This window comes from Rhynchophorus ferrugineus, unplaced genomic scaffold, assembly GCF_030347505.1.
Source record: "Rhynchophorus ferrugineus isolate W39M unplaced genomic scaffold, kcgeb_rfMv2 rfM1, whole genome shotgun sequence".
NCBI lineage: Eukaryota > Metazoa > Arthropoda > Insecta > Coleoptera > Curculionidae > Rhynchophorus > Rhynchophorus ferrugineus.
In genome coordinates, this window is record NW_027472580.1 from 30,573,972 (window position 1) to 30,801,425 (window position 227,454).

A 227,454-nucleotide genomic window follows, 5' to 3' on the forward strand; every position below is an offset into this window, starting at 1 on the left:
TAATATTACTTGAAACGAATTAAATTATAGTAACATAAAGAACTATATCATTCAATGAAACACAATAAAGAGATAACTGATAATCCATTCAGTAAACTTGAATTTCACACAAATCAATTAAAAAGTAATAAGCGGTACAGAGTTGTTATTAGAGGATTACCGTCAACAAGTTAGGACGATATTAAAAGCGAAGTAGAGACTCACAGATATGAAATCGCGACCGTTGCGCCCATAGTGAAAAAGGCGATAAATTTACTCGAACTAGTTGTGACGTAAAATATCTACTAGGCTAAAATAAAAATAGAAACACCGAAGAAAAATAATAGTATTTTTCTATGTACAAACTGTCAACAGTTTAGGCATACTAAAAACATAAACATAAAAAAACCTAGATCTGTGAAGTATTTTCGTAAACATTTCACAACTCAATACAGAAAGCAACGGAATATTGCAGCAACATATCCATTATGCAAGGAGGGTGTATCGTATACCTAAATAAAATCAAAGAATTTTAGCCAAACAGAATTACAAGACAATTGTCGATATGATAAAATTGCTTAGAATGCGACACAATTTCAGTTAGATAACAGGGTAATTGAAAAGGCCCCGGCCTGACACATAGATGGCGCTACTAGAATTGAATCCATATGTTTTTAGCCCTAAACTTCAAAAGATGCGTGTATAAAATTGACAGCCGTCGGATTATTAGTTTGTGAATTATAGCATTTTGAGTGAAGCAACTTTTGTTCTTGTGAAAAAAATGGATAAAGAAGAATTTCGCGTGTTGATAAAATATTGCTTTTTGAAGGGAAAAATTCGGTTAAAGTAAAAACTTGGCTTGACGCCGAGTTTTCGGACACTTCCCCAGGAAAATGAACCATCAAGGATTGGTATTCGGAACAGTGTTTGAAGATGATCAAGCATAATAAACCCGAGTTTTTACATCGATAGGTGACAATGGATAAAACATGGCTCCATCATTCCACTCCGAAATCCAATCGCCAATCCAAGTGACCTGCACAGGATGAACCCGCTCCAAAGCGTGGGGAAACGCAACAGTCGGCTGGCATGTTTATGGCCTCTGTATTTTGGGATGCGCATGGAATAATTTTCATTGACTACCTTGAAAAAGGAAGGACCATCAACAGCGACAATTACATAGCGTTATTGGACCGTTTGAAGGACGAAATCGCCGAAAATCGGCCACATTTGGAGAAAAAGAAAGTGCTGCTTGACCAAGACAATATACCGGGTTAAAAGTCAGTTAAAACGATTTAAAAATTCCATGAATTGGGCTTCGAATTGCTTCCTCATCCACCGCACTCCCCAGATCTAGCCCCCAGCGACTATTTCCTGTTCTCAGAACTCAAAACAATGCTCGCTGGGAAGAGATTTTCGTTGTATGAAGTGGTAATCACCGAAACTTAGGCCTATTTTGAAACAAAACAAATCGTACTATAAAAACGGTATCGAAAATGATCGCTATAATCAGTGTATCACCCTTGAACGGAATTATCTTGTACAAAAAAAAAATTGCCAAAAAAATGTGTTTTAATATGGTAGGCCAGGAACTTTTCAATTGACCTGTTAGATAAGAGGGTAGAAAAATCAGAAAACCCCCAAAACAAGATAAAGAAAAACAAAAATGGATAATTCGTTTTTAATAATTTTAACGTGGAACTCAAACTTTTTCTATCTTTCATATAAAATAACCATTTTTCCAAAAGCGGTTCTGAGGTAGCTATTATATGTTAATATTTTTTACTTTATAAATTTAGACAGGTCGATTTGGATTTTTTGGCATCTTAGCGTGGGCGACCATTTTCCTCCCGTTTAATAGCCTATCAAGAATATATAGGAGAAAAATATTAAATCGTATACAAATATTGTATATGGTACCAAATGATGCTTATAATTCGACTAATATACCGCCACAAAAACATTTAATTAAAAACTTGTTTTCTGAGAAAATGAGCCTTATTTACCAAAACTCGAAATATAAATAAGCAGTAATCAAGACGGCTTGGCAAAGAGTCGATAACTAAAATTAGTTTTCAGTCCTTATTCATAAATCGTAAGGATAATTTTGTTAAACCATTCCTTATTTGATCATTGTTTCTCATTGACACACACACACACACAGACACACAAAATATATATATATATATATATATATATATATATATATATATATATATATATATATGTATGAATATGATAAGAAAATTTAGTAAACAAATAGGGCGCAAAAACAAGATGACTATAAATGGAAACGCGATCCAAACTAAAGTCCAAATTGTCGATTTATCTCAGTTTGCTACGTAAAGGTTTCCTCCTGAAGCAATTCTAGATAATCTAGATTTATTTAACAGAAAAAAAGGAACTATATATCTAGAGGGAAATCTATATTTAACCCATTCTGTGTTCTAACAGTTTCGCTCGAGATATCAAGCATCATTATTTTTAAACAAACAATGGTTTTATTTTACTAAATGTCTTAAAGGCAATGTACATATTGTAGGACCTGATTTCACACATAAAGCGTTTTATCTGTTATTAATTAGTACAAGTTAATTTTACAATACACAAAAGTTATTTAAAATATCAAGTAAAGATTGGATAGAAGTTTCTACCATAATGCATTCTTTCTTTTCTAATTATAATTTTACATATATGCATAATTTAGATTTTATTTTTTTACTTTGTTTTGTATATTATTCAGTCAAAATAAGATCAACTAAGTGAAGTTGCTGTAAATTAGAATATTAGAATTATTTTATATCGTTTGAAATGCAATTTATTCTTAATGTGCAATTAGTGTTATTTACAAATTTTATACGCCTAAGTTTGACATACATTGGAAGAGTTTCATATAGAAATTGTATTGTTGTAAAGGAGGATTATATTAAATATGCATGTTACTTAATTTTAAAATATATATAACAGCCCTTATGAGGAAAAATAAGAATAGAGAAGGTGATTTAACAAATGCTCTAACCAAACCAGAACAACAACATTAAAGTCGTTCCCTCCACCTGGAACCGAACCCACCACCTCCCTAGCCGAGCGCTCTAATCCCTACACCATAGAAGCAGCTGTCTGCAATATTTCTGTGGCTTTTCATAAGATATGGTTAGTGCTTAAAAAGATCGGCTTTTAAACTGAAAGACTTCCGGTCTTCCGTCACATTAGTTCTTCAATAATATTATACACAAATATTTGATTATAATAGATAAAAAAATATGTAAGAACTTTGTAGGTGTCTTTGAAATTTGAAGTTTTCCCTCCATTTCCCCGGATTTCGCCATCAGGCCTTCACTTGGTTCCAATGGGACCACTCGAAAGAGCACTCTTTCGAATAAAAAACTAATTTTGAAAATCAGTCCAATAATCCGGAAACGGAGATATCGGTGAACATATATTAAAAAATATATACAGTCGAACATAATCCTTTTTTGAAGTCGGTTAGAAAGATGTTAGATCATATGGTATTTTGTCCATATCTAATGTTAAATTCAGCTCATTTTTCTACACAGTGGTAAGATGTAAAAATAATTCACTCATACAACTATTTCTCATTCAAACTGGTGGTATTTCGAAACTAAATATTCTAAGCTATAAAAACGTCGTCTTTCGGTAAGTCAGGGATGTTTTTTTTTAAATAAAGCATAGCAAGTAACACTTTCTACTGCAGTTGCTTTATTGCTATATGCTTAGTTGCTATATCATTAAAATATTACAAATAAGTAGTAGCATTTTCGTAACCACCAAAGCAAAAGGGATCCGAGAAAGCAACAGATGTTTTTCTCAGGGTGCTTAAAATGTACATATTGTCAATTCAAAAGAGCAGTGACACGGGAAACGTCGCAATGTTGCCGCAGCTATTCTTAGTTTTAGTACTTTTGAGCTCTGATATATAACAAAATTTTAATATAAATAAAATAATTGAACAAAAATTTTATTAAATATAATTTATATTTACATTATAGTACATCAAATAGATTAATAATCAAAGAACTTAAAACTACAATTAATTTTACAGCCAAAATAACTTATAGGCTAGAGTTGTTTTATTATATATACATTAAGCTTTTTTCCATACTAGTATAGATAGGGTTCTAGACGCGTTTTTGTATGTAATGGAATCCCCCGAAGGCCTTCTGCACTTAATTGACAATTGTATATCTGAGTAATGTACTTTACTTTCATTACAGAGCATATTTATGATTTACCCTTGGTTCTTGTTTCTTTCGATGCAATGTATCCTTGTAAAGTCACTATGGTATTACTATATTTCTTTTTAGTTTGTCCTGTTGCTATCCGTATACATCTTTCTTGATAAAACTACATTTAGTCACTGCATTCCCCTTAATGTATTTGCCATATATACAAAACAGTTAGTGTTATTTCTCTGCTTCTACATATTAACCAAACGTTCATGTATATTCTGAAGAATAACACACACGCTCATAAAGCTTTCACACTATAATACAATCCTATACAATTAAAGTATATTAATTGTAGACTGACCTTCAGTGGTTTCCTCTTTCATCACCGTATCTTGGTAATCGTCAGCATTGAATCAAAAACCAACATTCGTAAAGTTTTATTCAATTACAGTCACTTTCAGAAATACTAGTCAAGTTAATAATCAAGCTGTTTATTTCCAATCTATTAAAAACTTGCTCAAAATTCTATCATTTGTCAGGTCTTCAATGTACATGATCGAGCTCATACATGAAGGTGTTATTTTCGACAATGCCTCTTTCCATAAATCCAGACTTTGCATAATGCATTGATGCATTATGTTATGACTAACAAAACCTAATCGATAGTTATTCCAACGTTTACCTTTTTCCACGAACCTTTGTTGTCTTTACATTATATTTATTATCATCTTGCCATGAGCAACCCAATGTAGCATTCTGAAATATTCATCTCTCTTTTAAATATATAAATTGATATAATTCTTCCTTGATTTTGTTATGTTTCTAAAAATGGTATTCTTTTAAAAGCAATCTCTGGAAGTTCCATTAAACCCCTTCGTGGGTTATCTTTACACCATCTGAATCCTAAATCCTATATTATCCACCAAGTTATGGATGGATGGTCTACTTCTCTCAAATAGCTGTATATCTGTTGGATCTTTGTGGATACTAGCCAGACTAACAATTTTCTCTGAAATAATTGTATTAAATTATGTTTCGATTGAAAAAACTACTTTCTGTTTTATACATTTCGTATATTTGATCTCTGAAACACCAAGAATGAGCTTGATTCGTCACCTGTTTAGCATAAACACGGTTTCTCTTTGGCGAATTTAAGGTTATATTGTTTTTTATTTTTTGAGATATTTTAGTGACCGTGTTCGTACTAACATACAGTGCAACTGCAAGGCGCAAAAAAATATTTTCAATAAAAACCAGGACGATTTCAAATTTATTAAACATTAAAACATTAAGAAAACGTTTTTCGGTTTATAACCCGTAATTATAATATTTTCAACAATTTTCAGACCTTTGGCAAACGGACAACTTTTGTAGGCTTATTCCGTTACATGTTCGAACTTCCCTAATAGCATTCTATCTCGTTTTAACTAGAATAAAATAACAAGGATAGTATTGTCTGACTGTAAAACGAATTTACAATTTTAGACAGACATATATTGACTCTTGTCACTGCTATTTTGAATTTACTATAGTAGAAGCTACGAGAATGATAAGTACATGGATAGAAAAGCATCAATTATCAATTATATTATTTGGCTAAATAATGTATTGATTATCTGCTAGGCAACAACCCCTCTGGAAAGCATTATATATAGGAATTTTGGGACAGAACTGCGTCTTAAAAGATTCGCTGGAAAACACGAAGTCATGTTGCCTGAAAACCTCCATGAAAACCCCGAGGCGTTTCAGCTACGGCATGGACAACACTATGGTTGCAAAGTGAAGAGGGCTAAATCCTGGAAAATTGGTGATAGTGCGTGAGTGAAGGGCTATAAGGTGTGAGAACCGAACTATAGAATGTCGCTGGATAGTCTATATCTGTTATCTAGTATAATTGTTAGCAATAAACTAATGGTTGGTCTAGGAAAACAGTTTTAATAATATATAGATTAAAAAAATGTCCTATTATTCTTTATCGCATTGTTATAAAAGCAATACACAAAAATAAAATTAAAAAATATATATTTAGCTAGTATTAAGTTATTTTCTTATGGGGTTTTAAAAGTAAATATAATGGACCATTCATATTGTTAAATTGCAGCGGCATTGTAGCGTTTCAATTTAAAAATCGTCACAACCGAAAAGAGACAAAATCCCATTCCGCCTGTGTATCAAGAGAACGATACGAAATAAATCGAGATGATCCGGGTCCGGACCGAATTGTCCGAAGGAAACCGTCTGGAAAGCGAACTGGCAAAAGTCGACGATCCACGCTATTATGTTGAAACAATTTTCCGTTTATAATAAGACGTCCGGCGGCTTGCGCGTGCTTAAATTGCCCGTCGTTCCGCGATGGGATGACGCTCTGGATGCTGCAGTTGCCGCGAGGCCGCGTACGAACGCGCTTCATCCTCGATCCCGTATCGAAGTCCCGTCCGTCTAGACAAACGGTTGGGAATCGAAAGCGGGCGCGTCGCGTCTTCCCGAAACTTTTACGAACTCGGATAGTGCTCGATGTTACCTTAACGGTTTTCTCTAGCACTCCCTCCGTAAGTTTACTTCTTTATCTGTTCGTAGTAGAAACAAAGGCGATTTTTAAGTCTTAATATTTTCACAAAATAATCAATTATTTTACTGATAATTATAATTATCAATAAATTATAGAATATTTATCAATATTATGCTCCTGATGATTTTTCCTATTATGTTGTAAAAATGATTAATTTAGCAAGTTATATAACTTTGGTCTGTAATTTTTTATAATTATTATTCTCTTAGCATTCCATAATCTGCCCAATGGGCAATATGAATTTGATGGGATTTATGTTATAAATTGACTCGTGATGATTCCATAGGTGATTTCCTATGTAAACTAATAAACTTAAAAGCCTTATCTGTTGGAAGTAGAAACTAAGACGATTTTTACGTCTTAATATTTTCACAACATCATAAATTATTTTATTGATAATCATAATTATCAATCGATTTTAAAATATTTATAAATATTATGTTCCTGATGATTTTCCCTATTATGTTATAAAAACGCTTACTATTGGAGAATATTACCATTTAACAAGTTGTATGTCTTTGGTCTGGAATTTTTTATATTATTATTCTCTTAACACTCCACAATCTGCCCAAGGTGTAATAAGGATTTGACAGGGTTTATATTATCAAATAACATGTGGACAGTCGTTTCAATAAGTGACCTCCTATATAAACTAATACACTCTATCTTAAAAGCTTTATCTGTTCGAAGTAGAAATTAAGATAATATTCAAGTCTAGAAAACTTAATATTTTTATAAAATTAATATATAACTTTGCTAATAATTCTAATTATGAATAAATAATAAAATATTTGTAGATATTATTTTCCTGAATATGAGCCCTGTTATGTTTTAACAATGATCACCATTGAAGAATATTACCATTTAACAAGTGGTTTATCTTTGGTCTGGAATTTTGTATATTATTATTCTCTTAACATTCCACAATCGGCCCAATGTGTAATAAGGATTTGACGGGATTTATATTATCAAATAATATGTGGACGGTCGTTTCAATAAGTGACCTCCTATATAAACTAATACACTCTATCTTAAAAGCTTTATCTGTTCGAAGTAGAAATTAAGAAAATATTCAAGTCTAGGAAACCTAATATTTTTATAGAATTAATATATAACTTTACTAATAATTCTAAGTATGAATAAATAATAAAATATTTGTAGATATTATTTTCCTGAATATGAGCCCTGTTTGTTTTAAAAATGATCACCATTAAAGAATATTACCATTTAACAAGTTGTATATCTTTGATCTGGAATTTTGTATATTATTATTCTCTTGACATTTCACAATCAGCCCAATAGGTAATAAGATTTGACGGGATTTATATTATCAAATAACATGTGGACGATGGCTTCAATAAGTGATCCCCTGTACCATATAAACGTATAAAATATATCTTAAAAACTTTATCTATTTGTACTACAAACTAAGACGTTTTTTATGTCTAGGAAACTTTATATTTCTATAAAATAATACACAATTTTATTGACTATTATAATTATAAATAATAATATAGTTATAAATATATTTTTACTGGTTATCTTCGTTACTCATTGAAGAATATTATCATTTAACAAGTTATATACGTCTAAGTTTCACCTAATTAAAAAAAATTCTCTTAGAATTGTATTATAAAATTACTTATAGACGATCTTCTTAAGTCTTCTTAAGATCTTCATATGTTATTCTAAAAACTGTTCTATGTGTCTATTGATCAGGTCGTATGGTTGTAAACGTTTTTAGGTTGATGCATTTCACTGATATTGCACAGATTTAATTGTTGGCAAGTATATTCCCATGTACTGGAACTCTTTCAGAGTATTTTACACTGGCTCTTTGGATCAGACTTCTTATGATTTCCAGGGGGATATTGCGCTGAAATAGTTTATTAGTGGTGCAATGGATGGTATGTAGCACTTTATTTTAGATGGTCTGAACAAGAATAACAATGTTTTTAAAACCGCAAATTTATATATTTGATGTTAACCGGCCTACCAAGTATACTAATTGTGATGGTTTATTATGATAATTTGATACAAGATAACTTGAAATAGGTGTCGTACGAAAAACCACAAAAATGATGTTTAGCAAGAACAATTTGTATTTAAATGCTTTAGTCAGCGTTGGGATCTGTTGTTACTAATAAAATACTGAACTAACTTAAAACTTACTTCAATAAAATTAGTAAGAATTTTATAAATTATATCACTATAATTCAATAAAGAGGCTGTAATTAAAAAAAAAAATTTTACACAAATATCTGCTTCCCCTTCGTATATAATGATAACGGACAAATAATGATTACCTTTCGAGAATATTACGGTTTAAGAAGTTGTTTAACTCTGGTCTAAAATTAAAAAAAAAATCTTTTAAAAACTGCGAAATGATATTGTAATGTTATGTAGCCCATATTCTAAATATATTAAATAATTGAGTAGGTTCATTATGGATACTACGTGCAAAATAACTTCAAATAGGCGCCTTATCACAGGAGTGATGTTTAGCAAGAAAAGTTTGTAATTTAGTATAATATATCGAATACGGATCTATTATTACAGAGCAAATTTAAATGTCTTAACAGAATGTCTATAATACTCTATGACTACATTTTGCAAAACAAGCCGATAGCAAAGATATTTAAAGGTAATTTTGATAATTGTATTGATATCTACTAATGTTATTTTCCAGATTATAGAGGTTTATGATAACAAAGACCTGTTATTCTATAAAAGGGTTTATAGATTATTCTATTAAAACGCTTAGAGCAAATTGATATTGTTGATATTAATAATTATTATATATATTAAAGAAATATATTCTCTACATATATTGGAAGAAACCTTCAAATGAGTGTCTCCGTCTCTTGCAATAATTATAAATAAATAATTTTTAGAAAAACGCAATATAATGAAAATTATATTTATTCCTCAGTTTTTTCTGTTACTATATTACGTGTTACTGATTATTACGTGAAAATAGCTAGTTAATTAAAAAGCATGTTATTTTTTCAAGCAAATAATATTTACAAATAATATGAATGATATAAATGTAAATATTGATCTACTTGTAAAAGGCATTTCGATGTTGTTATTAAATGGTTTGTAAATAAAATAAGACTCTTAAGGCTTTTGACTAAGGCTTCTGACTTTAAGGCTCTAAGACTCTATTGGCTTTTTGTATTTTGTTTGCTTTTTGGGGAAGAACAAAGGCACGAATTATAAAGGATAGCTGGTTAATAATAATATATATTTGCAAATCCAGTGTTAAATATAACACTTTTAAATTTATCGATATTTATTAATTAAAGGATACTTATATTTACGAATGTACAATGTCTTTGTAATGCATGCATTACAAATTGCAACACATTACAAATGTATTAACACTCCCAAAAAACACAGTCCTGGACGGTTTATTACTCAACCATGACAGATAATCGCTTAAGTAAGATAATCTGATTGAATAGTCTCACTGTTAAAGCTCTCGCCCTGAAGATGGAATCTGTAATGAATGTGAAACTAGCTGACGCCTTTGTCAATATATGCGGCTTCATTTCATAAGTCAATAGTTCAAATTAGTACTTAGACTAATATACATTATATTATTTTTTATTATTATATTAGTCTCTTAATTATAAAAAGAAAACGTTTCCTATTCGTCAGATTATATTTTCATTTAAAACATTAGCTTTTACAAAATTCTATATTCAGCCCATATTCCAGATATATTAAATAATTGTGTTGGTTCATTATGGAAACTTGGTGCAAGATAACTTCAAATAGGTGCCTTATCACAGGAGTGATGTTTAGCAAGAAAACTTTGTAATGGGTATAATATATCGGATACGGATTTATTATTACGCAGAAAATTTAAATGTCTTAATAATTATAATTATTGGAAAATCAACAATCAAAAGAACATCATCAATATGATATATTTCTCTATAACACTCTCTTTTACGACTGCATTTTGAAAAACAAGCCGATAGCCATCATATTTATATGTAATTTTGATAATTGTATTGATATCTACTAATGCTATGTTCCAGATCACACTGGTTTATGATAACAAAAACCTATTATTCTATAAAAAGGTTTATAGATTATTCTATTAAAAACAAATCGATATTGTTGATGTTAGCCGTTAGCCGTTAGCCGGATGTTAATTAAAGAATTGAGCTGGTTGATTATGAAAATTTAGTGTAAGTGAAATTGAAATGTGTATCTTTTTCGCTATAGGATATATAAGTTATTGAAAAGCGGTTTGTATATCCGTATAATATATGGAATACCGAGTCATTATAACATATTAAACAAATGCCAAAAGGCAGTTAAATAGCTGACTGTATCCTTTATATTTTGTAATATTCGTGTATTTTTCGAATTATTTAAATAGAAATATATTACCTAGATCGGTCAAACTTTGAAATAAATAAGACATGGAATACTTAATGATAATTTTTTACTTATATAACCTTTACCTACATATATTGGAAGAAACCTTCAAATGAGTGCCTCAGACTCTTGCATTAATTATAAATAATTAATTTTTAGAAAAACGCAATATAATGAAAATTATATTTATTCCTCAGTTTTTTCTATTACTATCGTGTTACTGATTATTACTTGAAAATAGCTAGTTAATTAAAAAACATGTTATTTTTTAAAGCAAATAACATGAATGATGTAAATGTAAATATTTATCTACTTTGAAAAAAACATTTCGAATGTTGTTATTAAATGGTTTGTAAATAAAATAAGACTCTTATTTGCTTTTTGTATTTTGTTCGTTTTTTGGGGAAGAACAAAAGTAGGCATTATGAGGGATAGCTTAATAATAATATATATTTGCAAATCCAGTGTTAAATATAACACTTTTAAATTTATGATAATGATACTTATATTTACGAATGTACAATGTCTTTTTAATGCATGGGCTTATTAAAGCAAGTATACATAAGAGAAACTGAGAGGTTGATAAAGAACACATCACAAATGTATTAACACACCCTAAAAACACAGTCCTGAACGGTTTATTACTCAACCATGACAGATAATCGCTTAAATAAGATAACCTGATTGGGTAGTCTCACTGTTAAAGCTCTCGGCCTGAAGATGGAATCTATATTGTATTTTCGTTTGAAACATTAGATTTTACAAAACTCTATATCCAGCGATATCTTCTATTGAATTAAAGTTTTCGGGTCTTTTCGGGACAACTCTACTTTGCGTTTGACATCTTTTCTTGGGTAAGATTCAAAACTATATATATAGAAAATACCCGTTTCATCACAAAACATTTTACATTTTACATTTTCTAACCTTTATGGCGACACGACTATACCGTGTGGAAAACGATGTTGATTTGATAGCGATCCAATCATAGACGAGGGATGACAATATGTCGTTCAGTTTTTTCAATTGACATCTGTGTACATTAATAAGTTCGTAGCAGTTTTTGATCTATGAAACCTTGCTGATCCCAATATATACCCAGAAATACTTTATGGCTATGAATATTCTGCTTCAATATCAATGTCGTTATTCTCCTGAACTAATTTGTGATTTTTGGGGCTTGGGTTTACCGTATTACTTACTATATCCCACAGAAAACCCTTCTTTTTTGATTGGCATGCAATCGTCAGGTTGAATCTCGTATTGGACCTTTCCATCCAATAGCACGTAAACGTACGGACAGTTGATTATTTAACTAATATGAGGTCTGAAAGCTTATTGAGAGCTTGGGCTGAGTTTTCGTTAAATGGGTCTTGCAATTCATGAGTTTCGAACATGTTTTTATTTCCGGTCCTTTACTTCGTCATTGGTAGCAACATCACCACTTTTAAATTGTTGAAACCAAAACCGATAATTTTCATATCACGAAGCCATAGGTTTCTAAAAGTGCTTGATGAGTTTCGATAGCAGATTTATTCAAATAAAAAAAAGTAATTAATAACGAAAATGTCATTTTGAGAATTCCTTTATCAGCGATTATATAATTTGAATAAGTCAATAACACTAAATACAAACTGTTATCTTATGCAAATAATATTAAAACCATCGAATTTAATAGTTAAGTTAGGTTGTTAACAGTTGTTCTGACTTGATTGGCATTTTTATCGATATCGAGATATCGTTGAGCAAAATAAATGCCCCTGATATAAAATGTGTGTCTTTTTCTTTATTTTTCTGATAACTTTCGTCATCTGAAAAAAAAATTCTTCTCTTCTTCTTTCGTAGTGTTTGGGTAGTTTTTGATTGAGTTTTGTTTAGATACAATGTTTATTATCATTTATACACTTGATTGGCTGACGCTACTGAATTACTTAAAATATAAAATAGTGACAGAATAAATCGAATAGTTGAAGTTTTGTAAATATAATCACATTAAAATCATTTGCTATTATAATATTATTATGTACTATACACTTTCTTATATACTTATACTCATTATATTTTTGTAAATAAAAAGTATTTCTTTATCTTAGAAGTTTTAAATTATAGTGAGTAATGAACGCAAATAATCGTTTATTATTAGTTATAGTCACTGGAATAATCGGAATTGCTCATTCCCATTCCATCGTAGACATTTCTCATTCCGTTTTCCAATAAAAGACAATGCAATTGCATTTATACTACAGGCATTAGTTTTATAATTCTACATAAATAAGATTGTTCTCCATTTTCTTTTAATTAAACAAATATTTGTTTTTGATGTTATGTATTACAGCTTATTGCTAATTTCATTTTCATTAGTTTGAAATGTAGAAATTCCTTTATTTCTTTTTAAGAAATGTGTTATAACAAACAGACGTTCATTTTAGAAACCAATTTTGTATAAGTATCTGTTGATTTTTAGAAATTATTTTAAGCTAATTTATTAAACTCTTTATTATTTGTCGATTTACTAATATCGTAATTTTCCCAATACTTTTTCTTCCTTTGTTATATTTGAAAATCCTCTTCCGGTTAATCGCGGTTTATGCGAATTAAATACTGAAAAACGTTATTCTAGAATAAGCATTCAGTCTTACCCAGTCTGATTAGTATAATTGTTCTTTGCCAGATCTCTCAGAATAATTATATTTAAAAATAATCCAAAGAATATCCACAAGTTAACTTCCATGATTGTGATTCGAACTGGAATTAATCACAATAGTTTTGGTATTGTTACTTGATCTGCAACAGTGTTGTTGTTCAAACCTGAACAGCATTTTGATATATTGTTAACATTACTGATATCGTCATCACTATCTCAATTACTTTTAGTTAATATGTCAATTTTATTAATTTTAACTTTATAAATAATATAACAATATTATTCTTTAGCTTTAAATAAAGTTAGGATACTTGTCTTAGGTTTTCTCTAAAGTTAGAGTGATGGCCTATAATTAAATTTATTAATTTCAAGTAGCTGCAAAAAAATTATTACACTAAAATATCTATTATCACATCAACGAAGCAACAGTTATGTTGTACATTTACAGTTTATTTAAAAGAAATTAATGATTCTTGCTATGCTTATACGGCTTTATCGAATGATAAATTATAAGAACTATTAGTAAGAAATATTGATAAAATTTAAAAAGAAAAAGTATGATTAACAAATATAATTAAAAATATCTTCTAAGTACAAAAATATATCATTTGTCTTCTAAGATGAGTTGCTTTTGCAAATTATAAACATTAGAAGTTTGTATTATTTACGTTACGTTTGCGTTATTTACTCATGAAAATTATTAGTATTAATGTAAACATCTGTCCAATTTGATGGCTGTGATACATGTCTACATAAAATAACATTTTTTTATTTAATACATTGTAGTATACGAACATAGTATAAGTGAGTTATTCGGTATTCTTTATTGTTATTTGCTTTTCGATTTGAAGGTTATGGAGATGCTGCTCTATCATATCTCAATTATCGATTTTGATTTAAACCACTTAAAAGTAGTGATGTTGTTGATAATGACAAATAGCGGATTGGAGTATCAATAAAGATTGCAGATAATAATAATGGCTTTACTTATTGGACGAAAATCCAGCTCAAGATTTTAAAAAACTGCAGAAAGCTTAGTAGTCGATTAATCAATACAATCAGTCAACAGTTCAAAAATAAAGAAAAATGGCTACCATATGGGTTGAATAAAAATTCAATTTTAAATCGTTTCAACTTTTCATTGTAGGTAAAAAAGAAGAGTTTTCTGGGGCATCTTGCGTATGGGTATGAAAAGTAGATCTACCATGACAGTAGTAAGCTAAAAAATGTTGATGATAATTTGGAGAGATTGGTTTGAAAATACATCGTCATATTGTTTTACAAACAGTTAAAACCGAATTAAACTATTACTGAAGATGTCTTTCGGTAGTAATTGAAGAAACTGAACGATATATTATTGCAAGGGAATAGCACAGTTTCGAAAATCCGAAGAAGTACGAAAACAGATTGGTGGTTGGATCGCTACCTATCCAACATCGTCTTTTCTATATAAAATGGCTATGTTGCCGAAAAATGCTTATAATTAAAAAAAGTTATAGAGAATAATTGAAAATATTATGATTTTACTCACGAATGATTACGAATATTAGAGGACAGTTTAGAGACGTAAATGTCTCTTTGTTGTTTTGATTAACTTAGCATATTTCTTCTCTATATGAAATTGTTTACATATACACATCTTTATAGCACTATCTATACCCAAAAAAATTAATGTCCATAATTCTATATTATGTGGACAATTAAATATACTTATAATAGATACATTATATCGCAAGAATCACTGTTCAAAAAACTAGATGTTGTGTATATCTTACCTTTAAATGTGTGTGAGATGTTGAAACCTCTCGACAACGTCTGTCGACTCTCGACTCAACAAGTTACCTATCTCCAAAAGATAAAATAATTTTAGCCGGCTTGTTTCACACAGTAGTAAAGGCGACAGTCCTCCTACAGTTGCGATAGTCGCGGGTTCGAATCCAGCTGTAGCCTGGTCGTAAATTTATGTTTGTGACTGTTTAATATTTATGATTTTTCTTAGGGAAGAGTGCAAAATCCATCAAGGAAAATTATCCCAATCACGCCAGTAACCAGGCTGGGTAAGACCCAATATCTTCTGGGATGATTTCTGAGTTTGTCACTCACCAGTCGGTAGGGTTAATGCCGAAAATCATGGTTCGCAGCCCACGTTAAACTGTAGGTCCAGTCCAGATAAACCCTCGTTGGTAAAAAGAGATTTTCAAATATATATAAAAATAGTTTTATATATATTTTTATATAGTTATAAGTTAAATTAAACCTTCTTATTTTGAAACAAAACTTCACATTTCATAACTTATATACTTCTATTTTAATGCCTGTAGCATTTTATAAATAATAGTTTTCCCTTATTTCCAGAATCCTTCGCTTGGTTCTAAGATTTCCTCTATCTTAAAATTGGATTATATGGGTTCTATTTGTAAATTAGATGAAGATACTCTCAAATATTTATGTTATTTGTACATATCATTGTAAGTTGAATAGTCTTAACTCAGTTGCTACATGGCAACAACATTTTTGATATATACTAAAACGAATAAGTTACATATCTAATTATGTACATTTAAATGAAAATATCCAATTCATTTTATGAAATTGCTGTGAACATTTCTTGTAAATTAATGCTATATGTTGGATTTCCTCCCTTGGCAGCATTTGTTTCTGGCGACTCTCCAATCAGCCTTTCTTGAAATATCTTTCGATCTGTATTAAAATATTAAAATCCTATTTCTCGGTTATTTGCTAAGGCATTAATTTTAATGTTATTCTTTTAATTTATTTACTCGAGATTATTCCAAACTTAGCTGGTAGAACAGTTTGGCGAGTTGCCAGCGTTGTGTTGCTTAAGGAAATTTTCTTAATTTCCTCGAGAATGAAAATCCTTGGGCTATATTTGGTTTTGGTTTCGGTTATACTCATTAAAATTTTATTGGTTATTAAAAGTTGTATGCCGAATTGTCTAATCGCTAGAGGGGGATCATATCAAGGAATGTTGTAATATATATTTTTCGATTTTTGGTACTTTTAAATTTAAAAGTAAGTCCATTATTTTAATCTTTGAAAATATCAAATTAATATTACTTTTCAAATAATATTCTTTTGAGTATTATGATACAAAATGCTGTGATGATATTTAATCTTCGAAAATATAATGAATTGTGTATAAAACCAGTAAGAAATGAGTAAAGCATGAGATATAACACCATTGTTCCGAATCCTTCAACTAGTAGTTCGTTTCCATGTGGAATTTAACATCTCCGAAAAAATGTTTTATTGATATATCCATTAATTTATGAAGTCTCATATCTGAATATTACCTCCGAATGGGTCTTTTCCGACTACTCCAGAGTACAGTTAATGAATACTTGATGTTGATTATGATCGTTTACCTTCAACACACAGACAAATTAAATAATAATATAAACTAGGCCCAAATCTCTTTACAAAATTAATCAAATTGAGGTTTTAAAACTGTAATGTTTCTGGTCATTTTATTTGGTTAAAGCTATATTTTAATAAATTGATTCATAATTATTAAAATATATGAATTGTTGATAAAATCTTATCTAATTAAATTTCTAGTTACTTAACAATACACACTTCTTACACTATTAAGTCAATAAATAAAGTTCTTTTTTGAGTGTTTAGACAGTTTAAGAGTTCACACAGTTAGGTTTGGTGTGATAAACATTAAAATGAACTTGAAGTATTTCATTGATCTTCTAATTCGCTGACTCTTTTTCTTATGTAATGTTGTGAAACACACTTCCATATCATTTCGTTATTTTTTTGCATTCAAGAATAAACTGAAGTTTAGAGGGAGTTATACCTGAAATATGATACCTGGGGGTTAGCAACGTGTATTTTCATTTAATAATTGTCACCTTTGACTGTGTGAAAATGATACATGTTTCTTGTAAGTAAGATCCTTTGTGTTCCGCTTGTGTTAAATATGTTTAATGCCAAGCTCACCCGATAAGAAATGAACAGTATTACTCTTGAATAAAGTTTGCAAATACTTTCCTACAGTAAAAGTCTCATATTTCAGTATCATATCAACATAAATCTGCCAAATTTAGAAATTGGTAGTTAATTATAAGCAATTTCCTAATTGGTTATTATTTTTGCCAGCTTTAAGATGACGCTCATAAATATTTTTGAAGCAGTGTCCCGCGGATCTATGTATAATAGTAGATAATTCTATCAGCATTACATCCTAAGAGAGAGACTTGTTCTTAATACTGTTACGGATACCCAATATGCTTTATAGATACAACTTTATTGATATTACCAAATAGCCTAATGTATTCGTTGTGAAATAAATTATCTTCTTACCATTCGTTTCGCATGCTATTTAATTAATTTCATAGAGATAACATATTCTCAACGAAATCAATTTAATGTTAATAGAACGTTATTTTAATAATTGATTAAATTATGATTATTTGTTAATTTGTCTGCTTTTTTCATAAAAAATGTTGTAGTCTCTTAATTTTAATATCAATCTTAGTGGTTCAGCAAATATTTCCAGTGGACAATAAATATTTGTTTTGATAATTATTTTACATTTATTTTTATTTATATAATATGTATAATAGATTATTTTAGCAAATGATCGCCTGTGTTAAATATATTATAAGTCTTGCTTTAAACTCTATATTCGTCGATTAGTCATATCGAATATTAGTAAACGGTTTAGTCTGCAAACTTTATTGTTAATTTAATTTAGCTAATGAATAACATTATGGCGATATTTTGGTCACTCCAGCATATTGTTGGTCAGTATTTGATCATGTTTTGTGACCGCTACCTGGCTTCTGGCTTATTTGGGATATGGAAAAACTTTTATAATTGACCATTCGCTAAAAGGAAAGGTGATTGGCAAATGCAGTATACTTTGGAAGATGGCGTGACATACATGCCACCTTAAATAATTCGAATGAAGGTGTTCTAATTATCTTTCAACTAAGTTCGTTAAACTCACAATTCGTATTAATTTATGAGGTCATGGTCGAGAAATCTAAATACAAAGACCCTTATTAAAGAACACCTTGGATCACTTAAGTTGTAATTAGGGCAAATAAATTAAATAGTGTAACGTTGAGTGTTTAATTAATTCTCAAGAAAGTCTAGCTGATGAGTAGTCAGGACGTAGAATGTATTAGCAACAATAAACAAATAATAGGGCTCCAACGGCAGTCAACTAAAGAGCTATCGCCAAGGTGGCTAACTAATTAATTAATTAGTCCCAGCTTTTTCAATAGCACACTTCAACGAAACAATATGTATTGGCTTGTTGGATGCTAATTGAAAGTATACTTAGATAACAAGATATTGCTGTACAGATCAATATTTAGGCCCACTTGATCCTGTGGAATATAACAACGGTGTACATATAATATATCTAGTATACTCATCATTCAACGGTTCCAAGATAGAATTTTGCGCTCTATACTGGATTCTTCGTACAGAGTCTCTGACTAAGTCATACATTTTGATATCACTCTAGAACTTATAACAAGTATAATTTAAAGGGTTGGTGTTAGGGACGAAATAGTGTCAGTGCGTTCAAATGTACTTACTAACTAAATGAAAATTATAACTATAAAGTGTATCAACATCATTCAAAAAACAATGTATACCTAGTCTTTGTTCTGGATTATTATGTTTGTTGTATCGTAAGTAAGTATTTCCCTATTTAACTAACTATTTATACTTATACTTAATATGTATTAGATATTTTACGGAAATGTTATATTTGGTATAGTACTAAATTGCAAAAATTACAATTTTATATTTCAGTTTATTATTATGGACACAATTAAAATTAGATTAACATTAAACGTGGAGAACCTTAAAACTTACGTTTAGCTTAATATAAATTCAAAATTAGACCTACCTAATTAGAACAAACATTAAAACACATGCGCCCCACAACTTCAGTTATCATATTAAAGAAGTATTTTATAGTTTAAGTTACCTAGATTTAATTAAAACGCCTTTTAATTAAGTCATCAAAAACTTTAGGCATTATTATTCCTAAAAAATTGTAAAGAATAATTTAGAAATTAGAGTAAAAACTCCTTAAAGCTTCAGATTTTCTGTTTCTCTCAATTAAATTTTTGTTCCTTAATGAAATCATTTGAAGGTACTATAAGATTAAATTATTTACATTTTTATTACATTATTTTCTTCTTCCAGATAATTACAGATCTAGTGAAAACCTGAAATCAAACGAGAAAAAAATATAGTAGTTAGTAAAAGAGTAGAAAAGAATAAAGATAATTTTGCAATCATTCTTCACTGTTTTCTTGAAAAAGTTTACGTTTAATTTGTATATTTGATTGATAGACGTTCTCGTTATAAATCTTTTCTACAAAAATATTTCGGAAAAGTAGAGAATAACTGCAAGTTCAGGCAGATATGCATGGTTATGTTTCGGAATCTTTAACACCTTTATGTTTATTTATTGTAAGTCTGATGAACCACATCTAATCGGTTTTTTAATTTAACGCTAATTTAAATCTAAAGCAACTTCTTCTGGTTTATAAGTGTGTATTTAATATTTGAAAATCTATAGGTAATAGATGTTTTCTAAAACTACAATTGCGCGTGTTGCGAAATTATTGGAATGTTACATTTTGTACTACTTTGCTGTCGACTAATAATACGCCTTGTAATGATGTTGGTAAAATACCACTCAGATTGAAAATGATGATGAACCAAAATATATTCAAATGATGAAATTATTATAAGGGGAAATATTATAAGTTTGATCTATGTGAGACCAGATCCAGCATTTGAAGCGCTCGAATATGTGATTGACACAAAACTATTCGTTATAGAAACAGAAATACCCTCAGTCAGTTTCTCTGTGAATTTGACAGCTGACAAACCACAACGCGTACAGTAAAAAGTGCAAGCACAAAGTGCCGGAGTAACTTGTTTTGCATTACCTGGAGCTTTGAGAACAGTGTTTAATTCTCTTGTAGAGCATAATTTTGATAGTTGGTGGTAATTTACACCTGCGACATAGTAGCGGGTACAACATGGGGGAGATTCCGTAGCCTTTTGAAATGACCTTTCTTATCTTATGGCACTAGGTGAATCGTTTACCGAGAATCAAACCAAGATATGTAGCCTATGTGATTGCAGAATTATCTACTTGGAACTTGTATATTCTTAGGTTTCTTTTGCGATGGAATGCTATGGCTTGAGTTTTCTTGGGGTTAATTTCTAATCTTTAAAAATCATTAAAAAGGGCGGGGGCAAGGCGGTAGCAGTGCGCGATTCCGGAGTTGATTGATTTTGTTGATGAAAGCGATTTTACCACTCTAACTTGGAAGGATCTTTCCGACAAGACTTACCTCCGATGAATTACCAGGTCTATAGGTAAACCCGCTTTTACGGCTTTATAAATTAAACCTTCGTGCCAAACTTTGTCAATGCCTTTGTGATTTTAAGAAATACTACACAAAGGGTTTGTTTTTTCCTCAGTGCCTTTTTGATGTGTACGGCCAAACGAGTGGTCTGACGCGCGCACGAGTGTTTGGCTCTGAATCCATGTTGAGTATCTGGAATGAAGTGGTGTTGCTCAGTAAATCGGTTAAGGGCGAATAGGATCGCTCTTTCCAATCTTGGAGATTTAACTAAGCAGGCTTATTGGCCTGTAGTTTGAAGGCGAATTGTTTGCTCCTTTTTTCGGAATACTTTCCTTGGGTAGTTTTTTGTAATCTGGGACTCACTCTAAGTAAGAATGCAGTGCTCAGCGATTGACAACACTTTATGTCATTAAAGTAGAATTCTTTTAATTTCTTGAATAAAAACCATGAAAACAAAGCGTTTTTCTTTTATAAAAAGATTAAAGAAAAAGAGTATCTTAAATATATTAAAGTTTAAGTCAACTATGATCACTATTTGTTAGTCAGATATCTACAACGGCTCTCCTTTACCCATGACTTTTACAGCTTTAGATTGTCTTACTTTTAGTTTTACTATTGTTTTAACTTTTCATCGCTTGTAGTATACTTTTCTATCAGCAAACAATGAATAGTCAGTATTTAAACAGTTCAAATCATCCATTTTCAGTCGTTCGTATAGATAATTCGTAAGATAGGTTAGGTTGATTAATAGTTCTTTATATTGACACTTCGGATTTTCACTAATAAATATTGCAGATCAAAATACACGCTAGCACCTAATTCGTTCAACATTCCATATCCTGTTTCTACTATAAATAAATGTTTATATTTTTCACGAAACAAAAAATAATTAATTTTAATGGTGATTGTATTGAAAATTCAATTATTATTTTGATTTGGTATACCGATTTCATTATAAATATATATTTCTCAGTTCAAACCCCGTAGATCCAATTAAAATAATCCTTATAATAAAGGCATGAAAACCTCCAGCACCATTTAAAAATGTATAAAGGGCAATTTCTTGCATAGAACTAAGACCGTTAAGACCACCAAAGATCTCTTTCTCTCAATTAAATTTTTGTTCCTAAATGAAAGCGTTTAAGACGCCAGAAGCTTATTCAAAATTGTTTTTGATCCAAAAAAAAAAAATTTGTCTTGTACTTCCAAACACTTGACCTACTTAATTCATTAAAAGAGAGAAGAGCGAAGGAAGCGAAAAAGAAACTGAGTTTCGCGGGAAAACAATAAAAAAAGGATAAAGACAATTTCGCACAATTTCGAAAGCCATAACATTCATAAAGAGAGACCAGGGTAAAATATTTTTCCACTGTTTCCTTGAAAAAGTGTCGTAATGGTTTATATTTCTCGCTGAATTTATATAGCCGATTGACCGGGATGTCCCACTAGTAGATAAAACTTTTCGGAGAGAAAGTTTCGGAACAAAGGGGCGATTTGCCATTTTTTCTCTTTGTCTTTTTTTCTGTCGATGTCGACTTTATAATTTCGTTGAATACATGAATTTTAATCAAGAAGTTTGCCACTTCATTATATGGTATATAATTGCGAAAGTTTTCACAAACAATTAAATGAAAGATAAATGGGCGAATATAAAACGATCTATTTTTTATATTAAAGATAATGTTAATAAACGTATTTCTTTTTAAATGTTTTTTTTTGTTTACAGCCCATTTTTTTCTTTCTTGATTATTTGCAGGCATAGGACAATTCTGTTAATGTTTTGTCATATATGATAGGGATTATTCATTTGTTTAACAAAGTTTTTGTAGCACAGCTAAAATTGTATGAAATGTCTAAGATTATTTCCCTTTGTTCTGAATTAAAAAATATATATTATAGAGAAAAAGGCTTTCGGTTATTTCCTTTCGGGAATGTGCATGTGAAAATCTTCAGATATTCTAATCGTGAAGCCTAACTATACACATATCTTATTATTTATAAGGTGTTGGAGCTTAAATTGTTAGCGTAATATTTTCGTAGAGTGTCTGAATAGTTTCCAATAGATTATACAAAAACATTCGCAAATTTCCTTGTTAGAGATGAAAATCTACTACTCTCTAAATCTATTATTCTCTGATCTAAAACTTCCCATAATGGTTTAATTATGATGGGATCTGCCGATTCTGATGCTCCTCATCTTAAACTGTGGCAGTGTTAGCAGCAAAATGGTAATAATAATAAAACTTCATCATTGAGAATGTCGAGATATTAATTCGCAGTAATCAGGCCAGTGATGTGAATGAGAAGACCAGCTCAAATCATAACGGAACCTTCCCCATGTTGCACTGTAGGTAGGCAGTCTAGATTATAGGGTTTTTTTGGCGTTCTCCAAGCACAAAACTGTTTGTTTGCAAGAAAGCATATAATCGGCGAATCATCGGACCATGCCATATTCTTCTAATCATCAAGTGTCTAGGTTTTATTATCTTTGGACCTTTCCTTTTGCTCGTTTATCGATGGTTTCCATTATAAAAGGTTTCACAACCGCAGTCCTTCCGTAAAAGCTATATTTGTGGCTTCCACCATACTTTTTTTTATAAAATCAGTATTAATTGAGTGTTGAATTCTGCTGTCACTTTTGCCGCGTTAGTTTTATGTTGTATGGTCAATGCTGGCATCACCGTGGATATTCTACCTGGTGAAGCGTTAAACAATTCAGCTCTTTTCGTCAAAGACGCCTCCGACAACCGAGCACCAACGGTTTGTCCTCTTTTGAAGCCTGGGAGATCACTCAGTGATATGTGTGATCACCCAGGCTTTAATCGTTTATCTTTTTCGTCGCAGAACAAAGTGTATAATACACTAGAAAATATATCCTACGAGATTTGACATGAAAACTGAACAATATGTACATATCACATTATTTCACATTTTTATGAAATATAACAATATGTAGTATATTGCATGGTATTGCAAATCCCCTGTTTATTTTATTTCCTATATATTAGATTCATATAGAACCCATCATACATGCGGTAATTCTTTAAGTTACTTTTCATGGTATTCTCTGTTAATTTTTAATCCAATAAAATTATTCCGAGTTTAACCAATTTTGGCTGTTTTTAGGTTGACTTGAACTTGGAGAATATTCATTTGTATTATTTCTCTAGTAGCTAGTTAATTATTTCGCCACTCAAGGACGGAGGAAATTATTTATGTTAAGACTGAATGGTGTTATGAGTTATAGGTCTAGACAAAACGATTTGGTTTATATTATAATAGATTTAAACTCTGAATATGATTTTGTTTGAGCTTTCACATTTCATAACGAACACAGTCGGTAAAATTTTAGGGAGGTCATAAAGCGATCTCTTTTTAATTCATTCAGTTAACACGAGTTCAATTACTTATTAAGAAGAGAAGACAGGTTGACGTTGTATCGGTAATCACTCCGCAGCTACTAGAAGGATTCCTTGGTGTAGTTAAGCGGAAATATTGCAGCTGAAGCTGTAATATGGACCCCGATCACAAGGTGTGATCCTACCAAGGTGCACTGAAGTTGCTGTAAACGAGAATACTATACTAAGATTTCTACAGAAGTTTGCAGTTTAGAGTACACAAAAGATGAATTGCGCAGCTCAGTTTCTTAACTATTCTATACAGGGAATACCATGGAAATTTGGATAAAAAGAATGTTATTCGGAACATATTGCACGCACGTAAAATAAGTTCCTTTGATCGTTTGTTTAGGATGATGAAGGAGGTTTTACTGCATGACTGATACGGCCCTGGTTATTCAAGCGAACGTAACGGTGTGTTTGTGTTAGAACTAAATATTCTCAGTATGGCATTGTATTGCCGTTCAGCAAGTCGCTACATTTTTCAGTAAAACAAAATAATTTTTTATTGTAAAATATAAGTTTTTAACATCTATACTTCCGTTGTCTTATGGACTCTACTAATTATCCTTGTAATTATCTACGAATTACCTTTAACACCGATAACTGAAAATGATAATTAAATATAGAAGCAAAAGTGAAGAATATTAAACATAGAACCAATTAATATAACAGGTCAATTGAAAAGTCCCCGGCCTGACACTTAGATGGCCCTAATAGAATTAAATCCATGTATTTTTTAGTTAGCCCTAACCCTCAAAAGATGCATATTTAAATTTGACACCTGTCGAATCGTCAGTTTGTGAATTATAGCATTTTGAGTGAAGCAACTTTTGTTATTGTGAAAAAAAATGGATAAAAAAGCATTTCGCGTGTTGATAAAGTATGTCTTTTTGAAGGGGAAAAATACAGTTGAAGCAAAAACTTGGCTTGATGTCGAGTAAAATGATTTTGAATGACCGTAAATTGAAATTAAATGAAATTGCAGACACACTGAAATATCAACTGAACGTGTACATCATACATTCACGAATATTTGGGTATGAGAAAGCTCTGTGCAAACTGGCTACCGCGCGAGCTCATTTTTGACCAAAAACAACGACGAGTTGATGTTTCGGAGCAGTGTTTGAAGATGATCAAGCCTAATAAACCCGATTTTTTATGTCAATATGTGATAATGGATGAAACATGGCTCCATCATTTCATCCCGAAGTCCAATCTAAGTGTTTTAGGATGCCCATGGAATAATTTTTACTGACTACCTTGAAAAAGGAGGAACCATCAACAGCGACTGTTACATAGCGTTGTTGGGCCGTTTGAAGGACGAAATCGCCGCATTTGAAGAAAAAGAAAGTGCTACTTCACCAAGACAATGCACCGTATAACAAGTCAGTGAAAACGATGGCAAAAATCCATAAATTGGGCTTCGAATTGCTTCCTCGTCCACCGTATTCTCCAAATCTGCCTCCCAGCGACTATTTCCTGTTCTCAGATCTCAAAAGAATGGTCGCCGGAAAGAAATTTTCGTCGGATGAAGAGGTGATCGCGGAAACTGAGGCCTATTTTGAAGCAAAGGACAAATCGTACTACAAAAATGGCATCGAAAAGTTGGATGGTCGTTATAAGCAGTGTATGACCCTTTAAGGAAATTATGTTGAATAAAAGAAATTATTTTGCCAAAAAATGTGTTTTACTATGGTAGGTCGGGGGCTTTTCAATTGACCTGTTATTATAGCATTTATCGCTTTTATTATGTAGGTTCTATTTTACATAAAGTTATAACGTATTGAGAGTATTTCAACTGGACATTTAACTGGTCTGAGAAGATGTATAATATGTCCGCTATTCTCATTCCTATGCATAGAATAATTTCGGACTACCAGTTTGGATTCTGACAAAAACCCTCAATAATCGAGCAGGTCCCTAAAATAAGAGATATCAATGATGTGTTCTTTGGAAGGGAAACCAATATGCTCCGAAATTTTTCCTAGACGTATCACAAGCTTTCTATAGAGTTTGGCACCAGGGCTTGATGTATAAATTGAACAAAATGCTGTCAAAGCAATATGTACAGGTGGGCAAAAACCAAGAAGCGTCCATAAAGAAACTACAGGCAGCTGGCGTTAAAATAATAGACTGAACAAACATTGGATAATAAAATTACATGATCTAAAGTTTGTTCGTATTTATTTTACCAACAAGAGACTAAACAACCAACCAGTCTTGAAATTGAATGGTGCTATAATATCATATGTAAATAGTCTTAAATATATAGTTGAATATTATCCGAAGTCAAATTAAAATATAAGCAGCTGTTATTCGACAGCTGGACATTTCTAGGGCCAAGGAAGAAATAAATAAGTTTGCCGGGACACACGATGCCAAGCTGAACTTCCATAAAAACCCAGAGGCGCTTCAGCTACTACATGGACGACACTCTGTTCTCAGACTGAAGAGGACTAAACTCTAGGAAGTTGTGTGACGGGATTATGTGACTGCGTGAGAGAAGGGGTGTAAGGTGTGAGAAAGGAACTATAGATTGTCGCTAGATACACTAGAGTGTGTGGATTATAATGGTAATTCCTTGCAGTAAATCAAAGTTGGACCTGCAGATCAGTTTCAAAAATAAATAATAATTAAAAAAATTATTTGTAGAATCTAAGATTTATAAACTAAGCAGCAATCTTTGGAGAAAAGCACTTCCTTTATTCAAATGTTATATAGGATATTAAATTATCAGATAAATCATGAATAGCATTGTTTTAATTAGGGTTTAGGGTTAATTGGACCGATTGTCATAAGTGTATTGCTTGCTATTAAATGGCTTTTGTCTTAAACTTTTGTTCGTTTATAGAACTAATTTCATAATATAACAAACTGTAATAGTTAAGATAACATGGTATTAATGTGAAGGAGGCTAACACTAGCATAAACTTCGTAATAAATAATACCTTAAATTACGATTTAGTTTAACAAATTGCTAAACAATATAATATGTTTTACCGAATTCGGCGAACAACCGAAAGTTGTTAATACCATTTAATTCCATCTAGTGGAAAGTGTAATTTTCACAGTTAATAGTTCGCACTACTCTATGGAAAGCTGTTGTATATATTTGTTGGTGTTTCCTGTTAAACTCAATTATTCTAATTTTGTTAGCATGATAACAGAATAATTGCAACTGCGATAATTAGCAACAAATATACTTCATGAATCAACATATGACGAAATTTGCACTATATTCTATCCAGCACTTACTTAACTATATTCACGTCTATATTATGTCTCTCTCTGCAGAAATACAGCTGCTAAAATCCATCGAGTTCTGTTGGAAAATAACAATGAAAAAACTCTAACGATAAAATTTGTGACTATTGGTATTGGCGTTTTTTTTTTAAATATATTTTAAAGTCTCATTTTACCAACTATGGGTTTATCTGGACTAGGCCTAAAGTTTAACGTGGGCTCCGAACCACGATCCGCAGCATTAAAGCCTACCGACTGGCGAGTGACCATCTTTAGAAATCATCCCAGAAGACATCCGGTCTTACCCAGACTGGTTACTGGCGTGACTGGGATCATTTTCCTTGTCGGATTTAACACTCTTGCCTAGAACATTCACAAATTTTAAACAATCACAAACATAAATTTACGACCATGCCCCAGCAGGATTCGAACCCGCGGCTGTCGCAACAGTAGGAGGACTGTCCCGTCGCCTTTACCACTACGCCACCAAACCGGCGGTATTGACGTTTTAGTAGCGGTGTTTGGATAAAATTGACAACAACATATTATTAGGTGTTTGAATATGTTTCAATACTTTCAACAAGTGTTAAGCAACCTAACTTAAATAAATTGACTTAAATTAAATTCTGTTGATAAAATAACAATTTTTCATTTAGTATTATTAAGTTATTCCAGGTATATAAGTGCAACATTCAAAATTATATTTTCAACATTCATCACTTTTGTTTGAATTTTGAGTTTCGAGGAAATTTTATAAATATATTGTGAAGCTGTCCCATCATATTTCAATTCTCGGTTTTAGAAAGAAAGGCCTGGATGACCAAGCAAGTTCGAAAACCATGAATTTGAATATTTATTGGACGAAATTTTCTCTCATTTTATTTTAGCTCCAGTTAGGCCTTTATTAAATAAGCCTATACGTTTATATTGTTTAGAAAAAATATAAATTAATTTAAAAAATTGATCTTATTTCATTAAAAGTTTAAATTATTTTAAAGACTATTTTATTCAAATAGATGAAAAGCTCTTGCTAATTTATAGACTTTTATCAAGCTCTAAATGGCAGTGAAATATTTCATAATCAATATATTTTCCTCCTACACTTGTCGCATATATACATCTTCACGGTGTAGATATGGTGTAATAACATTTATGTTCTTGATGTTAATTGGAATAAAGACAAATCTAATTTATTGTCCTTTTTAAAATAATTATCCCTTAAATATTTTTTCGAAATATCTTTTATTATTATATTATGTTATTATTATCTTAGTTCTGAATCACAATAAATACAAAATTTTGAGTACGTATATTTTATGGTTTTTAGTAATTATATTCCTAGCATATAAAGGAAAATTTTGCTTTGTTGTCAGTGTTCTGTTCATAATAGTATTATAAAATACATTGACTATTTAATATTTGAGGCATGACAATATATCTAGCGGAGACTATCTGTACACAAAGTAAGGTCTTAACAGCATTTGAATCCATTTAGTTGAAAGTGTAATTTCTATAGTTAAAAGCTAATATATCCACATCGCAAATTGCTCTATATACAACTTCAAGCAGGGTTACGTCAGATAAATTACATTATCCTAATTAAATTGTCCAATTTGTAGATAATAGCTTCGGTTTTGTTAATATAGTCTTGATACTATATTGTTCACATTAATTTAATTTTTTTAAAGACAATATTTTGTTTGTATTTTTTCTTATTTATTTATTTTTCTCTATTTCCAAGTTGACCAGCAAGTTGTCCACCTGGCAATCGAAGTGATTGACTATTTTTTGTATCCTGCAATAATTTTAGTAAGTAAGGTCTTTATCCTAAATATCGTATTACTGAATTAAAGAAACAAGTATTGCCTAAATTTGTTAAACCCCTTGCTCTTGGAGGTCCACTCCCCAATTGGTGTCGGAACTTTTGACACAGTGCCTGTAGTAGGAGAAATAATGGGCAGTGTTGGAGCAAAATCAATAACCTAAAAAGTTTTGTTTTTAAACAACATACTTCAGTACAAGAAGATATACATTCAAGAAGTAATACATTAATTATATACCTTAGCAATTATCGATGCTTCTTGGTTTACTTTTCTTTTTCTATGTTTCTTTAAATAATCAACATCTACAAGTTTTTTCTTAGCAGTGGCATTCACTTCATCATCACAATCATAGCACCATATGCTCCAATATGTTGTGTTTATACATAAGGAATGGGAATCTGAATGGAGTGTGCTATAGTGTTTTAAAGTATGTCTATTTTTCATTCTACCACAAGCTTGGTTGTCACATTTTAAAGACATGCACAAAGACAAATCCTGCTCAAAATCGGCCAGATCTTTATCAATAGGCGAATTTTGACACTCTTTACAACCAGAAAAAAAGCTTTTGTCAAATACTTCCTTATTTTATTGAAGTCCAATGATTATTAATATGGCTACTTTCTGCATAGTTTTGATTCTCGTCTCTTGATTCAGACGTTTTGTCTTCGTTATTTGGATCTCTGTGGTGCTTTTTCTTACCCATCTTCAGCAACAAAATTAATTAATTGACTCTGTAAGCTACACGTTTTAGGTAACCTCAATACTAACAAATTAACTGCTTTAGATGAATAATTAATTAAACTACTTACCGTTCGCACAACCATTATAAGGATCTGAACTATATTCAATTAAAGATTATCTTATGTTCGATATACTACGGACTAAGAAAACCCCATATTCATTAAATTTTCTGTAATTACTCGACAATGTCAAATTTATGAGAGATGTCAATTGTAAACGAATTGTATAAATTCTTTATAGTCAGAGCAATTGTCTATACAAATAAATAAACATTTGACAAATAGACATTTTTTGAAATGTTAAACTTTGGTTTTTCTTGTCGGGTTTTACACTCGCGGAAAATCATAAATTGTTTTTTTTTTACATAGAATATATATTTTTATCTTTTACACTCTCAAAATACAGAGAATCGAATAGTTTTCTGTTTTTGTTTTTACCACCAAATGATAGTTTCCGACAGCCATCGAAACTTTAAATTAAAAAAAAAAACACGTTTAAGAAAGTGCTGTGTTAAGGAATTCGATTTATTAAGAAACTTCTCTTCAATGAATAAACTTTTTAACCATTTTCGAGATGACCAATCAACAAGCCACAAGAGGACATTTCTCATGAATATGAAACCAAAGCATAGCCAAGATGCTTCAGAACTGATTATGTATTTTTTTCTTATTCCAAGATGACCAGCTAGAACCACAGTGTAATATACTTTATGGTTAGAACCAAATGGTCTTTTGGGGATGTCGCTTCAGGTTCTGGATAAAGTGTTTTGCGGGCGACAGAGACCCTGGATTACGACTGGGATTGTCGTAGTTTGTTTACTACCGAGGTTTGTGAATGGGTAGGGATTTAATCAAGGTGTTATCGTGTTCTAAGGTGCCTATGGAGAACCTTACACTGAGCATATTTATGAAATTCTTCAAAAACGGGATGTCTGATTCGGGGTGTGTATTGACGTTCCTCATAAACCATGGCGGACTTCTTTGATTGGAACACTTGCAGTAGTTTAAGTTGTCTCTCAGAGACATACCTGTAGCACACCTATGCTCCGTTGAGGCAAACTGGACTGACTAGTTTTTCTGCAGAGGAGTGGAAATAGTAGGCTGTACACACCATTTGTTTTGCAAATGACGTAGTGTATTTGGACTCACCATTGACATCTGCGATCGAACTGGAGACCGAGATATTAAACTTTCTGGAGCCAGGGGTTAGGGACTTTATCAATTTGGAGGCGATAGGCGCGGAACTCCTTCTTGCGGTGGAACAAAATAGCCTGAGTTTTGTTCGGTTTATCTGTAGGCGCCAGAATTTGTACCACGCAATCGTCTGGTTTAGCTGGTCTTGAAGTCTATCGCGAATAGCGTCGGGACTATAACTGCTTGTGAAAAAAGCGGTATCATCTGCATAAAATGCTGTATGGGAAACTTTGTAGGGCTTTTTTTATTTTATACTAAGTCTCTTTCAATATTAGGTAATAACACAATTAAGCTGCCAAGAGACAGTCTCTGTCTTAATTAACTTAGGGGTACAAAGGGCATTGTTCTTATACCAATTGGTCAAATATGCATTTGGTCACTTAACTTCATATATTTAACGGTATCTATATTACAACTCTAACCTATACATTATTGGGGCTGTATAATTCGTTGTAGTTTTAAGTTCTTATATAATAATAGATAATAATATAATATATACATTAAATGTACTATAATGTTAAAAAATAAATTATAATACATAATATTTTTGTTTCATTATTTTACTTAGATTAGAATTTTGTAGCAACATAGCGACGTTTTGACAGGTTACGTGTTTCAAATAAATTTATTAAATTTGAGTCTTTATTGTGAAAAATCGGTACAACATATTTTATTGAAAATCGATAGCCGTTACATTTTCCTATATTTCAAGCAACTTAGGAATTCCATTTCGAAAGAACGGTGTTATCCTTTGAGGTTATCCACGAATCTACTCTTTTATGTTATCTTCATAGGAACTGAAGCTGAAAGTTTCAAAGCATGTTTTCACCGTTTGCAACATATAGTCAAGCGTTGTCATGCTGAATAATAATATTATTATGTCCTTGATCCTATTCCGGCCCTTTTTCATGCTAGTGCTCGGTTTAAATGCATCGATTGTATTTGACTAGACGGATGTTCGGTTTTTTCGTTAATGTTAAAGCAGAATTTCATACATGATCCAAACCCTTTCAATAGCTTTCTTGGCTTTTGGATCACTCGCATATACTTCAAGAAATTGGAAAGTCTTCATATTTTTTGCCTGGCCAGACCGCTCTTTGCTTATTGCCATAAGCTTCACACAACTTTCAATCATACAACCCTCAGAGATTTACAATGCATTGAAAATCTTTTTGTTCATATTTCGACGAGATGGCGTATACTGTAAGGGACCTGTTAGTCAGTGCGAGTTACAAGAAGTTGATTACTATTGTAATTTAATATACAGTAACACCATCTTTTGAAAATAGCTTAATATTAATTTATAGGCCTATATGCAATCCATAAATTTCAATCATAGTCTTGATGTATCCATCTTGGGACGAATAAAAGTAACGTCGGAACTATCGACCGAAAACAGTCGAAACAGTTGATAGTCGCAAAACGGTCGAAACAGTCGATAGTCAAAAAAATAGCGACTGAAAATCGTAATTACTATTTTCAGTCAAATGCACGATTCGACTGTTTTTTTCCATTCTTGATGTCAGACGAAGATATACGAATTCTTGTCTGTATAAAATGTGAGATAGGAAAGGACGGAGATACATGCTTGGAGGAGTTCATTTTAAATGTCTTTATATTTCCAAGGGTAGTATAAGCGAGACAGAGATGCATATATATTCATTTACGTGATAACTTAAAAAAAAGAAAAAAAAACTAATTTCTATTATCACGTATTAAATAATATAATTTTAAAGGAAGTATGATTACTTTTATACTGAATGTTCTGTGGATGTGTAAAAAGGAATGGAATAATAACACCACATATGTTTTATCGTCTTTTAATCTATTAATTGCTAGTTTTAATAACATAACATAATAAATATAAATAGTAAAATATAACTTAAATAAAACCTAAGAACTAATGATTTTCAATAACCATAACTACTAAATAAAATGTAAACGTATACCTAATCCTTGAAAAATCTAATCCATGATGAACCTGAAAATGATCGTACAATAACTACCAAACCCTTTTTAAATACTTTCATTTATTTTTGAACAGAAATATTTTTAAAGTGCTGTGAATATTATCATGATCAACTTTTCTCCCGTGAGGAGGTTTCCTCGATCGTTAATTATTTGCCCAGGTTTTGAGATAACTCGTTCCAAGAGGACAGATGTTGCGGATATAGAGGAATATTTTACTTGTAACTGATATAATTCAGATAGTTTCATTTTATGACTTCGCTAAAAATCCAATGGGTTTTCTAAACGCCCAATAAATGGAATTTCCAAATACTGCTAAATCTGTAAAGTTGCTGCAATATTTGGAGTAATTACTTCTTTCATTCTAGCCATTTTTTACCATGTCAGATACCTATTTTGTCGTAACTTTTTGTATCGCCTCAGCATTATTTGCAATACCAAATCCTGCTTTTTTAAATCTGGGATCTAAAAATGTGGATTTCCCGTATATCGTATTCATTTCTAGAATTGCCAGTCTTTTATTGATAACATGACATCTAATAGACAAGTTTGTCATTTTTTTCCCCATTCACTTGTTAAAATCCTGGGTTTGATGGAATGTTGCAGTCCGCTTATTAACCATATAATTAAAGACATCGTTGGGATATCTCTCACCAGATAACTCGGTGGTCATTATTTCAATAGGTTTTTAAAAGTTGAACACATTCTGCTAAGATACTCCATTCGTTAACAAATAAAAACTGTGGTGTTCTTCTTAATGGCCAACAAAATATGAAAGTACAGTTTTCCTATCAGAAAATGTATTTATTACAAATATTTAATATACTTTATTCACCTCTTTATCGTTACTATTTTTAAAAGAAATTTAACAACTGCTACTGTAAAAAACTCTTCAATTATTTTGTATCTATGCAATTTCTGAAACCCTTGGAACCTAATTTTAGTTTTCGAGATTTTAGGAAAAAAGTTTCGACAAACAAGAGGCTTGGACAAAAATCGTGAAAGTTTATCAAAAAAGTATTAACTATTATACCAGTCTAAAGTATTACCTATTATGCCAGTCAAAAGTATGTTACTATTTATCATTTACAATTTAATTTTTTTGCCGTCGAAAACTAGCGTTCAAAAATGCTGCTATATTAATTTACAATATATAGTTATTCACAAGCAAACTACAAAAAAAAAATAAAACCACATATATTATATATAAATCTATATAAGCATAAATTCGGCGCATTACTTTCAAGGTCGCGGCTAGGACGGAAGATCAGAACGTTAAAAATCAGTCGAATGAATCAGTAGAACCGAAAATAGTAACTATAAGTAAATGACTGAAGTCAACAGTAAAAAGTAATAAAAGCAGTAGGACCGAAAATAGCGACTGAAAACAGTCGACTGAAAACAGTTACTAGTAAAAACAGTCGAACCAAAAATAGCGACTGAAATAGTCGATAGTAAAAAGTAGTCAATTACTGAACAGTCGATAGTCGATTTCACTCGATTGTTCCAAACACTAAATAAAAGCATGATTATAATTGTCACAATCTCAAGTGTGTTCCGTAGTTAGTATTGCCTCAGAAGGAAACCTTTATACTTTTATACTATTAAGTTTGAAAAACTTAGAAGCGGGATATTGTCATACTGGCAGCATTATTATCTATAAGCGTATTTGAATATAATTGATTATAATTATTATGAATGGTAATAACTTCAATTATGTTTAACCAACACTGGAACATATGATGATTTGTTAAACGATTGTATAAAAATAAACCATTACTGGATACATGTCAGAGAAAAAAATAGTTATTAATATATTAATGACATTATAACTATTTATGCTGTTTTATGATTTGCCAAATCTTCTTGAAAGATTGGAAAAATTTGCAGTAAATAAAATACTATTAATTATATAATTAAACCTAACAGGTCAATTGAAAAGTCCCCGGCCTGACATGTAGATGGCGCTACTAGAATTAAATCCATATGTTTTTTAATTATCCCTCACATAGTTATATTAACACTCAAAAGATGCGTTTATAAATTTGACAGCTATCGCATTATTAGTTTGTGAATTACAGCATTTTGAGTGAAGTGAACTTTTGTTATTGTGAAAAAAAAAATGGATAAAAGAGAGAAAGGAATTATCGCGTGTTGATAAGTATTGCTTTTTGAAGGGAAAAAATACAGTTGAAGCAAAAACTTGGCTTGATACTGAGATTCTGAATACTGCCTCAGGGAAATCAACCATCAAGGATTGGTATTCTAACTTTAGACGTGGTGAAATAAGCACCGAAAATGGTGAAGGCAGTGGACGCCCAAAAGGGATTGTTACCGACGAAGACATTAAAACAATCCACAAAATGATTTTGATTCACCGTAAATTGAAACTGAATGAAATAGCAGACACTCTAAAGATATCAACTGAACGTGTACGTCATATCATTCAAGAGGATTTGGGTATGAGAAAGCCTTGTGCAAAGAGGGTGCCGCGTGAGCTCATTTTTGCCCAAAAACAACGACGAGTTGATGATTCGGAGCAATATTTGAAGATGATCAAGCGTTATAAACCCGAGTATATGCGTCGATTTGTGACAATGGATGAATCAGTGCTCCATCATTTCACTACGAAGTTCAATCGATAGTCATGCGAGTGAACTGCACACGATGACCCCGCTCCAAAGCGTGGGAAGACGCAACAGTCGGCTGGCAAGGTTATGACGTCTGTATTTTGGGGTGAGCATGGAATAATTTTCATTGGCTACTTTGAAAAAGGAAGGACCATCAACGGTGACTATTACATAGCGTTATTGTATCGTTTAAAGGACAAAATCGGCGAAAACGGCCGCATTTAAAGAAAAAAAATTGCTGCTTGACCAAGACAATGCACCGTGTCGAAAATTCATAAACAGGGTTTCGAACTGCTTTCTCGTCCACCGCATTCTCCAGATCTCACCCCCAGTGACAGATATTTTTGTCGAATGAAAAGGTTTTTTTTATTATTTAAAGGCCTTATTTTCTTAGGCCTTGGACAAGGTGTGGAACACTGGACTGCATGTCAATTTTTTTAAAATTATTTAATTAATATATTGTTACTAGTCGTTTCCGTCTAACCTACAATTTGTCTTTATACTAACTTAAATCTAGGTATATAACTAGGAGGACCCATCGACCCTAACTCAGTCTCTGGTGAAATAATCTTTATACATGTCACTGCTGAATTTTTTAATATATGCACCTCACCTCACAACACTACACAAGATCAGATGGTTTGATTCTTTTCAGTCAAAAGTCAGTCAGTCCTGTTCTGGTGTTATCCAAAAGTTGCAATATTTCAATATTAGTATGAGAATGGAGTCTTTCCTCATGCCCCTTGCAATTCTCTTGATTCCTTGACTGACTGTAGGTATCTGAAGGTCTCGATGTAGGTAATCAGTCCTATAGTATTTCGGTGCACCCACAATGCCTCTCAGTACTTTGTTCTGAAAAATTTGTATTTTATTAATTTAATTCTTTGCAGAACATCCCCATAATTGAACTACGTATGTCCATATCGGTTTCAATATTTGCTTATATAATAGCAATTTATTATGTACTGATAATTGCGATTTTCTTCCAATTAGCCAGTACATTTTGCTATATTTCAATTCCAGTTCTTTTCTTTTCTTGTATATATGTTTCTTCCAGCGAAGTTTTGCATCGAGATTCATTCCGAGATATTTAGCGTTGTTGGTATATGGAATGATAGTGTTATTTAATGTTATTGGTGCTTGTACGGTCTGTTTATAGGTGAACTGCACATGTATAGATTTACTTTCATTAATTCTTATTTTCCAAGTTTGTGTCCAATTATTTATATTGTCACTTGCCTGTTGTAATTTTCGTGAGGCTTCTTCGGTATTGTGATATTTTCCATTTGTGGTACATCACAAGTGTAAAGTAGATAAAGCATTAGTCCCAGTACACTTCCTTGTGGTACACCTACTTTAGCTTCTTTTATTGTAGAGTAAGCTTCTTCTTGCTTGACTCTAAATATTCTGATTGTAATGTATGATTTTAACAGATCGATGTGTTGTTTTGGTAACATTTTCTGTAGTTTATGAACAAGGCCTTCATGCCAAACCTTATTGAAGGCTTGTGCTAGATCTAACAAAATAGCTGAGCGTACTTTTTGACTTTCGTAGGCTTTTTCAATAACATCTGTTATTCTGTGGACTTGGTCTATTGTTGAGTGTTTGTTAATAAACTCAAACTGGTGTGTTGGTATTAGGTTTTTTCTCTCTATTATCGGTTTTATTCTTTTCAACAGGAGTTTTTCAAAAACCTTAGATATTACTAGCAGCAGTGATATAGGTCTATAGGATTTTATTTCGTTTGGTGACTTCCCATGTTTTGGGATCATTATAATTTCCGCCATCTTCCAAATATCTGAGACATCTTTTAATCTAAATGCTGTATTGATCAAGTTGGTGAGTTTTATAATTCCCTTTCTTGGTAGTATTTGCATTAATTCTCCTGTTATTAAGCCTGGTGATTTCCTAGGGTTAATGTCAGTTTTAATAACTCTGGTTAACTCTTTCGGCGTGACTAATTCAATCATCGAATTTTTAGCTTCTATGTACGGTAAATTATGTTCAATGTTAGCTTCGTTTGGTTTGAAAGTTTTTTCTAGATATTCAGCAAATGCTTCTACTTTTTAGCGATTGTCACCTGTCCAATTCCTACATAGGTCTTTTATAGGTCGACTGTGTAGACATGAGCGCTTTAGATATTTTGTGGCTTTCCAGAGTGAGTTATCAGTTTCTTTATCATCTGTTAAATTTCTGAGATAGTCATTTATGGTTTTGTTTTTTATTTCCAGTATTTCTCGTTTCAGTCTTTGGGTTATATTGTTTAAACTATTTTTATTTTCAGGTGTTCTGTTTTGTTGCCATTTTTTCATAATTTACGTTTTTCAGCTACCATTTCCTTCACTTGTTTTGGGTAATTAATTCCTTAGTTGTACTCTTAATTTCTGGAGTATTATTCCAAGCAGCCTGTTGAATATCTACTACGAATTTCTCTGCTTCAAGATTTAATTGTTCAATTGTCCCTCAATACATTTAGTTGAATTCTTTTGTTCAATCGTTTAGCAAATCCTTCCCAGTCTGTTCTCTTGTTTGTTAACGTAAGGTTTCTTTCTTTTCTTATTATATTTTCGCTCAACGTCAGTATTACTGGCGTAGGTTCTGAAGTTAGCTCAAAATTTTCTTCGACTTTTATATAGTTGGATGTTATGTTTCTTACTATGAAGAAATCTGACAGGTCTGGGGTTTTCTCTTGATCAGTCGGCCAATAAGTTCGTTTTCCTGTTGACATCTTACATATTAGTTCAGTAGCTGCTTTATGCAGTTCATTGACTTTAGTTGTTGTCATTCTGGATACCCATCTTTTATTTTTTGCATTAAAATCACCTCCAATTATAAATTTTTCTCCCAAGTTGCTTAGGACATTCAAATAATTTTCTTTTTTTTGATTGTATCTTGGAGGACAATAAATTGCGGCTATTGTCACCTTGTATCTGCTTGATTCAATGCTGTTACCTGATTGTCTGCTGTACTGAGCCCGGGTTCTTGATGGTGGAAAATGTTTTTTATTATTATTGCACTTCCTCCTCTTGCGATGTTAGCTGGATGTATGGTATGGTAAAATGTATATCCTCCAAATTTTATAAAGGATCCTTTTGTTAAATGGGTTTCGGATATTAGGCAAATATCTATTTTTTACGTATCTAGGAATACTTGTAGGGTAGCGGTAGAGGTGAATGGCAAAATTTAGGCCTATTTTGAAGCAAAGGACCAATCGTATTACGAAATTATGTTGAACAAAAAAAAACTAATTTTGCAAAAAAAAATGATTTATTATGGTAGGCCGGAGACTTTTCAATTCACTTTTTATATATGTGGAAATTGTGTATAGCCTCCTATAACAGCAGTTTTGAATATCCTTCTAACTTAATTGATTAATTTTTATATTTTTTAACTAAAGATCTTTTACTAATAAAATAATGCGAGCAAATTCAATTATGGTCTATTTACTGCCGAGTTTTCAGAGGTAATTTCTGGAAACTATTAATTGGACGTTCTTGAGAGCACGAATTCTCTGTGTAAAAGTCAGTATAGAATTTATTAAACTCGAGATTCGAGACTTTAGATTAAATGACTATTTTTTATCACTCTTATTAAAGAGTTTTCCTGCGAACGCTAATGTTCGTATTAATTTATGTCTACAGAAGGTAATTTATTCTCAACCTTTGCTATTTGTTCTGTAAAAGTACTGAATATCGTATATTTAATTTACGTTCTACTGCTTTTACCAGTATTTATTTTATTAATACTTAACTCTGTTTGAAGACGAGTAATTGTAAATTTAATCAAGTGATTTAAAAAAATCTATAATACTTTTCATTTCAGTATTAATATTACCTTAAAATCAATATTTCATATATATTAATCTTAGGCAGGAAATTATTAATAATTTTGAATGTGTTATTTAATAATTGTACTTGAATATATAATGAATTAGCACCCGGCAAACCGAGCTTTGCTTTTATCATTTAAATATTTGAAAATTGTGACCAATTGTTTTAAATTTAAAAACTCTACTCTTTCTTTATTTACGTGTATGAGATAAGGTCCAAGATCTATTTCCAGATCATGTCCCGACCGTAACGGGAATTTGTAGTTGTAAGAGTACCTTAAATAATATTATAATACACCCAGATTCCCAATTTGAATATTTAAGTGATACCAGGCTATACAAACCCTCAAAACTCTGCACTCAATATGTTGCCATGCTTTTTTAAACTATTTTATTTATTTTATGGAGAGAAGCGGCGAGTACCATAACAGGTCAATTGAAAAGTCCCCGACCTATCATTACAAATCACATTCAATTACATATCAAAAGACATTTTCTTGGAAAAATTGTTTTTTTTTTATTCAACATAATTCCCTTTAAGGATGGTACAATGATTATAGCATATATATGCTTCAAAATAGGCTTCATTAGACGAAAATTTCTTCCCAGCGAGCATTTTTTTGAGATCTGAAAACAGGAAATAGTCGCTGGGGGCCAGATCTGGAGAATACAGTGAATAGGACAGCAATTTGTAGCTCAAGTCGACCAATTTGATACGATATGTGACACGGTGCATTATCTTGGTGAAGCAGCACTTTTTCTTCAAATGCGGTCGTTTTTCGGTGATTTCGTACTTCAATCGGTTCAATAACGTTATGTAATAGTCGCTGTTGATGGTCTTTTCTTTTTCAAGGTAGTCAGTGAAAATTATTCTATGCGCATCCCAAAATACAGACTCCATAACCTTGCCAGCCGACTGTTGCGCTTTCCCACGCATTGGAACGGGTTCGTCGTATGCAATCCACTCGGATGACGGAGTGAAATGCTGAAGCCATGTTTGATCCATTGTTACATATCGACGCAAAAACTGGGGCCTATTACGCTTGATCATCTTCAAACGCTGTTCCGAATCATCAACACGTCGTATATTAGGTCAAAAGTAAGTTCGCGCGACACCCACTTTGCACAGAGCTTTCTCATACCCAAATATTCGTGAATGATTTTTATTTAAAAACCATTTTGTGGATTTTTTTAATGTTTTCGTCGGTAACAACCTCTTTTCGGCGTCTACTGCGTTCACCGTCTTCGGTGCTCATTTCATCACGTCTACACTGTGTCCAGAAATTTGGCATCAAGCCAAGTATTTGCTTCAATCGTATTTTTTCCTTTCAAAATGCAATATTTTATCACACGAAATTCTTTTTTATCCATTTTTTTTAACAATAACAAAAGTTGCTTGACTCCAAATGACACTAATGATCCGATAGCTGTCAAATTTATACACGCATCTTTTGAGCATTAGGGCTAACTAAAAACATATGGATTTAATTCTAGTAGCGCTATCTATGTGTCAGTCCTGGGACATTTCAATTGACATGTTGTTACTGCCGGCCAAAGTCTATTCTAACCAGTCAGTATTCGTAACCAGGACTGTGCGATATAACACATATACTTAGAATATCGGTTTAGGTTGTCTTAAAAATAATTTCTTCGCTGTAGTTTGGACATTATAAAGATTTATGACGCAATTTGGTTTACAACGGTTGTTGGTTTGTAACCTATAATTATTATCAGTATGACAGAATTTTGTAGACATTTGACATCAGTGTCGACCAGTACCCACACAGATTGAATTTTACAGACTTATTACATGTTACATGTGTCGACGCAACAAATATCATTCTCTCTCATTTTAACTAGAGAAAGAAATGAGAGGGAAATATCCGGACTGATTATAAAATTAATATTACATTTTTACAAATCCGATTCGTCAGAACTGTAGCTATAATTATTAGTTTTGAGTTTGGTTTCTAATTACAAAAATAAAGTGAAATTTCCCCCAGTTCATGGGTGAATTAACAATGTGACAGTGAAAAGTAATATTAATTTAAATTTAGGCAATACAGAACAGACGAAAGTTTTCCATATTAAGGAAAATGTCATATATTAATTAGATATTATTATTTTATTAATGGAATTTGTTTACATTATAAATTGGTGAAAGAACAGCTGTTATTTTGTTGGATCTACGAATAATAACTTGATGATATCGAATGAGACTATTGAACCCCAATTTGCTGCTTTCAAGCATTGATTATATTTTTCCTTATAATTGCTGTCATGGAAATTGAAATTGACGAAGTGCTTTTCTCAAGAGCCAGATCTGGATAGTGCAGTTGATGTGATCAAACTTTTGATCCAAGTGACTTTCATAATACTTATACAGGTTTTGCTGTATGAGATGAAGCATTGTCATGCTGCAAAATCGCCTTATCATGCCTTTGAGCGTGATCTGGAGGACGTTTTTCTATTAATGCTTAGTTCATTTTAATTATTTGTTGTCGCTAGCGGTCAGTATTAACTGTTTTACATGTTTTAACAAATTACAGTATTCGACACTAACTTGATCGACCCAGACACATATCATATTTTTGCGAACAAAACGATTTGGCATTGCAATCGATGGACCGGCTTTGCCAGGTGATGATTTTTTTCACTTATTTATATCTATTATAAATATAATATATACATCTATAAATCTATAAATCTATTTTTTATCACCCGTTGCTATTCGATACAGAATTGACTTACTTTAGTAGCACTTCATTGACGATTTTTCGATTTTCTAGGTATCTCTCATTCAATTCATATGGCAGCCATCCTTCCTTTGGATCCCTCTCATTGATTGTTGTTCATCGTTCATCGGTTTTGAGCGTTGGCAAAATCACGATATTCAACTTTTTTGTCAGTTGTTTTTAAGTTTGTGTTGAGTCTTCATCCAATAACTCTTTCCCCCAATTCTTTGTTTTGATTGTTGAAACCAGTACATTTGAATTATCGAAATCTCACTTCATATGTTCTTTTGGTTGGAGCATGCCCACGTAATGAAAATGACTTTCAGCGCCTTTTTTCTTTTCATGAAATAAGGAGAGTATTAATGCGTGCCGTAAATGCACATTTTCAGATATAAAACCCGAAATTTTCAAAAAATATTATTATTAAATATTAAAACGTATGTTATTATGTGCATTGATTGACGAAACGTAACTTGTGTCGTTTTAAGATTAATGGCAGTAGACTAAGCCCACATATGCAGAATATTGAATACTTACGTCAAACATGTTACATGTTCATTACGTTCATGGTATAAAAGCAGTTAAATCATACCAAAATAATACTAGTAGGCTCGTAGGTTTTCATAAGAGGTGTCATAATAAAATGCTCTACTGTAAATAAAATATAATGTCACCCCGAATAGAACGCATTTTTATAATTCTGCGATATATTGATGTAACAAATTTTATTATTTGAAACACTCACTCACATGTCCTTAAAACCAGACCCAATCTATAGTTTTTTATAGTTTAGCATATGAAAATATTCGAGAATATTTTGAGTCAGAATTATTTCATAATATTTCACAAACAATTTTAGAAAATAAAAATTTAAAAATTGAGCCTTGCTTCATATTTAACTGACCGTAACGTGACTTTCATTTGGCTGTAAGGAAATGTTCAAACTTACGAGCATAGCAGTACTGAAAAATATATGTTCGAGTCAGGAAAGTTATAAAGTTGAATGTGATTCCTTTGTTATCAATATATTTAGCTTATTAGTGATGGTCTGTGATCGAAAGTATACCATAATTTATTAAGTTTATCACCTTATAGTAACAGTATAAATGGAATAATTTAAGCTGTGTTACTAAAATTTGTTTCAACAATATTTTTAATATAAAATCAAGTATATTACTAATAAATATTAAAAGATATTAAAATAACTATCTCAATCGTACACACTTATTAACCTTTTTTAAATTATATTTAATTAAATCTAATTTTCATCAAGTTTCAATTATCAACAAAATATTGATAAGTTTAATTTACTACACCATTGAATATTATAACAAAGTCTCATAAGTAATATTAATTTTGGAACTGCAAATACCTCTGAGTATTAAATATAAATATAAATGATCTTTACATGAATGTAATAAACAAAAATGCGAAATAATAAATGAAGCAATACATGTTTGTAAATTAGAACAGAGAATATATGACTAAATCAATCAATTTTTAAATTGATATTTAACGTCAAAATAATTACGAACACAATTAGGTAAATTACTTATTACAGCTTAGAAATGTATATTAAAGAGATATATTTACAATCATTAAATTAAATGTTGATTATGCAAAACCTATGTCACAGTCACATACTTTATTACATTAATCGAGAGACACCTTAACATTTATCAATACTTTAGAATATTTCAATTTATTATTACGTTTACTGTTAATAAATCATAATTTTAACCCAAAATATTCTTTCTTAAATTGAATATTGTTTGAAAATTAGAGAAAGCTGTTTCAGTCGCTATTTTTGGTTCGACCGATTTTACTACTTTTTACTGGTGACTGTTTCAGTCGACTGTTTTCAGTCGCTATTTTCGGTCCGACTGATTGTGTTACTATTTACTATCGACTGTTTCAGTCCTGTACTATTAGTTACTATTAGACTTATTTTTACCATTTTGGTTCCGTCCTCCTAGCCACGGCCTTAACAAAAATATACCCAATTTATGCTTACATAAATGTATATGTAATTTCTCTGGTTTTATGATTTTTTTGGTAGTTTGATTGTAAATAACAATATATTGTATATTAATATAGCAGCATTTTGGAAGTATATTTTTCAACATTGTTAATGTAATAGGGTAAAAAAGAAAAAATTCTGAATGAAAAATAGTAAAATATTTTTGACTCTTTTTGTGGCAATAGTAAGTAAAATTTCCATTACGCTCTCGATTTTTGTTAAAAAATATTTCTGTTCATTAATAAATAAAGCATTTACTTTATTTAAAAAAACTCTAATAGTTATTGTGCGATTATTTTTAATTATGTTATGAATTTTTTTTCTATGATTAGGTATAGGTTTACTTTTTATTTAGTATTTATGGTTATTGTACATCTTTACTTTTTACAGATCCACAAAACATTCAAATGTAAAAATAATTCTACTTTGTTTAAAATGAAATTATTAATTGAATGTTAATAGTATTCAGTAATAATTTTTTTCCTTTCCTTTGTTAAAGTTAGTACGTGAAGGAATATGTACATCTCCGTCTCGCTTGTTCTACCATTGGAAAAAATAAGCACATAAAAAATTACTTATATATAACTCTAGATAACTCCAAAAAGTCTACTCTATACGTGTAACTATAGATATCTCCGTCCTTTCTTCTCCCACAATTTATACAAGAACGGGTTCGTACATCTTCTTCTGACATCACGAATTTAACAAAACAGTCGAACCGTGCATTTATCTGAAAATAGTAATTACTATTCAGTGGATAGTTCCCAACGCTACTGTAACTCTTTTAAAGACTAGAGAAGAATTTGGCACAAATGTATATTATTTAAGAGTGATCACTTTGACAGGGGTGAAATAAGTTTAAAGAAGAAAATACCCTGTTTATGATGTCACTGTAGCTCCTACCAATTTGATCATAATATTACATAACTTCGAAATTTTACGAACTACAGTTTATAGCACCTTAAGTACCATCTAATGCATTAACGTCACCCTAAAAAATGTTTATTTCTCCATTATCCTGAAAAGGGCCAAAGTTACGAGTCGTTGCAGTCGCCGCCGACGAAGCAATTAAGACTCCAACCCTCGACGCGAAACAAACCCGAAAACTATGTGGAAGCGCATTGGTGCAATTTGCCGCCCGAATTTTGTGCTTCTTAAATCGACCGCCTTAATCGGAACTTTCCTTACTAAAAGATCCTTCGGTCAAATTTATCACTTAAAAGTCAAGACTTTTAGATTAATCGGTTGTTTTTAGCGTTTTTAGTGTTGGCCACGACGGTTAACTAACCGATTTACTTTCAAGAAACGACTTTTATTAATGGGCAATTTATTTTTTAAATTGTGAAATGATGATTAAAGTAAACCCAGCAAATATCTTCGGATTTGGTGTATGCGCTTGTTGGGCTCCATTTATTTTTGAAACAAAATAATTAAAATAATAAGTTTTTTGTACAAAGTTAAAGCTATAAATGTGATAATTGATCTAATGTTGAAACTATATATATAAGGAGGGAAATAAACATCGTAATGTTTTTGAAGTAAACCATTTAGTTAAAAAAATTATTGAATAAAATGGAATAATAAAAATAATTTCTATATGATTTTATATTTTTATAAAAACACCGTATATAAATTAATTTACATATTTGAGCAAATAACATGAGCTCCAAGAATCATATAAATAAACATTACCATAAAATAGACACTATAGAAACCTAGCCAATATAGTTAAAAACAAGCGAAAAAGCGATAACCTCCATCCACTCTCCAAATATGATTAACTATGATCGCTATTGCAATTTTTTCTACCATTCTTGATACACAAACCGCATTAATAAATTGAGTAACTCGAGCTTTCGATTAACATATTGTATATTTACTAACCTAAAAGGAATGGATGATCCTACTTTTAAGCTGAAATAAATCTCAGTCAATACATCATTTATTTTGCAACTACTGCAAAAACTACTGGTCTACTTTTGTTTTAAATTTAAGCAAATTTAATCATTTCATAGTATCACTGTATACAGTTCTTATATCTTAACGAAATGCCTTCTAATTTCTTCTTCTCTGATTCTCCGATTTTCACATCTTCGACTTTACTCTAAAGAAATTCTAGCTCCTTCTTACCTATAAAATAAAATTTAAATCATTAGTAAAATATATTATAATTAAATAAATGTCTAATTGTTACCAGTTACTACAATTTTTGCTACTATTCTTGATGGACAAACCTCATTAATGACTTGTTATCATTAAATTTTGGCATATGTTGATATCTATTCGATATCGTTGAAAATGATGTGTGTGAGCAATGTATCCTCACATCAGATACACTAGAAAAACAGCTCAGGTAATCAAAAACGTTAAAAGCACTTAAATATTTAAAAGTTATTTAAATCTTATACTAAACCGGCTTGGTCGGCGCAGTGGTCAGGCGGCAAGAGGGTTCTCCCATCGTTGCGATAGTCGCGAGTTCGAATCCTGCTGGGCCATGATCGTAAATGTATGTTTGTGATTGTTTTAAACAGTGATTTTGCAAGAGGATAAGAGTGCAAAATCTGACAAGGGAAATTATATTCTGAGATTATTTTTAAATTGATCACTCTCTAGTCGGTAAGCCTAATGAATAGAATTTATACCAACGTTAAACCAGGTCCAGTACAGATAAACCCCTAGTTGGTAAAAATTAAATATTAGAAAAATTAAAACATGTTAAATTAAAAGGTCATGTTTATATAAACTAGTGGTAGCCGCGCATAACAAATGAAAAATTAGGCTATGGTAGACATGCCGATGTCAGTTTTTTTGTACCAATATTAAGATAAATATGGTTATGTGTCTTTGAAACTAGGCGTAAATTTCTTAAAATGCAAAATTAATTCTGTTATTTGTTTGTGAATTAACTCTTCAACAAAAACAAACGAATTAAAATTGATATTATTGCAACATTTTGGACCACTTGGAATCAGTAAATCATTAAAGAAGACCCGGTCTTAAAAAACACATTTTCATCAGTATACAGTTTATCAGTAACATTGCTCAAAAAACTGCTCCTTTCTTTCTTATCAAAAAAAAAATAGTTTCGGAATATGAATTTTATCAAGCAAAGATGTAAACACCATCATAGTATACGTATATTCAAATATTGTTGGAATAAGTGTAACAATGTTCAGCTATTGTACGTTTTCATTCCCTAAACTATGAATGGGCTCTTAAATCCAAATGAATGTCACCAATAGTGAGGTCCACCAGCCTACATTGACTTTTGTTATGTACCTTCTCATTATCATTTTAACATGGGACATATTTAGATCGATTTTAATCTCCATCAACATTATTAGTGTACCTTTAATTGTTATAGATTTATTTCTTATTACAACTTATATTCCATAAAAGCCATTATTTTACTGCCAAAAATTATTATTATAATTTACAAACAATAGTCTCGACGATCTGTAGCGTGTATATATATATCCAGGGATAATCTATAGTTCCTTTCTCACAGCTTACACACCTTCACTCACGCATTATCACACAAATTTCTAGGCTGTAGCTCTCTTTAGTCTACAAGGAATGTCGTCCATGCAGTAGCTGAAGAGCCCCTGGGTTTTCCTTGACGTGTAGCCTAGCTTCGTATTCCCGGCGAAACATTTAATTTTTTTCCGTGACTGCAGGAATTTCTAGGGAACATTGTGGTTATCACATTAGAATTCATTGTGTAATGTAATTCAGATGCAATAGTTTGTGCTGAAATATACCTTTAAAGTGAAATAGCGCCGGCTTGGTTAGCGCAGTGGTAAAGATCACAGGACGGTTCAGTTACTGTTGAAATAGTCGCGGGTTCGAATTCTGCGAGGCATGTTTGTGGTTGTTTAATATTTCTAATTGTGCTAGGCAAGAGTGTAAAATCCGACAAGGAAAATGATACCAGTCACGCCAGTACCCAGGCTGGGTAAGACCGGATATCTTCAGGGATGATTTCTAGGCTGGTCATTCGCCAGAGGGTAAGCTTAATGCCTAGGATTGTGGTTCGGAGCAGATAAACCATCGTTGGTATAAAGGAGATTTATAAATATAAAAAAATCTGTGGAGTAAACTTTTAAATTAAGTACCAATTTTATTATTATTATATAGAATTTAAGTATTATATATAAAAATATATTAATTTTATAAATTAAAATATTGTATCGGTATTTTCTTGGCATCTCTACTTTGGTGTTTGGTGATTAAATTTATTTTAAAAACAATATCTTCGAAAACGTTTTACTGTCACGGTTGTATAATATAGATTAAACAAGAAAGTTCTATCAAAGAAAGTTGTAATTACAGCAATCGATTTAAAAGCTCTGATTTTCGGTAAATTGCCGCTATTCCATCGGTACAGTTTTTGGGTTTGTTTCACGTTCTAGTTCCAGAAAACTTAATTGCATTTAGTGAAGTGACTGTGAGTCATTACTTTGGGCTTTTAACGATAATGAAGAAACAAAGCTTGACGTTAAGTGCATTAGTTGAAGTTTTAGATCTAGCGCCTTTTAGTGCGACCGCAGTTAAAATTTAAGCGAATGCAGTTGATTTGTTCACTTTTTTCTCCGAATTTATTACAATCTAAAATGTATTTTATCCTTCACTATATATATTAGGTTTCCATTTATGAATTGTGCCTTGTTTCTGAAGTGACTGTACAGAAGAGTATCAAATTATTCCTCGACGGCTGCTGTTACCTTTAGGATTGAGAAATGTCGTCCTCCTCGTTTGATCTTTTGGAGTATAAGGAATAAGTCACAAGAAGTTTAATTTTGCAAATATGGTGGATGTTATAATAATTTCTGTTCTAATTTACTGACTTTTTTTAAATTGCATTTAATTACATCTAGTATCAATTAACTTTCGATAATTAACAAAGTATTAATAATTAGTAACTACATCACTGAATATTGCAACAAAATATCATAAGTTAGATTATTTTAATTACTTCAGAGCATCATGTATAAGTACATATAACCTTTCTTTACTTTTGTGTTATAAACATAATAAATAATTTATAATAATAATTTATTTTTTTACAATCTGGGAATGTATATGAACAGCTTTAAAATACTTAACTATCGATTTTCCAAAACTTAGGTCTGTAAAGTAAATAATCAAAATAATTCATACAAGGTTGAAAGAAAAAAATGCATATAGTCGCATATCTAATTACATCATTATCATTATCATTAAACGATCTATTTCTAATCTATTTTTCTATTTGTCCTATGTATTCCATCTATGAAAATTATGTCGTTTGTTTCATTTTAAGTCCTGCATATTTTCATTATTTCATTTAGATATTCATATAGTCCTTGTTTTTGATCCATCTTTATGCATTTACTAATTCTATTTCTTCATCAGACATCAAATTAAAAGCTGATATCGAAAATCTAAATATCTTGTAAACAAAGAAAACTGACGGTTCTTGTTACTCTCGAATTTTGTCTAACCTCAACAATCTGCCCGTGGGCCATATGTATTAGTATATGATTTCAGTTATAACTATAAATATAACCATCCTGACATGTAGAAGATCACTTCAGTAAGTGATCTACCGTACAACTTATAATTTAAATATTCTAGATATTATTCTAACTTCTTTTAAAGTCTAGCCTGACTTATTCTAAAAACTATTCTAGCTTTTTCTAGATATTATTAAATCTCACTCTATGTGTCTATTAATCAGTTAGTATGGTAGTTTGCGTTTGAGTCTACTCACTTCACTGTCATCGCGCACATTTAACTGTTTGGCGAGTGCATTAGGATACACTAATAGACCTTCAGAGTACTTCCCACTAACACTCATCACACTCGTTATGGGTTCTAAGGTGATATCGCGCTGAATCAGTTTGTTGGACACGTAATATGGGGCATCGGCGATGACTCGCAATATTTTATTCTGGTTCAATACCATAGGTCCAAATGGGCCTAAGTACTGACTTATACAGTAAAACCTTATTATCTAATGATAATTTAAATTTACGCCCTATCAGCCATTTTACATTTGGCTTAGTTTAACCCCAAGCTATTTGCGTTTTGTCACTATATGTTTTGTCCATGTCAAACGTCGATGGAAATGCATTCCCAGATTAACCTTGACCGCTTGCGGAAGTTCATGATTTTTTAATTGTACTGAGGGACATATTCTTCTACAAAGGTGAATGTCACATGGGTAGATATTGTCTCATTTGCTTTGATACACCACGTTTTCAACCACAATTTGACTTTATTAAGATGAAGTTGGAGGTTTCCTCGTACGTTGGTAAAACCGCTGTATCGTCAGCATATTCAACATAATATAATATGTAGTCTCTGTATGTAGATTTTTAGTTTTGAAGCGAGTTTGCTATTAAAAATTGATCAAAAACATTTTAGCATTTGTTTCTTGGGATGCAGAAGAAATTTTGTTTCTGAATTACCTCCAACTGCTAAAACAATAAAATATTTCCTGAACTTTTTTTTTCAACAATACAAAAATATATTTTCTCAATCAAAAAATTCAATTAAAAATTGGACAATTAATTAATTCAGAAAATTGATCTCAGAATAGTTTTACCATCGAAGCGATTTTACTCAACTTTTCAAATTCAATCGCAAATCTTCCTTTTTGGGCCAAATATTAAATTTTTTGGTTTAATTTTTAACAGATGGTCGGTATAGTTTAGTATTCAAATGCATTCATTTTACTTAGTAAATAAATATTTTAGATTGTGTTGAATATTTTAAACTATTTTTAGAGCTAATAATATTTTAGGATAAACAAACATAAGTACATTGTAAAAATTTAAATAGATTTACTATAGAAACATTTATATTATTGACTAACATTTCGAGGGTAATTCTAGTCTACACTCCGTATATACATTAATAAATCAAATAACAGAACATTTTATAGCAAATTAAGCGATTAATTGAGCAATTGTCCCAACCATTTTACAATTGCGTCCATATCGCGCTAATATTTTATTATATCAATGAAATACATTATATTTGAATAACAAAATTGCTCCATCTATGATTTAAAATTGGTTCGAATATGTCGGGATTTGATTGCCGAACAGTAATGTACACGTACCGTAGACATAACAAAATATTATAAAAGACCATTAAAATAATTAATGGAATACTATTAAACGTAATTATGTTAGAGGATTACTAAAATGAATATGCGATTTTATTAAATATAATGATTATGTTTGAAAATTAATAATATATTATTGTATTTGAAACTTATTTTAAATAAAAAAAAATATTTATTTCTAGTGATTTATCCTATAGTATAATGGAAAACTAGCTTTAGATTATTGGATTCGTAAGACTTCGCAAATTTATTTATATTCTATTCGTTTTTTTTTTGTTATTCGTACTTCAGTGAAAAATCTGGTGAAACACCAACTAGAATAGTCCTCTCAGTTTTATCAGTAACTGTAAATTATAAATAGCCGCCTGCGGTTATCTCTATTTTATACATTTGTCACTGAGTAAACTCTATGAATTGTCAAATACTGACCTGGCGTCTAAAGCTGAAACAGAGAAGGAGCCTTGAATAACCTACAATATGATAAAGCGACAAAAATAATTGAGAGAGTGTGATATATAATTGGAATTATAACTAATATCGTCATTATCATTATTATAAATTGACAACCTCAGTGTGTGTACATAAATATAATGGGTATTGGGGGAAGGGGATAATTAAGGAAAAAACTCAAATTTCAAAGGCACGTATAATGTTTTCACATATTCTTTTATCTAAAATAATCGGATATTGGTGTATAATGTTATTGCTGAACTGATATGACGAAAAATCAGAAGTAGTTTAACCTAAAATTCAATCAGTTTGCTTTTTAAGTAAACATATAATATGAGACGTCGTAGAAAGTTTGTAAGCAACTATTTATATGGTGTAATGGTTAGAACGTTAAGCTTACACGCGGAGGTCGTGGGTTCTAACAGGGTAGTAACTTTTTTGTTCTATTTTGATTGGAACATTTGTTGTCAAATCAACTAGGCTAGGTAGCCGACCCCAGGGCCTTGCCCATTCCTTATTTTCAATCATTGTTTCTTTATGTTATTTTCATCATATAAGCTGTACTTTTACTTGGGCTATCTATTGTAGTACTTAATAAAATAATTACTAATTTACTGAGGAACTAAAAAGAGAAAAATGAAATATTTTTAACAAAAAAATCGAACCGACTTCAAAAACTAAATAATAAACTCAACTAAAATAAAATATAGTCAATCAATGGGCGTTTTCAGATGGATCTCTTTCACATTCGCCGATATGTCGGTATCGTGTCGTTGCGGGCACCGACATGTCGGCGACGATTTTTATTGTGTAAAGATATATTTTTAAGGTTAAAAAAGGAAAATGTCTAGCTTTAAATGTGATGTTATAATACTAGTTGAATTAGTAGAATCAAAGTCTTCTATATGGGACAATACTAATAATAATGACAAAAACAAAATACGGTGCCGTGTCGGTGTCTTGTCGTGTCGGTGTCGTGCCGGCAGATGTGAAAACGCCCACTTACTTCAAAGCTGACCACTTGGTAGTAGTTAAGCCAATATTGTAAATAGATAAATATATTTATGTAGATAGTAAGCTAAATGGTGCGTATATAGTAGAATATAAAATACGTATAATAAATAGGTTAAATATTTTTTTTTTGCTTTTGAAGTCGTTTTTCTTTTAAATGTTATAAATGACATGATGATGAAACATATTTGACGGCTCACTCGTCAGTTTTGGGTAATAAGTTTGAAATTAAACTTTCCTTGATTTTCACATAGTAACCATTTTTATACAATTTTGTATTTTCCATATATACTGCTTTAAGTAGCTCTGCAATATAATAATCATAGGAGTAAAAGTTAATACATTATTAAAATACATGTTTTGAATTTCATTATTAATTTGTATTCCAGTGCAGTTGTACAACCATGGGAACAATTAATTTGAATCAGATAAAATAATAGTCAAATAATTTTAGAAACAGCAGTTAGCAGTACACTTCATTTATGTTTTTGTTCGACTTTTGTAGTTCAATTTGAACTAAATTAAAATACTTAATTTGACACTGGTAATGTTAGGTTTATTCAGTTAGATAAATGCATCGTAGAGCACGTCAATCAGCAAAATAACTCTCTCGATTTGTCTACGTGCCTCAGTCATATGGAAGTCATTCATCAATCAATCTCCGTGATTGAATTATTTAACAAAGACACTTCTAGAGATTCCTCCAACTTTTATCACTAAAATTTGTTCGTGCAAAAGCATTCCGCAAAAGCTATCAAAAATATACCAAAACCCGTATAAAATGTAATAAAACTATAAAAGTAAAGCATGATATACGCCCCCAAAATAATTATAATTAAAGATTTTAAAGCACAGCAGACTCACATACACCCATTAACCCACTTATTGCATACATAATGGTCTAAATCTCTGAAAATTAACTAGAACTATTTAGTTTTCACATATTTTTTTATCTAAAATAATCAGATATTGGTGTATAATGTTATTGGTGAACTGATATGACGAAAAATCAGAAGTAGTTCAACCTAAAAGTCAATCAGTTTGCTTTTTAATTAAACGTATAATATGAGACGTCGTAGAAAGTTTGTAGGCAACTATTTATATGGTGTAATGGTTAGAACGTTAAGCTTACACGCGGAGGTCGTGGATTCTAACAGGGTAGTAACTTTTTGTTCTATTTTAATTGGAACATTTGTTGTCAAATCAACTAGGCTAGGTAGCCGACCCCAGGGCCTGACCCATTCCTTATTTTCAATCATTGTTTCTGTATGTTATTTTCGTCATACGAGCTGTACTTTTACTTGGGGTATCGATTGCGGTACTTAATAAAATAATTACTAATTTACTGAGAACCTAAAAAGAGAAAAATGAAATATTTTTAACAAAAAAATCGAACCGACTTCAAAAACTAAATAATAAACTCAACTAAAGTAAAATATAGTCAATCAATGGGCGTTTTCAGATGGATCCCTTTCACATTCGCCGATATGTCGGTATCGTGTCGTTGCCGGCACCGACATGTCGGCGACGATTTTTATTGTGTAAAGATATATTTTTAAGGTTAAAAAAGGAAAATGTCTAGCTTTAAAAGTGATGTTATAACACTAATTGAATTAGTAGAATCAAAGTCTTCTATATGGGACAATACTAATAATAATGACAAAAACAAAATACGGTGCCGTGTGTCTTGTCGTGTCGGTGTCGTGTCGGCAAATGTGAAAACGCCCACTTACTTCAAAGCTGACCACTTGGTAGTAGTTAAGCCAATATTGTAAATAGATAAATATATTTGTGTAGATAGTAAGCTAAGTGGTGCGTATATAGTAGAATTTAAAATACGTATAATAAATAGGTTAAATAAGTTTTTTTGTTTTTGAAGTCGTTTTTTTTAATGTTATAAATGACGTGATGATGAAACATATTTGACGGCTCACTCGTCAGTTTTGGGTAATAAGTTTGAAATTAAACTTTCCTTGATTTTCACATAGTAACCATTTTTATACAATTTTGTATTTTCCATATATACTGCTTTAAGTAGCTCTGCAATATAATAATCATAGGAGTAAAAGTTAATACATTATTAAAATACATGTCTTGAATTTCATTATTTATTTGTATTCCAGTGCAGTTATACAACCATGGGAACAATTAATTTAAATAAGATAAAATAACAGTCAAATAATTTTAGAAACAGCAGTTGGCAGTACAGTTCATTTATAGTTTTGTTCGATTTTTGTAGTTCATTTTGAACTAAATTAAAATAATTAATTTGACACTGATAATGTTAGGTTTATTCAATTAGATAAATACATCGTAAAGCACGTCAATCAGCAAGAAATCTCTCTCGATTTGTCTACGTGTCTAGTCATATGGAAGTCATTCATCAGTCAATCTCCGTGATTGAATTATTTAACAAAGGCACATCTAGAGATTCCTCCAACTTTTATCTCTAAAATTTGTATCGTGCAAAAACTTTGCCGCAAAAGCTATAAGCAAAAACCATCCAAAATATACCAAAACCCGTATAAAATGTAATAAAACTATAAAAATAAAGCATGATATACGCCTGCAAAATAATTATAATTAAAGATATTAAAGCATAGCAAACTCACATACACCCATTAACCCACTTATTGCATACATAATGATCTAAATCTCTGAAAATTAACTAGAAATATTTAGTTTTACAAAGTGCGCGAACGAGGAGGTGATAAAGTTAAAATAAGCCATTCATGTACGAGCGTGCAACACCAGCAGGAGAATTAACTAAAATAATTAACAAGATAATAGCGAGGGTCGTATAGCACGAGCAGCAACTTGCATTAAAATTTTATAAACATCCAATAATAGTCCTAATGTAAAACCAATTAAACTGCAATGAACGTAGGTAGATGCGCTTGTTATTATTTTGATTATAAAGGTCTGCGTGATGAATAGCCACGTATTTTCCGAATATCTGAGAATGAAAATTAACCAAGCTCTTTCTACAACAAGGTATTTTCTACCACATATTTTTTTTTCGTTTTAGTTGCAATCTAGCTTATAGATAATCTAAAATTAAATTTGGAAGATATTTTAATTGAATTGGTTGTAGCGTTAATCCAAGCAATACTTTTTAACGTTTATATAATTTGAAATATATAAAAATAGATAAATAAAATCGGTTTCATGTTAAACTGGATATTATCACTAATAGAGAATAATATCAAATTAGTGAGTTATATGCGTATTACTAATTACATGTTTGTTAAGACAATATACGACAATATAATAGTAAGTAATTAGTAAAGTACTAATTGTCAATCATTTAATCAAAACATCCTATATTCGAACTCAAATTATTTTCTTTTCCTTTTGCTTCTTTAGAGAATGATAGTGTATGACATAATTACTCGTATAAGTGGATATGTACAGATTCACTTTAGTTTATTTTTATTTTTCAGGTTCATATGGTCACCTGTTCTAATTTCGTATTCATTCATTTCTCCGACAGCAAAAATCGCAGTATAATCAGCAAGTGTTATTACTGTAGCTATTGTGATATTTTCCATTTGTGGTATATCGCATGTGTAGAGTAGATAAAGAATTGACCACAATTCATTTTCTTGGGGTACAAATACTTTAGAAGTAATTTTTAGTGTATAAATAAATAATAAAATATAACGATTTAATAATAGTTGATCTCTGGTGTACGGACTGGTTTCTATAGCGTTTGACATAGGTGCTGCTTGAATTAAGTCATATAGTAATAGAAATGCAACTCAATAAGGGACTCTGGCGCAAAGTTTTGCTTTGCCCAACATCCAGAGGGATTTGATTGGTCCGTTTAAATCTCCATTATAGGCACATGTAAGATAAATATTTTACTGTGAAAACATTTAAGTGAAAACATTAGTAATATTTGGCATGTGACAGCCTTGACGTCATTTTTAAACAAACATTTTTTTTCTGAAATAAATTAATTAAATTAAATTCAATTAAATATACATATATATATATATATATATATATATATATATATATATAATATTTAAAAATAAATAAATATAAATATAATCTATAACAAGAAATATAAATTTAAAATGTAAATTTATATACAAAATATAAATATAATATAAAAATAAATATATCTATATAAAAAATATAAATATTATATACATATTTATAAAACCATAAGCAAAAAACTTTGGTGTATTACAAATCAAAATTACCTCTTCCATTTCTCCGTTAGTACTTTTAATATTTCATCCGAAAGATCATTATGGAATATACAATCGGAGGGTTTTAAATTTACTTTTTTTAAACATTTAACAAAAATGTTGTTATATTATCGACGTGGCAAAATCGCTGAATAAAATAAGATATAGCTCAAAGACCAACTGACAGTATATTAAAAGAATTTTGTTAGAGTCTGGGGCATGAGATATTATCTTGCCTCTATAAAATCAGTCTCAATTTCCGGGTCTACTGATTTATTCATAATTGTATGTAAACAAAAATCACACTTAATTTCAAATAACTTGAGATGTACAGTACGGAACAACGTAAAACTTTGTTTGCTCTTATAGGAACATCTGGACTGAAGTTATAGAGTCAAGTAATTAATAGTAAGTATGAGCAGAAAGGGGGATACTGGTTGAATGAATACAAACTTTAAAATTACCTTCTGGAGCTTGTTCAAATATTGATGTTACTTGCTTCGCACACCCTGGTTGTGAGCCCGGAACGATGGAAATAGGCACTACAAATATAGTAAGACAGTTTAGAAATTCATGGTAACAATTATGAACAGAAATGTGACTGGCTCCTCCAATTTACCTTCTATATAATTTTGATTTTGATCCACTTCCATTTGTACATATTCTGGGCTCGTGGTATTATTTTCACCATCACTAAATTGTTTATAAATATTATAAAGATGTCTACATGGTAACGATCATAAATCTGTTTCATGTTTAACCCAACCAGCTTAGGATTTTTAATGTTTTCTACTCATTTCTTAAAAATCGCTTTTTTAACGGAAAACGATGATGCATTTCCTGACTATCTGTGCATCCGGACACACAACACTTCCTAGAACGGGAATACATTTCAACTACCGACTTGTATATAGTAATAAAATAAAATAATAATTTAATGTATAAACGTTATAAAAAGCTAACAACACTGTTCTCAATATAGGGCATATTGAAAATGGCGTGCAAAATAAATAAACCATAAAACGAAATAAACCAATCAGATTCCGTCGCGGCTCTTAGCATAGCGAATAAAACAAGTAATATGTTAAACGTAGCGACATCTACATATTGGACGTCACGAAACATTTAGCCAAAATTTCTTATGAAGTTAAATCTCTATTTCTCTATGAAGTATGTTATGTTGTTGTATTACGTGATAAAATACTTCTGCAGACATCCTACACTCCATCCTAACTTTGTTAAATTCTTTAACTGAATTATAGGCACTATAAACAGTTTCATAATTATAGTAAAACTGTGAGCAACAAAGAAATTAGAATATAATTTGATGACATGTTTTAAACATTAAAAATATAGCTCCATTTCAACAATGAGAATTATCGTGCCTTACTAAAATATCGCCAGGTTAAGGGATTTTAACTTTCCTTTTTAACATAAAAGACTTTTAAATTCATTTAAAATTAAACCTCTCTGTCAACACAACTTTTTGGCCTCTTCCAAATGAAGATTGACACTTTGGCATTTTCGATAGAAAAACTTTGGCGTACACATCATTCCTCGATCCTAAAAGAAACTTATTTTAATTCAATTTCAAACTTTTCCATTGACTTTATCTTGCCGACTTGTTCGTCAGGGTCGTTTGCCTTTTAAGCTGCCGATGAATTTATACGTCTTGGCCCGTGGTTTATTGGACCTATCTTGACACGATCTCTAGACGGGGTGAGTTTTTGTTGTGTGTGTGTAATGAACCGTTAAAATCACCATCAGCAGATAATCGATAAAGTTTTTTTTCTTGTGAGGTTTTCTGTTTCTCCTCGGTTGACTGGCAAGGATATATGTTTCACATTCGTTCTAAAATAAAATGAAATATCGGTTCTATGTGGACAAGTTTTCTAGCTTTTTCATCTACCCATCTTGCAGAATATCTAAGCAAAAATGTTTTTTTTTTAATTTAGTTTTGGTTTAACTTGTTCTATAAATGTATTTGGTTATAGTAGCGTTTTCTTTCATTTTTCGCAATTAGTCAGTGAGGTGATTTCGATGTTACCGGTTATTACAATTAACTCTAAGCATTCTAACTCTGTAGTTTCGTTATTACTATTCCTAATGCAGTTGATCCTTCTTTGCATTATACTTTTCATACATATTGTATCAGTTTATAATTACAAGTTTATTATTATATTTGAAAAGCTAGATGTTGAGTTCATTTTTAGGTCCATTTTGTGCTGTTTTGGAATAGCTAATATACTACGTTTCTGGAGTCACTCATGACCTTTGTAGTTCTGAGCAATATTTTGGGTTCTATGAAAGTTTGTTGGAAATGTGATATTATAAATTGTGCTCAATTAATAATATTGTGTAATAATACAATAATCAATTATTAATTATTGTGTACTGTGTGTATTGTGTGCGAGTGACTTCTTTTAAGTTAATTGAAATTGGATCTTCCATTTTTGCGTTAAACAAAGACTTTATTTAGATATATTTAATTAATTTATACATAAATATATATATATATATATATATATATATATATATATATATAGATTTATACAAATAATACATAACTGTGTTTTCAACTTCTTGTAAGCAATTTGAAATTGATTCTTCCATTTTTGCTTTAAACAACGACCTTATTTAGATATATTTAATTAATTATTGTGTTATAAATAAAATGTGTCCTATAATGCGCAATATTTAAAGTGGCCCTGAAAAATTGTATAATAAAGGTGATACTGGGTGATTGAATTTAATACTAATCAATAAGATCAATTGGATTGCCAATAATTATTGGATCGCATTCAATACAGCGGTTGTTGACATAAGACGCTATGGTGCATCGCAATATTATTTTATTACAGCAGTGATACTGAGTGAACTCCTTTTCAGAACAGTCTATTTAATTTTGATTTTCTGTTATCGGGATTAGTAACTTTTACTTAGAAATAGTTGCGTTGTGTTAGATATTGCCAAAATATATATGGATAAGTGGAACTTAACACCCCTTTATATTTGACGATTGTCAAATTATTTTTTAATCGCTTCTGTTTTAATAGTGAAGAATATGTACTGATTGACATTTACATAGATTCTTTGGCAACAGTCGTATGCAGAACAATCCGTTAAAGTTGTGTTAGTGAACTTGTATTACCTACGTACAGAACTGAGCATTCAGTGCGAATTTACATGGAAACCTGAAAATACGCATGAGCAGCACTGAATTCGTCGAACTTTAGAGCCGAACAGGTTTCGAATTTGGTTTAAAGTTTTATTGCGCATGTAATTTTCTTAGTTCCAATGTTTGCTGCATGACTTTCAGCGCTTGATGACGAACGGATTCATCTTCCAGGAATCGCGAATCGGGCAAACACGTTTAATCGAAAGTGACATATGTTCATAGAGTCTTTTCCCTTGTTGCTGAATATATCTTCTGGCGATTTTGAATCGTAGATGCGTGAAATCTTTTCATAAATCTATAAATACTAAAGTTGTATAAACATTAATTTTAATAAACAGGAATTTTATGATATATTCTTACCATAAACTTCAAATTAGGTGAATATAAATCCTATTTGTACTCTCTTCCTTATCATGATTTTGTTTAATAAGTTACTGGCCATAATTATTAATAATAACTCTATATTCTTTAGAAAACATGCTTCAGAAAATTGCTTTTCAAGAAAAGCACGCGGTACGCGTACCTTCGAGAAGTGATTCACAATACATTATATTTTGTTCAGTTCAATGACCTAAAACCTAATCCAAAATAACTATTAAATTTGACTAGAGATTTGATATGAGATTCTTCTTCATAAAATAACTCTTTTTAATTTAGTTATAGAGTTATTCATTATATACAGACGTTAATCATGGATCGATCCAACTGGAATTTTCGATATGTAGTAATTTATTTACTGAGTGCTGTTTGGTTCATCATTTGTTCTTAATAAATATCTTAAAATAAAGTGAAAAAAATAAGAATGCAATGCTGTCTCATAATTCAGGATATATTGTAAAAAAAATTCATTATCAGATTGAAAAAACTTATTAGACATTTTTGTTAGCGCTGTATAAGGTAATAGTATTTACAATACGGAATGTGAATAATAATTACTGCGTATATTCAGTAATTCCATTTATTCACAATATTATTTTATACAATACTGTATTGTAATAATATTATTGTTTAATTATATAGACCAATATAACTAATCAGTGTTTGGTTAATTAGTAATCTTAGTCTTTTATATATTGAAATTGCCTATTTATATATATATATATATATATATATATATATATATATATATATATATATATATAAACTTTCCTGCTAACCTATGTATTGGATTAACAAGGTTACACGGGATTACGGCTTATCACATCTTCGGCTTTTGTATACGTTTTCCTTTTTATAGCATTTTTTTTGGAGGGATATTTTTTGAAGTCTTATTTGTCTTGGACGCTGTTTCTTCGTTGGTTTTTTCGGTCGAATCATTTTTCTCCGGACTCCCGGACGAATTTATACGCTTTACGCGATGTTTTATTGGAGGTCCTTATCAGGAAGGTCTCGATACGGAATGAGTTTTTGTCGTGCGTGTAATGAACCGTTAAAATCCCGATCAGCAGATAATCGATAAAGTTTTCGGTGGTTTTTCTTCCTCTGTCTTTCTCTTTTTTTCATGTCGCCAGTCTACTCGATAGGATCTCATTTACGATATGAAATATGATCCTGTTGACCAAGGAGTTCTCCCTCTAGTATTAACAAAGTAAATCAGTTAATATTATTTTCATGACATGTTTACATATATATATATATATATATATATATATATATATATATATATATATATATATATACATATATATATATATATATATATATATATATATATATATATATATATATATATATATATATATATATATAAGGGGTGGACGAAATAGTTTAGACACAACAAGACAGAATAGTTTCTACTGGAATTATGTTTCATTCTTCTATCAACGTATCCGCTAATTGCTTCAATGAGGTTTGAGATAGAAATATCTGCCCTAAAACTCCTATTATTGGAAGTTCACTGTTGAGGCCTGGCGATTGTGCTATAACGGAATATGTTTGATGATATTGTGATTCTCTCCAAACCAAGACCGAACCTTTTTAGCTATGTATTTGGCTGCATTATAATCTTGAAATAAGGCAGTGTTTGGCAGCAGTATGCTAGTCATGGTAAGAACTTGTTTATAGAAAACAATGTAAACAATATTCACACGAGCATAACACATTCATCCAATCATCAAATCTCCAGGTTTTATGATCGCTACATTGACTTTTTCCGTAGCTTAGCTTCAACTATAAATGGTTTTGCAATCGCAGCCCCTCTATGTTTGTTTTGAGGAGCTTCGGGCGTACTATTTTTATCTAAACAGCATTAGCCAAATAAGTGTTGAGTTCTCCTGTTGCATTTGCGCCGATATTTTTAGGTTGCCTGGTCACAATCTTTTTTAAGATCTTTTTTGGCTTTTGATTATATATGTAGGATACACGTACATTGATTGACTATAATAATATTTGTAATTGTAAATTATAAATTTAACAAAATTGGATTCTCACGCCCTTGAAGGGAGTTCTCATTGACTTATCCCAGATATAACAAATATGCAAAGAATCAAGTTCTGATAGGCTTTTGATTCCGAAGGCGATGAGAATTTTCGGATCATTTCAGATATCAATAATATAGTTTTTTAAAATAGTTCATTGTTTTGTACAGATTTTCACCAGAAAATATTTCTGAAAATAATTCTTCATTTATATGTAGTGGGGATAATTCTTAGAGGTTCCAATTGTGTTTCTGGCAGATGCTCTATTTTACTAATTTAAGTTCTCTGACTACTACTCTCTTACAGTTCTCTTACTATTTTAAATTCTGCACTATTTTACTCTTGGTATATGAGTTTGTTATGCATATTACCAGTATCCCACTGGATAACCGGTTAGGTTCTGGTATGAAGTCATTCCTAAGAATTGTGCTCTATTTGAAAGCTACTCGTTTCTGTAATATATAAATCAGGTTACGTTGTGACAGAACTTGGTATGTAGTTTTTATCTATAACCAAATAATTCTACTCCAAAATTCGGAATTTTGTAATAAGTACCCGTTATTCTTTTATTGAAAAACATTAATCACTTCATGCGCTGTCTTACTGTTACCCAGATTCCTGCACAGAATTATCAGTAGATGGGACCCTTGAACTTGTCTGAACCTTAGTGTGACTATAGCTGACAGTTGCTGTCAAGTTTTAAGTTGGTTCCATACCTGACCTAGCTATACCCAGACAGTAATTTTTTTCTAGGTCTAATAGCTTCTCCATTATCATGCGATTTTATATTTTATATGGCTTTTAATAATAGAGAATACAGTAAAAAATGGAGGACAGATGAGAGGTGGCATAGGAGACAGTACTAACTACGCATTACTGTAGTAGTGATAAAGTCACTGGCTAGATTTATTATTATTACACATTTCCATTGCTAAATTAATCATTAGTATTGACATCTTATAATTTATAACCGATCATATATTATGTGGTTTCCGACAGTTGATCTAAATCGCAGTCATTACATTATTTCATACATAATTTCAATCCTCATCTCCCATTAATAGAACCTCATCACTATTCTATGTGATGGCTTCACTGTGCCGAAAGAGCAAGTTTCATTGATATACAGAAATAACACTCGATTGCAGAATATTGTTCAGCGTAACTCTGTAACTGCAATTAGCCATACTTTTTCTAGCTTACTCTCTCTCAATTTTGAGGTATATTAAATTATCTGGAGGTGTTATCAAATCTATTAATTTTTAGATTTTATGAAAAATATTTGGCAGCTATAATTGCCAATCTGCAATGGAAGCAACCAGAATTATTTTTAAGGCTTATTTTTTATAATATATGCATATATATTACTCATATTTACTATACAGTTCGTATTTGAATATCCTTTACGACAGACCTGTATATATTGACTAAGAGCTATAGCCTTATAAAAATGTATAGAAAGTATTTATTTAGTTTAATTTAAAATAAAGCATCCATTTTTATAACCGAAGCAACAAAACATTGTTTAGGATCGCATATCAAGTGTGGAATTATCTATATATTATATAGTGACATAATATAGCGAGCAAGCACGAAACATATATGTAATAACAAAGTTATATGTAATAATAATTTGAAGAACGACACTTTATTAGAGGTTAAACTTCCAAATGAATTTGCGAAGTTCCTAATTATACAAACTTACATTATATTAGGGCACTCAGAAAGTTTCAAAGTACGCAATTGGAAGCGGCATCTCACGTGACAATTTTCATTATCGTTATTACTCAGTCATTAAGCACATCTATTATATGTATTAGATGCATTCCTTAATTTTACAGACTTTTCATCAAATATTTAAAAAATTAAAAGGAATGAACAAAATCGTGAAAATGATGAATAGAGTTTTCTGTTATCCTTCATCATTTGAATGTTTTTGCGAAAGAAACTTACAGACATAACCATAATTTCAATGACATAAGTACGTACTTGTCATACCAGTCTCAAGAGGATCCTCTTATTTCGAAGAGCAATTCAAAATTAGCTTTTGTCATGTATTGGTACGATTGACCTGCTTCCTCCTTGTCAAATTGATGGCATTTTGATGGATTTTATATTAGGTAACAACGATCAGGTAATTTTATCTCGTAATACCAATACATTTAGTAGCAGAACCTTGGTACGAATATTATTCAAGTTAAACCTATTAAAATTGACATAATAAATTATATAGATATAATGATGTTTTATTCTATCAACATTTTGTTAGGTATTATCTTAGATATTTAATTCATAAATATAATAGTTATAAGCTTTATGTAATATAATAATTATATATTTATAAATTTCACAATTTTCAATTGAATTTTGAATTTATTGATATTTTTATGATAATAGAGATTCGATGTTTACCTTCAACACTCAACTCAGCTGGGCAAAACACGTTCGTTGCTTTTATTAAAATATACACTGTTAAAAAAATATTTAAAAAACTAAGGTTAGGTTATGTAAATAGAATAGAACTAATCCAACCAAGCTTATCAGTAAAAGTTAATTAATCATTAACGTATCAACTGTCTTTCATATTCGCTTGATTTTTAAATGCACAAACACCTTCAGCAGCAGTAGGTAATCAGCAAACAGGGGAATGGTAAGCACAAGCGGGTGTTATGTCGAACGGACACGTTTTTTTATATTCCGGTAGCGTTCAAGGATAGTAAGCCTTTTGCTTTTACCGTTTAGTTAGGTGACCAACTCTAACTCTCTTTTTTGATGTATGTGTTTTATCACTGCCTCTGTTCGCAAAAAAATAAATCATCCTCTTTACTAGTAGAGCCAGATGTTCGTGGGCATTATTTCGAGTTTTTTTGTAAATTCATGCATTGCAATATTTTGTATTCTTTGCCTTTCTTTTGTTCTCTCGTAATGTATTTTGGAAATAGGGTGGTAGACACCAATAGGGCTCTATTTATTTCACGGTGATAAGTTAAAAAAACTTGATAAAGATTTGATATCTTCTTTCTAAGCTATTTTTTAGAAGTGGTGTAATAAGAGAAAATGCTTCAAGTTTTAATCATACAGCTTAAAATAAGCTGAACTTATTAATCCATAGTAACAATTGAAGCCCTTGAATGAATTCAAAGTATTTTAGTCTTATTCAACTTATCCAATAACTTACGAAATGCTTACTAGCTATCTAGGGTTACTTTATGACGAGCGCATCCATTAATAGGTATGCTAAATGGATTTATTAATTGTTAACTACAAACTTATATACCCAAGCTGTAGGTATTTGAAATGCCAATAACAAATTATATTTTTAAGAAGTAACAAAATTGCAAATACCAAATATGTTATTTGTATTTTAATTACGTACTTTAATTGCAAGTAGTCATTTTTTTTTCGTATTTAGAAAAATGAAAAAAATTGCAAAAATTACATTTAGAATAAGCCTTATTTATAGAATTATTATTCGTCGATATATTAGAGAACTTTCTATATATGCAAAAATAAAAAATTCATTGTTTACGTTAATTTGATTGTGCTAAGTGTATATATGCTTCCAGCTAACGCAAATGAAAGGATTTTTAAAAAACTGATTGATTATTACAACAATTTTCTTTAATTTCAATTTAACTCAAAATTTCGCTCGAATTTCGACCACCAGACAATGACTAGTGTTTTAGTAATGTAAAAATGTTTCGATGATATCAATATTTATTTTAGGAAGATAATGAATGAAGTGAAGAGTTAAACTGTAAATTACTGTTACAGGTAGCTTAACAATGACTGCTTTAACAGGGTCGCTTTATCTAAAGTTAAATTGTGCGTATCCTGCTTTAACCTAGGCGTCAATAATCACTTGAAGTGGTGAAACTGTGCCATTAGTTAAATAAGCTGAGTCGATAATTGATAAACGTCACTGGTAAATCAACCGTCTAAGCTAGTCAATATTGATTTTAATTTGGATTACATACAGTGACAGAGGTTGTGTTAGAACTATATGCTTTACTACGCACATAGAGTGGACAAAACAGAACAAATATTTCGCCTTGTTAAATAAAATTAGAGAAGCACATATACAATATACATAATTGAATTTGTATATTGATTAACTTGATTTAATTTCATTTATCTGTGATATTCTATACAGCAAATGCTTAATCCCAAAAATCAATGGTATAAATATCCTCAGGTTTATCATAAACGTTGAAATAAATCTCATTTTAAGATTATTTAGTTGCAAATTAATTCATAATTAAATTATAACGTTAATAATTAACGGTAATATTTAACGTTAATAATTTTATTATAAATAGTGAACTAAATTAAATGAACTGGGGACGGGTTGTTTCTTTCGTTGGTGTGTCAAGTCATCTTGATATCACTGTATTTTTTATTTATTCTAACCTAATGCTCATGTTTAATTCTGAACAGTTACAATCATATCTCTGCATACAAATCTTTCACACCCTACAATACCATTTTCTACAGTTATATTCTATTAATTATATGCATACCTTTAGTTGTTTCCACTCTCATCACTCTGTCTCAGAAATTTTAGTCACTGTCACTTTCCGATTGACTGTCCAAGTCAATTACTAAACTGATAATTTTCAATCTATCTAAAACATGTTCACGATTCGACTATTTAGTTCATATCACATATCCAAACAGTTCTTGATAGAATATCCTTCTCGATCAGCATGTTTGTTACAATAATTCTGTGCTATCCCCAATTCCAATTGGATTGAATGTATAGTGATAGAGAGGAAATCGTAATATTTATGGACCATTTTGTTCAGCCAACTGATCTACTTTATATCTTTTTTCGGGCTTATTTCTAAAAAAAGTAAATTGTAAAAAAACGCAATGAAACATTTCATTTTTATTTACCGAGTAGCAATTTGTAATACTTCATTCTTTAACATGGTTCCTTCATAATTTACTTTAGGTATTTTAAGCCATTCCTTAATTGCAGCCTTTATTGATGCACTTGTTGGGATCTTCCCTACCAGTATACTATAATATGACGAATTGTCCATAACACTGTTTTTATACATTTCGTATATTTGATCTCTTGTATAGCTAACATCAAGCTGATCTTGATGATTCCCGTTGATTCCCATCCCGCTGGTGATGATTCGTCACCTGTTTCAGTTTCTGTTTGGTGAATTTAAAGTTATACTGTTTTGTATTTTTCGAGATATTTTAATTACCCTGCCCGTACTAATATGCAGTGCAGCCGCAACTAAACAATAAAGCGTTAAAAGAAGGTTTGCCGGTTTATAACCCGTAATTATATTTCAAATAATTTTGCGTACGTTTGGCAACCGGACGAATTTGTTGATGTATGTACAAAAAAACTTTGAACAGAATATATATAAATCAATAAGAAATAATGAAGCAAGAAGTCTTTTGAAGATATTTTTTATTAGCCTTGACTATATATATTTAACGAGAAATAGTCACACCGAGAGAATTTTAAGAATATATGCACCATCCATGTTTTTAAGGCTTCATTACACGCTCCGCAAAAACTTTTCGCCAATTGAAATGTCTGCACTACTGAATCCGTTTTCGTATAAGAAACGGTAATAAAATTTCGCCGGAGATATATAAGATATTCATAGACTCAGAACGACTTTTGGGATGGGAATTGAATGAAACAAATCAAAAACGTTGGAGATCGAACGTTATATTCGAAATAAACAGGAAATAATAATCGTAACGGATAAAATCCATTATTTATGGATGTCGGATTATGTAGGCAAAATAAGAAAACTTTCCGAATTTCCAGTCGCTTGTTCTTAGGCTGGTATATCTCTAGATTTTGGCTTAACTTTTCCAAAATCGCGAAAATCGTAAATCACAGATTAGGGATGACGCTGCGGCTGAATTAGTCGATATCTCGTGAAAATCGTTGAATTATTCCAAATTTAGCAATAACTAAAGATCGGGAAAATAAAACGACAAAAGTTCCCAATTCGTTGAAGAACTGTCTATGGTTGCTGATTAATACTTTGATGATTTATCTTTCAACATATCTAAGTACCAATTATTACATGAAATGAATTACATGAATTATAAATCTGCTTTAATTTTTTTTATATATGGCTTTATACCTTACTTTTTTCAGGATTTTTTAAATCTGAAGTTATATTGTTATATTTTGTGAACATTTTCCCATATTCCAGGCAAATTAGAGATTCAATTTCTAAAATACTATAGTATATTCAAAGTTATTTTGTACATACGTCATCTAAATTTATGACGTTAAAATGTCGCAATGTTGCCATATCAATTTCGAGTTTTAGTTCAGTTTGGCTTTGACATACTACAAAATTCTAATCTAAATCTAAGGTTCTAGGCGCGTTTGTAGTTGTATCCCCTGGACGCCTAAGCCATCTAATTAACAATTTTATAACCATGTAACATATTTCATTAGAGAGCATATTGACCCTTTGCCCTTAGTTTCTTTCGGTGAATCCGAGATTGTATTTTTCATTTTTATATATATGGGAGTGACCGCGTCCATGCTGATAATAAGTGCAGCTGCAACACCCTAAAATATTTTTAATAAAAATCGCAACAAATTAAAATTCAACAGTAAAAATGCTTACCTTTCTAATGAATTTTACTGGCAAGAGGGGGCCTCTATTATCTCGTTCCTGTTAAAATAACTGATTGCAGACGCAATTTGTTCTGTCTGGCTTAGGAATTTTCAATTAATGTAAAAATAAGCAGCGATTTGAAATTTATCAAAACAAGCAAAGCATCTTTTTCATATATTTTAAAGCCCCTTTTACCAACTATGGGTTTATCTGGACTGGGCCTAAAGTTTAACGTGGACTCCGAACCACGGTCGTCAGGATTAAGCCTACCGACTGGCGAGTGACCAACTTTAGAAATCATCCCATTTTCCTTGTCGGATTTTATACTCTTGCCTAGAACATTCACAAATTTTGAACAATCACAAACATAAATTTACGACCATGGCCCAGCAGGATTCGAACTCGTAGCTATCGCAACAGTAAGAGGACCAAGCAAAGCCTTGAAATAACGAAATAACCTGATATTATTGTTACTTTGAAGAATTTTGCTTACGTTTGACAACCGGATGAGATTGACAGGCTACACGTTCGAACTTATCAGACCACATTGTGTCTTATTTATAATATGAGAAGGAAAATATTGTCTGATTTTAAAACGAATATACTAATTGCGACAGGCAATACATTAAACATCTTGATGACGTATGTACAAAAAAACTTCGAACAGACTATATGTATCTTTTGAGGTTAATCACCAATAGACCCATTTTTAGATATTTTCCTAAGAAATGAAGCGTTTCATCTAAGACAGGTAACGAATTATATGTCTGGGAAATAGGGCGGATGGTGTAGCACTCCTCATTTTAATGTATACAAGTATGTTTTTTCCGGTTTTGCATCATGCGGTAGATAGTTGTGATGTTGCAGAAAAACATTGTTGTGTCTTTGCTCGAATTGCGTCCGTCCTTCGCACAGTGATCGGCTGAGTACCATCAATTGTATTCTCGATTTGGATTATCGTAATGGATCCATTTTATATCACCAGTAACAATACGATGCAAATAAACTTTGCGATTTTTGCCGTTAAAGCAACAATGTCTCTTGGCTTCAAATCATTCAGCCGAAAATATCCAAGCTTTTGGATCATTCTGACGTTCTTCAAGCTACTGAAAATTGTTTCTTGTATTACTCCCAGCAATTCTGCATATTTTTCTTGTATTTTACAGGAATCATCATCGAGTAATTTGTTTATCCAGAACGCTCTTTCTCTTCGGTGCCAAGAATCACCACATTTAAAACGTCGAAACCATTATTCGTACGTTGAAATCGATGGAGCATGGTTGGCATAAGTTTCACACAGCATTTAATGACCTTCGGCCGCCTTTTTCTTTATATTGAAATAAAAAGTAAAACTGCCGGCAAATGCGATTTACTCGGTTAAAATTTAAATCTTTTCAACGCATTGAAAACTTATTTTGTTCACACATCGCCGAATTGATACATATTGAAAAGTGAAGTCTGTCAGTGGGGCTTAAACATCAAATCGGTTACGAACGGACCCGATCCGATTAAATACACAAAAACACTATCGGTTACTTAATAGGCTTATATATTATTACATATTTACTTTTAATGTCGTTCATTTTCAGTTCAGCAATAATTTTGTTATATGCATGCAGCTTAATTCTAATGACCAACAATGAAAAGAGCCTCTTTCTATGTATTATCATCGCATGAACTGAAACTATCAAAAATATCGATCAGTTCTATATTTAGAGGTACAAGCGACTTTTTATATTGTCCATTCTACATGTTACCATTTATTTGGCTCAGCTAACCCATACAGAAATAGTTCTATTTCAGTAATAGTGATTCTTATTATATTTTTTGTTGTTATTAATGCACAGTATCTTTATTTTAAGTGATCAACATTACATATATGTCGAAAATGTCACGGAAATGTGCAAATTCAATTAAAAATCTTTGTTATGTTGGTAGTAAAATAGCGTGTTTTGTTATATTAAGTCATAACGACGAAGAGTTATAAATAACTTATTTTTTATATTTTGTATTGGTTTATGTTTTAATATGCTTATAAAAGCGGCATAGTCCATAAATAAGGAATGGTAACGTACTCGAATCTTCCATCTGTTATTCAATGTACTTCTACGGTTCTAAAATCAAACAAAAGTAATTAAGTGCCTAGATTGAGCTAATCTGAGGAGTGTCGGTTGCCAAGTAAAATATCGATATTTCGATCTATTTTGCAGATAAAAAACTTTTTGTTTGAAATTTGTTGAAAAAAATATCAATATACTGATTTTTTTCGGCATCCTTAATCTGAGCAACCTGATTGATTTATTACATAAGAAGGCCATCACAAAAAATACCAGTGTATCCTACAGGAGAAAAACCAAGACAGTGATCTAGAGAGTCGACAATTATTTGTTATACAATATTTATATATACAAAATACCTGGAAATGTGTTTACAATAATTAAGTATATAGGTCATAAAGATAAGTAAGAAGTAATAATATTCTTTACCATTTTCATTTTTCTTATTCTAAAAATATCAAAAATGTCTCACGAACTGAACTACACTTTTTCTTGCCCAATGTTATAATATTTACGAAGATATTCTTATGGAGGTAGTATAACCAAAGTATTTGAGTATCAGGTCATTACCCTTAAGCTATTAGGTCTTAATTGACCATAGATATAGAATATTCAAAATTTAGCACAAGTATGCTAAAAAGTTATACACATATTGTAAATGCAAACTAAATGATATTCAAAAATTCTTGAGATGGTTTGTAAATCTAATGTGCCTTTCTCTCCTAACTTATATGGAATTTTCGTATTTACGTATATGGAATGGTAACATTACTCTCAATATATTTTTAAAAGTATTATATTGTACTTTTTACCCTCTAGGGTTTATAACTGGACCTATTGCTTAATATAAGTTCCAACAATAAGCCTATGGACTAATAGCAACTTCGAGAGCGTGCCAGAAAATATCCGGCCTTACCCAGCCTGGTTAATGGCCTAACTGGGATGATCACCCCTTATCGAATTTTACACTGTTGCTTAAAGGTATTAAAGTACTTTCGTGATCTGCGCAACTCGAACTTGCGACACTCGCAGTAGTAGAGAGACCGTCCTCTATCCCTAATCACTAGGGCTTCCCAGCCGTCCTTTCTAAAAATTTGCTGTACATCGATTTCGTGGTTCCAAGTTAGAATCTATAGGGGAATCAACAACAAACCGCGTCTATTTCAATACTGGAAACCTCAAGACTAACTATTAACACTCGTAAGATTAGGTAATCATGATTACTTTAAAACCTAAGTACTGTATATTAATGTATTTAATGTATTTTTTTTTGTTCTCTAAGATTGCACGAACTTTTCAGCTTACCTCATTGTTTAACGGTTTATATATTAATATTTCATTTAACTCTTGTAATTTATATTTTTTATATATTTATATTTGTTTTCCATTAATTTTTTAATTTTCATTAATTTATACACCATCCATTAATTTTAAATATTTTGTTGTAAGGGGTTAAAATAAAAAGAAACAAAACGTTAGTATTTTCACTAAAACCGAACGTTCAGATGATTATATCTCTAGACTTCGGCCGTAACTCCCGATAGTTTCCGAAATCCCGAAAATCGTAAATCATTGATTAGAAATAACGTGGTGGCTGTTTTACTCAATAGGTCTTGTAAATTGTGTTATCATTGAAAGTTTAACTAAAGATACCTAAAATTATGTTTCTTGTTAGGTGGAGAACCATATTTAATTCAAGTTGAATAGTTGTTAGAGACCAATGATATCTCTATTTTAAGAATATCCATACCAAATAGGCAGTATTTTAGTATGATTTACCACTACTGAGTAATTCGTTTGTATATTGTAGGACTACTCTATTTCTACGATATTTACGATCAAAATGATAATTGTTTAGAAGGCTTAGCAATTAATTTACAGTGTCTATTAAATTGAAAACATTAGAAATGAACATATTTAATTAATTATTAAAGGCAACAACATATAAACCAAAAAATAAATCAACAAACTATATTTATAATCAAACTATTTGACAATAACTAAAAATCAAACAAATATATGGCAAATATCTTGTTAAGTGGAAAGTATATATTTACAGTTTTGACAATTGTGGTTATAAAAATCTATCTAAAACACAAGTGCTACGAAATTTGGCTCCAACCACTGGAAAAGTGTAGTGATATTCACGGAGAATATTTTGGAACTTTGAGACATTATATTTAAAATAATAATATTTTTAAAATCATACAATAAAATTAATGAAGATTTAATATTTGAAATTATCTATCTAAAGGAGATATAGGTATATCAAAATGGAACGTTAGGCTACTCATAGCAAGACGCTAATAAAAACTACAAAAGTTAATGGAGAAAGGAAAATGTTAGAATAATATAGGTTTCGTTACATACAGTTTTTTTAAAAATAATTCACTGTAGATTTATTATTGTTAAGAGAGATACTATATAAAGAAATAATATCTACTTGTTAGATTAGAAATTAACAATTTAGGCACAGTAATAGTGTGATAGTGAAATAGACCGGAGGAAAAAATGTTGTGGGTTTATGGTCGAATGCTGTTAATTACCAACATACTGTCATAAGAGTACAAACAACTAAAGATGAGTATATTATTAATATAGAATAATTGTATAACATCATATTGTGTGAAATATGTATGTGCATGGATAGTATATTGTTTAAAATATACATGAGAATTAGGTTAGAAATTGTGAGGAGAAAATTAATGCTAACTCTTTCGTAAATATATCAAATTTATTAGTAATTAAATCAAATATTATAAAGGAAAATGTACACAGGTAGTTACAGAAGAAGCTCGGAAGAAATTCGGAGATATTAAAATGATTTAATAAGGAAGCACAAGAACGAAGAGAAAAAAAACTAACTGTAGAAATGTAAATATGCTCTCTAATGGAAGTAAAATACATGATTTGGATATAAACTTCTTAATTAGGTAGATTAGGTCTTCAGGATATACCACTACATAAGGAAACGTGCCTAATACTCTACCTCATAGGTATTGTGGAAAAGAGTTCAATGTAAATATAATAAAACAACTCTAACTTACTGTAGCGACCTTAAGGCATGTCGAATTTTACATCATGGAATAACGGTCTACAAAATACCCAGAAATATAATCCCAGATGTTGAACACGGGCGGGGTGCCAGCAGCGCCAACTGGAACCCGATAACGAATAACTGGCAACCCCGAGACGTTTATCTGGGATGTTATTGAAGGGTATTTCCATTCATTCAGTGCTCAACCATCGATTGGTTTAGACGTTCCACCATCGACTGTCCAAGCCTCGTCTTCAGGTAACACCGCTGCCATCCGTTTTATTTAATTGTATTTTTCACATTTTTTTATATAGCCAACGGTTATATTATAACGGTCACAAAATGTAAACACCACTGTTTCATTTCGTTTTACCTCCATTCACCGAGCCATATAAAATTTTAGCCTAAAATGGTGACCCCGGCGTGATCTCTCGCTAAATTGGGTTTGGACTCGTGAATGGAGGGTACGTGCAACATGGTGTATTTTACGTGGCCGTTATATTTTTTATTTAAATTTTTTTAATATTTTCAATTCAATGTTCTTGTTCAATATTTTTAATTCGATTCATTTTCGATTTTATATTTTTCAATATTCCTTTTCATTTTATTCCTATTCCTTTTCAAATTCCTTCTATATTACATTCATTCTAACATTTGTTCCTCATTAAATTTTATTTTAGTGCTGGAACAATGAAGTTTAAATTTCATTTCATTATTTCCAATTCATTTTTTTAAATTTTTTGTCAAAATTTTCTTTGACAATCTTTTGAACTCATAGATAGTTTTACATCACTGCTTAATCATCAGCGTCTCGGCTAAACATTTCTTTCGGCGCTATGTTTAAATCATAATGTCTTCCTTCGCTCGCCTTCTCCGTCATAATAGCAGCATTTTGATTTGAAAGGCTTTGGGCAGCTTCGATCGGATACCGTCGTTATTTCTTTTTTCGGAATTACCGTGACGTATGTGACTACGGATTAGTCACAGAGCAGCTCCAGAAGCTAGGTACCGATTGCAGTCACCGTAGACTCGTCATGTCTTCGCCGAGGTACCAAAATTGCTAACGACTCGTCGTCGAAGAAAATAAGCTACCACGTCGTCGAACAATCGATCCTCCCACAGCGTATATTACGGGAGCCCTGTCCGAAAAATAGCTTATTCTCAAAGTCGTCGATGGACCACATTCAAGTGCCAAAGCAACGATATCTGTAGGGCCGGAAGATCAGCCGTACCAGATCGCAACCATACCAATCACAACCGTTTCGATTTATCATATTTTTCAAAGCCCTTTTCATGCAGCACATTTTGTTTGGTATATCATTTTTTTTGCATTTGATTTTTTTTTTCATACATTTTTGTATTTTTGTTGCTTAAAATAATTGTATGTAAAATTCTGGCAGGGGAGTATTGTAGCGATATTGAGGCATCATGGAATAACGGTCTACAAAATACCCAGAAATATAATCCCAGATGTTGAACACGGGCCGGGTGCCAGCAGCGCCAACTAGAACCCGATAACGAATAACTGGCAACCCCGAGACGTTTATCTGGGATGTTATTGAAGGGTATTTCCATTCATTCAGTGCTCAACCATCGATTGGTTTAAACGTGCCACCATCGACTGCCCAAGCCTCGTCTCCAGGTTACACGGCTGCCATCCGTTTTATCTAATTGTATTTTTCCCTTTTTTTTATTTAGCCAATAAATACCACTGTTTCATTTCGTTTTACCTCCATTCACCGAGCCACATCATTTACCCTAAACTACAAAATAAGTTGGCTGTTTTATTAACTGTAGTTTAAGCCCTAATTTGTGCATTAGATATACTAGAATGGTAAATAAATTATATTTTATAACGTTATTTTTGTTTCGTTATTTTATTAAAATTAATATTTTTGCATTATAATTTTGTCGTGCATTAACTATTTTTTAGAAATACTATACTTAAGAAGCTTTGTTAATTAAATAATGTATAACAAAATGTTGTCCTAGATTCAATAATTTGATGAAAGCTGTTATATAAAAATCCATACCCGTACTTTAACAACTCATAAATTATTCTTACGGTGTAAAACTAATTTTATAAAGTCAGAACGAAACAGGAAACGACTGTGCAATATTTATGGGAAAGGTCGAATCGGGATAAGATTCCTATTAAAATTCTTACTTCGAAGGTTCAGCGGATCGAATAGGGCAATTTCAAAAGTATTAAAGCCTGACAGAAACCACCTGTATGGTTCATGAAACGAATTATGCCGTTGGGAAATCATTTAACAATTATTTCCTTTGCTGGAGGTTTGTGATATTTGAAAATCTCTATCTAAATCCCTCTGTATTTACTTACCGTAAATGAACTATTGTTTATTTGAAAAGTAATTTCATATTAATAGTGGGAAATTACATAACTGATATTATACAATATTAACCATTAGAATTAGATAAATATCTGTAATTTATATATTGAGTTTTTGGTTTATCACGACAAATTGAGACATCGTTAATGCATAAATTATAAACAAGAAACTTCAAATCCAGTTTAGAACCTTTTCAAGTTGTATCTTTAGTATCTTTAGTATCTTTGAAGATTGATCAGGTTTTTCAAAAAGTGTACGGAAACGAAATGAAAATGAAAAATAATTTTATGGTTATAAAAATAAAATAATTTTTACTTGTTGGAAAAACCTTACATATTATGGGTTCCCTGTATTAATCTTCCCAAATTTGTAAAGTATCCCTTATAGCAACCATTTCCGCCTGGCTTCGTGAACATTTTTTCTTAGAGAAATATTTTGCGATGTTAGAGCAGACCGGAGCCTCATTCTCGATACGTTACATCCTGATAATATTTTCTTGCTGACGCATTATTAGGACAAAAGTATTATCAGGTACATAAGAAATGCGGATATCCATCAAGTAAAATCAGGAAACAATCAGAAATTTGTAACCACAGATCAAGAAAAGGCTGAACTATAAGTATATTATATAGTATGACTAAATATGTCGATAAAAATTCCGATAATAGCGTGAACCAAGATGTCACCAACGCGATAATCAATCTAAGTACAATTTTACTATTCAAATTTCTGTGAAGGCTTTACTACTCAAAAAATTATCGTCATTTGAAACTCCAATATCGCAGACTGCAAACCCGAACAAGAGAACTCACAAAAAGTGAGGGGGAGATAAATCTGACGAATAAGCTAGATATTGAAACCATACGTATTTAAATTAACTGATAGCGATAGCCCTTTTTTTAAGGTATGATAATAGGTGAAAGAAAATTTTACAGTAATAAAAATATTATTACTAGTTTAAAGGAAATCTACGAGCGAAAGTCCTTTTGCATCCCAACCAGAACTCTAAGACTTTCTCCCATTTCTGAGCACGACCATTTCTGATATCTAACTTTTATAGTTCCAGTGTTGAGAAATAGATGGTGGAAGCAAATAGCTAAGTTGGTCTGAAATTATAGCGAAGTTGTGGAATGAAATATAAATATATTTTTTCAATATTATTATAGATACATCATTTAATATGTAATATTATTCATCTGCCATTGGTATAGTGATGCACCCTTTCGAATAGTTTTCAACAGAAGATTCACTGATTCTTGTAGAAATATACAATAAAATATACATTACAAATAGTTTTTAGTAAGTTGGAATACTAACTAATGAACATATAAAACTGTAATTTTTAAATTAAAAATTAAATTTAAAATTAAATAGTCAGGGGAGCTAAATCTGACGAATAAGCTAGATGTTGAAACTATACGTATTTAAATCAACTGATAGCGATAGACTTTTTTTTGAGCTATGAGAACAGGTGCGTTATCTTGACAGAAAATGATATGTCTTCATTTACAACAACATTTTACAATAACAACCAAAAAAATTTTACAATAATAAGAATATTATTACTAGTTTAAAGGAAATCTACGAGCGAAATTCCTTTTGCATCCCAACCAGAACTTTAAGACTTTCTCCCATTTCTGATATCTAATTTTTATAGTTCCAGTGTTATATATATTTTTTAAATATTATTATAGAAACATCATTTAATATGTAATATTTTTATTTTATAGCTTAAAATAACCTTAAAGTTGTTATGATATAACACATTTACGTTCTATAGAGATTTTCAGTCTATAGAAATGCAAGGAAATTTATTGAAAGTTAATTGTTGAATTCATCTGGCATTGGTATAGTGATGCTCCCATTCGAATAGATTTCAACAGAAGACTCAATGATGCTTGTAGAAATTTACAACAAAGTGTGCATTACAAATAGCTTTTAGTAAGTTGGAACACTAACTAATGAACATATAAAACTCTTAATTTCTTAATTAAGCTTTTATTCCTTAATGATATAAATGTTGTTACTTTGAGCATTCTTCATGATATAGTTCACATTGAAAAGTCATATTACTGAAAAATAAACGAAAATCTTCATTTTCACTTCGAATTTAAATCTTTGACGATATCTGGTTACACCAAGTGAACGTGTTTCAGTAAACAATTTAGAGTAATTGAAAAGAAAGTGTCATTCATGGTAGAAACAATAAGCTGAATCAGCTAATCTACAGGAGCTTTTGATTCTATAAGATGGCCCCGTACAAATGAGAGAAATTATGTGAATATTTTCTCAAGCATATTCTATGGATTGATAATTTACTTGATTGATAAATTGATAAAATATTAAGTAGTATTAAGACGCTTAGTAATAATTAATTGCTATTGATTTCTATGTTAATATTTTTATTTTAAGAAAATTGTAATTGTAGATCTTAAAAAGTATGGAATTATATTAAATACTATTGTTAAGAGCAAATAACATCATACTACCTACTGTACTATTCTTTATAAAGCATACACACGTAGTAGAATCCTACATTTCCCGAATAATAATACAAAAACCAAAAACAAACAGAAAAGGGATGTACGAAAATAAAAATAAAACGTGCCCTTACACCGCTAAAGGAAAAGGGCATTCGTATCTTCCGCTATCGGACCCTTTTCTATCTATCGTTGACTTATGCTCCGAAATAATACCCTCAAGTTCTGATTACTGTTGCTAAATTCTTTCGAGGGTTTTAGTGTTTGATCACTACTGTTTCGTTCGCAAGAGAATTTAAATCTCTGAAAGCCCATCTAGAAAGATTTACCGTACAGAGATACAAAATATTAATAATTATGTTTTATATCTACTATATACATATAAAAATTAAATGATGTTGGTTACTCTCACTAAAACTAGAGAACTGTTGGATCGATTTGTCTAATTTTTGTCTAATAACAACAAAATTGTCTTCTCATACAAAACGTTCCAGTTTTTCTAAAAAAGGATCCACAGTGTTGTTGGTTATGAAATATTTACCGATGCATTTATTTTGTTACTGAAATATATTGAATTCTCACACTGGTGATTTGAAAACTACCGGTCACTGTATTCTTGGAACTGATCGTTTAATACTTTATCACGATTTATATTTAATATAAATGTAGGTATTTTTTGATAGGTATATCGACTCGATGATGTCAACATCAAGCGAAAGACAATGACATATTCGTCCGATATGATATAACTATGTCCTAATGGATTTTTCGAATCGTTTTCTAATTGCTATCGAGTAAACATTTACCAAGAATAGAGCTGAAATATGTAGTGACTGTTTAAGGTAAAGCATACTTTGTAAATGTTTTCAATATTTGTCGTTATTTAGTCACAAGTTTAGTACGCGAGCCAGCTGCACTGATGACCAGCGATGATATTGGGCAATTCCGCAGACGCAGCGCTCCTGTCATCCAACCATTCAGTTGCAATTGACGAAATAACAATCGTTTGTTAATATTGTAAGACATTAAAAGACAGCGGTTATATTGTGCCGGTGAAAAAATAAAATTGTGACAATTGATCCCACCACCAGATTAATTACTCCCATTAGTTTCTAGGATAGGAAATGATGGCCGGGGTTGTGTTTAATATGCCCTAATATCGCTATCGCTCTACCTACGTGAGTTCAGTGTGAGATATCTATATTAAAATATGTTGTCGTTTCGTCGCTGAGAATTAAGGCTTAACAATATGTAGACATGTTCGTCGGGTCGGTCAGTCGGTCGAAATGTGTGGCTGCCGCTGCGATTATTTGTCAGAATACTCACTACTGTTTTGGGAAGGAATTCCCACGAGAACTGAAAACACTGGCTTAATAATCACTTGTTTATTTCGATATTGAGTGATACATGTGGTCGACGGGAGAATTGGCAGGATATTAGGATAGGTAGAGGAAGTACGGTAGCGCTGTGGAAGTGGTACAATTACAAGGGGACGGAGAAAAGAGAAGAGAGCGAGACGTCGTCGTGATGGTCTTTTATACCCTGGAACTGTATGGTACCAATCCACCTGAGTTGCCAACCTTTGTACTTGTTGATAAATTCGTGGTGGCCTAAAGGGTCGTGGCGATCGCCACAAATATAACAATATATTTTATTTATAGGATAGAAGTTTTATTTTATGTTTTCCAATTGATTAATTGTTTTTAATGTATGACAAGTTGATTTCAATAAATAATTTAGATATGGACTATCGCTATGGTCTTAAATATGAGCTAGTCCGTATACATTTACTAGTACTAAGGTGGCTAGACATCTGTTTGTAGCGCTGGTTTATTTATTTCTTCAGAATCGTACCGGCAAAATCAAAAGAATCAAGGAAAAGTTGGGATGTAGCCATAAAAATGAATAGCGAAAAGAACGACTTTGCAATGATTACGATTGAAAATTGAACTTACTCCAGATTAAGTATCAGTTTAGTATTAAGTACGCAGTTAAAAAATGTTTTAGTGGGATATGTTTTGACGATGGAAAATAAGTTTTATAGATTGGTAAGCGCTGAACTTCGCAGAATATGTTAAGAGCATAACAACTTGCACAATCCATTCAGTAAATCTGGCATAGCGGGTAAATCCTGGTTAAGACTATTTCTGAAACGAGACAAAGATCTGTCACTTAGAAAGCTTACGGAACGTCATTTGCGAGAACACGTGTTTTCCAACTTTTGGACGAGTTTTAACAAAAAAATAAAGATATAGACCAGAAAAAAAGTATAGAAATAAGAAAAAAAACTATTATGAAATGATAGGCAGTGAAGCTGAAGGGAAGTTTGATTCAGGTACAGCGCTAGATGACATAATAGCGAAAGAAGCCCCCTGTAGATGCAAAATGTGTATTCTTCGAGTAACTTAAAAAAAAAACAGAAGTGGAGAACTCTAGATTAAATGCTTAAGGTGTGCGCTTTGGGCATATAATGACTGTGCAAAGCCAGAATATGGCACCTGAATATGTGATTTTTGCAAGTAAAATAATTAATATATTATAATTACCAAATATAATTTCCTTCTTACTAGATAAGCATTATGGGATTGTTATTTTCTTGAGAGATACGTAAGTTCACATTTATATCCCATATTGAGTAACAGTTCCATATTTAGTATCTATTTTTCAATAGTTGAGGAATAAATATAAAATTGTTACTGTGTTACTTTCCTTTAGTATTGCTCTTAAATAATGTAAAATATAAAACTTATAAAAATATAAAACAATCTACACTTTCAGTATTGATTAATGTAGAACGTCAGGAACACCCTGGTTAATTACAAAAGTTCATGAAGGAATTGCAAGCGTTACTCGATCAAGATTGATGTTAAATGCAAAATTAACTTTATGAACTTGTTCTTTATTTGGTAAGTATTATTCTGTGCTGCCAGTTTGATGTCAACTATGCGCTGTTTTATTCGAGTTAAATAATTATTATCGAAAACAATTAATCCTTTTTTATTATACATTATATAAAATAATTTTCATCCCCATATTCATTAGATGCGGTTGATTATTATCGACCAATAGTTATATGATCTCAAGAGGTAATTATTATTGATTGAATTCGTTTAAATAAAGCAAACAGGCTAATAATTGTGGAGAGTTAACTTCAAAACGTTTCTTACTAAGCTAATATTTACAGGACATACGTCCACACAATGGGCCAAGAACACAAGAACACTGCCCTGCGGAGCACCCGAATATATTGAGTGTAGGTCAGTGTATTCGTCACCCTGTTTGACAATAAAATGTCTGTCTGTGAAGTACGATTACAGGAGTTGAAAGTGCATATGGGACAAAAACCTTTTCAATTTGACATGTTTGTTCATAAACTACAGAAAATACTACCAAAACAACATACCGAACTATTAAAATCATACATTACAACCAGAATGTTCAGAGTAAAACAAGAAGAAGCTTATTCTACATTAAAAGAAGCTAAAGCAGGTGTACCACAAGGAAGTGTACTGGGACCAATGCTTTATCTACTCTACACCTGTGATATACCACAAATGGAAAATATTACGATGACTACAATTGGTGATGATACTGCGATTATAGCTGTCGGAGACAATAGTGAAGAAACCTCACGAAAATTACAACAGGCAAGTGACAATATAAATAATTGGACACAAACTTGGAAAATAAGAATTAATGAAAGTAAATCTGTACATGTGCAGTTCACCTATAAACACACCGTACAAGCACCAATAATATTAAATAACACTATCATTCCATATAGCAACAACGCTAAATATCTTGGAATGAATCTCGATGCAAAACTTCGCTGGAAGGAACATATAAAGAAGAAAAGAAAAAAAATGGAATTGAAATACAGGAAAATGTACTGGTTAATTGGAAGAAAATTACAATTAACAGTACATAATAAATTGCTATTATATAAGCAAGTACTAAAACCTATATGGACATACGGAGTTCAATTATGGGGATGTTCTGCAAAGAGTAACATAATCAAATACAAATTTTTCAGAACAAAGCCCTGAGAGGTATTGTGGGTGCACCCAAATACTATAGGACTGATTACCTACATCGAGACCTTCAGATAGCCATAGTCAGTCAAGAAATCAAGAGAATTGCAAGGGGGCATGAGGAAAGACTCCATTCTCATATGAATATTGAAATATTGCAACTATTGGATACCACCACAAGACACAGACTCAAAGACACAAACCATCTGATCTTGTGTAGCGTTGTGTAGTGAGGTGCATATATTAAAAAATTCAGCAGTGACGAGATAGGGCCCATGGGTCCTCCTAGTTATATACCTACATTTAAGTTATTATAAAGACAAATTGTAGGTTCGACGAAAACGACTAATAACAATATATTAATTAAATAATAAAAAAATTGACATGCAGTCCAGTATTCCACACCTTGTCCAAGGCCTGAGAAATATCAAGAAATGCAACAGAGCAATATTTTTTATCGTTTAAGATTTTGTTAATTTAATTTGACTAATCTATGTATCTGTTCTATTATTCCGTGTTTATTACGGAAGCCAAATTGATGGTCTGGAATAATATTTCTCTCCTCTGCGATTAATTTTAATCTCTTAACGTATAGTTTTTCGAAAAGGTTTGATATGTTAGGTAACAGGCTTATAGGACGATAAGAGGAGACGTCTTCTGATTTTGAGTCCCAGGTTTGAGAATTATAATGATTTGAGCAACTTTCCAAGTGCTAGAAAAGTAATTAAGTCTTAGCATGGCATTAAATATGAATGTTATTAATTTGATGCACTTTCCTGACAGCTCCTTTAAGATTCTTACAGTCATTAGATCAAAATCAGGAGCTTTATTAGAATTGTTTTCTTTATGTATTGTTTGTTTTACTTCCTTACCAGTAAATTATCATGTGGCAGATCCATTTGGAACGGAGTGTTAAGAAAGTCAACTATGTTTTTTTTTCTGTTTCGGATGTCTTTAATGTTTAGAGAAAACTTCCGCTTTATCTTTATCATTCCTAGCCCAAATATTGTCAGTTTTATTGGGTGGACTGTTTTGTTGAGGTTTCTTAATTTTTTGTGTTACTTTCCAGAGATAATATTCCGTTGCATCAGTTGGCGTCAAGTTTTCTAAATAGTTTTGAATTGATTGATTTTGTTCCTTATTTATTAGCTCTTTCAGCCCTTTGGTCACCTGGTTGGATTTTCTCTTGTTCTCTTTTTTTCTGATTTGCTACTAGGTTTTTTACGGTTTTCTATTTTCGGCAATTTTTTGTTTAATTAAAGATGAAATATAATTAAACTTTTGATACCATGCGGCCTCTTGTATAGATTTGGTTATATTTTTTGCTGCTATTTCTATGTATCTTTCTGTTTATCTATCTATCTTTTTGTTTCTGTTTCTGAGATAAATTTAGAGATATCGAACTGTCTAAATTCTCTCTAAATAATGGCCAGTTGTTTTTGGTGTTATGCAAAGAAGGTAGTTTTGTTTTGTTGAGAATATTTGAGTTCACTGTTATAATGACTGGTGAGTGATCAGATGATAGATCGAAACATGATACAGCTTTGCAGGTTTTGGTGTTAATATTTTTTGTAACACAGAAGTTTATGGTATCGGGAATTTTATTTCCATCTGACGGCCAATATGTTGGCTCACCAGTAGAGATATGCTGTAAGTTGTGTGCCTTCATTGCTTTGACCAATTCCCTGCCTTTTTCTGTTATTAATCTAGAACCCCACATTAATGTTTTGCATTGTAGTCTCCTCCGGCAATGAATCTATTACCCAGCGCGTTAAAGAAACCGTGGTATTGTTCTGCCTTGTTTTTTTGTTTAAGTGGACAATAGATATCACTCATTGTTAATTGCACGTGCACTTCTTCAATGGTTATACTAGTGGCTTGTAAATATTCCTCGCTGAATTTCTTCCTTTTACAGTGTTTTATATTTTCACGGATAATTACATTGACTATTTTTACAGAAATTAACTTTTGTACGGGTGCAACTGGAAGTGAACTTCTGCTATTGTGAATTTATAATTTTAGATCTCTATTCACTTTTCCTACCGAGTGATTTCTGTTGTCCGTATTTTGACTATTCTAGTATCGGTTTAACCAAATTTCGAATGCAAGAAATGCTCGGCATTTATAGATTTTGCAATAGTTTAGGTGATTTTACAAGCATCTAACTATAGATTTATATATCCATCGCGAAACTCGGATATTCACCCTTCACCCAGTAAGGTAAAAATATATTTAAAATATTCTCTCTTAAAACCTATATCGTAGGCTTGGTGGCGCAGTAATAAAGGTCATGGGACGGTCCCCCTACTATTGCGGTAACCGCGGGTTCGAATCCCGCTGGGGCATGGTCGTAAATTGTTTGTAATTGCTTAAAATGTTTGATTGCCCTAGGCAAGAGTGTAAAATCCAACAGGGAAAATGATCTCAGTCATGCCAGTAACCAGGCTGGGTAAGGCTGGATGACTTCTGGAATGATTTCTAAAGTCGGCCAATCGTCAGTCGGTAGGCTCAATACTGAGGACCGTGGTTCGGTAACCCCTAGTTGATAAAAGGGGACTTTAAAATGTATCAAAAAAAGTTTATTTTAAACAAAGATTTTTTTAAAACCCATATTTTTTCAACAAACCCATATATTTTTAACTGAGGTCCTTTTTTGTTGCCGGATAGTATGCAAGGACTGTTATTTATATTTAGAACGTAATAATAAATTAACATATATTAATTTATTAACCAAAATTGATTTATTTTATTCTTCATGACAGCTTGCATAGTCATGATTAAAAATGATCCTTCATTTCTTTTTTCGTATTTATCGAAGCAGTTCCGATAAACAAATAGTGTATTATTCCGAATTCACCATTTTACCCAGTTATTCCGAAGAAACGGGCGATTATTCCGTCAGAAGCGCTTCGCGCTAAACTGGTTTTTCTTTTAAGAAAAATTGTAAGTTATTTCAATCCTTTTTGTTCGAAAACTCATACAATGGACTGTTGTTTTCTTGAGCTCATATGAATATATTCAAGGTTCGTTACTTGTGTAGATGTTGCAGATTTTAAGATCGCAATTGTATTACTTGACCAGTTATTTGACCAGTCTTATTAATCTCGACCTAAAGATGAAAATGATTCAGTATTTCATTAAATTATATCACTATCATAGAACAGTCTGGCATTACATGGTTACTTGGTTTGCCATTACTTAGTAGTACTGTAACCTTACCTATGTACCATCGTGTGTAAGGATTCCACTGTGATATTTCGGTGATTAAATTAAATAAGATTTTCTTAGTTCAAATCTGAATATATATTTATTTACTGATATTTACTTATTCATCAATAGCTGAAAATTTAATAAAATAGATTTGATGGAAATAAAAAAAGACTGCGGATCACAAAAAGCTTATAACTGTTTGCGGGTGATGCCTTAAGTTAACAAGCCTAATATGCTTTAGGGTATATGATATGACTCAGTGAATGGAGGTAAAACGAAATGAAACAGTGGTGTTTAGATTATGTGACCGTTATTTATTGATGACAACATATTAAGGAAATATAAATAATTGAAAGGCATCGACGCTGGGTTTACCTGTTGACGAGGTTGGGCAGTCGATGGTGACACGTCTAAACCAAACGGTGATCGATTACTCAATGATACCCTTCAATAACATCCCAGATAAACGTCTCGGGGTTGCCAGATAATAGTTATCATTTAATTGTTGGCGCTGCTAGCACCCCGCCCGTGTTCACCATCTGGGATAATATTTCTGGGTATTTTGTCGACAGTTATTCCACGATGTAAAATTCGACATGCCTCAAGGTCGCTACAATGATATAGCATTAAATCCGGAAACTTAGAAGGCGTGCTTGAATTCATTAGAGAAATTCGCCTTAAGAATTATGTTAATTTGCTAATACAACTATATATTTGCGCGTATTTTCTTGTTTTATATTTGTAAAAAGTTATGAAGTTTGATTATATATTACTTTTGATACAGCTCGATTAATTTGTGCAATTTATATTATTTTATTACTTGAACTAATGTTATCCCTGTGTCTTAGGCCTTATAATATATGAGAGTGGAGAACGATGCGAGCCGGTATAGATATAAAAACTAACCAAAATCCGAATCACTGAATTGTAACGAAATAATCGCCATAGAAAGCGAATCTAATTTTCTTATCTAAAAAATTAAAAACAAATTTCCTGCTACGGCAGCAAAAAAAGGGAATATTTAATATAAAATAGAAACGAGAAAAACCTTCAACACAATTTACGACCAAAGGAAAACACTTGTTTTCTTATTTCTCCATCAATCACCGTCGGAATTTTACCCTCAACCCTCTTAAGACCACATTGGAAACCCCACGGCATAAATCTAGATCCGTTAACGCTTTTCACAGAAATTACAAAGTCCAATGGACTAATTATTAAAATTTTTATATTCTAATTTCTAATTTGAATGAAGATCAACGATTTTGTATTCATCCTTTAAATTGTTTTTTCTCGACGATACTTATTCAAATTATGGGGATCCTGAATTAGGGGTATCTTTGTTCTTTTGTCTTGATTGCTGGGATATCGAAGGAGATTTGAATATAATTATGACTATTAAGAATTTGTAGGTTTGCATTTTTATGATTGACTGTCTGCTAAAAGGCAATAAATCTTTTGTTTTAAAACTTTTTTTTTCAATGTTGACAAATGTTTAAAAACTTGCACAAGAGAAAAGCATATAACTATAGACACATAAAAGATAAAGAAGGAGTTAATAATAATAGATGTTGAAAAAATAATAGAGGGCTGGAAGCAATACTCTCAGGAACTGTTTGTAATATAAACATGCCCATAAAGAAGCATCATATGAAAAAATACATCGGTCAACAAGAAAAGAGCACCGGGGAAGAACGAAAAAGTACTGACTCAAGATTAAATTGTACCAGAAATGCTGAAAAAACGGGTCACCACAACATTGCCAAATAGAAATTATTGTCCTGATACATAAACAATACGAAAAGAAGATGACAGAGGCTCTAATAACTATAGAGTAATTATTCTGTTGTCAGCAGTCATGAGGATATACGAAATAATTAGAGAAAACCATCTACAATCAATAGTAGATGGGTAGTTAGCACAATTACTGAGCGGATTCCAAAAAGGAAGAAGTATACAAGGCCCAACATTTAGCTTAAGACAAATAGTCGAAAAATTAATTTAAAAAAACACATAAATTTAGCTTTTGATTGATTGATTGGTTTAGAAAATACATTTGATAGCAATAAGCAATAGTAAAATTTGATATTAAGAAGAATCTTTGCGGCCAGAAAGTACGAACAAAAATAAAAACATCATATCAAAAACCTTCAAAACCCAAGCAGGTCTTAAGATAAATTCGAAATTTACACAGGAAGTTCAACCCTGTGTATACGTTAATGGCCAAAATAATGAGGAAGTGATAAATAGACAAATCATGACTACATTAAGGTTAAATATATAAAAATAGTGATGTCAATAATGAAACGATAATGAATAAAAACAAAAGAAACATTATGATGATGGGAGAACCAGAAGTAATAAATATCTCAATTGAATGTATAAAACCTGAAGAAGTAAATGTATTTAAGTATTTGGGTATAGAAATTGAAAGCAATAGAAGTCAGGAGATACAAACAAATGCAAGAATTAGATATTAATTTGTGCACTAAAACTGAAATTAAATTGGGTGAATAAATAATTTATGTGAAGAATAATATACCAAGGCCAACTGGGACCGTTTCAACGGAAGAATGTCAAGTGCGTGGAACAGTTATTTTCACAGTATTATCCCGCCATTTTAGGTATTTCTAAGTCGATGCTTCACTTGTTTGTGAAGAAGAAAACATATTTCCATTCTAATAAAATACAGTTAGTGCAAGCCAAAAAGAAAAATCATCATGTTTTATGAATAATTTAAGCTGAAACAATATTGTTGGTCGAAATCCATTTTCAATTAGGAGGCTAAGCAGCCAATCAAAATTGTATATTTTAGGCCCCTAAACTAAAATAAGACATATATTAAAGTAACAAAAGAGTACATACCACATAGTCCTTTGAATAAAATCATAGAAAAAATAGAAATTTAACGGTATAGGCGACCTTGGGGAAATGTTTTGTTTAGTTCAATCAACGGTAGCTCTGCGATCGCAAATTGTGATTGGCTATTTTAAATTCTGGTGCCGCCATTAACATGGAACGTGATTGGTCGATCAAATTGTGTGAAGTCAGCCTTTTCTATGGGCGTCCATTTTTAAGTTGGTTGTTTGTAGGTTTTGGTTTTTGTTTAGATCAAGAAATTTTCGCTTTACGTTGGCATATTTTCTGTTTTATATTAATTATTATGGAGTAATAATATAAAAATTGGTAACGATGCGTCAGTGTAGTAAAAGATGTAGTGTACCAGGGTAAAAATCTACTACGGAAATTAGACATAATTTCCCAAAGAATGATCTCGCTCCTTTCCAAAAATGGGTTGATCAAGTAAATAGAAGTAAGTTACCTGGATAAACCACAATGCAAATATGTCAACGTCAGGGTGTCTGTCACGGACATGCATATCCAACATTGTTTTTATCAGGTACATATAAAATTATCTATCTACTACATGTCCCTTTATATATTGTTTGTTTACAGAAAATCAAAACCTACTTATGAAGATGTTAGTAGTAATAAAATTCAATTAATCTACCAAGTTGTTCGTATGCTGTCAGTGTGATGTCTCTACATAAAGAAGTCTTACAAGAAGGTAAAAATTAAGATAACTGGATAATTAGTAGTGATAAATACTACTTTTAATTGTAAAATATCTCTAAAATATTTGTAATACTTTTAACTTTTTAGAACAATCAGTGTTCAATAATTTTATAGTAAAGGTATTGTATATTTAAATTTGATTGCCTTGTTAAGAAAATATTTGTTACGGTGTCATCAATTAAAAATTTAATTGCTACTTTTATGGGATTTATTACCTTAAAGAAATCTATTGTGTCTTAATTTACAAATAACTACATTTGTTTAACAAATCTTAACCAAGATTGCTTAAATAATTTTGTTGGATCTATTAGAGGTAATGGAGGTAGAAACAGCATCCTTCACCTAGTATGTTCGAGAAACCTTTAAAAGGGCACATCATCACTTTAATTTTTTCACATCATTCTCCCGGGGAAAATCGTGAAGAAGATGAACATATTAGATAACTTATATTCTTTTTAAAGGGAGATCTAGTACCAATTGAGGTTGTTAAATCAACATGCAATATTTGTCTACATTCTATATTAAGTAGTTCCACAGATTAAATACTCTAAAATCTAAATATCTTTAAAAAATACGTAAATATTTAGCGTTTCAACTGTCGAATCCATAATGATTTTCAAGACCAAATTTTAAGTTATTATGAGGTGTGATTGTATTTTTAGTTTAATGAAGTTAATGCAATATCAACAGGGAATGATTTAAAGTTTACCTTCAATATATCAAGATAAGTTAGAACTCTAATAAATCCCATAAAATTGATGGCACTAAACAAATATGGGAAGGCGTTATAGAAGAATAATATATATTTTAATTTTGCTTAGAATAGAGTAAATAATTGTATTTTTTTGGCTTTTGTTTATATATATATTTATATTATTTACACTTATGTATATTTTTATAGGATTTTATTTTAATAAATTAATTTTAAAAATAAATTTAATTTTCATTTAAATACTATTAGCCAATGAATATGACCTCACAAAATAATCAGGGGAAATGGCAGACCAATCAAAGCAAAGTATTTTCCTTACAGGTTTCCACATAACTATTTTAAACTAACCAATAAAATTCACGTTGTCAGCGCCGCCAATGATTGAACTAAGCAAAACTTTTCCCCACTACTTACCATTGGAGTTGCAGCGCTGAATAAAATAACCAATACACCTCAGAGATGTCATCGAATTTATTGCCAGATGCAGTTTCTAAGCTCGGAACGGATTTATCTTTTTCCTTTTATTATAATTAAAAAGAGACAGGATGTTGTCCAACTCGTCGACACTGTTGCCAAATTTAAACGTCAACAGTTAACCAAATTCTTTAAAAACTTGATGATAATAATTAGAAGTTATAAACCAGCAAACGTTCCAAGCAACAATTCTAACTTAATTTGGCAACATTGCGACGTGCTGTCTAGATTTTTTATTTTATATTGAATATTCAGTTATTGCAATAGAAAATTTAATTCTATTTAATTATGTCAGCTGAACTATAATAGATCCCAGACATTTCTCTTTATTTTGTACAGAATTTTTTTAATTTAGTTAATAGTTTTTAATTTGAATTAATTTCTTTTAAATCCTGAATTATATAAGTCTGATATAGCCGAATGGTTTGGAAAGAAACAAGTCATATATAACACATGCCCAAAAAAAAAACGATTTATGTGAGTATTCTCCAGCATCTTTGCTGATAGAACATCACTTACGAACACTCTCACTTTATCCGCCGTTGACTTATTTTTTCCATAAATATAAATAACGCGTTTTTGTGGATTGAAGTGTCAAAAAAGCAGGGAGGTATGTAAATGCGGAAGGGTGCTTTTAACTCGGTCGCCTCTCCTTTCAATCGCACATTTGGAGACGTGAAATAATCACGTTCTGTGGATGTGAATGACAGAAGGTTCATAAGATTTTTCTTCAAAATCATTTTTTGTGTCGATTCATTCATATAGGAGTTAGAATATTTTTATTAAATTGTTGCATTGTACATTTCCTTAAAATTTCTCATTTTATTTCCGTTAAAATGCTTACAATTTAATATTTCCAATTTTGACGAAAATAAACTGTTTCAGTGTTAATTTGGATTAAAAAAAATTAATTTATTTCACCATATTTTGTAATATTTCGAATGTAGCAATGAGATAATATAATGAATGTAATTGGATTTTACTGTTTCATTCGAATGTATGCTTAGGAATGTTTTTTGTGTTTTTTTAACTTGACATAAGTAAGGCGGAGAGGTACGTAGTTCTTCTCGTACTGATTTTCAGAGAGAAAAAGTAAAATATAATTGCTTGGTTCTACTGTTTTGAAAAGTACCCTTTTCATTTTGCATTTTAGAGTTACTTTGCACTTGTAAAAATGGAATTGAATATTAACCCAAATATTATCATATTATATTTTAATATTTGAATTTCTATTTTATAATACTATAATAAAATACAGATAAAAAACATAAATGGAGTAAGAGCTGAATTAATAAAAATTACGTCAATTTACGTAATCGCATCACGTTAGACAAAAAGCAAAACACATTAGAACCAAAATAAAACAACTATACTGGTTAGTCGGAAGATACTCTCAACTTGATCTAAAATCAAAAAGGTTGATCTATAATACAATTATAAAGCCAATTTGGACCTATGGGGTGCAAATATGGGGTTGCACTAAATATTCAAATCAGTTAGTCATACAGCGCTGTCAAAACAAGATTCTTCGATTGATTACCAATGCCTATCGCTATGTAACCAATGAAGAACTGCACAATGACCTGTAAATCAAATGGATTTGCGAAGTTGTGCAGGATTTCGCCTTGAAACACGAAAGAAGATTACTAAATCATTCTAACGTGGAAGCAATACAACTGCTGGACAGCGCACAGGATGTCAGGAGACTGAAACGAACAAAACCATACGAACTTGTGTGAACATTTAGTGTGTATTATTAGTGCAAACTATAGCTATAAGTTAATAATTAATAAATAATTATAATCTTATAATTGAGGAATACATACTGATGTATTTTCTCGTACTCGTCTTGCTTGTTAATTAATCCAAGCACATAGGAAAAGTAGTAATAAATTAATTGTAATAATAATAATTAAGATTGTACTAAGCGTATCTAATAAAGATGTTATAAAAAAAATTACGTAATCAACTATTTAACTATCATCCCCCATAAATAATCGTCAATACGGAATATTTTTAATTTACTATTCATTAAAACTTCAACGAGATAATCCATCTCAATGTCTCATAGTCTCTCAAAACTCGTAAAGTTAGCGCAGTGGAAAAGGCGACAGGACGGTTCTCCTACTGTTGCGATAGTCGCGTGTTCGAATCCTACTAGGGCATGGTCATGGATTTATGTTTGTAATTGTTTAACCTTTGTGATTGTCCTTAGACAAGAGTTCAAAATCCGACAAAGAAAATGATCCCAGTCACGCCAGTAACCAGGCTGAGTAAGACAGGATGTCTTCTGGGATGATATCTAAGTTGGTCACTCGCCAATTAATAGGCTTAATGCCGAGGGCCGTGGTTCGGAGCCCATGTTAAACTGTAGGTCCAGTCCAGATAAACCCCTGTTGGTAAAAAGGAGTCTATAATATATAACATAAAAGCAGCCAAAATTATTTTTCTATTTATTATTTAATATTTTATTATTTGTACCCTATTACATTAATAAATAATCATTAAAAGTATAGTTGCTAAATGCTACTATATTAATGTGCATTATTATTTATAATCATAAGACCGAGAAAATATTAAATCATATATTTAAATGCCAAAGCTAGTCAGCCTAAGAGTAGTAACGAATTAAACATTTGAATGAACTAAAACTTTTACTAGAACTAAACCTAGTAACGAATGAAACATCCAGTAATAAAAGTAACTAATTATTAAGTGTTTGATAGTCTATTTCATTCAAAGTTTCGGTAGCTTCTAATAATAATAAGTTGTCCAATAAGTTTAGCGCTCGAGGAGAAGACATAGGGTTCATATGTGGTTCCGTCATAACTTCTTGATTGATTGATTAAAGTCGTAGCTAGAAAGTTTTAACATGAGTATTTTAGGAAACGAAAGACGCACTGCTCATCAATTATGCCCAATTTAGTAAAAAATAAGCTCTAGTCTATCCAAAGTAGCAGTGAATTCACGTCAAGCCAATTGAAGACGTCAAAAAGTCTCAATGCTGCCGTATTTCACTTTGACTTTTTCTTTATTTTAACTTTTATATATTACAACACTCTAATGCAAAGAAAATAATGAAAATAAATATTATAAAATATGATTTAATTTAACATTATAGTTCATAAGTTCAATGACACTTTGGATCGACTGTATGAAAATTATTTTAGCCTATTGAATCTATTGATACATTACACTTTCTGCATCTGCACTTGCTCATGTACGAGGGTAAGCTAAAAAGTTCTCGTCTTGAAAATGGGACTACGATTTTCAGTCAAATATGATTTTATATTTTACTAGCTGACCCGACAGACTTCGTCCTGTCAAAAAGATTTGTAATGTGGCAGTTTTTGTGCCTACGTATTTTAAAAAATTCTCCTGAACAGAACCATCACCCTGGTGATAGGGCGTTGTGAATAAAAAATAATTAAATAAAACATATATAAGGATTGAAAAGTAAGTAATCGCTTTATTGTTAATCATGTGAATCATAATTATTATTACTATTATCATTATATTGCTTTGTGGTATACGATGTTTTTTGTTTGATTACCTGGCGCATAGATAAACAAATCTGATGGTTTTCCAACACGGGAACAGGCAACATACAATTGACCATGTGAGAAACATGGGTTTTCTAGATTAATACCACAAACACTTAATGATTGCCCCTGGGACTTGTTTATAGTCATAGCAAAAGCAAGCCGTCAACATGTCTATAGGAAATTTGCCATTACCAATGTCAATGAGTTGTTTAGAGAATATGTTTCCAGATTGGTCATTTTGCAACTCGACACGCATATTCTTGCTTAAATGAAGTACTTTAACATGTTTCCACAAATTGGAGGACTTTAGACATGCATTGAGTTCATCAGCTGGCGTTGATCGTGGAATCACTGGCAATGTTTGACGAAAATCTCCTGCTAATAAAATCATTGCACCACCAAATCGGTTATTATTGCTACGTAGATCTTTTAAGGTTCTGTCTAAAGCCTCCAAAGATTTTTTATGTGCCATCGTGCATTCATCCCAAACAATCAATTTACATTGCTGCAAAACCTTTGCCATTGCAGAGTTCTTCGAAACGTTGCAGGTTGGAGTTTCATTGCTTTGCATATTTAATGGCAATTTTAGTGCTGAATGGGCTGTTCGACCACCTTCAAGCAAAGTTGCTGCGATTCCCGACGAAGCGAGTGCAAGTGCAATTTTATTTTGTGAGCGAATTGTTGCTAATATTAATGAAATAAAAAAAGTTTTTCCTGTACCACCAGGTGCATCTAAGAAATAAATCCCTCCAGTTTCATCATTTGTTACTTTCATAAGAGTTTCAAATACATACTTCTGTTGTTCATTTAACAGTGGAAGATTTGTTTGAATTTATTCTTTCAAAGCGTTGAGATCATACAGTCTTTCTCGATGCAACTCTTGGTTAAAAGCGTCATGCATTGGACGATTGGGCGCGGTCAGGCCTAATTGAATTAATAGTTTGTTTGACATTATCAAGCACATGTCCTCAATTGAAATCAATGCTTCATTGTAAATTTCTTCACTGATTTGTATATTTGGATTTCCCATTCTATTCCGTATTTGATACAAAATATCATCACACATATAATATTTGTACTTCATCCACAAATCAATTGGGTTTGATGGGAAGCATGTAGATATGATTATAGAAAACAATGTTCGTATTTGATGAGTGTGTGATGATATTACAGCATCATTGAGAGTTTGATCCCAATGAGCGTCATTTTCAAGCAATTGCAAACGTTGACAGGCTTCTCTGTAGGATCCACACAATTCACCATCAACAGTTCGTAACTGTTGGAATGATGTTGGGCCACGTACATTGACTAATAGCAGTCGTAAATAAAAACATTCATCATTGCTTGGATGTACTGAATAAATCCGGCCAATCGCATCGGTGGAATATACATCTGTATATCCTGGAACTGGTTTTCCTTGTTTCCGTCGTATAAATCTCCTTGAGGATTGATTCCAGGTATAATATTTTGGCATTTCAGAATATAGCAATGTTTGTGCGAAATCATCGTTTTGGCATGTCTCAAAAAAACTGGTTAATGTAGTAGATGGTGGCTGAGCAGCTCTTTGTACTGCGTTCTGTGCTGTAAAATACACTCTTTGTCCATTTTCTAAATGCACAGCTAAGTGAACAACAGAAGGGTGTCTCTCATGAATAGGAAAAGAAAATATTCGCCAAACTGCTTCATTACTACTGACATAGCGGCCCATTTGGTATTGGGTAACTTCATCATTAGAATTCTCTGCACCAATTCCAATCACAGCCATATCACTCCCTTTGGTTACATATTTGCAAATGTATTTAATCGATTTCACTGAATGGCAAGATTCAACGTTGATGTGTGCTTTGAATGTCTTTGATAAAATGGGTGAATATGGAACAATCCAACGATTATCTATTTCAATATCTTGTTAATTTAATTTGACAATTGTTGATTTTCCATTGTCTGCTGTCGATCTGCGACGATACAATGGATAACCGTCATTACCAGTAATTGTTTCCGATATTAATGTCCGTGGATATCGTTTTGAACATTTACCATCCATCATACACGGTGAATTTTGATTAAGAGTTCCACAGGGACCATGTATCATGTTTTTGATAACTACCTCATGCAATCCAGGATCTACTTGTACATTAGGGATTTCAGCTGATATCACTGCATCAACTTCATTTGGCCTTATCTTTTCAACCAACCAAACCAAAATGTGTGCATGTGGCAATCCTCGTTTCTGCCACTCCACAGAATACATCCAGCAGCGTGTCTCACCAAACACATTATGTTTTACGATGAAATTCATTAAAGATTTCAACTTTTGTCTAAAGACTCTGGCTGTAATATCATGACGATCAATGGATGATTTCCCAGGTAATAACTCCTGCTTAATTTGTATCCATTGCGGATTGCATGTAAATGTGATGAACAAATCTGCTGTACCATAATGACGAACATACGACATGGCATCTTGAGCATATTCGTGCATATGCCGAGGGCTTCCGATGTATGTTGCTGGAAGAATAGTCATCCGACCGACATTCTGTGCATTTCCATCAGTATTAATCGCATCTCGAAGGTGAATATACTCTTCAGATCGGAGTTTGGTTTGATTCAACCTGATGAATGTTAATCTCTCCGTTTCAATTTTAACATACATGTCATCAACATATTTGTGATATAATCGCCGACATTTCAATATGTGATTATCTGCATTTTCCCGAATCATTAGGCGGTATGAATAATAGTTCATTGAACTGACTTTTTTGTTGGTTTCAGAACCTGTAAACAGATTTTGTTTTAATAACATTCAAATATAAAATTAAAATACATAATATAGTGACTGAGATATTATCGCCATAGCTAAACTAATATTTTAGTTACCTGTAATGGGATTTATCATTTTTATTGATAAATCGTAGCCATCTTCACCTTGCCAAAATATAATGGGATATTGCAGTGCATCATATGAGCGGTGTGTTTCCTTTATAGGTTGTAATTGAAAATTCCGACGATGTAAAAAATATCACGGGATTCCAAGTTTTCTCCAACTACAACGATAGCAACTTCATCAATAGTTGGTGCATTAAAACGTCTTGTATGTTGACCTGCAGGTGTTTTATCAGCTCTGATTACAATTTTGTGATTATCGGATGGCATCAGATCCAGGGCAGTTTTAAACAATATAATCAATTGATTGTGTTGATGAAATAAAGTTTGTAATTGTTCTACAATAGACCTTTTTACTAAATTGTTATGTGCACAACGCAGATCAATTTCTTGTGGTGAATTGCCCATAAAATAAATTTGCAGGAATTTGTTGTCGCTATCTGACACTGGTAACAGTGAACCTGCTCTGTGATATATTTGCCCTTGTATCTGTAAATAAAAAAAATATTATGGTGTGGTATAAATTAATGGATTGTCAATGATCAAACTTAAATAATATTTGATCTTAAAAAGTATATATTTAGTTTTAACTAATATCTATCAAATATAAAATATAATAAAAGTGTCACTGAAACTGAATCACCATATAATATGATGACTAAGTGATATATTTCGTAATGATTAAGAAATTGAAGATTAGTAACACATCTTAACTTTGGTGACAGAAAATTTTGTTCGCTAAAATAATTATGAGTAACTGCTATAATACATACCTTGAAAGTTGGCATAAAATTTTCCCGAACTGCATTTGTTGCCCCAAATGAAGTCATTTGAAAGCAATTGTTATATTGTTGAATATGTGTCAAAAAGTGTATAGAATCTGTTCCTATTCCTGAAACCAATGAGTACAATGGTTCTGGTGGTGGATCCAATTGTATCAATTTCACTTTACCATTTGCGCAACACAATCCATTGGCTTCGTTTTTGTATTTTAATGCCTTACAGTGTGAGCAAACCAAGTTCATAGAACCAATAACAACACATTGGTAGTTACTGTAGTCAATTGACACATCGTAACTGAAAGCAGCTGGATTCAAACTTGCGCGATTATTAGTTGAATGTCGCGATCGCGCTTCACGCGTTTGTGATATCCGAATTCTTTCACGTTCATTTCCGTCGTCACGTTCTTGTGCAGTACGATTAGATCGGTAATTAGCTTGGTTTATAGCATTTCTGGTTCTTCTACCTAAATTGCTTCGTCTTATAGGAGGCATATCAAATATAAATTATTTTTTCACTAATCACGAACTAAACAAACACTAACTAACTAAACACTCTGCACAAAACACGATATACGAATTTGTTTCGTGTATCACTTGACAATTCATCTGTCATCTGTCAAAAGTCATCTGTAACAGACAACTTTTTTTTTAAATTTGATATGACTTGAACTCAAATCCTTTTAAGCCGTACGAATTGTTTTATTTATTTAAAATTTGAATTAAATTTTAAACAAATAAAAAATTTTAAATAAATAAAACAATTCGTACGGATTAAAAGGATTTGAGTTCAAGTCATATCAAATTTAAAAAAAAAAGTTGTCTGTTACAGATGACTTTTGACAGATGACAGATGAATTGTCAACTGATACACGAAACAAATTCAAACAAAAAGGGCTATTTTTAGGGTTTTTCCAGCAATAATTCTAATTTTTCTCGCCGTAAAAACCATCCCTGAACTTCAACGAACATTTTAAAAAAAGATTTGGCCAAATTGGTCCAGGCGTTGTTGAGTTATGCGCTTAGGAACATATTTTGCGATTCATTTTTATATATAAGATACAATCCTTCTTGACTTCAAGATATTGGACTCAGGTTCCCAATTAACAAGGCACCCTTGTCGCCAAGTTGATATCGTGTTTGTAAACAATGTTGGAGTTATTCGCATAATCCATCACATATCTATACAGTAACGTGAGTTTTTCTGTTTCGACTGTCCACTTTGTAACATGGACGTGGATGATATAGAAAGAACAGAGTTCTCATAATCTTTTATGAAATTTAGTTCATCCAACTCAAAGAATTTTATGCCGGCACGATCTCCAAGCTTATAAATTTTATTGAAAAACACACAAGGTGTATATTGCAAAAATTATTATCAACAAGAACAGGTTGAAACTTGATAAGCGAACTAATTGCATGTACACTTGAATGTGACACAGGAAATATGAAAATTCTGTGAGCCCGAGAACATTTCAGCTTAGTCTCGTAGCTCAAACAACTACTAAAAAAGGCATTCCTGATATTCACTAGAATTCATTTTCTCTGACTTCTTTAAAAATTTCTGTGATTTTAAAACCCATGCTTGATAAAATATTTTTAAATGGATAGCCCAATTAAAGGTGCAGTCCTTATGGGGAAAAATAGCAATAAAGAAACCATGATTAAAAATAAAAAACGCCTCGGAACCCAGGGTCTGCTACCTAATCTAGTTGATCTGACAAATATTCCAACCAAACTAGAACAAAAAAAGCTGCTACCCCCGTTGAGAATCGAAGCCGTGACCTCCGCGTGTGAGCATAACGTTCTAATCATTACACCGTACAAACAGTTGCCTTGTTTGTTTCTACGACGTCTCATATCATAAGGTAAGAGCCTAAGAAGCAAACTGAATGGTTTTTAAACTAAATTACTTCCGATTTTTCGTCATATCCGCTCTGCAATAACATTGTATACAAATATCCGATTATTTTAGATAAAATATATGTGAAAACCTTGTGCATGCCTTTGAAATTTGAGCGTTTCCTCGATCTCCCCACCTGCCCCCCAACAGATCCTGATTTGGTTCGAATGGGACCACCTCGAAAGTGCCTTCTTTCAAATAAAAAGAATTTTGACAATCGGTCCATAATTGACGCAGAAATCGGTGAACATACATTAAAAAAAATTTATATATATATATATATATATATATATATATATATATATATATATATATATATATATATATATATATATTTATATATATAGCCGAAAATATAACCTCCTCCTTATTCGATGTCGGTTAACAAAGTATTCTTTAAAGAAGTGACAACAGTGTGCCGTAAATTAGATCATTGAACCAAGTATACTGAAGTTTAAAGAGTTTATAAAATATATTTCAGCATCAAATTTTACGTTTCATTAATAATATATTTCAGACCCTTCGTTCGTCTTTGCTTTTCTATAAAAATGTTTTCAGATTAAACGATTATAAAGAGTTAATATTATTTTTATGCCTTATTAAGAACCGCTTAAAGGTTTTTAATATCATGAATCTTATTTGATTTACAAAATAAGAATTTCCTCCAATAAAGAGAGAAAAAAATCTCGGCGAGTATCGATTTCATAATGCTATTAAATCATTTCCAGAAAGGAGATGCTTCTTTAATTTATATTTAAATTGGTAATTAAAAAAGAAGGAAAAAAAACTGATATGTAAATTCTAGTATATAATTTTTGATTTTTTAAATAAGACATCATTTAACTTTTTTTCGAGTTTTGTTCTTCAAAGTAGCTTCATCTAAGAAATGACATAAACTCAGTTGTAAACAGCTACACAGAAAAGCAACTCCGAATTTAAAATTAAATTTCATATGAAATTGCACGCTCTAATTTGGCCCTAATTATATCTGAATGTAATTTGACATACCTTTGTAAATTGTACTTTGTAGTAATGCTTACCAAACAAGTTCAATATTGGTCTTTGTTCCCTGTCCAAAATAAATAACCAGCTTTTGCATTATTCTTTTAGCATCATTCATATTGTCAGCACTCAGGCAGTCATTAGTCTTTTAAATTTAAAAAGGAACAACATAAAAGGTCCTGTGATATAATTAATGTTCTTTTTGAACTTTCATTGATCAAGACAAGAATTTAGTTGTTAAATTATAAGTATATTTAGCAATAATAGACATATTGTAAGCGTAATTTGAGGTATGAATTAAAAATTATTATAATATTTTTTGTTATTTATTTAGTAAAGGTAATTAATATTTTGTTTTAATAACTTGTTAAAAAATATTGCCTTCTAGAGATTATGGTGACGATTTTCATGTGCTGAATTATATAAACACATTTATATATTTATTATAAATAATTTTATTCAATCTTGTTTCTTTTTATATTATACTAATGTTGGGAACTATCGAATGAATTCGACTATCGACTGTTTAGTAATTGACTACTTTTTACGATTGACTGTTTCAGTCGCTATATTTGGTTCGACTGATTTTACTACTTTTTATCAGTGACTGTTTCACTCGACTGTTTTCAGTCGCTACTTTCGGTCCGACTGATTTTGTTATTATTTACTATCGACTGTTTCAGTCGTACTTTTAGTTACTATTTTTGGTTCTACTTGTTTCTTTCGACTGATTTTTATTTTAACGTTCTGGCTCTGTCGTCCTAGCCGCGATCTTGACAAAAATGTATCCAATTTATGCTTACATAGATTTATATGTAATATATGTAGTTTTATGAATTTTTTGGTAGTTTGCTTGTAAATAACAATATATTATATATTAATGTTATAGCATTTTAGTACTATATTTTTCAAGATTGTTAATGTAATAGGGTAAAAAGATTATAATTGGGAAACTTGCCATAACTCTAAAATTACAGGAATAACCAAAAGCAACAAAATCTTAAACACGGCCACTATCAATTTTAAAATCCCTTCAATATCTGAAGGGGTCAATATCTGAAGAATATGCTAAATATGAAATATACATTTGCACCTATTTGCATTCCCCCTTCAGATCGATATGAAGTCTATTCGAAAACTCGCTAAATATAGTATTCGCCGGTAATCCCTTTCAGGATAATCGATATAAATGTTACAGCGGCTGAACATGTCGATCTAGGCGAAGCACTTCTTTGAAGAGGTCACTTTACTGATGTTATGGCCAAGCGAAGGAAATCACGACACCCATTCTGGCTTCTTTTGGCCGACCTGAATATTAGTCGTCACATGTACAACACACAATACTTAATAACAGGTCAATTGAACAGTTCCCGGCCTGACACATAGATGGCTCTAGAATTAAATCCATATATTTTTTAGTTAGTCCTAACACTCAAAAGATTACTTGAATAAATTTGACAGCTGTCGGATCATTAGTTTGTTAATTATTTAGTTTTATTATATTATTTTAGAATTATTACAGTTTTTGCATCGATATATGACAATGGATGAAACCTGGCTCGATCGAAGTCCAATCGACAGTCATCCGAATGTACTGCATACGATGAACCCGCTCCAAAGCGTAGGAAAACGCAACAGTCGGTTGGCAAGTTTATGGCATCTGCATTTTGAGATGCGCATGGAATAATTTTCATTGACTACCTTTAAAAAGGGAGGACCATCAACAGCAACTATTACACAACGCTATTGGATCATTTGAAAGACGAAATCGTCGAAAACGGCTGCATTTGAAGAAAAAGAAAGTGCTGCTTCAGCAGGACAATGTACCGTGTCAAAAGTCAGTGAAAACGATAGCAAAAATCCATGAATTGGGCTTCGAATTGCTTCCTGATCCATCGTATTCTCCAGATCAGGTCCACAGTGACTATTTTCTGTTCTCAGATCTCAAAAGAATGTTCGCTGGAAAGAAATATTCGTCGAATGAAGAGGTGATCGCCGAAACTGAGGTCTATTTTGAACCAAAGAACAAATCGTACTACAAAAATGGTATCGAAAAGTTGGAGGGTCGCTATAATCAGTGTATCACCCTTGAAGGGAATGAAGGAAAAAAAGTGTTTTACTATGGTAGGCTGGGGATATTTCAATCGACCTTGATCAATTGAATTGATAAAATACTAGTAAATTGGTTGTGCATGCCTCCTAGAAATACGATCTAAATCGCACAGTTTGCTCAAAAGCTATTAATTCTACGAGCAGGAAATTCAAAAGTTCATTGACTTATTTTTGAAATAATTTTTTTCCGAGTATGGTCGCTATTAAGATAGATGTAAACCTTTAGGACTCGAAATTTAATTCGATTTTATATTATTGTGAAACCGCAAATGCTATATAAAATAAACAAACAAAACGATATATTTACGAAAGCTGTGTGTTGTAATAATGGGATTAATTTTTTGCCAAACTAATGATTTTAAAATATATCGAGAAATGTGTGCTTTTTATATTACATTTAATTTTAACATCGGGTAGATCTCGTATATTCAATTTTCCCCTTTTTTCCCGGAATTTTCAATATCGGAAATAAACCGTAGAGGAAAAATCAACAGACCCAATAATCGAGATCATTTATTATACCAAAACAATTTCGATCTCTGGTAATAAAAAGGAGCCGGAACGGTGGCGACGACGGCAAAGAACGGGACGGATAAAAATGGTGGGTTTTTAAATAAATCCCCTGCGAAACCTCCGGTCTTATTTGTTCTCTCCGCCTAAATTAATCTACCTTTGAAAGCCATATTTCGTGCAGCATCGCTAATAAAGAGTCCGCAATTACGCAACAGGTTCAAATTTCCACCCGATTCGTTATCGAAATGAATACTGAGAGACTATTGTATATTTTTTACCTCGGGTTTTTGTGTTGGTATACGCGTAATTTTTTTTCAAACTTGTTTTTGTTCTGTTCTTTAAATTATCTTGGAAAATTAATATTTTAGGAAATTTTCTTCGAACGACAATGTGTTTTTAACATCCATTAACAATTATTAGTAATTTTACTATTTTATTCATACTAATTTTTTTTAGATACTTATAATTAGTTTTTATACATATAGTGTTATATTTGAAGTCATTTGACCCTCAATTTCTTTAGTCTGAATAGTTGTAATTTGGAAATGATTTTGGCCTATAAATGGTTAACTCTTCAACATATTCTATATACGAGGGTGGTACAAAAGTAAAACGAAAATTTTGAAAAAATGGCGATTTATTTCTCAACATAGTCTCCTTTTAACCCTATATACTTAACCCTGCAATGCTCCAACTTCTTTAGTCCGTCTGAAAATTACGTTTTCTCGCGGTCTGCAACGTGGGTCTCCGTGACCTCCCTATTCAATTTGAATTTCTGCTCTGCGCGTAACTATTTCAATTTCGGAAATTAAAAGAAGTCACACTGAGCCAAATCGGGACAATACGGTGGATGGGTGGTGGATACGGTGGATCAGTTCGTAGCCCAATTCGACCAATTTGGCCGTGGCGAGTACGGAGGGGCGAGCCGGTGAGTTGTCATGGCAAAAGAGCAATTTTTTTTCGCCAAATCAGACCATTTTTTCTGCAATTTGTCGCAGAATCGGGTCATTAATTCGACATGGTACAAACCTGTGTAAACCACACCTTGTGAATCTCAGAAAACGGCGGCTATCAGCTTTCCGGCCGATAAGACAGTTTCCGACTTTGTCTCTCTTTTCGACACTCCTTCGAATGTTCCTTGGTCTTTAGTGGCTGAATAATCATCATCAACATCAGTCAGTCATCAGCCGGCAGCTTTCTCAAGCCCAAATTCCATGCAGTATATAACCCAGGCGGTCTTTTGAAGTGCTTACTGTCCCAGACATCTCGCGCACCTTCAATAGGTGCGTAATCCTGTGTAGCAACCGATTTCGGGGCGCCTGGGCGTGACTCATTAATAACCGAAGTGCGACTAGGTTGAAACTCGTTAATCCAATTTTTGAAGGTCGCCATAGGAGGAGCAGAATTACTCTACACATCCAAGCGCTTTTTCATTTCAGTGCTTGATTTTCTTTTCAGAAACACGAGTGGAATCACCGATCGATATTGTTCTTATTTCATTTTTCCGGCCGACCTCGTATATAAAATTAAGTTGCTGTTCTTTAGTCTCGCCAAAACGACTGGGCCAATGTAACTGATTTGGTTTAGAAACATTTTAGGAAGTCCAGAGAAGGTTCATAAAGTGTGAAAATATGTAATAATTCCGAGGAAAATAGTTCTAATATAAATTCGTTTCTACATACAAAGCGCCACTATCATAGAAAAAATAGAAATTTCACGGTATAGGTGACCTTGGGGAAATGTTTTGTTTAGTTCAATCAACGGCAGCGCTGCGATCGCAAATTGTGATTGGCTAGTTTAAATTCCTGGTGCCACCACTAACATGAAACGTCATTGGTCGATCAAATTGTATGAAGTCAGCATTTTCTATGGGCGTCCAATTTTAAGTTTGTTGATTTTAGATTTTGGTTCTTGTTTAAATCAAGAAATGTTCGTTTTACGTTGTGCATATTTTCTGTTTTACATTAATTATTATGGAGTAATAATATAAAAATTGATGACAATGCGTCAGTGTAGTAAAAAATGTAGTGTACCGGGGTAAAAATCTACTACGGAAATTAGACATCGTTTCCCAAAGAATGATCTCGCTCCGTGGCAAAAATGTGTTGATCAAGTAAATAGTAGTAAGTTAGCTGGATAAACCACAATGCAAATATATCAACGTCATGGTGTCTGTCACGGACATTTAGAATTACCTTTCCTTCACGAACAGGTATTAGGGTAAATGCATATCCAACATTGTTTTTATCAGGTATATGTAAAATTATCTATCTACTACATGTCTCTTTATATCATGTTTGTTTACAGAAAATCAAAACCTACTTATGAAGATGTTAGTAATAATAAAATTCAATTAATCTACCAAGTTGTTCGTATGCTGTCAGTGTGATGTCTCTACATAAAGAACTCTTACAAGAAGGTAATAATTAATATAACTGGATAATTATTAGTAACAAATACTACTTTTAATTGTAAAATATCCCTAAAATATTTCTAATACTTTAACGTTTTAGAACAATCAGTGCTCAATAATTTTATAGTACAGGTATTATATATTTAAATTTGATTGCCTTGTTAAGAAAATATTTGTTACGGTGCCATCAATTAAAAATTTAATTGCTACTTTTAGGGGATTTATTACCTTAAAGAAATCTATTTTGTCTAAATTTACAAATAGCTACATTTGTTTAACAAATATTAACCAAGATTGCTTAAAAAATTTGGTTGAATATTAAGTAGTTCCACAGATTAAATACTCTAAAATGTAAATATCTTTAAAAAACACATACACTTTTACTGTTTCAACTGTCCAATCCATAATGATTTTCAAGATCAAATTTTAAGTTATTATGAGGTGTGATTGTATTTTTGGTTTAATGAAGTTAATGCAATATCAACAGGGAATGATTTAAAGTTTACCTTCTATATATCAAGATAAGTTAGAACTCTAATAGATCCCATAAAATTGATGGCACTAAACATATATGGGAAGGCGTTATAGAAGAATTATAGATATTTTAATTTTGCCTAGAATAGAGTTCATAATTGTTTTTTTTTGCTTTTTGTTTGTATATATTTATATTATTTACACTTATGTATATTTGTATAGGATTTTATTTTAATAAATTAATTTTAAAAATTATATTTGATTTTCATTTAAATTCTATTGGCCAATAAATGTGACGAAACAAAATAATAAGGCGAAAAGGCACACCTATCAAAGCAAAGTATTTTCCTTACAGGTTTCTACATAACTATTTTAAACTAACCAATCAAATTCACGTTGTCAGATTCGCCAATGATTGAACTAAGCAAAACTTTGCCCCACTACTTACTATTGCAGTTGCACACCCCTGCCCACTACGACTGTCATCAATTGTCATCAATAGTTTCACTGCCACAAATCATTGAGACTGTTGACAATTGTCAAATATTTATGGGTATATTCAGACATATACTTTGTGACTAAAAATATTGGTAATAACGATTAAAACTATCGGCCACTATTATCAAACTGCGATGAAAATATATTACGTATTAAATATTAATATATTAAACACTGAAGATAATTTCTCGTCACTTAATATTTAATTCTACACCACAACTTATATTTCATACGAATGTATATATTTTTCGATAACATGAAAATCAAATGAAAAATATATGTCAAACTTAACATAACTATGTGCCAATAGCAATTTCAAATTGAATTCTTATTGTGGTCCAGTAAATATTTACGAAGAGTAGAGTCAAAATATGTAGTGACTGTTTACTGTAAAGCACACTTTGGAAATGTATTTCACATTTGTTCTTATTTAGCCACAAATTAAGTACGCGATAACTTTTTTTTTAATTTTCCTTTATTATTAAAAATACCAATCAGAAGACGTCCTGAATTAGATCGTTGAAGTCAATGAAATGTGCGAAAATAGCAATTAATGAAAATATATGGTCCTTCACGTATAAGACTTATTTAAAGAATTGCTTAAATGATTAAGAAATATAAGAGATTAATAATTTAGGGTAAACTTATATGGCTCGGTGAAAGGAAGTAAAACGAAATGAAACAGTGGTGTTTACATTATGTGACCATTATTTATTGAAGTAATATAAAAATGTGGAAAAAACAAAATAGATAAAATGGATGGCAGCGGTGTTACCTGGTGACGAGGCTTGGGCAGTCGATGGTGGCATATCTAAACCAAACGATGGTTTTATGGAATTATATTTCCGGGTATTTTGTAGACCGTAATTCGACATGCCTCAAAGTCGCTACAATAATATATATTTATTTGGATATTTGAATATATAGATATTTAAAACAATATCGATATATTGATATATCAGAGAAAAAAAAATATCGATTTTTTTTTTGCAAAATATATTGATATATTAATAGACCCTTACAATTAAGTATCAAAAAAAAATTAAATCTTTAAAATTAAGTACGGAAATAAACTAAAGATTTAATATTATAATGTTTAAGAAACATAAGTTTATTTTTGAAAAAATATCCAAAAATGTCGGCTTACAAAAATATCGATATATCAATGTATCGGTCAAAAATATCGATATTTTTTGAAAAACGATATGTTTTTCGACATCTGTACTACCATATACTATATACTATGGACATTATGAAGAAAGCATAATAATCAATTTCTATAATAATTCTTAACAATCAGTGAATGATTCACCGATTCTAAAGGCATTTTGTATGTAACTTGTCCAGTAAAGTAATTGGTTTGTATAGTTAGTTACTTAAATTACTTTCTTAAGTTACTGAACCGCTGAATCGATTTTGATAAAAAAAATTCGTGTCCGTTTGAACAATAATATTCTGGAAATCAAAACAACTATTTTTAATCACAAATTAGTATTATATTTTTATTAAATTTAAAATACAAATAGTATCTCTTAGGAACAACAGTATCTTCTAACATTTTAGGTTAGGTTTCTTAATACAAAAAGTACGAACATGCACGAGCCAAACTCGCTTGAAAGGAACATTGAATTGTTAAACAAAAAGATCAAAGTATTACTAGGAATTATTGTAACAATTGTATAATAGTTTTGTAGCAAATATAAGGTATTTTAAGTGGCCTATAGAAAAATATAATACGATAAGATAGAGCCACAAAATATAGACAGTATAAATAGTCTAATTCTAGTAGGAGAAAAAACTAAACCGTAAAGAACAGCAAGATATACGGTAACCAGTATGTTCATGTATCAGTCATCGTTACACTTTACGAATCGGATGACAAGAGAATAAATTGGACAAACTTGGGGCGAAAAGTAAAAAAAGCCGAAAAGGAAAACCTACCATCTGTTCCAGATGAAGAATGGTCTGCCGTATATTACCGATAAAGCTTCAGGGGGTAAATGATCCAGCAATTTAAAGCAGAAAAAGAAAGCGAAAAACTCGGTTTCGCTACAGCAAGTCGGTGTACGTGCCGTAAAAATCAACCACCTCACTAATACCACGCAACATTTTCTTATAGACCATATAAGTGCTGCGGTTTTAGCAGCGAATGTATATATTTTTCGTTGATATGAATCGACTTTATATATGCAGATATAAACAACAACTTGATCGTGTTTTAAAAAGCGAAAATATATTACTTTTGCAGAAAACGGTGATCTAGACAAAATGCCTTCTTATACTAATAATTAACAAATTAACATTCCGATGGATATATTGTCAGAACGATGATGTTATCTTTACGACTACCACATCTTACATTACCAATATTGTAGTAAATTTTCTTCATAATTTATAATAGTAGCTACTTCTCACGTAATTCTTAGTTAAATATTTTTACAAACTTTTAATAATTATCAAATTTTACTCTAAGTACTTGTTGGTGATATTGTTAATGACTACACCTGTAATTTAGCGTGGGTTCACACGGACTTCTTTTACACATGGGGATATTACCTATGGGAAAGTGTGTATGAAGCTTTTTGTTAATTAATTAGTACCATTTACTATTTGTACCATAATCAGCTTTCACACACCTATGGACGAAAAATGTAATTAACATTTTTAAATAAAAATTAAAATACTTATTAAACTTTTTCAAAATTTTTACCATAGCAATTGACCGTTGATGGTTATTTGAAATCAGCACTGACCCATGTTTACCTTTAAGCCTATTTTCGAGGAATACTCCCATTCAGTTATTAAAATATTCGCTATGAATCGAAATAATTGACAATAAGAAGTGGTATAATGAGAAAGGAAAATATGTCTTGTTAAAGTTATCTTGTTTTGTTATGCTTTTTTTTTTTTTAATATATTAGGTGATATCTTCGGTAGTTTGTGATTACTAGTACCGACATTCTTAAATCATAATCTAATTTTCAATTGGTATATTTGTAAAGTTATTACCTTCATTATACTAAAAATATAAATTATACCACTGTGCCAAATATAAATTTTTAGTATATCTTAATGAAACATCAACTCAACAGCGTCTAAAGCACTAGACATCTTATCCTGTTAAATTGCAGCTACAGTAATTCATATTTATTTATTTTTATTTATTCTTTTATGATCCTTTGCCGTGTTTTTTTACTGTAACCCCGTTATTATTTACATTTTGAGAGATGTTAGATGTTAGAAATTAGAGAAGTGTTAGGTCGTTTACCGAGTGATCAATCCAGGTAATGACATTTTTAATGGCCAACGTATATATATATATGCTTGTGGGCCGATAAGGATCACCATTTTTAAAATGTGATTGAAGTTTTCATTTTAAATGCAAAGTGCTATAAAAGTTGTAATTTCAATGGCGTGACTTCCAGCATTCACACCTTTAGGCGTTAAAAGTCCATATCAGTGAATACAGAGATTCATTATTATTTTGCATTTTTAATCTTCGTCACACAAATGAGGGGTTTCGTGATCACTAAAACAGCTGTATCTCTGAATATAATCTAACTTTTCAAAAATACTCTCAAGGGCATATTCTTAATGGGCTAACCTTGGGCAATATACAAAAAAAATGATTGTTTCAATTTTATAGACTTGAAAACCTCTTTAAGTAATGTTTTGAGTAACTACTGAACTGTTTCACAAGTATACACGATTTTGAATCTGAGCAGCGAAAAACTATTATCCGGTTTGTTAAAATTGGATCTAATTTTCGAAATATTTAATAGATTCATTATTTTACTAATTTTGACCCATAACGACCACTTATGAGTTTGAGAACTGAGTCTTTTATACCTTTTCTGATCTTTTTCACCCATTAGTGTCCAACGGTAGTCGCTCATCATGCTTTCTTTCCAAAAATCCTTAGTATCGCCTTTTGATTTTCGTTAAAAATTGGTGCGGCCACTCTGCTCATTGCACGTGCAAGTTTTTTGAGCAAAAAATCAAAATATGAATATAGAAAATGTGATATAGCAACAAATTGTTAAAAACGTGTTTTTAATCCAGTGATTCGTAGTTACCGGAAAAGCTGCGAAAAATACTTTGAAAGGATGCCCATGCTGCCACTTCACTAGGTTTAACCATTTTGTAAACTTTGCATCAGCAATTAGTCCATTTTTCGAATTAAATGCCTTTTCCATAATATAATCACTGTAATTGCTCCCCGGTGATGAAGTCGAAGTTCTTAAGGCATTTCTTGCACTTGTATCTGGACAAATTGGCATTTGGCAACTGTTCGTACGTCGAATTGGATTCGATATTAATGACATAGACTAATAGAGAGAAATCTCAATAGGGGTCTCTGGCGAAAATTTTGCTTTGCCCATCTTCCAGATAAAAAACAGTAAGAAACATTTCGCTGTGAAGATATTTGATTGGTTCTTTGATAAAGTGTGCCACATGACAGCCCTGACGTCACGTTTAATTGACCAATTAAATTTAAATAAAAAACAATTTAAATTTTGATGTAAAGTTCTTAAATAAAATTCAATGAATGAAATAAATATACTCCCTAAAAATAAATATATCTATAAAATATAAATAATATATGTAAAACAATAAAGAAATAAATTTGGAACAAATCAAAATTACTTCTTCAGTCTTTTCTCTTTTTTATATGTGTTTAGTGCCATAAATTTACTCTATTACAGATCTATCACAATTCTATCTTCTTATTTTCTTTTACTGAAAGCAAACTTTGAGTCTTTCCCTGTTAAAATTCTGCTTACTCAAATATACCCCTATTATTGGCAATATTCTATCTGGAGGACCATTAAGTAGTGTTGCAATTAAAAGGTTTTTAATTTACATTACATAGCGGGATAAAATAGAATAGATAGCTTAAAGGCCCACTGATATCATAACAAAACAATTTTCTGAGGCATAAAATAGTGACTTGGCTCGTTAATTCAAATAGACACATCTGGAATTAAAGCTATGGAGTCATCCCCCGTTAGTATAGAATGTAAATTATCTAAATAGCCCTTATGATGATCCGCTTCACAATTTCCTAAAGGCGAATGAGATGAAAAAGTTAATTTACACTGAAAGATAAAAATGATTTCTCAAACGTACTAGCTGAATGATGTATAAACCTGAATCCATGAGCTCTAATATATCCAAAAAAAATTCCAAATGTTTATTAAGTAGCCTGAAGCCAATATATTTATTGAGATGATTACACTTTTTTTTCTATAATTAAATTAACCCCTCAATGTAGTTATGAAACTGATGACACTTTCAAACACACTAACAAATTTGTTCTTACATGGGCAATCAATTTTACGCCAAAATTCCTCGTGAATTGAATTTCGACTAATCTTCTTCGGCTAAATTAATAAACGATACACGTACTAATAGAAACGGAGTGACCCGATCAGATCCTGTCGCGACTCTTAGCATAACGATTAAAGCAAGTAATAAATTAAAAGTAGCGACCTCTAGATGTTGGACGTCGCGAGACATTTCCTCGAAATTTCCTATAAAGCTTAATCTGTGTTTCTCTGTGATAAACGATGCGTCGTGTTTTTATACTGTGCTATTTTTGTAAAATTATACTAAGGTCATTTATCGAGCCAATTGGTTTTCCTGTTCTCCCAGATAATGTTGGCACAAAAAGTGAAAAGTATACATTTTTACCAAGTGACCGGTCGTATAAGTGTACAGTTTCGGTACCCATGGATTGTTAGTATTTGCTATTGTAAAACCAGAGTACTGAAAATATGCATTCTCGAGTGCAATGTGCATTTTTCCATGTTTGTCTAGCATATAACATCCATAAACGTAAAAAAACACTTTGAATCGGCTTTGCAATGTTGTCTCTGCATTTTCACACATGCCAATCTCATTGAAATCACATTCTAAAACAAGTCCCAAATGATGTTTAATTAATGGAAAGTAATGTACATGATGATTGTTTAATGTAATATCGTCAGGGGACAAATTTTAAAACTAGAACCAATGTTGGTACTCACTGTCCAAGGCATCAAATAACGTTAAGAATTGTTCTGATCTACTCGAGCCTAAAGCCGCATCTTGTGTTGTCAATTCAATGTAATTTATTTCTTGATAAATTATTTATATTCTTGACTCTGGTTAAGCTAATTAATTTAAAAATAACAACCTTATGATCTCAGAGTTGCGGTGATGTACCAGGTATGGAATATGTAGAATTTGTATGTCTTTTAAACAATTGTATTTTAAATTAAGTGCCGACTTGCAATTTGCCTTACATTTTTACAATTATATTTATAATTTACTGCCTATTCCCTATTATTTAAGTTGAAAGACTTTATTATGATTGTATAAGATTAATGGGATAAAAGTCAACAAACTGGATAATATGCGAGAAGCGTTCATAATTTCCATCTATTACCCCCATCGTATCGTCATGAGGTCTGAAGTGGTACAATAATGTCGATAAAGAAAGAAAAAATGAAATCCGTTCTAAATTTGCCGCTGAGCTTTCTGTTACGAGGAATGTAAAACGTCATATCGCGCCTTTCTCTAGGCCTCGTCAGATATAAATCTCTTCCGTCCGAATTTATGAGCCTTGAATTTTTAGCAGTGGCGGTTTTATGACTGCAGGAACAGGCACTAAATCATCCTGGATCCCAGTAGGGTTGTATTTGGTGTCAAAACAAGCTTTTCAAACGTATAATCATCATATTTAAAATGTTTTGCTCACCTTATTTTCTATTTTTTAATATGCAGTCTGTCTAATTTTATTTTATTATTTTTATATGTCACCTTGCGATGCATTTCTAAGCTTTTTAGTGTAATAGGCCCTGCATAATTGTTGTTATGCCATAAAATGAAATAATATGTAATACAGATTTATTAATCAGAATATATTTTTTCTTGAATATGTCATTAAGTTATTTTATTTCTCTAAGAAAAGTGGTGATTTGTTAAACGGCCAAAGAGACCAAAACGTTCTACAATCACAATTTTACTCTATTGTAAACCGAATCTCTATCCTCTATCTAACGTCTGATTTTCACCTTTTCACATTTTTCAGCCTAATATATACACACCGTCTTCCAGGTCCGTATCGGTCGCGCGACATAACTTTTAGTTTTATTTTTTGGTAAATGCACGAATAAATAATTAACAGGAAAAAATTGATATAGAAATCGATGTATCAAAGTCTAATCTCCGAATAATATATTTATTTCCTCCTTTTTTTCCTTCAGTAGTTAAGAAGAAAAAAATTAATGTTTTCGGCTATTACTTAGTGTTTTATCAGATATAAATATTAGTGGTAAAGGCGATGGGACGGTCCTCCTACTGTTGCGATAGCCGCGGGTTCGAATCCTACTGGGGCCTGGTCGTAAATTTATGTTTGTGATTGGTTAAAATTTGTGAATGTTCTAGGCAAGAGTGTAAAAACCGACAAGGAAAATGATCCCAGTCACGCCAGTAACCAGGCTGAGTAAGACCGGATGTCTTCTGGGATGATGAAGTTCATCACTCGCCGGTCGGTAGGCTTAATGCTGAGGACCGTGGTTCGGAGCCCACGTTAAATTTTAGGCCCAGTCCAGATAAACCCATAGTTGGTAAAAGGAGACTTTAAAATATATATTAAAAAAAATTAATATTGCTGTGAAAAATACTAATTAATAATTGCTAGACAAGTGACATAAAGTAATCAATATTGTTCTAGACTCTTTATTAAAGGTTACATATTAAATTCAATATATAAAATATATGATTAGTTTAATTTATTATTGTTTTAATGATTGTTTAATTTATTATTTATTATTAAGTAATAATTTATTACAAATATTAATTTTAATTTAACTGTAATTATATTTCTCTCTAAAATTCACCCGTTAAATAATAATCCGCCATCAATTGTACTGAGTGGGTCGTTATTTACAATACAGTTTCTGCCAAACTAATAGAGTCGCAAATTTATAATTTTTGGTAATTAATTTTTTCAACATGTAATATGTTGTTATCTTATCTTTTGTTATTGTTATATTATCTTCTAGGGAGTTACGGTGAACATTCTCCAACCATAAGGACATGTGAAACATGGTTTCGACTATTAAAATGTAGAGTTTAGTCTCCTGAAGATGCGGAACTTCATGATTAATGGGAAGATCCAGAACGAACTAAAAAACCATTGCTGGAAATGTTAAATGTGTTAAATGTAAAGAATTACATTTTTGAATAATTGCAAATAATGGAAAATATAGGAATATGTAAAAGGCGATTAAAAATGGAGAATAAATCAAGGTCATTATCAGTTAATTGATTGTCTAAATCGAAATCTAAATCGCGAGAACAAATGATCAATTTTATCTGTGCACTCGGAGAACGTTCACAATATATTTAAGGAATATACAGCATGACAACACGCTGTCTCATACATCAGAATCACTCGAAAATCGACAGGTATTCTCCAGACGTGGCTTCATCTGACTACTATCTTTTCGCATCGATTAAGTAACTCGGTGGAGAATTTGTTCTATTGAAATGGTATCCATACATTGTCAAATCAAGAAATGACGAGAAATATTTAATCAAATTATAGCATTGTATAAATTTTTTTGTTATGTGTTGTCGTGTTTTCTTTACTGAACAACAAGTCTATACAGTCTAAGAATGGATAGTATTAAAATTGCCTGAGCATTACTTACCAAACAATGACAGAGAGTAAATTTTACAAAAAAAAAACAACAAATGTTTCCACAGGAACAGTTTAATATATAAGAAATATCAGTGATATATTACAGAAGAAGTTGTGTTTATTGCATGGGGCCAGTTTAGCATAAAATAACCACGCTCAACGTATCCAGTGCAGATCCAGACCTGTAAGGAAAAAATTGAACGGCCATTATAAGCATATAAAATGACTTTAGAAGAATATATTTAATGTTGTATTATACTATTATAGGATAAATTTCTATTAACCAAATCATTCAAAAATATATAAATTCCCAGATAATTACCCAGCTGCATAATTATCACCAACTTTTATATTAAAAATATGACCAACGGCCAGTAAAATGTCTGAAATTATTATTAGAAGTTTAACTCGTATATGAATGAAATGAGGATTGTCTACTATTCAATAACTTTATTATATAGTAATCCAATATCCAACAAATATGTCAAACTAATCGAATAGATTGATGACATTCTTAGGCTTCAGCTTTACCACGTAGCATCGTCCGATTATTGATGCACACTCCCTCAAGACCCTAGAGATGATGAAAACGGAGCTTAAGCAAACAAAACATCATCGCTGATTCTCTTTCGTCACATTTTCGTCCAAGTCAAACATATTTCATTCGTTATATCCAATATCAACAAAGTAAATTGCCTTTTAATAATGCGAGCGACTTAACGGCTCCATCGTTAGGGTCAAATAGCAGAAACACAAAGCACAAGCAGAACAGAACGCGCGCAAAATTGAGCAGAATTTATTTTTGTTGTGTTTATTCCAACTCGATTCACGAGGCGTTCGAAAGAATTATTCGAAAATGTATTTTATTTATATTTGCATCATTTATATTATCATTGTACTAATTTTCTTTGAAAAATATTAAGTTTTATCTCATTTTTAAAATATCATAAAATACACATAATTCATACATTTATTTTTCTTATTCTCTTTAGTTTTGGGATCTTTCCAAATATTATTTTTTCTTTGGCTTCATTTTGGTTTCTATGTTCATCTCTGGTTTTATATTTTCTTGGATTTTTGATAGATATCTCGTCATTTATTTTTAATATAAACTAAATTTAGTAGCATTTTTGTACAGTGTCTGAATGTAAGTTGCTATTGGCAGAGGCCATATGCGGACAGAGAACGAAACGTGGAATAATTTGTGGTTCCTGATATTTTTATATCTTGTCCATTGGATCAGAAAGCAAATGTGATTGGCTTTATTTATATCAGTTTGGATGTTCTGTTGTCTAGGTAATGGCGAACTTGATGGGTGATGTACTTAAGCAACATTCACAATATAGAGTCTGAAATTGCATTTTCGCTAAATAGACACATAGAAAGGCGCAATAAATTCTTGGACAACGGGCGCAACAGACACAGCCTGATGGAAACAAACCCAGTACATCGAATGAATTTTATTTTTAATCACTGCCATTTCTTTTAAATCTCTGCAAAAATATCGTACATTCTAAATATAGCTTCTATCGAAACAAAATAAAATACTCTGAATAATGACTTATATTTCTATGACTCAGGTAGTTAAATCAAGCTGTTCCTTTTCAGTTCTGTTTTAACCATTATGTTGTCATGTACAGCTGGTTGCCATGCGACTGGATTTTAACAGCAGGTTTATCCAATTAAATTATAATAACTTTGAAACGAATGTTTGAACATATATATAGTTACAGTTTCGCTTAACAAGATATTTAATATTATTTTACGTCAGAACTAGACGTATAATTTTCCTATAAAACGTGATTTTAATTAAACAACAATCTAATTAGTAATATTTCCATAACAAGTTCCTTAATCATTTGTTTACGATATTTTGTAATATCTGGAAATAAAACAAGTAAAGAATTTAGAATAAAAATAATCAGAAAGCTCTACAAGTATAACATATAGAGACCGTGTTTTGATAACGCCCTAATATCATATATCTTTTGAACGGTGTGGAGAGACGATAAAGTTGGGACTTATACAAATTATGTAAGCTAAACAAGACATTTTTTAAGATACAGAAAATATATGGTCAGTGTTTGTATGCATTAAATATCCATAAAAACAAAATATGTATTTTTGGTTTAAAATTTAATATTGAGCATATTAGTTTAGATGTAATAAAATGATTTTAGTTTTCTTATAATTTATAAGACATTATATTATTACTAGTGATCGCCTATTGGTCGAAATTCGACTCACTATTAAGTTAGTTATGTTATTTTTATATTTCAAAACCAATATATTTCTATATTCAACATAGGTGTATTGTTTTTTATAAAATAACTTCTTCAATTATGAAAATAAAAGGTTACTATTATATCAAATCCCCATAATTAACAATATAACAATAATATTATTAACATAATACAGTACTAAGTTCTATAAGTTCTATAATTAAGATTTTCTTTCAATCCTAATAACTTCAGACCATTAAATTTAATAATATAAGTATATATAATATAGACATTCTATTTTGAAATTATATTTATTGAATGATAATTCAAACAATAATCATACTCAATGAAGGTTTATTACAAACAATAAATTAAACTATATTTTTATATATATATATATATATATATATATATATATATATATATATATATGACAAATATATATATATATATATATATATATATATATATATATATATATATTTGCCATTTGTTTACGATATTTTATAATATCTGGAAATAAAACAAGTAAAGAATTCAGGATAAAAATAATCACAAAGCTCTACAAGTATAACATATAGAGACCGTGTTTTGATAACGCCCTAATATCATATATCTTTTAAATGGTGTGGAGAGACGATAAAGTTGGGACTTATACAAATTATGTAAGCTAAACAAGACATTTTTTAAGATACAGAAAATATATGGTCAATGTTTGTATGCATTAAATATCCATAAAAAACAATATATGTATTTTTGGTTTAAAATTTAATATTGAGCACGTTAGTTTAGATGTAATAAAATGATTTTAGTTTCCTTATAATTTATAAGACATTATATTATTACTAGTGATCGCCTATTGGTTGAAATTGGACCTCACTATTAAGTTAGTTATGATATTATTATATTTCAAAAACAATATGTTTCTATATTCAACATAGGTGTATTGTTTTTTATAAAATAACTTCTTCAATTATGAAAATAAAAGGTTACTATTATATCAAATCCTTATAATTAACAATATATCAATAGTATTATTAACATAATATAGTACTAAGTTCTATAAGTTCTATAATTAAGATTTTTTTTCAATCGTAATAACTTCAGACCATCAAATTTAATAATATAAATATATATAATATAGATATTCTATATTTATTATTATAATGAATTATATTTATTGAATGATAATTCAAACAATAGTCACACTCAATGAAGGTTTATTAAATAAACTTTATTACAAACAATAAATTAAACTATATATATATATATATATATATATATATATATATATATATGTATATATATATATATATATGTATATATATATATATATATATATACATATATATATATATATATATATATATATATATATATATATATATATATATACATATATATATATATATATATATATATATATATATATATATATATATATATATATATATATATACATAGATATATCTGGATTTGCACTGGATACGCTGATCGTGGTCATTTTATGCTAAACTGGCCTTATGCAATAACACAACTTCTTCTGTAATATATCACTGATACTTCTTATATATTAAACTGTTCCTGTGGAAACATTTTTGGCTTTTTTTTGTGAAATTTACTCTCTGTCATTATTTGGTAAATTTTTAGGAGCACCAGAGGAGCTAATTAAAATAAGCTTAGGTAATGGGAACTCATTGACAGAGCAATATTTCTGTAAGGTAACAGGCTCTATTTGACTTCGTGGTTGTAGATGGTTGTAAAACCTAGTGGACATAATTTAAATAAACTGTAGCAAGAGGCAGTTTAAGTATTTAATCAAGAAACTACCCAAATAGAATGCTCAGCCAATTTTAATACTATCCCTTCTTAGATTGTATAGACTTGTTGTTCAATAAAGAAATCACGACAACACATAAGAAAAAAATTTATACAATGCTATACTTCGATTAAATAGTTCTCGCCATTTCTTGATTTGATAATTTATGGATACCATTTCAATAGAACAAATTCTACACCGAGTTACTTAATCAATGCGAAAAGATAGTAATCAGATGAAGCCACGTCTAGAGAATACGGCGGGTGCCATAAACCTTCCCATCCAAGTGATTTCAAACCTATCGATTTTCGAGTGGTTCTCATGTATGAGACAGCATGTTTGTCATGCTGTATATTCCTTGAGTATATTGTGAACGTTCTCCGTATCGTTATCCTAATAACTTCAGACCATCAAATTTAATAATATAAGTATATATAATATAGATATTCTATTTTGAAATTATATTTATTGAAAGATAATTCAAACAATAGTCATACTCAACGAAGGTATATTAAAAAAACTTTATTACAAACATTATTATTATTATTATTATTATTATTACTTTATTTAGCAAGTAATTCAATAAAATAACAATTGCTACTCTACGAGTTTTAGTACATTTAGGCCCTGACACAAAAAAAATCTTAATATGAATTAAATAGAAGAATTAAGGCGTAATACTCTGTGGCCATAACATTGAGTAATCTGATCTACTATGTATCTTTTCTCAGGATTAATTCTAAAAAAGTAAATTACGTAAAATGCAATTATATATTTCATTTATATTTACCGAGTAACAATTTGAAATAGTGAAAAATTATTTTATGTACTTTAAGCCAAATATATATATATATATATATATATATATATATATATATATATATATATATATATATATATATATATATATATATATATATATAGTAGATATGGTGCATTGTACAGTTATTGTTAACTGATGGTTCCTCCAAGTTTTTAAAAAGCTGATTTTCAAACCTCTGCAAAGACAAGTTATGGTTCATTTCTTCATGGTAGTCAACCTTGGACTTAGAGAAACACTAATTCTGCACCAGGAATAAAACCGTTCCTGTTTCCAGCATTAAAAACTATATATCTGCAATGAATAAATGTGATGACTAACAAAATCTAATCAATAGTTATTCCAACGTTTTCCATGAACCTTTATTGTTTTTGCACTATATTTATTATCATCTTGCCATGAGCAATCCAATGTACCATTCTGAAATATTCATGTCTCTTTTAAATATATAAATTGATATAATTCTTCCTTGATTTAGTTATATAACCCCTTCGTGGGTTATCTTTACACCACTTAAATCCTTATTATCCAACAATATATGAACGGATGTTCTACATCTCTCAAATAGCTGTATATCTTTTAAATTTTTGTGGATACTTTCCAGACTAAGAATTTTCTCTGATATAACTGCATTGAATTATGTTTCGATTGAAAAAACTACTTAGTATTTTATACATTTCAAATATTTGATCTCTTGAAACACCAAGATTGATCTTGTTTGGTCACCTGTTTCGCATAAACACGGTTTTTTTTTTGGCGAATTTAATGTTATATTGTTTTTTATTTTTTAAGATATTTTAGTGACCGTAGTCCGTACTAATATATAGTGCAGCTTTTAACGTTTTCCGGTTTATAACCCGTAATTATAATATTTTGAAGAATATTCAGACGTTTGGAAAACGGACACCTTTTGCAGGCTCATTCTGTTACATGTTAGAACTTCTCTAACAGCATTCTATATCTTTTTTAAATTGAATAAAATGATAAGGATAATATTGTCTGACTGAACGAATTTACAACTTTAGACACACATATATTGACACTAGTGTCACTGCTATTTTGACATTACTATATATTAAAACACTTGCTAAATTCTTGTGATAAATCCATAATTTCTACTTATAAAATCATTAAATACCATAAATGCAAATTATATGATTTCCATTTTGCTTGAAGAGTTTGGATGTCCTCTAATTTTTTTATTTTCCAAAGGATTTATTGAGAAAAATTCATACTCTACTTTTCATCATCCTTCTAGCAACATGGTGATAACGTATCGAAGGAATTATGTTGGTTTGGCAGTGATCAGATTCTGTTCATCGATCTATTTTCGCATTTCTTCACGCATTTATGAATGTAAAAAATACAGTTTTAAACCCTTTCATGATTTTATATAGAGAAACGTCAATACTATCGTATAACTGTTTATGTTTCTTCACAATTTTTGTAAAAACGATATCGCTGATCAAAATCCAGACAAGTACCTAATGCTAACTAACATATTGACATTATAATAAAAAGATTCTTGTTTTACAGTTGAATATTTAGTTATATAAAATAACCTTTGAATAAACATGGAAATTAATTCGGACTGGATCCTTATGAGCTAACTAATGAACAAGTCCAAGAAAAGAGATAGTCGTCCTCTTTAGTTGGACGTGCATTAATTGTTCTTGTTCGGCTCTAACATTTTGAGCTCATTAAAATATTACACTTATTATACAACAAATGTAATTACTTCGATGAAATTAATATTTTGGTTGGATTTTGATTGGCATATTTACGTAGTTAAAGTTTAAAAAGACCAAGAAAACTTAATTTCGTCTGAACTGAAACTTACTGAAAAAGTGAAAACATATTTCGATAGTTATTTTGACTTCAAGCATGAAATATATAAAATTGAATATTGAATATAATGGACAACTATATTGAAGGTTGATTGACAAATTGATTAACCAAACATAATGTATTCAAGCATACAACCCTTTGTTTTTATGAGGTGACAAAACTTGAACAATCTTCTTCAAAATCTACTTCTCTTATACACAGTTTGTGTTTTAATTGCTCTCGTATAAATTTAGATAAGTATAACTACATATCATTACAAAAAGATAAATTCGTTTATTCTTAATTGCCCGTTATCTTTCCTGAATCCTACATATATTGAGCCAAACTATTATTGCAGTAATGCCACTTTATAAATCACGTGAAATTAGAATGAGGAACGAGAAACTTTACATCGAAAACTTAATTGGTATAGATTTGGAAAATTTATAGGAGAAGTTTTTCCTAAGTTAAATTACATCGTTTTTTTTTTCGAACAAAATGAAAAGCTTAAGTGTTTGGAAATGTCTAGAAGGAAGTAGATATTTTAGCAATTAATTTATGGTTTTCGAGTTCAAAATACATTATATATTGGAAAAAATAGGCACATAAATATAAACTCTAATCTATAATAATATTAATACAATTTCAAATACTTTTTCTAATCATAATATTGTTTATTTATATTTATATTTCTTATTAAGATTTTCTTCTTATTATTATGACAGATATATATATATATATATATATATATATATATATATATATATATATATATATATAGCGCTGTGGAAGTGGTACTATTATAAGGGGATGGAGAAAAGAATAGAGAACGAGACGTCGTCGTGATGGTCTTTTATAGCCTGGAACTGCATGGTACCAATCCACTGGCGTTGCTAACCTTTGTACTTATTGATGAATTCGTGGTGGTCTAAAGGGTTGTGGCGGTCGCCACATAACTTCCCTCCTAGTGGAACTGCCGTAGAACGTACCTCTATGTGGTGCAAGTTCCAGAGTGCACCCGCAATCACGCAAACAAACGCTCCGGGACCGCTGATGAGATGGGCATCCTAACCTGAGCGAGGAGTTTTACAGAATCGCCTGCCATCGGAGCTGTAGCAGGACGTCGTTCGTCTTGAAGCGTTTAGCTTTGTTTGAGGGTACCTATAAGTGTGCTGCCTTACGTGTCCCGTTTCGTGATGCGAGGGTGTTCATGTGTTGATGTTATACATGGTGGGCTTGTGTGATTTTCGTCCATCAGGCTAGTCTCGTGGGATGTCGTCGACCATGTGATGTTGATGGGTTCCGTTCTTCGCGCTATCCTTCCATGCACGTGTCAATCACCTGTCGAGTGGCTTAAGTTGAGTTGATTTACCTGTTAGGCACTTTGATCACGTCGGGGTCACCAATTTCCTGTTTCGCAGATCAACTAAGAGGTCGTAATGAACAATAAAATCAACCCCGATAATAGGCCGCGACACATCCGCAATAACGAAACTCCATGGAAAATCGCGTCGTAAACCGAGGTTTAAAATAATTGCCTTAAAGCCATACGTCGCTATGATACTACCGTTCGCCGCAGTCAGATCGTAGTTCGTTTTTTTTTTTCGATGTCCGTTCACCAATCGTCGAGGAAACACGCAGAAATCCGCTCCTCTATCCACCAGGAATTCCTGGTTGCTGTTCCGGTCTTTGACGAACAGGCGGCGCATGATATGATGGCCGTCACTTGCCGCCATTAGTGACCGCCCGGCTGGTTTCCCACATTCGTGCTTGGGCTTCTATCGTAACGGCACCCCGGTCTGCACCTCCGTGCCCTTTCAGCGTAATTGTAATGATATTAGGTTAGGTAGAAGTACGGTGGCGCTGTGGAAGTGGTACTATTACAAGGGGATGGAGAAAAGAAAAGACAACGAGACGTCGTCGTGTTGGTCTTTTATACCCTAGAACTACGTGGTACCAATCCACCGGCGTTGCCAACCTTTGTACTTGTTGGTGAATTCGTGGTGGCCTAAAGGATATATATATATATATATATATATATATATATATATATATATATATATATATATATATATATATATTCTAGTGTGTTCCAATTTTTTTTCGCCATAAGGCACTTATAGAACATGCACCCAAAGTTATAGTTTCAATAGCGTGTTCTTCAGCTTGAATATATCAGGAATAAGAATATAAGAATACATCATTTGGGATACGGTTTTTTTAGAGGCAATATGTGGAACTATGTATGTATGGAAACAATCGATTAAAAAAAACTGGATCTAAAGAACAACGGAATTCCCCAATATTGTTAAAAATGCTATACATTAATTCCAAGTCCCAGTTACTATTGCATAATATTATTCTAAACAAAATATTAGTTTTATACAGATAATATAAAAAAGCTGTATTAAGTTTTCGTTGTTTTAATCCTGTTTTTGGATAAACTTAATATAAGATTAATTTGGGAAGCATAAAAGATTTTCCGATATTTTCAATCACGAAATATAAAAAACGCCGTCAATCTTCAGGTTATCTATTATCAAGGAGAAAAATCTGGTTTATTTTTCAGTCACGTTCGAAACTTCGAAATCCTTTTAGTGGTGGAATTTATGAAGGTGCACTGATAAAAACGTAACGCCGCATTATCTCTCAAACTTTGCCTCCTGGATATTAAGGGATAGAAAAAATCCAATAAGGATGCCTAAATTAAAAAAAGACGAAAAAAAAAACCATGGCTGACGTATTTTCATTTTCGCGCGAATATGAAAAAGCTTTTCCACCATTGGCATTTTTCCCTTTATAGGATCGGCATTTTAAGTTATGATTGGTTCGGATTTTTTTTCTAAACATTTCTTTTTTTTTGTTCGGGTCGAAGAGATATAATTGAATTTTGAAGCTCATGCATATTTTTATTAGTTTTTGTTTTGTTGGGTCGAAAGTATATGTATGTAAATATACAGATGTAACATATCTAGTTAACCTTCTGCTATATGCAAGTTTTGTTTCAAAAAGTGCCAGTAAATATTTGAGTTGTCAGTTTTCATACTATTTTAAGTATGTTTGCTTGCATTGTTTTGTTTGCAATATTGCGTTTTGAAGAAATTTTCAGACGTTTGATAGCTAGACAAATTTTATATCTTGATTTGGTTACATGTTCGAATATCTGATACAGCATTAGGTGTATGTTTGGCTGTAATTTTTTTTTAATGTATGTTCGCTGATTTCTCCGTCGATTGTCGGCCGATTTTCAAAATTCTTTTTTTATTCGAAAACGTGCACTCAACTTGCTTGCGTGCTTGTCACTACTGCAAAAAGGGACAAGTGCATTATCAGACATTTGGGTATAATATTACTGCTGATGTGATGAAAAATCATAAATTGTTTAAAGCCATTCAGTTTGCCTTTTAAGCACCAACTATGACATATAAGACCTCGTAGAAATATTGTTGATAACTGCATCTATGGTGTAATGGTTCAAGCGTTTAGCTCCTAAACGGATGTTACGGGTTCGATTCCTGGCGGGAACAATAACTTTTTTTTGTTGGTTACTTAAAACAGGGGCCTGAAGCGCTCCTTATTTTCAATCATTGTTTCTTTATTCCCATTTTTCCTCATGCGGGCCGGACCTTTACTTGGCCTACCCATTGTAGTATTAAATAATAGAACTGCGTAATTTAAAGAGTAAATATCTAACGCTGAAAAGAGAACAATATTTTTAACAAAAAAATTGAACCGCCTTCAAACATTAAATAATGAACTCACTAAAAATAAAATATGTACTTAGTTATCTTTGTAATAACTAAATAAAAGTAATCAAAAACCTTATTCAACATATCTACTTCACTTATTTTATATTTTACTATATGCACATAATTTAACTTAATACCTACCTAAACCTATTCATCTATTTACAATATGTGAACGTCGATGTGAAGAAGTGGGAATCTGAAGTCAAAACTTCCCATTCGAGCTGCAAGGAAGAGAGTATCAAAGCTCTTGAATCGTGTGAGCGAATATTGTTCGTTCAAGTAAACTCGCTATTGGTGGGCTCTTTTGCGATTAATTCAGTTTATTCAACTCACTTCGGTAGATATCTGCAGCAATAGTTACACTTGAATTTACTATGTCGTTATTTATTACACCTTGGTTATCCCACCATATGCAGAGCAGGGCTTTATATCTACGAATGTTACCCTTCGTTGTGGATATCGATATCTCTCCTAGATTAGCATGACTTTTTGAGCTTGAGATAGTTGTACCACAGAAAATTTTTGTAGTTTTTCCCTAGCAAGCAGTTCGTATGGTAGCAATTTTCTCTTTTTTGCATCTTTAGCATATATTCAATTGAATATCAATATCTGGAAACAGTGGTAAAGATTTTTTATCGAAGACAAATAATCAACGCCAGAATATTCTACAAGTTAGTGGGATTAATTATTTATTTATTTGTATATTATAGACCCATCAGCCTCCGGGAGTATTTAGGGTTTGTTTACAAATATACAATACAGAACAGATTTACAGTATCAGTCAAAGTATATAATGTTATTACAAGTATGTTGCAATATGACAAACAAAACATGTAAAAACATATAGATACATGGATATATGAATTCTATAGTATAATGGTCGCATAACCCATAACAGTACTAAGGATACAATATACAAAAAAATCAAACGAACATGCATGATATTACACAGATGCACACCATTATATTTCTAGTAATAGTTCTGTTACGGTGAGAAAATTAATCAGCTTGTCCAGGTTCTCCAGCTTAAGTCACTGGTTCATAGTCGCTGGTTGACCAACCGTCTTTGCGAGTTGTATCTTCGGCATTCGATTATTGTTAATTTGGTTGACAGTGAGGCACCGCATTCGACGCACAGTGGTTGACTTCCTCCTTTAATGAGAAACTCATGGGTCAGTTTGCAGTGACCAATTCTGATACGCAAGAATAAGCTTAAGTTGCGCCTGCTGAGGTTAGTGGTGTTAAGGCCCTGATAATATATTTTTTTAACCTCCTAAAGCTTGTTGTTTTCTGTTATCCCATCTGAGTTGGTCTAGATATCTAAATATTCTAGTAAAGTGGTGCTTCATATATCTATTCCAGAAGAAACCAGAGGAAAAGGATAAAAAAAAGAAAGAATTTTCTGCAAATGATCCCACCCTCTTCTTGGCTAAGTAATCCGCTCTTTCATTTTCAATGATCCGAGAGTGAGAAGAGAGCCACATAAATCTGATAGTTTTGCCGCTCCTTTCCAATTTAGAGGTTAGTTCACGGATAAGCACTCCTAGCGGATGTAGGGGTAGATATGGTTGGAGGCACTTTAAGGAGCTCTTTGAATCGGAGGCGATAACTAATCCTTTGTCTTGCATATGTTGTACTGAGGTCAAGGCCCTATATGTGGCAAACAGTTCAGCCGTCAATACACTCGATGAAATGGGGAGCCTGAAGTGTCCTTCCGACATCATCGATGTAAATGTTGCTCCTACATAGTTATCGCTATTCGAACCGTCCGAGAACATGAAAAGCCGTTCGGGATATTTCTCAGTTTTATCTTGATTGTTTGCTGATACTGGAAGAGTCAGAACTATCCCTTGGTAGATTACTCACGGAAAAATCGACAGTCACCTGCGACAAACGTCATGGAGGTAATCCATCCTCGAAGGCGTATATTGGTGAAAAAGCCAGCAATAAGCTCTCACAAGTTAATGAGTGTAACGCCAAAGGTAATGAATATCATGTAGAAAATACAAATTTGAGCGTTTCCTGCTCACCATAGATGCGTATACTGAGTGACACATTAAAAGTAAATCGAAGACTGTTATTTTGCATCCATACGATCGAATTTAGCAGGTTAGGTTGTTTAACATTTGTTTGCAGTTATGCTTCGTCTTTTCACCAATAAAGAGAAGTCATAAAAATATATGCAAGTTATTTTCAATGTGGTTCAATTGAGAAGTAGAAATTTTTATTTAAATCTTTGAGTAAAACATATTGTCAGTTTATTATGAAATACGTTTTTTATGAGATCAACTAAGAAATGGTCAGATGTTGTGTTGTTCAGTCAAAGGGATATATTGGAAAGGACGTTAACCATCCAATAAGATAACCAGAGATGATGCGTCTGCAAGAAAGAAAATATTACAATTAATATTAAAATCTGCCTCTTTCGAACGCTTATCTTGCCAATCTAGTATTGACATCCAAGACTTGACAGAGCACTGTTACAGTCTGACATCAACATGACATGAAATTCCTGCACCTCTTCCTGCAAAATCTTATTAAAGATTCAATACACGTATGGACATATCTGCTGAATGAAACGTCAAAGTGTTCAATGCAGACTTCTGTGGCAAAATCGTCCTTTTGGGAGTGGTGAGATTGAATTCCACTCCCACCGAGCAATGGCTATTGATTGATAATATTAATGATGATAATCATGTCAGAAAATAACAACAAATTAAAGGAAATAAATAAATAAACTCAATCAAATCGAATTTGTGTATTGACAATAAAAGTGCCTGATTCGCAATAAAGTAATGTAAACATACTAATGGAATAATTCAAGATTTTAAAAACTAACCTTTCAATATAAAATATGCTCTAAGGTATTATAAGTGGGCAATTACTTAAACAACTGGGAATGTTATATATGCCTATGTAGTTGAAGTTTATGAAAATTATTATGATCCCTAAACCAGATTACACATTATATGGACCAATACCAAAGGCTTCGCAAGCACTTCTACCTAACAGTTTCAATTTAAACACAAGCATTCGACAATTGATCTTGAAAATAAATTAAATAAGTAACATTGTTTAAACAACTGTAAATTAAGGAGGACTGAGAAATGACGAACATAATTAAATACGTAGTTTATAAATGTGGATTTCAGATCAAAAGATTATGTTCCAATAATAATTGAATCTAGAGTAATTCCGTATGCGAATATAACTAAATACTTGAACATGACATAAACGGTATATATAACATAAAAAAACGGTATATTTAATCTGACTGTGAGGTATGGCGAATGATATAATTGAAAATAATATTGGATCGACAATGTTTTCTGTAATAATTTAAGAGTTTTAATTAAAATAATAGCTTGTGATTTAATCCTTACATGTTATATAACTTAATATATATTCTTCATGAATAGAATATAGTTTTGAATAGAATAATAATTGAATCTAGAGTAAATCCCTATGCGAATATAACTAAATACTTGAACATGACATAAGCTTAAATGGAAAAAGCGTATTAAAAATAAAAAATCAGAATTTTGTATGAAGCTAAAAATGTTCTAGTTGATTAGACGACAATCGACGAATTAACACTACATAACAAACGGTTGTATACAAGCAAATGTTAAGGTCAATGTGGGCCTACAGACGGAAATTTTTAGGTTAAATAACTCCTGTGTTTACTTTGTAAGGTTGACCCGTTTATCAATTGTATTAAAACTAGTTGAAGGTATAACAACACTATCGATTCAATCATATTTTAATGTAGATGAAATTATAATAATAATAATAATATATTAAATATATATATATATATATATATATATATATATATATATATATATATATATATATATATATATATATTAATATATTTTAAAGTCCCCTTTTACCAACTATGAGTTTATATAGACTGGGCCTAAAGTTTAACGTGGGCTCCGAACCACGGTCCTCAGCAGTAAACCTACCCACTGGCGAATGACCAACTTTAGAAATCATCCCAGAAGACATCTGGTCTTACCCAGCCTGGTTACTGGCGTGACTGGGATCATTTTCATTGTCGGATTTTACACTATTGCCTAGAACATCCACGAATTTTAAACAATCACAAATATAAATTTACGACCATGCCCCAGCAGGATTCGAACTCGCGGCTATCGCAATAGTAGGAGGATCGTCCCATCCCCTTTCCACTGCGCCACCAAGCCAGCTAATAATTTATATTAATTACATTACTCTTAGAATATTCAGTACCATATTAATCGCTCTAACAACTACTGCAAATATAGGGTGTTTAAATAAACTATATTAAATTTTTTTTAAATTATTTTCCAGGTCTGCTACGCGACCGCATCAAAAGAAACCAGCCATTTCATTTGTTGTTTTTTCAAGTAAGTATGTCGAGCAATTAATTTAACATCAAGCAAGGAAGTTCTTGGCAAATTAATGGTCCCTCCCTAGGGATAGAATACGCTCCGGGAATTTAGAATCAGAGTCGAAATAGGTAATTTGTCGAAGGTCTTTTGATTTTCATAGAGATTATAGTCATCAACGTAAGCATTTTCCATTAAATTACGATAAACCGTTTATATTATTATGTAAATAATTTTAGCGATCAACTATAGAATATATAGTTCTAAAATAGCATAGACTTTTCATTGTTTCATAGAATTCTGTTAAAAATAATTCATCTGTACGAGTCTCAAAGGTATTATTTTGCTAAGGAAATTTAATATGTGTATACAATTCTACAATTGCAGTTTACTATCTGACTATAGTCTATTCAAAGTTTATTTATATATGCGTCATCAAGAGGTTTAATGTATTGCCTGCCGTAATTTGTAAATTCGTTTTAGAATCCGACATTTTTTTCCCTTTATTCTAGTTAAAAAGAGATGTAATGATGCCTGATTAGTTCGAACACGTAAACGAATGATCCTGTCAAAGTCCTCCAGTTGTTAGACGTATGCAAAATTCTTGAAAGCAATAGTGATAAGAGGCTAGAATTCTAACCTAGGCTAAACTCCAGGCTGTAGATTCCTTCAAAAGTGAATTATTTGAGTTGCTCAGCGGTGGACTTATGGACAGCAAATGTTGGGAAACCACTCCATGAGATTATACCATGGAAGTTTGGATAATTTACTCATATATATTTATGGCTGTTTCGTTAGAAGTGTGCCAATACGTCTCTGATTATTCAAAAAAAAAACGGTATATTTGTGGCGATCGCCTTTAGGCCACCACGTTTTCATCAACAAGCACAAAGGTTGGCAACGCCGGTGGATTGGTACCATGCAGTTCCAGGCGATAAAAGACCATCACGACGACGTCTCGCTCTCTTTTCTTTTCTCCGTCCCCTTGTAATAGTACCACTTCCACAGCGCTACCGTAATTCCTCTACCTAACCTAATATCCTGTCAATTCTCCCGTCGACCACATGTATCACTCAATATCGAAATAAACAAGTGATTATTAAAGCAGTGTTTTTCAGTTCTCGTGCAAATTCCTTCCAAAAATAGTAGTGAGTGTTCTGACAAATAATCGCAGCGGCAGCCACACATTTCGACCGACTAACCGACTCGACGAACATTCCTACGTATTTAATCTGACTGTGAGATATGGCGAATAATATAATTGAAAATAATAGGGATCGACAATGTTTAATAGTTTTAAATTAAAATAACAGCTTATACTTCAAACCTTACACCAATTGTAGGAATGTTCGTCGGGTCGGTCGGTCGGTATAAATGGCTGTCGACGCGATTGCTTGTCCGAACACTCACTAGTATTTTTGGAGGGAATTTGCACTAGAACTAAAAACACTGGTTGAATCAAACTTGTTTATTTTAACTTATGATTGATACATGTGGTCGACGGGAGAATTGACAGGATATTAGTTTAGGTAGAGGAAGAATGGTAGTGCTGTGTAAGTAGTACTGTTACAAGGTGATGGAGAAAAGAAAAGAGAGTGAGACGTCGTTGTGATGGTCTCTTATCGCCTTGAACTGCATGGTACCAATCCACCGGCGTTGCCAACCTTTGTATTGCTGGTGGTGTATTCGTGGCGGCCTAAAGGGTCGTGGCGGTCGCCACATAACTACCCTCCTAGTGGAACTGCCGTGGAATGTACCTCTATGTGGTGCAGGTTCCGGAGTACACCCGCAATCACGCAAACAAATGCCCAGGGACTGCTGACGAGATGGGGATCCTAACCTCAGCGAGGAATTTTACGGGATCAACTGCCATCGAAGTTGTAGCAGGACGTCGTTCGTCTTGGGGCGATTCGCTTTGTTTGAGGGTACCTATAAGTGTAGTGCCTTACGTGTCCCGTTTCGTGATGCAATGCTGTTCATGTGTTGATTTACCATGTGTTCAAGTGTTCATGAGCTGATTTACCTATTAGGAACTTTGATCACGTCGGGGTCACCAATTGTATTATATATATATATATATAGATCATAGAATATTCATTCGCTATTTATTGAAACTATATATTTAAACGAATATACGTCCGGTTTATGTACTATTTATTAAATATTAAATATAAAACCTTGCTATACAGTATCATAAACTGATATCGACTGTTTATCGTATTTGGAGGGTTGTCAACTTGATACCCATGTCGTCCGTATTGCGTCATAAATATTTGTAGCGGCGTCGAATGGAACTCATAAAAACAAGCTGATAAAAATCTGGATGTACATTGAAAATTGAGAGATTTTAAAGCTACAAGCGAATTTGCGATTTTACTTTAAAATTTATGCCCTGCAATCAATTCACGTCAGGAAAACGATCTATTGTTTAGTTTGGGCACCTTTCGTATCCGATGTAGATTTTTAATACAGCTTATTTAAATAAATACATAGGCTGATTTAAGTTCTCGAAAAATGGTGTGAAAGATCTTCTTTAGTTATGCATAACAATTAAATGAAACATGTATAAATATTTTTTGAAATATTTAATCTAAGCCAGTGTGTTAAAGTCGTTCCAGAGCCAAAACGTTATATTGCACTGAATTTTCATTATATCTAGTACTGAGTTTTGCAGGTGTTATAAATATGGAGCGCTTTATTTTATTCGAGCTTATTATTATTGGAATGACAGAAATAAACATTGATCAGCAATGGGAATTATTACTGAATAAGTGTCCGGTATGATATGTTGATATTATTGTTGATAAACGTTGATCTTTCTGAAAACGAGAAAACGGGGAAAATAGAGAGCAAATGTACCACTATTTAAAAGAAAAAAAAGAGAACAGAAGAAAGTGAAAAATGACAGGAAAAGTGTGTGTATATACGTATGAGAGAGAGAAAGTAAGAGAGAGAGAGAGAGAGAGAGAGAGAGAGAGAGAGAGAGAGAGAGAGAGAGAGAGTGTGTGTGAGAGAGAGAGAGAGAGAGAGAGAGAGAGAGAGAGAGAAAGAGACAAAATGACAGAGTTAGTCATATCTATTAAAATTTCATGTTTATTTTTCATATCAAAAAGCATTCTACTAGATTTCACATTATTTTTGTTAATTTAGAATTAGTAGTGGTTTTAATAACAATTTAATCAACAACTGAATTGAAAAGCAATTGATAAAAACTAGTCTACTGTTTAAATATTACTACCAGATCTTTTAAACATCTATTTATTAAGAAGAACAATTTAGCATCATAACTAACGTGACATTCATTATTAACATCCCAGCGGCGTACCTAAAAATTACTAGATAAAACGCTCATATTGTAGCGTTTTTGAGCCATATCGATTTATATCGTGATTTACAAAATACCCGGAAATATAGTCCTAGATATTGCGTAAGGGCGGGGTGCCAGCAGCCCCAACTAGGACGAATAGCTGGCAACCCCGAGACGATTATTAAAGGGTACTTTCGATCATTCGATCATTTAGTCACTGACCATTCAGTTCAGACGTCCACCATCGACTACCCAAGTCTCGTCCACAGGTAACACCGCCGCCATCGGTTTTATTTATTGCTTAATCACGGTCACATCATGTAAACACAGCTCCTGATGAGTAAATTTGATATTATTAGCATGTATTAATAATTAGTAATAAATAATTAAAAGATTATTACATTCTCAGCATTTCAGATAGTGTTTTTTTCTTGTTATATGGTTTCAAGTAAACAAAACCTCATGGAACAGTTCCGCTTCTTAAGAACTGGTAACGAATCCTTGCTCTATTAATAGTAAGATAAATCTACCATTTTTTAGACTTCTACACAAGCAGATACTTTATCAGATTTGCCTATTAAATCCAATAAATTATCGAGTATTTATCGAAATAACTGTTGAAATTAATATTAACGCAAGTTGCCTTGTTATACTATAGCCTAAACATTTATGATATTCTCTCTTTGTTGATATACTTTTTCAGTGTGATTCTAACGTTATATGTAAAAAGATATACATAAATTTTCTCAATTCCACAATCCAAGTCAGTAGAAATACAATGTTGTTATCCTCGAGACAATACGAGCTATCTTACTAGAGATAAATTTGCATATCTCTTTATTAGTCCCTTTTTTATATTCCTTTCCATAATTGTATTTTACCTATTACAAATAGTTATTCACTACTCAGTAATTTTTACTCTTAAAGTGATATTGCTAAAAATATTATTGCTAAACTTCCACATAGAGCTCAATAATACTAATTCAGTGTGTTTTTGTCTCTTCAGCTTTCTGCCTGTAGTTCGCAAACTGTTAAATTTATTCGCTGAACGTCGGTACCCTTAGCTCTTTGTGGATGTTTTCAACTCTAATATATCATTGGGCGTGAACCAAAATGCGAAGAACTTATTTCCATAAGTGTGGATCATACTGACATTAAACCTTTTTGTCATAGCCTTAAATCTTAAGACTTAGAGTTACAGATTCACATTTACCATTGGCTTTAAAATAATCTGATAATTTGATAAAACAAAATTTTTTTATGAAATCATAATTCGGATTGCTGTTCAAGCAACCACCATATTTTCTGAACTGTTTACAAAGTTCTGCTCTTTTCATTTTAATATGGTATTTCCACTTGTGTTCATCTAGTGTCATGCCCAAGTATTTTGCTGTGCTCGCATGCATAATTTCTCCAGAACCAGTCAACACTGGCAGGTAAATTTATGTAAAATCCACATGTGTAGAATGTTATATTACCGAAGGACTTAAACTGCAATTATTTATACAGCCACAATAAATTGTAGGTTAGAGTTGCTTTATTATATTTACATTTAACTTTCTTCCAAATTTTTTTCTTTTTTTTTTGGAATACCCTGGAGGTCTTAATCCATCTAATTAATAGGTATTTCCAAGTAATGTAATTTACTTTACTTTACAGAGCAAATTTAGTTGCAGTATTCCTTTGCCAAGTCATTCTAATATCAATGTATTTCTCATTTGTTTTTTCCGTTATTACCTTTGTATATTTTTCTTGATAAAATTGGATTTAACCTAATGTATTTGCCATATCTGTTAATCATTTAAACAAAATTCTATTTGTATATTCCCAATAATTACACACATATCTATGCACATAAATCATTTACACTCTACAATAAGATTTATTGCAGTTACGCTATTATAACTATATACTCACCTTTAGTTGTTTCCACTTTCATCACCCTGTCTTGGTAATTGTCAGCATAAAATCATAATTGCGCATCCAGAAAGTTGCAATCACTCACTATTACTAGTACCTCCATACAGCGGTTAATTTCCAAACTAACACTAGTTTACAATTCCAGCATTTGTACGTTTCAATTCAACCCAAGGATTTTATTGTAGAGAATCTTTTCCACCTAACTAAATAGTTCTTACTTGTACGCTTGTTTATTGTAGTCATTCATTTCCATATCTCATTACAATTCGATTTGATTGAATATGCAAAGATAGAGAGCATCATTGTCCTTGGCTGATATATTAATATCCATAATAGGAAGTAGTGTAAATACTTAAAATAATGTAAACCACCAAAGAAATATTTATAATTAAATAAATTGAAATTTTTGTAGAAAAAATAAAGATAAAAGATTTTCCCTTTAAATAAGGAGTGAGGAATTTGCACCAAAGTAACCTAATAATTATACAGTTTTAATAGAGAAATTGTGTAATACCGTTGCCGGATATATTAATATCCCTATTAGGGAATAATGTAAACAACTAAAAAAGTTTTTCATAATTAAATAAACTGTTTTTTTTAATAGAAAATATAAACAAAATCCAATTATGGATTTAAATAAGAAGTTAGGAATTTCGACCAAAGTAACCTTATAATTATACAGTTTTAATAGAAAAATTGCATATTACAGTTGGCGGATATATTAATATCCCTATTATGAAATAATGTAAACGCCTAAAAAATATTTTTTAATTAAAAAATTGTTTTTTTTTAATAAAAAAAAATAAACATAATCCAATTATGGATTTAAATGAGGAGTTAGGAATTTCGACCAAAATGACACTATAATAGATAAGTTTTAATAGAAAAATTGCATATTATGGTTATAGGATATATTAATATCCCAATTAGGAAATAATGAAAACATCTAAAATAATATAAACAACCACAGAAAAATTTCATAATAAAATAAATTTATTTTTTAAGAAAAAATAAAGAATAGATTTTTCCCATCAAATAAGGAGTGAGGAATTTGCACCAAAGTAACCTCATAATTATATAGTTTTATTAGAAAAATTGCATATTACCGTTCGCGGATATATTAATATCCCTATTATGGAATAATGTAAACACCTAAAGAATATTTCTTAATAAAATAAATTGATAAATAAATAAATAGGATATATTAATATCCCAATTAGGAAATAATGTAAACATCCAAAATAAAATAAACAAGCACAGAAATATGTCATAACAAAATAAATTGATTTTTTAAGAAAAAATAAACAATAGATTTTTCCCATCAAATAAGGAGTCAGGAATTTGCACCAAAGTAACCTTATAATTAAATAGCTTTATTAGAAAATATTACCGTTATCGGATATATTAATATCCCTATCATGGAATAATGTAAACACCTAAAAAAATATTTCTTAATTAAATTGTTTTTTTTTAATAGAAAAATTAAACAAAATCCAATTATAAATTTAAATAAGGAGTTAGGAATTTCAACCAAAATCACACTATAATAATTTAGTATAGAAAAATTCGATATTATGGTTATACGATATATTAATATCCCTATTAGGAAATAGTGTAAACATTTAAAATAATGTAAACAACCACAGAAATATGTCATAACAAAATAAATTGATTTTTTAAGGAAAAAATAAACATAATAGATTTTTCCCTTCAAATAAGAAGTGAGGAATTTGCACCAAAGTAACCTTATAATTATATAGTTTTATTAGAAAAATTGCATGTTACCTTTGGCGGATATATTAATATCCCTATTATGGAATAATGTAAACACCTAAAAAAATATTTCTTAATTAAATAAATTGTTTTTGTTTAATAGAAAAAATGAACATAATCCATATATGGATGGATATAAATGAGGAGTTAGGAATTTCGACCATAATGACACTATAATAGATTAGTTCTAATAGAAAAATTGCATATTATGGTTATAGGATATATTAATATCCCAATTAGGAAATAGTGTAAACATTTAAAATAATGTAAACAACCAACGAAATATGTCAAAAGAAAATTAATTGATTTTTTTTATAGAAAAAATAAACAAAATAGATGTTTCCCTTTAAAAAATTAGTAAGGTATTTGCACCAAAGTAACCTTATAATTATACAGGTTTAATAGAAAAATTGCATATTACCGTTGGCGGATATATTAATATCCCTATTATGGAATAATGTAAACACCTAGAAAATATTTCTTAATTAAATAAATTGTTTTTTTTTTAATAGAAAAAATAAACATAATCATAAAATAAAATATACATAAAATAAAATAAAATAATATGGATATAAATGAGGAGTTAGGAATTTCGACCATAATGACACTATAATAGATTAATAATTATGATTAATTTTAATAGAAAAATTACATATTATGGTTATCGGATATATTAATATCCCAATTAGGAAATAATGTAAACTTTTAAAATAATGTAAACAACCACAGAAATATGTCATAACAAAATAAATTGATTTTTTAAGGAAAAAATAAAAATAATAGATTTTTCCCTTCTTATAAGGAGTGAGGAATTTACACCAAAGTAACCTTATAATTTATAGTTTTATTAGAAAAATTGCATATTACCGTTGGCGGATATATTAATATACTTATTATGGCATAATGTAAACACCTAAAAAGTATTTCATAATTATATAATTTTTTTTAATAGAAAAAATAAATATAATCCATATATGGATATAAATGAGGAGTTAGGTATTTCGACCAAAATGACAGTATAATAGATTAGTTTTAATAGAAAAATTGCATTTTATGGTTATGGGATATATTAATATCCCAATTAGGAAATAGTGTAAACATTTAAAATAATGTAAACAACCAAAGAAATATGTCAAAAGAAAATTAATTGATTTTTTTATAGAAAAAATAAACAAAATAGATGTTTCCCTTTAAAAAAGGAGTAAGGTATTTGCACCAAAGTAACCTTATAATTATATAGTTTTATCAGAAAAATTGCATATTACCGTTGGCGGATATATTAATATCCCAATTATGGAATAATGTAAACACCTGTAACACCTGTATTTCTTAATTAAATAATTTTTTTTTAATAGAAAAAATAAACATAATCCATATATGGATATAAATGAGGAATTAGGAATTTCTACCATAATGACACTATAATAGATTAGTTTTAATAGAAAAATTGCATATTATGGTTATCGGATATATTAATATGCCAATTAGGAAATAATGTAAACATTTAAAATAATGTAAACAACCACAGAAATAAGTGATAACAAAATAAATTGATTTTTTAAGGAAAAAATAAACATAATAGATTATTCCCTTCAAATAAGGAGTGAGGAATTTGCACCAAAGTAACCTTATAATTATATAGATTTATTAGAAAAATTGCATATTACCGTTGGCGGATATATTAATATCCCTATTATGGAATAACCTAAATACCTAAAAAATATTTCTTAATTAAATAAATTGTTTTTTTTTTAATAGAAAAAATAAACATAATCCATATATGGATATAAATGAGGAGTTAGGAATTTCGACCATAATGACACTATAATAGATCAGTTTTAATAGAAAAATTACATATTATGGTTTTCGGATATATTAATATCCCAATTAGGAAATAATGTAAACATTTAAAATAATGTAAACAACCACAGAAATAAGTGATAACAAAATAAATTGATTTTTTAAGAAAAAAATAAACATAATTGATTTTTCCCTTCAAATAAGGAGTGAGGAATTTGCACCAAAGTAGCCTTATAATTATAGAGTTTTATTAGAAAAATTTCATATTACCGTTGGCGGATATATTAATATCCCTATTATGGAATAACCTAAATACCTAAAAAATATTTCTTAATTAAATAAATTGTTTTTTTTTTAATAGAAAAAATAAACATAATCCATATATGGATATAAATGAGGAGTTAGGAATTTCGAACATAATGACACTATAATAGATTAGTTTTAATAGAAAAATTGCATATTATGGATATCGGATATATTAATAACCCAATTAGGAAATATTGTAAACATTTAAAATAATGTAAACAACCACAGAAATATGTCATAACAAAATAAATAGATTTTTTAAGGAAAAAGTAAACAATACATTTTTCCCTTCAAATGAGGAGTGGATAATTTGCAGCAATGTAACCTTATAATTATATAGCTTTATTAGAAAAATTGCATATTACCGTTGGCGGATATATTAATATCCCTATTATGGAATAACCTAAACACCTAAAAAATATTTCTTAATTAAATAAATTTTTTTTTAATAGAAAAAATAAACATAAACCATATATGGATATAAATGAGGAATTAGGAATTTCGACCATAATGACACTATAATAGATTAGTTTTAATAGAAAAATTGCATATTATGCATATCGGATATATTAATAACCCAATTAGGAAATATTGTAAATATTTAAAATAATGTAAACAACCACAGAAATACGTCATAACAAAATAAATTGATTTTTTTAGGATAAAATAAACATAGATGTTTCCCTTCAAATAAGGAGTGAGGAATTTGCACCAAAGTAACCTTATAATTATATAGTTTTATTAGAAAAATTGCATATTACCGTTGGCGGATATATTAATATCCCTATTATGGAATAACCTAAACACCTAAAAAATATTTCTTAATTAAATAATTTTTTTTTTAATAGAAAAAATAAACATAAACCATATATGGATATAAATGAGGAGTTAGGAATTTCGACCACAATGACACTATAATAGATTAGTTTTAATAGAAAAATTGCATATTATGGTTATCGGATATATTAATATCCCAATTAGGAAATAATATATACATTTAAAATATTGTGAACAACCACAGAAATACGTCATAACAAAATAAATTGATTTTTTTAGGATAAAATAAACATAGATTTTTCCCTTCAAATAAGGAGTGAGGAATTTGCACCAAAGTAACCTTATAATTATATAGTTTTATTAGAAAAATTGCATATTACCGTGGGCGGATATATCAATATCCCTATTATGGAATAATGTAAACACCTAAAAAATATTACTTAATTAAATAAATTGTTTTTTTTAATAGAAAAAATAAACATAATCCATATATGGATATAAATGAGGAATTAGGAATTTCGACCATAATGACACTATAATAGATTAGTTTTAATAGAAAAATTGCATATTATGGTTATCGGATATATTAATATTCCAATTAGGAAATAATGTCAGCAACCAAAGAAATAAGTCATAACAAAATAAATTGATTTTTTAAGGAAAAAATAAACATAATAGATTATTCCCTTCAAATAAGGAGTGAGGAATTTGCACCAAAATAACCTTATAATTATATAGTTTTATTAGAAAAATTGCATATTACCGTTGGCGGATATATTAATATCCCTATTATGGAATAACCTAAATACCTAAAAAATATTTCTTAATTAAATAAATTGTTTTTTTTTAATAGAAAAAATAAACATAATCCATATATGGATATAATTGAGGAGTTAGGAATTTCGACCATAATGACACTATAATAGATCAGTTTTAATAGAAAAATTGCATATTATGGTGTTCGGATATATTAATATCCCAATTAGGAAATAATGTAAACATTTAAAATAATGTAAACTACCACAGAAATAAGTGATAACAAAATAAATTGATTTTTTAAGGAAAAATTAAACATAATTGATTTTCCCTTCAAATAAGGAGTGAGGAATTTGCACCAAAGTAGCCTTATAATTATAGAGTTTTATTAGAAAAATTGCATATTACCGTTGGCGGATATATTAATATCCCTATTATGGAATAACCTAAATACCTAAAAAATATTTCTTAATTAAATAAATTGTTTTTATTTAATAGAAAAAATAAACATAATCCATATATGGATATAAATGAGTAGTTAGGAATTTCGACCAAAATGACACTATAATAGAAAAATTGCATATTATGGATATCGGATATATTAATAACCCAATTAGGAAATATTGTAAACATTTAAAATAATGTAAACAACCACAGAAATATGTCATAACAAAATAAATAGATTTTTTAAGGAAAAACTAAACAATATATTTTTTTCTTCAAATGAGGAGTGGATAATTTGCAGCAATGTAACCTTATAATTATATAGTTTTATTAGAAAAATTGCATATTACCGTTGGCGGATATATTAATATCCCTATTATGGAATAATGGATATAAATGAGGAGTTAGGAATTTCGACCATAATGACACTAAAATAATGTAAACAACCACAGAAATAAGTCATAACAAAATAAATTGATTTTTTAAGGAAAAAATAAACATAATAGATTTTTCCCTTCAAATAAGGAGTGAGGAATTTGCACCAAAGTAACCTTATAATTATATAGTTTTATTAGAAAAATTGCATATTACCGTTGGCGGATATATTAATATCCCTATTATGGAATAATGTAAACACCTAAAAAATATTTCTTAATTAAATAATTTTTTTTAATAGAAAAAATAAACATAATCCATATATGGATATAAATGAGGAGTTAGGAATTTCGACCATAATGACACTATAATAGATTAGTTTTTATAGAAAAATTGCACATTATGGTTATCGGATATATTAATATCACAATTAGGAAATAATGTAAACATTTAAAATAATGTTAGCAACCACAGAAATATGTCATAACAAAATTAATTGATTTTTTAAGGAAAAAATAAACATAATAGATTTTTCCCTTCAAATAAGGAGTGGGGAATTTGCACCAATGTAACCTTATAATTATATAGTTTTATTAGAAAAATTGCATATTACCGTTGGCGGATATATTAATAACCCTATTATGGAATAATGTAAATAAATAATAAATACTTCTTAATTAAATAAAACATTTTTATTAATAGAAAACTTAAACAAAATCCAATTATAGATTTATATAAGGAGTTAGGAAATTTGACCAAAATGACAGTATAATAGATTAGTTTTAATAGAAAAATTGCATATTATGGTTATCCCATATATTAATATCCCTATTAGGAAATAATATAGACATCTATAATAATGTAAACAAGGAAGAAATATGTCTTAATTAAATCAATTGAATTTTTTATAGAAAAAATAAACATAATAGATTTTTCCCTTCATATAAGGGGTGAGGAATTTGCACCAAATTAACCTTATTATTATATAATTTTATTAGAAAAATTGCATATTACCGTTGGCGGATATATTAATATCCCTATTATGGAATAATGTAAACACTTAAAAAATATTTCTTAATTAAACAAATTGTTTTCTTTTAATAGAAAAAATAAACATAATCGATATATGGATATAAATGAGGAGTTAGGAATTTCGACCAAAATGACAGTATAATAGATTAGTTTTAATAGAAAAATTGCATATTATGGTTATGGGATATATTAATATCCCAATTAGGAAATAGTGTAAACATTTAAAATAATGTAAACAACCACAGAAATATGTCATAACAAGATAAATTGATTTTTTAATGAAAAAATAAACATAATAGATTTTTTTTCCCTTCATATAAGGAGTGAGGAATTTGCACCAAAGTAACCTTATAATTATATAGTTTTATTAGAAAAATTGCATATTACTGTTGACGGATATATTAATATCCCTATTATGGAATAATGTAAACACCTAAAAAATATTTCTTAATTAAAAGAATTGTTTTTTTTTATAGAAAAAATAAACATATTCCATATATGAATGAAAATGACACTATAATAGATTAGTTTTAATAGAAAAATTGCATATAAAGGTTATCGGATATATAAATAACCCAATTAGGAAATATTGTAAACATTTAAAATAATGTAAACAACCGCAGAAATATGTCATAACAAAGTAAATTGATTTTTTAAAGAAAAAATAAACAATAGATTTTTCCCTTCAAATAAGGAGTGGGGAATTTGCACCAATGTAACCTTATAATTATATAGTTTTATTAGAAAAATTGCATATTACCGTTGGCGGATATATTAATATTCCTATTATGGAATAATGTAAACACCTAAAAAATATTTCTTAATTAAATAATTTTTTTTAATAGAAAAAATAAACATAATCCATATATGGATATAAATGAGGAGTTAGGAATTTCGACCATAATGACACTATAATAGATTAGTTTTAATAGAAAAATTGCATATTATGGTTATCGGATATATTAATAACCCAATTAGGAAATATTGTAAACATTTAAAATAATGTAAACAACCGCAGAAATATGTCATAACAAAGTAAATTGATTTTTTAAAGAAAAAATAAACAATAGATTTTTCCCTTCAAATAAGGAGTGGGGAATTTGCACCAAAGTAACCTTATAATTATATAGTTTTATTAGAAAAATTGCATATTACCGTTGGCGGATATATTAATATCCCTATTATGGAATAATGTAAACACCTAAAAAATATTTCTTAATTAAATAATTTTTTTTTAATAGAAAAAATAAACATAATCCATATATGGATATAAATGAGGAGTTAGGAATTTCGACCATAATGACACTATAATAGATTAGTTTTAATAGAAAAATTGCATATTATGGTTATCGGATATATTAATATCCCAATTAGGAAATATTGTAAACATTTAAAATAATGTAAACAACCGCAGAAATATGTCATAACAAAATAAATTGATTTTTTAAGGGAAAAAATAAACAATAGATTTTTCCCTTCAAATAAGGAGTGGGGAATTTGCACCAAAGTAACCTTATAATTATATAGTTTTATTAGAAAAATTGCATATTACCGTTGGCGGATATATTAATATCCCTATTATGGAATAATGTAAATACCTAAAAAGTATTTCTTAATTAAATAAATTGTTTTTTTTTAATAGAAAAAATAAACATAATCCATATATGGATGGATATAAATGAGGAGTTAGGAATTTCGACCATAATGACACTATAATAGATTAGTTTTAATAGAAAAATTGCATATTATGGTTATGGGATATATAAATATCCCTATTAGTTTATTTTTTCTATAAAAAAATCAATTAATTTTCTTTTGACATATTTCTTTGGTTGTTTTTTAAGGAAAAAATAAACAATAGATTTTTCCCTTCAAATGAGGAGTGGGGAATTTGCACCAAACTAACCTTATAATTATATAGTTTTATTAGCAAAATTGCATATTACCGTTGGCGGATATATTAATATCCCTATTATGGAATAATGTAAACACCTAAAAAATATTTCTTAATTAAATATTTTTTTTTAATAGAAAAAATAAACATAATCCATATATGGATATAAATGAGGAGTTAGGAATTTCGACCATAATGACACTATAATAGATTAGTTTTAATAGAAAAATTGCATATTATGGTTATGGGATATATAAATATCCCTATTAGTTTATTTTTTCTATAAAAAAATCCATTAATTTTCTTTTGACATATTTCTTTGGTTGTTTTTTAAGGAAAAAATAAACAATAGATTTTTCCCTTCAAATGAGGAGTGGGGAATTTGCACCAAAGTAACCTTATAATTATATAGTTTTATTAGCAAAATTGCATATTATCGTTGGCGGATATATTAATATCCCTATTATGGAATAATGTAAATAAATAATAAATACTTCTTAATTAAATAAAACATTTTTATTACTAGAAAACTTAAACAAAATCCAATTATAAACTTATATAAGGAGTTAGGAAATTTGACCAAAATGACAGTATAATAGATTAGTTTTAATAGAAAAATTGCATATTATGGTTATCCCATATATTAATATCCCTATTAGGAAATAATATAGACATCTATAATAATGTAAACAAGGAAGAAATATGTCTTAATTAAATCAATTGAATTTTTTATAGAAAAAATAAACATAATAGATTTTTCCCTTCATATAACGGGTGAGGAATTTGCACCAAATTAACCTTATAATTATATAATTTTATTAGAAAAATTGCATATTACCGTTGGCGGATATATTAATATCCCTATTATGGATTAATGTAAACACTTAAAAAATATTTCTTAATTAAACAAATTGTTTTTTTTTTAATAGAAAAAATAAACATAATCCATATATGGATATAAATGAGGAGTTAGGAATTTCGAACATAATGACACTATAATAGATTAGTTTTAATAGAAAAATTGCATATTATGGATATCGGATATATTAATAACCCAATTAGGAAATATTGTAAACATTTAAAATAATGTAAACAACCACAGAAATATGTCATAACAAAATAAATAGATTTTTTAAGGAAAAAGTAAACAATACATTTTTCCCTTCAAATGAGGAGTGGATAATTTGCAGCAATGTAACCTTATAATTATATAGCTTTATTAGAAAAATTGCATATTACCGTTGGCGGATATATTAATATCCCTATTATGGAATAACCTAAACACCTAAAAAATATTTCTTAATTAAATAATTTTTTTTTAATAGAAAAAATAAACATAAACCATATATGGATATAAATGAGGAGTTAGGAATTTCGACCACAATGACACTATAATAGATTAGTTTTAATAGAAAAATTGCATATTATGCATATCGGATATATTAATAACCCAATTAGGAAATATTGTAAATATTTAAAATAATGTAAACAACCACAGAAATACGTCATAACAAAATAAATTGATTTTTTTAGGATAAAATAAACATAGATGTTTCCCTTCAAATAAGGAGTGAGGAATTTGCACCAAAGTAACCTTATAATTATATAGTTTTATTAGAAAAATTGCATATTACCGTTGGCGGATATATTAATATCCCTATTATGGAATAACCTAAACACCTAAAAAATATTTCTTAATTAAATAATTTTTTTTTTAATAGAAAAAATAAACATAAACCATATATGGATATAAATGAGGAGTTAGGAATTTCGACCACAATGACACTATAATAGATTAGTTTTAATAGAAAAATTGCATATTATGGTTATCGGATATATTAATATCCCAATTAGGAAATAATATATACATTTAAAATATTGTGAACAACCACAGAAATACGTCATAACAAAATAAATTGATTTTTTTAGGATAAAATAAACATAGATTTTTCCCTTCAAATAAGGAGTGAGGAATTTGCACCAAAGTAACCTTATAATTATATAGTTTTATTAGAAAAATTGCATATTACCGTGGGCGGATATATCAATATCCCTATTATGGAATAATGTAAACACCTAAAAAATATTACTTAATTAAATAAATTGTTTTTTTTAATAGAAAAAATAAACATAATCCATATATGGATATAAATGAGGAATTAGGAATTTCGACCATAATGACACTATAATAGATTAGTTTTAATAGAAAAATTGCATATTATGGTTATCGGATATATTAATATTCCAATTAGGAAATAATGTCAGCAACCAAAGAAATAAGTCATAACAAAATAAATTGATTTTTTAAGGAAAAAATAAACATAATAGATTATTCCCTTCAAATAAGGAGTGAGGAATTTGCACCAAAATAACCTTATAATTATATAGTTTTATTAGAAAAATTGCATATTACCGTTGGCGGATATATTAATATCCCTATTATGGAATAACCTAAATACCTAAAAAATATTTCTTAATTAAATAAATTGTTTTTTTTTAATAGAAAAAATAAACATAATCCATATATGGATATAATTGAGGAGTTAGGAATTTCGACCATAATGACACTATAATAGATCAGTTTTAATAGAAAAATTGCATATTATGGTGTTCGGATATATTAATATCCCAATTAGGAAATAATGTAAACATTTAAAATAATGTAAACTACCACAGAAATAAGTGATAACAAAATAAATTGATTTTTTAAGGAAAAATTAAACATAATTGATTTTCCCTTCAAATAAGGAGTGAGGAATTTGCACCAAAGTAGCCTTATAATTATAGAGTTTTATTAGAAAAATTGCATATTACCGTTGGCGGATATATTAATATCCCTATTATGGAATAACCTAAATACCTAAAAAATATTTCTTAATTAAATAAATTGTTTTTATTTAATAGAAAAAATAAACATAATCCATATATGGATATAAATGAGGAGTTAGGAATTTCGACCATAATGACACTATAATAGAAAAATTGCATATTATGGATATCGGATATATTAATAACCCAATTAGGAAATATTGTAAACATTTAAAATAATGTAAACAACCACAGAAATATGTCATAACAAAATAAATAGATTTTTTAAGGAAAAACTAAACAATATATTTTTTTCTTCAAATGAGGAGTGGATAATTTGCAGCAATGTAACCTTATAATTATATAGTTTTATTAGAAAAATTGCATATTACCGTTGGCGGATATATTAATATCCCTATTATGGAATAACCTAAACACCTAAAAAATATTTCTTAATTAATTAATTTTTTTTTTAATAGAAAATATAAACATAATACATATATGGATATAAATGAGGAGTTAGGAATTTCGACCATAATGACACTATAATAGATTAGTTTAATAGAAAAATTGCATATTATGGTTATCGGATATATTAATAACCCAATTAGGAAATAATGTAAACAACCACAGAAATAAGTCATAACAAAATAAATTGATTTTTTAAGGAAAAAATAAACATAATAGATTTTTCCCTTCAAATAAGGAGTGAGGAATTTGCACCAAAGTAACCTTATAATTATATAGTTTTATTAGAAAAATTGCATATTACCGTTGGCGGATATATTAATATCCCTATTATGGAATAATGTAAACACCAAAAAATATTTCTTAATTAAATAATTTTTTTTAATAGAAAAAATAAACATAATTCATATATGGATATAAATGAGGAGTTAGGAATTTCGACCATAATGACACTATAATAGATTAGTTTTTATAGAAAAATTGCACATTATGGTTATCGGATATATTAATATCACAATTAGGAAATAATGTAAACATTTAAAATAATGTTAGCAACCACAGAAATATGTCATAACAAAATTAATTGATTTTTTAAGGAAAAAATAAACATAATAGATTTTTCCCTTCAAATAAGGAGTGGGGAATTTGCACCAATGTAACCTTATAATTATATAGTTTTATTAGAAAAATTGCATATTACCGTTGGCGGATATATTAATAACCCTATTATGGAATAATGTAAATAAATAATAAATACTTCTTAATTAAATAAAACATTTTTATTAATAGAAAACTTAAACAAAATCCAATTATAGATTTATATAAGGAGTTAGGAAATTTGACCAAAATGACAGTATAATAGATTAGTTTTAATAGAAAAATTGCATATTATGGTTATCCCATATATTAATATCCCTATTAGGAAATAATATAGACATCTATAATAATGTAAACAAGGAAGAAATATGTCTTAATTAAATCAATTGAATTTTTTATAGAAAAAATAAACATAATAGATTTTTCCCTTCATATAAGGGGTGAGGAATTTGCACCAAATTAACCTTATTATTATATAATTTTATTAGAAAAATTGCATATTACCGTTGGCGGATATATTAATATCCCTATTATGGAATAATGTAAACACTTAAAAAATATTTCTTAATTAAACAAATTGTTTTTTTTTAATAGAAAAAATAAACATAATCGATATATGGATATAAATGAGGAGTTAGGAATTTCGACCAAAATGACAGTATAATAGATTAGTTTTAATAGAAAAATTGCATATTATGGTTATGGGATATATTAATATCCCAATTAGGAAATAGTGTAAACATTTAAAATAATGTAAACAACCACAGAAATATGTCATAACAAGATAAATTGATTTTTTAATGAAAAAATAAACATAATAGATTTTTTTTCCCTTCATATAAGGAGTGAGGAATTTGCACCAAAGTAACCTTATAATTATATAGTTTTATTAGAAAAATTGCATATTACTGTTGACGGATATATTAATATCCCTATTATGGAATAATGTAAACACCTAAAAAATATTTCTTAATTAAAAGAATTGTTTTTTTTTATAGAAAAAATAAACATATTCCATATATGAATGAAAATGACACTATAATAGATTAGTTTTAATAGAAAAATTGCATATAAAGGTTATCGGATATATAAATAACCCAATTAGGAAATATTGTAAACATTTAAAATAATGTAAACAACCGCAGAAATATGTCATAACAAAGTAAATTGATTTTTTAAAGAAAAAATAAACAATAGATTTTTCCCTTCAAATAAGGAGTGGGGAATTTGCACCAATGTAACCTTATAATTATATAGTTTTATTAGAAAAATTGCATATTACCGTTGGCGGATATATTAATATTCCTATTATGGAATAATGTAAACACCTAAAAAATATTTCTTAATTAAATAATTTTTTTTAATAGAAAAAATAAACATAATCCATATATGGATATAAATGAGGAGTTAGGAATTTCGACCATAATGACACTATAATAGATTAGTTTTAATAGAAAAATTGCATATTATGGTTATCGGATATATTAATAACCCAATTAGGAAATATTGTAAACATTTAAAATAATGTAAACAACCGCAGAAATATGTCATAACAAAGTAAATTGATTTTTTAAAGAAAAAATAAACAATAGATTTTTCCCTTCAAATAAGGAGTGGGGAATTTGCACCAAAGTAACCTTATAATTATATAGTTTTATTAGAAAAATTGCATATTACCGTTGGCGGATATATTAATATCCCTATTATGGAATAATGTAAACACCTAAAAAATATTTCTTAATTAAATAATTTTTTTTTAATAGAAAAAATAAACATAATCCATATATGGATATAAATGAGGAGTTAGGAATTTCGACCATAATGACACTATAATAGATTAGTTTTAATAGAAAAATTGCATATTATGGTTATCGGATATATTAATATCCCAATTAGGAAATATTGTAAACATTTAAAATAATGTAAACAACCGCAGAAATATGTCATAACAAAATAAATTGATTTTTTAAGGGAAAAAATAAACAATAGATTTTTCCCTTCAAATAAGGAGTGGGGAATTTGCACCAAAGTAACCTTATAATTATATAGTTTTATTAGAAAAATTGCATATTACCGTTGGCGGATATATTAATATCCCTATTATGGAATAATGTAAATACCTAAAAAGTATTTCTTAATTAAATAAATTGTTTTTTTTTAATAGAAAAAATAAACATAATCCATATATGGATGGATATAAATGAGGAGTTAGGAATTTCGACCATAATGACACTATAATAGATTAGTTTTAATAGAAAAATTGCATATTATGGTTATGGGATATATAAATATCCCTATTAGTTTATTTTTTCTATAAAAAAATCAATTAATTTTCTTTTGACATATTTCTTTGGTTGTTTTTTAAGGAAAAAATAAACAATAGATTTTTCCCTTCAAATGAGGAGTGGGGAATTTGCACCAAACTAACCTTATAATTATATAGTTTTATTAGCAAAATTGCATATTACCGTTGGCGGATATATTAATATCCCTATTATGGAATAATGTAAACACCTAAAAAATATTTCTTAATTAAATATTTTTTTTTAATAGAAAAAATAAACATAATCCATATATGGATATAAATGAGGAGTTAGGAATTTCGACCATAATGACACTATAATAGATTAGTTTTAATAGAAAAATTGCATATTATGGTTATGGGATATATAAATATCCCTATTAGTTTATTTTTTCTATAAAAAAATCCATTAATTTTCTTTTGACATATTTCTTTGGTTGTTTTTTAAGGAAAAAATAAACAATAGATTTTTCCCTTCAAATGAGGAGTGGGGAATTTGCACCAAAGTAACCTTATAATTATATAGTTTTATTAGCAAAATTGCATATTATCGTTGGCGGATATATTAATATCCCTATTATGGAATAATGTAAATAAATAATAAATACTTCTTAATTAAATAAAACATTTTTATTACTAGAAAACTTAAACAAAATCCAATTATAGATTTATATAAGGAGTTAGGAAATTTGACCAAAATGACAGTATAATAGATTAGTTTTAATAGAAAAATTGCATATTATGGTTATCCCATATATTAATATCCCTATTAGGAAATAATATAGACATCTATAATAATGTAAACAAGGAAGAAATATGTCTTAATTAAATCAATTGAATTTTTTATAGAAAAAATAAACATAATAGATTTTTCCCTTCATATAAGGGGTGAGGAATTTGCACCAAATTAACCTTATAATTATACAATTTTATTAGAAAAATTGCATATTACCGTTGGCGGATATATTAATATCCCTATTATGGAATAATGTAAACACTTAAAAAATATTTCTTAATTAAACAAATTGTTTTCTTTTAATAGAAAAAATAAACATAATCCATATATGGATATAAATGAGGAGTTAGGAATATCGACCAAAATGACAGTATAATAGATTAGTTTTAATAGAAAAATTGCATATTATGGTTATGGGATATATTAATATCCCAATTAGGAAATAGTGTAAACATTTAAAATAATGTAAACGACCACAGAAATATGTCATAACAAGATAAATTGATTTTTTAATGAAAAAATAAACATAATAGATTTTTTTTCCCTTCATATAAGGAGTGAGGAATTTGCACCAAAGTAACCTTATAATTATATAGTTTTATTAGAAAAATTGCATATTACCGTTGGCGGATATATTAATATCCCTATTATGGAATAATGTAAACACTTAAAAAATAATTCTTATTTAAACAAATTGTTTTTTTTTAATAGAAAAAATAAACATAATCGATATATAATGAGGAGTTAGGAATTTCGACCAAAATGACAGTATAATAGATTAGTTTTAATAGAAAAATTGCATATTATGGTTATGGGATATATTAATATCCCAATTAGGAAATAGTGTAAACATTTAAAATAATGTAAACAACCAAAGAAATATGTCAAAAGAAAATTAATTGATTTTTTTATAGAAAAAATAAACATAATAGATGTTTACCTTTAAAAAAGGAGTAAGGTATTTGCACCAAAGTAACCTTATAATTATACAGGTTTAATAGAAAAATTGCATATTACCGTTGGCGGATATATTAATATCCCTATTATGGAATAATGTAAACACCTAAAAAAATATTTCTTAATTAAATTGTTTTTTTTAATAGAATAATTAAACAAAATCCAATTATGGATTTAAATAAGGAGTTAGGAATTTCGACCAAAATGACACTATAATAGTTTAGTATAGAACTATTCGATATTATGGTTATACGATATATTAATATCCCTATTAGGAAATAATGTAAACATCTAATACAACCACAGAAATATGTTATCACAAAATTAATTGATTTTTTTTTAGAAAAAATAAATATAATAGATTTTTCTCTTTAAATAAGGTGTGGGGAATATGCACCAAAGTAACCTTATAATTATACATGTTTAATAGAAAAATAGCATAATGCCGTAGGCGGATATATTAATATCCCTATTATGGAATAGTCTAAACATCTAAAATAATGTAAACAATCAAAGAAATATGTCATAACAAAATTTATTGATTTTTTTATAGAAAAAATAAACATAATAGATGTTTCCCTTTAAAAAAGGAGTGAGCTATTTGCCTGAAAGTAACCTTATAATTATACAAGTTTAATAGAAAAATTGCATAATGCCGTTGGGGGATATATTAATGTCCCTATTATGGAATAGTCTAAACATCTAAAATAATGTAAACAACCAAAGAAATATGTCATAATAAAATTAATTTTTTTTATAGAAAAAATGAACATAATAGATTTTTCCCTTTAAATAAGGCGTGAGGTATTTGCACCAAAGTAACCTTATAATAATACAGGTTTAATAGAAAAATTGCATATTACCGTTGGCGGATGTTTTAATATCCCTTTTATGGAATAATGTAAACATCTAAAAAATATTTCATAATTAAATAAATTGTTTTTTTTTAATAGAAAAAATAAACATAATACATATATGGATATAAATGAGGAGTTAGGAATTTCGACCAAAATGACACTATAATAGATTAGTTTTAATAGAAAAATTGCATATTATGGTTATCGGATATATTAATATCCCAATTAGGAAATAATGTAAACATTTAAAATAATGTAAACAACCAGAGAAATATGTCATAACAAGATAAATTGATTTTTTAATGAAAAAATAAACATAACAGATTTTTTTCCCTTCATATAAGGAGTGAGGAATTTGCACCAAAGTAACCTTATAATTATATAATTTTATTAGAAAAATTGCATATTACCGTTGGCGGATATATTAATATCCCTATTATGGAATAATGTAAACACTTAAAAAATATTTCTTAATTAAACAAATTGTTTTTTTTAATAGAAAATATAAACATAATCCATATATGGATATAAATGAGGAGTTAGGAATTTCGATCAAAATGACAGTATAATAGATTAGTTTTAATAGAAAAATTGCATATTATGGTTATGGGATATATTAATAACCCAATTAGGAAATAGTGTAAACATTTAAAATAATGTAAACAACCAAAGAAATATGTCAAAAGAAAATTAATTGATTTTTTTTATAGAAAAAATAAACAAAATATATGTTTCCCTTTAAAAAATTAGTAAGGTATTTGCACCAAAGTAACCTTATAATTATACAGGTTTAATAGAAAAATTGCATATTACCGTTGGCGGATATATTAATATCCCTATTATGGAATAATGTAAACACCTAGAAAATATTTCTTAATTAAATAAATTGTTTTTTTAATAGAAAAAATATACATAATCATAAAATAAAATATACATAAAATAAAATAAAATAATATGGATATAAATGAGGAGTTAGGAATTTCGACCATAATGACACTATAATAGATTAGTTTTAATAGAAAAATTACATATTATGGTTATCGGATATATTAATATCCCAATTAGGAAATAATGTAAACATTTAAAATAATGTAAACAACCACAGAAATATGTCATAACAAAATAAATTGATTTTTTAAGGAAAAAATAAAAATAATAGATTTTTCCCTTCTTATAAGGAGTGAGGAATTTACACCAAAGTAACCTTATAATTTATAGTTTTATTAGAAAAATTGCATATTACCGTTGGCGGATATATTAATATACTTATTATGGCATAATGTAAACACCTAAAAAGTATTTCGTAATTATATAATTTTTTTTTAATAGAAAAAATAAATATAATCGATATATGGATATAAATGTGGAGTTAGGTATTTCGACCAAAATGACAGTATAATAGATTAGTTTTAATAGAAAAATTACATTTTATGGTTATGGGATATATTAATATCCCAATTAGGAAATAGTGTAAACATTTAAAATAATGTAAACAACCAAAGAAATATGTCAAAAGAAAATTAATTGATTTTTTTTATAGAAAAAATAAACAAAATAGATGTTTCCCTTTAAAAAAGGAGTGTGGTATTTACATCAAAGTAACCTTATAATTATATAGTTTTATCAGAAAAATTGCATATTACCGTTGGCGGATATATTAATATCCCAATTATGGAATAATGTAAACACCTGTAACACCTGTATTTCTTAATTAAATATTTTTTTTTAATAGAAAAAATAAACATAATCCATATATGGATATAAATGAAGAATTAGGAATTTCGACCATAATGACACTATAATAGATTAGTTTTAATAGAAAAATTGCATATTATGGTTATCGGATATATTAATATCCCAATTAGGAAATAATGTAAATAACCACAGAAATAAGTCATAACAAAATAAATTGATTTTTTAAGGAAAAAATAATCATAATAGATTATTCCCTTCAAATAAGGAGTGAGGAATTTGCACCAAAGTAACCTTATAATTATATAGTTTTATTAGAAAAATTGCATATTACCGTTGGCGGATATATTAATATCCCTATTATGGAATAACCTAAATACCTAAAAAATATTTCTTAATTAAATAAATTGTTTTTTTTAATAGAAAAAATAAACATAATCCATATATGGATATAAATCAGGAGTTAGGAATTTCGACCATAATGACACTATAATAGATCAGTTTTAATAGAAAAATTGCATATTATGGTTTTCGGATATATTAATATCCCAATTAGGAAATAATGTAAACATTTAAAATAATGTAAACAATCACAGAAATAAGTGATAACAAAATAAATTGATTTTTTAAGAAAAAAATAAACATAATTGATTTTTCCCTTCAAATAAGGAGTGAGGAATTTGCACCAAAGTAGCCTTATAATTATAGAGTTTTATTAGAAAAATTGCATATTACCGTTGGCGGATATATTAATATCCCTATTATGGAATAACCTAAATACCTAAAAAATATTTCTTAATTAAATAAATTGTTTTTTTTTTAATAGAAAAAATAAACATAATCCATATATGGATATAAATGAGGAGTTAGGAATTTCGACCATAATGACACTATAATAGATCAGTTTTAATAGAAAAATTGCATATTATGGTTTTCGGATATATTAATATCCCTATTATGGAATAACCTAAATAAATAAAAAATATTTCTTAATTAAATAAATTGTTTTTTTTTTAATAGAAAAAATAAACATAATCCATATATGGATATAAATGAGGAGTTAGGAATTTCGACCATAATGACACTATAATAGATTAGTTTTAATAGAAAAATTGCATATTATGGATATCGGATATATTAATAACCCAATTAGGAAATATTGTAAACATTTAAAATAATGTAAACAACCACAGAAATATGTCATAACAAAATAAATAGATTTTTTAAGGAAAAAGTAAACAATAGATTTTTCCCTTCAAATGAGGAATGGATAATTTGCAGCAATGTAACCTTATAATTATATAGTTTTATTAGAAAAATTGCATATTACCGTTGGCGGATATATTAATATCCCTATTATGGAATAACCTAAACACCTAAAAAATATTTCTTAATTAAATAAATTTTTTTTTTAATAGAAAAAATAAACATAAACCATATATGGATATAAATGAGGAGTTAGGAATTTCGACCACAATGACATTATAATAGATTAGTTTTAATAGAAAAATTGCATATTATGGTTATCGGATATATTAATATCCCAATTAGGAAATAATGTAAACATTTAAAATAATGTGAACAACCACAGAAATATGTCATAACAAAATAAATTGATTTTTTAAGGAAAAAATAAACATAGATTTTTCCCTTCAAATAAGGAGTGAGGAATTTGCACCAAAGTAACCTTATAATTATATAGTTTTATTAGAAAAATTGCATATTACCGTGGGCGGATATATTAATAACCCTATTATGGAATAATGTAAACACCTAAAAAATATTTCTTAATTAAATAAATTGTTTTTTTTTAATAGAAAATATAAACATAATCCATATATGGATATAAATGAGAAATTAGGAATTTCGACCATAATGAGACTATAATAGATTAGTTTTAATAGAAAAATTGCATATTATGGTTATCGGATATATTAATATCCCAATTAGGAAATAATGTAAACAACCACAGAAATAAGTCCTAACAAAATAAATTGATTTTTTAAGGAAAAAATAAACATAATAGATTATTCCCTTCAAATAAGGAGTGAGGAATTTGCACCAAAATAACCTTAAAATTATATAGTTTTATTAGAAAAATTGCATATTACCGTTGGCGGAGATATTAATATCCCTATTATGGAATAACTTAAATACCTAAAAAATATTTCTTAATTAAATAAATTGTTTTTTTTAATAGAAAAAATAAACATAATCCATATATGGATATAATTGAGGAGTTAGGAATTTCGACCATAATGACACTATAATAGATCAGTTTTAATAGAAAAATTGCATATTATGGTTTTCGGATATATTAATATCCCAATTAGGAAATAATGTAAACATTTAAAATAATGTAAACTACCACAGAAATAAGTGATAACAAAATAAATTGATTTAAAAAAAAAAATAAACATAATTGATTTTTCCCTTCAAATAAGGAGTGAGGAATTTGCACCAAAGTAGCCTTATAATTATAGAATTTTATTAGAAAAATTGCATATTACCGTTGGCGGATATATTAATATCCCTATTATGGAATAACCTAAATACCTAAAAAATATTTCTTAATTAAATAAATTGTTTTTTTTTAATAGAAAAAATAAACATAATCCATATATGGATATAAATGAGGAGTTAGGAATTTCGACCATAATGACACTATAATAGATTAGTTTTAATAGAAAAATTGCATATTATGGATATCCGATATATTAATAACCCAATTAGGAAATATTGTAAACATTTAAAATAATGTAAACAACCACAGAAATATGTCATAACAAAATAAATAGATTTTTTAAGGAAAAAGTAAACAATAGATTTTTCCCTTCAAATGAGGAGTGGATAATTTGCAGCAATGTAACCTTATAATTATATAGTTTTATTAGAAAAATTGCATATTACCGTTGGCGGATATATTAATATCCCTATTATGGAATAACCTAAACACCTAAAAAATATTTCTTAATTAAATAATTTTTTTTTTAATAGAAAATATAAACATAATCCATATATGCCTATAAATGAGGAGTTAGGAATTTCGACCATAATGACACTATAATAGATTAGTTTAATAGAAAAATTGCATATTATGGTTATCGGATATATTATTAACCCAATTAGGAAATAATGTAAACATTTAAAATAATGTAAACAACCACAGAAATAAGTCATAACAAAATAAATTGATTTTTTAAGGAAAAAATAAACATAATAGATTTTTCCCTTCAAATAAGGAGTGAGGAATTTGCAACAAAGTAACCTTATAATTATATAGTTTTATTAGATAAATTGCATATTACCGTTGGCGGATATATTAATATCCCTATTATGGAATAATGTAAACACCAAAAAATATTTCTTAATTAAATAAATTGTTTTTTTTTTCTTTAATAGAAAAAATAAACATAATCCATATATGGATATAAATGAGGAGTTAGGAATTTCGACCATAATGACACTATAATAGATTAGTTTTAATAGAAAAATTGCATATTATAGTTATCCTATATATTAATATCCCAATTAGGAAATAATGTAAACATTTAAAATAATGTAAACAACCATAGAAATATGTCATAACAAAATAAATTGATTTTTTAAGAAAAGAATAAACATAATAGATATTTCCCTTCAAGTAAGGAGTGAGGAATTTGCACCAAAGTAACCTTATAATTATACAGTTTTATTAGAAATATTGCATATTACCGTTGGCGGATATATTAATATCCCTATTATGGAATAATATAAACACCAAAAAATATTTCTTAATTAAATAAAATGTTTTTTTTTCTTTAATAGAAAAAATAAACATAATCCATATATGGATAAAAATGAGGAGTTAGGAATTTCGACCATAATGACACTATAATAGATTAGTTTTAATAGAAAAATTGTATATTATGTTTATGGGATATATTAATATCCCAATTAGGAAATAATGTAAACATTTAAAATAATGTAAACAACCACAGAAATATGTCATAACAAAATAAATTGATTTTTTAAGGAAAAAATAAACATAAAAATTTTTCCCTTCAAGTATGGAGTGAGGAATTTGCACCAAAGTAACCTTATAATTATACAGTTTTATTATAAAAATTCCATATTACCGTTGGCGGATATATTAATATCCCTATTATGGAATAATGTAAACACCTAAAAAATATTTCTTAATTAAATAATTTTTTTAATAGAAAAAATAAACATAATCCATATATGGATATAAATCAGGAGTTAGGAATTTCGACCATAATGACACTATAATAGATTAGTTTTAATAGAAAAATTGCATATTATGGTTATCGGATATATTAATATACCAATTAGGAAATAATGTAAACAACCACAGAAATAAGTCATAACAAAATAAATTGATTTTTTAGGCAAAAATAAAGGTAATAGATTTGTTTTCCCTTCATATAAGGAGTGAGGAATTTGCACCAAAGTAACCTTATAATTATATAGTTTTATTAGAAAAATTGCATATTACCGTTGGCGGATATATTAATATCCCTATTATGGAATAATGTAAACACCAAAAAATATTTCTTAATTAAATAAATTGTTTTTTTTTCTTTAATAGAAGAAATAAACATAATCCATATATGGATATAAATGAGGAGTTAGGAATTTCGACCATAATGACACTATAATAGATTAGTTTTAATAGAAAAATTGCATATTATGGTTATCGGATATATTAATAACCCAATTAGGAAATATTGTAAACATTTAAAATAATGTAAACAACCGCAGAAATATGTCATAACAAAGTAAATTGATTTTTTAAAGAAAAAATAAACAATAGATTTTTCCCTTCAAATAAGGAGAGGGGAATTTGCACCAAAGTAACCTTATAATTATATAGTTTTATTAGAAAAATTGCATATTATCGTTGGCGGATATATTAATATCCCTATTATGGAATAATGTAAACCCCTAAAAAATATTTCTTAATTAAATAATTTTTTTTTAATAGAAAAAATAAACATAATCCATATATGGATATAAATGAGGAGTTAGGAATTTCGACCATAATGACACTATAATAGATTAGTTTTAATAGAAAAATTGCATATTATGGTTATCGGATATATTAATATCCCAATTAGGAAATATTGTAAACATTTAAAATAATGTAAACAACCGCAGAAATATGTCATAACAAAATAAATTGATTTTTTAAGGGAAAAAATAAACAATAGATATAAATGAGGAGTTAGGAATTTCGACCATAATGACACTATAATAGATTAGTTTTAATAGAAAAATTGCATATTATGGTTATCGGATATATTAATATCCCAATTAGGAAATAATGTAAACAACCACAGAAATAAGTCATAACAAAATAAATTGATTTTTTAAGGAAATAATAAACATAATGGATTTTTCCCTTCAAATAAGGAGTGAGGAATTTGCACCAAAATAACCTTATAATTATATAGTTTTATTAGAAAAATTGCATATTACCGTTGGCGGATATATTAATATCCCTATTATGGAATAATGTAAACACCAAAAAAAATTTCTTAATTAAATAATTTTTTTTTAATAGAAAAAATAAACATAATCCATATATGGATATAAATGAGGAGTTAGGAATTTCGACCATAATGACACTATTATAGATTAGTTTTAATAGAAAAATTGCATATTATGGTTATCGGATATATTAATAACCCAATTAGGAAATATTGTAAACATTTAAAATAATGTAAACAACCGCAGAAATATGTCATAACAAAATAAATTGATTTTTTAAAGAAAAAATAAACAATAGATTTTTCCCTTCAAATAAGGAGTGAGGAATTTGCACCAAAGTAACCTTATAATTATATAGTTTTATTAGAAAAATTGCATATTACCGTTGGCGGATATATTAATATCCCTATTATGGAATAATGTAATCACCTAAAAAATATTTCTTAATTAAATAATTTTTTTTTAATAGAAAAAATAAACATAATCCATATATGGATATAAATGAGGAGTTAGGAATTTCGACCATAATGACACTATAATAGATTAGTTTTAATAGAAAAATTGCATATTATGTTTATGGGATATATTAATATCCCAATTAGGAAATAATGTAAACAACCACAGAAATAAGTCATAACAAAATAAATTGATTTTTTAAGGAAAAAATAAACATAATGGATTTTTCCCTTCAAATAAGGAGTGAGGAATTTGCACCAAAGTAACCTTATAATTATATAGTTTTATTAGAAAAATTGCATATTACCGTTGGCGGATATATTAATATCCCTATTATGGAATAATGTAAACCCCTAAAAAATATTTCTTAATTAAATAATTTTTTTTTAATAGAAAAAATAAACATAATCCATATATGGATATAAATGAGGAGTTAGGAATTTCGACCATAATGACACTATAATAGATTAGTTTTAATAGAAAAATTGCATATTATGGTTATCGGATATATTAATATCCCAATTAGGAAATAATGTAAACATTTAAAATAATGTAAACAACCGCAGAAATATGTCATAACAAAATAAATTGATTTTTTAAGGAAAAAATAAACAAAGATTTTTCCTTTCAAATGAGGAGTGGGGAATTTGCAGCAATGTAACCTTATAATTATATAGTTTTAAATATTTCTCAATTAAATTGTTTTTTTTTAATAGAATAATTAAACAAAATCCAATTATGGATTTAAATAAGGAGTTAGGAATTTCGGCCAAAATGACACTATACTAGTTTAGTATAGAAAAATTCGATATTATGGTTATACGATATATTAATATCCCTATTAGGAAATAATGTAAACATCTAAGATAATGTAAACAACCACAGAAATATGTCATCACAAAATTAATTGATTTTTTTTATAGAAAAAATAAATATAATAGATTTTCCTCTTTAAATAAGGAGTGGGGAATATGCACCAAAGTAACCTTATAATTATACAATTTTAAAAGAAAAATTGCATAATACCGTTGGCGGATATATTAATATCCCTATTATGGAATAATGTAAACATCTAAAATAATGTAAACAACCAAGGAAATATGTCATAACAAAATTAATTGTTTTTTTATAGGAAAAATAAACATAATAGATGTTACCCTTTAAAAAAGGAGTAAGGTATTTGCACCAAAGTAACCTTATAATTATACAGGTTTAATAGAAAAATTGCATATTACCGTTGGGGGATATATTAATATCCCTATTATGGAATAATGTAAATACATAAAAAATATTTCTTAATTAAATAAATTGTTTTTTTTAATACACAAAAAAAAACATAATCCATATATGGATATAAATGAGGAGTTAGGAATTTCGACCAAAATGACACTATAATAGATTAGTTTTTATAGAAAAATTGCACATTATGGTTATCGGATATATTAATATCCCAATAAGAAAATAATGTAAGCATTTAAAATAATGTAAACAACCACAGAAATATGTCATAACAAAATAAATAGATTTTTTAAGGAAAAAATAAACAATAGATTTTTCCCTTCAAATGAGGAGTGGGGAATTTGCAGCAATGTAACCTTATAATTATATAGTTTTATTAGAAAAATTGCATATTACCGTTGGCGGATATATTAATATCCTTATTATGGAATAATGTAAACACCTAAAAAATATTTCTTAATTAAAGAAATTCTTTTTTTTTAATACAAAAAATAAACATAATCCATATATGGATATAAATGAGGAGTTAGGAATTTCGACCATAATGACTCTATAATAGATTAGTTTTAATAGAAAAATTGCAAATTATGGTTATCGGATATATTAATATCCCAATTAGGAAATAATGTAAACATTTAAAATAATGTAAACAACCACAGAAATATGTCATAACAAAATAAATTGATTTTTTAAGGAAAAAATAAACATAATAGATTTTTCCCTTCAAGTAAGGAGTGAGGAATTTGCACCAAAGTAAACTTATAATTATACAGTTTTATTAGAAAAATTGCATATTACCGTTGGCGGATATATTAATATCCCTATTATGGAATAATGTAAACAACTAAAAAATATTTCTTAATTAAATAATTTTTTTTAATAGAAAAAATAAACATAATCCATATATGGATATAAATGAGGAGTTAGGAATTTCGACCATAATGACACTATAACAGATTAGTTTTAATAGAAAAATTGCATATTATGGTTATCGGATATATTAATATCCCAATTAGGAAATAATGTAAACATTTAAAATAATGTAAACAACCACAGAAATATGTCATAACAAAATAAATAGATTTTTTAAGGAAAAAATAAACAAAGATTTTTCCTTTCAAATGAGGAGTGGGGAATTTGCAGCAATGTAACCTTATAATTATATAGTTTTAAATATTTCTCAATTAAATTGTTTTTTTTAATAGAATAATTAAACAAAATCCAATTATGGATTTAAATAAGGAGTTAGGAATTTCGGCCAAAATGACACTATACTAGTTTAGTATAGAAAAATTCGATATTATGGTTATACGATATATTAATATCCCTATTAGGAAATAATGTAAACATCTAAGATAATGTAAACAACCACAGAAATATGTCATCACAAAATTAATTGATTTTTTTATAGAAAAAATAAATATAATAGATTTTCCTCTTTAAAAAAGGAGTGGGGAATATGCACCAAAGTAACCTTATAATTATACAATTTTAAAAGAAAAATTGCATAATACCGTTGGCGGATATATTAATATCCCTATTATGGAATAATGTAAACATCTAAAATAATGTAAACAACCAAGGAAATATGTCATAACAAAATTAATTGATTTTTTTATAGGAAAAATAAACATAATAGATGTCACCCTTTAAAAAAGGAGTAAGGTATTTGCACCAAAGTAACCTTATAATTATACAGGTTTAATAGAAAAATTGCATATTACCGTTGGGGGATATATTAATATCCCTATTATGGAATAATGTAAACACCTAAAAAATATTTCTTAATTAAATAAATTGTTTTTTTTTTAATAGAAATCCATATATGGATATAAATCAGGAGTTAGGAATTTCGACCATAATGACACTATAATAGATTAGTTTTAACAGAAAAATTGCATATTATGGTTATCGGATATATTAATATCCCAATAAGGAAATAATGTAAACAACCACAGAAATAAGTCATAACAAAATAAATTGATTTTTTAGGAAAAAATAAAGGTAATAGATTTGTTTTCCCTTCATATAAGGAGTGAGGAATTTGCACCAAAGTAACCTTATAATTATATAGTTTTATTAGAAAAATTGCATATTACCGTTGGCGGATATATTAATATCCCTATTATGGAATAATGTAAACACCAAAAAATATTTCTTAATTAAATAAATTGTTTTTTTTTCTTTAATAGAAGAAATAAACATAATCCATATATGGATATAAATGAGGAGTTAGGAATTTCGACCATAATGACACTATAATAGATTAGTTTTAATAGAAAAATTGCATATTATGGTTATCGGATATATTAATATCCCAATTAGGAAATAATGTAAACAATCACAGAAATATGTCATAACAAAATAAATTGATTTTTTAAGGAAAAAATAAACATAATAGATTTTTCCCTTCAAGTAAGGAGTGAGGAATTTGCACCAAAGTAAACTTATAATTATACAGTTTTATTAGAAAAATTGCATATTACCGTTGGCGGATATATTAATATCCCTATTATGGAATAATGTAAACACCTAAAAAATATTTCTTAATTAAATAATTTTTTTTTAATAGAAAAAATAAACATAATCCATATATGGATATAAATGAGGAGTTAGGAATTTCGACCATAATGACACTATTATAGATTAGTTTTAATAGAAAAATTGCATATTATGGTTATCGGAGATATTAATAACCCAATTAGGAAATAATGTAAACATTTAAAATAATGTAAACAACCCCAGAAATATGTCATAACAAAATAAATTGATTTTTTAAAGAAAAAATAAACAATAGATTTTTCCCTTCAAATAAGGAGTGGGGAATTTGCACCAAAGTAACCTTATAATTATATAGTTTTATTAGAAAAATTGCATATTACCGTTGGCGGATATATTAATATCCCTATTATGGAATAATGTAAACACCTAAAAAATATTTCTTAAATAATTTTTTTTTAATAGAAAAAATAAACATAATCCATATATGGATATAAATGAGGAGATTTAATAAAAAAATTGCATATTATGTTTATGGGATATATTAATATCCCAATTAGGAAATATGTAGGTTAAATGTAAACATTTAAAATAATGTAAACAACCACAGAAATATGTCATAACAAAATAAATAGATTTTTTAAGGAAAAAATAAACAAAGATTTTTCCTTTCAAATGAGGAGTGGGGAATTTGCAGCAATGTAACCTTATAATTATATAGTTTTAAATATTTCTCAATTAAATTGTTTTTTTTTAATAGAATAATTAAACAAAATCCAATTATGGATTTAAATAAGGAGTTAGGAATTTCGGCCAAAATGACGCTATACTACTTTAGTATAGAAAAATTCGATATTACGGTTATACGATATATTAATATCCCTATTAGGAAATAATGTAAACATCTAAGATAATGTAAACAACCACAGAAATATGTCATCACAAAATTAATTGATTTTTTTTATAGAAAAAATAAATATAATAGATTTTCCTCTTTAAATAAGGAGTGGGGAATATGCACCAAAGTAACCTTATAATTATACAATTTTAAAAGAAAAATTGCATAATACCGTTGGCGGATATATTAATATCCCTATTATGGAATAATGTAAACATCTAAAATAATGTAAACAACCAAGGAAATATGTCATAACAATATTAATTGATTTTTTTATAGGAAAAATAAACATAACAGATGTTACCCTTTAAAAAAGGAGTAAGGTATTTGCACCAAAGTAACCTTATAATTATACAGGTTTAATAGAAAAATTGCATATTACCGTTGTGGGATATATTAATATCCCTATTATGGAATAATGTAAATACCTAAAAAATATTTCTTAATTAAATAAATTGTTTTTTTAATACACAAAAAAAAACATAATCCATATATGGATATAAATGAGGAGTTAGGAATTTCGACCAAAATGACACTATAATAGATTAGTTTTTATAGAAAAATTGCACATTATGGTTATCGGATATATTAATATCCCAATAAGGAAATAATGTAAGCATTTAAAATAATGTAAACAACCACAGAAATATGTCATAACAAAATAAATAGATTTTTTAAGGAAAAAATAAACAATAGATTTTTCCCTTCAAATGAGGAGTGGGGAATTTGCAGCAATGTAACCTTATAATTATATAGTTTTATTAGAAAAATTGCATATTACCGTTGGCGGATATATTAATATCCTTATTATGGAATAATGTAAACACCTAAAAAATATTTCTTAATTAAAGAAATTCTTTTTTTTTTTAATACAAAAAATAAACATAATCCATATATGGATATAAATGAGGAGTTAGGAATTTCGACAATAATGACACTATAATAGATTAGTTTTTATAGAAAAATTGCATATTATGGTTATCGGATATATGAATATCCCAATTAGGAAATAATGTAAACATTTAAAATAATGTAAACAACCACAGAAATATGTCATAACAAAATTAATTGATTTTTTAAGGAAAAAATAAACATAATAGATTTGTTTTTCCTTCATATAAGGAGTGAGGAATTTGCACCAAAGTAACCTTATAATTATATAGTTTTTTTAGAAAAATTGCATATTACCGTTGGCGGATATATTAATATCCTTATTATGGAATAATGTAAACACCTAAATATTATTTCTTAATTAAATAAATTGTTTTTTTTTAATAGAAAAAATAAACCTAATCCATATATGGATATAAATGAGGAGTTAGGAATTTCGACCATAATGACACTATAATAGATTAGTTTTAATAGAAAAATTGCATATTATGGTTATCGGATATATTAATATCCCAATTAGGAATTAATGTAAACAACCACAGAAATAAGTCATAACAAAATAAATTGATTTTTTAAGGAAAAAATAAACATAATAGATTTTTCCCTTCAAATAAGGAGTGAGGAATTTGCACCAAAGTAACCTTATAATTATATAGTTTTATTAGAAAAATTGCATATTACCGTTGGCGGATATATTAATATCCCTATTATGGAATAACATAAACACCTAAAAAATATTTCTTAATTAAATAAATTGTTTTTTTTTTAATAGAAAAAATAAACATAATCCATATATGGATATAAATGAGGAGTTAGGAATTTCGACCATAATGACACTATAATAGATTAGTTTTAATAGAAAAATTGCATATTATGATTATGGGATATATTTATATCCCAATTAGGAAATAATGTAAACAACCACAGAAATAAGTCATAACAAAATAAATTGATTTTTTAAGGAAAAAATAAACATAATAGATTTTTCCCTTCAAATAAGGAGTGAGGAATTTGCACCAAAGTAACCTTATAATTATATAGTTTTATTAGAAAAATTGCATATTACCGTTGGCGGATATATTAATATCCCTATTATGGAATAACATAAACACCTAAAAAATATTTCTTAATTAAATAAATTGTTTTTTTTTAATAGAAAAAATAAACATAATCCATATATGGATATAAATGAGGAGTTAGGAATTTCGACCATAATGACACTATAATAGATTAGTTTTAATAGAAAAATTGCTTATTATGATCATCGGATATATTTATATCCCAATTAAGAAATAATGTAAACATTTAAAATAATGTAAACAACCACAGAAATATGTCATAACAAAATAAAATGATTTTTTAAGGAAAAAGAAACAAATGATTTTTCCCTTCAAATGAGGAGTGGGGAATTTGCACCAAAGTAACCTTATCTTATATATAAAAATGAATCGCAAATTGTGTTGGTAAGCGCATAACTCAACAACGCCTGGACCAATTTGGCCAAATCTTTTTTTAAAATGTTCGTTGAAGTTTTGGATGGTTGGATGGAATCTACGGCGAGAAAAATTAGAATTATTGCTGGAAAAACCCTAAAAATAGCCCTTTTCTTTTTCCCATACAAATGATTTGTAACTAAAACGTAGTCAATTTGAGCTTTATTGCTATGGTATAAAGTTCATATTAAATTACAAGCACTCACTGTTGTCTAAGCAATGTAGGTGTGTTCCTAACGTCAAAGATCATATCTATCAAAACAATGTGCGTGTGTGCGTTGTAGCACAGAATACATAGTTGGAGGAGTTTAATGTCGCGTTCCGAAACTCGCGTTTCTTTTGTATTATTTTCGGCACGCGAGATAAAATGCATCAGTTTCCACGTCATTACATCAGTCAAACAAAAATCGCGTTACCAACAGTGTTTTATTATTTTTAATATCCAAATTTTAAATAAATAAAACAATTCGTACGGCTTAAAAGGATTTGAGTTCAAGTCATATCAAATTTAAAAAAAAAAGTTGTCTGTTACAGATGACTTTTGACAGATGACAGATGAATTGTCAACTGATACACGAAACAAATTCGTATATCGTGTTTTGTGCAGAGTGTTTAGTTAGTTAGTGTTTGTTTAGTTCGTGATTAGTGAAAAAATAATTTATATTTGATATGCCTCCTATAAGACGAAGCAATTTAGGTAGAAGAACCAGAAATGCTATAAACCAAGCTAATTACGGATCTAATCGTACTGCACAAGGACGTGACGACGGAAATGAACGTGAAAGAATTCGGATATCACAAACGCGTGAAGCGCGAGCGCGACATTCAACTAATAATCGCGCAAGTTTGAATCGAGCTGCTTTCAGTTACGATATGTCAATTGACTACAATAACTACCAATGTGTTGTTATTGGTTCTATGAACTTGGTTTGCTCACACTGTAAGGCATTAAAATACAAAAACGAAGCCAATGGATTGTGTTGCGCAAATGGTAAAGTGAAATTGTACCATTGTACTCATTGGTTTCAGGAATAGGAACAGATTCTATACACTTTTTGACACATATCCAACAATATAACAATTGCTTTCAAATGACTTCATTTGGGGCAACAAATGCAGTTCGGGAAAATTTTATGTCAACTTTCAAGGTATGTATTATAGCAGTTACTCATAATTATTTTAGCGAACAAAATTTTCTGTCACCAAAGTTAAGATGTGTTACTAATCTTTAATTTCTTAATCATTACGATATATATCACTTAGTCATCATATTATATGGTGATTCAGTTTCAGTGACACTTTTATTATATTTTATATTTGATAGATATTAGTTAAAACTAAATATATACTTTTTAAGATCAAATATAATTTAAGTTTGATCACTGACAATTCATTAATTTATACCACACCATAATATTATTTTTATTTACAGATACAAGGGTAAATATATCACAGAGCAGGTTCACTGTTACCAGTGTCAGATAGCGACAACAAATTCCTGCAAATTTATTTTATGGGCAATTCACCACAAGAAATTGATCTGCGTTGTGCACATAACAATTTAGTAAAGAGGTCTATTGTAGAACAATTACAAACTTTATTTCATCAACACAATCAATTGATTATATTGTTTAAAACTGCCCTGGATCTGATGCCATCCGATAATCACAAAATTGTAATCAGAGCTGATAAAACACCTGCAGGTCAACATACAAGACGTTTTAATGCACCAACTATTGATGAAGTTGCTATCGTTGTAGTTGGAGAAAATTTGGAATCCCGTGATATTGTTTTACATCGTCGGAATGATCAATTACAACGTATAAAGGAAACACACCGCTCATATGATGCACTGCAATATCCCATTATATTTTGGCAAGGTGAAGATGGCTACGATTTATCAATAAAAATGATAAATCCCATTACAGGTAACTAAAATATTAGTTTAGCTATGGCGATAATATCTCAGTCACTATATTATGTATTTGAATGTTATTAAAACAAAATCTGTTTACAGGTTCTGAAACCAACAAAAAAGTCAGTTCAATGAACTATTATTCATATCGCCTAATGATTCGGGAAAATGAAGATAATCACATATTGAAATGTCGGCGATTATGTCACAAATATGTTGTTGGCATGTATGTTAAAATTGAAACGGAGAGATTAACATTCATCAGGTTGAATCAAACCAAATTCAGATCTGAAGAGTATATTCACCTTCGAGATGCGATTAATACTGATGGAAATGCACAGAATGTCGGTCGGATGACTATTCTTCCAGCAACATACATCGGAAGCCCTCGGTATATGCACGAATATGCTCAAGATGCCATGTCGTATGTTCGTCATTATGGTACAGCAGATTTGTTCATCACATTTACATGCAATCCGCAATGGATAGAAATTAAGCAGGAGTTATTCCCAGGGCAATCACCCATTGATCGTCATGATATTACAGCCAGAGTCTTTAGACAAAAGTTGAAATCTTTAATGAATTTTATCGTAAAACATAATGTGTTTGGTGAGACACGCTGCTGGATGTATTCTGTGGAGTGGCAGAAACGAGGATTGCCACATGCACCCATTTTGATTTGGTTGGTTGAAAAGATAAGGCCAAATGAAGTTGAAGCAGTGATATCAGCTGAAATCCCTAATGTACAAGTAGATCCTGGATTGCATGAGGTAGTTATCAAAAACATGATACATGGTCCCTGTGGAACTCTTAATCAAAATTCACCGTGTATGATGGATGGTAAATGTTCAAAACGATATCCACGGACATTAATATCGGAAACAATTACTGGTAATGACGGTTATCCATTGTATCGTCGCAGATCGACAGCAGACAATGGAAAATCAACAATTGTCAAATTAAATCAACAAGATATTGAAATAGATAATCGTTGGATTGTTCCATATTCACCCATTTTATCAAAGACATTCAAAGCACACATCAACGTTGAATCTTGCCATTCAGTGAAATCGATTAAATACATTTGCAAATATGTAACCAAAGGGAGTGATATGGCTGTGATTGGAATTGGTGCAGAGAATTCTAATGATGAAGTTACCCAATACCAAATGGGCCGCTATGTCAGTAGTAATGAAGCAGTTTGGCGAATATTTTCTTTTCCTATTCATGAGAGACACCCTTCTGTTGTTCACTTAGCTGTGCATTTAGAAAATGGACAAAGAGTGTATTTTACAGCACAGAAGGCAGTACAAAGAGCTGCTCAGCCACCATCTACTACATTAACCAGTTTTTTTGAGACATGCCAAAACGATGATTTCGCACAAACATTGCTATATTCTGAAATGCCAAAATATTATACCTGGAATCAATCCTCAATGAGATTTATACGACGGAAACAAGGAAAACCAGTTCCAGGATATACAGATGTATATTCTACCGATGCGATTGGCCGGATTTATTCAGTACATCCAAGCAATGATGAATGTTTTTATTTACGACTGCTATTAGTCAATGTACGTGGCCCAACATCATTCCAACAGTTACGAACTGTTGATGGTGAATTGTGTGGATCCTACAGAGAAGCCTGTCAACGTTTGCAATTGCTTGAAAATGACGCTCATTGGGATCAAACTCTCAATGATGCTGTAATATCATCACACGCTCATCAAATACGAACAATGTTTTCTATAATCATATCTACATGCTTCCCATCAAACCCAATTGATTTGTGGATCAAGTACAAAGATTATATGAGTGATGATATTTTGTATCAAATACGGAATAGAATGGGAAATCCAAATATACAAATCAGTGAAGAAATTTACAATGAAGAATTGATTTCAATTGAGGACATGTGCTTGATAATGTCAAACAAACTATTAATTCAATTAGGTCTGACCGCGCCCAATCGTCCAATGCATGACGCTTTTAACCAAGAGTTGCATCGAGAAAGACTGTATGATCTCAACGCTTTGAAATAATTAATTCAAACAAATCTTCCACTGTTAAATGAACAACAGAAGTATGTATTTGAAACTCTTATGAAAGTAACAAATGATGAAACTGGAGGGATTTACTTCTTAGATGCACCTGGTGGTACAGGAAAAACTTTTTTGATTTCATTAATATTAGCAACAATTCGCTCACAAAATAAAATTGCACTTGCACTCGCTTCGTCGGGAATCGCAGCAACTTTGCTTGAAGGTGGTCGAACAGCCCATTCAGCACTAAAATTGCCATTAAATATGCAAAGCAATGAAACTCCAACCTGCAACGTTTCGCAGAACTCTGCAATGGCAAAGGTTTTGCAGCAATGTAAATTGATTGTTTGGGATGAATGCACGATGGCACATAAAAAATCTTTGGAGGCTTTAGACAGAACCTTAAAAGATCTACGTAGCAATAATAACCGATTTGGTGGTGCAATGATTTTATTAGCAGGAGATTTTCGTCAAACATTGCCAGTGATTCCACGATCAACGCCAGCTGATGAACTCAATGTATGTCTAAAGTCCTCCAATTTGTGGAAACATGTCAAAGTACTTCATTTAAGCAAGAATATGCGTGTCGAGTTGCAAAATGACCAATCTGGAAACATATTCTCTAAACAACTCATTGACATTGGTAATGGCAAATTTCCTATAGACATGTTGACTGGCTGCATTAACTTTCCTCAAAGTTTTTGTCAGTTAACTCGATCAAAAGATTAACTTATTCAGAAGGTGTTTCCAGATGTTTCTCAAAATTACAGAAACCATGATTGGTTGAGCGAACGAGCTATACTGGCTGCAAAAAACATAGATGTAAATGAATTAAATTTCAAAATTCAAGAACAAATTACAGGCGAATTGAGGATATATAAATCAGTTGATTCGGCTACTAATCAAGATGATGTAGTCAACTATCCACCGGAACTTTCAAACTCGCTGGATTTGCCAGGATTGCCACCTCACAATCTTCAATTAAAGGTTGGATCGGTGGTTATAATGTTGCGAAATATCAACCAACCGCGTCTTTGCAACGGTACACGGTTAGCGATAAAAAAATTACTAAACAATGTGATAGAAGCAACTATACTCAAAGGAAAGTATAAAGGAGAAGATGTTCTCATACCGCGCATCCCAATGATTCCGACTGATGTGCCATTTGAGTTTAAACGACTACAGTTTCCAGTGCGGCTTGCTTTTGCTATGACTATAAACAAGTCCCAGGGGCAATCATTAAGTGTTTGTGGTATTAATCTAGAAAACCCATGTTTCTCACATGGTCAATTGTATGTTGCCTGTTCCCGTGTTGGAAAACCATCAGATTTGTTTATCTATGCGCCAGGTAATCAAACAAAAAACATCGTATACCACGAAGCACTACAATGATAATAATAATAATAATTATAATTCACATGATTAACAATAAAGCGATTACTTACTTTTCAATCCTTATATATGTTTTATTTAATTATTTTTTATTCACAACGCCCTATCACCAGGGTGATGGTTCTGTTCAGGAGAATTTTTTAAAATACGTAGGCACAAAAACTGCCACATTACAAATCTTTTTGACAGGACCAAGTCTGTCGGGTCAGCTGGTAATTATATAGTTTTATTAGAAAAATTGCATATTACCGTTGGCGGATATATTAATATCCCTATTATGGAATAATGTAAACACCTAAAAAATATTTCTTAAATAAATAAATTGTTTTTTTTAATAGAAAAAATAAACATAATCCATATATGGATATAAATAAGGAGTTAGGAATTTCGACCAAAATGACACTATAATAGATTAGTTTTAATAGAAAAATTGCATATTATGGTTATCGGATATATTAATATCCCAATTAAGAAATAATGTAAACATTTAAAATAATGTAAACAACCACAGAAATATGATATGATGATACAAATTAAATTGATTTTTTAAGAAAAAAGTAAATAATAGATTTTTCCCTTCAAATAAGAAGTGGGGAATTTGCGCCAAAGTAACCTTATAATTATATAGTTTTATTAGAAAAATTGCATATTACCGTTGGCGGATATATTAATATCCCTATTATGGAATAATCTAAACACCTAAAAAAATATTTCTCAATTAAATTGTCTTTTTTTAAATAAAATAATTAAACAATATCCAATTATGGATTTAAATAAGGAGTTAGGAATTTCGACCAAAATGACACTATAATAGTTTAGTATAGAAAAATTCGATATTATGGTTATACGATATATTGATATCCCTATTAGGAAATAATGTAAACATCTAAGATAATGTAAACAACCACAGAAATATGTCATCACAAAATTAATTCATATTTTTTATTGAAAAAATAAATATAATAGATTTTTCTCTTTAAATAAGGAGTGGGGAATATGCACCAAAGTATCCTTATAATTATACAATTTTAAAAGAAAAATTGCATAATACCGTTGGCGGATATATTAATATCCCTATTATGGAATAATGTAAACATCTAAAATAATGTAAACAACCAAAGAAATATGTCATAACAAAATTGATTGATTTTTTTATAGGAAAAATAAATATAATAGATGTTACCCTTTAAAAAAGGAGTAAGGTATTTGCACCAAAGTAACCTTATAATTATATAGTTTTATTAGAAAAATTGTATATTACCGTTGGCGGATATATTAATATCCCTATTATGGAATAATGTAAATACTTAAAAAATATTTCTTAATTAAATAAATTCTTTTTTTTTAATACAAAAATAATCATAATCCATATATGGATATAAATGAGGAGTTAGGAATTTCGACCATAATGACACTATAATAGATTAGTTTTTATAGAAAAATTGCATATTATGGTTATCGAATTTATTAATATCCCAATTAGGAAATAATGTAAACATTTAAAATAATGTAAACAACCACAGAAATATGTCATAACAAAATTAATTGATTTTTTAAGGAAAAAATAAACATAATAGATTTGTTTTCCCTTGATATAAGGAGTGAGGAATTTGCACCAAAGTAACCTTATAATTATATAGTTTTATTAGAAAAATTGCATATTACCGTTGGCGGATATATTAATATCCCTATTATAGAATAATGTAAACACATAAAAAATATTTCTTAATTAAATAATTTGTTTTTTTAATAGAAAAATTAACATAATCCATATATGGATATAAATGAGGAGTTAGGAATTTCGACCAAAATGACACTATAATAGATTAGTTTTAATAGAAAAATTGCATATTACCGTTGGCGGATATATTGATATCCCTATTATGGAATGATGTAAATACCTAAAAAATATTTCTTAATTAAATAAAAAATTTTTATTAATAGGAAAATTAAACAAAATCCAATTATAGATTTAAATAAGGAGTTAGGAAATTTGACCAAAATGACACCATAATAGATTAGTTTTAATAGAAAAATTGCATATTATGGTTATCCGATATATTAATATCCCTATTAGGAAATAATATAAACATCTATAATAATGTAAATAAGGAAGAAATATGTCTTAATTAAATAAATTGAATTTTTTATGGAAAAAATAAAGATAATAGATTTTTCCCTTCATATAAGGAGTGAGGAATTTGCACCAAAGTAACCTTATAATTATATAGTTTTATTAGAAAAATTGAATATTATCGTTGGCGGATATATTTATATCCCTATTATGTAATAATATAAACACCTAAAAAATAATTTTTAATTAAATAAATTGTTTTTTTTTTAATAGAAAAAATAAACATAATCCATATATGGATATAAATGAGGAGTTAGGAATTTCGACCAAAATGACACTATAATAGATCAGTTTTAATAGAAAAATTGCATATTATGGTTATCAGATATATTAATATCCCTATTAGGAAATAATATAAACATCTATAATAATGTAAACAAGGAAGAAATATGTCTTAATTAAATAAACTGAATTTTTTATGGAAAAAATAAATATAATAGATTTTTCCCTTCATATAAGGAGTGAGGAATTTGCACCAAAGTAACCTTATAATTATATAGTTTTATTAGAAAAGTTGCATATTACCGTTGGCGGATATATTATTATCACTATTATGGAATAATGTAAACACCTAAAAAATATTTCTTAATTAAATGATTTTTTTTAATAGAAAAAATAAACATAATCCATATATGGGTATAAATGAGGATTTAGGAATTTCGACCATAATGACACTATAATAGATTAGTTTTAATAGAAAAATTGCATATTATGCTTATCGGATATATTAATAACACAATTAGAAAATAATGTAAACATTTAAAATAATATAAACAACCACAGAAATACGTCCTAACAAAATAAATTGATTTTTTAAGGAAAAATTAAACATAATAGATTTGTCCCTTCAAATAAGGAGTGAGGAATTTGTACCAAAGTAACCTTATAATTATATAGTTTTATTAGAAAAATTGCATATTACCGTTGGCGGATATATTAATATACCTATTATGGAATAACATAAACACCTAAAAAATATTTCTTAATTAAATAAATTGTTTTTTTTAATAGAAAAAATAAACATAATCCATATAGGCATATAAATGAGGAGTTAGGAATTTCGACCATAATGACACTATAATAGATTAGTTTTAATAGAAAAATTGCATATTATGATTATCGGATATATTTATATCCCAATTAAGAAATAATGTAAACATTTAAAATAATGTAAACAACCACAGAAATATGTCATAACAAAATAAATTGGTTTTTTAAGGAAAAAATAAACAATAGATTTTTTCCTTCAAATAAGGAGTGAGGAATTTGCACCAAAGTAATCTTATAGTTATATAGTTTTATTAGAAAAATTGCATATTACCGTTGGCGGATATATTAATATCCCTATTATGGAATAATGTAAATACCTAAAAAGTATTTCTTAATTAAACAAATTGTTTTTTTTTAATAGAAAAAAAAACATAATCCATATATGGATATAAATGAGGAGTTAGGAATTTCGACCAAAATGACACTATAATAGTTTAGTTTTAATAGAAAAATTGCATATTACCGTTGGCGGATATATTGATATCCCTATTATGGAATGATGTAAAATACCTAAAAAATATTTCTTAATTAAATAAAAAATGTTTATTAATAGGAAAATTAAACAAAATCCAATTATAGATTTAAATAAGGAGTTAGTAAATTTGACCAAAATGACACCATAATAGATTAGTTTTAATAGAAAAATTGTATATTATGGTTATCCGATATATTAATATCCCTATTAGGAAATAATATAAACATCTATAATAATGTAAATAAGGAAGAAATATGTCTTAATTAATTAAATTGAATTTTTTATGGAAAAAATAAAGATAATAGATTTTTCCCTTCATATAAGGAGTGAGGAATTTGCACCAAAGTAACCTTATAATTATATAGTTTTATTAGAAAAATTGAATATTACGGTTGGCGGATATATTTATATCCCTATTATGTAATAATATAAACACCTAAAAAATAATTTTTAATTAAATAAATTGTTTTTTTTTAATAGAAAAAATAAACATAATCCATATATGGATATAAATGAGAAGTTAGGAATTTCGACCAAAATGACACTATAATAGATCAGTTTTAATAGAAAAATTGCATATTATGGTTATCAGATATATTAATATCCCTATTAGGAAATAATATAAACATCTATAATAATGTAAACAAGGAAGAAATATGTCTTAATTAAATAAATTGAATTTTTTATGGAAAAAATAAACATAATAGATTTTTCCCTTCATATAAGGAGTGAGGAATTTGCACCAAAGTAACCTTATAATTATATAGTTTTATTAGAAAAGTTGCATATTACCGTTGGCGGATATATTATTATCACTATTATGGAATAATGTAAACACCTAAAAAATATTTCTTAATTAAATGATTTTTTTTTTAATAGAAAAAATAAACATAATCCATATATGGGTATAAATGAGGATTTAGGAATTTCGACCATAATGACACTATAATAGATTAGTTTTAATAGAAAAATTGCATATTATGATCGGATATATTTATATCCCAATTAAGAAATAATGTAAACATTTAAAATAATGTAAACAACCACAGAAATATGTCATAACAAAATAAATTGGTTTTTTAAGGAAAAAATAAACAATAGATTTTTCCCTTCAAATAAGGAGTGAGGAATTTGCACCAAAGTAATCTTATAGTTATATAGTTTTATTAGAAAAATTGCATATTACCGTTGGCGGATATATTAATATCCCTATTATGGAATAATGTAAATACCTAAAAAGTATTTCTTAATTAAACAAATTGTTTTTTTTAATAGAAAAAAAAAACATAATCCATATATGGATATAAATGAGGAGTTAGGAATTTCGACCATAATGACACTATAATAGATTAGTTTTAATAGAAAAATTGCATACTATGGTTGTGGGATATATTAATATCCCTATTAGGAAGTAATGTAAACATCTAAAATAATGTAAAAAACCAAAGAAATATGTCATAACAAAATTAATTGATTTTTTTATAGAATAAATAAACATAATATTTTTTTCCCTTTAAATAAGGAGTGGGGAATTTGCATCAAAGTAAGCTTATAATTATATGGTTTTAATAGAAAATTTGCATAATACCGTTGGCGGATATATTAATATCCATATTAGAAAATAATGTAAACACCTGAAATAATGTAATAACCAAAGAATTATTTATAATTAAATAAATTGATTTTCTTATAAAAAAATAAACATATTAGATTTTTCCGTTTAAATAAGTTGTGGGGAATTTGCACCCGAGTAACATTATAATTGTTTGGATATAATAGAGAAATTGCATAATACCGTAGGCGAATATATTAATACCCATATTAGGAAATAATGTAAACACCTAAAATAATGTAATAACCAAAGAAATATTTATAATTAAATGAATTGATTATTTTATAAAAAAAAATAAACATATTAGATATTTCCCTTTAAATAAGTAGTGGGGAATTTGCACCGGAGTAACCTTATAATTATACAGTTTTAATAAAATAATGGCATAATACCATTTGAGGATATATTAATATCCATATTAGGAAATAATATAAACAACCAAAGAAATATGTCTTAATAAAATAAATTGATTTTTGTATAGAAAAGATAAACATAATAGATTTTTCCCTTTAAATAAGGAACCAAGGATAATTCTGATAAATGTAAGTCATCCATTCGGATGTAAGTCATCCTTTCATACACTGTCAGAAAACACAGGATTTAAATAGTGCTAATTTAAAGACGGAACTTTCAGACGATTTATGAGAATTCAATTCTTAAAAGCGTAAATAATATTAATTAACAGGTAAATAGACTTATAGATGATGAGATGAACACAGGATACATATATTTCAAAATGGAATATAAAGCCATATTTGGCATATGCTAATAAAAACGGTGTAAAGTAATAGTGACTGATTGTAACTTTCTGGATTCGCGATTATGACTCTATTCTGACAATTAGCAAGACAGGGTGATTAGAGTGGAAAGAACTAAAGGTGAGTATATAATTAATATAGCGTAACTGCGATAAATCGTATTGTAGTGTGTAAATGATTTATGTGCATAGATATGTGTGGAACTGTTGGGAATATACAAATAGAATTTGGTTTAAATGATTAAGCAGATATGGCAAATATATTAGGTTAAATCTAATTTTATCAATAAAAATTAACAAAGGTAATAACAGAAAAAAAAGAGAAATTCATTAATATTAGAATGGCTTGGCAAAGGAATACTGCAACTAAATTTGCCCTATAAAGTAAAGTAAATTACATTACTAGGGAATACCTATTAATTAGATGGATTAAGGCATCCAGGGTGTACCGAAAAAATTTTTAAAAAGTTAAATGTAATTATAATAAAGCAACACTAACCTATAAATTATTGTGGCTGTATAAACAATTGCACTTTATATCCTTCGGTAATATAATATTCTACATATGTGGATTTTACATACCAAAAAATTACCTGCCAATCTTAACTCGTTCTAGAATAATTCTGTATGCAAGCACAGCAAAATACTTGGGCATGACACTAAATGAACACAAGTGGAAATATCATATTAAGATGAAAAGAGTAGAACTTTGTATAAAGCTCAGAAAATGTGGTGGTTGCTTGAACAGCAATCCGAATTACGACTTTAAAAAAATATATATTATATCAAATTATCAGATTATTTTAAAGCCAGTGGTAGATGTGATCCTGCAACTATGGGGCTTAAGATTTAAGGTTATGACAAAAATATTTAATGTCGGTATGATCCACACTTATGGAAAAAAGTTCTTCGCATTTTAGTTCAAGCGCCATGATATATTAGAATTGAAAACATCCACAAAGATCTAAGGATACCGAAGTTCAGCGAATAAATTAAACAGTTACTACGGCGAACAGCGAACTACGGACTGAAATTTGAAGAGACAAAAACACACTGAATTAGTACTATTGAGTTATATGTGGAAATTTACCAATATTTCTTTAAATCAATCAACATAACTTTAAAAGTAAAATTTACTAAATAGTGAATAACTAATTGTAATATGTAAATTACAGTTATGTATAAATACATTATAATTATGTAAGGTGCTAGGCTAACAGTTATCTCTGAATTAATTATATTATATTATGTTTATATTGAAAAGAATACCCACTGTTTTGATATATTTCACATATTTAAACTCGAATAGAATTGGTAGCACTGTATGTAGACTATTTCTTTTAAGTTTTGTTTTATAACATTTTTATTTGACACGCTTAGTACAATCTTAATTTACAATTAATTTATTACTACTTTTCCTATGTACTTGGATTAATTAACAAGCAAGACAAGTGCGAGAAAATACATCAGTATGTATTCCTCAATTATACAATTATAATTATTTATTAATTATCAACCTATAGCTATAGTTTACACTAATATTACACACTAAATGTTCACACAAGTTCGTATGGTTTTGTTCGTTTCAATCTCCTGACATCCTGCAGTCCAGCAGTTGTATTGCTTCCACGTTAGTATGATTTAATAATCTTCTTTCGTGTTTTAAGGCGAAATCCTGCACAACTTCGCAAATCCATTTGATTTCCAGGTCATCGTGCAGTTCTTCATTGGTTACATAGCGATAGGCATTGGTAATCAATCGAAGAACCTTGTTTTGACAGCGCTGTATGACTAACTGATTTGAATTTTTAGTGCAACCCCATATTTGCACCCCATAGGTCCAAATTGGCGTTATAATTGTATTATAGATCAACATCTTTGATTTTAGATCAAGTTGAGAGTATCTTCCGACTAACCAGTATAGTTGTTTTATTTTGGTTCTAATGTATTTTGTTTTTTGTCTAACATGATGCTTCCAATATTTCTTTTAAGTGAATAAAAAATTATATAGTTCTTCTTTTTGTTGAGAGACTTCAGTATTAATATTCAGTTTAGTTGCATCACAATAAGAAGATTTCCAATAAAAACTAGAACAACTTAATATTTATTGTCAATAGTTACCTCTCTGGCATATTTTTTTCTGGAAAGAAGGGGTTTTATTAACTAGTTTCTGATCGAAACTACTGATTAGGGACGTAGTCTCTTTCTGACTGAGTATTTATTTGCTTTGACATTTTTAATCAGTGTAACCTTCCTTGTTTCATATCACTAATGTTTTGAAGGGTTTTACAGACATTTGATTCGCTTACATGCTCGGACGCATCAGACACCTTCTTTTGACTAAAATAAAATTAGAAAAAAAATTTTTCTAACATTAAATCGAATTTACACACTGCAATAGGCAGAACATTATATATCTTGATGACGTGTGTTCATTACTATTTTGGATAGACTATATAATCCTTCCGACAAGACCACCAATATTTACAGTTCTCTCAATGTTGTTATCTGTAGTGAGATAGGTAGTATCTTTAGCAAATGTGGCCATTGTTACACCTTCATACTTCAGGATATCGTTTGTGCAAAGTAAATTTAACGTAGTTTCAAGTCCGAATATTCGTCGCCGTAGCATATTCTAAAGTGAAGTGATGAGTTGGAATGAGCAATTGGTTTGAGACGGTTTAAGAACAACTTCTCGAATAACTTGGATGTTGGTCTATATGGGGTTTTATGGCTCTGAGATTTACTTAGTTAAGTGATCATAATAATTTCTGCAATCTTTCTTGGCAGCTATACTATGAGGCCTTTTTGGTACTGAACTTTTCCAAATTTCATTGAAAGTTTCCTTTTGACCTCCAAAAAATGTGTCTTCCACTATGATATCCGATATATTGACTAGATAGCCTGAAAGTTCTAAAACTAAAACATTAAACTACACGTAGTAAAAAAATAGTGGATTAATTAAATTTAGAACATTTTTGCGTCCAACAAAGACAACAAACGGTTTGGAACCGAGGAACTTTATGAGAACGAAGGAGAATATATTTGCCGTCACCGGGATGGATGATCTGAAAGGGCACTGTCTCATTCATTGAACGTATGATCACATTAACCACAACCATACCAGCATATATTATATTCAAAGTTATTTTATATATACGTCATCTAAATCTGTGACTTTAAAATGCTGCCGCATCAACTCTGAATTTTAGTTCAGTTAGGCTTCGACATACAACATTGAATTTATATTTTTTAAAGCTATTTCACAAAAATTTGTTATATTATCGACGTGCCAATATCGCGGGATAAAATAAGAGTTTAAAAATTAACAACTAATCAAAAGAAGAGGTTAAGAGAGCACTACTGACAGTATAATAAAACAATTTTCTGGGGCATAAAATATTGCCTTGGCCCGTCTATTCATATAGGAACATCTGGAATTTAAGTTATACAGTCATCCCAAGCTATTATAAGTATTTAAAGGGCCCTCATGTTCTTCCTCTTCACAATTTCCTAAAGTCTAACGAGATGAAAAAAATTAACTTATGCTAAACGATTCAAATGACTTCTAAAACATACTAGCCGAGGATGTGTATTCCTGAATTCATTAGCTGGATCCAAAAGAAAACTATCTTGATTAAATAGCCTTAAGCCAATATATTTATAAGGATAATTAGACTTTTTTTCTTTGATGGAAAGAACCCCTCAAGGTAGTTATTAAATTAGTGACACTTTAACAAATTTGTTCTTACTTAGGTAATAAATTTTACACCAAAATTCCTCGTGTATAGAATATCGGTTAACGTACTCTTAATAGATTCACTTTACTTTTTGTACTAACCGACTTATAAACTACTAATGAACTAATAATTTAATCTCTAAACGCACTAGTCCTTATGACAGCCATACTGAAAATGGCGCCAAAATAAATAAATAACAAACGTACCATAGAAACAAAGTGAGTCAATAAGATTCCGTCGCGGTTTATAGCGTAGCGATTAAAGCAAGTAATAAGTTAAAAGTAGCGACATCTACATGTTGGACGTCGCGAAACATTTATCCAAAATTTCCTATTTAGTTAAATCTCTATTTCTCTATGACTATAATAAAATGAGAAGGAAAATATCGTCTGATTCTGAAACGAATTTACAAATAGCGGCAGGCAATACATTATAAACATCTTGATGATGCATGTGCAAAAAAACTTTGAATAGACTATGAGTGTAATATAGAGTGTTATTTTTAATAAGCGCGATATTAAGATTCATGTGAATTGTTATTGATGTAATCCAATCCATATTGTACTTTTTAAAGTCACTGGTTTTATAATGATTTGACGCTAAGGAATATTATTCAAAAAATTGAGATGCAATTCTACAAATATGCAGCAATAAAAAATACTAATATAAATTAAGGTCGATAAATCACTGTTCGTAGCACGACATGAATGTTAATATTCTTCAATCAATAGACTTCAATTTAAAAATATATATATAGTGCTTTTTAACGAGCTGCATTATGCGATGCGATGCGCGTACTTTTTCAATATGGAATCAATTTTATAATTGTTTCAGGTGGCCGAGAGCCAATTATAGGCAGACATGCGATGCAGCTGATTCTAGCACCAAACAAACCGTCAGATTTGGATATGTACGGAATGGAAACATAAATTCTGCATTACTTCGGGCCGGTGTGGAATTTCCATTTTCCATTTGGAGATGTTTGAATTGGAAAGGTAGATATTGACTTATATATGACGGATAGAGCAGGATTTACATATTAGCGTGCCTTTAGTTTTTTATTAAATTAATCATTTAGCCGAATTGATTGCTAATATTTTCTCTTGTTTACAAAATTAATTATTAATTTGTATTCGATCGGATTTTATCCAATAAGTCACGATTTTGTAGAGTACCGGTCATAAATGGGGACAGTTTTAAATAACATTTATTTTTTATTTTTTTGAAATTTTTTAAATATATATTTTAAAGTTTCCTTTTACCAACTATGGGTTAATCTGGACTGGGCCTGAAGTTTTAACGTGGGCTCCGAACCACGGTCCTCACAGCATTAAACCTACCGACTGGCGAGTGACCATCTTTACAAAATAATCCCAGAAGACATCCGGTCTTACCCATCCTGGTTACTGGCGTGACTGGGATCATTTTCCTTGTCGGATTTTACACTCTTGCCTAGAACATTCACAAATTTTAAACAATCACAAACATAAATTTACGACCATGCCCCAGCAGGATTCAAAACTGCGGCTATCGCAACAGTAGGATGACCGTCCCATCACCTTTACCACTGCGCCGGCATAACATTTATTTACATTTTCTGTTTTATATAAATTCCCTTATATATTAATATTAATATGGAAAGTAAAATATTACAAAATAAGTACTAATACATTTTTATATTAAGGTTTCTTATCTCTAAAAAAATTAATTCAGATTCGATGTAAATTTGGACGACTCTCCTGGATTATGTTATTTTTTATCGCCAGTCACTATACATCGGAGAAAACTTTTCCTTTTTGTCTACAGGTTAATGGATCTGTGATGTTTAAATTGTCTAAGTTTTCAGTCAATTTCACTTTCTTCGCACATGTGGAAACAGTTGATTCATAATCTAGTAAGCTCTTTAAAGATTCCTTGGAACTTTGAATCGAGCTTTCCAACAGATGTTGTTAATTAATAAGCATTCAAGCACCTCACATCATAAGTTCTCGGGAATTCAAGATAGGTTCAGTATTATTTGATATACTAATTTTTTTTTCAAAAAATATTAGCTCTATTTTGTCTCTTCATTTTGCTCCGCTTATGTCAATTGGGTTAAATATTTCCACAGATTATTAAAAACGCAGAAAATTCTTGATATTTAACCATTAACTCATAAAAAAATTAAGATAGTATTCGCAAAGTTATATCAGTATCAAAAGCAAAAATCTTGTCATACAATTCCTTTAATAATAAATTTTTATTTTTATATTCGTTAGTTAAAATTTATACCCCAGAAACATTTTCAATTATATAAATAATATAATCCACCAGCAAAGTACAAAATGGACTGTTTTACAGTTAAGTTTAGTACATCGATGTTACTAAGGCCAAAAATGCATAAAACAATCATCGCAGAATTTCTTCGTATTACTAAATAGTATCTCTATAATATTACTAAAAACTTAAATATGAATAATACATATTAAATCCGACAGGGCATCAACAATACTTCTCAATCTGTTGTTCAGATTTCTCCTCTAGATACAGTCGTATACCTGGATGCCCTATGCCCTTGCAGACTTTTGGATTTGTTATATATTGCATTATTTTATTATGTGTTGGCAAGGTAGAATTTCTCCGAAATCTACATTTGCAATTTCAATTTCAAACTCTTAACACTAACGTTCACTCTCACATTTATTTTTGGTAATTCCAAGTAGGCATCCCTATTATTGACTCTCGTGTCTGGTATAAAGGTATTTGCATCAAATCAAGATCACTGTTGTGAACTGTAATCAACCAATAATATGAATTTAACATAATTAATTTATATTTTCAGTGCATTCATAAATTAGTTTGAGGCTTGCCAAGTATTGTACTTCATTTCATTCAGTTTCTTGTGTGTTTAATGAAGGGGTTATCAAATTTAAGAAGATAGTCAAAAATAAAATCGAAGCTCATCATTAATATTATCGGACATTGAGGGCCATGTAATGTGACTTGACATATTGTAAAGTTTTATAGAAAATAATACGAGAGAAGAAAAGAGGACTTGTTAAGGAGTTAACGTTATTGAAACTAAGATAGAGGAGATATGCAAATGAACAATTGAAAGAAATACAAATAGACTGAAAGTAAAGTATTTGTTATAATTAATTGATTTAGAACAGATTTAGAAAGTACAGTTCTGAAGAAGACTGGATTTAATTTATCAAACTATTTACCTGTTATTAAACAAGACACCTAGTGATCCATTTTACGTTCGCGGTTCCATAACCAAAGCAATTTTGTTTTATATACTTACATTGACATATATTATTTTTATTATTTTCAGAGGCTTCTATTACGTGACAATGAAGCCCAAGTAGTTACCGGCACCATTTATCATGGTTACCAAACAAGTTATCTTGGTAGCCCCATCCTTGCACAATAGTAGCTGCAATCATCCCCGGTACCATAACATCTCGTTCTGGTCAACTGTGTCCGCCAGCGATTTAATTCAGTCTCTCGTGGTCCTTCTGCTAACATTCGGGATATTGTTCGCGAATCTTTTACTTATCTGCGTTATCAATAGTCGAAGGTACTCCAAGTATATTCACTCACAGGTAAGTCGTCGTCCTTTTATATTAAAATTTATATTTATGTAACTTTATATGATAAAAATATTGTCAACAGTATTTCTGGTTATATACTACCATGCGTATTTATTGCTGAGTTTACACGTCAAGTGTTGTAGTTTATATTTCCGTGTACACATAGCATTATATATATTGGTCTGAGACGGTTAAAATGAGCGATCACTGAAATATGTGATCTCCCTGACTTCGAAAGAGGGCAAATAATTGGTGTAACATTTAACGATGGACAGCTTATCCAAAACATGGTTGTTGAGATACGGGAGTGAAAATAATGTTGTAAATTAAATAACATTTTGTCTCTTGTTTGTGTAAATTTATACCCAAAGACGAGTTGTTTGATTTATAATATATATATATATATATATATATATATATATATATATATATATATATATATATATATATATATATATATATATTTAAAGATATTAATTAATACGTCATGGGAAAAGGATTATGATTCAGATCGCATGTACTTACTCTTAACGAAACTCTAGTTTGGCTAATATAGGTAGGAATTCTACCGATTGCGCTTTAACAATTCTTATTTCAATATTTTTTTCACTACTTTCAATACAATCCTTCTTCAATTAATTTAATACTTTCTTCCATCAGTTCAATAGAATATTCCTTCAATTATTTAAATAATTTCTTCAATTAGTTCAATACAATACTTGTCATTGTCGTTGCAAGTTCAGTCTTCTATATTAATGCAAATTCTTCATTGTCGATATAAATTCTTCACTATCGATGTAAATTCCCTTCTCTCGATTTTTTTTTGGTTCTGATTTACCAGCTGAAAAGGTTTCCTTGCTGATGTTAACACAATTTATAAGAGAGGATTGCCCGTGAAGGCGCTTTATTTTTGGGTATGAGAAAATTTGCGTCATGAAGAACCGCTTTTAGGGGGATAGTCTTCGGGGTTACCTGATTGGGAACGCCTCTGACAGGGATCTGATGTGGGAATTGTTGGAGAGAGCTGAAGTTGCATGGAAATTCTTGTATAAGGAGAAAACAAACCGACTTATTTCTGGTTGTCATTTTTCCGATGAATTTGGGTATTTCTAACAAACCATGGCGCGTTCAGAGTTTGCTTGAGAAGTTTATTTTGCATTAACTGAACCTTTTCCACTAGTTCAGGCCTGATAAACCGATACCAAGTGTTAGATCCATAAAACATGACGGGTCTGATAAGCAGCTTGTAAAGCAAAACTTTAATTATCTGAGACAATTTACTTTTTCTACAGATGAGAGGGTACTGTGGCGACACCGTAGTCTTTGAAGATTGCTTTATTTATCTGTGATGACCATAGGAATATACGGTCAAAGATGAGGCCGAGATATGTGGCATTTTCTCGCCACGAGATTGATGTCTCTCTGATTGTGAAAGATTATGGCCTGGGTTTTTTGGGGGTTGATTTGCAACCTCCAGAAATTTAACCATTGGTCTGTGGCATTTAACTGTATTTGAAGTTTTCTCTGACCGGCACCTACAGAATGGGAACTGGTGAAGAAAGCTGTGTCATCCGCGTATTGGGCGGTTTCCATATCTTTCTTCATTGGGATGTCTGACATGAACAGGTTGAATAATGCTGGGGCTAATTTGGAACCTTGGAGGACTCCTGCTTTGACTGATTTAGGGCTGGAGAGTGTATTACCGATCTTTACTTTACTTTACCCTCCTCTCGTTGTCGATGCGCAGTGTTTTATCGCTATCCTCCCTCGTGTTCTTGGTGGTGGTGGACAAGGCTGGTCCAAGAAACCCTTTTCTGCACCCCGATTCGCCGAGAATATCGGGGTGGGGAACACTCTTCCAGCTAAAGAAAATTCCACGATTTTGGATCTTCTTGATATTTATGGTTATGAGGGGCCACAAGGAGTCCTCTATCATCATCTAGTATCATCTTTGTTGAATACATGTGTTCTCTTTACTTGGTATCTATTTGGCTGTCTAATTTCACCAGACCTTCAAAATAATGCGACGTTATGTTTTGTATCAGGTCATAATTCTTTTCCCATAATAAATTAAACCCTCTAACAATAGAACCGAAAGAATTCTACAATTAACGTAACTTAAATTTTACATGACTATCCCAACACTTAATAATAAATTTGCGTCGCAACAATGGTAAAACATCATTGACGAAGAGATTATTAAAATATCAGACAACATAAAACTATAGCGGCAAAAATGATACTAGTTTCAACTTGATTAGAATGATACTGTTTCTACAAATACTGTACGGCGGGAGCATCATAAAGCTAACATTCATGGAAGGACCGCGATTGCGAAATCCTTTATAACGAAAGGCAATGCTAAGCTACAATAGCAGGTCAATTGAAATGTCCCCGGCCTACTATAGTAATACACATTTTTTTATCAAAATTAGTTTTTTTATTCAAAATAGTTCCCCTCAAGTGTGATACAATGATTATATCGACTCTCCAACTTTGCGATACTTTTATTGTAGTACGATTTGTCATTTGCTTCAAAATAGGCCTCAGTTTCATTGATCACCTCTTCATTCAACGAACATTTCTTCCCAGCGAGCATACTTTTGAGATCTGAGAACAGGAAATAGTTGCTGGGGGCCAGATCTGGAGAATACGGTGGATGAGGAAGCAATTCGAAGTCCATTTCATGGATTTTTGCCATCGTTTTCAATGACTTGTGACACGGTGCATTGTCTTGGTGAAGCACCACTTTCTATATCTTCCAATGCGGCCGTTTTTCGGCGAGTTCATACCTCAATGGCCCAATAACGCCATGTAATAGTCGCTGTTGATGTCAATGCGCATCCCAAAATATAGACGCCATAACCCTGCCAGCCGACTGTTGTGTTGCGCTTTCCCACCCTTTGGAGCGGGTTCATCGTGTGCAGTCCACTCGGATGACTGTCGATTGGACTTCGGAGTGAAATGATGAAGCCATGTTTCATTCATCGTCCATATCGACGCAAAAACTCGGGTTTATTATGCTTGATCATCTTCAAACACTGCTCCGAATCATCAATTCTTTGTTGTTTTTGAAAAGTGAGCTCGCGCGGCACTCACTATGCACAGAGCTTTCTCATACCCAATTATTCGTGAATGATATGATATACACGTTCAGTTTATATCTTCGGAGTATCTGCTATTTCATTCAGTTTCAATTTAGGGTCACTCAAAATTATTTTCTGGATTTTTTAATGTTTTCCTCGGTAACAACTTCTTTTGGTCGTCCACTTCCTGCACTGTCTTCGGTGCTCATTTCACTACGTCTAAACTTAGCATACCAATCCTTGATGGTTAAATATCCTGGGACAGTGTCTAGAAAACCGGCATCAAGCCGAGTTCCTGCTTCAACTGTATCTTTTCCTTTCAAAAAGCAATATTTTATCAACACGCGAAATTCCTTTTTATCCATTTTTTCACAATAACAAAAGTTGCTTCACTCAATATGCTATAATTCCCAAACTAATTATCTGACAGCTGTCAAATTTATACACGCATCTATTGAGGATTAGGGCTAACTAAAAAACGTATAGATTTATTTCTAGCAGCGCCATCTGTTTGTCAGGCCGGAGACTTTTCAATTCACCTGTTAAAAGCGGTGCAATTATCCTAAAATCTTGATCCGTAATCCGATGAATACATGTTTACATTGTTTCTACAAACGGCCGGATTTATCTATGGAGGACCTCAAAAGAGAGCCGAAATTAAGCCTATCCTCCGGACTGCCTTCTTCCTACAGCCAACAGTTCTACAGTCAAATGTTCAGTGGCCGAGTTAGTATAAATTAATATTTCGAAATCCTTATTGCTGAAGTTCTTCTATGACTAACATATTGCTGCCAGACACTGCCGTATTCCGATATGATAATAATAATATATCATTGAAGTAATTGGTGGATGTTTTGGTAGAAAAAACTACAAAGTGTCTCTTTTCTCTTTAATCTCTGTTTTTCAAATGTCATTTAGAGAACTTTGTATGGAAATCACCACTTGTAATATGTCGAAGAACATTGCTCCTGATATACAGTAGAGTTTCAAGATTACTTGGTGATTTTTCTATTGGTTCACAAATTGATTTCCCCAACACGCTCTTTGAAGTTAAAAGAAAATATATTATTCATGCGTTAGCAAAATTATACATAATAGCTCTATTGTAATGAGTATATTTAGAGGACAGCGTATTGTGATGAGTTCTGATTCTCATTTTATATTAAACCTATTAATATTAAATAGCGAACCTTTTACTTTATTGATAAAAAGAAATTTTGACTTAAATAAATTGATATAGCACTACATAAATATTAATACTTATTAGGTATAATCTATTGTATCTTAGTGTTACATTGGATGAACACTGCTCGCAAATATAATAGCACACGGTACACATATTATGTCTACTTATTATTACGCCTCCAACTATCAACTATGTTTTCAAAGCCCAAACCTAAAGCTTATTTATTACACTGCTATTTTGAAACACAAACTCTATTAATTCACAAATTGACCTCTTCAACTTGCTCTTTGAAGTTAAAAGAAAATATATTATTCATGCGTTAGCAAAATTATACATAATAGCCCTATTATAATGAATATATTTAGAGGACAGCGTATTTTCATGAGTTATGATCCACTTTTTATACTAAACCTATTAAAATTAAATAGCGAACCTTTTACTTTATTGATAAAGAGAAATTTTACCTAAATTGATTGGTGTATAACACTATATAAATATTAATAATTAATAGGTATAATCTATTGCATCTTAGTGTTAGATTGAGTGAACACTGCTGGCAAAGGTAATAAGATTTATATTGCGCATATTACTTATAGGGTCAGTTTTCAAATATATGAGTAGATATTAAAGACAGTATTAGTCGAATAATTAGAGTATTAGATTATTAATAATTAGAGTTTAACTGTTTAGCTTATAAAATATGTATATTAATTACATATGTTAGCAATAAAAATAAATTAATTGCTCTATAAAAATGTAATAAAGTGGCATTAAATAAGCCATTAAATGGAACATAATATAGTGATATATTTAACAGAAAAGTTTTTGTTCTGCAACATTAGACAAGATGATATTTCTTTTTATGTCCTTTTGGCCTGCTCCCAAAAATGTAAATATTCGTATATAGTTTAGACTCTTTTAAGGACATTCGTTATTCAATTTTAAACATGTTTTAAATATGTTTAATTGTTGTAGTTACTTTTCGGTTTGTATATGGAATACCTCTGTTATGACAATTACTACCTCTTTACATGTTGAAAACGAAAATTAAAAAAGCCATAAGTAAGCGGGAACTAAGTCTTGCTAATATGCTGTACCCTGAACAATGGTAAAGCAGAGAGTTTTTCATCAATTTTTTTATTTAATAGCACACGGTACACATATTACATCTACTTATTATCACGCCTCCAACTATCAACTATGTTTTCAAAGCCCAAGCCTAAAGCTTATTTATTACGCTGCTATTTTGAAACACAAACTCTATTAATTCACAAATTGACCTCTTCAACTTGCTCTTTGAAGTTAAAAGAGAATATATTATTCATGCGTTAGCCAAATTATACATAATAGCCCTATTATAATGAATATATTTAGAGGACAGCGTAATTTGATGAGTTATGATCCACTTTTTATACTAAACCTACTAAAATTAAATAGCGAACCTTTTACTTTATTGATAAAGAGAAATTTTACCTAAATTGATTGGTGTATAACACTATATAAATATTAATAATTAATAGGTATAATCTATTGCATCTTAGTGTTAGATTGGGTGAACACTGCTCGCAAAGGTAATAAGATTTATATTGCGCATACTACTTATATGATCCGTTTTCAAAAATATGAACAGATTTTAAAGACAGTATTGGTCTAATAATTAGATTATTAATAATTAGATTTTAACTGTATAGCTTATAAAATATGTATGCTAATTACATATATTAGCAATAAAAATAAATTATTTGCTCTACAAAAATCTAATAAAATTAAACAAGCCATATAATGGAACACAATGTAGTGATATATTTAACAGAAAAGTTTTTGTTCTGGAACATTAGAAAAGATGATATTTCTTTTTTGTCCTTTTGACCTGCTCCCAAAAATGTAGGTATTCGTATATTGAAAATGTTGTAAGTAAGCGGGAACTAAATCTTACTAATAAGCTGTACCCTGAACACTGGTAAAGCAGGCCGTTTCGCATAATTTTTTTTTATTTAATAGCACACGTTACACATATTACATCTAGTTATTATTATGCCTCCAACTGTCAATCATGTTTTCAAGGACCAGGCCTAAGACCTATTTATTACACTTCTATTTTGAAATACAAACTCCTGTTATATCCACCGTTCTCGAGCAGTTGTAATACTTTGACGTTTATAATATTCATTCGTATTTCAAATTCATGAATTCATTTTGTAAACAATTCACTGCTGTTATTTAAATATTGATTTGCTTTGGTATATATACTTGCTTATCGTTCTTAATTTGACAAGGAATTAAAATATTTTCGCTGTCTGTGCCGTTATCTAACCAAAATTTCCACACTAAGATAATATTTAGGGTATACCAGGCGGATAAGGGGGTAAATAACACGTCTGATACACCGTAATAATTCACGTTCTTGTGATAATCTTTTCGTGCTCGACCATGGAAAGTTAAATTACCAATTAGAGCGGTGGAGGGTCCACCGAAATGCTTAGTCATCGCTGGGGTGCTCGTCAACTCACTTAAAACTTTAAATTAACGAATGCTCACTCAGAAAATTAACAATTTATTAAATACCGAAACTTTGATTGTCCCGAGAATGACTGTAACGATATTTTCGCTTAGTAGATGATAAAAGTCTACAACACCGGTCATTTAGCTGATTTATTTCGTGTTGTCGTTTTGTTTCTCGAACGGGTCGGAAATGCGAATTAAAATTGGCAATTCATTAAACATTTTTAGATTCTCGTTTTATTAGCTGTACTTTTTTATAGTACAGCGTTCTTAAATAGCAAGATGTAATAATCTACGGGTGAAACTCGAGTAAGGAAAATATTTGGAGTTTGCATGAAGCATTTTACCTTAAGATATCTGAATTAGGGACTGATATATCTTGATATTTTTAGCATAATAATGCGAAATATCTTCAAAAGACTCTATTTTAGCACGTTGTATATTGTTTTAAATTGTATAAAAAGTTCAAGAATATAGTTCATCACCTTAAATTCTTGTAGGTGAATTGGTTGGCGCAGTTTTTCAACGCGATAGGACGGTCCTCCTACTGTTGTAATAGTCACGGGTTTGAATCCTACTGGGACATATGCTGTAAAATTATTTTTGTTACTTTTTTGTAATTATTAATGCCCATAAGACTATATTGCATTCTTGCTATATCCAATAAAGAAAATCACCCTGGGATATCGTCTTTTGGAGTGATCTCTAACTTCTAACATGGTTTTATTCTGAGAACCATGGATTGGGCTCTTAGCCGTTTAGCAATAGGTCCATTTCAGATAAGCTCTAGTAAAATAAATTTCTAGGATAGGATTTTGAAAATTTGTGAGATGTAAAGTCACTAACATTAATTAACATCCACATTCAGGTCTAATTGCAACTTACTAGCAGCAGTCTATCAGTATGTAAAAATATCTATTGTTTTTGGATTTTTTTTCAAAATAAGTTTATATTTTTGGTAGATATTATTTTGACTCGTTATCGTCAGTTTTGAAATAGAGTATCGAACTTCGATGTTTAGATTCCTCACCCCAGTTGTCATTTTTTTAAAGAAAATATCGATATCGAAACCTAGAAGAGAAAGGTAACTAAATTTTTTGAGATTGCTTTCTCGGTTATCGGTTTTTCATCATCAATTTTTTCTGGCGAAAATTAAAAAAGGAGACGAAAAAGGTCGATATTAAAAATTAATATCGATCTATTTTGAGACTAGGGTTGCTGCCAAAAAATATCGACATTATTTCAAAAAGTATCAATATTTTTTGTGGTTTTGCGATATATTCATTTATATATATATATATATATATATATATATATATATATATATAGCGACCTTGAGACATATCGAATTTTACATCGTGGAATAACGGTCTACAAAATACCCAGAAATCTAATCCCAGATGTTGAACACGGGCGGGGTGCTAGCATCGCCAACTAGGACCCGATAAGGAATAGCTGGCGGCAACCCCGAGACGTTTATCTGGGAGGTTATTGAAATGTATTTCGAATCATTCAGTGCTCAACCATCGTTTAGTTTAGACGTGCCACCATCGACTGCCCAAGCCTCGTCTCCAGGTAACACCGCTGCCATCCCTTCTATCTAATTGTATTTTTCACATTTTTTTATATAGCCAATATATAACGTACATAATATATACACCACTGTTTCATTTCGTTTTACCTCCATTCACCGAGCCACATCATTTACATAACATAATATGTATATAACATTATACATTAAATGTAATTTATATAAATATTTATATGTTATTCGAATTTGATACATTTTTCCATTGGACTGCAATATTTTGAAGATCTTGCAACATTGATTTTTAAGTTTGTACTAAAGACACAATATTTTTTTGGACGCTTTACATTTTTTATATCACAAATAGGAAGAATTTTTCATTAAAACTGTAACAGTAATCAATAATAATAATAATCTCATTTTGAATGAGAATTTGCAGAATATTCCATTATTACTGACATTAATCTGTAAAGGTATTTACAATAATAAATGAATGCCCATTGGCCTTATTTAAGTCCGTTTATGATTCATACTTTTTCATTATCAATTTTTAAATGCCAATTGTGACATAAAGCAGGTTATCTCGAATACATTCTCATTGAACCACTACATCTTCGAACACGCAACGTAAAATATTTACACATTCTAGGAAGTACTACAGAAATTAACAAACCTATTACAAACATGAAATAATCTGTAAAAAATATAAAGCGTCCAAAAAAATATTGTGTCTTTAGTACAAACTTAAAAATCAATGTTGCAAGATCTTCAAAATATTGCAGTCCAATGGAAAAATGTATCAAATTCGAATAACATATAAATATTTATATAAATTACATTTAATGTATAATGTTATATACATATTATGTTATAACATATGTTATAGTAACTAATTATTATATATTATATGTAAATATTATTAATTAGGTAGTAATTATACATGATCAAATATATTTTCTCCTTTCCCCATATATTTATTATTGGTTAAATATATAAACTAAAGCACAAATGAAAATAATTAAGCTAAAAGCTTTAAATTTGAAAAACATTTATGGTAGTTTGTTAGTAATATTATGAAAACAAGCTAAATAACGTACCATATTTATATCTTTTCTAATTTTTCTTTTTACTCCATGCATATTAAATGGATTTCATTCGAAACATCATTATTTCTATTAACTTCCAACACACAAATTGAATTGCCTCGTTGATTTTATTTATACTGGTGTAAAATAATAAACGTCAAACACGTGCTATCATCCGTATCCAAATTGTGCGAAACGTCCAATTTGTGTGAAATTATTTCGAAATTTTAACGAACTTGAATAGCGTAAATATGATATTGAATATTTTTTTAGTGGTTTTAGTTTTGTCTATCCTTTTCAATGCTTAGTTGTATTCACAGTTATTTTGAATCAAATATATAATTTATGAAAAGCAAGGATCAAAAATAATTATTTTTTTTTAAATTGATTTTATGAAGATCTAGGGTATTGAAACATATTTTTGATAGTATATTTTTTAAATACCAGGGAATCAAGAAATACCTACTGCTTTTTTTTACTGCTACATATACATATGGTTACATAAGAAGCTAATTTTGCGCACTAACCTTCCTGTGTGTGTTCCTGTGTCTTTCGGCGCTCGAACATCTTCGTAACACTTTTTCCACCCTGAGAAACTTTTATCAAATCATGAGGGATCAAACATAACAGGGAACAGACGGTTTTCACAGTTACATATTCATAGAATATTTCATTGATGCTCATCATAGTAATTCCCAAAGATGATTCAATATTGCGGTAAGCCAAATGACGATTTTGCAATACCATATCTCATACACTACCAATATTTTCTGGCAAAATAAACTATCCTGAAATTATTGCACTAATCACCCCTGGGGGAACTGCGGCCACTATTAAATTCATTAAACCAATGTTTCACAGTGGCTAAGCATGGAGCTTCATCACCAAAAGTCGAAGCAAGTTAATTCATGCATACTGTTATTTGTAATCCACTTAATCGGTTATTTTTTTCCATTTCATTTCACTATTCAACATTTTCAAGACCCTGTTAACAACTCAAGGTCAAAGTTCCAGTTGGAAAGGTCAGATGGATCCTAATAACACTTAATACTACCAAAAGCCCAGCATATAGATAAAGTATATTCAAAAGAGTAGTGAAATGGGTGACCTGTCAAGACGTCGCAATGTTGTGCCACAGCAACACTCGGTTTTAGTACATTTTGGCTCTGACGTAACAAAATTTTAATATAAATAAAATAATAAAACAAAAATGTTATGTATTATAATTTATTTTAACATTATAGTATATCTAAGGCATATATTAACGAAGAATTTACAACTACAATTAATTATACAGAAACAATAATTTATTGGGTAGAGCTGTTTTTTTATATATACATTGAAATTTTTTCCACAGTACTATAGATAGGGTTCTAGATGCATTTTTTTATGTAGTGGTATACCACGAAGGCCTAATCAACCTAATTAACAATTGTATTTCTGAGTAGTGTATTTTACTTTCATTAGAGAGGATATTTATGTTTTAGTATTGCTGTTTAGTTCTTGTTTCTTTCTATGCAATGTATCCTTGTAAATTCATTATGATATTACTGTATTTCTCTTTAGTTTGTCCTATTACTGCCTCTATACATCTTTCTTGATAAAAGTACATTTAAACACTGCATTCTCCTTAATGCATTTGCCATATATGCAAAACAGTTAGTTTTATTTATCTCCTCATACATATTAACCAAATGTTCATGTATATTCTGAACAATAACATACATGCCCATAAAGATATCACATTCTATAATACAATTTCCTATAATTAAAATATAACAATTGTATACAGACCTTTAGTTGTTTCCTCCTTCATTACCCTGTCTTGGTAATTGTCAGCATTGAATCATAAACCAACATTCATTAAGTTTTGTTCAATCACTGTCATTTTCAAAAACATTAATCAAGTTAATTACTTATCTGTTTATTTCCAAATAGCAATTGAGGTATCAACTCAATAGGATTAAATATGCAGTGATAGGGAGGAAGACATAGTACTCTATGGCCATAATGTTCAGTAATTTAACTTACCATGTATCTTTTCTTCAGGCTTATTTCTAAAAAAGTAAATTAGAGAAAATGCAACTAAATATATTTACCGAGTAACAATTTGAAATAGTTAATTTTTTAACACGATTTCCTGGAAATTTATTTTATGTAATTTAAGACATTCTTTAATTGCAGCTTTTGTTGATGCACTTCTTGAGACTTTTCCTACCATTGTACTCTAAATATGGTACATTGTACATAACAATAACTGATTTTTCAAACTACTACGAAAACAAGTTATTTCTCATTTCTCCATGCTTAGTCACCCTCAGATAGAAACACTAATTCTGCACCAGGAATAAATACATTCCTGTTTCCAGCATGAAGTACTATATGTCTGCAATGAATTATTAATAAATGTTATGACTAACAAAACCTAATCGATAGTTATCCATCGTTTACCTTTTTCCATCTACTTTTGTTGTCTTTACATTTCATTTTTACGTTTTACGTTTCATATAAATATATAAATTGATATATTAATACTTCCTTAATTTTCTTATATGTTTTTAAACTTGTATTCTTTTAAAAGCAATCTCTGAAACTTCCATTATACCCCTTAGTGGGTTATCGGTACATCACTTGAATCCTATATTACTCAACAGTGAATGAAGGGATGTGCTCAAATAGCTGTATATGTTTTGGCTTTGTATGGATACTTTCCAAACTAACAATTTTCTCTGATACAATTGTATTAAATTATGTTTCGATTGAAAAAACTACTTACTGTTATTTACATTTCGTATATTTGATCTGTGATACAGTTAACAAGTTGATCTTGATTAGTCACCTGTTTCTCATAAACACGGTTTCTTTTTGAGAATTTAAGGTTATACTGTTTTTTATTTTTTGAGATATTTTAGTGACCTTGTCCCTACTAATATTCAGTGCAGCTCCAACGAGCAAAAAAATATTTTCAATTAAAACCCTGGCGATTTAGAATTTATTAAAACAAAGCTTTAAAACAACGTTTGCCGGTTTATGACCCCTAATTATAATATTTTGAAGAATTTTGTAGACGTTTGACAAATGCGCAACTTTTGCAGGCTCTATCGGTTACATGATCGAACTTCTCTTACAGCATTCTATCTCTTTTTAGATAGAATAAAATGAGAAGGATAATATTATCAGACCGCAAAACGAATTTACAACTTTAGACAGACACATATTGACACACATGTTACTACTGTTTTCAATTGACTATAGAAACCTTTATTGGTGTTTTAATAAAATAATTTTCGCCGGCTTCGTTTGTGCAGCGGTAAAGGCGTAACTCTTGCGAGAGTCGCGGGTTCGAATATTGTTAGGGCATGGTCGTAAATTTTTGTTTGTGATTGTTTAATATTTTTGATTGTTCTAGGCAAGAGTGTAAAATCCTACAAGGAAAATGATCCAAGTCACGCCAGTAACCGGGCTGGATAAGACCGGATGTCTTCTGGGGTGATTTCTAAGTTGCTGACTCGCCAGTCGGTAGGCTTAATGCCGATGACCGTGGTTCGCAGCCCACGTTAAACAATTCAGATAAACCCTCGTTGGTAAAAATTTAAATGATTTTAAGACATAAAAGAAATTAAAAAAAAAAGTTTCAAGTATACCACAAAAAAGACGTTCTAAATATTTTTTAGCACTATAATAAACAAGTATAACTTCTCAATAATATTGATTTCCTTTGTATTCCATTTTCATTGTTAGCGATTTGTGTTGGAGCTCCATATTCAGTTAACTCATTGATATTTCTGATTTTAGATAAATAATTGGTTTTGTTCATGCTTATGTTCAATTCATTTTGAGCAATGAAGCAATAACAATAATATCAAACTATATACATAATATGATGACACGCGGAGCTATTGGATTGGACGTTATTAGCACATCTTTAGGAGTATATACTGTACCCTTAGACCACACCAAGTTTCAAGAAAAACGGCTCTAGAACTTAAGATATTATATCAACCGTATCGAAAGACATAATTTCGAGAAATATGCGTTTATTATGTGTATTTTCGTTTTTAGCTGTTGCGCCACTAAAAGATGTAAACTATATCTTCGAATATATTTCAAATTTTAAAAATCCTTTTAAAAAAAGCTTTAAACATATTAACAAATATGTTTTCAAATTTCTAGACTAGAATATCTTAAAGTAAATGAATGTTGAAGTCAATCCATACACTGGCAATAAGTATAAGTAAAAATAGAAATGAAAAATTATAGTTATAAACAAATTGCTAAATGATAAAACTATAATATAAGTTACCAAATTCAATAGCGTAGTCCTTAAACAAATTGAATGATTGAGAAATTCTCTTAATACTTCTTCTGATGGAGACTAGATATAGAAATAACAATTAAAAATGTGGTTTGTAGAGAGGCTACTCAGAAATACTTATCAGGGCTATTTTTTGGATAAAATCTATTTGATTCTTTGCTTTACTATCAAACCTAATTTATTCATTCTGATGAATACATTATAGAACTTATGTTATTAAGTTTTAATATATTATTACCTAACAATATATTGCAGAACTAAAGTCCCGATGAAATATCCAGAAATATGCTTCATATAGCTATCTATGTACCCTTCAAAATTATCTCAAGGGGATGTCATTTTATAAACCATATACGGTTACCTGGATTACGCCCTTACTATATGTAAATATGTTTAGGAGGGTATCTGGCAGTGATCTGGCGGTAACAAAATTAGGAAAATATCTGTAAAATATATTTTTCTATCTAATAACTTTTCACTATAATCTATTTGACTATTTATCACTAATCCCTATCTCTAAGTATCAAATAAGAACTAAACCTGTATTCGGTTCAGCAACAATCTAATTCCTATTCGCTAGCTAATTTAGTTTGTTTATGTGAAATTAATATTGGATCTATATCTGATAATGAGCGATAATCAGTCTGTCCGTGACTATCCAAACTTTTCAGTTCGGAAGCACGTACATTTAATCGACATAATGTGGATATACCATCATTACAATGCATTTTGCAAAAACTAAAACCTCGGGTACTGACCAGAGGTTTGATTTCGTTAAAGCTGGTAATCGAGCGTCTGCCAGCGTTTGCCAATATTATTTTGCCTGTTTCAAGGAACACGTAAATGAAAAACATCAGGTATTCTTAGGCATGTCTGTAACAAAGAACCAAACAAATATTGATTTATATTAATAATATATGAGAGATATATTAAAAAATGGATTTATTTTTGAATTATTCATTTTGAATATAACTAATCGAACTAGTAACCAAATATTTTATGTTAGACTTTTGCAATCTAACGATGACGGGAATTGATTTACACTTGTTAAAGGCATAATTTTTCAATTAATATGAAATCTTTGTATTTCGAGAACGTATGTGTATATGTCATTCAGTAATGAATGTTCAGTTAAAACGCATTTTCTTCTGTTTGGTTGCTATTCGAATCTTAGGAATATATGCAGACTTCATGCACACTTGTAAAACTAATTCCTATTAAATTGAATCAAATCATATTAAATATAATTTTCGATATTATTTGATAACTGAAACAGGAACAAAGTTATTAAAGACCCACATAAAATAAACAAAACAACCTCAAATTTTAACAACTATATTATATACCTCGATATTACATTAATTGTACTTTAGACATAATTAAAGGTGTTTGAAATAGTAAATGTTTACATCAAAATAGTCTTATTGCTGTTAATAAAATAGCAATATTCAAACTATTCCGGCTGGTTCGTGTCTTCAATATTTAACCACATTTCTCTAACATTTTTCTGCCTAGCGATAAAAATACACAACTTGCCTGTAGTGTTACCCATATATAATTACATTGGAGGCCCTCACACTATCGAGTCACATTAGAATGTCTAGTTAAAATATAAAATTACTAAAATAAGATATAAATAAGACATGTACTCATATAAACCGTCCAGTGCGACCAAAACAACCAAATTGCTCGCACCATTTGAGCGCATTTAAAATTACAACATATCAAACGTCAGTTTCATTTAAAATCCATTTTTTGCAGAAGTAACATTTATTCAGATACATGGAGATTCACTTATATTACTAACTTATTATTTATTAACTTTATAGGAAATTTTGGGGAAATCTTTCGGGACGTCCAACATCTAGATCTCGCTACCTTTAACTTATTGTTTATTTGTTTCGAGCGCCATTTTAAATGTGCCTAACGTAAGGAACGGTGCGTTTAAATTTGTATAACCTTTAGACATTAAATTATTAGCTCATTAGTATATATAAATCAGTAGTACAATAAGTAATGTCAATTCTAGATCTAGGATGTGTTGTTTTCTCTATCGTTTTCACTCGAAAAAGTATTTGACTGTCATTAAGAAATGGTTGATAATGTTAGAATTTCCAAACCGGTTGGATCAAGTATATAAGATACTAGCGACCCGCCCCGGCTTCGCACGGGTGCAATGCTGATACTAAATTAAATACACTACAGAAAAAATATGAACGTTGTATATAAAAACATAGCGGCCCGCTCCGACTTTGCACGGGCATAAAATATATATGCCTATGTGACTCAATGAAAACATGATTAAAATCGATCCAGTATTTTTAGTTCATTCATTACTGCTCTTGGCCTGCACGCATTAAATTTGGAGTAAAACAATTCCTCTTCCCCTATACTTACTATGAAGATTTCCTGCTATCTTTGGAATATCTAAATTCATACAATTTTTATTATATTACACATTTTTAAAGGCAAATTTTAAATTTGTTATATCTCCGAAAATATTTGTTTAATTTACATGCTGTAAGGAACCATATTGATCTATATTAATTGCACACTGTATTTAAGGTACTTAATTCGATAAGGATTAATGCTGTATTGCTTAAAATAGCTTCGTAAATAAGCCATTTTCTCACGTAAAAAGTAAACAATAAAAATGGTTAATGTGGGTTATCCCTAAAAGATAAACATATACCATCGCGGACTTTTTTGTAGATCTTTTTATGGTGTACAATACTGTAGTACATTAATTTGATCTAACTCGTAGGGTTAGGCAGCGTTTTTGCTAATTGCTAAATAAGCCTAAAAAATAGGTTAATTTACGACATCACGTTAGAAACCTCTAAAATTAGCAATGTTGCCTTAGTATATTATGCATGTATTATACATATAAACCTTCCTCTTGAATCACTCTATCCATTGAAAAAAAAACCGCATCAAAATCCGTTGCGTAGTTTTAAAGATTTAAGCGCACATAGGGATATAGGGACAGAAAAGGCGACTTTGTTTTATACTATGTAGTGATTTGTGAACGTTGCGGCATATTTTGTTATGGTAAGTTTGGGTATGTTTATTCATGTATATAAATAACAAATGTTTATTTTTTATTTTTAAAAATGAATCCCCTTCCGAAAGAAGCTTTGTTATAGCTACATAATTTCCTTCTTGTATCAATACTTGTAATTCCACTAAAATAATAGCTCCTGAATACATACTCATTAGGAGAGTACTAACGAAAATACACACAATATACGGAGAATTTTGGTGCAAAGTGACTCAACACTTAAATAGTTCAATATATATTACCCAAGTAAGAACAAATTTGTTAAAGTGTCATCAATTAAAAATTTAAGAACTATATTGAGGGGTTCATTTCATTAAAGAAAAAAAATGTGTTATTATCCGAAGACATATAGAATGTAATGAAAATATAGATGTATTAGAGCTTATGGCTTCAGGAGTAGTTTGTTTGAGATATCATTTTAAGCATTTATCATAATTTATCATTTATCATAAGTTCATTTTTATTATCTTATTCGCCATTAGGAAATTGTGAAGAGGATGCACATGAGGGCCCTTTAGATAATTTACATTTCATACTACACTAACGGGGGATGATTCTATAACTTTAATTCCAGATATTCCTATACGTATAAACGAGTCAAGGCAATATCTAATACCACAGAAAATTGTTTTTTTGAGCTACCTTTTTTATCTTATCCACTCATATTGCCACGTCGTTAATATAACTTCTTTTTGTTAGATATCTTTAAAATATGTAATTTTAAAACATTTTATGTTGCTCTATATACTTTTGGATAAAATAGGTAAACAGAATTTTAACAGGGAAAGGCTCAAAGAATGCTTTTTAATATAAGAAATCCAAAAGACAGAACTCTTATGGATCTCTAATAGATTAAATTAATGGTACTAAATAAATACGAAAAAAGGTAAAGACTTTAGAAGTCATTTTCATTTGTTTGAAGGTTCTTTGTTTATGATTTTATATGTATAATATTTATATTTTATATATATATTTATTTCTACATATTACATTTATGTCAATCATTTAATTTTTTTAAATAAATTTTGTTCAGAAATTAAATTGTATTTTATTTAGATTTTATTGGTCAACTAAACACAATGGCAGGGCTGTCACGTGCCAAACTTTATCAAATAGCCAATCACCAAATATCAGCCAATATCAACTGTCCTCAATGCGAATTTCTTTTTTACAGGTGCTTCTATATTGCGGATTTAAAATGGCTTATCAAATTATTTAAATGGCCGATATAACGCCGTCTGGATAGTGGGAAAAGCAAAACTTTTCGTCAGAGATCACTATTGAGTTTTCTTACTAGTTTATTCCGGCAAAATTTAATATATAGAACTGTCATAAGTAGTTTTGCAAAATTTGCCTAGTTAACAGAACTATTTTTTAAAACGAAGTTTATTGTTATATATTTGCATTTGAATAATGGAGGAACGTATAAATAACATTATTTTTAAGAAATAAATCCAAGGAGATATACAGGCTTTATAAAAGTATCTCTGTATTTATTACGAAACTTAGCTAAACATATTCGACAAGGAAAGTTTGCATAAAACAGCAATTAATGCATAGAATTACTACCGTTAAGGATAACAAACAGCGAAATATACAAGCTGGGTAACTGCAAGGGCTTAAACCACCGTGTACAAAACGACCTATGCAATTATACTTGCCCTTGTCAACGAAGTGTAAATTAACCAGTGCTCGGTTCTTTAACGAATGTGTTCTCTGCTCCAGCATCGTACAAACCACTTACAGTAAACCTACCACAAAGTGACAGTAACTCAAAAATGCAAATGGATGTAGCCATAATAACGAATTTCTACGTTCTTTGGTTTCTTTTCCCTTTATTAATGGCAGCGTTCTTGAATAGAATTTGTACTTGTAAATGAAATAACATGTTTTAACTAATATTTGCCACTTTTTTGTATATATTCTCTAGTATTTAAACTCTCTCTGGTGCCCTTACAACGTAATGCCTTCTGTAAGAAAAAATTATTTCTGAGTTATCCTAACTTAGTTTTAAGTGGTCTAGAAAATACATTTATTATATAATGTTTAACATATTTCATATTCTATAATCATTATTGTAGTTTTGATTAAGTTGAGGCTAAGAATCTGACACAAGCCGTTTTTATCTTTTGAAGTCAACCTCTGTTTTCTATTTAAAGTTTCCACTCTTTCCACATTATCAACAAATATATAAACAACTTTGTCGCTTTTGTTTTAATGTTATAAACAGGTTTTATTCGTCCGAGCCGATCAAAAAACAATATCTAACGTGACAACCAATAATTTATTTTCTAATTGTACATTGCTAATGCCTTAAATATTACTTGCCTTGTCTTGCCTTATTACTTCCATGTCTTAGATATTATAAAATAAATAATATAAGTTAAAAAATATTTGTCTTAAATATACTTAATTTACTGAATATAGAAAAGAGAAGAGAAACTTTTTTTGAAAATAATTAGTCAGTAAGTGGCCATCAGATTGTAGTACGGCTTCCTTAATATTGCCACTAGGTGGCTGGTGGTGAATCTTTTATTTCCCTAGACATGCTTGTTTATGAAGCTAAATTCTTGGGGGGATAATATTAAAAGCTCCTTTTGTGGCACGTGGTTGACCGCACTAACGTCTTAATCCCAGAATATTTTGGGTTGTCCTTTTCAGCTCAGCCAATAAAGTAACTGAATTGCTCTCACCTAATAGTCTAAGAAATGTTATAATAAATACGTTTTTAAAATACAAAGGTGATTTAATAATTGTTCGGGTCGGAATTTCTTTCAATTTCCTTTACTGATATATTTTCCAGGCCGATCCAACATGGATGTGTAAATATCAGCGTCCATATCATACAATATTCATTAATATTATTTTTAAGAGACTACAAAAAATAATTTTTTGATGTATGCGCATCGATATCTCCGTCAATTATAGACCGATTCTCTTTTTCGAATTCATTTTTAAATCGAAAGGGTGCACTTCCGCGGTGGTCTTATTGGAACCAAGTCAGACTCCGTGGTGGAATTCGGGGAATTCGAAAGAAACCCTCAAATTTCAAAAACATGTGCATATTTTTCACAAATTTTTATGGCAGCCTAAGTAATAATTTATGTTTTAAAGTCTCCTTTTACCAACTATGGGTTTATCTGGACTGGACCTACAGTTTAACGTGGGTTCCAAACCACGGTCCTCGGCATTAGACCTACCGACTAGCAAATGACCAACTTAGAAATCATCCCAGAAGACATCCGGTCTTACCCAGCCTGGTTACTTGCGTGACTGTTATCATTATTCTTATCGGATTTTGCACTCTTGCTTAAGGAAAATGACATATGTTAAACAAACACGAATATAAATTTACGACCATTCCACAGCAGGATTCCAACCTGCGACTATCGGCTTACATATATTTTATACGTAATATTATTCTTGAATTTTGATAGCCGTCAATAAACGACTTTTTAAATAAAATTCGAAAATATGATCAACAGATTCGAATGTCTTGCAAGAAATTTGCAAACTGGTATAAATAAACGATGAAAAGGGTTTTAATTTAATATAATAGAATAGTTTTCTTTGATGGTTTATCCATCCGTATTTTTTTGATCCATATCCAGATTTTTTTATGTTTTATTTACAAATGGTTCCAAACAGTTTGTTGTGAAATGAAAATGGTGCTCATTTAAGCGCCACTCGGAGCTGGCCATTTTTGTAATTTTGCACACATATTTAACAATTTGTCTGGAGTATGCACTCTTGTCTTGAAAATTTCCGTAACTATAATCCGGTTATTATAATATCAGGACCAGAGACACTATAGACTGTTTAGTTTCCTAACCTGTATTTTAACCGTTATGGAAGAAAATCTGTAAATTAACGTATTTTCGCTTTGATGTTGTTCATCTTTGATGTGAGTTCAAACAAAACTGAATCAATTTTTCATAAAACTCTCAAATATATCTTTAAGTTCGAAATAACAGATTTGAAATACCACCAAGTTTAAACCGATCGAACTTTTACAGCGTAAGTAACTTTAATCGATACAACAATATAACGATAACAAATTACCAACATCTATAAAACCATGAAAGTATGGTAAGACCGCTGGAGTCGATTGTCGGTCTAGATGATGGATATAGTGTTAGATGTGAAACTGTTATGATGCTTTAATGAATGATGCTATTATCTGTTTTATTAATTTGTCGAGGACATTTTGTCAAACAATTGCTTTTCAACATAATAGAGGATATAGTTGCGTGATGCAGCGAAGATTCTTCACGATATGGATCGCAGTGCAGAGACAAATGGCTTAAGAGTTATTTAAGAGTAGACAGTTAGAGCAAGTGCAAGATTTCAAGCCCTTGCGATCAGCAATGCAGGAAAAGAAAGTGGTTTCTACGGCTGATATAATGAACCAAATTCGGAAAGCTGTAGGATCTTCTGCCTGTCTAATACGGTACGTGTGAACGAGAAAAAGTGTTATAATTAAGATCTAAAAATCTAAAAAATAGGAAACTAACAGTAGATAAGTTTAATGAATAACATTCGAAGTCTTACGACACTAGTAAAATGGGTTGAGTATGTATAAAATCTGCAAAGGAGCCCACTATAAATTGATGATGATCATTATAATCGATTTACATTTGACATTATACATTTTGTATGATACATTTGACCATTATTAATATATTTCAGTTAAATCTATAACTATAAACAATGACTTATGATCGAATAACTCTACAATGTGTAGTTAAGTTGTTAATATGATCAAAACCTACAAACTATAGTCAATTTGTATTCAACAATAGCAGTGAATCCACGTGAGTGGATCAACTCTGAGTTTTAGTACATTTTGACTTTGATATATGTATCAAAATTCTAATTTAAAAAAAAATAATGAAACAAAAATGTTATGTATTAAAATTTATTTTAACATTGCAGTATATCTAATGCATACGTTATCTTAAAACTACAATTAATTATACAGCCACAATAATTTATAGGTTAGAGTTGTTTTATTATATATATATATATATATATATGTATATATATATATATATATATATATATTTATATATATATAATATATATATATATATATATATATATATATATATATATATACATATATATATATATATAATAACGTTATATATATATATTAACGTTCTTTCCACACTAGTATAGGTAGAGTTACTAGGCGCGTTTATTTTATGTAGCATTTAATCAAAACCCAACATTCATAAGTATTTATTCAATCACTGTCACTTTTAGAAACACTAATGAAGTTAATAACTAAGGGGTTTATTTCTAATCTATGAAAAAAAAACTTGAACTAAAACTTGCTCACGATTCTAACATTTGTCAATTTCCTCTTCAGTGTATCTGACAGGGCTCATACAAACCGAAGGAATTATTCCCGACAATGTCTCGCTCCATAAATCCAGACAGTTCTGATTTCAATATGCTTCTCGATCTGAATATCTATTGTAATAATTCTTTGTAATACCCCATATCAACTCAATTGGATTGGATATGCAAACAACTCGATGAGATGGTCCAGTGGCTAGATTTCTGGAGGTTGCAGGTCAACCCGCAGAAAACCCAGGCCATCTTCTTCCACAAGAAGCGTTTTGCACCGAGCATTTCGCGTCTTAAAATCGAGAACGCCGAAATCCCATCGTCAGAAGAAGCCACCTATGTCGGTCTTGTTTTCGATCGCAAACTTAGGTGGAAATGTCCCTCCATAAAGGTCAAGGTATTGTTAATTTGCTGTTCCCGCTTATCAACCGGGCTAGCAGGCTTCCTCTCTCTATAAAATCTCTCCTGTACAAGATGCTGGTTCGATCAGTCGTTCTATACGGCTCCAGTGTCTATCTAAAATACATCTCACCTAGCCAGGTGGAACGTCTTCAAGTCTTTCAAAACAGAATTCTCAGGAGAATAATGAATGCCCCCTGGTTCGTCAGGAACAATCAAATTCATAGAGAAACAGACGTCCCCCAAGTTCACGATTTTATATGGGAGGTTTACACGAGATATTTCTCCACTCTTCGTCTCTCAGACAATAGATGTATTACCGAGCTGGCCAATATTTTAGGCCAATAACTCATTCGGTTCTTCGTGGCCTTATTCAATCACAGCCGACACTTCCCAGTCGTGCTCTAACTCCAAATTGTGTCGACTTTCTTCGGCGAGCGATTAACTCATGTACCGCAAGCTGCGTGGTGTGATAACGACGCCACGTCCTTGCCTGACCCTTGTGCCACTTAACGGTGTTACCGGTTACGGGCACCCTCCTTACTAACAGTAAGGAGTATCAGTTAGGATCATTGGATTAGCTATAGGGTGGGGTTAAGTGGGTAGCCCAGAGGCAGTTTCCACATAACCAGTCCAACTCGCTTATTCCTGCGGGTCTCCCCAACCAGGTATCCGTAACAGGATTCCCCTTCCCGGTTCCAGGTCAAAAAAAAAATTAGATATGCAGTGATAGGGAGGAAGACGTAATACCCTGTGGCCATAACGTTCAGTATTCTATCTTTTCTCAAGCTTATATCTAAATAATTTAATTACATAAAATGCAATTAAATGGTTTCAGGGTTTCTCCAAAACTAATTTTAAGTACTCTAAGCCATTCCTTAATTTCAGCCTTTGTTGATGCACTTGTTATCTTCTCAATCAGTGTACATATTCTACATTGTCCATAACCATAACTAATGGTTCATCCAAGTTTATTAAAAGCTGATTTTCAAGCCACAGCAAAAACAAGTTATAGTTTATTTCTTCCTGATAGTCACCCTTGGACTTTATACTATATTTATTGTTATCTTGCCATGAGCGACCCAATGTACCATTCTGAAATATTTATGTCTCATCTAAATATACAAATTGATATAATAATTCTTCCTTGATTTTGTTGTATGTATTTAAAAATTGTATTCTTTGAAAAATCATTGTCTGGAAGTTCCATTAAACCCCTTCGTGGGTTATCTTTACATGACTTAAATCCTATATAGCACAACATTGTATGGTGGGATGTTTTAGATCTCTCAAATAGCTTCATATCACTTAGTTTTTTATGGGTACTTCCCATATCAACAATTTTCTCTGATATAATTGTAATAACTTATCGATTGAAAAGACTATTTACTGTTTTTATTCATTTCGTATATTTGATTTCTGATACAGCTAACATCAAAGTGATTTTCATTCGTCACCTGTTACACATAACGACGTTTTTTTGTAGATGAATTTAAGGTTATATTGTATTTTATTTTTTGAGATATTTTAGTGAACGTGTCCGTATTAATACTCAGTGCAGCTGCAACACGTAAAAAATATTTTCAGTAAAAACGGCGGAGATTTGAAATTTATTAAAAAAAAAAGCGTTAAAACAAAGTTTGCCTATGTATAACCAGCAATTATAATATTTTGAAGAATTTTTGGAAATAATAGTTGGCTAGAATGTCCAGTAAATATTTTTAATGAATTTGACATTTTCAATAAAAATTTGACGTCGATCTTTTCAGTTCTTTTATGAATTTATAAAAAAACCCTTATAGTTGTTTATAATTTCTTTAACTTAAATAAGAACATGAAGGTGATGTATGATCTTATTCTGATAAAAATTATTGCCAATCAAAACTGCCTTTCATTTGATGCATTTTCGCCATTTATTTGTGCCACATCCAGACTTTCAGAAAAATCGAATGATTGATGCGATTCAGCCAAATAAGACGTCAAAGAGCGACGGGTATCTTTTATCAGGTTAAAGTTCCATCTCTGGGGTTTGATTTATTGTAATAGGTTGAAATTGGATAAGTAAAGAAAAGCGATATAATTGAATAGAATTAGATTAAGTTATAATGAGAAGATCCAACTGTTTTAATGGATCTTTATATTTGAAGTAATTAATTGTTTGCTGTTTTGTCGCTTTCATGTTAAATTATTTTTATTTGATTGACTGATTATTTTATTTTATTATTTTATGCCATAAGAAATTAGTATAAGATTATGGATTCATGGGGATGAAAACAAACTGTTTCGTTGGAAAAATATTCGAAAGAATGAAGTTGTGACTTATTGAACCAAGTTGTAGAATGGACACTACCAATGCAATATTTATATTATAATAGGTTAAATTTTATGAAAAGATTTGGTCTATGAGAAAAAATTCGTCAAAATAACGCACTTACTCACCTAGCCAAAGAACCTTCCTTAAAAAAAGGAATTAAGTATAATACAGTGTAAGCATCCACCTTACTCGCCAGGCTTACAATATGAAATTATATTATTCAATACAATTTTCATATAGCGAAGATATTATAGCTGCCATAGAAGTTCACATTGCAGACCTTTTGAAACACCTCCGCAGTGATGGCATCCATACACTGGAATATCAGTGGGATGAGTGTATAAAGTTGAAGTAAATAATAGTGAAGAATACCGATATTTCTTAATTAAATACAACATAATTATTTTTAATTGTTTTTTTCTGCATATCTTAATAACAATTCTCGTTAGTAGTGACACATGTTCGCCTATATTAAGACATCGTTTTGCCAGTTAGTTGAGTGTTTTATCCACACCGTTGACAAATTTACCCACCTACGAATTCTGAAACTTTACCTAACTATCTCTAACATGACTCCAAATTTTACACTAAAAGTATTTATCTATATCAACGCACACAGATATTTCGATGGAATAATATAATTTAAATTCAATAGTTCAAATAACTTAAGGCATTCACAAATATTTTCGCGGTTTTTTGTGGAAGAATTTCTTCTCGGTTCTGCGCACATGTGAATCCCCGGTAATTTTTGCCATGCCAGTTAATGTAAACAGATGACAAGGGGGTTTGTAAAGGTAGTAACTTTTCACTGTATGATGTTTTTTATTTATTTTATCAAAAATATATTTTACTATCAAATTAGTATTCATCTTACTAAATTAAGTGTTAACTAATGAAGACAAACACGAGAAGTATGGGAAATGTGTGATATAATGATGAGGGATCAAAACGAAGTATGTTTGAAGACTGTATCAAAGGCAATATGTGGCAATTTGTGATATTAGTGATTATATTTATATACGTTTAATATATTATTCTGATTTGTAAATATACCTTATAGATAAAAACATTGCTGAAAATTAAAAAACCATATCAGACTAAATATGAGAAAAATATTTAATTATATAATTAAAATATAACTTTTTAACAATTTTTAATTTACAAGAACTGATAAGATCTAATGCAGTATGATAAGTACACATTTCCTATATATTCTAATTTTTCTGGAAATTATAGTTCTTCAAATATTCAAGATATGTTAATGTCAAAATAACTAATCACAAATGGCAACTAATCTCTGGTTGATGGCTGGCTCTTAAACGGCCCATGCACTATCCAATCTATAGTACAAGTTGTACCATCCGACGTCGAAATGATAATTTCATGTCTATGGCGTTGTCACTGAAATTTGTAGTACAAGTTATACAACCCAAATCAATTTTTACTACGATAAATTGTTCAACTCGACAAGTTCTACAATCTTGCGACCTACGATATGTAGTACGACAATTTGTACAACCAGAGATGTACGATTCGTTGTACTGCAAGTTGGATAACCCTAAACGATATGCAGTACAACAAGTGGTGCAACCTATAGCGATCAGTAGTACGACAGGTTGTTTTACCAGAATCTCTCTCTAGTACGGCTACTTATACAAACGGGATCGATTTGTAGTAGATACCGATATGCACGATATATTTTACGGCAAGTTGCACCACCTAAGATGTACGATCCGTTATACGACAAGTTGTATAACCGAATGGACAAACTTCTATCGCATCGTACGATTTGTTGAAAGCATCTATTGTGTCGACAGTTGAATCAACTCATACTACAGATGGAATAGTATAGGCCACCTTAGTCTGGTAACAATCGATATCATTTGCGGTCATTCTTTGGAAAATAGGGATTTTTTATTCAGGGACACTTCTCTTTTGCAGCTTAGGTGAGACGATAGAACAAGTTATAATAAAGTGTTTTCACCGTCGTTTTGCCATTATATTTCTACATGGTTATTAAATTTAGCTAAATTTAGGTTATTAAATTTTTAACCACCATCGTGAGCTGTGAATAATCTCGACTAGAAATATTTTAACCAAAAAAATGTTATGACTTAAATGTATTGAATTAAAATAGACTGTATGAAATATATCAACGGACTGTCTATAAGCCTAAACAATTGTAAATGATCCATAAAAAGGAGCTTTATAAAAAACCTATTAATCTCTAGACGAAACATTACATTATCAATAATTTACCTGAAGTACAAACATTAAATATCCATTATTGGAGGAGCTTCTATATATATCTTCTTTCCATCAACTTGACGGCTTTTGTTTCTTGATCCTTTTTCCTTCAATTACAATTAATCAATAGCCTTAGAAAAAAATCCTCTTGGTAAAAGGTTGAGTACTATTTAATTTAATATCCCATTTTGCAGACATATATATTCGTAATGTGTCCTTTGTTTTCCATTTCTATGCGTCTTAAATATAATGTGCTTCCTTTATATTTTGTATTTTATTTCTTTATATATTGCTCGATAATATTGAAATACAATATATACTGAGTTTGTATTCTTATAGATAAACTGGGAAAAATGTTACGTTTTTTTAAAATTTTCTTTTCTGCGTCTGCTACGGAAATAGTTATATTTTGAAAGTGTGGTCAGGTTTGAGTATTCGCTGTTAGTGATTTTATTTCTTTTCTTGTGTTTGTTCATAGATCAGGGTGTCAAATTTGACAAGAAATAATCACGCCTTTTTTACGAATGTTAGAGGTAATACTTATTATTTTACAGTAATCGGGATATGTATCATTAGGGTTTTCATCTTTCAATTTTAATAAAAAAATTAATTTATATCATATAAACTCTCGTGCAATGGACAGTAAATTTAAATACTATTTATTTAAAACATTTTGCAAATCTTTCTACTTTTTAAAGTTGCCACAATATATATAGGTCATTGTATAAAAATTCTGACTTATTAAATTTATAGCCAGTAAAAATTGTGAAAACTTGTACTAATTTTTACTTTCTTAAATATAGCTGGATTTCGTAATCGTTTCTAATAAAGATGCCAGGGACACAATTTATTTTATATTAGTTCGCAATATACTTTAAAGTTATTTTTTCTAAACTTCTCTTATTTTTCCAGTTAGCATTATTGATTTACACTCAAAATTATAGTTTGAACTTCGAATAATTAACGGTAATCATAAGAAAAATCTCTAAGACAATTAGTTGCAAGACTACTTCAATAAAAATACAGCTCAAACTCTTAAGTCTTTTTCACCCCGACCCGGTATATTCATGGCTATAATCCTGCTGCACTTATGGTGATATCTTAATGCGAAGTTATTTTTAATTATTACTCTTTATGGTTCAATTATCTGCCCAGTGGTCAAAAAACATTTCTTATGATTATGTTATATACATAACGTGTAGAAAATCAGTTCATTTAGTGATTTCCTGTGTAAAATATTATCTTAATTAGTTAGTCAAATTCTAAATATTATTCTAAAGTCTACATATGTCCAGTAATCAGATCAGGTGGTGTTAAACGTTTTAGTCTACGCACTTTGCTATCAAGTCGCACATTTAGCGAGCATATTGGCAAGCAGAGTCTTTTAAAGTGCTTAATACAACCACTTTGAATTACACTCGTTATGAGATCTAGAGTGGTATGACATTGTGTCACTTCATTAGAGATATAGCACAGAGCATCAGTTAAATTAGACTTGCTACAAGTATCCCATAGCTGGAATTCATATGACCAAATAAGTTTAAGTACTTATTTCTATAGCAATAACTTGTTATCTAAACATAACATGGATTTTTATTTTTGCGCCCGATAAGGCAATACATTTGATATATTTTAAGTCCAAGTTGTTTTGCCAGACATCGGTCTAGATGCGTACCAACATATTTAGCATCCTCAGCTTGAGGAAGTGGACAATTATTGAGATTTGCTGGAGGGTATGTCCTTCTACGCAGAGTGAATGTTACATTTGCTTTAATACGTGATGTCTTCAGCCACAGTTGTTGAATATTGATTAATAAACTAAATTTTGTTTAATACAAACTTAACTACCTTAACATAAACTTATTTACTTGATTTTTATACAATTTAGTAAATAGAAGTATACAAGCAACTTCAATGACATTGTATTGTCAAATTTAATTTAATCAAGCCAATATATCTATAATATATAATTTAATATTGAGTCTATTTCACCGGAACACTAGATACTGAACTTTTAAGGATAAGATCTTTTTTTTCGATTTTATATATATACATATATAAGATGTGAACTAATATTTAGTAGCTTAATTATGGTCATCTGCTTTACTTAAAAAATCCAGATATTGACCTAGTTCAGGTGAAAATAGAGAAACCTGCTGCTATGTCCAGCAAAATAAGCTTTTTACATTATCATATATTACGATATTTTCCACTATATAACCACTATTAAAAAAGGATTTATATTTGGAGTTTTCAAATCCCAAAAGGAACATAATGCTCGTTATAGAACGTGTCGGTACGTTAGAGGGCCGCTACCGTGGAATATAAAGTATGTTTTTATATCAGTGAATGTCTGAATACATACCAATTTTACGATAAGTCGTATGTATGCAAAATGTTTATTAAAAAGCAGAAAATCGTCTGTCATTTATTTCTGTTTTTTTGTGTTCTTACTGGTCTTTTTATATCAATGTGACCATAGGGAAATCGTAGTTTCTTTGACTGTAATATCTCTTGTATATTCCTTTGGCTTTTACAAGTCTCATACTTAAATTATTATATACAGACTTCCTACAAAGAATGTTAAGATAAAGTGCGTGGCTCAGGCAAACCACATCTTTACAATTCTTTTGTAGTTATAGTTATGGTTCTTTTCCTTATACCACATTTATATAGTACGTAATAAGAATGTAAAATTGAGACTGTACTTGAAGATAATAATGCATAATTTTTTTATTGTTAACTTATTTTTGGTAGAGTATGGGATAATTTAACATTTTTGAAAAAATTAGAAATCTAGGGTAAGATTAGTAATCAAAAAATCGTAAGACTTAACAAGTCAATTGAAAAGTCCCCGGCCTACCATAGTAAAACATATTTTTTTGGCAAAATTAGTTTTTTTTATTCGACATAATTCCCTTCAAGAATGATACACGTGGGATGATACCATTCTTGTAGTATGATTTGTCCTTTGTTTCAAAATAGGCCTCAGTTTCGGCGATCAACTTTTCATTTGACGAACATTTCTTCCAGCTGGCATCCTTTTGAGATTTGAGAACAGGAAATAGTCGCTGGGGGCCAGATCTAGAGAATACGGTGGTTGAGGAAGCAATTCGATACCCAATTCATGGATTTTTGACACGGTGAATTGTCTTGATGAAGCAGCACTTTCTTTTTCTTCAAATGAGGCCCTTTCTCGGCGATTTCGTCCTTCAAACGGTTCAATAACGCTATGTAATAATCGCTGTTGATGGTCCTTCCCTTTCAACGTAGTGAATGAAAATTATTCCATGCTCATCCCAAAATACAGACGCCATAGCCTTGCCAGCCGACTGTTGCGGATTTTTACGCTTTGGAGTGGGTTCATCGTGCACAGTCCACTCGGATGACGATGATATAATGATGTCGATTGGACTTCGGAGTGAAATGATGGAGCCATGTTTCGTCCATTGTCACATATCGACGCAAAACTCTTTTGTTTATTACACTTGATCATCTTCAAATGCTGCTCCGAAACATCAATTCGTCGTTGTTTTAGGTCAAACGAGAGCTCGCGCGGCACTCACTTTGCACAGAGCTTTCTCATACCCAAATATTCGTGAATGATATGATGTACACGATCAGTTGATAATTTTCGAGTATCTGATGTTTCACTCAGTTTCAATGTACGGTCCTTCAAAATCATTTTGTGGAATTTTTTATTGTTTTCGTGGTGTTCCTGTTTTGGGCGACCACTGCCTTCACTCGGTGCTCATTTCACCACATCTAAACTTAGCATACCAATACTTGATGGTTGATTTTTCTGGGGCAGTGTCCGGAAACTTGGCATCAAGCCAAATATTTTGCTTCCACTGTATTTTTCCGTTCAAAAAGCAATATTTTATCAACACGCTAAATTCCTTTGTATCCATTTTTTTCACAATAACAAAAGTTGTTTCACTTAAAATGCTATAATTCACAAAGTAATGATCCGACAGCTGTCAAATTTATACACGCATCTTATGAGAGTTATGGCTAATTAAGAAACGTACGGATTTAATTCTAGTAGCGCCATCTATGTGTCCGGCTGGGGACAATTCAATTGACCTGTTAAGATTGAAGTTATTGAAGCCAAATATCTAAAATTATAATTATTTTAATGTTATTTATTGTTTGAATGAAGTTATAACGAAGAACTTATTACTAGATAAAGCTTCTTGTCCTTATAATGCGTCTTATCAGACTTAACTTAATATTGATACTTTTGTCAGAAATTCAACTCCTCCATTTACTATTTACTTCTGGCTATTCGTTACTAAAAATTTTGCATCGGGTATCATTTCGAGTATAATATCTGTTTGAGAAATGGTTTTCGAATAACAGTTCCAAAGGCTGGAAGAAAACATTAGTACAAAAGAGATTAGTACAAGAGCTATTAGTAAAAACCACGACAATTTGAATTTGCGACGTTGCCATTTCTTGTAAATTATACGTATATTTGTTGTAGAATATATTATGTTGAATTCAAGAATTAACCTAAAATTTCCTCTGAAACTGAAATTAAATTTTGCTAAGTTCATTGATACATGTGTTCATGTATTATAAAGTGTAATATGAATAACATTTTATTGCTTATTCTTATCTTATTAAACAATTTGTAAGGTAATAATTATAATGTATTAATCATGATGTAAAAATTACACTACAAAGTACTATGAAGAATTTAAGTTCAATTATTTTTTATAAAAAATACTATACTATATAAGAAATACAATAATTTATATATATATATATATATATATATATATATATATATATATATATATATATATATATATATTTATATATTTATATATATATATATATATATATATATATATATATATATATATATATATTTATATATTTATATATATATATATATATATTTATATATTTATATATATATATATATATATATATATATATATATATATATTTTAAAGTCTCCTTTTACCAACTATGGGTTTATCTGGAGTGAACCTAAAGTTTATCGTGGGCTCCGAACCACGGTCCTCGGCATTGAGCGTAACGACTGGCGAGTGACCAACTTTATAAAACATCCCAGAAGACATCCGGTCTTACCCAGCTTGGTTAAGGGCGAGATTGGGACCATTTTCCTTGTTGGATTTTATACTCTTGCCAAGAACAATCACAAATTTTAAACAATCACAAACATAAATTTACGACCATGCCCTAGCAGGATTCGAACCCGCGGCTATCGCAACAGTAGGAGGACCGTCCTATCACCTTTACCATTGCTCCACCAAGCCGGCTTAAAACTATTTTTATAAGATAAAAAATATAATTATTTATCAATATATAAAACGACACCACGCCACCCATGAAGTAGAGTTCTAGGCGCACTTTTTATAATATAACATACATAATATCCATCTAATATAAGTATCGGATGGAGTTTTTGGCTGTATGTATCTTATTTCTATGCGATTTTTATAGAAATAACGTACCCGAATAATTTTTTACATATGTTTTAATGTATTACATTTCACATTCTCGTCCATGTTGCGTTAGCTTTATACTAGCTCGACAATGAAAAATTATTAAGTACTTTTTTGGAGTTTTAAATGTCTCTGCCTTTGGTATAGCCTTATAAATAATTTAATACTTTTAGCGAAATAGTTAACCATAACTTTTGCAAACAATATTTTGTTGTTATTCCGATATTATTTCTCTATATTTCAAGATCTTCATATGGTCGGTCCTAAAATCTCCTGGATTAAAAATAAATATATTATTCAAGTTCGAAGCCAATCTATTAATTTGTCTCTGTCAACCGATAAGAACTGGCTTAACACTTGGCTAACGCTTAACAGCGTCTAGAATTGATTCATAGAAAAAGCATCTCGACCACGCTAGACCAGGTACGTATTTAGTGGCTGGTAAAAATTCAGAAATATTTTTACACATCTGTATTAAAGCTCGGACTATTTACCCATCCAATTAGCATTTGATCCAGTCTCGGCTCAATTCACTTATGTAAAGTTAGCTTCAATCGCTGAAACAAATGGCTATCACAAGCCTCTTTTGAGGAATACTGCAAGGATTAAATCATAATTTTACCAACAATAAAATAACAACCCACCTATTAAAACAAGCTAAAATAATTGGGCTAGAAGCAATAAAGAGAAGGCCGACATTTTCTTAAAACACTTAAAAAATGTTTTTAAACCTTTCCAGTCTCAGCTACATAAAGATGAGGAAAATAAAATTACTAGCTTTCTAGATTCGCCATTTCAAATGGATTTACCGCACGAGAAATTAACGGTCAAAAAAGTTAAACATACAATAATGAGAGAGATTAATATTAAAGAAGCTCCTGGTTATGACTTAATTACTGGTAAAATTTTAAAAGAACTATCAGAAAAGGGTATAAAATTATTAACATTTATATTTAATGCTATGCTACGAATTAATTACTTCCCTAGTATCTGAAAAGTAGCTAAAATATTAATGATTCTAAAACCAGGAAAAATACCAGAAGATGTGACCTCCTACAGACCTATAAGTTTATTACCGATAATCTCGAAAGTTTTCGAGAAATTATCCATAAAAAAGCTAAACTATATGAGAAAAAAGAAAAATTATTCCAGAACATCAGTTTGGCTTTCGTAATAAGCATGGGACTATAGAACAAGTGCATAGACTTGTAAACGAAATAAACGCTGACCTAAATGCCACAAAATATTGTTCGGCTGCTTTTCTGGACATATCTCAGGCTTTTGACAAAGTATGGCATATTGCTTGCAGGTTAAACTAAAGAAACTTCTCCCTCATTCGGACTGTCAGTTACTAAAATCGTATCTCACTGACAGACATTTTATTGTAAATAGGCGATGAATATACCGAATTAAATCCCATATATTCAGAAGTTCCGCAAGGTAGTGTACTGGGTCCAGTACTGTATATTCCGTATACGGCTGATCTGCCCACCACAAAAATAACTACTGTGGCAACATATGCAGACGATACAGCAATCTTAGCATCCCATGAAGATCTATTCATAGCATCAATAAACCTACAAACCCACCTGGAGCAAATACAATTATGGTTGAAGACATGGCGCATTAAAGCCAATGAAATAAAATCCACGGATATAACGTTTACCCTGTAGTAGAAGAACATGTCCACCAGTGAATATCAATCATCGTCAATTCCCCCAATCAGAGCATGTTAAATATCTTGGTATGCATTTAGATCGACGCCTAACCTGGAAGAAGCACACACTCTATAAACGGAAACAACTGGGACTAAAATTATATCAAATATATTGGCTCATCGGGCGTAAATCCAAGTTATCATTAGACAACAAGGTATAGCTGTATGAGTCTATACTCAAGCCCATTTGGACATATGGAATCCAACTTTGGGGTACCGCTAGCAAATCTAATATATCCATCATTCAACGGTTCCAAAATAAGGTGTTGCGTGGCATTGTTGATGCTCCGTACTATATTTCAAATAAAGTGATACAACGCGATATTCGTCTAGAACCTATAACGAGTGTAATTCATCGTGTTTGCGTAAAGTACTTCGAAAGAGTATCAGTGCATCCCTATGTACTCGCTAATCAGCCAAATATGCGACGTGATAGTGAAGTGCGTAGACTAAAACGTTTAACACCACCTGATCTGATTACTGGAGATATGTAGAGTTTAGAATAAGCATTAGAATAAGTCTAATTAATTAAGATAATATTTTATACAGAAGATTGCTTAATGAAGTGATTTTCTACATGCCATGTAAATATAATGTAGACATAAGGAATACTTACTGCCAATAGGGCAGATTGTGGACTCAGGAAGAGTAATAAAAAAAATATTAATAAGGGTTTTAAATATATATGAACAAATTATCTTTAAGAAGCATGAAAAAGTAACAAATTACTTTTTCCTCGACCACTTATAACATTTAAAAAATATTACTTAGGAACATAAATATGAACAATAAAAATACTTGAGCCCTGCCTTTCATATTATGCTAACATAATTGAATTTGGATAACAAAACAATCTAGACTAGTACCAATATATAAAATGCGATTTGTTGGATTGTTTTCTTTTCGTTTCAGCCACGCTACTTGCTGACTTCTTTGGCCTGTAATGATCTGGCCATGGGATTATGTGTTACGCCTTTTGCCATTTTACCATCTCTGAAAAACTGTTGGCCCTACGCCGAGATCGTTTGCCAAGTACAAGTAAGTAAATACAATTTATTTTAAAAATATACATTTTCAAGTTTAGTTTCTCGTTATTGATAATGAATGAACGGATATTTAAATTTTACGTTTTTATATTTGATTATTGATGGAAGTTTCGTAACGAAAAAAGCGGACAAAAAATGCATTGGTATATCAGAGATTTTAGCGTGCAATATAACGACAAAGGCCATTTGTCGGCCACGGAACATTCCATTAACTTCAACGTCTGGCCGAATGAATTATGGCGCTAAATCGTATTGGTTGCACGGAGTAAATAGGGCGCGACGTCCGTATGCCTCGATCCTCGATGGAAATTTATTATTCGGTGGTTAAAGTGACAATGTTCTCGTGTTCTCGAATATTGATTCCACGTGACTAAATCATTTTTAATATAGTCTCTTATAATCGAAATTCCATTCAGTATACTTTTGTTTGAAATTAGAATAACATGGAAACTTTTATTATGACAATAATTTATATCAGGTAAATTTTTTTCCCAAAAGAATGAATCCAAGGGTACATATTTTTTATGAAATTAATAACATCACGTTCATTAAGTCTCCTGTCGGCTAAATAGTTGATACCACTGTTTATAGGCCCATTAAATAACGATAGTGTTTGGAAACAAACAACTATGTCAATTTCTTTTTTTGTTGATATTTTAAAGTCTTCCTTTTACTAACTAGAGTTTATCTGGACTAGACCTACTACTTAGACTGGGCTCCCAATCACGTGGTCGTGGTCCTGGGCATTAAAACTCACGAATGGCCAACTTAGAGATCGTCCCAGAAGACATCTGGTCTTACCTAGCCTGGTTGCTGGCGTGACTGAGACGATTTTTCTTGTCGTATTTTGCATTATTGCCTTTTGGAAAGTCACAATTATAAATAATCACAAACAAATTTACATCTATACCTCAGCAGAATTTGATGCCGCGACTATCGCAACAATAGGAGGACCGACCTGTCGCCTTGATCAGTGCCCCAACCAAGTCGGCTTATTTTAACATAGAAGTAGTGCATAAAAATCTGGAAGATACATGAACATAAATTATGTTCTGGAAATTTCTGTTGAAATTTGAATCAAAATCGTGAATTGGAATTTTGAAAGTAGATAAATTGGCGGATTTTTTTTTCGTTTTCTAGATTGACCAGCTAGAACCAAATGGTCTTCGGCTGATGTCGCTTCAGGTTCGGGATATGATTGTTTTGTGGGCGACACAGACCTTGGGTTACGATTGGGACTGTTGTAGTTTGTTTACTACCGTGGTTTGTGGACGGGTAGGGATTTTATTATGGTGTTATCGTGTGCTAAGGTTCCTATGGAGAACCTCACACTTAGGCGGGTGGTTCTTGAGGAGGAAATTGGCGGATAAAAGCAAATTTAATTAAATTGTTTGGATTAAATCGTATAAAATGGGTGAGATGTTTCTATTAATAATTCTGCCCAACCTCAATCTGTTTAGGATCAGGTTTTCCGAGATGGTTGTTCTTTTTTAATTTTTTTCTCCTTTATTGATTTATTATTCTTTGATTAGCCGTCACGTCTGTTGTCACAGTTCATTTTTTTTCTTATTATTTATATGTAGAGTTCTTGTATCATTTCTCTTTGCCTCTGTGATTTGTTTTATCTGTTGGTAGTTTGTATTTTCCAATTTCTTTATGTGTCAATGTCAAAAACTTTCAATTTTTGTTTATATTACGGCTCTACCTCTTTTATTATATTCAATATCACCTCACCTGCTTGATAACCTTACTTTATTAAGTCACTATCTTTAATATGTGTTACTATTTTCCCAATTATAATATTTTTTTCATTTCTTTTTTCAGCTATATTTCCTTTTTTATTGGTACTACTATAGTAAGCCAATATTTTGACAAATCAGATTATAATCGTATTGTTATGTTCACTACCGAGTATAGACTCAAACTCTCTTAAAAACTTACATATGATCAACTGGTACACCTATTTTAACAAAATATGGCCTAACTAACTGATTTCCTCATACTTCAATATTCACGTACAAAATTTATTTCAGAGTCTATGCTTTGAAATAAATTTTGAAGTATTTAGTCTCTTAATTAACGTTTTACCTATGTCCAGAAGTAATAAAAATAAGGGTTTCGTAATCAAATATTAGAATATTAAATATTGAAATTTTAAGGTTAGTTTTCTCCATTTTTATCCGCAAGTCAAGAATTCTTAGAGGTATTTGGAAATAGTTATTATATTTATTTCAATTATCAAACAATATTTAACAATATAATCAAACAATCATATATTTCTGTACTTCTTTGTATACCTAGGTTATATTTTATTTTTGGGTAATATTTTCTTTTTAAAATGTTGTTTGACCAAGAGCTCTGCTCTCTGCTACTACTCTTGTATATATCCTTTACTGGAGAAATACATGTTCGAGACCTCCTTATTCTCGCTGTTGCTCTTCAGGGAGGTTCATCGGATTCTTTGTGTCGACTGTCCAATAAAACAGTCAATGTACATCATCAACATTTATGACACAATTCACAACATTTCGCACTATTGCCATATCAAATTGGTTCTTCCGTTTAAAGCGTTTGTCGGTTTATAACATCTAATTAGTATTACTAACGTTTTGAAGAGTTTTCTGAATATTTAATAATAGGGCCGACCAGTATTAATAATCTTTTATAGATTGGTTCAGTTAAATTTCCCTATGTATTTAGCTTTCGCAAGCTGTCTCTTTTTAAATAGGCAAAAATGAAAATGAGTATTTGGCTATGTATATTAGAATGTTTATTGGAAGTACTACCTATATGATAATAGCTCTTGTAGTAGATATCTTGTAATATATTGTAATAGATAGTCCCTTTTTTTGACTTTTTGTAACTTTAATTGAGATTTCACACTTATGTGTCCTTTCAGTACTACTGAAGAACCTCCAAAAATTTTACATAAGCTCATTAAATAAAGTTCATAAAACAGATTTAATTATTTACATCGTTGCGGATAGTAAGAATGACCTATGTTCTTAATAAAAATTATACTAAAAATGATCAGCAATTTTATGGTTAGTGGTAGATAGAACTATAGTTTGTCCAAAGTAGCAGTGACTTTATGACTTCAGAAGGCTGTAATATTGCCGTATTTAACTTTAACATTTTATGCATTTTAGTTTATTTTAGCTTCGATATATTACAACATATTAATATAAATAAAATAATGAAACAAATATGTTAACATAATATAATTTATTTTAACATTATAGTACATCTAATACATATATTAGAGTTATTTTATTCTATTTACCTTTGACTATTTTCTAAACTACCTATGTATTCCTTGGAGGCTTGAACCACCTGAACACTAGCTCACATTTTCATCATTTATCAATGCCTCCTTCTGTGTGTCTGATTTAGTTTATCTAAACCATCATTCATATATTTACTATCCATTATGTTTACCAAGTGACATATTGAAATACTGTAATCTTTAATATGATGTCTTCAAAAGTTCATTTATGTTTTGCCAGCTGATCCTGATTTATGATTACAGCCTGTGACGCCCACTTGAAGGAATCTTTTTCTTTCTGACATGAAGAATAATATACCTGCAATGAGTTATTAAAAATATTATGATTTACAAAACCTAATCAAATGTTATTCCAACTATTATCTTTTTTAACCAACTCTTGTTTTCTTTACACTCTTTTTGTTCCATTTTGAATTACCTATGTCTATACACAAGTCTTATATCCCTTAAAGAGCTGCATATCCCTAAGTTTTTTTTGGGTACTTTCCATACTAATATTTATCTCTGAAATAACTGTTTTAGATTATATTTATATTAAAAAAATACTCGCCGTGCACTTCAATCAATTTAATCTTGAACAGAGATAACATCATTATATGTAGATACAATCTTTTCGGTTATCTTTAATTTGGGAGATTTTAGTTATAGCGACCATACTAATATTCAATATAGCTGCAACTCAATAAAATATTTCCAATAAAAACCCTAGCAGCTTAATATATAATAGTATGAATACTTACCTCTCTAACGCATTTTTCTACTAAGAACCCATTACCTTTTTTCTGTTCGAAGTTATCGAATAGAAACGTAATCTGTTTCTGATTGTACATTTATTTGGCCCCGGCATTTTCCACCAGGGTAAACTAATAAACTAGAAGAAGTGGTAAACCAGAGTAGTAGTTCAAACCGAACGACTTTTGCACGCTAATTCGGTTACAAGTTCGAGTTTACCAGACACTATCGTAACAGGTTAATTGAAAAGTCCCCGCCCTGGTACATAGATGGCACTACTAGACTTAAATCCATTATTTTTTAGATAGTTCTAACTCTCAAAACATGGGTGTATAAATTTGAAAGCTGTCCGATCACTAGTTTGTGAATTATA

General features: G+C 30.1%; 2 protein-coding genes across 2 annotated transcripts; one reads left to right on the top strand and one right to left on the bottom strand.

Moving 5' to 3' along the window:
• The first annotated feature begins 6,471 nt into the window (after window positions 1-6,471).
• Window positions 6,472-223,056, top strand: LOC143206685 (uncharacterized). The gene is made up of 5 exons (XM_076419343.1): window positions 6,472-6,718; window positions 131,243-131,298; window positions 185,002-185,162; window positions 187,484-187,754; window positions 222,930-223,056. Exons 1-4 carry the CDS (start codon window positions 6,527-6,529, stop codon window positions 187,498-187,500), a joined length of 426 nt encoding a protein of 141 aa, XP_076275458.1. The 5' UTR covers window positions 6,472-6,526; the 3' UTR covers window positions 187,501-187,754; window positions 222,930-223,056.
• Window positions 95,097-99,514, bottom strand: LOC143206676 (uncharacterized). The gene is made up of 3 exons (XM_076419333.1): window positions 99,034-99,514; window positions 98,855-98,973; window positions 95,097-98,570 (listed from the first exon to the last, which is right to left on the bottom strand). Exons 1-3 carry the CDS (start codon window positions 99,353-99,355, stop codon window positions 98,178-98,180), a joined length of 834 nt encoding a protein of 277 aa, XP_076275448.1. The 5' UTR covers window positions 99,356-99,514; the 3' UTR covers window positions 95,097-98,177.
• Window positions 223,057-227,454: the final 4,398 nt, after the last annotated feature.

Bases quoted from the DNA above. Each gene is read 5' to 3' on its own strand.
- LOC143206685 (XM_076419343.1), top strand. From the start codon at position 6,527: ATGACGCTCTGGATGCTGCAGTTGCCGCGAGGCCGCGTACGAACGCGC. The intron at 6,719-131,242 runs GTAAGTTTACTT...ATTATTTTCCAG, and splicing joins TTTTCTCTAGCACTCCCTCC to GTCTGCTACGCGACCGCATC. The intron at 131,299-185,001 runs GTAAGTATGTCG...TAATTGTTTCAG, and splicing joins TTCATTTGTTGTTTTTTCAA to GTGGCCGAGAGCCAATTATA.
- LOC143206676 (XM_076419333.1), bottom strand. From the start codon at position 99,355: ATGCCTCCTATAAGACGAAGCAATTTAGGTAGAAGAACCAGAAATGCT. The intron at 98,974-99,033 runs GTAAAGTGAAAT...CATTGGTTTCAG, and splicing joins TGGATTGTGTTGCGCAAATG to GAATAGGAACAGATTCTATA. The intron at 98,571-98,854 runs GTATGTATTATA...TTTTATTTACAG, and splicing joins ATTTTATGCCAACTTTCAAG to ATACAAGGGCAAATATATCA.